This window comes from Giraffa tippelskirchi, chromosome 2, assembly GCF_054371585.1.
Source record: "Giraffa tippelskirchi isolate mGirTip1 chromosome 2, T2T-mGirTip1v1.2.pri, whole genome shotgun sequence".
NCBI lineage: Eukaryota > Metazoa > Chordata > Mammalia > Artiodactyla > Giraffidae > Giraffa > Giraffa tippelskirchi.
The window spans coordinates 200,109,976-200,398,333 of NC_137276.1; the positions used below are offsets into that span (position 1 = coordinate 200,109,976).

Sequence of the window (288,358 nt, forward strand, 5' to 3'; positions counted from 1 at the left end):
TCGCCATGGTTGTATTTATAGTTTATTTGATGTTATCCTGGTTTATCTCTGTTTCTACTAGTTTTTTTTCTTCCTGTTTGTTTTCTTCTTTGTCTTCCATGTTTAGACTTCTCTCACACACTATATATAAGAATAAAGAGATCATTTCTGGCATAGGACTCATAGGATGCTTCAGAACAAATTTTTATTGACAGTTAGAAGAAAAATCTCAAAAAAAAATACAAAAACTTTAGTTTGAATGTATCATCAACAAGCAAGTAATTATGGAACTAATTATAAGGAATGAAAAACCCAGAGTGATGAGTCTTAAAAATACTGCTTTTTTCTCCTCCTAAGGTTCTGATGATTTTGAAAGTGGTTTTACCAAGTTGGACAGTACTTTCAACCTTCTCAGGGAGCTGAAGGATCAAATGTTAAAGATTACAATCTGCCAGAAAGAGGTTTCTGTATTCACTTAGGCTTGGTGTTCAGATTCCAAAGGACAACATCTTGAGATGGAGAGAAGATAGGAAATTCATAAACTTACATGGATTGTAGCCCAAACATGAATTCTTTAAATTACTGAATGCAAACAGTATTAATAGATTTGGTGTTTCTAGGGCCTTAAGCCTAGCCAATTAAAAAAGGAAAATTTATCTGAGGAAAATAATATTATCTGTAAGTATATAACATAAACTCTATAATTTTTCATGTGGAAAGTATAGAATTTGCTAGGAAAGAAGCTGAATGAAACATTGAATTATTGAAAAAGGAGAAGATAATAGGAATAGTAACACCAGAATTTAAGTAACAGATGTTAACCTTTAAGTTTACTACCAACATATTATAAAATGTAGAACTAAATTTGATAACAGTGAAAATTTTCAGAAGATCAAAACTGTCTTGTAAACATTTAAGAAATCATTTTTTTTTTTTTTTAATGTAAGCACTCACAAAGAAAGTGAGTATCTTCAGGCCTGGATGGACCCACTAGTGAATTACATTAAACAGTTATGAAATAATGCCAATGTTATAAAAATTCATTCACAGGACATAAAATGAAGAAATATAACCATTGCATTTTATGAGGCCACTATAACAATAATACTGAAACTTAACAAGAATTATAAGAAAGGTAATTTACAGAAAATTTTCATGATTATATGTGTAAAAATTAATAGGTATTGTAAACTGAGTCTAATGTGGCTATTGTAGAAACAACCAAATATTATCAAGTACCAGGGAGACTGAGACAGAACTGTGTTTGAGTGTCTCCTGAGGAGACATAGAAAACTAACCAATCTGATCACATGGATGACAGTCTTCTCTAACAGTGAAACTATGAGCCATGCTCTGTAGGGCCACCCAAGACAGACAGGTCATGGTGGCGAGTTCTGACAAAACGTGGTCCACCGGAGAAGGGAATGGCAAAGCAATTCAGGTTTCTTGCCTTGAGAACCCCTTGAACAGTAAGAAAAGGCAAAAAGATAGTACACTGAAAGATGAACTCCCCAGGTCAGTAGGTGCCCAATACACTACTGGAGATCAATGGAAATATAACTCCAGAAAAAATGAAGAGATGGAGCCAGAGCAAAAACAACAGTCAGTTGTGCATGTGACTGGTGATGTAAATAAAGTCTGATACTGTAAAGAACAATATTGCATAGGAACCTGGAATGTTAGGTCCAGAAATCAAGGCAAATTGGAAGTGATCAAACAGAAGATGGCAAGAGTGAACATCAACATTTTAGGAATCAGCAAACGAAAATGGACTGGGATGGGTGAATTTACCTCAAATGACCATTGTATCTACTACTGTGGACAAGAATCCCTAAGAAGAAATGGAGTAGCCATCATAGTCAACAAAAGAGTCTGAAGCACAGTACTTGGATGCAATCTCAAAAACGACAGAATGACCTCTATTTGTTTCCAGGGCAAACCATTCAATACCACAGTAATCCAAGTCTATGCCCCAACCAGTAATGCTGAAGAAGCTGAGTTGAACGGTTCTATGAAGACCTACAGGACCTTTTAGAACTAACACCCCAAAAAAGATGTCCTTTTCATTATAGGGGACTGGAATGCAAAAGCAGGAAGTCAAGAAATACATGGAGTAACAGGAAAATTTGGTCTTGGAGTACAGAATGAAGCAGGGCAAAGGCTAATAGAGTCTTGCCAAGAGAATGCATAGCAAACACCCTCTTCCAACAACACAAGAGAAGACTCTACATATAGACATCAACAGAAGATCATTAACAAAATGAGATTAATTATATTCTTTGAAGCCAAATATGGAGAAGCTCTATACAGTCAGCAAAAAGAAGACCAGGAGCTGATGGTGGCTCAGATCATGAACACCTAATTGCCAAATTCAGACTTAATTGAAGAAAGTATGGAAAACCACTAGGCCATTCGGGTATGACATAAATCAAATCCCTAACGATTATACAGTGGAAGTGAAACTGGATTCAAGAGATTAGATCTGATAGACAGAGCACCAGAAGAACTATGGATGGAGGTTCATGACATTGTACAGGAGGCAGTGATCAAGACCATGCCCAAGAAAAAGAAATACAAATAGGCAAATGGTTGTCTGAGGAGGCCCTACAAATAGTTGTGAAAAGAAGAGAAGTCAAAGGAAAGATATACCTATTTGAATTCAGAGTTCCAAAGAATGGCAAGGAGAGATACAGAGGGCTTCCTTAGTGTTCAATGCAAAGAAATAGAGGAAGACAATAGAATGAGAAAGACTAGAGATCTCTTCAAGATAATTAGAGATACCATGCATTAGATATTTAATGCAGAGATGGCCACAATAAAGGACAGAAATGGTATGGACCTAACAGAAGCAGAAGATATTAAGAAGAGGTGGCAAGAATATAGAGCAGAACTAAACAAAAAATATCTTCATGATCCAGATAACTATGATGGTGTGATCACTCACCTAGAGCCAGACATCCTGGAATGTGAAGTCAAGGGAGTCTTAAGAAGCATCACTATGAACAAAGCTAGTGGAGGTGATGGAATTCCTGTTGAGCTATTTCAAGTCCTAAATGATGATGCTGTAAAAGTGATGTGCTCAATATGCCAGCAAATTTGGAATACTCAAGAGTGGCCACAGGACTGGAAAAAGTCAGCTTTCATTCCAATCCCAAAGAAAGGCAATGCCAAAGAACGTTCAAACTACCACGCAATTGCACTCACCTCACACACTAGCAAAGTAATGCTCAAAAGTCTCCTAGCCAGGCTTCAACAATATGTGAACCGTGAACTTCCAGATGTTCAAGCTGGTTTTAGAAAAGGCAGAGGAACCAGAGATCAAATTGCCAACATCTGTCGAAAAGTCAAGAGAGTTCCAGAAAAACATCTACCTCTGCATTGTTGATTACACCAAAGCCTTTGACTGTGTGGCTCACAATAAACTGGAAAATTCTTCAAGAGATGGGAATACAAGACAAATGACCTGCCTCCTGAAAAATGCATATGCAGATTAAGAAGCAACAGTTAGAACTGGAATGGAATAACAGATTGGTTCCAAGTAGGGAAAGGAGTATGTCAAGGCTGTATACTGTCACCTTGTTTATTTAACTTATATGTGGAGTGCATCCTGAGAAATGCCAGAGTGGATGAAGCAAAGGCTGGAATAAAGTTTGCTCGGAGCAGTATCAATCACTTCAGATATGCAGATGACCCCATACTTAAGGCAGAAAGTGAAGAAGAACTAAAAAACCTCTTCTTGAAAGTGAAAGAGGAGAGTGAAAATGTTGGCTTAAAACAACATTCAGAAAACTAAAATCATGACATACAGTCCCATCGCTTCATGGCAAATAGATGGGGAAACAATGGAAAGAGTGACAGACTTAATTGTTTTGGCCTCAAAATCACTGCAGACCTTGACTTCAGCCATGAAATTAAAAGACATTTGCTCTTTGGAAGAAACATTATGACCAAGCTAGACCTCATATAAAAAGGCAGAGACATTACTTTGCCAACAATGGTCTGTCTAGTCAAAGCTATGGTTTTTCCAGTAGTCATGTATGGATGTGAGTTCAACTGTAATGAAATCTTAGTGCCGAAGAATTGATGCTTTTGAACTGTGGTGTTGGAGAAGACTCTTGAGATTCCCTTGGACTGCAAGGAGATCCAACCAGTCCATCCTAAAGGAAATCAGTCCTGAATATTCATTTGAGGAACTGATGTTGAAACTGAAACTCCAATATTTTGGCCATCTGATGCCAAAAACTGACTCATTGAAAAAAATCTCTGATGCTGGAAATTAATAACGTGTGGGGAGAAGGCAACAACAGAGGTTGTGATGGTTGGATGGCATCACTGACTCAATGGACATGAGTTTGAATAAACTCTGGGAGCTGGTGATGGACAGGGAAGCCTGGTCTGCTGCAGTCCATGGGGTTGCAAAGAGTCGAACATGACTGAACAACTGAACTGAACTGAACAGCATTATCAAATTTCTGATTTATTTGGTTAATGTTAGAACGAGAGAAATATTTTCTTTTACATATGGAAGTTCACCATGGAATATATCTAACAGTCTTCTCTTTGGAGGATGTATCAGGAAGATTAAGATATCTAGATATTGCAATAAACTTTTGGTAAGCTCTGTTATTGATTTTGCTCTTCTTAACATAATGTTATGTTTGATTTTCTTAGTCTTTACAAAATGTGTTGAATAAAAGACATGTATCTGACCTATCACATTCTTACAGTTAAGACAAATGGACAAAATTCTTATAGTTAAGACTATGTAAGAATGGGAAATGACTCATTTGACTAATTTTCTCAACTTACCTGCTTGTTCTATTTGTTCTTTTGTTTCAGCCTGTTCTTTATTTGGCATTTTTATCTTTTCCCAAATGAAACCAAACTGAAATGCAGCTATGGGTATATCTGAGAAAAACGACAAAGTGATACAACTAACACGACATACTTTTATGGCTTGTTCTCTGATTGGAAGATGCCAAGAATACAAAGTAAGAAGATTTAGTTGTGAGGTTGAACCAAATGAAGCAATATACAAATGCATTTTCTTATAGCACACTCATTTGGAAGCTATAATTTAGCTCAAGCAAATCCATTTATATTAAATTACAGATGATCTATAGGGAAATCATTATGAAATCAAATTCAGCATATGTGGGAAAACCCTTAGAAATAATTTGCTTCTACTCTCACCAAAGGAGCTCCCTAGAACTTCTCAGAACACTGAGACGAAGAAAAGTTCCATAGGATAAAAAAGTTTCACTCATCCCTCAGAAATTAAGCAAGGGCGACACTGTCTCATGAGATCTTTAAATAGTAGATTTACTGGAAAGTGTCAGTATTGCATGGGTGGGTTCAAGTATAATGCAAAATTTTAGTATTGTAACTGTATATTTTTCAGTGTGACTTGCACTTTTGAATTGTATTTAAGAGTTGGGATAGAAAAATAGGAATATAATTCCACTTTAGCTATTATATGTTGACTTTATCATATTTTTTGCAATATGTTAGGCTTTCAATATTATGGAACAGATTACAGTATATGGTATTTTGAGCTGATTACACTTTAATTCAGGACCTTGGGTGGGGGGGAACTTTAATGGAAATCTACTCTACAGTTTCCTCCACACACCTCCCCCCACACACAAATTGATTTTATTTAAACCTTCTCTAACTTCCCTGAGCTCTTGACCTCACACTTGCAATTTTGTCAAATTAATTCCCCATTTATTTGATAATATTGACACAGTCTGGTAGGAGTTCACTTATCATTCTTTCTCACAAAGTTTATGGGAACTTGATATCCTTTTCTGTCATCTCAGTAGAATATTTATTATTTATTCTATCCAAGACAAGTTACTCTGCTGGGTCTTCAAAACTATCTCCTTTCTTGAAAGTTTTACTTTTGTACATCACTTTCTTCTTGGCATTTCATTCTCTCCATCTCCACTGAAAGTGAAAAATGAAAATCGTGTCTGACTCTTTGCAACCCCATGGACTATACAGTCCATGGGATTCTCCAGGTCAGAATACTGGAGTGGGTAGCCAGTTTCCACTGAAGCTTTCTGTTTACTTTTCTAACTTGCCTCTCCTATCCTGATAAAATATTTTAGTCAACTCTTCAACTGTTCATTCTCTTTTAATCATAATACGTCTTGAAAGATCAGTCATATTTACTGTTTCCATTTTATCACTATACCCTGATCTTTTTGAAATAAACTTTTTAGTTGATATTGAAGTATAGCCAATTAATAATTGTGATATTTTCAGATGCACAGCACAGTTACTCAGCCATAGATATATACGTACCAAATTTCCCCTAAATTCCTCTCCTAATAAGCATGCCACATAACATTGCACAGAGTTCTCAGTGATACACAGTAGGTCCTTTTATTCTTCTGTTATAACAATGTTTGGCTTTTCAGTCCTGAATTTTGACAGTTCTTATCTGGACAGATATCTACTATTATCAGAGATTCTTTTCTACTCCCTAGCTAATCTGCATAACTCTTACTGTTTCATTTATCCTCAATTTATTATTGCATCCAACATCCTAGTTTAAATCTTCATTTTTTTTTTAAAATTTCTGAATGGTCAAATTTGCTTTCTGTTAAGCTATTATTAATCTCTATGTCCTCCAATTCATTATGCACACAGTAACTAAATGAATCTTTTCTAAAATTGATCTTATAAACAGTTTATTGTAGAAAACCTCTGCTGAACTCCCATTGTCTGCAGAATAAGAAATTGACTTGTTTTTCAGGCACTCAACAATTAGAGTCCAATCACCTTTCTGATTTTACTTTCATGAGTCCTATAATCCTACCCACAACCTTTTCTTATGTTTATAGCTTTGCTCTCATTTTTCTAATATCAAGTCTATCTTGTTTAGCACATTCCAATTTCTGCTACTTCACCAATCCTTCCCTGATACATTCAGTAGATTATAATCTCTCTCTCTTTTTAACTTCCATCATATTTTACCTATACATTTCTTCATTTTTCTCTAAAATCATATTATTATTATTTATAAAATGTAGCAAAATAGTGATATATGAGAAATGTATCATCAAAATTACAATATTTGTATCATATGTTAAACATAATAAATTTTGGTTTCTTATTAATGTAATATCTTGATTGATTATGTTTCTGGCTTTCCTCTCTACAAATTATTTTTTTGTCCATTCAAGTATTAGTATATGATTTATCAACTTTATTTTCAATTAATTAATTATTGGAAACAGTATCCTAGGCAAGAGTACTCTTTGTTGCTCTTGGGAAGTGCAAGACCACAAATTTCTTATTATTATTTTCAATATTATTTCTACCAATAAAATCTTATATAACTGTTTGATTTTAAAAAAAAAATTATTTTGAGAATCGTTTGTATATTCTAACTTCAAGTCTTTTATCATGTGATTGAATGTATTTTCTTCCAGTATGTATATTTTATTTTCATTCCTTTAGTAAAATCTTTCATTGGGGAAAATTATATTTTAAATGAAATCCAATGTATCACTTTTTTTTTTTTTTGGATTGTATATTTGGTTATAGACTTTTATGACTAAGAAGTTTTCACCAAACCCTGGTCTTTAAGTGTTTCTAGTCTATTTTCCATTGCATTATTGCACATTTAAGTTTTACATTTATATCTGCAATTCATTTTGAGTTCATTTTTGCAAATGTGTAAGGTTTAGGTGGAAGTTCTTTTTTTCTTTTCTATTCTCTCTTCCTTATGTTCCCACTCTCTCTTAGTGTTTTGTTTTGTTTTCTCTTTTCTGAATATGGATATCCTATTTCGAAAACATGGGTATCATTTGTTGAAAAGACAAGACTTCTCCCTTTGACCTGCTTTTGCTCCATAGTGTAAAATCACTTGGACATACTTGGTGTGTATACAATTATGGCTTATTTATTTTTTTCCATTGATCTGTATGTCTATTCATCCACCTGTACCACACATTCTTGATTACTCCAACTATGTACAAATCTTAAAATTGTAGTGATTCCTCCCACTTTTTCTTTTTTTTTAAATTTTGTATTAGTAATTTTAATTCCTTTCCTTTTTGTGATTCCTTTTAGAATAACCTCATCAATGTTTACATAATATTGCTTGAATACTGATGGGGGAGAATTAATGTCTTTACTCTTTAGAGACTTTCAATTGACAATATATCTTTCCATTTACTTAGGTCATCATTTACTTCCTTCAACACTATTTTGTAATTTTCAGTATATAGTATTTCTGTACATGTCTTGTTAGATTTTTGTGTATTTTCTTGTTTTTGAATTAAGTGAGTAGTATTGTATATTCAACTTTTGTTTATATATGTTTATTGCAGAATATAAAAATACAATTGATTTTGTACATTGATATTATATTCTGCACTTTGATGAACTTAATTAAGTTATTTTCAGGTGTTTTTGAATTTTCTATATAGCCAATTACATCATCTGCAAGTGTTTTACCTTTAGATATACATTAATATTTATGTATCTATGTGTTGTTATAAGTTTTGAGAGTTGATTTATAAAGGCTCTCCATTAATTTCAAGGATATGTAAGGACTGAACTTTAGTATTTCACATTACTAGTTCCCAACAAACAATTTCAAATGAATTGGCTGAAATTTTTAAATAATTTTGTTCATATAATGTGTTACAGTGAATTATGAATTAAATTATGATTTTATTATATTGTATGTAAAAATCCAATATTTGAGAATTTTCCCAGCAACTTGTGAAGTGATATCTGCAAAATATTCTCTGGATACTTAGTATTATATAACTACCCAAAATATTATGAATGAGTCTTACTCGTTAGACACTTAATTCTGTCATTTGCCAGTTATCTTAGTGGTATCTATACTAAGTGGAATGCTAAAAGCCTTTAATGACTTTTAAAAACGTGAATTCCATGCTTTTATTTCAGGTCTACTGAATCAAAATCTCTTGGTTTTGAGGCACTGGAGTCCTATTTTTAAAAGTATGCCTATTTTATGATTTAATTTACACAACATATATAAAGTAGAATAATTTAAGATATGGAGGATAGATTAGCATTTGCTAAATATTAATAATTTTAGCAAATACTGTTTGCTAAATAGTAATTGCTACAGTTTAGAGACAGATAGTAAGAGAAGAGAATGTGGCTGCGAAGGAGTAGCATGAATAGGTCTTGTCCTGGGTACAGTTAAGTATCTTGATTGTGGTAAAGATTATAAGAAGCTACACAGATGAAAAAATTGCAAAAGTGTGTGTGTATGTGTGTGTGTGAACGCACGCAGAAGCACGCATGTGCGCACGTGCCTTATACACACTAAGGCATGTATAAAGATGAAATCATATGAAGCTGCCTGGAGTGTATCAGTTTCAGTTTCCTGTTTTTGATATCCTCGAGTGATGTGTCCGTGCATGCTCAGTTGTTCAGTCATGTCCAACTCTTTGCGACCCCATGGAGTGTAGCCTGCCAGGTTCCTCTGTCTGTGGAATTTTCCAGACAAAAATACTGGAGTGGGTGGCCATATCCCACTCTAGGAGATCTTCCTGACCCAGGGATCGAAACTGTGTCTCCTGCATTGGCGTGTGGATTCTTTACCACTGTGCCCCCTGGGAAGCCCATACTGTAGTGATGCTAGATATTAATTTTGTGTGAGGCTGGGTGAAGGCTGCACTATACCTCGTATATTTCCTAAATTTCTTGAGATACTATGATTTTTTTCAAGAAGTAAAATTAAAACAAACAAAAAAAGGTCTCCTTAGGTAATTTTTGTGTAACCTCTTGACTCTGTCCTGACTGGCATTTGGGAACCTCTGTGTAGGAAGCTTTTGAGAGAAATCATAAGAAGGCTGCATACATGTCTCTCCTTTTGGTGGTAAAAATATTATAAAACTATTATCTTAAAAGTGTGATTTTTAGTTTGAGTATTTGAGTAGCACAAGATTACTTTCAGGCATATGTTAGAAGCATGCTGCTTAATTTAAAATTAATCCACCCATCTCTTTCTGCTCCACATTGGGCTGCCCAGATCTTCTATTATAGTCATAGAAGATAACATGAATCTCAAACTCCCACACTGGTAGATAATATATCCAGAGTAAGCTATAATTGATAGTCATTTCATTATTGAGGAAGGTCACTGGATTTGCATGGTTATTCTTTTATTGTGAATGTGTAATTCACATTTGATTCTATGAAGTGACATCTTTGGTTCTCTGGCTCATAATCCCAATGGGAACTATTCATTAGCAGTGGGTAACAAGATGAACTAACAAGATGAACATGAGTGCACAATGTCATTCCTTAGTTATAAAAACAGTGCAATACTGGGATTCATGGTGAGAAGAAGAATGTGTTGATACTATGAGATAAATCTCCCATTATACTCAGCAACTCAGCATGCTTAAAAACCTTTCATGGGTACCACATTTAGTTTTGCCTCTGTAACTTAAAAAGGAATTTACAGAGGATTAAAAGAGAGTTCCTAAATGATTAAAGGATTAAGATTATGACCTCTAAAAGAAGGTTAAAGGGACTGTAATTATTTAGCCCAAAGACTGGGAAACCAAGAGATAAGTTAGAATTATCTCTTAAGAATATGACAGACAATTATACAGAGAATGTTATACTGTATTCTCTAATTCTTCTGAAACTGCCTAGAAGAAGTGAACATAAGTTGTAGCATAAGGAATTTAGATTATATCTCAAATAAATTTCAAGAATTAGGTCTTTTAGATTTAAAATTATTGAATGTGGGTATTGTAGCAATTCCATTGTGAAAGCAAATAAAAAGAATATTCACACAAAATGTATTTCAGTTGACATAACTCCTGAGGAGTTCTGGGGACAGAATGATTTTTACATCATGGAAACCACTCAGATGATAACTTGGGGGGCCTCTTAGTACTGCCCTGCCCTGTGATTTGTTGTTGACATTGTTGTTTTGTTGCTAAGTCATGTCTGACTCTTTTGCAACCCCATGGACTGTAGCCCACTAGGCTCCTCTGTCCATGGTATTTCTGAGGCAAGAATACTGGAATGGGTTTCCATTTCCTTTTCCAGTGGATCTTTTTGACCGAAACCTTACTTATTTCTGACATAAAACCTGTATCTCATCTCTTGCATTGCAGGCAGATTCTTTACCACTGAGGCACCAAGGAAAACCTGCCATGTGATTAACAAAGTAAAATTACAATAGAGGCAGATCTGATAATGGCTTGCACCTTTCAGGGATACAGTTTTGAATTAGTCTAACACACAAGGAACAAAACAAGCCAAAATGCTTGATGAATATAAAGGAAACAGAATGAGCAGGGGGATAAAGTAGTTATAAGTTCTTGTGCAAGCAGCAGTTCAGTTCAGTCCCTCAGTCTTGTCCAATTCTTTGCAACCCCATGAACCGCAGCACACCAGGCCTCCCTGTCCATCACTATCTCCCGGAGTTTACCCAAACTCATGTCCACTGAGTCAGTGATGCCATCTAACCATCGCGTCCTCTGTCGTCCCCTTTTCCTCCTGCCTTCAATCTTTCCCAACATCAGGGTCTTTTCAAATGAGTCAGCTCTTCGCAGCAGGTGGCCAAAGTATTGGAGTTTCAGTTTCAACATCAGTCCTTCCAATGAACACCCAGGACTGATCTCCTTTAGGATGGACTGGTTGGATGTCCTTGCAGTCCAAGAGACTCTCAAGAGTCTTCTCCAACACCACAGTTCAAAAGCATCAATTCTTCGGTGATCAGATTTCTTCACAGTCCAACACTCACATCCATACATGACGACTGGAAAAACCATAGCCTTGACTAGATGGAACTTTTTTGGCAAAGTAATGTCTCTGCTTTTTAATATGCTGTCTAGGTTGATCATAACTTTCCTTCCAAGGAGTAAGTTTCTTTTAATTTCATGGCTGCAGTCACCATCTGCAGTGATTCTGGAGCCCAGAAAAATAAAGTCTGCCACTGTTTTCACCGTTTCCCCATCTATTTACCATGAAGTGATGGGACTGGATGCCATGATCTTAGTTTTCTGAATGTTGAGCTTTAAGCCAACTTTTTCACTCTCCTCTTTCACTCATCAAGAGGCTCTTTAGTTCTTCTTCACTTTCTACCATAAGGTTGGTGTCATCTGCATATCTGAGGTTATTGATATTTCTCCTGGCAATCTTGATTCCAGCTTGAGCTTCATCCAGCCCAGTGTTTGTCATGATGTACTCTGCATATAAGTTAAGTAAGCAGGGTGAAAATACACAGCCGTGATGTACTCCTTTTCCTATTAGGAACCAGTCTGCTATTCCATGCCCAGTTCTGATTGTTGCTTCCTGACCTGCATATAGATTTCTCAAGAGGCAGGTCAGGTGGTCTGGTATTCCCTTCTCTTGAAGAATTTTCTACAGTTTGTTGTGATACACACAGCTAAAGGCTTTGGCATGGTTAATAAAGTAGAAATAGATGTTTTTCTGGAACTCTCTTGTTTTTATGATGATCCAACAGATGTTGGCAATTTGATCTCTGGTTCCTCTCTGCCTTTTCTAAAACCAGCTTGAACATCTGGAAGTTCATGGTTCACGTAGTGTTGAAGCCTGGCTTGGAGAATTTTGAGCGTTACTTTACTAGCATGTGAGATGAGTGCAATTGTGCAGCTGTTTGAGCAGTCTTTGGCATTGCCTTTCTTCGGGATTAAAATGAAAACTGATCTTTTCCAGTCCTGTGGCCACTGCTGAGTTTTTCATATTTGCTGGCATATTGAGTGCAGCAGTTTAACGGCATCATCTTTTAGGATTTGAAAGAACTCAACTGTAATTCCATCACCTCCATTAACTTTGTTCATAGTGATGCTTCCTAAGGCCTACTGAACTTCACATTCCAGGATGTCTGGCTCTAGGTGAGTGATCACACCATTGTGATTATCTGGGTCATGAAGATCTTTTTGTACAGTTCTTCTGTGTATTCTTGCCACCTCTTCTTAATATTTTGTGCATCTGTTAGGTTCGTACCATTTCTGTCCTTTATTGAGTCCATCTTTGCATGAAATGTTCCCCTGGTATCTCTAATTTACTCGACGAGATCTCTAGTCTTTCCCATTCTATTGTTTTCCTCTGTTTTTTTGCTCTGATCACTGGGGAAGGCTTTCTTATCTCTCCTTGCTCTTCTTTGGAACCTTGCATTTAAATGGGTATATCTTTCCTTTTCCCCTTTGTTTTTTACTTATATTCTTTTCACGGCTATTTGTAAGGCATCCTCAGAGAGCCATTTACCTTTTTTGCATTTTTTTGGGGGGGGGATGGTCTTGCTCCCTGTCTACAGTATAATGTCATGAATCTCCGTCCATAGTTCATCAGGTACTCCGTTTGTCAGATCTAGTCCCTTAAATCTATTTCCCACTTCCACTGTGTAATGGATGTGGTTTAAAGTTATTAGTATTTTATAAAAGAAAATTGTTCATTGTATTGGGTAAAGCTTCAGTAAAATGCACATGGCATAGTCAAGAGAGACAGATGAGGAAAGTTTTAGTGAGAAGCCTATATACAGATATTTGGCCGAGGTAAAGAACAGTCAGTGAGGGATGGTAGACTGCTGTGGGGATACTTTTGAGACTGATGGAGCAAAAGTGGTTGACTCATACTGAGCACACATATTGAGCTTAAGATGCTCGTTGAAAATGAAATATTATTCAGCCTTAAAGAAGAATAAAATCTTGCCATTTGTGGTAACATTGATGAACTTTGAGGACATTATGCTTAGTGAAATAAACCAAACACAGAAAGATCAATACCTCATGCCTTCACTGATTGATATGTAGAAAGTAATCATACTTATAGAAACAGAGAGTAGAACTAGGGCAAGGAACTAGGGCAAAGGAAGATAGGAAAAGTTGGTAAAAATATACAAACTTTCTGTTATTCAGGATGCATAAATTCTGGACATCTATTTTACAACATTGTGACTTTATTTAGCAATACCGTATTTTATATTTGAAATTTGCTAAGAGAATGGAGCTAAAGTGTTCTCACCCACAAAGAGCAAAATATGGTAACTATGTGAGATGATGGATATGTTAAGCAGCTTGATTGTTGCAATTTCTTCACAGTGTATACATATATCAAAATATCAAATTGTATACCTTAAATTATGGGATTTTTTTTTTGTCAATGATACCACAATAAATCTGGAAAAAGTAAAAGATACTCATCGATCCCAGAAAAATGTAGATGGAGAGAAATTGGTCTTGCTCTCAGTCAAGGGAAATCTGTGTCATTCACCAGAAAGCACTTGGGTAAAGAGGTGAAGAACAGTTTTGTGGATTCATAAGGTGTATAGTCTTATGTGTCATTTTGTAACAGGACGAACAGTTTTGATTTTCAGGCTGGTAACAACACTCTGTTCCTTTGGTATGACAGCTCAGCAATGTGAAGTACTTATGGTCTCTGAAATAGTGAAGTCAATGCTAGTTTTTACTTTTTCTTTTCCCCATACACAAGAACTATTATCTGTATTTGAAAGTACAGTGTAAATTTTACAAGATTCTCAACAGTGGATTTTGTCATTTTTTTATTCCTGAGAGGCTGATAAATGAAGGAAATGGGAGGGAGTCAGAGCCACTGAATAGCTCGACAGTTTGCTGTCACTGTCTAAACTCATCTTGGATATGGGGTTATGAAAGAGACCTGCTGGAAGAATAAGGATTTTACTGGAACATTTCAGAATTATATTAAAGTGAGGTTTATATTGATACTTAACATGACAATTAATGCTTATTCTGTTAGCTTCTGTGATGTGAGGAAATGTACAGTGCTGAGGCACATTATCCTTATCCTCCCAGCTGGAGCAAGTTATAAAGAGTATAGAAAGAATAGAGATTGAAGAAGGTGGAGCAAGGCAAGAGATCTATGGTATTTTAAAGAAAAGAAGGGAGAGAGAAAAGAAAAAGTAGGCAAAAGGTATGGAGGACCATAACGTAAATTTCGGAAGTAGGAACGTTAAACCAAAAGAATAATGTTACTAATTCCATATTTTAAAAAGCACAGGGAAATAAAAGTTCAACAAATAAGGATAAAATTGAAACCAATATGAACATATTCTGATTAATGTCTTCATTTTTATTTTTCATTATTTAACATATATTTTTAGTTACAGCATGTGTTGTTTACTCTGAAATTGTGCTTACTTATTTTTAAACTCCTTTTCTAAAATTTAATTGTATGCTTTTCAATCCAAATACCAGCTTAATAAAACCTTTATTGAGTTTGCACACATTGCTTCAGAGGATAGGCTTTGCAGAATAGTGGACAAAACATAGGCTTCACCCAGATTCAAAGTAAAATACTGGGTAGAAAATCCTGGGAAGTAGTGAAGGACAGGGACACCTGGCGTGCTAGAGTCCATGGGGTCTCAAGGAGTCAGACGTGACTCAGCAACTGAACAACAACAACAAAGTATTCACCCTCTCTTTGCCTCAGTTTCCTCAAATATAAAATGTAGTTGGTTACAGTATTTCTTATAACATGCTGTGACCCTGAGTATTACCAGGATTAAATCATAAAAACACCAGAATTAGATAGCTAAATAGTATGTGGCTAATAATATTACTGTTATTGTTACCTTCTGAAGTGTATTAGTTTGTTCCTATGCATAGTTCTAACAACAGTTATAACTGTTTATTTTAATTAAGACAGACCTAAAAGTTGCCAAAATCTTATGAAGTGTTTCCTTATTATTTTATTCTGCTTTCCCTGTGTCAGCAATTTGTGTAGCTGTAGTATAATAGACAAAATCACAAGATTAGTGTTGATACAATACTATGAACCAATTTACAGGCCTAAAGAAATTTCATCAGAGTTTCCACTAATGTTCTTTTCTGTTTTAGGATTCTATCCAGGATCCATATTACTTATAGTTTTATTTCCTTAATATCTTCCAAGCCTATAAGATTTTCTCAGCCTTTCTTTGTCTTTCGTCATGTTGACACTTGAAGAGCAATGATCAATAGTTTTGTTGAATGTCTCTGAATTTGGGTTTGTCTGATGGTTTCTCATCATAGAAATGAGGTTATGCATTTTTTGAAAGGACACCATAGAAATAATGCTTTATCTTTTTTAGGAAATCATATCAAATGGTTCATAAAAAGAGATATTATTAAACTTAATAACATAGTCAAGGTAGCTTCTTCCATGGCTCTCCATAATAAAGTTACTATTTTTTCCTTTGTACTTTACCAATATATTGGAAAGGTAGTTTGAGATTATGAAATCCTGATTCTCTTCATACTTTTAGCATTCATCAGAGGATTTTGTCTTTAAAGTTTACTACTGTGGTGTTTTCCTAATGGTAATTTTTATTTTTCCTCTTGCCTTCTTTATAGTACTACAAGAAAGGATAGCCTGTTATTCCCATATATTAATTGACTATTTTAACAATATGAATTTATTAATATTTTATTCTATAGTTGTCACTTATTTTGCTGTCATTTATTTTGCTGTTCAAATTTATTTTCCTGCTTTTGCCATTAGGAGATTCTTCAGTCTGATTGGCTTCTGTATTCTTTCAACAAGCCCTGTTTTTTTTTGGAGCACTTCTTTATTTTCTGAGAATATAAAATATTCCAGCTCTTGCATTTTCTCTGTCCTGATGTCACTCACTTCTCTAAATAGTCACAGATCCTTTTATTATGGAATGGTGTTTAGAAGGCAAAATGGAACACTGTGTGTGCTGGTTATGCTGTGTTCTGTATATATAAACACACACAGATTTGTATATTAAAATCATGAGTTTACAGTGCTATTTTATAGTAAACAAATCAGTATGAAGTTAAAAATCTGAGACACTTTTAACACATATCCACATAAATAGCCACTGGATACCCAGCCAATGTAGCAGTTGTGGGGAACTCTAGGACAACAGCAAGATTGCATAAATACATATGTGAGAAAATAATCATAGGCATAGTAGAGGAGCATACTTTCCAATGGAATTGTAAACATAAGGAATAGAAAAGTGAAGAAGAAATCAAAAGGATCAGGAAGGAGTTAACCAAATTGAATAGGTCAGTGTGGTGAGAATGACTAAGAGTAGGACTAAAATTCAACTATATAATATCAGAGAGACTGCTCTGGAAATAGAGAGAGGGAGTTGGAGAAATGGGGATTGAAAGAAACATTTCAGATAAATTCATTTCTGATCTCAAATTTCAATAAGGAAAACAAAAATTGGACCTATGATGGTGTTCTCAAAATACCAATAGGATGAGCAGAATATAGAAATGTCACATAATATTTTATCAGTAATAGTAATACTGAAATATGAAACATCAGGTCCAAAACCTATTTAGAGTTAGAGGTAATGTAAAACCTAAGAATCCTTTAAACTGGGTCTAATAAGAAATATGTAGCAATTAGGCTTCAGAGAAGGCAATGGCAACCCACTCCAGTATTCTTGCCTGGAAAATCCCATGGACGGAGGAGGCTGGTAGGCTGCAGTCCATGGGGTCGCGAAGAGTCGGACACAACTGAGCAACTTGACTTTCACTTTTCACTTCCATGCATTGGAGAAGGAAATGGCAACCCACTCTAGTGCTCTTGCTGGAGAATCCCAGAGACGGCAGAACCTGGTGGGCTGCCTTCTATGGGGTTGCACAGAGTCGGACACGACTGAAGCGACTTAGCAACGGCAACAGCAGCAGCAATTAGGGTGATAGTTCAGTTTAGAATGTAATATATGTATTTAAGTTTTACTACATTGTGACCAGAAATGAGGCTAAGTGAGGCCAGAAGTGAGGTAAGATGGGGTAGTGAATCATCATAAGTAATAAGGTACAAAGCATCTTCAGACAGAAGTGAATTGTAGGTGATGCAGGGAAGGAAAGGCATTTGAGACCAATGCTGTGAGTCAGCATTGTTACTTAACTCATTATTTGGACAGAAAAACACGTCCCTCTGTTGGTAGCCCTTCTGGAAAATACTTAGATGGGGTTATTTCTAATAATCAGGCCTGGAGTAGTAGAAACTGTGTTTTTGTGAATTTAATGTGTTCAAAAGACTAGTCTCATGACATATTTCCACACAGGATGTGGATGACACAATGATGGCTCCTGAAGATGTCCAAGTTCTTTAACTGCTGAGAACTGTGAACATATTACTGAACATTACAAAAGGGAATGTGGATATGTGACTAAGGTTATAAATCTTGAGATGAGTTTGTCCAGGTTGGCCTAATCTAATCATATAAGTCCTTAAAATCTAAGAAGAGGAGAAATGAGAAGGATTTGACCTGAAACTGCTGGCTTTGAAGAATGATGAAAGGGGTGCACAAACCAAGGGATGAGGTGATTTACAGCATTATAAATCATATATACTCCAATAAAAATAAAAAAAAAAGAGTTGGAATTGACCCACAGTTAATAGACAGTAATTAACAGAGCTTTTGCTTCTACGATTATAAGGAACAATACTAACTGAGTCTGAGAGCAGATTCTACCCGAGAGCTTCCTGTAAGGAATACAGCAACCTGATATTTTGATCTTAGTCCAGTGAGTCCTGTGTTAGATTTCTGACCTATAGAATTGTAAGATAATAGAATCATGTTGTTTCAAGTCACAAAGCTGTGGTACTTTGTTACAGCAGAAATAGAAATTAATGCACTGGGTTTTGCCTTAACTCTGTATACATAGAGAAGCTTGAGAAAGTTCAGTCAGTTGAAATGATTCTATTGAAAGCAGAGTTATACTAAAATGGTAAAATAGAAATGAATCTTTGCTGAATAATGAATATTAAATGTTTAGCATCTTAAAATATTATTATACATAGGCACATTAATAACCTTATAAGTATCATTTTGTTAATTCTCTACATGTAGAAATGGATGCTTAGTTGAAGAGATTGAATAATGTTATGAAGAAAACATAATTATGAAGGAGTGAGTTTTCAGTTTACAGATAATGTAGGGCAGCTTTCAAAGCTGTGTCCAATTGAGGTCATGTTTCTTAAAACATCTTTTCTGTGTCAAGTCCTGTGATGTGTGCTTTACATGTATGATCTTAATTGCTACTTAAATAATTTTTCAAAGATCAGCTATAAGAGAACACCATAAAGAAAGGAAAACATCAATCATTAGAACAGTTTTTTAAAAAGGTGAATTTGGAACAAATACCGAGCCTAGACTAAGAGGTGAGGAATGGTATTTAGGTTGGTTGAGAATAGAAGGAAAGCAGCGAGAAGCTCAAAAGGATCATTTGTGCTTAGTACTTACTATCAAAAATATAAGAAACACTAAGAACTATGTTTTGTGTATGATGCACAATGTCTATACAATTATGCGAGATTTATAAAATCAGCATTGTTTTTTGATGTAGTATTTATATTGGCTGATTTGTCACATCTGAACATACTGATAAGATATGGTTGTTCATTAATGGACAATATATGGAACTTCACCACACTTAAAGAAAGTTTTAAAAGAAGGTTATCAGATATGTAGCTAAGGGAGATTTTGTCTCATATTTATAATTTTAGAAATATAGATTATAAATTGCCATCTATTACATATTTATATACAATTTGTAACCTATATAGTTGTTTAAGATATATTCATGAAGTACAACCTAAAGGTAACTTTAAAGATACAGTTGTAAGAACACAAGCAACGTTTGCTACTTATAGCAAGTAGCTCACAATGAACTTAAAATTCTAGCTAAATTTTGACTTCCCCATCTAAAGAAGTGAGGCAATTTTGCTCAATTTCCTTTCACTTTTTCCCTAGTTTTGTCACCAGAATGAAGTATTGGCATTTGCATGCTCCATTTATTCTGTGAAGTATAGTAATATGCTGTACTATTTTGACCTTTTTGAAAGCCTGAAATTTAATTAGTGGACTATTTTCCACTAGTCATCATCTCAACCTCATTGAGTTGTGAGAAAGGATAGAATAGCCATAAAAATGTGTGAAAAATGATTAAGGATTTCACATTTCATATGCCTTTAATCCTGTGATCCTCTCAGTTCTGTTTCAGAAATCTCAGATGTATACCCAGCATTTGATCATATTGAACTCATGATAAAACAGCGAAGTGCTCATTACAGCATACATATTATGATTCTTAAAAAAATTAGCTCATTTTCACATATCTGGGAAATGATGTCTTTTCAAAGTGAATGTATAGTATAATAGAGAGAAAAAAGATACTTGATTTGTAGGAAAATTATTTATTAGTTTTATATCTAAAGATTGTGCTGAACTGAAGGACAGTCATGTAGATGAAGAAATGCCATAAATTACATTAAATAAATAGTTACTCTCGTCCGTGCCTCCTTTTAAAAAATGATCTGCTGCTTGTCTTAAATACGTTTCTCCAAATCTATATTTATAATTAGGATAGAAATCTGTTCTTCAACAAAACAATGAAACATGTAAGCATTGCTGTTTTGAAATGATGCATGGATAATAGGAATTAGATATCTAGATGCTCAAGCTGGATTTAGAAAAAGCAGAAAAACAAGAGATCAAATTGCCAATATTTGTTGGATCATAGAGAAAGCAAGGGAATTCCAGAAAAAAAAAAATCTACTTCTGCTTTATTGACTATGCCAAAGCCTTTGACTGTGTGGATCACAATGAACTGTGGAAAATTCTTAAAGAATGGGAATATTAGACCACCTTACCTGCCTCCTGAGGAGCCTGTATGCACGTTCAAGAAATAATAGCTAGAGCTTTACATGGAACGACTGGTTCAAAATTGAGAAGAGATGATAAGGCTATCACTCTCCTTATTTAACTTACATGTAGAGTTCATGATGTGAAATGTCTGTCTAAATGAACGACAGACTGGAATCAAGATTGCCAGAAGAAATATCAACAACTTCAGATATAGAAATGATACCACTCAAATACCAGAAAATGAAGAGGAACTAATGATCCTCTTGATGAGGGTGAAAGAGAAGAGTGAAAAAGCTGGCTTAAAACTCAACGTTTAAAAACTAAGATCATGGCATCTGGTACTATCACTTCATGGCAAATAGAAAGGGAACAGTGGAAACAGTGACAGATTTTAATTTCTTGGGCTCCAAAATCACTATGGATGGTGACTGCAGCCATGGAATTAAAAGACACTTGTGCCTTGGAAGGAAAGCTATGACAAACCTAGACAGCATATTAAAAAACAGAGACATCACTTTGCTGACATAGATCCCTGTATTCAAAGCTATGGTTTTTCTGTTAGTCATGTACAGATGTGAGAGTTGGACCATAAAGAGGGCTGAGCACCGAAGAATTGATGCTTTTGAATTGTGGTGCTGGAGAAGACTTTTGAGAGTCCCTTGGACAGCAAGGAGATCAAACCAGTCAATCTTAAAGGAAACTGACCTTGAATATTCATTGGAAGAATTGATGCTGAAGCTGAATCTCCAACAGTTTGGCCACCCGATGCAAAGAGTCGACTCATTGGAAAAGACCCTGATGCTGGGAAAGATTGAGGGCAGAAGGAGAAACGAGTGACAGAGGATGAGATGGTTGGATGGCATCAACTCAATGGACATGAGTTTGAGTAAATTCTGGGAGATGGTTAAGGACAGGGAAGCCTGGCATGCTCAGTCCATGGTGTTGCAAAGAGTTGGACATGACTTAGCAACTGAACAACAATAAAAATATAGTATTTCAGTACATAACTGCATTTCTGTCTAGTTGGTTTTCCTATCCTAGAAATAACTTTTGCATAAGTATTGTATTCATCATAATGACATACTTCTTTTTTGGGGGGGAGGGGGATGGTGCGGGGGGCTTCCCTGCTGGCTCAGATGGTAAAGAATCTGCACACAGTGTGGGAGACCTGGGTTTGATGCCTGGGTAGGTAAGATATCCTGGAGAAGGGAATGGCAACTGTCTCTAGTATTCTTGCCTGGGGAATCCCCAAGGGCAGAGGAGCCTGGCAGGCTACAGTCCATGGAGTCACAAAGAGTTGGACACGACTGAGTGACTAACACACACACAATGTGATATTACAGTTTTCCCGTTCTTAGCCAAGGAAGATCTTTAGGAAAAAAGGATAATTTTTCTCTGTTGCTTCCTAGTGATATGTTTATGATTTTTTAGCAAATATAGATTACCTTTAAGTATTACTACTTAGAATGTTCTACAGTAACATATTAAACTTACTAATATTTTTAAATCTACGGTATCATTTTCAGTATGTTGCTTGCATGTTGAGGATGCTGCATTTGCCATCACCATGACTTGGTTGTTTTGTGAAAAGCAAATAAAACAAACAAACAAAACAACAAAAACCTGGGAGACAGTGTTATTCCATCTCTAATAATTTGGGAAGCATGCTTAAAGTCAAAAATAAGTTTCTTTTTATATCTTCATAATTTCACCTTCCCCAACTGTTTCATTGGTTCTCAGAGCTCTGCTGCCCATAGCTAAACTCATTTCTCTGTGCCACTAAATCAAATACTAATTAGACTCTTTCCCCCAAAATGACATATTTTAAAATAATTCTGTTTCACTTAAGCATTTTGTAAGAATGGGAACACTTTAATTAAGCCAAGTGAGTAGGCTTTGAATTGTTACAAAGTAATTCACACCAAGGGAATAGTTATAAACAGTATAATAATTCAACTCCATGAATATATTTTTATTATTACAAAGTGATATCTTAGAAACTCTCATTTGTTTGCTAAATCACATGAGGACACATTATACTTTATAATATCAATTTCCCCAAAAGAAACGGTTCTGTGAAATATAGAAGCCATGGCCCAAGAAGGATTCACTTGATACCAAATTCTTAATCTTCCCTAAAAATAGTCAGTGTGATTCTGTTGGCTTCTCTGTTGCTGTTGCAGAACATACGAGAAAAAAAAAAAGTTTTATATGTATATTTTGATGTTTTTTCCTCCAAATTTAAAATAACTGTATTCAGTTTATTAACGATACCACATTTGAAAAGTTACTTACCAGCCATACGAAATGTCTAGTTTCATTGTTAATGACGTCAACAAAAATCCATCTGCCTTCTAGAGCCTAGGTTGAGACAGTTATGAGTGGTTGATAAAATGTATGGAAATGAAAAGTGTATTATTGTTTATTATGGCAGATGTGTATTTTATTTGTTATAATATTTGTGAATTTAATATCATTTGTGATTTTCCTAATACAGCTTAGAATATCTCATGGATGATCACTCTTTTTTTTTTTTAACTTATTTTTGCCTAAAATCACATTCCAAGTAGTAATCAAGATGATCTTATATTTTTCCCCTTTCACTAAGATTCTTCCTAAGTAGTCAGAGATGAGGTGGAAGCATAGGCAATATATTCTCCAAAACAAATTCCAGAAGTTATCTTTTATTATTATTCATTATTTATGTCTTTTGCATTCCAGTGCCCTATAATGAAAAGGACATTTTCGGGTGTTAGTTCTAGAAGGTCTTGTAGGTCTTCATAGAAGCATTCAACTTCAGCTTCTTCAGTGTCTATGCCCTGATTGGAGCATAGACACGGGTTACTGTGATATTGAATGGTTTGCCTTGGAAACGAACAGAGAGCATTCTGTCCTTTCTGAGATTGCATCCAAGTATTGCATTTCAGACTCTTTTGTTCACTATGAGGGCTACTCCATTTCTTCTAAGGGATTCTTGCCCACAGTAGTAGCTATAATGTTTATCTGAGTTAAATTCACCCATTTTCAGTCCATTTTAGTTCGCTGATTCTTAAAATGTTAATGTTCACTCTTGCCATCTCCTATTTGACCACTTCTAATTTGCCTTGATTCATGGAACTAACATTCCATGTTCCTATGCAATATTGCTCTTTACAGAATCAGACCTTGTTTCCATCACCAGTCACATCCACAACTGGGTGCTGTTTTCGCTTTGGCTCCATCTCTTCATTCTTTCTGGAGTTATTTCTCCACTGATCTCCAGCAGCATATTGGGCACTTACCGACCTGGGGAGTTTATCTTTCAGTGTCCAATCTTTTTCTTTTCATACTGTTCATGGGGTTCTCAGTGCAAGAATACTGAAGAGATTTGCCATTCTCTTCTCCCAGTGGACCACGTTTTGTCAGAACTCTCCACCATGACCCATCCATCTTGGGTGACCCTACACTGCATGACTCATAGTTCATTGAGTTAAACAAGGCTGTGGTCCATGTGATCAGTTTGATTTTGATTTCAGTTTTCTGTGATTGTGGTTTTCATTCTGTCTGTCCTCTGATGGAGAAGGATAAGAGGCTTATGGAAGCTTCTTGATTAGAGAGACTGACTGAGGGGGAGACTGGGACTTATTCTGATGGGTGGGGCCATGCTCAGTAAATCTTTAATACAATTTTCTGTTGATAGGTGGGGCTGTGTCTTCTCCCTGTTCTTTGACCTGAGGCCAAACTATGGTGGAGGTAATGAAGATAATGGTGACCTCCTTCAAAAAGTCCCATGCAGGCACTGTTGCATGTAGTGCCCCCAACCCTGCAGCAGGCCACTGCCGACCCACGCCTCCACCGGACACTCACAGGCAAGTCTGGGTCAGTCTCTTGTTGGGTCACTGCTCCTTTTCACTGGGTGCTGGTGCACACAAGAGTCTGTTTTTCCCCAGTCCTGTGTGAGTTCTGGCAGCTCTATGGTGGGATTAATGATGACTTCCTCCAAGAAAGTTTATGCCATACCCAGGTTTACTTCACCCAGAACCCCTGCAGCAGTCTACTGTTGACCTGTACCTCCACAGAGGACACTCAAACACAGTTCTGTCTCAGTGTCTCTGGGGTCTCTGGGTCCTGGAGTGAACAAGGTTTGTTTGATCCCTCTGAGCATCTCTATCAGGTATCGGGTTTGATTCTAAACATAATCTTGCCCTTCCTACTGGCTTGCTGGGGCTTCTCCTTTGCCCTTGGACATGGGTTATCTCCTCAAATTCACTCCAGCACTGTGCAGCTGCCACTGCAGCACCTACCATCTTGCTGGGGCTCCTCTGCCCTTGGATGTGGTATATCTCCTCAAAAGTATATCCTTTTCATTATAGGGGACTGCAATGCAAAAGTAGGACATCAAGAAATACCTGGAGTAACAGGCAAATTTGGCCTTGGAGTACAGAATGAAGCAGGGCAAAGGCTAAAAGAGTCTTGCCAAGAGAATGCACTGGTCATAGCAAACACCCTCTTCCAACAACACAAGAGAAGACTCTACACATGGACATCAACAGATGCTCAGTACTGAAGTCAGATTTATTTTATTCTTTGCAGCCAAAGATGGAGAATTTCAATACAGTCAGCAAAAAAACAAAAACAAAAACAGGAGCTGACTGTGGCTCAGATCATGAACACCTTATTGCTAAATTCACACTTAAATTGAAGAAAGAAGGGAAAACCACTATACCTTTCAGATATGACCTAAATCAAATCCCTTGTGATTTTACAGTGGAACTGAGAAACAGATTCAAGGGATTAGATCTGATAGACAGAGTGTCTGAAGAACTAAGAATGGAGATTTGTGACATTGTACAGGAGGCAGGGATCAAGATCATCCCCAAGGGGAAAAAAAAAAAACAAGCAAACAAAAAGGCAAAATGTTTGTCTAAGGAGGCCTTACAAATAGATGGAGAAAAGGAAAGATATATCCATTTGAATGCAGAGTTCCAAAGAAAGCAACAAGAGATAAGAAAGCCTTCCTTAGTGATAAATGCAAAGAAATCGAGGAAGACAGTAGAATGGGAAAGACTAGAGATGTCTTCAAGAAAATTAGAGATACCAAGTGAACATTTCATGCAAAGATGAGCGCAATAAAGGACAGAAGTGGTATGGACCTAACAGAAGCAGAAGATATTAAGAAGAGGTGGCAGGAATATACAGAAGAACTGCACAAAAAAGATCCTCATCACCCAGATAATCACAAGGGTGTGATCACTCACCTAGAGCCAGACATCCTGGAATGTGAAGTCAAGTGGGCCTTAGGAAACATCACTACGAACAAAGCTGGTGGAGGTGATGGAATTCCAGTTGAGCTCTTTCAAATCCTAAAAGATGATGCCGTTAAATTGCTGCACTCAATATGCCAGCAAATTCGGAAAACTCAGCAATGGCCACAGGACTGGAAAGGGCCAGATTTCATTCCAATCCCAAAGAAAGGCAATGCCAAAGAATGTTCAAACTACTGAATGGTTGCACTCATCTCACACGCTAGCAAAGTAATGCTCAAGCTTCTCCAAGCCAAGCTTCAACAGTACATGAACTGTGTACTTCCAGATGTTCAAGCTGGTTTTAGAAAAGGCAGAGGAACCAGAGATCAAATTGCCAACATCCATTGGATCATCAAAAAAGCAAGAGAGTTCCAGAAAAAACATCTACTTTATTGACTTATGCCAAAGGCTTTGACTGTGTGGATCACAACAAACTGTGGAAAATGCTTAAAGAAATAGGAATGCCAGACCACCTGACCTGCCTCTTGAAAAATCTTTATGCAAGTCAGGAAGCAAAAGTTAGAAATGGACATGGATTGACAGACTGGTTCCGAATCAAGAAAGTAGTACTCTAAGTCTATATATTGTTACCCTGCTTATTTAACTCCTATTCAGAGTACATCATGAGAAATGTTGGACTGGATGAAGCATAATCTGGAATCAAGATTTCTGGGAGAAATATCAATAACCTCAGATATGCAGATAACACCGCACTTATGGTGGAAAGTGAATAAGAACTAAAGAGCCTCTTAATGAAAATGAAAGGGGAGAGTGAAAAAGTTGGCTTAAAGCTCAACATTCAGAAAACTAACATCATGGCATCTGGTCCCATCAATTCAAGGCAAATCGATGGGGAAACAATGGAAACAGTGAGATACTTTACATTTTTGAGCTCCCAACTCACTGCAGCCACAAAATTAAAAGACACTTGCTCCTTGGAAGAAAAGTTTTGACCAACCTAGATAGCATATTAAGAAGCAGAGACATTACTTTGCTAACAGAGGTCCATCTGGTCAAAGCTTTGCTTTTTTTCAGGAGTCATGTATGGATGTGAGAAGTTGGACTATAAAGAAAGTTGAGCACTGAAAAATGGATGCATTTGAACTATGATGTTGGCAAAAACTCTTGAGAGTCACTTGGACTGCAAGGAGATCCAACCAGTTCATCCTAAAGGAAATCAGTCCTGAATATTCACTGGAAAGACTGATGCTGAAGGTGAAACTACAATACTTTGGCCACCTGATGAGAAGAACCAACTCAATGGAAAATACCCTGATTCTGGGAAAGATTGAAGGCAGGAGGAGAAGGGGGCGACAGAGAATGAAATGGTTGGATTGCATCACCATCTCTATGGACATGAGTAAGGTCTGGGAGTTGTTGATGAACAGGGAAGCCTGGCATGCTGCATTCCATGGGGTCACCAAGAGTCAGACACAACTGAACTGAACTCAACTGATTTGGCATTTTGGAGAATAATAATTCAGGAAGCATTTTGTATCAACTAAACTTCTCTTTTATTAGGTAGACACAGTGCTATGACAGTGCTAGAACCTAAATAAAAATTTGCTGCTTGGTTAATTGATTTAGAATAGAGTATTACGATGATCACCAACATGTCTGATTCTTTTTTTGCATTTTTCCATCTCCTTGAGATTATAGGAGATGTGGTGGTGGTTTAGTTGCTAAGTCATGTCTGACTCTTGCAACCCCATGGACTGTAATCCACCAGGCTCCTCTGTTCATAGGAGGTGTAGTGAATTGTGTTTTAAGGAGAATTTAATTTGTTTTAACTTCATGTTGAAACATTTAGCATCTAAGAGCCAACTGGTGATTTTCCACATTCTTTTTCTTAGGACACCATGATAATCGAGACACATATCAATATGAATATCCAAACACTTGGTGTTTTTGAATGAGAAGTCACTAGAAGGTCATTCTCTTAGAGAATTTCCCAGACTATAGTGAAAAATTTATCTTGGTTGTTGTAAGTCACTTATTTTTGTATTGTTACTGAAGGACTCAAGGATAACTTACTTTATTCTGAATAACAGCAATGCCAGTTTCTCGGTGGAACATTTGCCAGCAGTACAAATAGAATGTTTGTGTGTGCATGTATGTGTGTGTGCATGCTAAACAAGCATAAGTAATGTGATCTAAAGAACGGTGGGTGAGTAAACTGAATGACAGCATTGTGTGAATGGGAAAACCAAAATGGAGATTACAGATGACATTTTGGGTCTGAAGAACTTCCATAAAAACCAAAGCTACTGATGTCAGAAATCCCCTCTTATGATATTTTCCCAGGTGCTTCAGATTTTATGTAAATATGGCTTGTTGAACTTTACCAGAGCTGTTTACAAAAGCACCTCATATTCTGTTTCCAAATCCTAACTCATCATTTCTCTCCCAGAAGATTGATTGGTATTCTATAATGTTATTTCGTTTGGCTGTCCATCACTTTCACAGTCACTTAATCTGGAAACCAAGAGATAACCGATTTATTTTTCTCCCCTTACCCATTCATCCAGAGCCAAACCTTAATAGATTACAATGTCTTAACAGAGTTGAGCTGTTCTCTTGCTAAACTGCTCTTGTGCTTCTTCATTGTTTCTTGCTTGATCTAACCAATTAACTCGCTTTCTTATAGCCATTTAACCTTTATCCAAGCTCCTACAAAATTCCTCAAAGAAGCATTTCTAAATTGTGAATCTGATCCCATTACTTCCATTTTTGAAATATTCCATGATTCCTATACTTTCTATGAGAATTTTTGATGATATCCTACACCTGTAAGATACTTCTTAAAAAAAAAATATTACCTTAAAAAAATGAGTTTAGGAGTCACTTACATTCGGTAATGAAAGAAACATATAGATGTATCAAACAACTTAAAGAATACTTGATTAATCTTATTTAATTGATATTTTTCAAATTTTCAAGAGTCAACCCCTTTTATTCATTTATAATATCTATTAACACCTTGCAGAGCTGCTTTTCTAAATGGACCCCAAGATAAATATCAAATTTCTTAACATGTCATTCTAGCCCCTATTGCTTCTCCAGACCTATCTCTAAGGCTTTAATTTTATGCTCTGGGAATTACAAAATGCTCTAGTCATGGCACAGTCCTAGTTATTTCTCACCTTCTTCTGTTTGCTTTTGAGGTGTATCTAGAATGCCTACCCTACCAAAACATTATATTATTATTTGCTGTTAAATCTTTATGTTTCAGCTCAACTATAAACTACTCAGAGAAGCTCTTTTTTATATTTACCCATTTCTGGCGTTATGATTTTGGTAATAAATGCTAATTACTTAAGTATGTGTCTTTTCTTTATAAACTTCTGAGAATAAGGGTAATCTCTTTTTTTCTTGCATTTCAGTGCCTGAGAGATATTTTGTGTTCAATAAATATTTATAGAATGAATGCATAATGAATATATAAACATATTGTATTAAATTATATCAATGACTGTTTATTATATATCAATGTGAATCGTCTTAAAGTGAATTGTAAGACATTTCATTCCAGTCTCTCTGTTTTGAACTTGATCAACTTTTCTAAAGATCCAAATCAATATTATAAAATTTCCACGGCACACTCACAATATATAAGTTTCTTATGACCAATTAGAATTATAATCCTCAGCTGTTTGCAGTTTTTTTGTGTTTGCTTTAATCATCTTTATTAAATGTGTTTTTAATAAGAAGGATTGAGGAATTTAAGTTGACTATAAAAGGTGGTAGAGATGATAAAGAATATGCTTTCAATGGAGGAGACCCGAGTTCTATCCCTGGATTGGGAGGATCCCCTGGAGAAGGGAATGACAACCATCTCCGGTATTCTTGCCTGGAAAATGCCAGGGATGGAGGAGCCTGGTGGGCTACAGTCCATGGGGTCACAAGAGTCAGATATGCCTGAGCAACTAACACACACAGTAAAAGCTGCTGTGCTGTGCTGTGTTTAATTGCTCAGTCGTGTCTGACTCTTTGCGATCTAATGGACTGTAGCCCACCAGGCTTCTCTTGTCCATGGGGTTTTTCCATGGAAGAATACTGATGTGGGTTGCCATGCCCTCTTCCAGGGGATCTTCCCAACCCAGGGATGGAACCCAGGTCTCCCGCATTACAGGCGGATTCTTTACCCTCTGAGCCAACAGGGAAGCCCTGAACTGAATTTGCCATAGTCTAGAAAGTTATCAGAGTATGCTTAAATGGATTACATGAGTTTCCCTTTGTGACGTGGGCTTCCTCTCAAAATTTTGGCCCACTTGTAGTTTTTGCCTTACTGATTTTGCTCCTATTTTTCCAGATGACAAGAAGCAGTTATTTCTCCTGTGGACTCCTTAATTTTTGTATTTTGCCTTGAAGCTGTGCCTCCATCTCCAGCTTCTTATGATTCCTTTTAACCAGATTTAGTCTGCATTAAACTAAATATATCTATGAAATCCCAGAATCTATATTTGTAGAAACTGTCCTTGAAAGTGGCCCTTGATTCTTCCTCTTTGCTTAAGGTCTCCACCTTGAGGTTCTACAAGTACTACACACTTGAGAACCTATCCTTTTCTCTTCCCCATTCCATCATGACCAATTTTCTTCCTTTTTACTGTTTCTCCTAGCACAACATCATTCTTGCAATCACCTATATATGAAAAATCTGATTTTCTTAGGCTCATTTTTCTACCTAAAAACTCAAGTTCTTATACTTTCTATCTTTGCATTATGGATAGAATCTTCAGCATCCAGTATTTTTTTTTTAATCACTAGCTCTTTTGTAGGCTGTACAACAGAATCCACACCCCCCCATATCAATCGGTTTTATTTTTCAGTATCTTGTACAAACTGACAGTTTTACTACATTAAATCTAAAATCATAATTTTCAGTAGCAGTCTCATGATATTTTAACTGACTCATAGCTATAATCTTATATAAAACAACTAAAGAAATAAATGTAAATTCACCTCATTCGGCTTTGCCCTGAGTAATCTTAATTGGCTTACTGCAATTTATATTTCTCAAAATTAGACAGTATAAGACTGTTATTTCAAGTTGGGAATTAGGTTATTATGGTTATGATATAAATCTTTGGTTTTTAATGAATAATCTGTTTTTGTACTGAAGAAGACAAAAACATATCTTTATGATACATTCTAAAATTATATCTCTCTATTTTTCTATATATTGTGCATTTCCTCATAACTGTCATAGATTAGCTGTTCTTTAATTCCTTATCTGTATCTTTCTTTTCTTTATCATTTTTCTGGTGAAGTACTTATCATAACTTTGTTGAAAGAAAATAACTATTGATAATTATTTGAAGATTATGTCATCTATTCATTCTTACTTTTAAGACTGTTTCTGATTAAGTAAATCCACAAAAGAAAGTTGTGCCTAGATCATATTGTTTTGATTCACCAAGTTATGACTGCCAAGCCAGATCACAGTTTTGCTGAGATACAGATTTTTCATCTCTTGAGGGGACCATTCAGGATTTGAGGTGCAGAATCTCTTAGATTGGTTACTCTGTTCATACCAGTAAGAGAGAAGGGTACAGTACACAAATAGAGGGTTATCATTCTCTGAGTGTATTTTGTTTTGAACCTGGTTGTAAAACACTCTAGAAAGTTTTTAAATAAAAAGTTTCTGTGATATTATGGCATATATATTTATATTGAGCTATAATATTAGGTAAAAGATGATACTATAATTATACCAAGTGTCCTTAAAAATCTAACTTACTGACAACTTCCCAGATGGCTCAGCAATAAAGAATCCACCTGCAATGCAGGAGACATGGGTTCAATTATTGGATCAGGAAAGTCCCCTGAGGAAAGAAAAGGCAACCCACTCCAGTATTTTTGCCTGGGAAATCCCATGGACAGAGGAACCTGGCAGGCTACAGCCCATGGGGTTGCAAAGAATCAAACACAACTTAGTGACTAAAATAACAACCAGGGAAACAAATAATGGTAGATTTTATATATATTCTAACTGCAAGGGAGTGGTGTACCTAGTTATGGAGAAAAAGATAAGTTTGAAACCCATAGCGCAGGCCATCAGGAAGGGCAAGACGAAACTTTTAGACATGAGCTAAAGCCTCTATTTGTAGGTAGTATTTATTTTTCCTCAGGGAAGCCTTCATTCTACTTATAAAGACTTTGAATTCATTGAATCAGGCCCATTCAGATTGTCTAGAATAATCTAACATACTTAAAGTTAATTGTTTATGGACTTTTATCACATTATATCTACTACTGTAGGCAAGAATCCCTTAGAAGAAATTTAGTAGCCTCATAGTGAACATAAGAGTCCAAAATGCAGTACTTGGGTACAGTCTCAAAAACAACAGAGTGATCAAGGCAAACCATTCAATATCACAGTAATCCAAGTCTATGCCCCAAACATTAATGCCAAAGAAGCTGATGTTGAACTAGTCTATGAAGACCTACAAGACCTTCTAAAACTAAAACCAAAAAAAGATGTTTCATCACAGGTGACTGGAATGCAAAAGTTGAAAGTCAGGAGATACATAGAATAACAGGAAAGTTTGGCCTTGGAGTACAAAATGAAGCAGGGCAAAGGCTAACAGTTTTGCCAAGAGAACACACTGGTCATAGCAAACAATCTCTCCCAACAACACAAGAGATGACTACACATGGATATCATCAGACTGACAATACTGAAATCAATTAATTATATCGTTTGCAACTGAAGATGGAGAAGTTTTACACAGTGAGAAAAAACAAGACCGGGAGCTGACTGTGGCTCAGATCATGGACTCCTTATTGTAAAATTCATACTCAAATTGAAGAAAGTAGGGAAAATCAGGGATAACCTATAATAAATCCCTTATGATTATATAGCAGAAGTGACAAATAGATTCAAGGGATTAGATCTGATAGAATACCTGAATAACAATGGACAGAGATTCACAACATTGTACAGGAAGCAGTAATCAAAACTATCCCCAATAAGAGGAAATGCAAAAACGCAAAATGGTTGTCTGAGGAGACCTTACAAATACATGTGAAAAGAGAAAAAAAAGGCAAAGGAGAAAAAGAAAGATATACCCATCTAGATGCAGAGTTCCAAAGAACAGCAAGAAGAAACAAGAAAGCTTTCCTAAGAGACCAAAAGGAAAACAATAGAACGGTAAAGACTAGGGATCTCTTCAAAAAAATTAGAGATACCAAGGGAATATTTCATGCAAAGATGGGCACAATAAAGGACAAATATGGTATGGACCTAACAGAAGCAGAAGATATTAAGAAGAGGTGGCAAGAATACACAAAAGAACTGTACAAAAAAGATCTTCATGACCCAGATAATCACGATGGTGTGACCCCTCACCTAGAGCCAGACATTCTGGAATGTGAAGTCAAGCGGGTCTTAGGAAGCACCACTATGAACAAAGCTAGTAGAGGTGATGAAATGCCAGCTGAGTTGTTTCCAATCCTAAAAGATGATGCCGTTAAAGTACTGCACTCAGTATGCCAGTAAATTTGGAAAACTCAGCAGTGTCCACAGTACTGGAAAAGTTCAATTTTCATTCCAATCCCAAAGAAGGGCAATGCCAAAGAACGTTGACACTACCACTACACTACTACCACACAATTGTACTCATCCCACATGCTAGTGAGGTAATGCTCAAAATCCTTCAAGCTAGGCTTCAACCGTATATGAACTGAGAACTTCTGGATGTTCAAGCTGAATTTAGTAAAGCCAGAGGAACCAGAGATCAAATTGCCAACATTTGTTGCATCAGAGAAAAAACAAGAGAATTCCTGAAAACATCTGCTTCATTGACAAGGCTAAAGCCCTTTACTGTGTGGATCATAACAAAGTGGGGACAATTCTTCAAAAGATGGGAATACCAGACCACCTTACCTGCCTCCTGAGAAATCTGTATGCAGTCCAAGAAGCAATAGTTAGAACCAAACAAGGAACAACAGACTGGTTTAAAATTGGGAACGGAGTGTGTCAAGGCTCTATATTTTCACCCTGCTTATGTAACTTATATGCAGAGTACATCATGCGAAATGCTTAGCTGGATGAAGCACAAGCTGGAATCATGATTGCCAGGGAAGAAGTATCAACAGCCTCAGATATGCAGATGATACAACCTTAATGGAAGGAAAGAAAGAGGAACTAAAGAGACTCTTGATGAGGGGAAAGAGAAGAGTGAAAGAAGTTGGCTTAAAACTCAACATTCAAAAACTAAGTTCATGGTATCTGGTCCCATCATTCATGGCATATAGTTGGGGAAACAATAGAAACAGTGAGAGACTTTATTTTCTTGGGCTCCAATATTACTGTGGACTGTGACTTCAGCCATGAAATTAAAATACACTTGCTCCTTAGAAGAAAGGCCATGACAAATCTAGACAGCATATTAAAAAGCAGATACTTTACTTTGCTGACAAAGGTCTATATTGTCAAAGCTATGTTTTTTTTTTTCGTTATTCATGTATGGATGTGAGAGTTGGACCATAAAGAAGCCTGAGTGCCAAAGAATTGATGGCTTTGAACTGTGGTGTTGGAGAAGAATCTTGAGAGTTCCTTTGACTGCAAGGAGATCAAACCAGTCCATCCTAAAGGAAATCGACCCTGAATATTCATTGGAAGGACTGATGCTAAAGCTGAAGCTTCAATATTTTGGCCACCTTATGCGAGGAGCCTACTAATTGGAAAAGACCCTGATGCTGGGAAAGATAGAAGGAAGGAGGAGAACTAGGTGACAGAGAATGAGATGGTTGGATGGCATCACTGACTCAATGGACATGAGTTTCAGCACACTCTGGGAGTTAGTGATGGACAGGGAAGCCTGGTGTGCTGCAGTCCATGAGATTGCAAAGAGTTGGACAAGACTGAGCGACTGAATTGAACAGATGTTTTTTCTGTGAGGTCCTTGTCATGAGAAAATTGTAGTCTTGGAGCTGTCAGCTTTGACCTTTATCCAATTCCCAGGCAGTGTTGCAGAAATTCTGCGGCTTGTCTCAGTTGGCATCATCCCAAGGCCTTCTTCATCCACCCTATGCTCATTATCCTTGTGAATAACTGAGATCAGCATTATGGCTTTACACTCAGAAATAAAAGGCAACAGGTGACGCTGCCAGGTCAGAGATAGAATATCCACTGGAAAGAAGTAAAGAAAGCCAGATGACTTTGTAAGAATCTTAGGGTCAAGATATTTACAGAATACTTCTTCGGAGGTGAGTTAGTAATTAAGCATGATGCAAGGAAGTAGAGAAAAATATAGAGAAATTACATGATATTTAAATAAAGGATAGAAGCTCAGGAAATAGTTTCAGAGGGAGTGGCAACCCACTCCAGTATTATGTGGAGAATCCCCATGGACAGAGGAGTCTGGTGAGCTACAGTTCATGGGTTCACAAAGAGTCAGACACGACTGAGCAACTAAGCACAGCATGGAGCACTATAGTGGCACCAAGCAACAAATCTGCAGAAATAAAAGAGCAGAGGGGCATACCTTAAAGGAGACTTGCAGCTTCAGAGGCTGAATTAGTTCTGCAGTCTAAATTTGAAAAGAGAAAGTATATCCAAGAAAAGTCTGTGTCAAATTTCTCTTTAAAGATAAGTTTACAAAGAAGGAGGTTTGACTGGTTACCTGGTAAAGGAACATGACTGGAGACCAAAGATATCTAATTTAAAAAAGGGTCAATTTAGGGAGAAGAGAGAAGACTGGAATGAGAACCCTCCTCCTCCTCCTTCCTCCTTTTCTCCTCCCTCTCCTTTCCCTTCTCCCTCCCTTTTATAACAGTCTGAATCTGCTTATAGCCTGTAAAATTATGTGAATTATTTTACAAAAAAAAGGAGAGATGAAAGCTACCAGTCTTCTTTCAGTTTAGATTTGGAAGATACATAAATTCACTTGGGTTGCATTCTACTGCTTAATGGAAGTCAAAATGAATGTATGGCAAAGGAGGAATTGTAACTAACCTTATTTAGTGGCTATCATTTGTTCAGAAATACTTATTCCATATTTACCATATTAGGGGGAAAAAAATTAAGTATTGATGATATGGTAGTGGGGACATATTTTATTCAAAATATCTATTTCAATCTTTACTATGTCAAACAAATATATCCCATATGCCACTGGTGATTTTTAGTTGCTAAGTTGTGTCCGACTCTTGCAACCCCATGTATCCTGCCAGACTCCTCCATCCATGGTACTTCCCAGGCAAGATTACTGGAGTGGATTGCCATTTCCTTTTCCAAGGGATTTTCACAACCCAGGGACCTAACCTGGCTCTCTTGCATTGCAGTCAGATTCTTTACCATCTGAGCTATCAGGGAATCCCTTATGTCACTGTGCTATATCTAATAATGAATACAAATATTAGTCAAAATATCTCTTCAAAGTATTGTTCTAAATTATTATGTTAGTGATTAAAAACTTTAGGGAGCTCTGTGCATCTATAATAAAGGGAGTATAATTTAATTTGGGGGAATCAAATAATAATTTATGGGCTGCTAATGAAGGTTAAATACAAGTGACAAGGTGGAGTAGTTGAGTATGTGGGATTGCAAGCAGAGGTAGCACGTGCAAATACTGGTATAATAATAGATCAGCATTCAATTTGACTAGTTGTGCTACTAAATTGCATGAATTAAGAGAGTAGTTTGAAATGAGATACAAGAGGCAAGTTAGATCAGATGGTTCTTGGTCTTGAAAGCCATAGTAAGGATCTTAGTTTTTTTCTTATACTCAGTCATGGGCTCTTAGTGTCAGGAACTGATATGTTTCTTTATGTTTAAAGTTTACACTGGCTACATAGTACACGATGAATTGGGGGAAACAACTGTATATTTGGAGAATATTTAAATCAATATTTCAGTAATTCAGAAAAGAGATGCTGGTAGCTTTGTCTGGTAGTTAAAGATGGAGATGGATAGGGGCTCACAGATGAGAATTTCTTTTTAAATAAAATCAACAGAACTTGGTGACTTTTTGGACAGAGTTATTAGTGAAGGAGTTTTGTCAAGGGTGTAGCTTTCTCAGATTCTGAAATTTTCTTTCCAGGTATCTGACTTGGGAGGCTAAGTGAATTTTTGAAATATGATTCTTCAGTGCCTTTCACATTTCTGAGTTGAAATGTTAAGTGACCTCTTAGATGTATGGAATATATAAGGTGGACATTTTACTGCTTTGAATTTTATTTAATTAATAGCTTATTTTATAAATTCAGCTTAGGATATGTTGTTATATTACATGTATGTTTATCATCTCAGTTATGATTTAGCAACTTAGCATACTGTATCTTTCAAAGTATGTTTTAAACTGAATTAACACAACTCCCAAAAATCGCCTGCAGTTTTAACTTTCTCCTGGAATTAGGCCATGTCTGTTAGTCTCATCTATTTCAACATGATACTTCTTCAAATTCATATTCTACAACTTTGTTTGAGTGTGGCATTTTCTTTTCTCCAGGTTCTTCCTACAGAAATAAAAACATAATTAAAAATTATAATCATATAATATGGTATTTATTTAATATGTTATCTGGGAATACAAATAGTACAAATAATATTTGTTTTTGAAATTAAGTGGAAAAGATAATTTTTTATCTTCTTCAAAGAATGAAAGGAGGGAATTTAAAAATCTGTGTTATCTAAGTAAGATGATGTATGACTTGGTGCTTTTTCATCTTAAAATACATTTCTCAGGTAACAATCTCTAATGTAGGCATTTAATCAAAGTTTAACAGTAACAGCAAGGACATTATTCTGTGCTGTAGAAGGAAATATATTTTGTTCCTTACTTTAACTTAAAAGTCAAAGAAAATATTTCCTAATTATAATGTGAGCATACTTGTCTGTTTGACTCTCCTGGTTTACACTTGTATTTATATACTTTTTTCTAAATATTCTTTTATTCTCAGCATCACCCCGAAATGAAGTGAAATGAAGTCGCTCAGTGGTGTCCGACTCTTTGCGACCCCATGGACTGTATCCTACCAGGCTCCTCTGCCCATGGGGATTTTCCAGGCAAGAATACTGGAGTAGCTTGCCATTTCCTTCCCCAGAGGATCTTCCCAACCGAGGGATTGAACCCCAGTCTCCCGCATTGCAGGCAGACGCTTTACCCAGCCACCAGCATCACCCCTATTTGGATAATAAATTGTATGATCATCTTACTTAACCATCATGAATTATCTTATTGTGCAGTATCCATTAATTTTCCTAAGTCTGTCTTAAAACTACACTTTTTTGTAGATTATAAAATAATGTAAGAAATTCCATATATTTGTTATACCTTACGTAATGTACATCTGCTTTTATTAATATACATCCTTAACTCTTTTATATTTGCCTCTCAAATTATTTTTAATTTTTCTTAAATTATTCTATTTTAATTGTGCCTTACTCCTTTTTTGTTTGTTTGTTTGCTTTTTCTCCCCATCATCAGGGTAGTGTTATATTAGGTGGCATTCATATCCTCTCGCTATTTACTATTTCCTCTCTGGACCCTCTCCAGTATCATTCTTGAAATGTGACAACCAGAAGTGCTTGCAGCATTCAAGGTACAGGTGCATGAAGGTTTTCTACAAGAATAAGATAATATGGGCTCTTTGGGGTTTGCTTTTGCTTTTATGTTTGCTGGCTTCCAAGAGCTCTCCTGAGGGCGTTAAGTATTGTATTGGTGCCTTTGTCTACTGCATTTCATTGGCTTGATGTCCACAGGGATGAAGCTCCCCACATTGGTACTCATCATACTGTCTTAAGGGTGCCACAGATGTCCTCAGCTGCTGTTATAAGCTGGCAATTCAAATATCCCTTTTGCCACTGCCTGAATGAAGCCCACTCTGGCAGAAGGAATGTGGATGAATGAAGATGTCAAGCTCTCTTTGAGGTCACTACCTTTGTCCTAGTCATAAGTATTCTGTAAACTGACTTTTTCTACCCCTAATAATTGCAGTGTTCAAATAAAATGTTAATTTTCCCTAAAAAGAAAGGGCATATGTCTCTGAAAGCATGCAGTTTAAAACTTCTTTGGATTTCTTCCATATAAATCAAACAAATCTCTCCATTGTTTCTTACATAAAACCCAAATGTTCTGTAGTTAATTTATAGCTAAGATATACTTTTCAGGGCATTATTACATTAAATAGAAATTAAAAATGTGTTTTTTGAGTTAAAATGTGCTGTTTTATTTCTCAGGCCAAAATTGCTATAGTTTGCAGGAGTATTACATCTATGAGTTTCTCTTTTTTTTCCTCTAGTAATGGGAGGCTTTAAAGTTCTATTTAAGGAGATTTTGTCAGTGTTTTACAAGCTGAAATTGCTAAGGGAAGAACAATCTTGAGTCATTTTTCTCTTAAAAGATAAGGACAAAATTTATTCTGTGTGTCTTTAGTTACTGTCTCAGTTTTCTGTCCAACTTTAGGAAAGAGATTTGTACAAGTAACTGAGAATAAAGATACTAGCCTACACCACTCTTATGTAAGACTCTCCATAATTAAGTTAATCACTTCAAGAATGCTTACTTTTCTTTTTTTTAATTATTTATTTTAATTGGATGCTAATTATTTTACAACATTTGGTGGGTTTTGCCATACATTGACATGAATTAACCATGGGTATACATGTGTCCCACCATCCCTCACCCCTCACCCACCTCCCTCCCCACCCCATCCCTCTGGGTTGTCCCAGAGCACTAGCGTTGGGTGCCCTACTTCAAGCATCAAATTTGCACCAGTCATCTATTTTACATATGTTAATATATATGTTTCAATACTATTCTCTCATATCGTCCCACCCTCGCCTTCTCCCACATAGTCCAAAAGTCTGTTCTTTACATCTGTGTCTCTTTTGCTGTACATATACATATTACTCTACTATAAAAAGAATACATTTGAATCAGTTCTAATGAGGTGGATGAAACTGGAGCCTATTATACAGAATGAAGTAAGCCAGAAAGAGAAACACTAATACAGTATGTTAGTGCATATATATGGAATTTAGAAAGATGGTAACGATGACCCTATATGCAAGAATGCTTATTTTTCATTATAAATATAGAGATCATGGGCACCATGTCTCAACAAATTCAAAGAAAATAATATGAATAAATGAAAATACTGTATCCAGATTATAGAGTATACTATTTGCACACAGAAATGTATAAAATTATAACAAGAAAAATATTTAATAGTGATCCTTTTTTAATAGTTTAGGATTGGTACACACAACAAAGGATGGGTTTTAGAGCAAGGGATTCAAAGAGTCTTAAGGTGTAAACTCCCTATTGATGCTATTTACTGAAGAGTTCTGCTTCATTGACAACATGAAAGGCTTTAACTGTGTGGATCACAAAAAAATGTGGAAAATTCTTAAAGAGATGGGAATACCAGAACACCTTTCCTGTCTCCTGAGAAATTTGTATACAGGTCAAGAACAACAGTTAGAACTTGACATGGAACAACAGATCGGTTCCAAGTTGGGGAAAGGATTATGTCAATGTTGTATATTGTCAGGCTGATTATTTAACTTACATTCAGAGTAGATGATGTGAAATGCCAGGCTGGATGAAGCATAACATAGAATCAAGATTGCCAGGAGAAATATCAACAGCCTCAGATATGCAGATTATACCAATCTAATGGCAGAAAGTGAAGAAGAACTGAAGAGCTTCTTGATGAAAGTGAAAGAAGAATGAAAAAGCCATCTTAAAACTCATTGTTCAAAAAATCTAAGATTATGGCTGTGTTGTGTTCAGTCGTGTCCAAGTCTTAGTGACCCCATGGACTGCGACCCACCGGGATCCTCTGTTCATGGTGAGTCTCCAGGCAAGAATACTGGAGTGGGTGCCATGTCCTCCTCCAGGGAATCTTCCCAACCCAGGGATCGAACCCAGGTCTCCTGTATTGCAGGCAAATTATTTACCATCTGAGTCATCAGGGAAGCAATCCAGTCCCATCACTTCATGGCAAATAGATGGAGAAATAATGGAAAGAGTGACAGAATTTATTTTCTTAGGCTCCAAAATCACCGTGGATGGTGACTGCAGCCATGAAATTAAAAGACATTGGCACCTTGGAAGGAAAGCTATGGCAAACCTAGAGTGCATATTAAAAAGCAGAGACATCATTTTTGTCAACAAAGGTCTGAATAGTCAAAGCTATGGTTTTTCCAGTACTTATGTATGGATGTGAGTTGGACCATAAGGAAGGGTGAGTGCCAGAAAATTGATGCTTTTGAATTGTGGTGCTGGAGAAGACTCTTGAGAGTCCCTTGGACTGCAAGATCAAGCCAGTCAGTCCTAAAGGAAATCAACCCTGGGTTCTCCAAAGGAAAAGGTAGACTGCTAAAGTGAGAAAGTTCTGGTCCAAACTGCTCCTAGATTATACACAGAAACAGTGCAGAGGGAGTATTCCAGAAAGCTCCAGAGGGCATGTGCAGCAACTTACCAAAGGACATGTAGGGAATTGGTTGCAGATCCTAGACAAATACCCCAGTTTTCTAGATAGAGCCCTTAGTTCTTTCTGCAGTGCTCCCTGGGTCTTGGCATTTGGGAACTTGTCTGCTTGGCACTTATGGCCTCTCCTCTTTGACTGTGCTTCCCTGGCATGAAGCTCACTCAGGCATCTCAGAGAACAACTCCAACTCTGCTTAGAAGAGAATAAGTGAGTATAAGAGGTAGGCACTGGCCTCACACATTCTATCCTCACCCACTGAGCACCTGTGACCAAGAAGGACGCCAGGATGAGGTGTACTGTGGTGAATGAGAAGGGATCTCTGCTCTTTGGGGGACAGGTGTTTATAGACTGTGTGTGGAGACAGGCATGGGGAGAAAAATATTGCTGCAGTGTTGAACTGACATCATCTTTATTTTACATATTAAAATACTCTGCACAAAAGTAAAATGACTTGTCTGAGGTCACAGAACTATTAAGCGGCAGAGCCAATATTGAACTCCAGCACACTGCATCCAAAGCACTTTTTATCAATGTTATATGAGAAGTTACCTCCAGGTAGATTAAGATAGAAATGGTCAAAGAGAAATTCAAATGACCAAAATAAATACATTGTGCAGTGTCCTTAGGAAGCATTCTCAAGTCCTAGTCAGTAGTGTTAGATGATTAGAAATCTTTATATTTGCCTCATACCAGCTACGGGTCATTTAACTAATGTTCTAGAATTGGGCAAAGCTTAAAATTATGACATTTATTTGATATAAGTGATTTAGAAAATAGCATTTTCTAAGAGGATAAAAATGCAAGAAATCACAAAATTTTTAAAAGTCTGTTTTTTTTTTATTATATTATGATTTTACCTCTTGTGAAAATAAGATAGAATACATATGACATTTAAAGTCATAAAGAGAAAACATCCATTTGTTTTATGCTGTCTGTTGTGGGCTAGAAAACATAATAGTTACTCACGTATTTCATCAGTTTAGTTCAGTTCAGTCGCTCAGTCGTGTCCGACTCTTTGCGACCCCATGGACTGCAGCACGCCAGGCTTCCTGTCCATCACCAACTCCCGGAGTGTGCTCAAACTCATGTCCATTGAGTCGGTGATACAATCCAACCATTTCATCCTCTGTCACCTCCTTCTCCTCCTGCCTGCAATCTTTCCCAGCAGCAGGGTCTTTTCAAATGAGTCAGCTCTTCTCATCAGGTGGTCAAAGTATTGGAATTTCAGCTTCAACATCAGTCCTTCCAATGAATATTCAGGACTGATTTCCTTTAGGATGGATTGATTGGATCTCCTTGCTGTCCAAGGGACTCTCAAGAGTCTTCTCCAACACCACAGTTCAAAAGCATCAGTTGTTTGGCACTCAGCTCTCTTTATAGTCCAACTCTCAAATCCATACATGTATTTCATAGATTTCAAATATGCCAAAATTTATAATTTTATCAGTTGAGCCTTTTGAATCTCTTAGGTATTTAGTTAATATGATATATATGGATAAATTGTAGTGTTTTTTATGATGTTTGCAGTGTAAAAGGGAGAGGATGATGAGCCTTAGAAGAAATAATCGCATATTTTTGCTATGTTCCTGAGAATCAGTCAAATAGAAAAGAAGCTTTTGTATAATCACAGGTTTCTTATACCGGTTTCTCAAACAGGGATGCTCATACCATTATTCATCTAAGCAAAAGAAATATGTTTGACCAATGAATATCTTAAGAGCACATATCATGAAAGAAACTTGGGGAACAATGGAAAGAAAATTCTGTGTGATTTTTAAAAAATACAAATATATCATGTAATCAGCAAATGTAAAAGAAAAGACATCCTCCAAACACACCCTACAGAAAATTAGTTAATGAATGCTCAGTTGCTCAGCCATGTCCAACTCTGCAGTACTATGAAACATAACCCTCCAGGGTTTCTCTGTCCATGGGATTTTTCAAGTAAGAATACTGGAATGGGTTGCCATTTCCTCATCCAGGGGATCTTCGGAACCCAGTGATGGAACCCATATTTCCTGTGGCTCCTGCATTATCATGCAGATTTCTTTACCACTGAAACACCTGGGAAGCCCAATTACTTAATATCACTCCATATTTCTTTGTCAGAATTAGGCATGTTTATTAACTGACTAGATTATATAAACTACTTTCCTATTTCCAGGATATGATAATGCCTTTTTATTCAAGCAGCTTCCCACTAAGCACTTGTCTTACAGCTTTCATTAAGTACTTTTTAGTAGACAAAAGTCAAAGATCATTATTTTACTAATAATTTTATTGATTTTAGCAAGAAAAAAAAATTTTTATTTAAGAAGTGTTTCTAAGAAATTCCTAATATAGGTCCTTCACTCATTTTCTCTATTAACTTTGTATATTTTTATTCGATTATTGTTTTTCATATTTTATACTAAGCCATATTTTGCCTGTTTTATAGCTGTTATTATTTTCATTGAGCTTCCCTGGTGGCTCAGACCATAAAGAATTTGCCTGCAATGCAGGAGACGTGGGTTCTATCCCTGGGTGGGAAGATCCCCTGGATGAGGGCATGGCAACCCACTCCAGTATTCTTGCCTGGAGAATCCCCATGGACAGAGGGAGGAGCCTGCAGACTACAGTTCATGGGGTTGCAAAGAGTCAGACATCACTGAGCAACTAAGCACAGCACGTATTTTCACTATTTTTTTTTTAATTTTTTTCCAGTTTAGAATAATAAATATTTCAGTATATATTAGAATTGTAATGAATTTATGGAAAATTTACCGATCTTTATAACTTTCAATACTCTTATCCAAGAACACGGACTGTTTTATTATTGAAAGTGTATATATGTTGTTTAATATGAATTAAAAATTCACTATAGAGTCATTTTTAGCTGCAATTTAAGCTGCATATTTTAAGCGTGGTTAGAAAATACTGTTTTTAGTTTCTGTTGCTCTTCATATTGGTATATTACTTTGAATTATGTTCTCTTTACTGTTCTTTGGGAGGAATGTTAATAACTTTTGTAGTTGATATGTTGAAGTTGAATTTGTATTTAAAATGCTGAAATCATTTGCACTAATTTCATATACTGTTTTTTACGTAAATATTTATATCATCTCTAAATAATAGAATATGTGCTTCCTTATTATATGTATTCATATATTATTTGTTTTGCTTTTCCTGATTATGTTCTTGATATTTAGAGGGGTATTTGTGAAGTTTCTCCATTGAGGATAATATATGCTACAGATTTTCTAAAATTCTGTTGGTCCTAAATAATTTCCCTTCGATTTTTAATTTGCCAAGAATTTTAAAAGCCATAATTGAAGTTTTTAATACCATCAAATATTAATACTTCCTCTATTGAGTTAATTCATGTAATTTTTTTTCCATTAGCCTATTAGTTTAGTTAAACATAGAGGATCATTTTAACACATCATTGGATTCAGTTAGCCAATATTTTATTTAGGGTTTTCACATCTAGTTATAATTGAAATAGGCTCCTCACTGCATTTTTTCCAGTATCAAGGTTTTACTTGATTTTAAAATGAAATAAAGAGCTTTATTGTTTATATTTTCTGTAAAGTTAAAAGAAGAATAATCTGTTGCTTCGAAGTTCAAAAGACCTTATTTGATAAAATATCTGGAACTTACTTCTTTTTTTTTGGAAGGTGATGCCATTTCTACTTCTTTAGCATTCTTTGAAATATCTATATTCTCTGCTTAATTTCCAGTGTTGATATAGTGCATCTTTTCAAATTATTGTATCTAATAGCTATTTGTCTAAGGATTTCCCCATTTTAATCTTGAACTTTGTTAACTTTTATCTCTATTCTTTTCACTTACCAATTTTTGAAAATCAATATAGGTAGTATTTCCAAATAACCAAATATTTTCTACTTATTATTACTGTTCTCTATTTCATTGATATCTATCTTTATTATCTCACTTTCATTTGAGGTTACTCTCATGATCTTTTATCCCAAATTCTCAAATTGAGTATTTTATATGTTGTTTTTTTCTATTTTCCTATCAACTTATTTATACCTTCAAAAATGTTGATAAGAACAGTAGAATTTTCATTCAATCCTAAATATAATATTATACCGATGGTTTTCTTTTAAAGAAAGTTTGTAGAATTGTGACACATAAAATTTTGACATTGATTTTTATAATTTTATTTAACTTTAATCAGAAATCAATATATTCAATTATTTGCTCTTGCATACGTGCTCAGTCATGTCCAACTATTTGCAAACCATGGACTATTGACTGCCAGACCCCTCTGTCCATGGGATTATCCTGGCAAGACTGTTGAAGCCAGTTGCTGTTTCCTTTTCCAGAGGATCTTCCCATTCTAGGGATTGAAACTGTGTTTCCTGTGGCCCCTGCATTGGCAGGCTAATTTCTTTACCACTGAGCCACCTGGGAAGCCCATATTCAATTATAAATTTCTGCAAAAACACTACTTACTAATATGTTGATTCGTTTTGACTCTTCATTCCTTGCTTTACAGATATATTTTGAAAATAAACATTCTTAAGTATTGTTTTGAAGTATAAAACTATCCATTTTAGCTGAATTCTATTTTGTCAAATATTAAATATGCTGCACTCTTTTATTCTTGTTTTTGCTTATAGTAATACTTAGCTTTTTTCCCATCATTTTAATTTCAACCACTGTTAATCATTGCTTTGTAGTAAAAACTGTGTTATTTGTGCTCTAAAATGACCATATTATGCAGGTTGATTGCTTCTTAATGATGCAATTTAGTAACAGTTGCTCAGTCGTTTCCAACTCTTTGCCACCTGGTGGACTGTAGGCCACCAGGCTCCTCTGGAATTCTCCAGGCAAGAATACCGAAGTGGGTTGCCACACCCTTCTCCTTGAGATCTTCCTGACCCAAGTATTAAACCCAGATCTCCCACATTGCAGGCAGATCCTTTACCATTTGAGCTTCCCAGGATGTAATTTAACTTACCTTCATATTCCTCATATTTCCTAAGAATTTGTATTTTTATTTTGTTGGTTAGAGTCAAGTTAATTTTGCCTTAAGTAATATATTTCATAGATTACCTACTATCATGTATTATGACAGGAAATAGTATCGCATTTTCTAGTTTTAGTGAGTCACATTGATATAATTGATAATTTCTTCAGGTGGTGCTCCCCTTCATTTGGAGGAATTTGCTTCTATTCTTGTTTCAGTTCTTTCTCCAAGAGTGTTTTTCTTATGGCCCCTTATGGCACTCACTTCTGAAGCCTTATATGCCTAAAAAATATTTCAGTTGCATATTCTCATGTAATTCACAATTTTGCAGGATGGGCATTTAGATATAATTTCTTCTTGTACTTTGAAGACATTATTTTTACATTAGACCCAGGATTGCTGGGCAGGCTACTGTTACCATTCTTAGTTTTTGTTGCTTGTGGCGATTTTTATTTTCTCTCTGAAGTCTTTAGAATTATTTATCTATCTTAATTTTTCAAATTTCACTATAATAAGTCTTTATATGTACTTTCATTTTCTATCCCGTTTGGCAGTCATTGAGAATTTTTAACCTTATGTCTTCATCTTGATTTGATTTTCAAAAATTCTTTTCATTATTTCTTCATTTTCTGTCCTTGTTTTTTTCCCATACCATTGAAACTGTTATTTATATGATGATATATTTTATATTATTATAACTTGTTTTGTTATATCTTATGTCTTTTTAACCTAACTTTATATCTTTTGGAAGAGTTACTCAATGTGTTCTTTCAGATTATGAATTTAAATTTTCCTTTGGCTCCATTCATCCTATATATCCTCCTCCCAATTTTGAACATAATTTCATTTATTTGATAAAATTAATGTTTTATATCCATTTAATTATTTAAATTAAATAATTATTTAATTATTGTATAAAATGAAAGTTTTCCCCTGAGGCATGTATGTATATTTGTTGCTGCTAAGTCACTTCAGTCGTGTCCGACTCTGTGCAACCCCATAGACGGCAGCCCACCAGGCTCCCCCGTCCCTGGGATTCTCCAGGCAAGAACACTGGAGTGGGTTGCCATTTCCTTCTCCAATGCATGAAAGTGAAAAGTGAAAGGGAAGTCGCTGAGTCGTGTCCGACTCTTAGCAACCCCATGGACTGCAGCCTACCAGGCTCCTCCATGCATGGGATTTTCCAGGCAAGAATACTGGAGTGGAGTGCCATTGCCTTCTCCTATGTATATTTGTGAGTGTGTATAATTTATGTATCTCATTATATAATAGTCTATATGTTACCCTTGATATTGGTGTTCCAATGTTTTGTTTCTGATATATTTCTTTGTTTACTACCTGTTTTTACTGTGGTTATGTGTTATTTGAAATGTCTAGTTATTTTTTGACCTGTAAGCTCACATTCCACAGAAGTTTTAGCTATACTCTCTCTATAAGGGTAGCAGAGTAAGAGATGGCTCTCTGGTGATGTTATGAATATGGTAAGTACTGCGGGTACATCATTTTAGATATCACAGATTAATGATTGACCAACAAGGTTTGCTACCACATTCTTATGCAGAGTTTTAATCAGAGAATCTTGCTCAAATTTTTTGAAATGGATATCACTGGAAAATAGTTACACTTCCTAGCTTATAATCCTCAACATTTGAATATTCAGAAGAACAGAGGTGAGTGGACAAATTGATTGCCCAAACCTGTTTTCATCAACTGTTTTCCCCAGAAGGACTTTAGCAAAGTTTGATAATAGGTATCTTATTCCCCATATGTGTAGTATTGCTGTTTATTTCCATCTTATAATGAAAGTAAGGAAGTTCTTTCCAAGAAAAACTTAATTTTTTCCTAAATAGTGTCCTTCTGTTAAGTCTATCACCAAACATCCCTGACTACTGGTACATACCTCTCCTTTTATATCATTTCAAAGAACCTTAGTCTTTACAGGTTATTTGTAATCCTGAGGTTCAAGCTTAAGCTATCTCTTCTATAGTTTCTACAGAGTAAAATATGGTGGGAAAAAACATCAGTCCATGCCAGCTCACTAACTCCCCAGGAAGTGAGAGTACCACTCAAAATTTAATTTCAGGATGCTCTCTTTATCAGCATCTTTTGTAGATGACATTTTAGGAAACACATGGAAGAGATATTGCCTTTAGCTATATAAAATGTGTATGTTTTTAAGTATTAGCAGGCTTTACTTTAAATGTTGTTTACTGTAGCTTGTAAATTAATTCAGGAGACCACCATCTTTGAAGACATTAATAATTAACATTATCCTAATTAAATGTGTACATACATATGTATCTATAAAATTTGCAGTAACCAATGAATAGAAGCATAACATCAGCTGAATTATGCACCAGTAATAGCCTATGAAATTTTTATTTTTTAAAAAAATCCTACTCCATTGGATTAACCTGGTAAAGCATTTCCCAAGAAATCAGAATGGATTCTTGTAAATACCTAAAGAAGTAGGAAGGAAAACACAGTTTTCTCTTCAAATAGATATCTAATCAACTTTAATATTAATTATATCTATAAATCCAAGCTATTCTCCCTTTTTTTATAAACTATAGTATTGGCTGAAATGATAGAAATTATGAAAAGTAAATACAGTGGACCCTCATATATTTGCAGTTTATGACTTTTATATATATATATATTTTAAGTGAAAGCATGTTTACTGAGAGATATTACATTCTGTAGCAGAATATGCATTCTGTGTCAGAAGTTGAGTAGCTCTAGACCATGGGGTTATCTCAGAAACTGAGAGCTACTATATAATTTACATCTTTATTCTATTTGATGTAATGAGTTAATCTTGACTCCTAAATGTTTCATTCACTATTTTACATCAATTAAACAGGAAGAAATACAAACTCTACAAATACATTCCAGTTTATTAGTGCGCAGCTGATAAAGACATGCCTGCCAATGCAAGAGACATAAGAGACGTGCGTTTGATCCCTGGGTCAGGAAGATACCCTGAAGAAGGAAATGGCAACCTGCTCCAGTATTCTTGCCTGGAAAATTCCATGGACAGAGGAACCTGGCAGGCGACAGTCCATAGGGTTGCAAAGAGTCAAACACAACTGAACACATGGCACACACACATTATTAGTACCTTCAAACCCTGAACTATTTATTCATAATTTTATACTATTTCTATCTTTCATGTTATCTATAAACTTAAATAATAGAGAAACACCAACTTTCACAATATTTCCCTGAGTTTTATTCAGCAAAGGTTTTTTACATAAGAAACTTGTCAAAGCTGCTGTTAAAAGTTCGACCAATTTGTTCATTTAATTTTTCCTTGCCCCTGTTCTCTATTTTAATATGATACTTTAGGTGATTTATGCAATAAGTGACAAAATGAAACTTTTAAATGTTGATAAATAATGCAATCATGTATTACAAAAAAACAGTTAGTGTTGAATTTGTGCTCACTAGAGGAATGACTCATTTATATAACTGCCAACTCAAAGTGAACTCTCTACAGGGAATCTGATCATATGTACCTCAGAGTAGTCTAAAGTGAAGCAATATCAAAATATCAGCATCAGAATCTCTATCACCTCATTTTTGTATTTCCTATTGCTCAGTGCCATCCTAGTTCCAAGAGTCACATGTTATATTAGTAAAGAGAACACGTGTACTATTTCTCATATCAAATGACAACCAGAAGATAAAAGGATGATACCGATATTTATTATATTTAGTGTTTTATATGTATTAAATATATGTGCATATTTATACATATTGAATAATATATAATAATATATCATTATATCCATATGCATCATCTGTGTTTTATAAGTAATACAGCTCCAAAGATCACGCTCTTAACCAACAGTGTGTGCTAAAGATGTTTATCTTTTTATGAAAATTGAACTTCATAATTAGTAAGCACTAGCTAAGGTGAGCACCGGCTAGTTTTGCCTTTGCCATTTGTTGGTCTGTCATTCATTTTCTAGTCTCTGACTTGCAGATCCTCTTTGTTGATCTTACCTAGCCATCTTTATGTGTATGTGTTTATGTATATTTGTGTCTGTGATATGGAGCCAAGTCACATGAACACTATACCTTCTATTGTTCAATAACAAAAATGTCTAATAAAGAACTGTTGTCACTTTCTAGTCTAGGGAGACCAACTATTCTAGTTTGTCCAATACTAGGGGTGTTCTCAGGGTATAGGACTCAGTTTTAAAACTAGGATAAAAGTCCCAGGAAAAACTGAGATGAATTAGTCATTCTATCTTTATGTTTTGCTATGGATAGTTAGAAGCAGTAGACTTTCCTAACCCAGTCTTCCACGCACATTTAATTGTCTTTTTTTTAAGTTGTAGAATAACCTAAAGTATCTTCCAATATGTGCAGAGATGATTTACACTAATATCTGCAACCCCTGGAACAAATATAGGCTTTCTTTTGTTTAAAGGTTTATACAAAGCAATGCCATGGTTTAGATGCATTCACAAGTTACTATACAGAGGCTTCAATAATGAGGATTTTGTTTTAAGAGACTTTAACGAAATATCTGAAACCTGTTAAATTACCAGTATTAACCCTTTTCCCATAGAGACAACTGTTCCTATAAGATTTTGTTTATCATCCTTAATTTTCACTTCAGTTCAGTTCAGTTCAGTTCAGTCACTCAGTCATGTCCGACTCTTTGTGACCCCATGAACTGCAGCACACCAGGCCTCCCTGTCCATCACCAACTCCCAACCATCATCCAAACTCATGTCCATAGAGTCAGTGATGCCATCCAGCCATCTCATCCTCCATCATCCCCTTCTCCTCCTGCTCCCAATCCTTCCCAGCATCAGGGTCTTTTCCAATGAGTCAGCTCTTCACATGAGGTGGCCAAAGTATTGGAGTTTCAGCTTCAACATCAGTCCTTCCAATGATCACCCAGGGCTGATCTCCTTTAGGATGGACTAATTTTCACTTAAGCAGTCATAACTTCAAGTGACACTCCTCTCCAGAGCTGGCAAATTATACTAACTCATTGCTTTCTGGTGTTCAGCTGGAGAGCCAGATAGATTGTACTTTGATGTCTGCATGCTGAACGGCCATCAGGTAATAATAATAATGCAAGATGCATAGAAGTGTGTTTTCAATAATACATAGGGTGAGATATGAGTAAACTTCCTTCTACCAATAATAGCACTTGTGCTTGAAGTAATAGCTCTTTGAGAGTATAGAGAATAAATCTTTATAATGTTTAATTCTAGATCGTTAGATGATGGGCTCTCAGTCTTGACAGAGCTCATGGTATGCATGGAGAGATCACTTTTATTTTGCTAAGATCATCTTAGGCACACTGTACAACTGAAGAACATATCAAACTCCCTAATGATCAGAACTTTGGTTATCATCTATGAGTTATGTCTGTGTGTATGTATCTGCATGACTCTCTTATAACAAGTATGTTATTTAGGCATGTGTTTGGTGACAGGACTTGCATTTCAATTTCCTCAAGGCTATATTACTAAAAAAATTAGTGCAATGAAACACCATGGTAATCACATGTGTATTCTACTCTCAGCACATAAACATTTATTATATAACTTTTCCAGACAAGGCTCTCCTAGAAATTCTTAAGAGACCTCCTATGCAAGTATATTATAAATGGGAGGTAAATTTCAAACAAATAGCTTATTTTTATTTCCAATTCAGTCATCCATTATGTAGGTCCATTATGTTCTGGCTCCTGTGGAGCTGAACACTGCAGGAGCAATAAGTTGAGCAGTGCTGACTACCATTCTGATTAAACCAGAAGCTTAGACAGAGTAATTTAAATAGAATAGGCTGGCCAATGGCTGGATGGAGGGGGTGGAATGAAGTGAGGAAGTAATTTACAGAATTGGACAGCATCACAAAGGCGAGATTATTCAGGCTCAATCCCTCATCCATATCTCATGTGGCCCTCCTTGGAATACTGTGGCCATCACCTGCTGTTAAAACTCACTTTGTTCTCTTGCAGGTTAGCAAATAACATCTATTTGAAACTATTAGGATTTGCTATGGCTTCACTAAGGAAAAAACCCACAGAGCTTTAAATAAGAAACTGCACCTGTACTTATCTAATTTTGTCTTCGTATAATCTATACTCTGGTAATTGAAAATCAAACAACAAATGTAAAAATGAAGGTTATTTAGGTCCGAGAGTATAGAACAAGTAACAGTAAAATTGTGATTCACATTGCTGATAGAATCAGAGGTATTTATAGCAGATTTTTGGACAAACTTCTTTGCCTTTAGAAAAACTGGTCAGTTAGAACTGAGGGCAGAGTTGAAGGTAAATCTTTGATAGTGAATTTAAACATTTGTAGATTTAATGATTCTGCTGATTCACTACAAATAATAGTAGTTCCTTTGCTGAGACATGAATTTGAAACACAAAGTAAATATCAGGGTGTAGAAGGAAGTTTTGTGGTGAGGGTTCAAATCTAGATATCTACCCTTTCTCAAAGCAACCTTGTTGGTCTCATCTAACATAACATTTTATTGAATTCACACAATGATTGGTGAAATTGGTATTGCCATCTATATTATACAGATAAAAATGAGGAAATGATGTGCTATTGTGAATTTCATGGATTTTGACAATTGCTGATGTCTTTGAAAATACCTTTTGTTAGTAGTATCAAAAAGTATGTAAAAAATACAAATTGCATGTTCATCCTGGCAGTCTGATAAAATTGAGTGAAATATATGGAAATAATTTGTTTAATCACTATAAAACTAATGACCAGTTTACTTCTCATTGAATCAATACCACTATCATGTATATTTATAAAATTTCATTACTGGTCTTACAATAATTATTAAGAAGCCTTTAAATTCAAAACTTATTAAACATTCTGGCTATAATTAGAAACATTTCAAAGACTTCCTTTTAGATATTCAATTAATACTAAATACTTGTTCTCTTAGTAAATGCTGTGAATCAAATGCTTTCCTATTCCTGTCTTTTAGTCTTCAGAATGTGGAGTCCTTTTAGGAGATTTTCTTTCTGTAATTACATAATAACTTTTTAGTAAGGAAATTAAATCCAAAAGATCAAATATGGTATGTGTAGACAGAATTTGGCCCTGACACAGTGCTTGCCTAAATCCTGCTTTCAAAAAGCTTAAAGCAAAATTATCTTGTGCAAAATATTGCAAAATAGTTGACAATTTCTTTATCTAATACAGAGTATTTCTCAATACCTTAGAGTGAGTCTGGCAGATCATCACCAATCCTGCTTTTGCATGCATCCCAATTCAAATTGAAAACATAAAATTTAGTGGGCACAAATTAAATTAATGACAACAAAAACACACAGGCCTGCTTTATATTGTGTGATGCCAACATAAAGTTGACAATTATTACCACAGTGTACTCTAGCCTTGTTACCATCGGTTGATTTAGTTCATCTACTTTTTCTAGCATGACAGACAGCCAACCTACAGGGCACCACACTCTTGGAGATGGTTCCAGCCAAAATAGCCGCAGTAGGAAAGAGCAAATGCCTGCCTATTAGCTGCCTTGTACTCTAATCCCATTTTGGGGAGTGGGGGGGTGGGGGACAAAGACATTTTTGAAAGAGCAGGTGGACACAATAAGCCATCTTGGACAATAACGTATTAGTTTTACCAGTACTTTACTCTCTAAATCTCTCAGCAGAGGACTCCAAATTCTCAGGCTGCTGCAAAACACAGAGTATGAGTCATAAATTAGTGTTGACATCTTTTGTGACTTCTCTTACTGTGTACGTTTCCAGATGGTGAGACCTAAAGTCCACTTCCCATCTCTTGTATCTTTCTAAAGGAAAAAATCTACACCAGGAGAAAATTCCTCCTTTCCCTGGGCAGCATATATCTTTTTTTGTTTGTGATGGGAATATTAAAGTTAATGTTCACATTTATTATATTCTCTAATTACACATGGAAGCAAAAAAGCATAATTCACAGCTGTTCTATAAAACACAAGTTGTATATGATTTAAATTTGTGTGCAGTATATACTTTATTCCAGGAAATATATATCTGTTATGCTATTTTCCTGTCACAGACATGAATCAACAGAGAATGTCTTTCCCTGGAGAAGAATTGTATGCTGCCTTTCCTCCCTATGTAAACAAAACATGGTTTTCCTCTACAAACAGGACTTTCATTTCATTCATTTTTAGAGCAAACTTCCAATGACTATATTGGTCTTGTAAGTTTGCTTTGATTCCAAAGACTATCCCTAAACTTAAAACAAAAGCAAGCAGAAGTTTACTCAGAATAAAAAAAACAACAACAAAAAATGATCTGTTCATGAGAATTTTATAAGCACCAAGTTTCATAAGAGCCTTTTCTTCAACTTTTGTATTAGAGAAAAGTTAACAGTTAAGTTGGTTTAATATGAAAACTTAATAGACTACAGCCCTCATTAAATAATCCAGATTGCTGACTCCATAGTCTCAAATCATGCTAATTAGTTTTTTTCAGTCCAGTCAGTTCATTGTTTTCACACAGTCAAGAGTCAATTACTTGGATAAACAAAACTTAGCCATACTACTTCAGTTTTATTTGAAAATTAAGTTTCAAATAAATTACATATTCCTTGATGGGATCTGTGTTGGGAAAGTAGAAAATATCAGATAACCATATTCTTGACTGTGTACTGCTTTATAAATGTAAATTAAATGGATCAATTGAACTGAAAAATCTTGTATCAGCCATCCATTTCATTCTCCCTGCTCCCATTTTCAGTTTAGTTATTTTGCACACTGAGTTATTTTATAAAGATAGCTATTGACAAGTCTTTCTTGTTATAAGGTTATTCTCCCCTTCTATTTTCAATGATATTCTGAGATTATTATTCCCAACTACAGTTTTTATGTGATTAACTTTATTTTTGTTTGGTGTCCAATGCTTGCAAATCACATCCAGATTCTATACTTTGGGTTAAGGTATAACAAAAATCCCTACCCTTTCTTTATTATCATCCTAACTCTGGGAAATGTTTTAGTTGTCTAAGATTGGACACTATGTAATATTCTATTTGGTTTTACCCCAAACTTTCTGCTTTCTCAATATGAAACCCCATCTCTGCTACTGTCACTTTCCAACTGACCTTTCACAATGTATTTTTAGACTGAGGCTACTTGAAAAAAAACTTCCACCTTCTAATCTCAACATGCCTGTTCTTTTTCTACTCCCCTCTGGGTTCAGAGGAATACCTTTCAGTCTTGTTTACCAGAGCTAACCTGCCTACTGAGGCTATGATTCTTTCTTCTTATCCTTTGTGACTTTTCTCTCCTTTCAAAACTGTCTCTTCACTGTATCTTTCCAGTCCACTAAAAATATGTTCAAAAGAACTTCATTCTAAAAATTAGTAACAGGAAAAAATAAAGGTTTATAACCTCAAATCTTGTACCCATCAAAGTTGATACACTTAACCTCTCTACTGCAATAATTATTTGATGAGTTAGTGTTTACTGCTTCTGTATTATAATTAATGCCCAAATCATAAATCCTTTGGAGTTAGGCTTGATTCTCATCACTCTTCACAACTGTTCTTATAATCAAATAATTATTCTTAGGCTAAAATTTATTGAAGGTTTTTTTATTTCCAACAGAACCTAGAGCCTTCACATGGTTGATATACTTTAACCCACTCATAAATAACAAATTGGAAGTTAGAAAACTTAGCAAATCACCCAAGGGTACAAAAAAGCTAGAAAGTGGTTGGAATTAATTTCAGGTTTTCTATTTACAGAGCTTATATACTACCAGGCCTCTTCTTACTAGAAACCAAATTTCAAAACAAACAAGTTATCACAGAATTATTTTAAATGTTATCTTGAATTTTCTGTATGATTCACCACTGTTAACTGCCATGTTATTAATTCATTTTTATACTTCCTTGATATCTGATATGGCAAGTTTTCTGTTTCCTTCCTAATATGCTACCTGTTTTTTTTTTTTAATTTAGTTTCTTTACTGCTACACTTTATGTGTCCTTCATTTAATCAAAGGCAGGTATTACCCAATGAATATTTCCATGACCCTTTGCTCTCTCGACAAAATCTGTCTTTATACTCTTACATCTTTTGAACTATCATGTCTGTGTAACTACTTCCCAATTTTATAAATCCTGTACTGACCTTCCTGAGATATAAGTCTTAATTTTTAACTGATTCTGGTCATTCCTTACTTTTTGTTGAGGCTGAGTATAATCACTTTACCTTGAGATAAAATGATAAGGCTAAATATTGTTACCATGATGTCATGACAGACGTCCTTCTTTCCTGACCCCATAGCTACCAGTTCTCCAAATCCAATGAAGATTGAGGAACTGGTTTAAAAGAGGAAATATATTGCTCAGAATTGTAGGAAAAGGGATATAAATAGTAGAGCAAGAAGCCATTTTATTAAGTAATAAAATAAAACTAGAATGTGTCTATAGAACTGAGTATTTCAACCTTTTGAGATAACATGTTATATTTTGGAACATTTCTTAGGTGATAAGTTTCCTATGACTATATTTATCAGTTCCATTCCTTTCTTGAAACTCAAATGCAGACTTGACCATAGCCTTATCTTCTCCAGTTAATTATCTTAAAATATACTCTTCTTTTACTCTTTCAAGTCATTGTCAGTGGTTATTGTTTCAGATGAATGGCTACTAAGGATCCGTAGAGTCATGTTATGACTTGATCATGGTAAATTATTAAGTAAATGGAGGAACATTTAGGATCCTGGAGAACACTAGGATCTCTCTTTAATTAATCCTACAAATGGTTTTCTGGTATAATTGGACCATCTGAGCTCTGAGCTTTCTTGGACTCTTAACAGTATCTGCATAGAATCATCTCTCTGTTGCTTCAGCTAATTTTTGTGGGGCAGGATGATAACTGATCTTAGATAAGAACTTTTTTTTAGGATTAAACAAATTTTTTTTTTCCTCTTCATAAGATGTCTTATAAGACACGGGATGCGCTATGTTTATTTGTATTTCCTGGCTTTAAAAGTCAAAACTCTATCAAGGGGGCCCACCTGCACTGGCACAACCTAAGTTTCTGGATCATGCTCAGCTGCTTTAGTCTGTGGTGCTTAGAAATAACTATCACTGATGCAGCTGTTCCTTTGTAATAACATCTCTATGCGTTGAAGACATTTTGTTCTCTGTGGTAGTTACCAAGGCCGTTTACCTAGTGTTTAGTTCTCCCATTTCTGGAAATACAGTGCATCTGTGTTTCCCTGTGTTCTTCAAGTTGAAAATGGCTGTCTGACTTGTTTCTGTAAAAGGAATGTGAATGGAACTGAGACATTTCACTTCCTTTTGGAATCCATTAACAGCCAACGAGCAATTTGCTAGATTCTCTTCCTCCTGCATGAAGAGTTTCTGCTCTAGAATCTTTCTAATCAGTGAAGCTTACAGGCCAACAACATAAACATTATCTATGAACTTTCTAGAAATACAGAATGTCAGATACTTCTCCAGAGTTCAGTCAATATATGCATTTTAACAAGTGATTTGTATGCAAATTAAAGTTTGAGAAGTATTCTCATGAAAGCTGTTTTAGCCGGTGTCTCAGAGTAGAGACATATTGGAAGAGAGTTGCCAGCAAAACCAGTGTGAACTTGTAGCACAAATGCAAACAAACTATAATTGTTTTAAGCTCTGTAGATATGAAGCTATTTTTTACTGCAGTATAAGCTAGCAATAACAATTGAGACAAACATCAAAAACCTCACTGCAATATAGGATAAGCGACCCCATATGCATACTGAAAATGTGGTACCTAAACATGAAATTTGAAATGTTGGAACAATTAAGCCCTTCCCAAATATGTAATGTCCTATATCAAAGATTTATTAAAAAAAATAAATAAATAAAACCTTCAAATTATGTTATTTTTCCATTATATAAAATAGAACTTTATTTTATTTTTCATTTTTCATTGTAGAAAAAAATGGATAATTATCTCCACAATGAAAAATTTTAATGTGGAAAAATTTAATATAAAATGTATCATCTTAACCATTTTTAACTATACATTGAAAGTGAAGTCACTCAGTCGTGTTCAACTCTTAGCGACCCCATGGACTGCAGCCTACCAGGCTCCTCCGTCCATGGGATTTTCCAGGAAGAGTACTGGAGTAGGGTGCCATTGCCTTCTCCCTTTAAAGGCATAAGTCGTATTTTCTGTTCATCTTTTTTTTAAAAAAATCTATTGTCTTGAGGTTTCCCAAGAGGTATTAAACAAATTCGTAATGTTGTTGTGATACTATTAGCACCATCCATCTTTAGAACCCTGGTTATGCATGACATTATTTTGAGGCAGTTTTCTTCTATTTCTAGTTTGCTGATTTTTTTTTTTTTTTTACTAAGAAAAGGTGTTGAATTTTGTCAGATGCTCTTGCTTTTTCTGTATCAATTGAATGATACTGGGATTAAAAAAATAGTTCTGCTAATATGGTATATTTCATTGTTCATTTTTTATATGGTTGACCATCTTTTCATTCCAGAAATATATCCTACTTGAGTGTGTGATATAATCCTTTTCATATGTTGTTGAATTTGGTTTGCTGATTTTTTTTTTAAACTTTTGCGTCATTGTTCATAAAGGATATTAATTTGTAGTGTTCTTTCCTTGTAATCTCTCTTTCTGACTTTGATATCAGGGTAATTTTGGCCTCTCAAAATTAGTAAGTGTTCTCTCCTGTTGGTTTTTGAAAATTTGAGAAGTGTTATTGTTAGTTCTCTTAAAATGCTAGGTAGAATTCACCAATGAAGCTATCAGGTCCAGGGCTCTTTTTTAAATTACTAATTCCGTCTCCCTACTAGTTTTAAGTCTGTTCTGACTTTCTGTTTCTATGGATTTAATCTTACTAGGTTTTGTTTTTGTAGGAATTTGTCCTTTTCATCTACATTATCCAGTTTGTTGGTATACAATTTTTATAGCATTCTTATAAAATTATTTTATTTCTATAGAATCAGTAATAATGCTTCCATTTTTATTTATGGTTTTATTAATTTAGTCTTTTTTTTTTCCTTATTCCATCTAGCTAAAAGATGTCTCAACTTTGTTGATCTTCTCAAAGAAATAACTTTAGATTTTATTGATTTTTCTCTCCTGATTTTCTATTTCTTATTTCTTTGTTTCTGCCCTAATTTTTATTACTTCTTTCCTTCTGATGGATTTGAATTTGGTTCATTCTTATTGTTGTAGTTCTTTATTTCTAAAGTTAGATTGCTGATTTAAACTTTTTCTTTAATATAAGTATTTATAGCTACACATTTTCTCATTATCAGTACTTTCTCTATGTCCTATAAATTTTGATATGTTGTTTGTATTTTTGTCTGTAAGTATTTTGCAATTCACTCTGTGATTTATTCCTTGATCTATTAGTTTTTTTAGGAAGGCATTGTCCAATTTCCGTATTTTTTTCCAAGTTTTCATTCATTTATTGATTTCTAACTTCATCCCATTATAGTTAGAGAACATGCTTTGTATGCTGTTTGCCATTTTAAATATGTGAAGATTAATTTGTTACCTAATAGAAGATTTCCATTCTGTTGTGGTTGGGTAGAATGTTCTGTATTTATCTCTAAGTTCTAGTTGGTTTTTTATGTTATTAAAATCCTCTGTTTCCTTACTTATCCTTTAGCTTGGTATTTTATCCATCATTGAGAGTGGAATATTGAAGTCTGTAACTATTATTGTGGAACTGTCTTTTTCCCTTTAATTCTGTCAGTTTTTCTTCATATATTTAAATTATCTTTTATTTTTCCCCTAAAGTAATTTTTTATATATTTATTTAATTTTAATTCATGATTTGTTTATGATATTGGTTTGATTTCTGTCATACATCAACATTAATTAACCAAATGTTTATGTATATTCCTTCCCTTTTGAATGTCCCACCCATCTCCTGCCCATAAAAGATCTTTTATTAAATGTTTATTATCAATATATATTCTTACTGATTTGAAGCTTTTGTTAATATATAGTGTACTTTTTGTCTCTTATAGTTGTTTTATTTAAAGTTGTTTTTTTCTTTTTTTTAATAATAGTGTAGCCACTCATGCTCTTTTTGAGTTACTGTGTGCATGGAGTATCTTTCCATCCTTTCAGTTTCAATCTGTCTACTGAAAAAAAGATGCACAAAAGTTGAGAATTTTGTTTTATTCATTTTGCCAACTTCCAGCCTGGAAGACAGCCTTTCAGATAGCGCTGAGGGACTGCTCTGAAGAGGTAATGGAATAGCTGGGATATATAGGAGTTGAAACAAAGACCAAGTAGTCAGACTATCCAAAAGTACTGCTAATTAAAGAAAACAAGATATTTCAAGCTAATGAATTTATTAGCACTTTTCAGTGTATGGGAAGATGCAAGAGTCTGGGGTTATTGAAATCATCCCTTTGATGTGTACCTTAGCTCTCTAGGGCCAGTATCCTGTTCTTTCCCATCCTGAGTTCCCCCAGGGTACACTGCTGGGAGTGTCTGCAGTGGCTAAAGACTTGGCAATGTACAGCACATTAGTTTCCTTCCTGAGATCTCTTGGGCTCACTCTTGGGAAGGGTGGGATGCGGGGAGGTATTGGCTGATGGCTTGATGGCCACACATTCTTTGTTTGCTGATATAGCAAATAGCATTTTTCATCATAAACTCCTTTGTGTCTTTGGATCTAAAGCGAATCTCTTTAGACAACAGACAGTCAGATCATGTTTTTTACCCGTTTTGTCAATCTCTGTCTTTTGATTTGATTTAATCAGTTTACACTTAAAGTAATTACTGATAAGGATGGACTTACTTCTAGTATTTTCCATATGTCTTGTATTTGTTTCCCATTGGTCTCATAGCTTTTTTGTCCTTTTCCTGCATTACTGTCTTATTTATATTTAGTTGATTTTTTTTGCAATGAAATGTTTCAATTTCTTTCTCATTTCCCTTTGTGCACATTCTAAAGCTGTTTTCATTGTGATTACCATAGAGTCTACAGTGTAACTCTCGCAAGGCTTCCGTGGTGGCTCAGATGGTAAAGCGTCTGCCTACAATGCAGACGGGGAGACCCGGGTTTGATTCCTGGGTCAGGAAGATCATCTGGAGAAGGAAATGGCAACTCACCCCAGTACTCGTGCCTGGAAAATCCCATGGATGGCGGAGTGTGGTAGGCTACAGTCCATGGGGTCACAAAGAGTCAGACATGACTGAGAGACTTCACTTTTACATTTAAAGTCCTAAAGTTTTAACACTCTAACTTGAATTTATACTAGATTAAGTTCAATAACTGGAGAAAGAAATGGCAACCCACCCCAGTATTCTTGCCTAGAGAATTCTGTGGACAGAGGAGCCTGGTGGGCTGCTGTCTATGGGGTTGCACAGAGTCGGACACAACTGAAGTGACTTAGCATGCACGCATGCATTGGAGAAGGAAATGGCAACCCACTCCAATATTCTTGCCTGGAGAATCCCAGGGACATAAGAGCCTGGTGAGCTGCCGCCTATGGGGCTGCACAGAGTTGGACACAACTGAAGCGGCTTAGAGGCAGCAGCAGCAAGTTCAATAACATACAAAAACTCTGCTCCTTTTAGCTCTGTCCTCACCTTTTTCAGTATTTAGTATCACAGAATTAAGTCTTTGTATATTGAATGCCCCCAAACATAAAATGTTTTTTATTATTATTATTATTTTAAATAGATTACTCTGTTAAATTATGTAGAAAAATGTGGCATTAGCAAACATTACAATAGCTTTTCAAATAACAATTTTTTTAACATATTAGTCTCTTGAATCATATACACAACGAAAGGTAGATTTACAAAACACTGTTAAAATAATAACAGATTTGGTAATTATCTGTGTACTTACCTCTACTATGATCTTTATTTCTTCATGTGGCCTCAAGTTAGTCTCTAGAGACATTTTATTTTAGCCTTCAGGATCTTCTTTAGAAATTCAACAAAGGTCTAATAGCAACAAATTCCTCAGCCTCTGTTCACTTAGAAATGTCCTAATTTCTTCTTTACTTTTGAAGGAAAGTTTTGCCAGATATGGGATTCTTGGTTAACATTTATTTTGTGTTTTCTGTTTGTTTTAGCACTTTGATTATATTGGCCAACTGCCTTCTAGCCTCTGATGTTTCTGGTAATAAATCTCCTTATAATTTTATTGAGGATCCTTTGTATGTGATGAGTCACTTCTTGCTATTTTCAAAATTATCTTTAGCTTTTGAAAATTTGCTTATAATTTGTCTTGATGTGGGACTGTTTCAGTTCATCTTCAAGTTTCTTTAGCTTCCTGGATGTTTGCATTAGTGTCCTTCCTCAAATATGGGGTGTTTTCTGACTTTAATCATTCAAATATTCTCTTACCCTTTTCTCTCTTCTCCCTTCTGTGATTTTCATAATGTATATGCTGATCTATGGTGTTCCTTAGATTCCTAATGCTCAGCTCACTTTATTTTTTTTTCTTTTTATTCCTTAGACTCCATAATTTCTATCATCCTAACTTTAAGTTTACTTATTCTTGATGCTGCCTGCTCAACTCTGCCTTAGAATACTACTAGTAAAATTTTCATCTCAGTTTTACTTTTCAACTCTAGAATTTCTTTTTGTTATCTTTTAGGTTTTCTATGTCTTTTCTGATATTTCCATCATTGTATACATTGTTTTCTTGACTTTCTCTACATCTTCCTTTGTTTCCTTTCTTTGCACATTTTTGAGACAGTCATTTTAAAGTTTTCACCTAGTAAATCTACCAACAGGTTTTTCTCAAGGAAAGTTTTTGTTGACATATTTTTTGTTGACTGAACTATGTTCATGTTTCTTTCTCCTGTGATTTGTTTGTGTTTTTGCTATTGAAAACTAAGCATATGAACATAATTATATAATCATTCTGCTAATTAATTTGACTCCCTCTTTCCCACATTTGCTCTTTTTTCACTGTTTATTTTTAATTGATAAAGGCTCTTTCCATTTTAAGAGCCAGAGGTGTCAACCCAAAGTTTTATCAATTTTATCTGAGCCTATGCCTTTCACTGGGCATACATAGTGGCTTTCTCTAATCTGCCACCACCTCCATACACACATATGCAGTTGCTTTTGAATGTTCTAATCTTTAATGTGTGGCTCCCAAAGGGGGAAAAATATTAAAATGAAGTCAACTAAGGCACTAGCTTTATAAATCTCCTGTTAGTCTCTTCAGTCAGAAGGGAAAGGGCTTTCCACAATGAAAGGAGGCATAACCATGGCTGCCGTCCTATTTGTCTGTACCTCTGAGATCTGAAGAAGAAATGAATGATCAGAGCACAGATTCTGATAATTAAAAGGCAAGGACCTCTTCCTATCCTGGCTCCTACTACTTGCATGTAAACTGTGTCTGGAATGCATGTGTGACTGCCTGACATGGGCTAGGGTGGTGGGGAGTAGTTGCTGCTATGCTAAGACCTGAAAGTGACCAGAATTAACCACAATTTACCATCTAAGTTTCCTTCTGCAAATTATGAGCTTTCAGTCGACTTCAGAGCTCCAAAATAGTTACATCTGTTCTGCTAGCACAGTGTTGTAGGCTGCAAGAAATTATTGAAGCTTCCTACTTCACTGTCTTCCCCTATATTATTTCTAAGTTTAATTTTGTTAAACAGTCTTATTGAAGTACAATTGATATACAAAGAACTGCACATATTTAACACATTTAATTGATGAGTTTGGCTACAAGCAATCACCTATGATACTATCACAGCAATTAAGATAATAGACATATGCAACACCTTCTTCCAGATTTCCCTCATGCCTCCCTCTTTTTTTTTTTTTTTTTGTTTTTGGTGGTATAAACATTTAGCATGAGATCTATTCAGTTAACAAATACAGAAGTACACAATACTATATTCTTACTGGCAGTGTGTTATAGAGCAGGTCTGTAGAACTTATTCATCTAACATAACTAAAAACTTTATGCATGTAAAATGATTAACCTTTACTTTTTAATGAATATAATTAATATATAAATACATGGATTCTTCAAATCAGTGTGACTAGTCTAATATTTGGAGCTCCTCAGCGAGATCACTAAAAATATAACTATTGCTTTCTCTTAAATTAAAAGAGAATTTTTTCCAGCAGTTTCCTATACCACAGGAAGATGCAAAATCTTGATTTTTTTTTTATTTTAAAACAGAGGTTTCACTATTTTCTAAGGGAATTCAGATTATTAACAATTGTAATACTGTGAGCCAAATTACATGCTAATCATCTATGTCATTATTCTTGTCAATTTTATGGGACAATCATATAAAATAAATGTATTATTCCTGGTTACAGGCTAAAAACAAAATTAACAAAAATTAACCAAACAAAAGAACATAGAAATTAAAGAAAGCAAAGTAAGAGCTTTTTTGAAAATGTAAGAGACATATCAAATTGGGCTCATAATGATGGGTGTATGTTTCTAAATGTCAGTATATGTATCTTTACTGGAAACCAAAAGAGTTTAAATCATGGGTTTGAATGAGATCACTTAGGATTTGTGAAGGAGAAGGGAACTAATGTCATTGGTAACAATCATTCCAGTAAAAAAATAGCACCTTTAGGTAATTTTTAAAAAAAAGAGAGAAAAGTTTAATAGGAGAAGATTAGGAGATTTTATTAATGGATGGAGTCCATCACAAAGGGAGTTGGTCAGTGTCCCAGACTAGACTTAAATAACAGTGGGTTACAATCACAAATTACTGTCCATTCTCTCTCATTAGTGTATGCTAATGCACCATGAATTAATAGGGGAATCCAAAGTAGAAACCTTCACTCATCTGTTCTTGAAATTCCCTGCAATGTATTCTACTGTGTGATATGCAACTACAAATTGAAAATTTTAAGTTCATTGTTGTATACTTGATCAAGTAAAAGCAATAAAATTTACCTATTTGAGGGAATGTGTTCCTATTAGGAATCTGTAAAAACATAGTAAACAGCATTATAAATTAACTAATGAACAATTGGAAAAATTTTTTTTTAATATTTCTATACACAAATAATAAGCCGTTAAATTCAACTCCATCATGAGTAATTGAAATCAGACCTTTCATAGGACTTAAGGGATGATTCATACATACCTATCTACCAAAATAATCCCAAGTTGATCACATTTTGCTTTGCTTGTAGTTGATATTAGGATTCTGTAGCACTGGGACTCTATAGTATTGACCAGATTACTTAAATAGTGCAACTGAGGACTCAAGGCCGTGCCCTGAAAAATGTGATAGAGTCTAAATAGGTAACCTAGAAAGGAGCCAAGAGCACATATTCAAGAAATAAAAATTAAACCTATGACTTAAAATAATTGTCATAGAAGCCTTTGAAGTGGGATTTCTGAGAATAGTCCTTGAACTCAGAAAAAAACTGACATTGAGATTCAAGCAATGAAACCTATTAATTTAAGCAAGTCACTTATTCTCTTGAAACCTCAGCTTCCCAATCTATAAAATTGAGATCTAATGAGCACTTTATTGTGAGGAATAAAGAGATGATCACATGAAAAACCTGAAAGACCTGATATTACAGGTTAGCTTTTTAACTCTTCCTAGGAAACGTACCTTTAGCAAATTGAATTTGCTAGCATAAAATGAATGCACTGAATATTTTGTGTAAACAATAATTTTCTCAGCCATAAGGAAAAAATGCTTTCTAATATGTATCAAAAACATTTCTTTTCAATATATGCAGTCAATATTTACAATTAGGTAAGATGGTTCTCCTAAAGAAATTACTTCAGTTTGGCTTGTAATCTAAATGGATTCTGGACTATGAAAGTATATTCTTAATGGATTAAGGGATTTTGAGACCAAATATGTAAAATCATTTTAACTGTATACTATGAATTATCAACCAAGTGTACAATGTAGATTTAAAACAAATACAATACTCATAATTTTATGTGATCAATAGGAGAGAATTATTCTTTACTATTCTAAAATGAAGTAAGAGGCATAATGTTTGGAAAGGCCCTTAAATATCTGCAATGTCACATTTTATCAATGGAATTGGAAAGAAATCCATTTATAATTCTCATGGATGAATAATCTAGTTCATTTTAGCATATGTGCAATTAATTCTTTAAACAAAGGTTATTTGAAATGTTTTTTTTTTTTCTTTTTTAATGGTATTTAAGAACTGACATGCAAAAAAGCAAAATGGCAGTCTGAGGAGGCCTTATAAATACCTGTGGAAAGACGGTAAAAAGCAAAAAGCAAAGGAGAAAAGGAAAGATATACCCATTTGAATGCAGAGTTCCAAAGACTAGCAAGGAGAGATAAGAAAGCCTTCCTCAGTGATCAATGCAAAGAAATAGAGGAAAACATAGAATGGGAAAGACTAGAGATCTCTTCAAGAAATTAGAGATACCAAGGGCACATTTCATGCAAAGATGGGCTCGATAAAGGACAGAAATGGTATGGACCTAACAGAAGCAGAAGATATTAAGAAGAGGTGGTAAGAATACACAAAAGAATTGTACAAAAAAGTTCTTCACGACCCAGATAATCACGATGGTGTGATCAATCACCTCGAGCCAGACATCCTGGAATGTGAAGTCAAGTGGGCCTTAGGAAGCATCATTATGAACAAAGCTAGTGGAGATGATGGGATTCCAGTTGAGCTATTTCAAATCTTCAAAGATGATGCTGTGAAAGTGTTGCACTCAGTATGCCAGCAAATCTGGAAAACTCAGCAGTGGCCACAGGACTGGAAAAGGTCAGTTTTCAACCCAAGCTCAAAGAAAGGCAATACCAAAGAATGCTAAAACTACCACACAATTGCACTCATCTCACACGCTAGTAAAATAATGCTTAAAATTCTCCAAGGCAGGCTTCAGCAATACGTGAACTGTGAACTTTCAGATGTTCAAGCTGGTTTTAGAAAAGGCAGAGGAACCAGAGGTCAAATTGCCGACATCCACTAGATCATTGAAAAAGCAAGAGAGTTCCAGAAAAACAACTATTTCTGCTTTATGACTATGCCAACACCTTTGACTGTGTGGATCACAATAAACTGGGGAAAATTCTGAAAGAGATGAGAATACCAGACCACCTGACCTGTCTTTTGAGAAACCTGTATGTAGGTCAGGAAGCAACAGTTAAAATTGGACATGGAACAACAGACTGGTTTCAAATAGGAAAAAGAGTACATCAAGGCTGTATATTGTCATCCTGCTTATTTAACTTATATGCAGAGTACATCACAAGAAACGCTGGGCTGGAGGAAGCACAAGCTGGAATCAAGATTGCCAGGAGAAATATCAATAACCTCAGATATGCAGATGACATCACCCTTATGGCAGAAAGTGAAGAAGAACTAAGGAGCCTCGTGATCAAAGTGAAAGAGGAGAGTGAAAAAGTTGGCTTAAAACTCAACATTCAGAGATACAAGATCACCGCATCCAGTCCCATCACTTCATGGCAGATAGATGGGGAAACAGTGGAAATGGTCAGAGAGTTTATTTTTCTGGGCTCCAAAACCACTACAGATGGTGATTGCAGCCATGAAATTAAAAGATGCTTACTCCTTGGAAGGAAAGTTTTGACCAACCTAGATAGCATATTAAAAAGCAGAGACATTACTTTGCCAACAAAGGTCCATCTAGTCAAGGCTATGGTTTTACTAGTGGTCATGTATGGACGTGAGAGTTGGGCTATAAAGAAAGCTGAGCATCGAAGAATTGATTCTTTTGAACTGTGGTGTTGGAGAAGACTCTTGAGAGTCCCTTGGACTGCAAGGAGATCCAACCAGTCCATCCTAAAGGAGATCAGTCCTGGGTGTTCATTGGAAGGACTGATGTTGAAGCTGAAACTCCAATACTTTGGCTACCTCATGTGAAGAGCTGACTCATTGGAAAAGACCCTGATGCTGGGAAAGATTGAGAGTAGGAAGAGAAGGGGACGACAGAGGATGAGATGGTTGGATGGCATCACGGACTCAATGGACATAGGTTTGGGTGGACTAAGAGAATTGGTGATGGACAGGGAGGCCTGCCGTGCTGCGATTCATGGGGTCGCAAAGAGTTGGACACGACTGAGTGACTGAACTGACTGAAGAACTGACAGTGAACTCCCTCTAAAGGCCTCAGTCTGGTGTCTTTTTCTATTGACAGGCAGCTCTGCAATACCACTGATGTCATCAGTTCAGTTCACTTTAATCACACAGTCAGGTCTGACTCTTTTCGACCCAATGGACTGAAGCAAGCCAGGCTTCCCTGTTGATCACCACCTCCTGGAGCATACTCAAATTCATGTCCAGTGCATCAGTGATGCCATCCAACCATCTCAGCCTCTGTCATCCCCTTCTCCCACCTTCAATCTTTCCCAGCATCAGGGTCTTTTCGTGAGTCATTTGCTTGCTTTAGGTGGCCAAATTATTGGAGTTTTAGCTTCAGCATCAGACCTTCCAATGAATATTCAGGACTGATTTCCTTTAGGATTGACTGGTTGGATCTCCTTGTAGTCAAAGGGACTCTCGAGAGTCTTCTGCAACACCACAGTTCAAAAGAATCAATTTGTCAGCACTCAGCTTTCTTTATGGTCCATCTTTCACATCCATCCATGACTACTAGAAAACCATAGCTTTGACTAGATGGACTATTGTGGTCTGTCTTTGTAAAGTAATGTCTCTGCTTTTTAGTATGCTCTCTAGTTTGGTCATAGCTTATCTTCAAAGAAGCAAGCGCATTTTAATTTCATGTCTTCAGTCACCATCGGTAATGATTTTGAAGCCCGTAAAAATAAAGTCTCTGACTGTTTCCATCGTTCCGTATCTATTTGACATGAAGTGATGGGACCAGATGCCATGATCTTAGTTTTCTGAATGTTGAATTTTAAGGCAATTTTTTCACTCTCCTCTTTCACTTTCATCAAGAGATTCTTTAGTTCTTCACTCTCTGCCGTAACTGTGGTGTCATATGCATATCTGAGGTTATTGATATTTCTCCCAGCAATCTTGATTCCGGCTTGTGCTTCTTCCAGCCCGGCATTTTGTCTGATGTACTCGGCATATAAGTTAAATAAGCAGGATGCCAATATACAGCCTTGACGTACTCCTTTTCCTATTTGGATTCAGTCTGTTGTTCCATGTCCAGTTCTAACTATTACTTCCTGACCTGCATACAGGTTTCTCAAGAGACAGGTCAGATGGTCTGGTATTCCCATCTCTTTCAGAATTTCCCACAGTTTATTGTGATCCACACAGTCAAAGGCTTTGGCATAGTCAATAAAGCAGAAATAGTTGTTTTTCTGGAACTCTCTTGCTTTTTCGATGATCCAGCAGATGCTGGCAATTTGATCTGTGATTCCTCTACCTTTTCTAAAACCAGCTTGAACATCTCGAAGTTCATGGTTCACATATTGCTGAGGCCTGCCTTGGAGAATTTTAAGCATTCCTTTTCTAGCATGTGAGATGAGTGCAATTGTGCAGTAGTTTGAGCATTCTTTGGCATTGCCTTTCTTTGGGATTGGAGTGAAAACTGACATTTTCAAGTCCTGGGGCCGCTGCTGAGTTTTCCAGGTTTGCTGGTATACTGAGTGCAACACTTTCACAGCATCATCTTTGAGGATTTGAAATAGCTCAACTGGAATCCCATCACCTCCACTAGCTTTGTTCGCAGTGATGTTTTCTAAGGCTCACTTGACTTCACATTCCAGGATGTCTGGCTCTAAGTGAGTGATCACACCATCGTGGTTATCTGGGTCATGAAGATCTTTTGTGTACAGTTCTTCTGTGTATTCTTGCCACCTCTTCTTAATATCTTCTGCTTCTGTTAGGTCCATACCATTTCTATCCTTTATTGAGCCCATCTTTCATAAAATGTTCCCTTGATATCTCTAATTTTCTTGAAGAGATCTCTAGTCTTTCCCATTCTGTTGTTTTCCTCTATTTCTTTGCTTTGATCACTGAGGAGGGCTTTCTAATCTCTCCTTGCTATTCTTTGTAACTCTGCATTCAGATAGGAATATCTTTCCTTTTCTCCTTTGCTTTTCACTTCTCTTCTTTTCCCAGCTATTTGTAAGGCCTCCTCAGACAGCCATTTTGCTTGTTTGCATTTCTTTTCCATGGGAATGGTCTTGATCCCTGTCTCCTATACAATGTCATGAACCTCTGTCCATAGTTCATCAGGCACTCTGTCTATCAGATCTAATGTCTTAAATCTATTTGTCACTTCTACTATATCTAATCAGAAGGGATTTGATTTAGGTCATACCTGAATGGTCTAGTGGTTTTCCCTACTTTCTTCAATTTAAGTCTGAATTTGACAATACGGAGTTCATGATCCGAGCCACAGTCTGCTCCCAGTCTTGTTTTTGCTGACTGTATAGAGCTTCTCCATCTTTGCCTGCAAAGAATATAATCAATCTGATTTCAATATTGACCATCTGGTGATGTCCATGTGTAGAGTCTTCTCTTGTGTTGTTGGAAGAGGGTGTTTGCTATGACCAGTGTGTTCTCTTGGCAAAACTCTAATATCCTTTGCCCTGCTTCATTCTGTACTCCAAGGCAAATCTGCCTGTTACACCAGGTGTTTCCTGACTTCCTACTTTTGCATTCCAGTCCCCTATAATGGAAAGGACATCTTTTTTGAGTATTAGTTCTAAAAGGTCTTGTAGGTCTTCATAGAACTGTTCAAGTTCAGCTTCTTCAGTGTTACTGCTCGGGGCATAGACTTGGATTACCGTGATATTGAATGTTTTGCCTTGGAAACGAACAGAGATCATTCTGTCGTTTTTGAGATCGCATCCAAATACTGCATTTCGGACTCTTTTGTTGACCGTGATGGCTACTGCATTTCTTCTAAGGGATTCCTGCCCACAGTAGTAGATATAATGTTCATCTGAGTTAAATTCACCCATTCCAGTCCATCTTAGTTCATTGATTCCTAGAATGTCGACGTTCACTCTTGCCATCTCCTGTTTGACCACTTCCAATTTGCCCCAGTTGAGCTATTTCAAATCCTGAAAAATGATGCTGTGAAAGTGTTGCACTCAGTATGCCAGCAAATCTGGAAAACTCAGCAGTGGCCACAGGACTGGAAAAGGTCAGTTTTCAACCCAAGCTCAAGGAAAGGCAATGACAAAGAATGCTCAAACTACCACACAATTTGCATACATCTCACATGCTGGTAAAGTAATGGTCAAATTTCTCCAAGCCAGGCTTCAGCAATACGTGAACCGTGAACTTCCAGATGTTCAAGCTGGTTTTAGAAAAGGCAGAGGAACCAGAGGTCAAATTGCCAACATCCACTGGATCATCGAAAAAGCAATAGAATTCCAGAAAATCATCTATTTCTGCTTTATTGACTATGCCAAAGCCTTTGACTGTGTGGATCACAATAAACTGTGGAAAATTCTGAAAGAGATGGGAATACCAGACCATCTGACCTGTCTCTTGAGAAACCTGTATGCAGGTCAGGAAGTAACAGTTAGAACTGAACATGGAACAACAGACTGGTTCCAAATGGGAAAAGGAGTACGTCAAGGCTGTATATTGTCACCCTTTTTATTTAACTTATATACAGAGTACATCATGAGAAATGCTGGGCTGGAAGAAGCACAAGCTGGAATCAAGATTGCTGGGGAAATATCAGTAACCTCAGATATGCAGATGCCACCACCCTTATGGCAGAAAGTGAAGAAGAACTAAAGTGCCTCTTAATGAAAGTGTAAGAGGAGAATGAAAAAGTTGGCTTAAAGCTCAACGTTCAGAAAAGTAAGATCATGGCATCTGGTCCCATCACTTCATGGGAAATAGATGGGGAAACAGTGGAAACGCTGTCAGACTTTATTTTTTTGTGCTCCAGAATCACTGCTGATGGTGATTGCAGCCATGAAATTAAAAGATGCTTACTCCTTGGAAGGAAGGTTATGAACAACCTACATAGCATATTTAAAAGCAGAGACATTACTTTGCCAACAAAGGTCCGTCTAGTCAAGGCTATGGTTTTTCCAGTGATGATGTATGGATGTGAGAGTTGGATGTTGGAGAAAGCTGAGCGCTGAAGAATTGATGCTTTTGAACTGTGGTTTTGGAGAAGACTCTTGAGAATCCCTTGGACTGCAAGGAGATCCAACCAATCCATCCTAAAGGAGATCAGTCCTGGGTGTTCGTTGTACAGACTGATGTTGAAGCTGAAACTCCAATACTTTGACCACCTCATTCCAAGAGTTGCCTCATTGGAAAAGTCTCTAATGCTGGGAAGGATTGAGGGCAGGAGGAGAAGGGGACGACAGAGGATGAGATGGTTGGAAGGCATCACTGACTTGATGGACATGGTTTTGTGTAAACTCAGGGCTTTGGTGATGGACAGGGAGGCCTGGCGTGCTGCGATTCATGGGGTCTCAAAGATTTCAACACGACTGAGCGATTGATCTGAAGTGAACTGAATGTTTTTATTAATGGAAAGCTCCAGAATTACCTGCCTTCACTTTTGCACCGATATCACCTTATATTATATAGTTTATTATCCTTCAGAATTGACAATCCTTCTTTTTAACAAATTCGGAATCACCATGGGGTTCTGCTGCTGCCACTGTTACTGCTCATGGTACACCAGTAAGGTTCTAATCACTTGGAAATACTCCATTTATTTCCAAATCATTCTTATCCAAAACGTGTTGACCTGAAACTTTGCTTAAGTTATACATGGAGACATCTCTACTTTCATAGGTCCCATGCATTCATTTGTTGACTACAAATGGAGCCCTATTTTTGTTAGTAAAATACTTAATGTATGGAAGAAAGTTCCTGTTCTCTCAGGGAGCTCACAATTGATCCCAGATGACACATAGAATATTTCAGTTTGATTCACTATTTATCAGAAGAATGAAAAGAGGAATGGCCACTGAGCTGTATTCAGCAAAGACTGTTTGGAAAGAAAATTGAATTGAATTTTAAAGGTTAAATATACTCTTTTTTCAATGAAGAGTGGAGTGGTTTTTTGTGTGTGTATGTGTGTGTGTATGTATTCTTTGGTGGGGTTGTTGGTGTGTCTGGTTATATTCCAGGCACAAAGAAAACCTTGTGCAAAGGTGTATATGTAAAAGTACCTTGGTGTGTGTGTTTTTGTTTTTGTTTTTTTGAATACTATATAGAGTTCAGCATTGCTGGAGTATAACAGACAAGGTTGAAATACGGGGACATCTCTAGAAAGAAGGGATGTAAACAGATAACACAGTAAAGATTTACTTGAATAATGAGCCTGGGAACAGATTTCAGTGTATTCTGATCGTTTTGATTGTCCTTATCTTGTGGGTCTAAAATTATTTCTGCTACCACTCTCACCAGAACCATTGCTGAAATATCATCATCCACCACATTTTTTGCTAAATATTTTACACATTTTAAGTCCTTTAATACATCAACTCTGTGATGTTTATTATTATTATTTTAAATTTTCATATGGGAAATTTTAAACTAGGAGGTTATATTACTTGTCCAAGTTGTGCAGTAAGTGGTGTAACCTAGTAACGTGTTTACTCTTCTTACCTAGACTACCACAGTATATCTGATATCTATGTGTTATTTCTCTTGGAGTAGATCCATAACATAAATTTGTATTCCCAGGTATGCTATAATTTTAACTTTCCTAAAAGGGATCATCCTGTGCTAGTCATTTCTTCAACATTAATTGAAATGTAGACAATTCAGTCCTAAGTTAGTTTACCACATTCCCTAAAGATTCTGTTTTATGTTTTTCTGCCCTCAAACATCTTACTTCTTCCTAACACCCCCAATACACATGTTCTGCTGCTGATATTGCCATGGGACTCATTGTAAGAAATAGAAGCCATCAGATGGGAGCTACCTCATTTCTCTAATAGGCAGTCTAGAACCTAAAGCCATATACCCCGGGCTTTATTTATTTATTTATTTTTCTATTGTTAAGAAAGAGAAATTATTCTCTTTCCTAATAGAGGCCAATTCCTCCACATTTGCTTTGCACTACATCTTCTCTTGTCCTGTTAATTAATTCACATCTTCAATTTTTACCTAGATCTTTAAAGTTCTCTTACATCTTCAGGATGTCCCTTACAACTTGATCATCTGAATTTTATGTGATTCCCATTAAAAAGCCTCCTTTAATCTTATGTCTCTTTCCTTTATCACCCTGCTTTTCTGAGTTTTCTGGTCAGTTCCACAATAAATTTTCAAGGTAGATTTTCCTGTGCACATTGTCATAAATTCTAAAACATCTATTCATTTTTTTTTGCATGTGTAGAGTATAGAAGAATATCTATTTAGATCCTTTGCTTACTTTTTAATAGTTTCTTTTTTTTTTAATATTGAGTTGTAGGGGTTCCTCATATATTTAGAATATTAATCACTTGTCAGATATACCATTTGCTAGTATTTTCTTACACTCAGTAGTCAGCCTTTTTTTAATTTTGTTGATAGCTTTCTTTGCTGTGCAAAAGATTTTCAGTTTGATAGTCTCACTTGTTTAATTTTACCTTTGTTTCCCTTACCTAAGGAGACATATTGGAAAAAAAAAAATTAAGACTGATATCCAAGAGTGTACTGCCTATATTTTATTCTAGAAGTTTTATGGTTTCAGGTCTTACATTAAGTCTTTAATCCATTTTGATTTTATTTTTATGCATGGTGTGCGATAGTAGCCCAGTTTTATTACTTTGCATGAGGTTGTACAGATTTCCCAACACCATTTAGAGAATAGGTTGTCTTTCCCATTGTATATTTGGCCTCCTTTGTCATAGATTAATTGTCCATATAAATTAAGGTTCATTTTAGGACTTTTCTACTTTGTCCCATTGATCTATGTGTATAGTTTTGTGCCATTACTATACCATTTAGATTATGGTAGTTTTGAAGTATAGTTCAGGATCTTAGAGAGTGATACCTCCAGCTTTGTTCTTCTTTTTCAGATTGTTTTGGCTATTTGAGGTCTTTTGTATTTAAAAAAAAAATAGATTTTTTTGTTCTAGTTCTGTGAAAGATGCCACTTTAAAGAATTGTATTGAATCAATAGATTACTGTGGGTAGTATAGTCATTTTAACTAAATTAATTCTTTGAACCAATTAACGCAATATATCTATCTGTGTCATCTTCAAGTTTTCATCAGTGTCTTGTAATTTTTGTGTATAATTATTAGAGTATACAATCAGCAGGAGTGATTATATACACATGATGGAAGTTAAAAAGCTTAACGATACTCCTAACCTTGAATTTGGCTTCTATGATCCTCCTCCAAGCAGAACACCATAGAGTAGACCTGCATTTCTTAAAAATATTGGCCAGAAGAAAGTTCCAATCATCCATATTCTAACAAATAGCCTTATATACTTAGGTATATAAGGTTTTAAATAGTGTATTTCAGCTTCAAATTATTATTTCTATCACACTTTATGCTTTAGTCCTACTGGTCTCCCATCAATTCCTTACAAACTTTCCCAGGATGGGACATCATATATATTATTTCCTGTGTGTGAATTTATCATCTCCTTACTATTCTACATTTCTGTGAATGGCTAACACTTGATAGTTCACTTAAGTTTAAGTCAAATATTGTTTCTCAGAGAAGCTATCCTCTAATCTACAAATCTAAATTTGGAGATCTCTCTTATTTTCTCTCATGACATATTGTTCTTTCCCTTATAGCTTTATTATTTCTTAAATTATGTTTTATCATTGGATTCTCAGCAGCTGTCTCATTGTTAGCACACAAAATTTCTTTAACAAATATTTTAGTAAATAGATGAATATATGAATGATGTGTTATTTATTTCTCTTATTCTTGAGGTGAATTGATAGGAGGCAGCAAAGTTCAGCTTCAATTTATTTATTTAAAACATTGAGGTAGTTTCTTTTCCATTCATTTTCTTCTATAATCCTGATAGAAGTAAGAGCCATGATTATTACATTAAAGATGTATATCAAGAAAATAAGCTCATTTTCAAATTTACTCAAGGTCAGAGTGTCTGTTTCATTACTATTTAAATAGATCTATTTGATTTTAAATTTAATGCTCTAAGACATTCCCCTTTTAGTAGAATGTATCCATATGTACATTCAAAAATACTTATCTTGATGTTGTATGCATGATCTATTACAGAAAAAAAATGATAGATTTTCTTCATCCAAATTAAACACTTATACTCTTCAAAGAATACTCCTATGAAAAAGACATGAATCGGAAGAACAAAATTTACCAAATATGTTTCAAAAAGACTTGTGTCCATAGTGTATAAAAAACTCTTTAAAATTGATAATGGGAAAATAAACAAACTAGTAAATAAACAGGTAAACTATTTGAGTAGATAACTTACCACATTATATGTATTTTATATAAATATGGAAAATAAGTATATAAAAAGGAATAAACATCATCAGTAATTAGGGAAATATAATTAAAAAGAAAGCAGTGGAATAACACTACACATTTAAAGTGAAATAGCCAAAATCAAAGTAGAAAAAAGCTGACAATGTGAAGTACTGACAGAACTGTCAAGCAACTGTAACTCTCTTACAATGCTGGTGGGACGGAAACATGTTATAGCAATTTGGACAACAGTTTTGAAAGCTAAAATTCAACTCCTATGTAATTAACTAAGAAAAATAAAAATGTATATGTTACTCAAAAATATGTATGCAAATGTTTATAACAACTTTTTTCATAAGCATCCAAATTGTACAACCCAAATACCTTCAACTGATGAATGGATGGACAAACTGGTATATTCATAAATGCCAATACTCAGACATAAAAGAGAACAAGCAATTGATACCTACAACACCTGAATGCATCTCAGATGCTTTTTGCTAAGGGAGAGAAGCCAGATCAAAATTTTCTACATATTCATATAATATTCAGGAAAAGATAGAACTACATAGGCAGAAAATAGATAAATGATTGTCTCAGAGAGTATGAGGGGATAAGGGTATGTGGTTTCTTATTTTTGGTGATATGAGATATTTTTATCCTTTTTGACTGATATATAATTGTAACTATTTGTCAAAAGTCATAGACTTCTACACAAGAGTGGTAAATTTTATTATATATAAATTCTTCTCAATAATCTGATATAAAAATTATTAATTCTTTACAAAATAGTTAATTATTTCAGACATTTTAATTCTTCCCTATTCAAGAAGGGGAACCTCACTTAAAGTGGAGTCAGGAAGTCCTAAGGGGGAGATCTCACACACATAACCATCCCTTGCTGCTTACTTTACATTCCTGGGCAAGAAGAAGTTTCTTCACCACCTTAGAAGGAGGAAGGAAGATTTTCTCCTTACCCAGCAACAGAGCAGCCAAGGAGAAACTGCAAGAGCTCAGCCATTGAGAAACTACAACTATTCTAAACCCCTGCTTGCTTTTAATGAACTTCTCCTTCAAAACAGCCTCTCCTAACTTCCTCATTTTTCTCTATAAAGTAATATTCCTCTCCCTTTTTTAAATATAAAATTATTATGTGAAGTGTGTAGGCTATTGACTTCATTTTTAATAGGTGAACTATGACTCTGAAAGCAAAAATGTAGTTGCTCATAGTCCCATGAGTCTTCTCAAGCATACAAGTTCAGTTCAGTCACTCAGTCGCGTCCGACTCTTTGCAACCCCTTGGACTGCAGAAAGCGAAAGAAAGTGAAGTCTCTCAGTCGTATCCGACTCTTTGGGACCCTATGAACTGTAGTCCACCAAGCTCTTCCATCTATGGAATTTTCTAGGCAAGAGTACTGGAGTGGGTTGCCATTCTTTCTCCAGGGGATTTTCCGGACCTGGGTATTGAATCCGGGTCTCCTGCATTGCGGGCAGACGCTTTACCGCCTGAGCCACCAGGGGGATTGGATTGCAGCAGCTGCTGCTGCTAAGTTGCTTCAGTCGTGTCCTACTCTGTGTGACCCCATAGACGGTAGCCCACCAGGCTCCCCCGTCCCTGGGATTCTCCAGGTAAGAATACTGGAGTGGGTTGCCATTTCCTTCTCCAATGCGTGAAAGTGAAGTCACTCAGTCGTGTCCGACTCTGAGCGACCCCATGGATTGCAGCCTACCAGGCTCCTCCGTCCATGGGATTTTCCAGGCAAGAGTACTGGAGTGGGCTGCCATTGCCTTCCTTCCAAATCACATTACTCTTGTTCTGAAGATGGAGAGGGAGGTGGGAGGGGGGTTCTGAAAGGGGAACACATGTACACCCATGGTGGATTCATGTCAATGTATGGCAAAACAAATACAATATTGTAAAGTTAAAAAACAGATAAACTAATTTAAAATGAAAAAAAAAGATACTCCAAGGTTGGACTTTTACAGAGGTAATTATACCTTCTGCAAATATCAACATAGAAGCTAAGAAATCATGAATTGTTACTCAGAACAATCCTCTTGTTAAGAGGCTTTATTATTGAATGGTTGGGAAACACTGTAAGTCAGATTGTATCCTGTTTCATGCTGCTGCTGCTGCTACTGCTGCTAAGTCGCTTCAGTCGTGTCCGACTCCGTGCGACCCCATGGACGGCAGCTCACCAGGCTCCGCCGTCCCTAGGATTCTCCAGGCAAGAATACTGGAGTGGGTTGCCATTTCCTTCTCCAGTGCATGAAAGGGAAAAGTGAAAGTGAAGTTGCTCAGTCGTGTCCGACTCGTAGCTACCCCATGGACTGTAGCCTACCATGCTCCTCCATCCATGGGATTTTCTAGGCAAGAGTACTGGAGTGGGGTGCCATTGCCTTCTCCAACCTGTTTCATAGTGGGCATAAATTATTTAATAGCACTATGCCAAGTGAGTGCCCCCAAGGAAAATATAAAGGAGTAGCTCATAGAAAGCGCCAGAGTATTTAATACTGTCTGCAAAATAAAGGGGCCGTTTTTATTGGACTCAAGTCAGAGGAAGAATGCTTTTCTAATGCTAAAGCTGAAGACAGATAAAACTTCTGTCTCTTTGTTGCATAGGAAAAGTGAGAAAAAGCTAAAGCAGTGCACTCATGGCCAAGTTATTCTTGGGACAAAACAGGTTGTTGACATTTTTTCTGTGTGAAAGAGACTACTGTATATTAAAAAGGTAAGAAAATATTGAACTGTAGGAATACAAATTATGAAAATAATTACACATTAACAGACTAGGTATTTACTAAATTAATAGTACACAATATCAAGAATTTCAGCTATCCTTCTCCACATGCCTGAAAAACTTGCTAGATAATATCTCACTCAATTTCATTATCCAAAAATATTTGGGCTAATTATTGGACTAGTTCAATATTCAAGTCCCTAAAGAGATAATGAAACTTTCCCTGGTGGAGGGAATGTTTTATGACCCCTTGTCATCATATGTGAAGCTGCTGGGTCAATGATGTCGCCTTGCTACTGTCTGTTCCCTCTTATGAAGGAGGTTTTTTTCCTCCTGAGTTATGCTCCAGCTTAGGTCTCCTGAGGATTATTCCCATTCCTTTGCATTTTCCTGGCATCTGCTATGAAAACCTGACTAGTCATTTTTGTCCTATTTAACTTGACTCAGGGCCTGGTGGTATCCCTTTATGGCTGTTTAGCTGAGGTAAACAATACAAAATTATGTTCTCTGAGACACAGAAACTACGTAAGTAGCTTCAGTTTAACATGTTTAGCTGGGTTGTCCATATGCAGAGAATAACCCTTATGTTCCTGATATAATGACATGATATTTTTCTACAATAGAAGATTTATTGGTATATATGTATTAAATCTGTGTGTATGTGCACATTAAATGTGATTTTCATATCTGATGCTTATAAAATTGTATATATGAGTATTCATAAATCAGAGGGAAACTTATAAAATTCTTTTTATTTTTTAAGTTTATTGCAAAATACCATTGTAAACAGTGTTAAATTAATCCTGCTAGATGTCTTTTTGCACCAGTGCATCTCATCCCATCATGAAAAGCAATTTTTTCGTGTGTAAATTTTATATAAATATGGATGGTTTCAGTTATTTTATTTCAGGAAAATCTTCAAAACAGTGGCAAATGCTTGAATGTACTAAATGCCCAACAGCATTAATGTTGTAATTATCAAAGACTTGTAGAGGTAATGAGCTAAAATTTTGGCAGAATTTGTGACTGTGAAAGCCTAATTTTTGGACATGGGATCCACCTCACCACAGAAACACATATCAAAGAGCTCAGTTTTTGTAAATCCCTGTTAGTAGGGCATCCAGCAACATTTCCCTTTGGCTGGCAATTTATGTAGGATTCAGCTCTATGTCCTGAATGCTCCGAGTCCTCATAATCATATTATGTCTGCTCTCGCTCATTCTGGAACTGGCAGCTTCATACATGGTGAACTGATTTTTAGTTGGCTGTTCACTATTTTATTTCTAGGATGGGAGTTAGTTGACTAGACATGGATAATAGAAAATATACCTTCCCAAATTTTAAGGTCAAGTATTTTACTTTTGGTTCTTTCTTACAAGGAAATATCCATTACATACTTTTAAAATATATTTTCCTTCTAAAATCCCATGTTCCAAATTCATATTAATCATAAGCTCTGCTTTGAAGATTTGAGGGCTAATTGAAAGTCTTTAAAATAAAATAATAACAGAATATCCTACTCAAGTAACATTTTAAATAGTAAATTTGTGCTTAAAGTATCTTTATGGAATTATTTGATACGTAGATTACTTCCCACAGCTCTCCAGATGCTAAATACAGTGCTATGAAAGCAGGCAAAATTGAAAGTAGACGATATTAAAGTATAGTCCTTTCATCTTTCTTGTATCTTCATTCCTCTTAGCCTTGATCTGAGCCACTTTAAATAGCAACTTGTTCCCACAAACCAGATCATCACCAGAAGTTATTCATTAAGATGCTAGATAATAAGGAGAGTCCAAGAGTAATAGCAAGGTGAATATGTTCTAGTCATCTTGTACCACAGATGGTCCTTGAAATCAAAGAAACACATACATATGTTCATATATTAGCATATAATATATGCTGTATGTACTATAATATAGGACTTACCTGGTAGCTCAGCTGGCAATGCAAAAGACCTGGTTTCGATCCCTGGGATGGGAAGATCCCCTGGAGATGGGAACAGCTACCCACTCCAGTATTCTGGCCTGGAGAATTCCATGGACTATACAGTCCATTATCAGTTCAATTCAGATGATCAGTCGTGTCTGACTCTTTGCGACCACATACACTGCAGCACGCAAGGCCTCCCTGTCCATCACCAACTCCCGGAGTTTACCCAAACTCATGTCCATTGAGTCGGTGATGCCATCCAACCAGCTCACCCTCTGTCGTTCCCTTCTTCTGCCTTCAATCTTTCCCAGCATGAGGATCTTATCAAATGAGTCAGTTCATTGCATCAGGTGGCCAAAGTATTAGACTTTAGGCTTCAGCATCAGTCCTTCCAATGAATATTCAGGACTGATTTCCTTTAGGATGGATTGGTTGGATCTCCTTGCAGTCCAAGGGAATCTCAAGAGTCTTCTCCAACACCACAGTTCAAAAGCATCAGTTCTTTGGCACTCAGCTTTCTCTATAGTCCAACTCTCACATCCATACATGACTACTGGAAAAAACCATAGCTTTGACTAGACGGACCTTTGTTGGCAAACTAATATCTCTGCTTTTTAATATGCTGTCTAGGTTGGTCATAATTTTTCTTCCAAGGAGTAAGCGTCTTTCAATTTCATGGCTTCAGTCATCATCTGCAGTGATTTTGGAGACCCCCAAAATAAAGTCTGTCACTGTTTCCACTGTTTCCCCATCTATTTGCCATGAAGTTATGGGACCAGATGCCATGATCTTTGTTTTCTGAATGTTAGTTTTGAGCCAACTTTTTCACTCTCCTCTTTCACTTTCATCATGAGGCTCTTTAGTTCTTCTTCACTTTCAGCCATAAGGGTGGTGCCACCTGCATATCTGAGGTTATTAATATTTCTCCCAGCAGTCTTGATTCCAGCTTGTGCTTTATCCAGCACAGCATTTCTCATGATGTACTCTGCATATAAGTTAAGTAAGCAGGGTGACAATATACAGACTTGATGTACTCCTTTCTGGATTTGAAACCAGTCTGTTGTTCCAAGTCCAGTTCTAACTGTTGCTTCCTGAACTCTTGCAGATTTTTTAAGAGGCAGGTCAGGTGGTCTGGTATTCCCATCTCTTGAAGAATTGTCCACAGTTTTTTCTGATCCACACAGTCAAAGGCTTTGGCATAATCAATAAAGCAAAAATAAATGTTTTTCAGGAACTCTATCGCTTTTTTGATGATACAGCAGATGTTGACAATTTGATCTCTGGTTCCTCTGCGTTTTCTAAAACAAACTTAAACATCTGGAAGTTCATGATTCTTGTACTGTTGAAGCCTGGCTTGGAGAATTTTGAGCATTACTTTGCTAGCATGTGAGATAAGTGCAATTGTGCGGTAGTTTGAGCATTCTTTGGCATTGTCTTTCTTTGGGATTGGGATGATATCTGACCTTTTCTAGTTCTGTTGCCACTGTTGAGTTTTCCAAATGTGCTGATATATTGAGTGCAGCACTTTCACTGCATCATCTTTTAGGATTTGAAAGAGCTCAACTGGAATTCCATCACCTCCACTAGCTTTGTTTGTAGTGATGCTACCTAAGGCCCACTTGAGTTAGCATTCCAGGATGTCTGGCTCTAGGTGAGTGATCACACCACCATCTTTATCTGGGTCATTGAGACCTTTTTTTGTATAGTTCTTCTTTGTATTCTTGCCATCTCTTCTTAATATCTCCTGCTTCTGTTAGGTCTGTACAATTTCTGTCCTTTATTATGTCCATCTTTGCATGAAATGTTCCCTTGGTATCTCTAATTTTCTTGAAGAGACCTCTAGTCTTTCCCATTCTATTGTTTTTCTCTATTTCTTTGCATTAATCACTGAGGAAGGTTTTCTTAATTCTCCTTGTTATTCTTTGGAACTCTGCATAGTTCATTATAGATCTTACTCAAAAGTTGAGAAACTGAAGATAGTCACAAAACCTAGGTTGTGGAGCCAAGCAAGTTTTATCAGTGGAAATGCCATTTGAGCTGAGTCTTCAGGAGTAAGTAAGTGAATCACACATAAACCAGAAGTAAAATTTTAGGCTGCATTAAGATGGAAATGCCTTCCATATTTTTCACTTTAAAGTTTTGATTTTATCAAATATCAGACAGACAACAGAGTACTTAAAAGGACATGGAATTATCAATTTTTGATATTTAAAACTTCTAGAAGTGGTATAGAAAATGAGTAGGAGGTTAAATCATCAAGGAGCCACTTTAAAAGTTACTTCAATGATTTAAGTAATAGAGGATTAAAAGATTGTGCCTCATTTATGTTAATAAAGTTTTAGCAAGTGTTTTGTATTTTTATGACAGCAGGGTTTAATTACTTGATGAAGACTTTTCGAATACTGATATTGCAAATTTTGAATCCCAAATATGGATTCTTACAGTTGATACTGTTATAATTAATGTTTGCTTTCTATATGTTAATTGATCTCTCTAATTTGATCATAAATATATCCTTTAGTCCACAGAGCAGACTGTCAAGTATGTAGTATATATTCAATAGTGAGCATACATAGATTACTTAGAATTAATTTTTGAACATTTGTCACTAAAGTTAATTTTAGTGTGATGCATTCAGTATTTTAGTAAGGACATTGGTAAAACTACAGCTGAAGGAAAAATATGCCCAAAAGCAAAAGACAATTTGAAAGACCATTTAATCTATTTTCTTAAATGCTTTTTGGTTTTCATACAAAAACATATTTCACCAGGAGAATTAATAATTATGATCATGACAACATCATAATTTCTGAAACTATCAAAATAAGAAGCTCAGACAGCCATACATCATTATAAGTCTGCTTCCTGCAAATTTGTGAACAAAAGAATTTCTTAAGTTATTATGAAATTCTCTTTTTTTGTTTGTTTTTTTGTTAGTTTCTCTACCTAAACAGGGTAAAAATGTAAATGATGGAATTGCCATACCTCAAGACATAGATATGATTTTATCCTTTAGCTCAATTAAAGCTTGAGCAAGTTGTGTTTTTATTGATGGAAATTTTATTTGAGCAACTGGAAATCACACTTATCAGCCAAATTGGGAGTGATGAAATCATAAATCATAAATGGAGAGAGAAAGAACAATAAAGTTAACCTTGGACAAAAAATCCTACTACTTGATTATTCTTTCTGGAAAATCAAAAAAAAAAAATGTGATTTTGTTTCCTGTGATTTGTGGTAACACCAAGAGAATGAGAGGAAAATAAACTTTAAAAAACTTCACTCCTCAAAGTTGATTTTTATGTCACTTAAAGATTCTTGTATTTTATTTAAAAGTGAATCAAAGCATCAAAATTTTATCTACAGAAAATTGAATCACCCTTAATACACAAGTTGAAAAGGTAAACTGAGCAATATGTCAAACAGAGAAACATTGAAATCCCCATATAAGGTACCTAGTAACTGATGATTTAAAATGAAGATGAAAGGAAATGAAAAGCGTTTAAATGCCACTCTAAAATTAATATGCTTTCTTGGCAGTATTTCTTATTCTTTTTATTTTTAATATGCTACCCACTCTACAGATTGGTATATGTTTCCCTGGATCTAACTTTATGGGAAGAATAATGCACTACTAGAGAACCAAATACATAAAATGATGTTAGCATAATGTAAATCATCTCTTACGATGTTCCCCCAAAAAATGCCACTTAGAGAAACTTAGCATGATTATGTGAGAGGCCAGAGGGGAGAAGGTTACCTACCAAAATCAAATCAAGTACATCACATATCTTAAGTCCTGTGTGTATAATAGAGAATGCCTAAAATGAAAAAAATAATAGTTGGTTTAATGAATATCCCAGAAAATTCCTTTATATAATGATATCCCTGGAGTCCAGTATTTTATGTATGTTTCAAGTTGCATAAAATCAACGATATATTTTCTCACCAGATTTCTTCAGGTGATTTATTGAATTTTTCAGTTTTATGGTTTATAGGCTTTTGCATTCTAGATGGAGTAATGGGATTCTCCTCCCACATTTGAAAAACTTCTACATTTTTTAATGCAATTGAACCAACAACAATATAAATATATAATGCAGGACAAGTTTCAGCTTGAACACTTTATACAACAGAAAGTAAAGAGTAACTTGATCTTTTGAACTTATTATTTCTCATGTAAGCTGAACTACCTACAAAATAGACCATTTATTAGGTGGAGAGCTATATGCTAAATCTGCTTTTGATTTGGTGTATCTATTTAAAAAGCTAATTGCTAAAGCATATGCTTCAGTTCAGTTAAGTTCAGTCGCTCAGTTGTGTCCGACTCTTTGCGATCCCATGGACTGCAGCATGCCAGGCTTCCCTGTCCATCACCAACTCCGGGAGTTTACTCAAACTCATGTCAATTGAGAGTTGGTGATGCCATCCAACCATCTCATCCTCTGTTGTCCCCTTCTCCTCTCACCTTCAATCTTTCCCACCATCAGGGTCTTTTCAAATGAGTCAGTTCTTCACATCAGGTGGCCAAAGTATTGGAGGTTCAGCTTCAACATCAGTCCTTCCAATGAATATTCAAGACTGATTTCCTTTAGGATGCACTGGCTGGATCTCTTTGCTGTCCAAAGGACTCTCTAGAGTCTTCTCCAACACCACAGCTCAAAAGCATCAATTCTTCGGCACTCAGTTTTCTTTATAGTCCAACTCTCACATCCATACATGACTACTGGAAAAACTATAGCTTTGACCAGACGGACCTTTGTTGGCAAAGTAACATCTTTACTTTTTATTATGCTGTCTAGGTTGGTCATAACTTTTCTTCAAGGAGTAAGTGTCTTTTAATTTCATGGCTGCAGTCACCATCTGCACTGATTTTGCCTTATACTTATCTAGAAGAAAAATAATTCATTTTTCATTTCAATTTGATGTATTTTAAACTTTTATTTTCATAGATTTCAGATAAAATGAAAATATAAGATACAGTACTGTGTTTGAAATGGCTTTATCAGGCCAACATGTCATCTTTCTAACTAAAAATTAAGCCAGCAAAAAAAAAGGATGCATGGTGTGTCAGCAGTGTACTCCTGTAACTCTTGATAATCTGATATATACAGAGACTTTATTTTAATACTGTATGCATGCTCAATCACTTCAGTCATGTCAGACTCTTTGTTACCCTATGAACTGTAATCTGATAGGCTCCCCTGTCCATGGGATTCCCCAGATAACAATACTGGAGTGGGTTTCCATGCCCTCCTCCAGGGGACTATCCTGACCCAGGAACTGAAGTCAAGTCTCCTGCATTATAGGCAGATTGTTTTTACCCCTGAGCCACTGGGGAAGCCCTTATAGGTACATTGTTAATTCAGTGGGAAGATTTTCATGAACTGTTTACAAATATAACTTTGAAGAAAGAAGAAATAATGAAAAAGAGGAAGAACAAAACATAAACAGAAGCAAAGAGGGAAAAGGAAGTTGTAGGACCACAATGATAATAATTTTAATTCCTACCATGTAAGCTATAGAAATCAGATTGATCATATTCTCTTCAGCCAAAGATGGAGAAGCTTTATATGGTCAACAAAAACAAGACTGGGAGCTGATTGTGGCTCAGATCATGAACTCCTTATTGTCAAATTCAGACTTAAATTGAAGAAAGTAGGGAAAACCAGTAGACCATGCAGGTATGACCTAAATCAAATCCCTTACAATTATAGATTATATGAGGGCTTTCCTCATAGCTCAGTTGGTAAAGAATCTGCCTGCAAAGAAGGAGACCCAGGTTTGATTCCTGGGAAGATCCCCTGGAGAAGGAAATGGCAACCCACTCCAGTATTCTTGCATGGAGAATCCCATGGACAGGGGAGCCTGGCAGGCTATAGTCCATGGGATCACAACGAGTCGGAAACGACTTAGTGACTAAACCATGTAAACCATCACGATTTTACAGTGAAACCGAGAAACAGATTCAAGGAATTAGATCTGATAGAGTGCCGGATGAGCTATGGACAGAGGTTTGTGACATTGTACAGGAGACAGGGATCAAGATTATCCCCAAGAAAAAGAAATGAAAAAAGCAAAATGGCTGTCTAACGAGGCCTTACAAATAGCTGTGAAAAGAAAGGAAGTGAAAAGCAGGGGAGAAAAGGAAAGATATACCCATTTGAATGAAGAGTTCCAAAGAAGAGAAAGGAGAGATAATAAAGCCTTCCTCAGTGTTCAGTGCAAAGAAATAGAGGAAAAGAATAGAATGGGAAAGACTAGAGATCTCTTCAAGAAAATTAGAGATACCAAGGGAACATTTCATGCAAAGATGAGCTGAATAAAGGACAGAAATGATATGAACCTAACAGAAGCAGAAGATATTAATAATAGGTGGCAAGAATACACAGAAGAACTATACAAAAAAGATCTTCATGATCCAGGTAACCATGATGATGTGATCACTCACCTAGAGCCAGACATCCTGGAATGCAAAGTCAAGTGGGCCTTAGGAAGCATCCCTATGAACAAAGCTAGTGGAGGTGATGGAATTTCAGTGGAGCTATTTCAAATATTAAAAGATGATGCTGTGAATGTGCTGCATTCAATATGCCAGCAAATTTGGAAAACTCAGCAGTGGCCACAGGACTGGAAAAGGTCAGTTTTCATCCCAATCCCAAAGAAACGCAATGCCAAAGGGTGCTCAAACTACGGCAGAATTGCACTTATCTCACACACTAGCAAAGTAATGCTCAAAATTCCCTAAGCCGGGCTTCAACAGTACGTGAACCATGAACTTCTGGAAGTTCAAACTGGTTTTAGAAAAGGCAGAGGAACCAGAGATCAAATTGCCAACATCCACTGGATCATTGAAAAAGCAACAGAGTTCCTGAAAAACATCTATTTTTGTTGTATTGATTATGCCAAAGCCTTTGCTTGTGTGGATCAGAAAAAACTGGAAAATTCTGAAAGAGATAGGAATAGCAGACCACCTGACATGCCTCTTGAGAAATCTGTATGCAGGTCAGGAAGAATTGAACATGGAACAGCAGACTGTTTCCAAATCCAGAAAGCAGTATGTCAAGGCTGCATATTATCACCCTGCTTATTTAACTTACATGCAGAGTACATCATGAGAAATGCTGGGCTGAAGGAAGCACAAGCTGGAATCAAGATTGCTGGGAGAAATATCAATAACCTCAGATATGCAGATGACACCACCCTTATGGCAGAAAGGGAAGAAGACTTAAAGAGCCTCTTGATGAAAGTGAAAGAGGAGAATGAAAAAGTTGGCTTAAAGCTCAACATTCACAAAACTAAGATCATGGCATCTGGTCCCATCACTTCATGAGAAATAGATGCGGAAACAGTGGATACAGTGAAAGTCTTTACTTTTGGAGGCTCCAAAATCACTGCAGATGATGTCTGCAGCCATGAAAATAAAAGAAACTTACTCCTTGGAAGAAAGTTATGACAAACCTAGACAACATATTAAAAAGCAGAGACATTAGTTTGCCAACAAAGGTCCATCTAGTCAAAGCTATGGTTTTCCATGAGTCATGTATGGATGTGAGAGTTGGACTATAAAGAAAGCTGAGTGCCAAAGAACTGATGCTTTTGAACTGTGGTGTTGGAGAAGACTCTTGAGAGTCCCTTGGACAGCAAGGCGATCCAACCAGTCCATACTAAAGGAAGTCAGTCTTGAATATTCATTGGAAAAGTCTGATGCTGAAGCTGAAATCCAATACTTTGGCCACCTGATGCAAAGAACTGACCCTTTGGAAAAGACCCTGATGCTGAGAAAGATTGAAGGCAGGAGGAGAAGGGGACAACAGAGGCTGAGAGGGTTGGATCTCATCACCGACTCAATGGTTATGAGTTTGAGTAAACTCCGGGTTTGGTGATGGACAGGGAGGCCTGGCGTGCTGCAGTCCATGGGTTCAAAAAGAGTAGGATATGAATGAGCATCTGAACTGAACTGAACTGAAGCTATAGAAGGAAAAAATATTTTTACAAGGATTTTTTTTTTTTACCATATTTAAAACTAGATTTTATCTGTTTTTGAAACAATTGCTCCATATTTTAAAATTATATTCATTATTATGTGATTATCTTTCTGAGACTAAAAAGCAGATTCAAAAGAATTAAATAAATAAGCCATGTGTGCTACTTCAGTTAAGTCATCAAAGTGATGGCAAATTACGTCTTCCATTGGAAAGGTTTTTACCGGAATGCTTGTTACTCTGGTTAAAGATTAGCCTACATTCCATTTTCTGAAATAAATGAAATTGACATATTTATGATCTGCTGACCAAGGATCTGCTTCGTTATCAGTTTTTGTGAGTTCCACCATGGGGAGTTTGAGGGATGGCACGGGGTAACCACAGAAGAGAAGTCTGAAATGTGTGCAAGGACTCTGGCTTACTTTATTTCAAGTAGTCTGACAGCACCATTTCAGTAAACATTTATGACAGGGCTGTTATAAAGAATGATGGTTTCATTTGATCATCTCTATATGGTGTAGGTGGTGTAGCCTTGAGGCAATGTAACTTGGTAAACATGTTTTATTACCTGGAAATGTTTCTGTACTTTTAAAGTAAAGCTAACAATGTTAAAAATGAGAATGATCTTTTTAACCTGTACTGAAGAATAAATGAAATATAATCACCAAGATGAGTTTGATCTTGGAGCACTCAAGAGAAATGTTGCTACCTAATGGATCATTTTCTTTTTTAATGTAATTTATGCCTGAAATTAAGTTTGCAAGCCGAACTGGAAAGAAATCTAGTTGAATGACAACCACATGTTGAAAATCTTTATTTTTCAACATGTGATTAAATTTAGTAATACAGAAAAGCAGATTAACCTAATAAGTGTGGCTATGGTGATAGATCAGAAGTATCTATAGAGTAACGTTTTTCCTATATTAAATACAATTCTAATAAAATAAGCCTATGTATCACATGAAGCGCTCATAAAACAGAAAATCAACAAAGGGTATGTGTCATATATCTGTAATAATGAGTCCACTTTATTTTTTTTATTTAAATACATTTAAGTGAGCAATTCTTATGAAACCTTTATGTGAAATTCTAAATATTTTGTTATTATATATATTTGTATTTCAAAGAATTTACCATATAGTTAGAGTAGGGTCTCTTCTGTGTAAAATATATAGCTAGTGGGAAGTTGTTGTATAACACATAACACAGGGAGCTCAGCCTGGTGCTCTGTGACAACCTAGAGGGATGGAGGGGGTGAGAGGGAAGCTCACGAGAAAGGGGATATACATATACTTACCAGCTGATTCATGTGGTTGTATGGCAGAAACCACTACACCACTGTAAAGGAATTATTCTTCAATTAAAAATAAATGTTTAAAACAACAGTAAGGTTTCTTCTGAATATAGATATACTAATCAAAGCTCTGGGTGCAAAAAGACAAGATCAACAATAATTCAGGATTGAAATATCTGCACTTTCCATGCAAAGTCAGTTCGATTAACAAATTAACTTTAACAATATCAACAAATTGATATTGTTCTTGTGGTCAAAATCAGTGCTTTGTGTTTTTCTTTTGTAATATTCCTTTTATCAAAAACATGAAATTATTACTCAATTTTTGCTTCAAGGACCAGGTTGACATCTATTTCTGCATTTCTTCTTGATGGGGATGACTGCCTAGTAGAAGGGTATTCTCAACAGTTTGCATCAGGCAGCTTCATTACCCCTGTTCCTGTTTTTACTTCCATCTCATACACTTACCAAGTAAATCATGTATTCCTCCAAATATCAGAATGTAATCAATGTAATCAAGGTTGAGGAAAAGACAACAGCAGCAGCAGCAAAATAAATCTAACTCTGTCTTCTAGGATGTGTAGTGGCTAGAAAAGCATGTCTTAAGTTCAGTTTCGCTTGAGATGGGCAACTTCCCTTTGAAATAACAACACAATAAGGAGCAAACCGGGCTTCCGTTGTGGCTCAACTGGTAAAGAATCCACCTGCAGTGTGGGAGACCTGGCTTGGGAAGATCTCCTGGAGAAGGGAAAGGCTACCCACTCTAGTATTCTGGCCTGGAGAATTCCATGAATTGTATAGTCCAAGGGGTTACAAAGAGTCAGACATGACTGAGTGACTTTCATTTTCACTTTCAAGGAGTAAACTACAAAGCAACCCTCACAAATTCATACAGAAATACTGACTTAGATTTTTACTTTGCTTCTAGGTACTTGATACTATAATGTGATATTATGTTGGTAGTCAAATTCTACAGTTGATCCTACATTGAAACCAAAATATAAAGAGATTGTTGGGTTTTTCTTCATTAGTGATTTTTAAAAACATTGACTCAATTCTCTCATTCATTGATCTGAGAGACAGAACCTTTATTTCTTTTTTTTTTTTCTTTTTACTTTTGTGGTATAGTCAATGTACAGTATTAGATCTGTTTCAGGTGTATAAAATAGTGGTTCACAATTTTTAAAGGTTATATTCTATTTGTACTTATAAAATATTGGCTATATTCCCTGTGTTGTACTGTATAATCTTGTAGTTTATTTTTTTATATGTGATAGTTTATAGAAACTCTTGTTTCTAATTTCCATTTCACCATTTTAAAGATGGTCCTGCATCTTTTTGATAAACCAACTTTTAGAGGGGGCCTTTAAGTCTGCCTGCGGTGTGGGAGGTGGTGGTTCAATCCCTGGGTCAGGAAGATCTCCTGGAGAAGGAAATGGCAACCCACTTCTGAGAATCCCATGGATGGAGGAGCCTGGCAGGCTACAGTCCATGGGATCACAAACAGTCAGACATGACTGAGTGACTTCACTTTCACTTTAACTTCCTGACTTTACCTGTTTCATCTGTAGACTAAAGATATGATCAAACACTTTAATTTTACTTATATGGAATATACCAAATATTCTTTGAATTGGAGAGGAAGTCCTTGACACTATCTCTTATAATATCTATATTTCTTATGTTTATCTTGCAATAGTTCTCTCCAGTGCTACCTAACATGAGCTCAGCAGTTTTAAGATAATTTTGGAAAAATATTGAGGATATTTTTCACAGATGGACTCTGCTTGAAACAATCTGCTTCATATTGTTTAAAGGGCCTTTAGATTCTTGGAAACAGCAATAAAGAGCTCTAGGTTTCTATGGATAATACAGGACCCTAAGCCTAGGAATTAGCTTTTGATACATTGATATGGTTGTTTATGATATCAAAGTAGTGGTCTTTAAGGCAGGGCATATACAGCCTGATGATATTATGCAAGTCTTCTTCATTTCTACATCGTGTCTATTTTATGATGGACAAAGTACAACAATTAAATAATGCCTGAATACAATACATTCATAAATAATAATAGTTATTGAGACTGTGGTGTCAAAAGCTTTTTTCCTGATTGAGATATAACATTAGAAACAATCAGGTACAATTGTTTCTAATTGTATCATTAGAAACAATTAAAGTACCACTGTGCTAAAAGATCATTTGCTTCAAACTACTATGTTTATTTATATTTTAATTTATGTAAGAATTCCATGGAATGCCATAAAATTCAGTTGTTAAACAGCTATTTGTTAATTGTGCAAAGTCTTTAAATAGTTCATATCTTTAGAGACAGATTAGTATTTTAAAATTTTATTTTCTCATCAATTAATATCTAATTATCATTATTTTGATTTATATCCCAAAGTAATATCCACATTATAAAATAAATTCTCTTTGCTTTTATTAATTCTTTAAGTGATATTTAGATTTGTGAAGAAATATCTTTCCATGAAGCAGCACAGTTCATCTTTATCCCTGATTTCCTTTACTATAATTAACATAATTATGGCTCAGGGTTTTCATTTTTTTTTGTAATTGACATCAGTGTAAATCATAAAATTTAAATAACAGCCTGAGAAGTTTCAAGACATCATTTCAAAGAAATTAAGGTCATGAATCTTTGACATTTGATTCAGATTTAAAGAGAATTGTTTGTGCTTCCCTGGTAGCTCAGATGGTAAAGAATTCGCTTGCAATGTAGGAGACCTGGGTTTGATTCCTGGATCAGGAAGATCCCCTGGAGAAGAAATGGCAACCCACTCCAGTATTCTTCCTGGAGAATCCCACGGGTAGACTGTCCTGTTGGGCTACATTCCATGGTGTTGCAAAGAGTTGGCCATGACTGAGTGACTCAGCACACACATGTACTCTTTGAAATGTTTCTATTTCAGGTTTATCAATGTGATATTGTCTTTATAACTGCAACCCATTTGGTTTCATCAAAGAAAACTTTATATTCACCGAGAAAAATATTTATTGATATTTTGATTGTTTTAAAAGAATATCGTCAATAAGGGCTACACAGAATTGTGGCAGAAACAGAAGACAATAAAAAGGGGGATGCTTATTTTATTCTTTTTTCTTCACTTGTTAATTAGTTTACTTTGAACACCACATTCAAAATGTAATAAAGTCTATTTCTCTAAAAAATGAAAAACATACAATTTTCATGATTTCCCCTATAGCTTTTTAACTGATAGTGATTTATTAATCACAGATCAGTATATGTACTACATGTTATTATTTCCACTAATCAGTCCACTTGACCACATTAATCATCTTTCAGAAAACTTTTTGGACTAATGCTTGAAAACTAGAGGAGTAATAAAACACATCATTTGATGATAATCATACATGAATTTTTGACTTGTTTTCTTTTTTTTAATTTTAAATTAGTTTATTTATCTATTTTTTAACTTTACAATATTGTATTTGTTTTGCCATACATTGACATGAATCCACCATAGGTGTACATGTTTTCCCCTTCCAGAACCCCTCTTCCACCTCCCTCCCCATCCCACCCCTCCAGGTCATCCCGGTGCACCAGCCCTGAGCATCCTGTACTTAAATTTATCAATAAGTATGTTGTTATTTAGTCGCTGGTCATGTCAGCACTTTTGAGACTCCATGAACTATAGACTGATAGGCTCCTCTGTCCATGGTATTTCCCAGGCAAGAATACTGGAGTGGGCTGTCATTTCCTTCTCCAGAGGATCTCCCTAACCAAGGGATCAAACCTGTCTCCTGAATTGCAGGCAAATTCTTTACCATTGAGCCACCAAGGAAGCCAAAAGTGTAATAGTCTCCCCTCAGAGAGAGTTCTCTTTGTTTTCTGAGATAGATAAGATTCATTATCCCATCAATGAATATTTATTGTATTAATAATAAAGATGAATAAGCAACTTTTCAAATTAGTGAAATTTTTTTCAACATGAAGCCCAGTGTCCACTAATCACTTAATTCTGAAACTTTTTTAAATACAGAAAGTATCTTTTGTTACCTCAGAAATGTGTGTTTGCATTCTTTCACTTGAACACTGTATAGTTCTCTGTATTCCTAACAACCCAATAGGAGCATTAGCTCACTGAGGGCAAGTCTTATTTTTCCATACTCATAAGGATCATGACAAATAGTTAGAGCTCAATACGTAATGTTAAAGAAATAAAAGAAGATAATACATTTTGGGTGACCTAGTAAAAGACTCTGGAGATTCAGTATAAAACAAAGAGAATACATTTTCATGGATAGAAAGAGAGTGGAATTTTTATTAATAGAAATGGATTTTTGACACTGTCAAATTCTTCAGAGGCCAAGAACAATTATAAAAGCTATCAAATTTAGCAATTTGGAGATCATGGGTAACCTTGAAGAAAACAATTTCATTAGAGATAGGTTTTAAAGTAAAAGAACAGTTACTTGAGAAGAACTAAAGATGCAGAAAGGAAACAGCAATAACAGACCATTTTTTGTAGAATTATAAGTGAAGAGAGACTAAAAATAGAGTCAGAATGGAGGAAATACAGCAAAGGTAATGGCAAGGGCAGGAGAGATTACTTAGAAGTGCATTTAAGAATACAATCTATTGTCATGGTACCTCCTATATTTGATACTAACGTCCAATGAATAATATTCTATGGGTACATTTTTCACTTACATTTTCTTATAAATTCTAACATTTCCAGAAGCCCACAAAAGGTTAACTGTATCTTCTTTTTCTTCTCTAAATCTTACCTGTGGCTCACATATTCTTATATGGTTTCTCCTTTCTCTGAGCCTCTGCTGTAAGATTTCTTCACATTTGAAATTTGATGTTTTATACTTCCATAGAGGAATATGCTTCATAAATAAATTAAATTAGGGTCAGCAAATATGCATGATACTGACTGTGTGGATCACAATAAACTGTGGAAAATTCTGAAACAGATGGGAATACCAGACCATCTGACCTGTCTCTTGAGAAACCTGTATGCAGGTCAGGAAGCAACAATTAGAACTGGACATGGAACAACAGACTGGTTCCAAATAGGAAAAGGAGTACATCAAGGCTGTATATTGTCACCCTGCTTATTTAACTTACATGCAGAGTACATCGTGAGAAACGCTGGGCTGGAAGAAACATAAGCTGGAATCAAGATTGCCGGCAGAAATATCAATAACCTCAGATATGCAGATGACACCACCCTTATGGCAGAAAGTGAAGAAGACCTAAAGAGCCTCATGATGAAAGTGAAAGAGGAGAGTGAAAAAGTTGGCTTACAGCTCAACATTCAGAAAACTAAGATCATGGCATCTGGTCCCATCACTTCATGAGAAATAGATGGGGAAACAGTGGAAACAGTGTCAGACTTTATTTTTCTGGGCTCCAAAATCACTGCTGATGGTGATTGCAGCCATGAAATTAAAAGACGCTTACTCCTTGGAAGGAAGGTTATGACCAACCTAGATAGTATATTTAAAAGCAGAGACATTACTTTGCCAATAAAGGTCTGTCTAGTCAAGGCTATGGTTTTCCCAGTGGTCATGTATGGATGTGAGAGTTGGACGATGAAGAAAGCTGAGTGCCAAAGAATTGATGCTTTTGAACTGTGGTGTTGGAGAAGACTCTTGAGAGTCCCTTGGACTGCAAGGAGATCCATCCAGTCCATCCTAAAGGAGATCAGTCCTGGGTGTTCATTGGAAGGACTGATGTTGAGGCTGAAGCTCCAGTACTTTGGCTACCTCATGCAAAGAGTCGACTCATTGGAAAAGACCCTAATGCTGGGAAGGATTGGGGGCAGGAGGAGAAGGGGATGACAGAGGATAAGATGGTTGGATGGCATCACCAACTCGATGGACATGGGTTTGGGTAAACTCCGGGAGTTGGTGATAGACAGGGAGGCCTGGCGTGCTGCGAGTCATGGGGTCACAAAGAGTCAGACACCACTGAACGACTGAACTGAACTGAACTGAACTACTATATATAGAATACATGATGGTCATTGGTACCTACCACACATTAATCTGTGTACTTTTTGTGTTAAATACTGAAACAGCTTAAAGAATTTATTTAGCTCGTCCCAATCAACCAAGCATACAATATTAAATTTTTGTCTTTCCTGAGAGAGAAGTCTTGGTTAATTTAGGGTAATATTTTAACCTGCCACTTGTCAAAGAAAAGCTCTATTTTTAATCTAAAAAAGAGTACACTTTGAATCCTAAGTAATTATCTTGAAAGTTTACACTTTTCGTCACAAAGAAAATATGCATTTATTAATTTCTTACTTTTCCAACAAGTTGATTATTGCACCGTGCTAGATATTTTGTGGAGAAGGCAATGGCAACCCACTCCAGTACTCTTGCCTGGAAAATCCCATGGATGGAGGAGCCTGGTAGGCTGCAGTCCATGGGGTCCTGAAGAGTCAGACACTACTGAGCGACTTCACTTTCATGCATTGGAGAAGGAAATGGCAACCCACTCCAGTCTTCTTGCCTGGAAAATCCCAGGGACGGAGGAGCCTGGTGGGCTGCCATCTATGGGGTTGCACAGAGTCAGACACAACTGAAGCGACTTAGTAGCAACAGCAGCAGATATTTCAAGGGACCCAAAAGTACATATAAAAATATTTTAACCTTTAATCTAGTTAATGTGTGTAACAGTATATTAGGTTGGTCAAAAGTTTGTTTGCATTTTTCCATAAGATGTTATAGAGAAACCTGAACAAATTTTTGGCCATCCGAATAGAATGTGCTAAGAATATAGAATTCATACATATTGTAAACTTAGAAAACTTACAACTCATCAATATTTAATTATTAAGGACAGATGCACACACATACACACATGCACATTACACAGTTGAGAAATAATCCATGCATTTTGGAAACACTAAAATTTTCAACATTTTTGTTCATAATAAGTGAAATTCTAAATGCTGGTCCATTTATTATACTTTGAGGAGGAAAATGAAAAAAACAAATACTTTACTTCCAGTTCCTTTATACTATAGAAGAGTTTGAACTGTAGATGGTTTACAATATTAGTTTCATGTATACTACATAGTATTCCATATTTTATAGCTTCTACACCATTTGAAGTTTTTATAAAATATTAGCTATATTCCCTCTGCTGTACAATTCTAATTGTCTTGCTCTTCTGTCTGTGCTCATTTTGGCTTCAATTAAAACTTAAATAAAAATTTGCGACTTTGTCCAAACAGCATAGGGTTTATGAAACAGAGGGGGAAAGCGGGAAGAGAGAATGGTTGAAAGAGATATTTAAAAATGCATGATAAATAGCACATCATATTCAAAAAGCTGGATTGATCTGTTAAGACACACAGATTATATTTGGATCAGCACCTATAACTGTGTCTGAAAACTGCTCCTAAGTCAGTCAGTTCGGTCGCTTAGTCGTGTCCGACTCTTTATGACCCCATGGACTGTAGAATGCTAGGCTTCCCTGTCCATCACCAACTCCCAGAGCTTGCTCAAACTCATGTCCATTGAGTCGGTGATGCCATCAAACCATCTCAGCCTCTGTCGTCCCCTTCTATTTCTGCCTTCAATCTTTCCCAGCATCAGGGTCTTTACTAATGAGTCAGTTCTTCACATCAGGTCGCCAAATTAAAGGAGCTTCAGCTTCAGCATCAGTACTTCCAGTGTATATGCAGGGCTGATTTCCTTTAGGATGGACTGGTTGGAACGCCTTGCAGTCCACTGGATTCTCAAGAGTCTTCTCCAACACCACAGTTCAAAAGCATCATTCTTCAGTGCTCAGCTTCCTTTATAATCCAACTCTCACATCCATACATGACTACTGGAAAAACCATAGCTTTGATTAGATGGACTTTGTCGGCAAAGTAATGTCTCTGCTTTTTAATATGCTGTATGGGTTGATCATAGCTTTTCTTCCAAGGAGTAAGTGTATTTTAATTTCATGGCTGCAGTCACCATTTTCAATTATTTTGGAGCAGAAGAAAAAAACATATTGAACTGTTGCCTAGTTTCCCTATATATTTGCTGTGGAGTGATGGGACTGGATGATGCCATGTACTTAATTTTTTGAATGTTGTTTTAAGCCAGCTTTTTCACTCTCTTCTTTGACTTTCATCGAGAGGCTCCTTAGTTCCTCTTTGCTTTCTGCCATTAGGGTGGGTACATCTGCATATCTGAGATTATTGATATTTCTCTCAGCAATAGTGATTCCAGCTTGTGTTTCATCCAATCTGACATTTCACGCGATGTACTCTGCTTATAAGTTACATAAGCAGGGTGACAATAACTGCCTTGATGCACTCCTTTCCCAATTTTGAACCATATCTGATTCTAACTGATGCTTCTTCACCTGCACACAGATTTCTAGGAGGCAGGTAAGGTGGCCTGATATTCTCATCTCTTTAAGAATTTTTCAGTTTGTCGTGATCCACACGGTTAAAGGCTTTAGCATAGTCAATGAAGCCGAAGTAAATGTTTTTCTGGAATTCTCTTGATTTTTCTATGATCCAGCAGATGTCGGCAATTTGATCTCTGGTTCCGCTGCCTTTTCTAAATCCAGCTTGAACACCTTGAAGTTCTCGGTTCATGTACTGTTGAAGCCTAGGTTGAAGAATTTTGAGCATTACTTTGCTAGCATGTGAGATGAGTGCAATTGTGTGGTAGTTTGAGCATCGTTTGGCATTGCCTTTCTTTGGGATTGGAATGAAAACTGACCTTTTCCAGTCCCATGGCCACTGCTGAGTTTTCCGAATTTGCTGACATATTGAGTGCAGCAGTTTAACAGCGTCATCTTTTAAGATTTGAAAGAGCTCAGCTGGAATTCCATCACCTCCACTAGCTGTGTTCATTGCGATGCTTCCTAGGGCCCACTTGACTTCACATTCCAGAATGTCTGGCTCTAAGTGAGTGATCATACCATTGTGGTTATCTGTATAATGAAGATCTTTTTTGTATAGTTCTGTGTGTTCTTGTCACCTCTTCTTAATATCTTCTGCTTCTGTTAGGTCCATAATGTTTCTAATTGTGCCTATCTTTGCATGAAATGTTCCCTTAGTAACTCTAATTTTCTTGAAGAGACCTCTAGTCTTTCCCATTCTATTGTTTTCTCCTATTTCTTTGCATTTTTTCTTTGTGCACATCCTTCTACTCCACCACCTTATGTTATGTTCTAAAAAATGCCCTTATGAACACATTTTGAGGATATTATTGTTTTCTTGCCCTTCTGTCCGACTCTTCAAACCCTGTGTAAATAGATAATGCAAATGTATAACAAATGTACATTGTCATTTAGGATGACCAATTCTACAGTTTCCAAGAATCTGTTAGCCACTTAGATCTAAGATTTTATGATTATATATTCGTATTTATATGTGACAACTGTATCTTCAATCTCTAGCTATCTCTGATGTTTTATTTTTTCATCTCTATGTCCCATCTTCTATATTAATTCACTTTTAAAAATATCTTTTTTGAGTGTCCTTTTCTATATGCATTATTATTTTACCACCTAGCATTACTGGAAAGAATACTACAATAATTTCTCAGATTGTCACTTAATCTGCCTTCTTTTGCTCTCTCCCACATATTTAGATAAGGAAATTCACCAATTTTACCTGACCACTAACTGAAAATATAAGCCAGGCTATTTCTTTGCTCCCCATGATTCTATCATACACATACACAAGAAATCTAAGAAAGAGTGATATGTTCCAGTCTATATTTACAGATATACCTTCTATTTATTTGTGGTATAAGTCTTTCACTTTGAATAAGCTATTTATTCTTTGAGGGATCCCTCATAATTTTTCTTATGCATTGTAAACTCTGCTTCTGGCTGCATGATTTAGAATGTCACACTGCCTTCTCTTCAGAGTTCATTTAAATGTACTTTCTCCAGACAAGGTATAGAATTATGTGCCATCAGTCAGGTTAGAAATTTCTTGTGGGTTAGCTGTATAGGTAGATTTCTGCTACATATTCTCTGGGAGTTATATTTCTTCAAAGGAGACACCTGGCCAATCTCTTCCTTAACCACATTTAATATGAGAATTTGAGAATTGTTAGTATACATTGTAAGCATTGCTCATAAAGTGGAACTGGCCAGATGAATTATAGTGAGTAAAAAATTTTAATCAAGCCATTGAAATAGTATGAAGAGCAGCGTATCTAACACTTAGATTCCTTTATACCTGGCACAATGCATTTTAGTAAAAGACACTTGTTGTTCAGTCACCCAGTTGTGTTGGACTCTTTGCAACCCCATGGATTGCAGCAAGCCAGGCCTCTATTTCTCACCATCTTGAAGTTTGCCCAAGTTCATATCCATTGCATCAGTGATACCTTCCAGCCATCTCATCCTCTGATCCTTCTTCTCCTTCTGTCCTCAATCTTTTCCAGCTTCAGGGACTCTTCCAGTGAGTCAACAGTTTGTATCAGATGTCCAAAATACTGGAGTTTCAACTTCAGCATCAGTCCTTCCAATGAATATTTACGGTTAGTTTCCCTTAATATTGACTGGTTTGATTTACTTGCTGTCCAAGGGATTCTCAGGAGTCTTCTCTAACAACACAGTTAAAAGGCATCAATTCTTTCGCACTCCACTTTTATGGTCCAGCTCTCACAACATACATAGTTACCGGGAAGACTATAGCCTTGACTATATGGACTTTATCGACAGAGTTATGTCTGTGCTTTTCAACACACTGGCAGGTTTGTCATAGGTTTCCTGCCAAGAAGCAAATGTCTTCTGATTTCATGGCTTCACTCACCATCTTCAGTGATTTTAGAGCCCAAGAAGAGGATATCTGTCACTACTTCCACCTTTCCCCCCTTTATTTGCCATGAAGTAATGGGGCTGGATGCCATGATCTTAGTTTCTTTTAATATTTAGTTTAAGCCAGCACTTTTACCCTCTTCCTTCACCCTCATCAAGAGACTCTTTAGTTCACTTCCCTTTCTGCCAGCAGAGTGGTATCATCCGCATATCTGAGGTTGCTGATGTATCTCCCACATGTCTTAATTCCAGTTTATAATTCATCCACCCTGGCATTTTTCATGATGTGCTCAGCATATAGATTAAACAAACAGTGTGACTGTAGACAGACCAGCCATACTCCTTTCCCATTCTTGAACTAATCAGTTGCTCCATACAGGGTTCTAACTCTTGCTTCTTGACCCACATACTGGTTTCTCAGGAGACAGGTAAGATGGTCTGGTATTCCCATCTTTTTAAGAGCTTTTCACAGTTTATTACCCTATTCATAAGGCTTCCCTAGTAGCTCATCTGGTAAAGAGTCTGTCTGCAATGTGAGGGACCTGCGTTCAATTCCTGGGTTGGGAAGATCCTCTGGAGAAGGAAACAGCTACCCACTCTAATACACTCAGTCAAAAGCTTTGGTGTAGTTTATGAAACAGAAGTAGATGTTTTATCTGGAACTCCCTAGCTTTATCTATGATCCAGCAAACGTTGGCAATTTGATCTCTGGTTCCTCTTCCTTTTTCAACCCTGTTTCTAAATTATCTTCCTTTTCTAAGCCCAATTTTATTAAATAAATAAATAATTTATTTAATAAAGCTGGCTTTATTAAATAAACCCAGCTTCATGTATTAATAAACTCAAATTTATTAAATAAATATATTTAATATGTTAAATATATACCCAAGCAATCAGTATGCACTGTTGGTTCAGATAATGTCTAAATATATGCCTTTAAAACTGATATATTTTGTGAGTTTAAGAATCAGTAAGCAAATATAACTTGCCAGTATACAAACAATTTATATGTTTATGTATTGGAAGAACAGGCTAATATATCAGAATAACTTATTACACTGTATGATATACAAAAGCCAATTTCTCCCACAGACATAATGAGTGATGTAGAAAATAAACATAAGCAATGCTTATAAACACTGGAGCACCATTCAATTACATATTATACAATAATTTGGATATATATTCTTTATATATAAATACTATATAAATAAATATATGTTAGTATAAAACACGAATTATTATTACAATATATTTTGACATGAAAACATGTCAATTTGAATTCTAATTTAGTCATCACATAGAATGGCTTCATAGAATCTGTCAGCATTTATATAAAAGTTTTTCAAACAAAACTGAGATTTTATGAGAGGTTGTATCATTTATTTTAAATGATAAAGCAGTCCTTGAAAACTGATAGGAAGTTGGCATTATTTCAGTGTGGCATAAATTTATATTTTTCATTTTTCATTATACAATGATAGTGTCACAACAAAGCTTTCTGACCTGAGGAAAACCTACTTTTAGGTAATTTATTTGGAGCTTTCTTATGTGTTTCTGTACACATTTTTAGTCTGCATACCTTTACTTTGTATACCTTCACTTTCAGCCTATGTGTGTCCTTACATCTAAAGTGAGTCACCACCAACACCACTTGTTAATGAGACTAACCTTTCCCTGTTGTATATTCTTGACATTCTTCCTGAAGATCAGTTGACTGTAAATACATGTATTTATTTGTGAGCTCTTGTTCAGTTCCATTGGTCTGTATTTCTGTCATTGTGCCAATATCATACTGTTTTACATTCTATAGCTTTGTGATATGTTTTGAAATCAGGAAGTGTGAGACAAGCTTGGTTCTTTTTTCTCAATATATTTTTGGCTATTTAGGATCTTTGGAAGTTTCATGTGAATTTTAGATTTTTTTTTTATTTCTGTAAAAACTACCATTGAGTTTTTGATGTGGATTGTATTGACTCTGTAAGTCTCTTTGCATCATACAAATATTTTAACAGTATTCTTCAAATTCTTAAATGTGGCATGTCTTACAATTTATTTCTGTCTTCTTTACTTTTTTAAAGATTTGTATTTTTCAGTGTACAATTTTATTTTGCTTTATTTATTAATTTTATTCTTAAACATTTCTTTTTATGCATGCATGCTAAGTCACTTCAGTCATGTCTGACTCTTTATGACCCTATTGACTGTAGCCTGCCAAGTTCTTCCATTCATAGCATTCTCCAGGCTGGAATACTGGGGTGAGTTGCCATGCCTTTCTCTAGGGGACCTTCCCAACCCAGGGACTGAACCCATATCTCTTACATCTCCTGCATTTTTACATGTCTTCTTTACCACCAGTGCCACCTGGGAAGCCCCTTGTAAATGGAATTAGTGTCTTAATTTATTTATTGAATTATTGTTAATGTATAGAAAAACAACTAATTTTTTGTCTGTTGATGTTGGAGTCTAGCCTCTGAAATCTGTTCATCAGGCTAATAGGCAAGAAACCTATGTGGAATTCCTGTGTTTCACCCTTGAGGTAGAATTCCTTCAACTTTGGGTAGCCTCAGTCTTTTTTTTTGCAATATCTTCAGCTAATTGGATGAGATCCACCCATGTTATAGAAGGTAATCTGCTTTACTTAAAAATCAATGAATTATGAAAATATCTTTCCAGCAACATCTATGCTAGTGTTTGTTCAAACAGCAAGGTGCCATAACAAAGCTGAGCTGACACATAAAACTAATCATCATACCCACCATCATTCATTTATAAATGTTTTAACACGTTCTTCCATAACAGTAAAAACTTTTAGATACTTTATTTGTAATTTTCCCTTGAAAGTCATATTTATTTATATTTGAATGTGTACTGATCCTCTGATTGCAAACATGTCAAAATATGTAAATAAAGTATAGCCTTAGTTTTAACTTTAATGTGATAAAATCCTCTAGATGTTAAAAAAAATCTTCAAGATTGTTATTGAAAATATAACTAGTATAACTGAGCAAAACATCATAAAGCATACAGTTTGATAAAATGTATTAAAAATGAAAAAATGTGATTTATTGAAAGTGAATCTTTTAATAGGATGGGCTATTTTAAAACTAATTCATGTGTTCAGGATTGATGACTTTTCAAGACTATTGTGTATTGCTAAGATTATATGACAAAATAGTCCATAATGCAAAGACTGTTTTAGATCATTAATGTAGCTTTCTTTTGCCAATATAGGCGACATAGGAGATGTGCATTCAGTCTCTGAGTCAGGAAGATCTCTTGGAGGAGGAAATGGCAACCCACTCCAGTATTCTTGCCTAGAAAATTCCTTTGACAGAGGAGCCTGGCAGGGGGCTTATAAAGAGTCAGATGTGCCTGACTGAGCATGAAGCTTACAAAAGGAGTATTAATTATTGTAACTAAATGTATGATTAATAGAGAATATATGTGTCACCTTTAAGTTCATCTGAAAATAGTGAGTGTAATAATAAATGAGTAGAGATGTTGTTTTCAAGTGATTTCAAACAACTCACTCCCTAATACATTCCAGGTATAAGGAAAAGCCAGTACAAAGCCCTGAACTGAAGGCATGAACCTGATATGATTGAGGAAGAACAGAGACCATTGTGTTTTAGAAGAGTGATGGTGAGGCTGAATGATGGGAGATGGGTTTCAAGAGTTTATAGATCAAGGTCTAGTAGGCTATTTTAGGGCTTTGGCTTTTATGAAGAAACTTTTGTGGAGTTGATCTGATCTAACCTGACATTTTAGTAGGATCACTCTGGCAACTATGTGGAAAATAGACTAGGGACAAATGTGGAAAGGTGGAAGTTAGGAGATCAGTCATAAAGACACTAAAATAATCCAAGTGAGTAGTGATGGTGCTGCTGCTGCTAAGTCGCTTCAGTCGTGTCTGACTCTGTGTGACCCCATAGACAGCAGCCCAACAGGCTCCCCCGTCCCTGGGATTCTCCAGGCAAGAACACTGGAGTGGGTTGCCATTTCCTTCTCCAATGCATGAAAGTGAAAAGTGAAAGTGAAGTCACTCAGTCGTCTCCGACTCCTAGCGACCCCATGGACTGCAGCCCACCAGGCTCCTCCATCCATGGGGTTTTCCAGGCAAGAGTACTGGAGTGGGGTGCCATTGCCTTCTCCGAAATACAGACTAGGTTTAACATTAAGGTAAAGAACCATGGGAAATAAGAGATTGTTTCATAAATCTTCCAAAGGTCCAATGATGGGGTGGGATGCCTTTCTATTTGACACAGAGTGAATTGTTAGCATTGGTGATGGTGGGAAACTAATTACAGATAGAATATGATGGAAAGAGTAATTTCAAGAGTGACTGCAAACTTTTTAAAGATAGAATCTGAGATGGGTGAATGACCATTAATTGAGGAGGGATTTATTTTAAAGGATGAGTTTGAGGCAATATATAGGATTTCTGTGAACATAGGGAAGACAGAAATAATGAATATTGAGAGGCAATTAACCACAAAGTTGTAATGATAAACTGGGAGAAATAATTTGCTATACATGTGATAGTGCTCAGTCACAGCTAATTCTTTATGATCTCATGGACTGCATGCAGCCCACTAGTCTTCTTTGTCCCTGGAATTTTCTGGAAAGCAAGAATGCTGGAGTGGGTTGCCATTTCCTACTCCAGGGACTCTTCTACCCAGGGATTCAAATCCATGACTTCTGCATCTCCTGATTTGGCAGGCAGATTCTTTACCACTGAACTACCTGAGAAGCCCATACATATGATAGACAAAGGACTAATTCAAAAAGAGTTCATAGAAATGAATAAGACAAAAAATTCTGCCATTCAGAACTGGGAAAGTAAATGGTAAAAATGTTAGAAATTCATTTTAAAGACAATTATGTAGATGTACACAAAAGAAATAAAATGTTAATGCTTACCTAAATTTCATAGTGGGAAGTATGTTTATGAGTATACGTGTATATGTGTATTAATGATTATATCCAATTGCAAGAAAAAGTGGTGAGATGAAATGAGCACAGCTTTACACTATAAGGATGTGGAGGATGTAAGTTCACTTAACCATTTTTATTAACGAAGAGCCTTAAAAAATAATTAACTTTTAACCTTAAATTTCAATAATAATCCAAAATAGAGGAAAAAATTAAGAAAATGGAATTATCATAATTTCATTACAATTAGAAGAAAAAAGAGAACAGTATAAAGCCCAACAAGATTAACATTAATTTAAAACAGCCAAAGACATATATGGAGTTGATTTTTCTGACTTGATACACCATTAAATATCATGGTTCTGTGTAACTTGTTTCATTTCATATATTCCAATATTTTTCAGGGTCTTTTCAATAATAAACACTTTTTATTTTATAATAAGAGAAAGTACTATGAAATGCATTAGATTATGCATTATAGCATAATACCTATATAAAGAAGTAAACATTTATAAATTTGGGGATTAAAAATTGTTACACCAGAAGAAACAAAACCAAACACAAAAGAGACTATTTGTCTACCTACCTACAGTCTATTCTTACCATTTGAGGATTCCGTATTTGTGAATTTGTTTACTCAGTAAAATTTGTATGTAGTCCCAAATCAACATTCATGTAATTTTCACACTCATACTCAGATATTTTGCTAAAACACACTCATACTCAAATATTTTGCTAAAAGCAGCAAAAAGTTTGACTGCTAACGTACACTTTTCCAGCTGATAGAAAAGGCAACACTCTGCTTTCTTGTAGCTATCATATGCAAAACTGTTGTCCTTTTCACAATCTATTTTGTAACATGTTTCTCAGATTTTTGTGTGTTTGTTAGTGATTTTGCTGTTTAAAATGGACCCTAGTCATAGTGCTAAAAGGTTATTTAGTATTCCTAGTGTAAGAAAGCTGTTATGTGACATGCAAAGAAAATAAGTCTTTTCAGTAAGCTTTGTTCATGTATGAGTAGCAGTAATGTTGGCCTTGAGTTTAATCCTAGGGAATCAACATTATACATTACATAATATATCTTTAAACAGTACCATGCCTAAAACAAGTTACCTACTAATAAGTTGATAGAAATGTTAAGAGTAGAGGTTGGCAGGAACCTAACCCTATACTTCTAAGAGCAGTTCTTCAGTATTTACCAAATCAGTGTTTGTGGTGATTTTTTTATAGAACATAACTTGCAACTAACAAGAACTGACTATATCTATTTAGCTGTCTATCTGAATTTTCTAATGACAATAAGGTATTGTGAATCATCAGAAATTTCAGATGTGTTTCAATAAATGCTATTGTAATAACAACTTGATGACAGTATGAGAGCAGTAATATTTGACCTTGTGCTTTTTTGATAAATGCACATTGACAAGTGCTTTTCCATTGGGGACTACAATGACAGATTAGGAGCCAGTAGGATTTCCATGAAGTGATGTCAGTTTTCTTCAATGAAGCATTATGAAGAATTACAGTAACTTTCTGCCACAGATGAAGAACAAATAAATAGATCTCTAGCCTGTGACATAGGGTCAACCTTTAATGCACTGCAGCCTTTGCCGTCATTAATGTTTCTGTTTATTGATAAATAGAAAAGCCTACCTGGAGTTCCTGGTACATTTGTGATTTGGATTCTGGAAAGCTGTCTTCTGGAATGGAACAATGTTGATCATGTGGGAAAATAAACAAATATACAGCTATATTAGATACTGAGTTCTGAATGCAATTACTTTCATCTGAACAACTACCATTTCTGTAAGCTCTGAGTATCAACATTGTAAAAACTGCTCTGATTTAAATATGCAGAAGAAAAGTTTTGATAAGCTTACAATGTGGTAAAGTTCTTGAATTAACGTATATGATAAAAATTAGACTGTGTACAGTGAATAGTGTGTTGACACAGGAAAGATTCATTTGTATATCATGTGAATTACTGAAATTTCTGATTTATATTAATAGAACAATCCTATAGGGAAAACAAAGCTGATCTCATCCAAATTGGCATTTTTGTTATACTATAATTCTATTTTCATGAAGTAAACTAAACCTAAAGACCAGCAAACCTAACCATTTCAGAACACAATTGATGATATCTTTGTTGTTTCTGATAAAGTTGCTTTAATTTTCTTTGCTTATTTTTCAGCATTCCTAATTGTTTTGGAACTTAAAACTTCATTAACATGTGGTACTAATATTTTCCCTAAAGATAGTAAAGCCATCTCTTCTGGGTTCATTTATCCCATTTAAAAGTAACTGAGCAGATAGGGAAAAAAGAATATCTATAATTATCGGTATAGGCTTCTCTGTCCATGGGATTTCCTAGGCAAGAATACTGGAGTGGGTTGCCATTTCCTTCTCCAGGGGATCTTACTGACCCAGGGATCAAACCCACATCTCTTGCATTAGCAGGTAGATTCTTTACCACTGAGCAACCAGGGAAGCCCATACATACAATGGTATCCTATAAAATATTGCTTTTATTTTAAGATGTTTAGTCTATTAAATTATAATAAAAAAGGCTTACACTTTTAAAGTCAGATGATAATCAGCCTAAGGGACTAAGCTAAAAAAATTAATTCTCATGTTTCTAAAACAGAAGTTTCAACATAGATTTTATTCTTATCATTGCAACTTTTAAAAAACAAAGGCAACTTGGCAAAGAAAAAAGAATTCATTCAGATTATGCCACAATTTGTTTCAGGAAATGTAAAACTTTTATTAGTTTACAATTATTTCTTAAAATAATAATTATATCAAGCACAACCAAAATGCAAAAAAAAAAAAAACACTTCTGTACACAACAAAGTTAGTAATACCCCCCTCAACCAGTAAAACTAATATGAGAAAATAAATAAAGTGCTGCTTTCTTCTAAACAACAAATGCCACTGTTATCAACAGAAGTTTTTAATAGTAGTCTGAAATGACACATTGCCTTGATATTCTTATAAAGATATTTGAAAAGTCACCATAATCTTTCTGCACACCTCTTGTTTCTTTTTCAATTTAGAAATGAAAGGAACTGTTTAAAGGAGATTATTTAACTCTGTGTTGTTCAGAGTGAAGTTACAAAGATGACAGCATAAAACGCTAGAAAAATGGTTCATCAGTCTTGGAAATTAGAACATGTGAGAGCCTGTTTTATGGACCAAAAAGGTCAAATTCAAAACAAGAGCACATTTTCTTTGGTGTCACAGAGTATAACATGATTTTATTTCAAGGTTTTGAAAGAAAAATAATAATACAGTAGATTTTTTTCAAATGCTATATATCAAGTTAAAATCCTAATGTTGCAAGACCCCACACTTAAGCTGTGAGAGTGGAACTGTCTATAATTATTTTCATTATTTAGCTCTCTGAGGCTTGTCTTCCTTGAATCACACCCTAAGAGATAAGGATTTAACTCAATATTTGCAGCATTAAGAGAAACCATATTTGCCACACATAAAGTTGGAAAGCAAAGAAGTGAAAACTCATCTCTATCTGATATGACTGTACTTGTGGAAAATGAGGTCCAAGAACAGCTCAATGTCAGCATTATCTTGTTCATTTTTTAAAGGTGATTCTTATGACTTTCCTGATGTGGGAAAACTTGTCAAAGGCTTTGCAACAGCCTAAACTGCCTGTTTCTAGGATAAATAATCTTGTTTTCAATATTCCTACTAAGTATTTTAGAGTTAGTCTGAAAGCAGGATATAAAACTAAGGAGAAATATGCTGCTTTATCTGACAATTATAAAGAAATTTTAGAGTGATCATAAATTCAAATTACAATTTTAGTGTACCAAGGAGTAGTATTTGCCAATGTGAGTGACAAAAATCTTGATGAACGGTGGCTTAACCAACTTCAGAGTCAGACAACTGGAGCATTGGATGAGTTGCTCAAAATATACATCTTCACTCTTTATATCAAGAGTATATGGTGCATCCTCATACTGGTGTTATCACGATTGAAAGATGATTGCTTCAGTTCCAATCATCTAATCCAAAACTGAGACTAACAGAAAGGTGAAGGCAAGAGAGAACATGCTTCTTTGTTTTGTCTCTTTTTATAAAAACAGGAAACACTCCCCTCTAAACTATTCATTTCCAGTGGATACATACTTATAGACTATTGGTAAAGACACTGTCAAGTGGTTGAAAAAGAGACTTGGGATCCGAATAGTGAGGTTTGTGATTATGAGTGTTAGGAATAGGGGAAAAAAAGAGGGAGAGAGAGAAGGCATTTGGGCCCTGAACTTCCAGTGTGACTTATAGTTAAATTTGAGAGTTTGAGTAACTCCCCAATGCACCCAAAAAGAAAATATAACCACTCAATAACCTTGCTCTCACAAGTTTTTGAGTGTGTCATCCACTTATCTAAATGATCTTGTATCAGTCCCATTTCAATGAATAGGTGTTATTCACATAGATTATTTTATTCAGTCCAGTAGATTATGGTGAACAATATCAGATTTGTGATTTACAAAGAAGATTTAGCTTTGGGATCACGGGCCAGGCTGGATCACTCAAGAGCTTTTGCATAGCAGAGTTTTATTAAAGTAAAAAGGGACAGAGAAAGCTTCTGACATAGACATCAGAAGGGGGACTGAGAGTGCCCCCCTCCCTAATCTTAGCAAGGGAGCTATATACGTTTTTAATTGGTTATTACAATAAATCAAAACAATGTCTCAAGGCTGTAAAGAGCTTCCTAGACCCACTCCCACAATTTACATTTTAAGATGACAGGATTAGGGCTAACAGTAGAAAGAACTTACCATACCTACTCCCATAATACACATTTTAAGATAACAGGATTAGTCAGAAAATTTTCAAGGAGAAACTATGCTCAAGCAGGATACATTCAATCAGTTCAGTTGAGTTGCTCAGTCATGTCTGACTCTTTGTGAACCCATGGACTACAGAACGTCAGTCCACCAACTACTCCCAGAGTTTACTCAAACTCATGTCCATCGAGTCAGTGATACCATCCAACCAGCTGATCCTCTGTTGTCCCCTTCAACTCTTGCCTTCTATTTTTCCCACCATCAGGGTCTTTTCCAATGAGTCACTTCTTTGTATCAGGTGGCCAAAGTATTGGAGCTTCAGCTTCAGCATCAGTCCTTCCAATGAGTATTCAGGACTGATCTCCTTTAGGATGGACTGGTTGGATCTCCTTGAAGTCCAAGGGACTCTCAAGAGTCTTCTCCAACACCACAGTTCAAAAGCATCAATTCTTTGGCACTCAACTTTCCTTATAGTCCAACTCTCACATCCATACATGACCACTGAAAAAACCATGGCTTTGACAAGATGGACCTTTTTTGGCAAAGTAATGTCTCTGCTTTTTAATATGCTGTCTAGGTTGGTCATAACTTTCCTTCCAAGGAGTAAGTGTCTTTTAATTTTGTGGCTGCAGTCACCATCTGCAGTGATTTTGGAGCCCAGAAAAATAAAGTCAGCCACTGTTTCCACTGTTTCCCCATCAATTTGCCATGAAGTGATGGGACCAGATACCAAGATCTTAGTTTTCTGAATGTTGAGCTTTAAGCCAACTTTTTGATTCTCCTCTTTCACTTTCATCAAGAGACTCTTTAGTTCTTCTTCACTTTCTGCCATAAGGGTGGTGTCATCTGCATATCTGAGGTTACTGACATTTCTCCTGCAATCTTGATTCCAGCTTGCGTCTCATCCAGCCCGGCATTTCACAAGACGTATTCTGCATATAAGTTAAATAAGCAGTTAAATAAATATACAGCCTTGACATACTCCTTTCTGGATTTGGAACCAGTCTGTTGTTACATGTCCCATTCTAACTGTTGCTTCTTGACCTGGATACAAATTTCTCAGGCGGCAAGTCAGGTGATCTGCTATTCCGATCTCCTGAAGAATTTTCCGGTTTGTTGTGATCCACTCAGTCGAAGGCTTTGGTGTAATCAATAAAGCAGAAATACATGTTTTTCTGGAACTCTTTTGCTTTTTTTGATAATCCAAAGGATGCTGGCAATTTGATCTCTGGTTCCTCTGCCTTTTCTAAAACCAACTTGAACATCTGGAGGTTCACAGTTTACATACTATTGAAGCCCAGCTTGAAGAATTTTGAGCATTACTTAGCTAGCGTGTGAGATGAGTGCAATTGTACGGTAGTTTGAGCATTCTTTGGCATTGCCTTTCTTTGGGATTGGAAGGAAAACTGACCTTTTCCAGTTCTGTGGCCACTGCAGAGTTTTCCAGATTTGCTGGCAGCTTGAGACAGCAGTTTAACAGCATCATTTTTAGAATTTGGAATAGCTCACCTGGAATTTAACTCCACTAGCTTTGTTCATAGGGATGCTTCCTAAGGCCCACTTGACTTCTCATTTCAGGATGTCTGCCTCTAGGTGAGTAATCACAACATCATGGTTATATAATCCTTATTACAGAGTTTAAGCTGAGTTGTTTTATTATAAAATCATCAGCTTCAGGTTTAAAGAAAAAAATGTTTTCTGTGATAAGACAAAGGAATGTAGGAAGAAAAAAAAAAATCGTCCTTTCCTTCTCCTTGAGAATTCCAGAACCCTATCTCCTCCTCAAGGGCCCCAGACCCCTTTCTCCTTCTCGGAGATCCCAGACTTCTTATCAACCTACTCAGAAACTGATTCTCTCAGTAACTTTGATTTGAATAATTAAGTAATATACTCAAGTTCTCATTTATTCAAGTTTTTTGTTTGTTTGTTTGTTTGTTTTAATCAAATACTACATGCCCAGTGATGGGGTTAATACTGTAATTGATTTGAAGATCCATTGACTTTCAACCTGTCAATCCATCAGGGAGATTTTTAGGCAAAAGAGAAATTAAACTGTTGTGTATATAAAGTAATGCATTTATTGAAGTTAGCATAAGATGAAGAAAGGAGAAAATAACAATATAACTAGTAAACACTATGAAATCCTAAGATAATAGAGGCAAATATGTATCAATATGATAATGCTGAGCTCTAGATGTTGGGAAATATTTGTGGAGATAGTGGGAATGGAGGAAGGATATTCTGTGATTTTACAGTTAATTTTGTGGCAGATTCACTCTGCCTTAGCAAAAGGCTTAAAGTTGACAAACGGAAGGAGGATATTGTCTGAACCATAATCCTCTGTAGGGATTTTCAAAGTGATTTATGCTTTTGTTTTTTTTTTTTGAGTTGAGAATTGCTATTTAAATGAGATATTATTTAATGTGTAATTTTGGCTACCTTTCAAGTCTATTTGAGTTCAAAGTAATAGTCATTTTTCTTGGTCATGGGAAATATTGAAGTTTTGAAATAACAATCTTTTAAAATATTAGAATGGAAAGTGAAGTGTACTCTGATAGACAGATATATACATACACATGATGAACACTTGGAAAGTAATGAAAATAATGCCAGATAAAATGAATATCTGGGAAAATTGTTTGATAATCGAAAAGGAAAGGTGAAACATGAGAAATCTTTTCTTAAGACTGTTTTACGATTTTATAACGTATAATGGTGTTTGGCATTTACAATTAGGTATTCTGTAGTAGAAACTTTAAAAAAGATTTAAAATTGTTTAAAATTACAAACCTGTTTCTTAGGCTGGTTCAGCTACTGTTCGGTAAATGTTGTGGTGCAATTACAAATATGTATACTTTTTTTTTTTCTTAATGAGTCAGATTCCTTTTTCAAGCCACAATCATCTCCAGAATCCAAATGGTGTACTAACTTTTAGAATTTAGTAGTTCTTATATTTAGAAACAAGTAGATGACAAGTGGATAGTAGAGCTAATAAAAGTCAATAATGATTTTTGGTTCTTTATCAAAATTTAGATACTTTCTATTACATATTGCAAATTTTATGAATAATTATAACAGATTTCAAAGGACGAGTGTTGATTTCTTCTTTTACAATATAAGACTTCTAAATAGAATATATAGGCATAGGGTATACTAGAAATACTGGATAATTACTGCAAAAGAGTATTTCATATGTTTAAATAGTCTTTTAATAGAGTAGATCTATCCAATGCTGTTTCTGAAATAAACTGAATCGTCAAATGCTTTAAAAAATCAGACACTGATCTCTTTCTGTTGTTAATTGTGCACTAGATAATTCTAGTGATTCTACATTTTAGAAACTTCATAATTATAGTTATAAAACAAAACAGAAAGCAGTTATTTTATCTGACACTTGTGTTTTCATCTTAACTTTGAGTAAATGAAAGTCAAGGGATTAATTACTCAAAGAATTTAGGTCATTTAAGATAAAATAGGTTTTAATAAATATGTTAAACTATGGTCATTCAAAAGAGAAAAAAAAGAAACAGTTGAATGTAAAAGGTTTTGGTATTTCAATCCAATCCTCTATAAAGCATCTAGGTGTTTTTCTTTTTTTTTTTTTCATTGTATAGAAAAATAAAACATAGGGGAAAAAAATTGGGAAAATTTCTATCTTGTATTTACTTTGGTAGAATGAGTGAATAGTTTTCCACCATATCTATTTTTAATCTAGGTACTCTGTGAGTAAACATTATAAGTTTGAGGGATGTAGAAGTGAATAAAGACAAATGTTCTTGTACTGAACAAGCTCATAATCCGAACAAGGTAATTGAATTAGTCAGCTTTTTGCCTTGCCACAGGAAATGGGAAAGCTGTATAGTCCCACTCGACTTACAGAAAGGGTTACTTCTAATTGAAGCCAAAATTTAGAATGAAAACCTTTGGGTTCAAAAACGGATAGTAGATTTGTGTGTAAGAATATTAAGCTCTTTCCCTGAAACCATTCTTCTGTGAGACCTAGGGCAAAAGGTTGGATGTTTTTGGAGTCTGATATAGTGGGTTCAAGCCACAGATCCATAATCTACAAGCAGGTATATATATTTTAGGGATTAGCTAATATCTCTGTTTTCTCAGATCTGTTCTATGACATATTCAAAGATTATTAGAAGCCTTAAATGATAAAAGGTCTGTAGAGTGTGTGACAGAGCTCTTGGCATATGATAGGTTTCAAAAAAAGGTTTGAAGTAATTTGTATTGGTAAGATTTATTTACAGAGACAATTTGAAAAAGCAATAAGGAAAAATAGGATTTAATTGCAGGCCTTGCTGATAATTTGTGATACAACTTTGGTCATACAACTTACAACTTCTAGATCCTAATCCCTCAACTGCTAGAGAGAAATATAACAGTTATTTCACAAACTCAAATCATTATTGTAAGATTACCCTAGAAAAGAGTGAAAATGATTTACAGACAATAAAACATACAATTTCAAAAGCATCATATATTCTATTTGCTTTTTTCTCAATGTCGTATTTCAAAAGTACGTATTTCAAAGTTATATCCATTTTCATTTCTTTCTTGATACTTCATCTCCCTCTTAGTTTTTCTTCTTGCTAGTCTGGTCTTAATTCACATTCTCACCCTTTAATTCTTTGTTCTAATTTGCATTGATTTGTAATATTTCATCTTAAACTAGAGCATACCTTCTAGGCATTTTCCCCTTATTTCCTCAAGGAACAGAACACACAACCTCATAAATGTGTAATACACCTACCAACATTCTCTTTCCCTGTTCTGTCACAGGAAATTCAGACTTCTCATATAGAGACTGGCAGCTATTTATCACACTGATAACAACAGCTAACAGTTCTTGAGCTCTTATTGTGTGGTAAGTAGTTCGCTAAATATTTTTATGCACAAATGTAATTTGATTTTCACAATAACCTTGTGAGATTGAAATTTAGTCGTTTAAATAACTTGCATAATAATTAGACCAAGAAGTCTGATTCTAGTGATTCCAGGGTTTAGTGCTTGAATATTACATGACATTTATTTTTAATAGAGAAAGTTCCAAAACTATAGTTGCAAATGAAATTATGAAGGAATATTCAGACAGTTTAATGGCATTTATGATTTTTAACTGAGTTATTTTTGCAACTGCATGGGATGCATAATATATATTCTACATGTTTTTATTTCTCCTTTATATTTACTCTTATTCTCTTAGCCATGATGTTAGTTTTTCTAAAAATAAATTTACCTTTGTGAATATCATTCTAGAAGTGATTTCTTTGACAGTTTTTATCACCACACTAGAATAATTAACCCAGAAAACATTTCTATTTGTACTATAAACACAAATAAAGATTACATTGGATAAAACACAGATAAAAATCAGATTGTGTCCAGAGGAGAACTGACTAGGGGTTATTATGTAAATATTATCAAATAACAAAATTTTGTAAATATTCAATAATATCAAACATTTTCTAAGACAAGATCAGCTTCCACGTAAGCCCTTTTTATTAATAAAAATTTCAAGGCTCTCATTTGATTTTCACTCATAGCAAACAATATATTTTTTTAAAAGTTTCCATTTAAAAGTTCCCTGCACAGCAAAGTGCACAGCACTCAATTTATCTACCTAGAGAAGATGAAGGACTTAACTGGCCCTATGTGATTGAAAACTCTGGCTTTAAGAAGTCTCCCAGAAATACAGCCTGGTAAGCCACCCCTCTGACTCTCACATTGTTATTATATAAATGCTATGTTTTTGGTTTTGGTTTTGGTTTTTTCTGAAGAAACACTGAAATTGGATATTTTTACCTTGAGACAAAGCATTTTAGATGGAAACAATATTATTTTTTCTGTCAGAAAACATTTTATCTAAGCACATTGAGTACACTTCACTAAATCAGCACAAATGGCTATAAGAGCAAAGTCAAACATCTACAAATCTAGATTTTATTAAAAATAGGGCGTGCTCCTCTAGGTGGAAATGTTATATAGGCATATAGGAGGTGGGAATAATTGTGAGAAAAAAATAAAATTACAAAATGTTAATTTTCCCAATATAAAAAACATCATTTTAAGAAATGCTCAATAATTATGGGTAATAGAGCACTGACTAGTGGGGTTTTCTTTTGTTTTGTTTTGTTTTACTACTATGTGTATATGTACACACACAACATGATCACATATATTACAAAATAATACAAACAGATAATTCACATAAAAAATCATATCATTAATACATAGACTGGTAGCTCAGTTGGTAAAGAACCTGCCTGCAGTGTGGGAGATCTAGATTCGATCTCTGGGTCAGGAAGATCCCTTGAAGAAGGAAATGGCAGCCCACTCCAGTATTCTTGCCTGGAAAATCCCATGGACAGAGAAGCCTGGTGGGCTACAGTCCACGGGATCGCAAGAGTCAACACTACTTAGCGACTAAACCACCACAACAATAAATAGACAGAAAGGTTTAATTTTGCTTATAATTGCAGCAATGAAAATTAAAGCTACAACAAAACACCTTTTAAATTAGAATGCCATAATTAAATCATTTTATATGTATCGCTATTGATGAGAGTGCATGGGGCATGAACATTCATGCTTTATTGGTAATGCATTAAAAATCTGTGATCTGTGGAATATTTTTGGAGAGTGGTTTATCTCTAGCCTGCCAAAGTTCAAATACAAAAAAAAAAAATTTTTTTTCTCAGTGGTAGAAACTGAAGTGTAAAAACATTATTTTTACATTCTTAAAATGTTAAGATCAAATGTGGAACAATATAATATCTATAAATGAAGGAATGGTTAAATAAATTGTTTATAATTGTAAAGTATATTAATAAATGGCCATTAAAACAATTGACTGTAAGTTCTAGTATGGGAAGATTGCCCACATATCTGGAAAATATCCATAAAATACAGAGTGTTGGTAATATTAAGATCATTTTTATGAGAAAGGAAAGAAAAAAGTTTCACGTGTAGATAGTCTTAGGCTATAGTCCATGGGGTAACAAATAGTCGGACATGACTAAGCGACTTCTCTTGCTCAGGTGTCTGATAAGGAAAACAGGATTTATTCTAATATATATATATATTGTTGTGGTTTATTTTGTTGTTGGCTTTTACCATATATCTATATAATGATGTAAAATTAAGAACAAATATTTTTAAATTATTAACTCACTTTTAATATGTAGAATTGGAAAGTGGGGATTTGAGGAGTTTAACTTTTCATATTATTAATATAACATTTGGTATACTCTTCCAGGATGATTTTAAAGTGAACAATTTTTACATTTAATTTAATGAGTATGTTTAGTTATTCTTAAATACATCAAAGATGGTCCTAATTAGCCAAACTGATAAATACATTTATTTTATTTAAAATTTTGTATGTTGGGAGAAATCAATTGTATACAGTCTTCAACATTAAAAAATATATATATTATTTTTTAAATTGGAATATAGTTGATTTTGGGCTTCTCAGGTTTCTCTAGTGGTAAGGAACCAACCTGCCAATGAAGGAGACATAATGAGACATGTGTTTGATCCTGGGGTCAGGAAGATTCCTTGGAGCAGGGCATGACAACCCACTCCATTATTCTTGCCTGGAGAATCCCATGGTCAGAAGAGACCATGTCAGGCTACATTTCATAGGGTACATTTGTAACCTGGCAGGCTACATTTCACAAAGAGTCAGACATGACTGAATCGACTTACCATGCATACACATAGTTGATTTACAATGTTGTGTTAATTTCTGCTGTACAGCAAAGTTATTCAGCTATATATATATATGTGTGTGTGTGTGTGTGTGTGTGTGTGTGTGTGTATACTTCTTTTTCATATTCTTTTCCATTATGTTTTATCATAGAATATTGAAGATAATTCCCTGTGCTATGCAGTAGGACCTTGTTGTTTGTCCACACTTTATATAATAGTTTGCTTCTGCTAACCCCAAGCTTCCATCCCATCCTTCTACATTCCCCCCCACCCCCTGCCCCTGGCAACCAGAAGATTGTTTTCTATGTCTGTAAGTCTGTTTCTGTTTTGTAGATAGGTTCATCTATGTAATATTTCAGATTTCACAAGAAACAATAATAAATATTTTTTAGTACTGCTTCTACAAAATAGTCACTATAAGACTTTTAAAATGTATATACAGCCTGCTGGCTAGACCATATATTCACTGTATGAATCTCTGAACATATGGCCTGTGCATCTGACTTTTTATCTAGCTTCTTTTTTTAATTTTAAGAAGGTAGTTAAGAAACAGTCAATGAATAGTCATTTAAAATATTTTAGTAAAGTATATTTCAGATATTCTTCCAGCTCTGTGATTCTCACACTGCTTATGGTAGTTTGCTTAGTATACAGAATCAGTATCTGACCTCATACGTACTGATTAAGTTTATCTATTATGGATGATTGGAATCTCTCTTTTTAATAATTAGAGAAGGTATATAAAAGGATTCTTATGCAGAATATAATTTGAGGTATACCATTGAGGAGAAAATTAAATTTTGGCTAAGAAAATCGGTAACATATTTGAGAACACACCAACAGATTCTCATTGTATACAACTTTCAACTTAGTCTGTATATATTTTTTCTTCCATATGCTAAAATCTAACATAGTGTAGAAAAAAATATATAAATTATTTTGATATGTACCTAAGTTACAGAACAACTCATATTAATCACATTAAAAAATAATGGTCTGGTCTGTTTCATAGGATAAACTAAAATTATTTTATCTCCATTTCTATAAACCAATTAACTTTCTCAAAAGAAGACAAAAAATGTGAGCTCCTGCAGTACTGAAAAGGCACAAGATAGTTTGCCACAACATGTACTATCCATAATTTGTTTAGTATCCTACCACCTAATTTCTTGAAACTGTCTAAATTACACTGACATTTTATCTTCCTTATTGACTGAGTGACATGTATTTGGCAGAGAGGAGCTGAGAGTTTGCTTTATCACCAGAGATATTTAGGTTTTAATATATTTTAAGTTTCAATATATATTCCTACCAGTTCTTCTTTACCTATGCAAATATAAATTATTGATAGCTTAAGATCTCAGAAGAACAAGACTTAGCTTCGGGACCAGGGACCAGGCTTGATCACTCAAGAGCTTTTGTATAACAGAGTTTTATTAAAGTATAAAAAGAGACAGAGAAAGCTTCTGACATAGACATCAGAAGAGAGATGGAGGGTGACCCCTTTGCTTGTCTCAGCAAGGGAGCTATATACTTTTTAAATTGCTTATTACAGTAAATCAAAAGAATGTCTCAAGATTGTAAAGATCTTACCAGACCCACTCCCACAACCTAGTCAGAAGGTTCTTAAGGAGAAATATGCCCTTCAGCAGGATACATTGTTGTTATATGATCATTGGTACAGAGTTTAAGATGAGTTATTTCGTTATAATCATCTATGCTGGGCTTAAAGACTAAGACTAAGGAACGTAGAGAAAAAAAATTTGAACTTTTTTCCTCCTTGAGAGTCCCAGACCCTTTTCTCCTCCTCAGGGGCCCTGGACCTCTTATCAACCTACCTAAGAATTAGCTCTTTCACTATAGTATCAATATTTATATATATTATTAAATTTTAACTATTAGATATCATTGCTTGGGCTTCCCTGGTGGCTCAGAGGGTAAAGAATCTGCCCACAATGCCAGAGACTGGTGTTTGATCCCTGGGTCGGGAAGATCCTCTGGAGAAGAGAATGGCAACCCATTCCAGTATTCCTGCCTGAAAAATTCCATGGACAGAGGAGCCTAGCAATCTACAGTCCATGGGGTTGCAAAGAGTCGGATACAACTGAGCAACTAACACACACACACATCATTGCTTGCATAATTCTGGATAATTTAAAAAAAGTCAATATGAGCATCTCACCTGCTTACAAGATGTTTTTAGATGTCTGAGAATCAACCACTGGTTATGTATTTAAACATAAAAGTAGAGGGAAACAACTTTTTGACATTAGCCTTGGCAATAAATGTTTGTAATTAACACTCAAAGCAAAGACAACAAATACAAAAATCAGCAAGTGGGACTACCTCAAATTAAAAAGCTTCTAGTTGGCAAAGGAAATAATGAACAAAATGAAGAGGCAGCCTACATAAATGGGAGGAAATTTTTGCAAACATGTATCCTAGAAATAGTCAATACACAAAATATATAAGGAACACACACAACTGAATAGCAAAAATCACAAACAACTCAATTACAAAATGGCAAAAGACCTGAATAAACTTTTTTTTTCCAAAGAAAATGTACAAATGGGCAACAAGTATAGTAAAAATGTTCACATCTCTAATCAGCAAGAAAATGGAAATCAGAACCACAGTGAGTTACCACCTCATGCTTACTGATTCTTACTCTTGTTGCCTTTGTTTTTGGTGTTAAATCCAAAAAGTCATTGCTAAGATCAGTGTCAAGGAACTTTTCCTTATATTTTCTAGGAGTTTTATGGTTTCAGCTTCAGTTTTTGGTGTTTCAATATTTGCAATTCTATATCTTCTTGATGGATCCATTTATCCTATAATAACCTTCTTTGTTTCTTGTTACAGTTTTTTACTTAATATTCCCTCTTTTCATTTTCAGTCTTGTGACCTTAAACCTGAAGCATGTTTTTTGTAGGCATCATATAGTTGTCTTTATTTATTTGTTTAATTCATTCAGCCATTCTGTGTCTTTTGACTGGATAATTTAATCTATTTACCTTTAAAGTAAGTATTGATAGATATGCGTTTACTATTTTTGTTTTTGTTAATTGTCTTCTATTTATTTTGTAGATCTTTTGTTCCTTTCTCCCTCCGGTGACCATTCAGTAATCACTTTTGGGTAGATGGTGGGGGTTTACTATCTTTCAGATAAGAATGAGGGAGAACTTTGATGATATTTTTTGTTTTTGGCAAATTTGATGATTTTTATATTTTAAATCAAATGTTAATTTTCGTAGATGTCTAGCAAAATTCCTCAATATTCAGTAATGCAATACACATAAATCTCCTAAATATTGTTCTGTAAACATCATGAAGTCAGTTGATCTTTCCCAGAAGATGTTAAAAACTATAATCACAGAATGGATTTTTGAGTTTTTTCTTTCTTTTCTTTTCTCTTTAACCATCTAGTATAATTTGAATTGTGCCATACAAAAAGATGCTGAAGCCCTAACTCCCGATGCCTATTACTGAGACCTTTCTTAGAGGTCACACTATTTAGAAATAGTGGCCATATAGAGGTAATCAAGTTAAAATTAGCTCATTGGGGTGAACCCTTATCCAATATGATCACATCCTTGCAAAAGGGGTACATATAGACATAGAGAAATGCATAGAGGAAAGATAATGTGAAGACACAGGGAGAATGCCATACACAAGATAGGGAATTAATGAGGCAACAAGAATCTAAGAGAGCGGCATGTAACAGATTTTCCCTCACAGCCCTCAGATGGAACCAAGCTTGCTAATACCTTGATTTCAGTCCTCTAGCCTCCAGAACTGTGAGATAATTTTTTTCCTAAGCCACCTAGTTTGTGAAATCATGTTAAAGCAGCCCTAGAAACTAAGACATCAGCTCTAGTTTTCTTTTTTATTTACAGACTGACACTTGGATTCTCATTTATCTTCTGCCTTGAAAGTATGCAGTACAGAGAATTAGTGTGCAATTAGTCTGCAAACTGTCATCATATGAGTGATACCAATAGAAAAAATAAGCTAATACTGGATTTTCTTACCTATAATGCATCTTACACTTGTAGATATTTTATTTTCTTTCTTTGGGCAGCTGGGGAGTGAATGGAAAAGATATTGGCCATAAAAGTTTATAGTCACCACATTCTAAATCAGATAGCTGATATTTTAATTTGATTCAATTTGATTAACATGATGGTTTATCAGGAAGACTTGGAAATTGTGACATTGTAGTCTAAAATAATACTCTGGTCTTCTCAGAGAGGAGGTATGATTTGATTTCATTTCTAAATTCAGGTAAACTTTGCTAAGGAGAAAAAAAAATCTATTCTTGGGTTCTTATGAATGGCTGACTATTACAAAACAGAATCTAACCTTGGAACATATCCTATAAATTTACATGCCACTGAATGTTGTAGAAAAGTGGCTTCCTGTGGATCTTTGAATTGCTCAGTACAAAAGAACATGTTAATTAAGACAGTCTCAGTTCAGTACACAAATGCACATAAATTATAACTCAGTACAAGGTCAGAGAAAGGCTATTTTCTTGTTTTAGACAATATTGTTACCTTAAAAAAAACAAACAAACAAAAAAATCAAACACACAAAACGGCTCTTCAATAATTACAAGGTATGAAAACGGCCTACAGATGTGGAACATTCAATTGGAATTTAGTCGTCTGTGCTGAAAAATAAGAGAATTTTATATCTTCCTCTAGGACCCAACAAAAGTTGCTCTGACACACCATGAAGCAAATGTTTATATTGAATATACACTGATTAAGGCAAGATCTAAATGATGCTTGTGTAACTTGTAGTACTATTTAAAGGACAAAAGGACAATACTCCATGGAGAAGTCTCCAATGGACTTGTAATATTTTCCTAATAAGATGCAATATATTTAATATTAGCATTTGCTAATACAACCTTGAGCAACAAATAATTGGTATATATTTCTTTTTCTTCAGTTAAAAGTATTATTTCAAACCTTAAGTAGTATCTGTTATGCTTTGGAGTATTGTATAGTATAATAAATAAAAAAGACTCAAGATACTAACTGGAGAAGGCAATGGCAACCCACTCCAGTACTCTTGCCTGGAGAATCCCAGGGACTGTGGAGCCTGGTGGGCTGCCATCTATGGGGTCACACAGAGTCGAACATGACTGAAGTGACTTAGCAGCAGCAGCAGCAGTAGCAAGATACTAATGTGAGTGTGTGCTTGTGCTCAATTGTGTCCGATTCTTTGCAACCCTCTGGACTGTACACTGCCAGGCTCTTCTGTCCATGGAATTTTCCAGGCAAGAATACTGGAATGGGTTGTCATTTTCTACTCCAGGGGTCTATGTACCATGAAATAAAGGAACCAGGTCATTTCCATAAAATAACTTGACTCCACTCTTATAATTTGATTCTAATCATGGGAATATGTCTATTTGGCTGTCTATATTTTTCTGTTATTACATCTTTGATTAAAAAGAAAAATCTAAGAAGTCAATGATACATGTTTCAAGGATTGGTAAAATTGAAAATTAAATGTATGACAAGCTTAATTTTGGTAATTTTTATTTATTATTATAGATGTTCTCAGAATTTGAGGCCTTGAATATATATTTGTAATCTAGAAGATTAATAGGTGAAATTCATGTCAAATCTTGAGGCATATTGATGAGAAGTAGCAGTTAAATTGTAGCCCACTTGGAAAGAAGCAAAGAAAGGAGCAGACTTCAGTGACTAAATGTTCTGAGTTACACATCTGCATCATGGTGGTAGTGGGCAGATTTTCAGTGAAGTTAAAGTTAAATGAACATGAAAGAAGAGGTATCTCACCATTGGACAAAATGTCCATTATATCATATACAGATAAAAAGGTTGCATGTCAGGCATGGGAGACTGACACAGACAAGGTTACCCCTAGATCTACTAAAGTATTAGGTGGAAACTATAGAATAGAAACAAGAAATAGGAACCAAAATAGAAAGCAAATAGACTAGACCATCAACTAAGTGAGAATTGAATTATGGGATTGAGGGAAAAAAAAAAGTGATGTTAAGGAAAAAAAAAAATTCCAACACTTGTTAAAACAGTAATCATTCCATATTATTTCAATAAGATTATTATAATAGGGGAGAGAAACCAGAGTCAGTTCTGAATACAGTAAAGGTAGTTGGAGATTTATAGTCAGCGGCAGAGTAAGGAGGTCAGTGGGTACAAAATTACTTAGAGTAGACATTAACAGTGGAGGGATTTTGCTACACCAACATAGCAGGATTCTTGATGAAGGCAGGCCAAGGTGATCAAATATCAAGGATGGTGGGTAAAGAATTTATCTGACATTGAGAGTGACAACATATCTAGGATGGGGGATTCTCAGTGCATTGATTTAGCAAGACTTGCTGAAAATGACATTGGCTGGGATGGACAAAGAAACCAAATGTCAAAGCCTACTTGAGAAAAGGCCTCAGAGGAGCCCAATCAATGTTTGCTCAAGGAGAGTCTTTGTTGGTGGGTAGGGTATGTGAAAGTAAGGCCTATATAGGTAACATAATACTAGATAATATCTATTGAATATTTAAGCTGTCCAAATTCTATTAAAAGTACCTTAGTTATTATTCAATTACAATTAATAGCAAATTAAAAATAAATTATAAATAAAGTAATAAATCATAATTACATAATTGTACAGTTTAACATTTCAGCATTTCTAGGAGGTAGAGAGTAAGAATACACTTATTTTATCTTGAGGTGTACAGAATTTAGATAAACTTATGCTTTCAGACAACATGGAGCAACAGGATCAGAGTTACTATCCTGATTACAACAAAACAAAATGACCAAAAAAAAAATGCAAAGCAAAAATGAGACAAAATATGTGAAACAATGTTTTTTAAAACACTAGATAGCAGACAGGGAAGGAAAATGAACTACAAGTACAGAAAACAACAAAAGTGAACTGCTAGTGCCCCAGCTTACGTCTTTGAGAAGTTTCTAAGCCACTACTCGAGACTATAGAAAGATCATCCATAATGATTGGAGAGTATGGTAGCTATCACCAAGGCCAGGAATAGTGTTTGTCATTAGGCTGTTTCGGTCTCACCTGTTCTGCCTCAATTATCAAGCATGTTCAACTACTTCCTCTTCACTGAAGGCATGGACATCCACAAGCTTCATTATGAAATTCCAGTATCTAGCATTATTTTAGGAGGAGTTAACATGTCATAGGTTTTTATTTCTTCCTCAAACACAAAAATCCATTTATCTTTTGCATGTATTTTTGAAATTTATTTTTGAACAATATAAATAGCAAATATTCTAAAAGTAATGTATTTATATATATTACATGGGAGAATTCATAGAGACAAATTTGTACCCCCTGCATACCATCTGTGTAGGAGTCCATCTAGTGAATTTAGTGAACTAATATCATTCCATTAAATATCTTATTCTTAAATCTAATTAAATCTTTACCTTATGTTTGATTTACATTTAATTTTACTCAGCTTAATATGATAGGCTTTTCTAATATGTTGGTCTTCCCTGGCGACTCACTGGTGAACAATCTGCCTGCCAATGCAGGAGACATTGGTTGGATCCTTGAGTCAGGAAGATTCCCTGGAGAAGGAAATGGCAACCCACTCCAGTATTCTTGTCTGGGAAATCCTGTGGACAGAGGAGCCTGGTGGGCTTCAACCCATGGCATTACAGAAAGTAGGACATGACTTAGTGACTAAACAGCAATACCTTTGCCAGAAAATAAATGTTTTTTCTCCCTCAGAGAACTTTGATTTTTATATTCCTGAAAGACCTCCTCACAGTGGAGATTATGTCATTATTAAGGAGAATACAAAGAAAAGAGGGACACACACACACACACAAAGAATATGTAATAACACTGGAGAGAAAGATTATGAGAGAGATGAAGAGAAAAAATGCACAAATTTTTCTGGATTTCAAGAGTAATGATTTCTTAACAGGACTTTCAATTTTTTAAGATCTCAGAAAGGTTATCTGGCCCACACTGGAAGGCAGACCTCCCAGGCCAAGCTTGACTTGAAAGGAGTAGAGTGTGCATGATACTTAGCAGTCTTGAAGCAGGCACAACGAGAATATATTTGATGAACATATCTTTAATCAAGACAGTCTTCATTCACATTCTGTATGATTTTGAGGCTACTCATCCGTTTTTTTAACAAATAAAATTTTATTGTATAAGAATTTCATCCTTATTATATCTCTGTGTATGTGTGTATGTATGTATAGATAGAGGGATGAAAGATAGATAGGTAAGTAGGTAGATACATAGATAGCTTTTAGATTCACAAAGACTGTCTCTGATGAATGGTTGGACATTTTGCTCCTTTTTAAAAGTCTCTTCCAGTAATTTATAAATAATAATAAAAATAGTAACATTAATACTACTGCTGTTAATCATAGTAGGTTAAGTGGGTTGTTTGCAGGAGTGTGGTTTGCCATAGATATTTTTTGTTTCATATTCATAAATTCATTCAAAAATTTTCCAGCAGGTATGTTTGAGGACCGACTACATGCCAGACACAGTCCTAAGAATTAGATATTGAAGAATGAGCAACAGGAGAAAATATTCTGCCTCCATGAAGTTTACATTCAGGTGAGAGGCAACATATATGTTTGCTTTTCAGAGGCTATGTGGATTTTCATAGTTTCCAAAGAAAGCCACTAAATGGCTATAGATTTTGTTTGTTAGTTTCCTTTTTTAATTCACTCTCTAAAATTAACTTTTATCACCTTAGTGTAATTAAGAATCTAATTTTACTTTCATAACCTCCAAAATTTCCCAATAAGTGGTCATCTTTAAATATCATTTCTGAATTATTTTGTACTTAATTCTTTGTCCTTCAGTCAATTCCTTTTTTGTTCCATGCCCTCCAAGTTCTGAAAATAGCTGGACTCATTTTGAAGTTCAAAACAGTTCATATATTCTAAAAACAATCCAAATGAAACATACAACAATAAATATGTCTCAAAATACGATCCAGTAGTGTCAATATTTTTCTGACTCATGCTCTTCCAGGTTTCCAAAATTGACTGATACATTCATGTAGATCAATGAAAGTTTTATACGTTGACTGGAGAAATGCCTTGTAGTGTATCTTTGGTAGAGTTTCCTAGACAAAAAGAGTGTCTTCCTCATCCTGCATATATATTAATATGTATTACTTTAAAGCCCCCATAAAGATCTCTCTCAGAGAACACAGGAATGTAGTTCAATGATGAACTCTCGTTCCTGGGTACATTCTAATTCCACTTCTTGAGTTGAGGCTAACAAATATATTTCAGTAAGTTTAGTCCCCAGACATGGTTTTCATTTTGCAAGTCCTGAAGAGTCACTGAAATCAGATGTCATAGGCTATACAGAAATGATGTTTTCTCATACTGAAGTTTATTTGTTATACATAGAGGGGAAAACATATTGCTGATTCCTGAAAATCCAATTTTAGAAAGGCAAGTCAGGATGATTTGGGTATTACTTTACTTTCTACAATATTATGCAATCGGTACCAATAGATTTTTCTTTGTTATGTGTGAGCATAAATTTCAGCAATGGTACAATGAGTGCATTGAGTTGGACACACTAATGTAGTCAATTTATTCCATCACAGAGGAAGCTTTGAAAATGGATATGTGACGTGTCTTTGACACCAATGTTATTTTTGTCTGTGTGACTGAAGAGAACTAAATCATCCCAAGTCAGGAAGATTTTGGTTTTTAATTGCTTATTTGAATTCAGTGGTTCCCAAAAGTTACTGCACAGTGTTAATCATTATGGAAAATGACCACAAATTCTTTGACATTTCTCCTATTGAGAAATAGAAATTATGCCACTTCACTTTGAAATCAGGCAAATTTCCTGACTGCTCAGTGCAACAGAATATTAAGAGGTAACCGCATATATGTACAGAGAAGGAAATGGCAACCCACTTCAGTACTCTTATCTGGAAAATTCCATGGATGGAGGAGCCTGGTAGGCTACAGTCAATGAGGTCGCAAAGAGTTAGACACGACTGAGTGACATCACTTTCTTCCTTTCTCTAGTTACTTTTGGAGAAGGAAATGGCAACCCACTCCAGTGTTCTTGCCTGGAGGCTGCCATGGATGGAGGGGCCTGGTGGGCTGCAGTCTATGGGGTTGCAAAGAGTCGGACACGACTAAGCAACTAACACACACATGTATATGTATCTGTGCCCAGTTCCTGAGAATGGCAGGTATGTGTTCCTTGGAATACTCACTTTATGACAACCCCTTTTAGAACAGCTGCCATATTGTCAATAGACAAAATCCCATGGAGAGGTTATATAAGTGCTCTGGCAGGCAGCACTATAAAGGTTTCCAAACAATAATAAGCATCAACTGCCACCATATTGGAGAAGGCAATGGCACCCCACTTTTGCCTCGAAAATCCCATGGACGGAGGAGCCTGGTAGGCTGCAGTCCATGGGGTCGCGAAGAGTCGGACACGACTGAGCGACTTCACTTTCACTTTTCACTTTCATGCCTTGGAGAAGGAAATGGCAACCCACTCCAGTGTTCTTGCCTGGAGAATCCCAGGGATGGGGGAGCCTGGTGGGCTGCCATCTATGTGGTCGCAGAGTCGGACACGACTGAAGCGACTTAGCAGCAGCAGCAGCAGCAGCCACCATATTAGTAAGTTTTCTTTAATGTCTTCTTCTGAGAACCTGTCAGATGATTACTGTATCTGACCGCAACTGCTTGATGTAGTTCAAAGGAGAACCACGTAGACGAGTCTATTCATAGAAAGATCAAAGATAAGCTATTGTTTTAAGCCCCTTGATTTAGTGTGATTTCCTTGCAGAAGAAGATAAACAAAGCTTACCGCTTCATATTTAAAATCTCTTCAGTAATAGTCTCTACTGTGTTGGTAAAAGTATTAAATTGCCACAATAAAGCAAGAGAAGGAGAGTTTCTCTTCTATTTCAGTGCTTTTAAGTTTCATTTTCCAAGGTTCTAGAGCAGTACTTAATACCAAGAAGCATTTTCTCAAATATGAGAAATCTTTTATTGTTTATATGATTCATGGGAATAAAAAAAGGCAGTTAATTTTTCTTAAATTCTTAAGTGCTATGGCTCTAATTTTCAATGATTAACTGACATAAAAGCAAATAGCCAACAGCTCCAATTTAATGGAATTTCACCATTAACTTGTCTGATTTCTCATCAAATTTTTCCACATTCTCAATTACCTAACCTATAGCACTGAATATTTGTCAGGTTGTCCTTTCTTCTAGCAATTCTCTGTAGCTAGTGCTCATAGATTATTTTTTTTTCAAAACTGAATAATTGAGAGTAGGACTTTTTAATTACCTCTGAACTTTCACTATATAGTCTCGCCTTGTAAAAGTCTTCTAAACAACAGTCCACGTGGAGCAAAAGCATTTATCCATTACTCACTGTTTTCGTTGTTCTGTTTTTTCCCAAGCTGCGAACATTACTGGAGACCTTCTCACCTTCATTTGGATTCAGTTCAGTTCAGTTCAGGGCTCAGTCGTGTCTGACTCTTTGCGACCCCATGGAATGCAGCATGCCAGGCCTCCCTGTCCATCAGCAACTCCCAGAGTTTATACAAACTCATGTCCATTGAGTCAGTAATGCCATCTAACCATCTCATCCTCTGTCATCCCCTTCTCCTCTCTCTTTCAACCTTTCCTGGCATCAGAGTGTTTTCCAATGAGTCAGCTCTTCGCATCAGGTAGCCAAAGTATTGGAGTTTCAGCTTCAACATCAGTCCTTCCAGTGAACAGCCAGGACTGATCTCCTTTAGGATGGACTGGTTGGATCTCCTTGCAGTAGAGGGGACTCTCAAGAGGCTTCTCCACAGTTCAAAGGCATCAATTCTTCTGCGGTCAGTTTTCTTTATAGTCCAACTCTCACATTCATACATGACTACTGGAAAAATCATAGCCCTTTGTGTGCAAAATAATGTCTCTGCTTTTTAATATGCTGTCTAGGTTGATCATAACTTTCCTTCCAAGGAATAAGCGTCTTTCAATTTCATGGCTGCAGTCACCATCTGCAGTGATTTTGAAGCCCCAAAAAATAAAGTCAGCCATTGTTTCCACTGTTTCCCCATCTATTCCCCATGAAATGATGGGACCGGATGCCATGATCTTAGTTTTCTGAATATTAAACTTTAAGGCAACTTTTTCACTCTCCTCTTTCACTTTCATCAGGAGGCTCTTTAGTTCTTCACTTTCTTCCATAATGGAGAAGCTCTATACAGTCAGCAAAAACAAGACTGGGAGCTGACTGTGGCTCATATCATGAACTCCTTATTGCCAAATTCAGACTTAAATTGAAGTAAGTAGGGAAAACCACTAGACCATTCAGGTATGACCTAAATCAAATCCCCTACAATTATACAGTGGAAGTGAGAAATAGATTCAAGGGACTAGATCTGATAGACAGGGTGGCTGATGAACTATGAACGGAGATTCATGACATTGTACAGGAGACAGAGATCAAGACCATATGCCAGAAAAAGAAATACAAAAACAACATTTTGCATGCAAAATGAAATGCAAAAAAAAAAAAAGCAAAAAGAAATGCAAAACTGCATAAAAGCATGGCTGTCTGTGGAGGCCTTACAAATAGCAATGAAAAGAAGGGAAGCAAAAAGCAAAGGAGAAAAGGAAAGATACACCCATTTGAATGCAGAGTTCCAAAAAATAGCAAGGAGAGATAAGAAAACCTTCCTCAGTGATCAGTGCAAAGACACAGAGGAAAACAATAGAATGGGAAAGACTAGAGATCTCTTCAAGAAAATTAGAGATATCAAGGGATCATTTCATGCAAAGATGGGCTCAATAAAGGACAGAAATGGTATGGGCCTAACAGAAGCAGGAGATATTAAGAAGAGGTGGCAAGAATACACAGAAGAACTGTACAAAAAAGATCTTCACGACCCATGTAATCACGATGGTGTGATCACTCACCTAGAGCCAGACATCCTGGAATGTGAAGTCAAGTGGGCCTTAGGAAGCATCACTATGAACAAAGCTAGTGGAGGTGATGGAATTCCAGTTGAGCTATTTCAAATCCTAAAAGATAATCCTGTGAAAGTGCTGCACTCAATATGTCAGCACATTTGGAAAACTCAACAGTGGCTGCAGGACTAGAAAAAGTCAGTTTTCATTCCAATCCCAAAGAAAGGTGATGCCAATAAATGCTCAAACTACCGCACAATTGCACTCATATCACACACCAGTAAAGCAATGCTCAAAATTCTCCAAGCCAGTCTTCAGCAATACATGAACCGTGAACTTCCAGATGTTCATTCTGGCTTTAGAAAAGGCAGAGAAACCTGAAATCAAATTGCCAACATCCTCTGGGTCATCGAAAAAGCAAGAGATTTCCAGAAAAACATCTATTTCTGCTTTATTGACTATGACAAGGCCTTTGACTGTGTGGATCACAATAAACTGTGGGAAATTCTGAAAGAGATGGGAATACCAGACCACAGACCTGCCTCTTGAGAAATCTGTATGCAGGTCAGGAAGCAACAGTTAGAACTGTACATGGAACAAGAGACTAGTTCCAAATAGGAAAAGGAGTACGTCAAGGCTGTATACTGTCACCATGCTTATTTAACTTATATGCAGAGTACATCATGAGAAACACTATGCTGGATGAAGCACAAGCTGGAATCAAGATTGCCTGGAGAAACATCATTTGGATTAATAGTTAGTAATTTGATATGGAGGTCATTTATACTCTCTACTTTTCCCACACAGAAAATGAAAGCCTCAAGGTATTGTGTAATGTGGCCAGAGAATTATCACACCTTGAATTACAGAGCACATCAAATATTTGACCCTTGAGATCATCCAGCAGCAGCCTCTGTCCCACTGTATTGACATTGTTACAGCTGTCATAAATAAGAGGGTTAATTCAGTCATTTTTTAAAAATGTTTCTCCACTGATTTGTGGGAAATAACCATACACAAATTTATTTTCAGTATTAGCATTTTATACTCTTTAAATTTTTATAAAACATGAAGTTACATACTAGGGAATATCATACTCTTTAATAAATGCAAAACACCCTGATCCTCTATAAAAGCTCTAGAAAATATATCATAATTCTCCTTCATTTCTGAAATGAAAGAAAGGTTTTAAACTTTTTAAGTTTCAGGCAAGTGATCTAGTTTCATGATTTCTAAAGTGTGAAACATCATGCCTTCATGTGATCAACAAATAATTTATGAGCATGTGTTGTGTATCAGGTGTCATCTAGGACAGGACCAACAGAAGCTACAACAGTCATCCTATTATCAAGAGTCAGGGAATAGACAAGGAAGCACAGAAACAAAATAATTTTATGTTGTGAAAAGAGCTAACCAGAAAATAAGGAATTCTACTTCTGGCAATGAAATGATAAAGAGGTGAACAGAAAATCCTAAGTGTTGAGAAGGAGGCACATACATGAGGGGCAAGAGGAAGTTATCATTTTAGGCAGCATGAAAGCAAGCTTTACCTATTTGAGCATTGACATGGTGGATACAGTGGGTATGGTTTAGTGCAAAAAAGAGAAGAGTGTTTTGAAAATTGAAGTACAAAGAAACTCAACCATTTGAGGGATTATATTCTATGATGACATATTTATATTTCATTCTCTAGGCATCTTGATAATTTAAGAAAACAGACATTTTTTAAAACAAGTCTCACAAGTACATTTAGATCTTATTGTGTATATGTGTCAAGCTGGACCATTCTTATTGTTTCCTTTATATAGATAATGGATAGAGATGATAATAACAGATGATAGATATTTAGATAGATAGATAGAGAACTAATGTCACCCTTTTATAGTCAATAAGATTGTAAGATTGCTTAGGGAAGAGCCAAAATTCTATATTGCTGGTATGGCCCCTAGAATACAACACAGTGCTGAATATCTGATTAGTGCTTAATATTATTGACCAACTGGCTAAATTGTATACATTTTTACCAATTTTATAGTCATCATAATTAAAAAAAATATATGTATGACTGCCAGGCATTTAACTGTTCTTTCAGTTAAGTAAAGAATTTTATAGAAAATTCCTTGTTGATATATTCTTGGGAAACATTTTATGCTGCCTTTGCCCACCTAGGTAGAAACAACTAATAGTCATGTGACTTGGGTTCAGCCAATTGAATGTTCCCTTCACAATTTTTAAGGCGAGCATATGAAACAACAAATAGGTACAGTAGGGCTCAAATTCATGACACCAACAGCTATAGCTATAGTATGCTGGCAATCTTTCTGCTTCATTTTGGTTTACATTCAGTTGCTATTTGGAGTGCTACTTGTCTTTCCCTCAGCCCTGATTGTGCATTATTGTGATTCCCCAATATCTTAACAGTAAATGTCCTTGTTACCTATGGTGGAAGTTGTTTTCTATGATATACTGCTGCTGCTAAGTTGTCTCAGTCGTGTCCGACTCTTAGCAACCCCATGGACTGCAGCCTACCAGGCTCCTCCGTCCATGGGGTTTCCCAGGCAAGAGTACTGGAGTAGGGTGCCATTGCCTTCTCCATATACTGGTTTACTTTAAATAATACATTAAAACAGACTAAATATATTTATATATAATATTATATATTACAGTAATATGTATATTAATATATAAAATATCACACATCATACATACACAGGGGATATTTTTTAATGTTTTCTGAGGAAAAAATTGCCAATTTTAGTGTTATAGCATATTGGCATAAGGGCTTCCCTGGTGGCTCAGCGGTAAAGCATCCATTTTTCCAATGCAAGAGACATAAGAGACACGGGTTCAATCCCTGGGTCAGGAAGATCCCTTGGAGGAGGGCATGGCAACCCCTTCCAGTATTCTTGCCTAGAGAATCCCAAGGACTAGTGGACTACAGTCCATAGGGTCTCAGAGAGTCAGACATGACTGAAATGACTTGGCACGCTAGCACAATATATTTTTACTGATAGAGAATTATGTAGTTTTAAAAAGATATGTGTTATTTCTATTAAAGAAAAGGGAACTATGGAATAGGCATTTAAGTTAAACATTTACTTCAATCAATATTTCAGATATTTAAAGAAACAAATCTTGATCCTATACTAATAAAATATCTGAATGCATTTTGTTTTTACTAATACTTAGTGAAGCATATAGGAGCCAACAGTTGTTAGTAAACTAAAAGACTGGATATCAATGCTGAGACAGAAAAAGTATGGACCTTTCATTCCATTCCCACTGATCTACTTCTTTCCTCTGACATATTTTTCACCCTGTGAATTTCTTCATGCAAATTTCTATCACTCCTGTCTATAAAGTTCCTCTTAAACCAGCTAGGAGCAGAGGGATTCTCATCTTCTTCTGTAGAATTTCTTTGACAGCTAGAATTGAGCACTCTAAAGTCAGAACTCATTTGGCACTTTTAATTTTTCATGTCAATTTGCAAGTATGATAAGACTGGTGTTTCTAAGTCACCAGATAGAATACAAGCCCAGCTGGGGGAGACATTATGTCTTATATTTGTTGGTTTCCATTTGCATGGGTTTTTCAAAAACTTAATATGATCTCTGGAAAGATGTCTATAGACCAGAAACACACTAAGACATATGACTAGTTTGAAAATATGAAAGTTATTGGGTGACATTGTTATATAAAGCAGAGTACACTGTTCACAAGACCCATTTTCTCTGATCTTCAAGTCTACACAAATTTGCCCAGTGCTTCTAATAATACCTGAGTAGAAAGAAGATCTTGTTTTGTTTGGTTTTATTCTCCTCCCAGGGATTTTTATGCAGTTCCCTGCCTTCTCTGTTTTGAAAAGTGACAACCTACTTGCCCATTTCTAAGTGCAGGTAACAGATCACAAGCCCCATCTAGTCCTGAGCAATTACTTAAAAGCTGAGTGAATCAAGGGTAATTTCACCAGCTTTCCAGCCTTCAATAGGTCCAGGCTTCACCCTTGCCTGAGGCCATTTCTGGATCAGGAAAATTTAGTACAGTATCTTTTCCATTTTAGGAGTGACACATTTGTAGGTTAATTCAAAGATTATATGTATCGGCAGTGATTTCTGAAAGTTTGTTTCACAGTGTACTACTGCATACTTTCTGGTTTACTTCATAATTCTCCTTTGGTAATATCAAGTTGATTGTTCCCAACATAATAGGAGGCAGACTATTAGGTCCCCATTTTCACTTTCTATCTTTTTTGACTCCCGAGCACACTTTAACTTTTTCTGGTTAGGTTGTGAATTTTTATTATAGATAATAATACTAAAAATATATATGTATATGCAGATGGCAAGGATCTGACTATGCTGTGGTCGACTTCAGATAATACATAACTTGAAAGATGGAGAGAATATGTACATTAATTTCCTGGCCTATTGTAACAAATTACCATATACCAGCTAGCTTAAAAACAACACAGATTGGTTTTCTCACAATTCAGGAGACTCCAAAGCTGAAATTAAGGTGTTGATAGAGTCATGGTCTCTCTAAAGGGTCTAAGGGAGTCTTTTTCCTTATCTCTTGTTGGATTCTGGTAATTGCCAATGATCTGGTATTCCTTAGTTTATAGACACATCATTCTAATCTTCGCCTACCTGGTCATGTGGTTTTCCTTCATGGCTGTTTCTTTGCTTCTTTATAAGGACATAGTCATAAGGATCACCCTAATCCAGTATGCCCTCATCTTAACTAAATCCATTTGGAAAAACTCAATGTCCAAATAAGGTCACATTAATAGGTACAGGGGTTGGAATTTAACATATGCTTTCTGGGGACACAATTCAACAAGGAATGATAAAAACGAAAGGAAGAAAGGGAGGGAGGGAGGGAGAAAGTACTGCAGAAGAAAAAGGTAGAGGAAAATGTACTTTCAATTGTTGGGTATTGTTTTTAATCTGAATTGTTTTCAGTTGATGTTTTGGAGAGGGAGAAGTCTTTTTAAGCAGTTAGGGTGCATTACAGATTAGGAAAGTGGAGGATGCAAATTCCTGTCCTGCATGATGCTCTTCTGGAGAAGAGAATAGGAACTTGAGTTTTTATGGCTCAATCGCTCAGGATATTGTGCATCACCAAAATCATACTCAGAATTCAGGAAATACACTTTAAATAACAAAAACTCACAAGTTAATTAATACACAGGTTATGAATGTGTGCTAGTGTTATAAATGGTACTCTGAGTAAAACTGTATTAATTTTTTCTTTTCAATTTTCAAAATCAAACTGTTTCTTTTAATTTTAACTTCATAAAATATTGGGCTTCTTTGGTGGCTCAGCTGGTAAAGAATCTGCCTGCAGTGTTGGGGACCTGAGTTTGATCTCTGGGTTGGGAAGATCCTCTGGAAAAGTGAAAGGCTACCCACTCCAGTATTCTTGAAAGGCTACCCACTCCAGTATTCTGGCCTGGAGAATTCCATGGGCTGTATAGTCCATAGGGGTTGCAAAAGAGTCAGATATGACTGAGTGACTTTCACTTTCATAAAGTATTGGATTGGAAAATACTAGAAATTTTTAAAAAATTATAATAGCATGATAGTATTAGAGCAAATTTACAAAATAGAGAATTAAAATAATACCACCTGCGTTTCTATCATTTAAACACAGATACTGTCTCAACTACATGATATTTGATATCATTTTTTGAAATATATATATATTCTAAAGAGTGGTCTCAAACTTATTATTTTATTGATTTCTAAGTGTGATTATAGATTTTAAACTCCAGATTATTTTATGGTCTTAAGTATAATTTTGTGTTTATACTGTTAAAATTTAGGGAAAAAAGCAAATTGGACTTCATGTTTATTCATTTTACTTTTATTCTAGTTTGTAAAGTTTCTAACTTTCAGGAATTTTACATCATAAACCAACATATTCATATTTTAGTTATCAACTGAAGAAATGACATTTGTAAGTAATTTGAAATTCTAATATTTTGTTCTCCCTTATAGATCGTTTCTACAAAATAGATATTTAATTTCCTTAACCATATGCTTTTCTTTTTATCTTCTTACATAAAACAGGTAAGGATGCTAAACTGATCTTAGTTTCATGTTTAAAAAATATTTTTAGTTTTATGGTTTTCAATAGATGACATCTTACTCAAAACATGAGATTGTTCTTTAAATTAAACTGTTTATTTGAAATAATAGATCATCATGCAATTTTAAGAAATAATACAGAGTGATCCCTTACACTTTTTACCTTGTTCACTCCAGTGGTATTATCTTCTAAAACTGCAAAACTATAGTGCAGTATCACAACCAGGAAAAGGATGTTGAGATAATCAACGTACAAAATATTTTTATCACCAGAAGGATCTCTCATGTTGCCCCTTATAATGATACTCGCTTCTCACCTACCCTCACTCTCTGTTTAATCTCTGGAACCACTAATAAGTTTTCTATTTTTACAGTTTTTTCAAGTTGACAATATTATACGAATAGACCTATACACAATGAAACCTGTAAGGATTGTCTTTTTTCAGACTGTAAAATTCTCTGACACTCTGCCAGGTTATCAGAACACAAACTATTTTCCCCATGAAGGGTAAAAGTATTTCTAAATAATTTATTTGGTAAGAATTGATATCCAGAAAATATTCAGAACTCCTATGACTGAAAAAAAAAACAATAAAAATATAGGCAAAGAATTTGCATAGGCATTTCTACAAAGAAAATGTATAAATGGCCAATAAGCACATGAAGACATGCTTAAAATCAAATCACTAATTAGGGGGATGCAGATCAAAAGAGATTTCACTTAACATTCATGAGGATGGTTATTATTTTTAAAAAAGAAAGAAAAATAACATGTTGGCAAGGCTATGGAGAAATTGAAACTCATGTATTATTAATGGAAGGATAAAATGGTGCAACTCCTACTGAAAAAAATACAGCTATTTCTCAGAAAGTTAAAATGAAAGTTACCAAATGATCCAGCAGTTCCATACCTGGGTATATATCCAAAAGAATTGAAATCAGGGACTCAGGCAGCTGTGTATACCCATCCCTATAGCAGCTTTATTTACATTTGCCAAAAAAGGGAAAGCAACTGAAGTTGCTTCCATTCATTGATAGATGAATAGATAAAATGTGTTTCATATGTGTAATAGCATACCACTGTCTTAAAAAGGAAGGAAATTCTGACATACCCTACAACATGGATGAACCTTGAACTTATGCTCGAGAATTAAGCCAGACACAAAAGGACAAATTTAATATTATTCTGCTTATATGATGCATTTAGTCAGGGTTTTCCAGAAACATAGAATGATTGTATGTCCAGTAGTCTGAAGAGTCAGGCAAGAGCTGATACTGCAGCTCGAATCAAAAGGCAGTCTGGAAGGCACAATTCCCTCTCCCTGGGGGGAGCACAGTTGTTTTTCTCTTAAGGCCTTTGACTGATTGGATGAGTTCCATCTACATTATGAAGAGTAATCAGCTTTACTCAGAGTCTTATAATTTAAATATTAATCTCATTTTTTAACATTTTAATTTTATGTTGGAATATAGCCAATTAACAGTATTGTGATAGTTTCACATTAAGACTTTCCTCAGAAGAGAATGCAGAGTGATTTTTTTCACTCTTTATTTTAATGTTGATTATTTAAATTATGTGAAATAAAATTAACAATATTTAACACTATGATGTAAAGTAGTGGTTCTTTACCTGATGACATGAGCCAAATCTTCATTCCTAAAGGGTCTGGGCCATTAGTCAGTTCAGTTCAGTCACTCAGTCATGTCCGACTCTTTGTGACCCCATGGACTGCAGCATGCCAGGCCTCCCTGTCCATCACCAACTCCCAGAGTTTACTCAAACTTATGTCCATCTCATTGGTGATACCATCCAACCAGCTGATCCTCTGTCATCCCCATCTGCTCCCACCTTCAATCTTTCCCAGCATCAGGGTCTTTTCAAATGAGTCAGTTCTTTGAATCAGGTGGCCAAAGTATTGGAGTTTCAGCTTCAGCGTCGGTCCGTCCAATGAATAATGGGCCATTAGTAGTTCTGAACATTTTCTGTAATAACTAATAACCACCAACAATAGAATGAAAGATTTATTCACAGTCTACTAGTTCCCCTTCTTTTCACACATTTATTCTGCTTAAAATTATCAAAGGTAACTATCAGATAGGTATATCTCTAAAAAATAACAGTAAATACAAAATAAAGAATAAATGTATAATGCAGACTGGGCTCAGTAGTAAAGATTTCAGCTGCTAATGCAGGAGATGCGGAGACACAGGTTCAATCCCTGGGCTGAGAAGATCCCCTGGAGGTGGGCATAGCAACCCATTGCAGTATCCTTGCCTGAATAATCTCATGGACAGAGGAGCATGGTGGGAGACAGTCCATAGGGTTGCAAAGAGTCAGACACGACTGAGAGACTGAGCACAGACACACACACACACACACACACACACACACACAATGCAGACTAGAGTCGATACTTTTAAATTTGTCTTGTTACAACAAATATCAGAAAAATACCTGGTTCTAAAACTATGAGACAGCATTTCATTTAAGGAGAAACATGTTCATCATCTCACATATTTATTATTATTTTTTGTGGGTGAAAAGGACACAGTTGCTTTGTAATAAACTTTGATACTTCCATTTTCTGAAAGAGCTTTTATAAAATTTGCAGTATTTCTCCTTAAAAAGTTGATATAGTTTATAACCATCTGAATCTGTTATTTTCTTTGTGGGAAATTTTTTATTATTAATTCATTTTTTAATGTAGATAGATATAGAGATTTTCTATTTTTAAATTTTGGTAAATTTTGCTTCAGTAGAAATTATCTATTTTATTCAAGTTATTGAACTTATTTACAAGAAGATGTTTGTACTCTTTCTCATTGTATCTTTGTAATATCATAAGGCCTAATATCTACCCCCTCATACATTTTCTATTTTCTCTGTTTCTGTTTTGCTGAGTCTCCTTAACAGGTGATTTATTTTTGTTAAACTTTCAAAGTACTACAATTTTTGTTCTAATGTATTCTCTTCAATACTCAGTATCATCAGATTTTAGAAAAATTTAGCCTATACTATGAGTAATGATAACTATATTGAATAATTTTTATATGTTTGCAATGTGTTCCTTTTACCAGCAGCAAGTAATGTTCAGTGAGTGATGTTCAGTGAGAAGACAACAAGTGTACATAAGCATGCTGAATTATGTAATCTGAAGAAATTATTTATTTTAAAGTAGAAAGGTAGATATTTAATATAGAAATATTACTTTTAAAAAATTACCAACAGTAAAACAATGAACTATGACTTAAAAACACAAATGTTTGTGTATGTGTGAAAGACAAGGTTAATTAAGGCATTGTCCCCTCTTTGGCCAGGATTAATTTCAGCTCCACTACTTTCAAAATTTTACCTTAGAATAGAACATTTTCAGGACCACTGACAATTGCATTCCCTGTAGAGGTGAGAAGAAAGTCTCAGAATCTAGAAAATATGGCCTTATATATGAAAAGTGCTTCTGAGCAAAGGTAAGGAAGATAAGCAACTGATCGGCCATACAGCTTGTTGCTAGTAGGACTCACTTGTTCTCCACTGAGAGAACAAGTTCTCCATTGTTCTTCACCGAGGTCTTAAATCTCATTTATTCTAAAGGAGTTAAGAGAAGGGATCAAGCCTAAGGCAAAAGAGAAATGTCATGTTCTCTTGCATTATTGGCACTTATTTCCTGAAATATTGATTAATTGACTCAAGTTAATAACTAATAAAAATATTTTCTTATGTCTTTAAGCCCTTATACTGCCCTGATACATTTCTCATTTGGTTCACTAATTATTTCCTAGGCTGTCTATAGATCTAATTAGATCTTATATAATAGGCTATCCCCTCATTCCTCTTAAATGTGAGGAATAAATTAATATCAATTGTATATTGATATTAATAGTTTATCTATTAATATTACCTCCAGAAACAAAATAAATCTAGTCACTTATTCATGTTTAACACCCTAAATTATATCAATGCAATGATCAAATTGGCCTTTAGGTTTACTTTTCAGACTAGGTGTGACCAGTTTCTTCAGGTCTGCTTACTTGAATACCATCACCTACAATCAGGGTTACCTTACCTGAGAGTATGCCACTTGAACACTGTCGCAAAATATTTTTGAAAAAATATCTTTTCAACACATCTTTGCTAACACCTGTTATCTCTCACTTTTTTTCTTTTTGGATGATAGCAGTTTTAACAAGTGTGAGCTAACAACATCTCATTGTGGTTTTGATTTGCATTTCCACAATGACTAATGAAATTGAGTATCTTTTCATGGGCTTCTTGATCATTTGTGTCTACTTTGAAAAAATGTTTATTCAGTTCCTCTGCCTATTTTTTATTTATCAGATTGTTTGAGTTCTTTTGTTTATTTGTATGAGCTCTTTATATATTTTGGATATTAGCCCCTTATCAAAATATACACTTTACAAATATTTCTGCTTGTCTATAGTTTTCACTTTGTTGATTGTTTCTTTTGCTCTATAGAAGTATTTATATTTGATTTTTCCCACTTACTGAGTTTTGCATCTTTTACTTGTGCTTCTGGTGTCATATTCAAAAAATCATTGCCAAGACCAATGTCAAGATTTTTCTCTAGGTTACCTCTAGGAGTTTTACAGTTTCACGTTTTATTTTTAAGTCTTTAATCCACTTTGTGTTAATTTTAGTTGTTGGGGATGTTCACTGGTATAGCCACCATGGAAAACAGTAGATGTTTCTCAAAACATTAAAAATAGAGCTACCATATGATTCAGTAATTCCACTTTTGGGTACATATCCAAAGGAATCAAAAACAGTATCTCAAAGAGGTGTCTGCACTTCTGTGTTTATTGTCCCATTATTCACGAATAGCCAACATAAGGAAATAACCTAAGTGACTATCAACAGGTGAATGGATAAAGATGTGAGATATAGATAAATTTATATTTATATAGAATTATATAAAATGAAATATTCAGCCATGAGAAATATGGAAAGTTTGTCTTTTGAAAGAACATGAATGAAACTTGAGGGCATTGTGTTAAGTCAGGAAAACAAAAATAGTATGATACCACCTTTGTGTAGCATCTTTAAAAAGATGAATTTTTAGGAACAACAAAGTAGAATGATGGTTATCAGGTGCTGTGAGGTGGGGCAAATGAAGAGTTATTAGTCAAAGTTTATACACTTCCAATTAGAAGACTAATAAATTTGGGGGATCTAATTAATGGACTTCCCTGGTGGCTCAGATAGTAAAGAATCTGCCTGCAATGCAGGAGATCCAGGTTTGATCCCTGGGTTGGGAAGACCTCAACCCAGACCCAGGGTTCGATCTGTGGGTCGGGAAGATCCCTGGGTTGAGAAGGGAGTAACTACCCCTCCAGTGGAGAATTCTTGCCTGGAGAATTACATGGACAGAGGAGCCTGGCAGGGTACATACTGTCCATGGGGTTGCAAAGAGTCGGACACAACTGAGTCACTAACACTTTTTCACTTTTCATTTTTTCAAATAATGCATAATATGGTGACTATAGTTAACAATATTCTATTATATACTTGAAAGTTATTGAAAGAGTATATTTTAAATATTTTCACCACCAATGTGAAATGGTAATTGTATGAGAAATGAAGGTGTTAACTATGCCTAAGTTGGTGATCATTTTGATATATATATATATATATATACATATATATACACACACATATATATATATATATATCAAGTCAACATACTATACACCTTAAACTTGCACATATATATCAATTATACCTCAACAAAGCTGTGAAAAAGTGTATGTGAAGTAGACAAGAAATACTTCAGATAAGTTATTCAAAATACCAGGAAAAAAAAACAAACAAACAAGAAGAGATATGAGAATGTAGCACTACCAAAGAATCAACCTTTTAGAATTAAACAATCAAAAAAGACACCTAAGGAAAATTGGGGGTTGACACATTTGGAGGGCTTGCTGACTTAAAAGCATTGCATTTTTGAGAAAGGAAATCTGAATAAAGATTATCAATATCTGGGAATGTTCCATCAAGAAAGTGGGAGATGAGCTAGAGCTAGAAATATGAGTAGGTTTTATTGGATTGGCCAAAAGGTTCATTTGTTTTTTTGTTTTTGCATAAGATGGATCTAGTAGTGCTTAGTCTTTAACTTCATTTGAAACAATTTTGTTAGATTGTATTGTGACAGCTGTCATATCAGCATGCACTAAAATATAATTATCAAAATTGGTGAATTTTGTATAGCTATTTTAATATTTAAGCAACGTAGAAAAGCAACATTCTTTGCATATTATGCTTTATTATTCCAAGAAAAGTGAAAATTCAGCTGAAATGCAAAAAAAAAAAAAAGATTTGTGCAGTATAGGGAGAAGGTGCTGTGACTGAGCAAACATGTCAGAAGTTTCATGCTGGAGATTTCATACTGAACAATGCGCCACAGTCTGGTAGACTGCTTGATAGTGATCAAATCAAGATATTAATTGACAATAATCAATGTTATACCACGAGGAAGATAGCTGACATACTCAAAATATCCAAATCAAGTGTTGAAAATCATTTGCACCAGCTTGGTTATGTTCATGACATTGATATTTGGGTTCCACATAAGCAGAAGGAATCTTCTTTACTATATTTCCACATGTGATTTTCTATTTAAATGTAGTGAAATATTCTATTTTTAAAACAAACTGTGAGAGGTGATGAGAAGTAGATACAATACACTATATGATAATGTGGAATGGAAGAGATGGTGGGATAAGTGAAATGAACCACCACCAACCACACAAAAGGCCAGGCTTCATCCAAAGAAGGTGTGTAAATTGTAGTATTGGAAGGGAGTCCTCTATTATGAGATCATTCTGGAAAACCAACCAATTAATTCCAACAAGTACTGCTTCTAATTAGATCAACTGAAAGCATCATATGACAAAAAAATATCCAGATTAATCAACAGAAAACGCATTCTCCTCCATCAGGATAACTCAAGAGTGCATGTTTCTTTTCTGACCAGGCAAAAATGGTTATAGTGTGATTGGGAAGTTCTGATTCATCCACCATACTTACCAGACATTGCAGCTTCAGATTTCCATTATTTTTTGTGGTCTTTACAAAATTCTCTTAATGGAAAAAGTGTCAGTCCCTTGGGATACTATAAAAGGCACCTGGAACAGTATTTTGTTCAAAAAGATAAAGCATTTTGGGAAGATGGAGTTATGAATATGCCTGAAAAATGGCAGAAGGTAATGGAACAAAATGTTGAATACATAGTTCGGTAATGTTCTTGGTGAAAATGAAAAATGTGTCTTTTATTTATTACTTAAAAGCTGAAGAAACTTTTTGACCAACCCAATATAAATAACTTAAAATACTGTTAAAGACACAAGGAAGTTTGTTTTTTCCAAATGAAATTATCCTACTCAATATCCCTTCTGTTTGATGTTTGTGCAAGTAAGTGTGATGAGGAGAGCATGGATTGGCATGTGGTAGCACAGCAAGTGCTAAACTAACAAAACACATTGTACTCATGCACTAAATATCATGAAAAAACACCTCCTACTTTCCATGTGCATACAAATGTATTCAATTATAGATCATCTCCTTAAACAATGTAATAAATGAAGTCCTCATTTACAAGTATAAGTATATATACACATCTACATACATGTATAGGTCTATATTTTTAAGAAAATTGTCAGTGTGGAATTTTACAGGCTTGTAGGAAATTTTATAGTAGTTAGGCAATTAGACACATCTTCAAAATTATTTGATAAAGTTTCCTGTGAAATAAAAAAGTGAAAGAAGTTATATTAATGAATACTTTTATAAATTTAAATTATACTATATTATACTAAATAAATTATACTAAATGCTTTTAATAATTTTCAAAGAAGATGCAGAATATATAATATATAAAAATGCTAACATTTCACTCAGAAAAAAATCAGTTAACCCAAGGAAACCGAATGATAAAATATAAAAATAGTCTTCAGTATTCTAGAATTAGGACAAACGTTTCAGAGACATAATATATTCGTTAAGTGGTAAGGTAACTTTTAGGCTCTTTTGGAAAAATTTGTAATGCAAGGAGTATACTACACATAATACAAGCAGTCATCTTTTGTCTACATAGATGCTAACTCATGTTCACATAGAAACTATCAGAATGATCCAAGAAAACTCTAAATTAATACTGGAGTTTATTTTAAGACACTGTTTGCAGCACACCAAGGATTTCATATCTTTGAAACGTAAAGAAACCTCTTATGTTTTAGTCCTCTATTTCTACTTCATGTGTGCACACATTTTCAGGAAAAAAGTGCCAAAATCTAATCATATCTCTGAAAATGATGGAGACAAGAATATAAGTGCATGATCACTATCCCAAAGACAGTTAAGTCTCTTCCTCACTGACATTTAAGCAATATGAATTTCAATATACTCTATGGAAAAAAATGACAATTTCTTGATTGATGAGGAATGTGGTGATGTGGAAATAACTGTAGCAAGCTGTGGTCAATAATCCTAACATATTTCTTTCACAGTTAATAAAACTTCAAAACGTGAAATGTTGTATTAAAGTAATTGTAGCATGCTTCTTGGATGATGGAAGGAATGTAAGTGAATATCTTTTAATAAGTGCATTTTCTTGCCAAATTTCTTTGTCTTTTAACTTACATATATTTGCCAATAAGTGAAATGCTATATCCCTTCATTCTTTAACATTTATGGATTGACTTATCCTTACACTAGTTAGATTTTAATGATATATGTTATTTGCTATTAATGTAATATTTTCAGTAAATTAAATCTATACATCATAGAAAAAATCTGATTAAATTGTTTCAGGGTTTCTGATTTCGTGCTTTAATATTTTAGCCAATACCCATACAATAATATTTGACATATTTCACTCTTCCTGTGTTTTTAAAACAACAGGGGGCTAATCAGAAATTAAAGCAATTGTGAACACTCAGGCTCAATAATTTTCTCAGTCACTAAATTCAGTGTAGTTAAAGCTAACAAATAGTTTACTGCATTGTGGTCAATATTATGGTAAAAGCTTCTAATTATTAGATATACATTTATAAGTATTCCCTGACTTACATTTATTAGAGCTTTTAAATGCAGAATGTTTTTTTAATTCCTCTCAGAAATCACACCATAAAGGTGATTAGTTGTTGAGGTTAGTGCACAAATACTATTTACCATGATGTTAAAAAGAATAAAGAATAAATTTTAATATATTAAATTGTATTTATACATTTTATATTTAATTATTTAATTAAATATAATTAATAATATATTTATTTATATATTGAATTTATATATATTTTATTATATTTTAATATATTTATTATATATTTAATGATATATTTAATTAAATACATTAAAATTTATTCTTTATTCTTTTTTTTTTAGATTTCTTTTTTTTTAATAAATTTATTTATTTTAGTTGGGGGCTAATTACTTTACAATATTGTAATAGTTTTTGCCATACATTGACATGAATCAGCCATGGGTTTACATGTGTTCCCCTTCCTGGACCCCCCACCCACCTCCCTCCCCATCTTTATTCTTTTTAACATCATGATAAACAGTATTTGTGCACTAACCTCAACAACTAATCACCTATATATCAATAACTAATCGTATATATATAAATATATGCAATATATTTATAATATATGTAAATTTTAATTATATTAAAATTTTATATATATATATATAAATAAAAGAATTTTAACAACATCACAACATTTTCACCATTATTAACCACAGCTTATCAGCTGGTTTCTATGGCATGTGTGTGTGCTCAGTCACTTCCATTGTGTCTGACTCTTTGGGATCCTATGGACTGTAGCCCATCAAACTCCTCTGTCCATTGGATTCTCCAGACAATGATACTGGAGTGGGTCCATGCCCGCCCCCAGGGGACCTTCCCTACCCAGAGATTGAACAAGAGCCTCCTGTGTCTCCTCCATTGCAGGCAGATTCTTTACCACTGAGCCACCTAGGAAGCCTGGTTTCTATGGAAAGTATGATTCCTAACAGAACAGTTAAAACCGGACATGGAACAATGAAAAGGACTGGTTCAAAATTAAGAGGTGAGTATGTCAAAGCTATATATTTTCACCCTGCTTATATGCAGAGCACATCATGTGAAATGTTGAGCTGGATGAATGACATGCTAGAATCAAAATTGCTGGGAGAAATATCAACAACTTCAGATATGCACATGATTTCACTCATGACAGACAGCAAAGAGGAACTAATGAGCCTCTTGATGAAGGTGAAAGAGGAGAGTGAAAAAGCTGCCTTAAAACTCAACATACAAAAAACTAAGATCATGGCATCTGGTCCCATCACTTCATGATGAGTAGATGGGAAAAAATGCAAACAGTGGCAAATTTTATTTTCTTGGACTCCAAAATCACTGTGGAGGGTGACTGCAGCTATGAAATTAAAAGACGCTTGCTCCTTGGAAGGAAAGCTATGACAAACCTAGACAGCTACTAAAAAGCAGAGACATCACTTTGCCGGCAGAGGTCCATATAGTCAAATACTATGTTTTTTTCTTCCAGTAGTCATGTATGGTTGTGAGAGTTGGACCATAAAAAAGGTTGAGCACCAAGGAACTGATGCTTTTGAATTGTGCTGGAGAAGACTCTTGAGAGTCCTTTGGAGAGCAAGTAGACAAACCCGTCAATCCTAAAGGAAATAAACCCTGACTATTCACTGGAAGGACTGATGCTGAAGCTGAAGCTCCAATCCTTTGACAACCTAATGTGAAGAGCTGATTCATTGCAAATACCCTGATGCTAGGAAAGAAAGAGGGCAGGAGGAGAAGGGGGCGACAGTGGATGAGATGGATGGATGGCATCACCAACTCAATGGACGTGAGTTTGAGCAAACTTCAAGAGATATTAAAGAACAGGGAAACCTGGCATGGTGCAGTCCATTGGGTCACAAAGAGCTGGACACAGCTTAGTGATTGAACAACAACTGAGAATGTAAACCTATTTTACTCAGTGAAGCATTGGGAATGAGAACCCCATGGGTTGCTTTGGCAGTAGGAAAGGGATTCCAAAATGAGCTCCTCAAGATGATATCTTCAGGTAAACAGCGATTGGCCAGTATAGTATTGGGGCTTCAATAAACTAATACAGCTTATTCATTAATTCCACTTGTAAAAAGGAAAATAAATCTCTAAATGAGGTATTCATAAATACTAAAATGAATTTATACCTCCTGCTGTTCTCTGGCTACCTGAAACCATGCTGATGGGACCCAGGCTATTCTAGACAGTCCTCACATTCAAAATATTTACTCCTTGTCCATCTGATTATATTACAAGGTGTCATTCTTTTACAGAAGATGCTTTAGGATAGTATTTTGTGAAGAGACTGGTAAAATAAATTCAAAAAATATTTGAATGCCACTAGGTATAACTTTATATTCCATATATTTTAGGCTCTGTCTGTATTAAAGTTTTTTCACAGTAGTCTTATTTGCAGAAGGATCACTAAAATTATATCTTTAGTATATGTGGCTTAATTATGCACAGGGTGTATCTGATCCCAAAGTAGTATAGGGTTATGCCTTATAAAATAAAGAATAAAAAATAACTCAACATTAATCATTCTTTTAACGACAATTGATAGAAATCTCTATGACTTGAAACATAATGCCTTTAGTTACAGAATAGAATTGTAGTTTGGTTATAAGATGTAACCAATTATAATAATGATAGAAATATATTGCTTATGTATATTTTCTAAATAAGATGACAAAAATTGATGAAAAAATTAAAGATTATTTTTTTTAGTATAGTGTATTTACAGCATGTAATCATTATGGATTGCATATTTAACTTTTTTTGATAACTATTCTGAATACAGAATTTCATCACATCCTCCACTTTTAGGTGAACAGTAGTACCTATTGCTTCATTTAACAATCATTTTGAGTTTATTCATGAATTTGCTAAATTAAAAATTGTGGATATATGTCTTGACATATAGTAATTTAGCATAAACTTTAAGAAATACTGTCTTAGGTAACACTGAGTTTAAAAAAATGTTTTTTTTGTTTGTTTGTTTTTCATATGCTACTTAAAAAATAAGGGCTAATTTTGATAGTGCTTACTGGGCTTTTGGCACAGTATTGTGTGCTTTAACATATTATTGTATGTACTCTTTACATCAATTCTGTGATAAGTTATATCATTATTTCCATTTAGCAGATAAGAAAACTGAGTAACAGAATGTTTAAAAAACTTGACCAAGATTACTCAGCTAGTAAATGTAGAGACAGGAGTATGTAATATATTCTCCTTATGGAAGACATTTTCCAGTTTTCAGGTATAGGAAAATATTCAGAATACTTTGAAGTCATCTACCTTAAAAAGATAGTCTATCTTAAGGGATGTTTTTCTTAAATACCTAAACACAGAGAAAACAAATATGAAAAGACAAAGTTTTTGATAAGTTACATAGTGAATTAAGATGTCAGTGGAGCAAATAAGAAAAATATAGTAATTTACTAAGAATCACATTGCTGAATAGTTTCAAGAATGGGGGAATGTGATTCATGTTGAGGTTTGGCAGAAAAACAGAAAAATTCTGTAAAGCAATTATCCTTCAAAAAAAATAAATTAATTAAAAAAAAAGAATGGGGGGATGATATAATTTGACTAGCAGGTAGAGAACAGTGGCTTGTCAGGCAACAATGTTAATTTGTGGAAATTCAGAGAATTAATGATAGCATGACCAAATTAGTGGCAAGTGGTAGGAGAAAAATTAGGAGGCATTTAGAAAACGGAATCCATATGTGTTTTGTGGGAAGTGAGGGAGTGAATAACAAGTGAATAATGACAGACTCTAGACTGGGCAGTAGGATAGTTGCTGTTGGTAATCACTCATTTAGACAAACTGATGGGAAAAGCATGAGCACTAGCAAATTTGAGTTGACTTCAGATAAAGGCACACTGTTTAGAGCTATAATGTAGGGGATTTTGTATATATGAAGGTATGGAGATAGGTTTGATTTCACCATGAATACCATACTCTAATTCAGTGTTGAATTATATCAGAATTTTAAAAAATCTGAATCAAATCAAAGTATTATGTAAGTATATATAATTTTATGAAATATTATATGATTTATACAAGATGATAGCTTATTGGTTATACAGTTCAAAGATAAGCCTACTTTTTAAATATTTTTTAAAATGAATGTATGGTGTGCGGCATTTTTTAAAACAAAAATACTTCCACCTATGAAACTGCATTAAGTAGTCATATTTGTAGAAAATAATCATGCAAATAAATTAATATATTATATAATAAATAGAGGTTAGAATTAGAAAATAAAGCATTTCTCCTGCTGTGTTATTCACTGATTACTGACTGCTAATAAGAATTTTCCCCACTATTGAATCAGCCTGATTGTGTTTATACAAATGAATACATCTGTGTCCTTTCCACCTAAAAAGTGAGCAAAAATCTCTGAGATGACAAACTTGCTATTTTCACTAAAATAAAATTTCTTCTCACGGTTTTAAAATTATGTGATTTTCTAATATTTATGCAACACATGTGGAAACATCAGTTGTGGTCTGCATTTTGCTTTGGCCTATATTTATATTTACTGTTAGCTTAAGAAAATATTGAAACTTATACATATCTGATAGTTGTCCCTTGATAACTGTGAGCAGAATGAGCTGTGAAAAAGGAAGGGAAACTAATAGTTTATGATGAAATCTTTTATTCTATATTGGGTGGGTGTTAGATTATTTATCATGATAAATGTTTAACCCTTTCCAGAAGCCTGAAGCAGCTCATAAGTATCTTTAGTGAAGTCCTATAATATGTATCTAAATTAATTTTATTCAAAATATATTTACTCAACACCTTTGTTATAACCAGTTTTTACCAGGAGATAAAAATATCCTTGAAAAAGAGTGTTTCCCTTCCTCTGAGATAAACTTTCAATATATGTTTTTTTTAAAGAAAAGCACTTCTGGCTTAATAATCAGAATTATAGTTTATGAGGTTAGCCAAAGAGTTTGGGTACACAAAGAACTCTAGGTAATATTTGCTCCTCTGAGACATTTTATGAGACACCTCTACAAAATAAATGTGTTTTTAATGTATGTTCAATGCCTGAAATAGACAATATAAAATAAAGTGTGCATTATTTACCACAAATCAGTTAATAGAAAATGGGGAAGTTGATTACTGTTACTATATAAATATGACCTTAATGAAGCTATCATTAAATAAAATATTCAATTAATTGGATTTCATTAGCTTAGCCAAAAATTCTCTTGAGTGCTACAGAAAATGGTGCAAAAAACTGTAGACCTTTGAATGATGTATTATGTTCTGTTGTAGATTTAAAATTTTAGTGGTGAAAGAGGGAGAGTGTAATCTGATTTGTGTGTTTGGTCAGATCACTCTATTGATCTTGTACATGATAGCATTCTATTTGGCAGATGAAATTGAAAATGAATGTCCAAAAATGATGCATTTTATTTTCAGTACAAGTAGTCATTAAAGCTAGAAGTCAGAATGCCAGCAGCTACTATATCCTAATAGCTGTACTGCAAATACTGAAAGGTAATTTCACATTACCAAATTCTGCATTGTGTCCAAAACAAAGTGTTTGATTTACGAATGTTCATACTGTAATACAAATAGACATATTTCTCTACTGATATGTGGAATTTATCATGTTTAGTCCAGGATAGTAAGCTTATTTAAAGGTATATTCACTTTTTAATTTTAACTCATAAAGCCAGGGAACAATATTTATGTAAAGTACTGTAATTGTGCCCAAACAGCTTAGCTACACCACACTATACATTCTCTACTTTTTCATTCTTATAATTTGTCTTGACTACAAAGCCAGAGTTTATACTTGCCCTTTATAACTTTTCTGAATTTCTTGTTAATAATAGTTTTATTCATAATTAGGGAAAAAGTTACTTCCCTAAGACACAAAATTGTAGCATATCTAATTGTTACTATATTTTAGGTTTTATCTTTCTTAGCAATTTCTTGCATACATGACAGAAGGGGAAAAATCATAATAATCATCTTGAGTATGATTACCAAATATCCTTATCAAAGATATTTTCCATTTTCAGGTGAGGGAAAGCACACAGGATATTTTGGAAGTCAGATTTGACATCAATTTTTGACAATTGACAATAATTTGAAAGGGATTTTAGTGTTCCAGTTAGAGAAGTAGCATATTTTGATAAATGGAACATACAACTAGATATATTTTTGTGTTTATTATTTAGTTATAGTACTATTCCCTTTTAAAAAAAAATCTGAAAAAGGTATTTTATAAGTACCTTCTTATTTTTGTGATCATAAAGAGCTCAATCAAGATATAATATAGCTGCAGACTAGTCTACTTAATTAACCTTACTCAAAAAGAGTTCTGGTCTTTACCCTTATTTTCTGGGAGGTAATCTCTAATCCCTTGGAATATCCTACCTGATATAATGACTCTTTCCTAGGGTGCCTTGGGACATACCTGATAGTCTATACTGACAATAATTTATGGTGGGAGCTTTGAAGCAGAAGGTATTATCTAGACCTCTGGAGAGGCTAGAGGTCATAGTTTCCACTCAGCAGTTTTCATTCACTCTCTTACTAAAGGTATTACATTTTTAGTCCAGAGATATTTGCTCTAGAATTTTCTATTCTGTTGATCCTAACTCTTGGAAATACGCTTAAGTAAAAAACAAGTAGGACAATATTGTGAATAGTATGTTTCCACTTATCTAAGGAAGAATGGATTATACATACATGAATGTGTGTATATATTTTATATTAAAAAGTACACAAACATGAAATAAACCAATAAAATAGTATGGTTGCCTATGTGTACATATATAGAGAGAGAACAGGGCAGAGAGCATATAAGAAAAGTTACAATTCTGTTCTGTACAATTAGCTTTGGATGTATAGACATGTTTTTATAATTATAAAACAAAATTATATTAAAAGAGCGAGTCTGAAAACACAAAAGTAAGGTAAAACAAATAAATATATTTATATCAAGCTATTTGCATATCTCATATACAACAAATATATTAATTGATTTAAAAATATAGTCATCTGACTGATGGGATATGTCTTAAAGAGAAAAAGAAATGCAAGGAAAAAATTAAAAATTCACTATTCAATTGTTGATAGTACTATTGGTATTTTTATTCTGAAATGGCCTGCAGAATAAAGCAATTATTAATTATGAGACTGTAATTATGAATCAAGTTTTTAAGATTAAAAAAAGTAATAAAAAATCAAATAAGTAAAAAGGCAGACTCCTACATATGATATGGAAATATCAAAATGAACACATAATTTATTTCTTATTAATATGCATGTGTATGTAACAGTTCAGTTCAGTCGCTCAGTTGTGTCCAACTCTTTGCAACCCCATGAATCGCAGCACGCCAGGCCTCCCTGTCCATCACGAACTCCCGGAGTTTACCCAAATCCATGTCCATCGAATCAGTGATGCCATCCAACCATCTCATCCTCTGTCGTCCCCTTCTCCTCCTGCCCCCAATCCTTCCCAGCATTAGGGTCTTTTCCAATGAGTCAACTCTTCACATGAGGTGGCCTAAGTATTGGAGTTTCAGCTTCAACATCAGTCCTTCCAATGAACACCCAGGACTGATCTCCTTTAGGATGGATTGATTGGATCTCCTTGCAGTCCAAGGGACTCTCAAGAGTCTTCTCCAGCACCACATTCAAAAGCATCAATTCTGCGGTGCTCAGCTTTCTTCACCGTCCAACTCTCACATCCATACATGACTACTGGAAAAACCATAGCCTTGACTAGATGGACCTTTGTTGGCAAAGTAATGTCTCTGCTTTTAAATATGCTATCTAGGTTGGCCATAACCTTCCTTCCAAGGAGTAAGCGTCTTTTAATTTCATGGCTGCAGTCACCATCAGCAGTGATTTTGGAGCCCCAAAAAATAAAGTCTGACAGTGTTTCCACTGTTTCCCCATCTATTTCCCATGATGTGATGGGACCAGATGCCATGATCTAGTTTTCTGAACGTTAAGCTTTAAGCCAACTTTTTCACTCTTCTCTTTCACTTTAATCAAGAGGCTCTTTAGTTCTTCTTCACTTTCTGCCATAAGGGTGGTGTCATCTGCATGTCTGAGGTTACTGATATTTCTCCCAGCAACCTTGATTCCAGCTTGTGTTTCTTCCAGCCCAGTGTTTCTCATGATGTACTCTGTATATAAGTTAAATAAGCAGGGTGACAATATACAGCCTTGATGGACTCCTTTTCCTATTTGGAACCAGTCTGTTGTTCCATGTCCAGTTCTAACTGTTGCTTCCTTATCTGCATACAGGTTTCTCAAGAGACAGGTCAGATGGTCTGGTATTCCCATCTCTTTCAGAATTTTCCACAGTTTATCGTGATCCACACAGTCAAAGGCTTTGGCATAGTCAATAAAGCAGAAATAGATGTTTTACTGGAACTCTCTTGCTTTTTTGATGATCCAGCGGATGTTGGCAATTTGATCTCTGGTTCCTCTGCCTTTTCTAAAACCAGCTTGAACATCTGGAAGTTCACAGTTCTTGTACTGCTGAAGCCTGGCTTGGAAAATCTTCAGCATTACTTTACTAGCATGTGAGATGAGTGCAATTGTGCGGTAGTTTGAGCATTCTTTGGCATTGCCTTTCTTTGGGATTGGGATGAATACTGACCTTTTCCAGTCCTGTGGCCACTGTGTATGTATACTTTATGGCTTTATCATTTAAAAAGGAAAAGATACAATAACCAATGAATATCACTATTGACAGATTATGGTCTCCATGGCATTTTCACTAATATAAAAGAGGAGAAATAACTGATTCCAATTCTGTAACAAGGAATACACAAGTATTTTGTAATACTAGGAAAGCAGGAAACTTTTAAAGATTAGAGGTCATGTCAAGAAGATGTAGAAGCTGTCCTGAATTTGCTCCCATTGGCCAAAGATAGGATAATTTTGAGCATCAGTAAGCATGATAATTGTATAATGTTGAAACATATTCAATAATTTGAACCCAGAATATTGTTACTCAAAAATGTATACTAATATCACATAGGTCACCTTTGAATGATTCTGGAAAGCAACTTCATTTTCTGAATATTGTCAAATGAAGAGAAATAAACTTTTACTCTGTCTGCCAGGGACAAACTCTGCCTCAGAGTAGCAAATGAATTTTAAGGGGAAGTGCTCTGTGTTGTATTCCAGCAAAATGTGAAGAAAGGCTGATAGAATCTCAACATTTTGCAATCTATAGTGAAATAATGGAATTGGGTAACTAAGTTTATCATTCATTATGGAATAGAAAAAATAATGATTATCATTTATGTGTTTCCTAATGGAAGACTACACCACCTATGAAGTCTTCTTGGAAAAAATGAAATAGACAGACAAAACAGTATCAGACTTAAATTCTAGAATTAACATTCAGCTTAAGGAATATACGAGTGACATAGCATAGGGCATATGCACTATATGAATGCAAAATCCTATACACTGTCTCAGTCTTACTAGCATCACAAGATATTTTCCTCATTTAACTGTGATTTATTTTCCCTCAACCCCTTATTTCCTTTTTAGTATTTCAACAAGCATAATCCCAAAGGGGAAACTGCAAAAACTTAGATATCTAGTAAAATTATTCTTGCATTATTGTCTAGGTTAAATGATTTTAGCTGCTTAATGAATAATCAAGTATTTACGTGTGTAAGTTTATTTGATAGGCAAATAGAATGATCTTTTTGAAGCTGAAAACTGCACAGATGAGTAGCAATTTAACATGGAAATTAAAAAAGAAACCTTTTATGGAGATATTATTTATTGAATGATGGGAAGTAGTGGCAAAATATTATTTATACAAAATATATTCAAAACCATTTAGGGCTAGGCAGTTAATTTAGTGAGAACATAGCTGGCATGTGCTCTGAGGGGGTTCCCTGGAATCATTAAATGAGGTAACCTAACTTCACTGCTATCTAAAAAGCAATGAAGAATTATCATTATCTCTTCTATATTTGGTTATTGTATATGTACTATATTATTTGGAACAAAAAATTCGATCAATAATTCCTTAAGTAAAATGATTTAGGCAACATTTATTTGGTTATTTTGTTCAGCTAGATATTAAATATGGCAGGAAATTGTGCCTTGTTTATCATATGTGTTTAGTCACTCAGTCAAATCTGACTCTGCAGCCTGTGGACTGTATCTCATCAGACTCCTCTGCCTATAGAATTTTCCAGGCAAGGATACTGGAGTAGGGTGCCATTTCCTACTCCAGGGGATCTTTCCAACCCAGGGATCCAACCCAAGCCATTTGCATTTCCTGCACTGGCAGGCAGGCAAATTCTTAACTATTAGTGCCACCTGAGAAACCCTGGTTATCATAGAGCTATTGGCAAAAGAATTATGCAAAATAAATTGGTCCTTAAAAAGTGACACCTGAAAATTATTTAACAAACAAAAATAAAAGGAGTGTTCATTACTTAGCTATATTAAAAATCACTCTGTAGGAATTATAATGATTTGATTCAAGAAAAGATATAAGGTTCAAGAATAAAACCTTATTTTTGTTCTTCAGCTACTCAGCATGTGTCTCAACTTAAAAATGTATCCACCAAGTATATGGCTGTAGACTTATAATCCTCTTTAAAAAAAATAAAACAATAAGTCCAAATTCAATTGGAATATCATTTGTTTATTTTTTACTGGTGCCTTCTAAAAATGCATTATAGTGTATTATTTCTTTCAATTAAAATGAATTGTAGTTTGAGAGTTTTTGGTATCTTCATGAAACCTCATAGCTAACTGTTCATGTGGAGTAAAAGCATAGGTCAATTTATTATTTCTTTCGTAATTCGTATCGCCTTTTTCTCTGAAGACAACTTAATTGTACCTCAGTGAGTTAATTCTGTTATCCATTTTTTATATAATGTAAATGAATGTGTATAATTTTCCCTTTTTCAAATCTAATGGGTGTTCAAACTGTTTATAATTAGAGTCATGTATCAAGATTCAGTCATTTTTACTTTGTATAACATTTGCAGGATTAAATGTGGTATCTATGCAACTTAATATTTATCTTTATTTTGTTGTGGAAAATAGCAGTTTTTAAAGTTTATAGGAGTTAGTACTCTAAACTCGATTCCATTGCAAAATAAATAATAACTCTTACTGAAAAACATAGTACCTTAATTTTTTGTTGAATATTCATGACCAAACATTACTTATGGACTGGATAAGCTGTAAATTTAAATTGGCCACACTTAAAATATTGAAGTATGCTTGTAAGATCAGTTTGAGAGAGTATAAGAATGCTTTTTAAATGTTATACTATTAGTATCCCTTTGGAAGTATAAATTTTTATTTATAGAAAATCTCCTACATTACTTCTCCCCCTCTCTTTCTCTCTCTCATACACACACACACATCCTTTTTTGATGCCATGTGTAAATCTTTTTCAACTTTTTATGTGTTTATTATTGACAGTACTGGGTCTTCATTGCTGTGTGGGCTTTTCTCTAGTTGTTGCAAGCGGGAATTTACTCTAGATGCAGACTTCTCATTCTGATGGCTTCTTCTGTTGCAGAGTAGGGGCACAGGCTCTAGGGTGCATGGGTTTCAGTAGTTGTGGTAGGCCCGGTCTCAGTAATTGAGGCATCTGGCCTCTAGAGCACAGACTTAAGGTTCTGGCACATGGGCTCTGTTCCTCCGTGGCATGTGGGATCTTCCTGGATCAGGGATTGAACCCATGTCTCCTGCATTGGCAGGTGAATTCTTCACACTGAGCCACCAGTGAAGCCTTTCAACTTTTTAAGCAATGGGAAGTCTGTAAATTTAGAAAAGGGATGCATTATTTTATACTTTTTAAAGTAGAGACAGACAACATTGGGTTTTATTAATCTTCTCTTATTTCTGCATGTCTATCTTTCAGTTCAGTTAAGTTGTTTAGTCATATCCAACTCTTTGTGACCCAATGGCCTGCAGCATGCCAGGCTTCCTTGTCCATCACCAACTCCCGGTGCTTACTAAAACTCACGTCCATCAAGTTGATGATGCCATCCAACCTTCTCATCCTCTGTCGTCCCCTTCTCCTCCCGCCTTCAATCTTTCCCAGCATCACGGTCTTTTCCAATGAGTCAGTTCTTCATATCAGGTGACCAAAGTATTGGAGTTTCAATTTTGAGCATCAGTCCTTCCAATGAATATTCAGGACTGATTTCCTTTAGGATTACTGGTTGGATCTCCTTGCAGTCCAAGGGACTCTCAAGAGTCTTCTCCAACACCACAGTTCAAAAGCATCAATTCTTCAGTGCTCAGCTTCCTTTATAGTCCAACTCTCACATCCATACATGACTACTAGAAAAACTATGACTTTGACTAGATGGACATTTGTTGGTGAAGTAATGTCTCTGCTTTTTAATATGCTGTCTAGGTTGGTCATAGCTTTTCTTCCAAGGATCAAGCATCTTTTAATTTCATGGCTGCAGTCCCATCTGCAGTGATTTCGGAGCCCCCCAAAAATAAAGTCTGTCTCTACCCACCTACATTTAAAATAGATCTTCTTTTATAGATTCCCTAGTGGTTCCCAGTCTGGATTTTTTAAATAAATGGATCATACAATTTAGATATTCCAATCATGTTTTATATTTTGTCCTATTAGTGTTGCAAAATCAAGTTTTGCATGCTAGTTTAGTTTTCCTTTTTTTAAATTCCATGAACTTTAAAGCATCATTAAGCCTGGAAAAGAAGTAAAATATTTATCAATTTATAGGGAGTTTCTTAGTATTTTGGAATTTCAAGAGTGTGGTTTGCCTTTCAATCCTATAGAGTATTACCATGTAGTTCTAATCATGAAATAAATCTTGTTATAGCTTTTAGAGCCTTTCTCAGCCTCAATAGTACCCCTCCCCCCCCACCCCGCCTCCGCTGGCCTGAGGACTTGGCTTAATAAAATGTCACTTTCCCTCTATTTAACTATTTAAACATATTTGAAGTTTTCCAAGGAAACTTCCAAGGCAGTAAGTTGAGTCAGTATGCAGTTGAGAGATCTTTCAGACTGTTTTCTTTTATCTCTTTGTTTTATGAACATTTTCACATTTGGCTGTCTTATGCCCTCTGGGAGATCACCCAACCTCAGAGTATTTTCTTAAAACCTTTTCTGAACTTCTTCTACCTTTATTATGAGAATTGCGAAGTCTTTTCTCTAAACCTTTCCCATTTGATTAATGTGGTCAGTGTTGTTCCTTTGTGTGAGCCACTTTGATTCCTCTGCATGGGACTGTATTCACAATTTTTTACACTTTTTCGTTCCTTATTGATTCTCCTGCTAAGAACTCCTCTTTTTTTTCCTAGGATATTGAGATTCCACATTGCACATCCAGTTGTTTTAGCTTTTAAGGTTCTTGCTGAATTCTTCATTCTACAGTAGGACTGAGAGAAACCAACAGAGCAGAAAGGATCCCATATTCTAAGACTCTCTCAAAAAGAAACCAAAACTAAAATAAAAATCAATAAACAAATGAACTCCAGTAAATTACATATATCCAAGTACTTAATGTTGAAAGAATGATGCTATAAATTTTGTGCTATGGAATGTTGGAGACATAAATGTTTGTAAATATCACCTAGTCCAACACTTCATTTTGAAGAAGAAACTGAGATAAGTGTGACAAGCAATGTGCTAAAAATGATCTGAAACAAGAAGATAAGTAAGGTGACAAAGTCAAAGGAAACTGATCACAATCTCTCTTTTCCAAACTTTCAAACTTTTACACTTCAAAAGGAATTTCTAGAGTCTTTGATATGTGTTAATTGGTTGACTATTCCAGTTATTCAACAAATGTGTATCAAATGCCTACTCCATGTCTGATTGTAATTTTTGCAATGAGTATACAATGATGAATGAGACATGCTCCTGTCATTTATTGAATTACAATAAAAAGTACAGAGTTCATATAAAAGACAAAACACAAAGTCATGCATGCATTAATTCAAGAATGAGAAATCTATTGCTTGAATATTAGTGTCAGTCAATGTCTTTGTTGATAAACTTAATAATAAAGCATTATTTTAATAGCCATCATGTTTTAAACTTTAGATTTTCTTTTGGTAGATACCAGAACTTCTTGTGAAATAGATAAAAGAAACTCTTATATTCTTTAATGAGCTTGGACTTTTTATATTAACTTTGTAAAATATTCAGCTCAGCACACACTTAAAAGCATTATTTTTTTTTCACATGCATGAATTATATGGAAATCCTTAGGATATCTGCTTAAAGCTATATATAGTAAGAATTATTAATTTGTATATTCTAATACATCTTTTTTATTCATAGAATGTGCAAAACGTTTGGAAAGATTTGAGAATAGCCTGGTGGTTCAGATGGTAAAGAATCTGCCTGCAATTCTGGAGACCTGGGTTCAATCCCTGGATTGGGAAGATCCCCTGGAGAAGGGAACGGCTACCAAGAATACTCCAGTATTCTTGCCTGGAGAATTCCATGGACAGAGGAGACTGGCAGGCTACAGGCCATGAGGTCACAAACAGTTGGACATGACTGAGTGACTTTCACTTCTTTTTTACTCTAAGCAATTTAACTACTTTTCCTTACATGTATTGAAACAGTCGAAAGTATCTTAGTAGATGTCCACCTCACACCTTTCTGGATTAACTAATGTTCTTCTTCCTACTGTAAATTATATACACTGATGTCTAGGACAACATAAATATTTGGAATTAGGAAATTTGTCTTACATATACTTTGATTCTTTTCAGGTGAAAAGCATGTTGTTGTCAAACCCTAACTTGAGTTCCTGGATGCTATACCAACATGGGTGTGTTAGGAGAAGGGGCTTCCCACTTCAGAAAGCAAATTCTGGAAACCAGCAAGGTAACTGGGAATTCAAATCAATTATGACACTGTCTCTTTGGAGTAAGCACCTGATTCCACAGATCTATGGTACAGTCCCACAAGATTGTCCACACATACATATGTGAATTAACATAAATAAAATATTAAAATATATATGTACTATGATTTTGCTTGACAACCTTAATTCCACATATATACTGTGTAGTAAATTTACTTAACAGGCAATGACTGTATTTCTTTCATTTCTGTTTAAGTTCATTTTTTTGTTGAGGGACAATAGCAAAGTCTGTGTTGCTATTGTTAAGAGCAAGAAACTTGGCTTTTTTCCCCTATAATTTTCTGAAAGCTTAAATAGTTTTTGAAATTCACTATCACTCTCCTTGTAATAATTGTGATTTTAACAAAGCAAAAGTAAAGGGTAAAAATTATATTGTTGTCTCTACTTTTAATAGAAAGATCAATCTCTTTGTGTTGATTGATTTTTTTTTTTTTTGTGGAAAGCAGGCTAATTTTATATTAGCTATTGCTGAATGTAGTCAAAAAATAATATTCTTATCAAAAAACAAAAACCAGAAAGAAAGTAAGTGTGCCAAAAATATCATTTTTTTACATTTCAAATTTTGGATAATGTTTACAGTGACCCTCCTGCCAAAAAAAAAATATATATATATATACTTTACTTTAGATATATCTTTATATATATATATATATCTTCTTTATATTCAGACAACACTTCTGAAGGGAGAAATTTCTCATATTTTTCCTTCTAATTGTCCCTTTTTTATAGTACAGGTTTACGTATTTAAGTTTCAAAAAGAGAGGAAAATCATGCGACCAAAATAAAAGAGCCATGATACCTGATTATCATTAACTCAGAAAAATACAAAGATTAATGATGATTGATGAAAGCAAGGGCAGACTAATACTCAGTTATAATATCCTCTGTTTCAGTATTATGCTTAACAGATAGTCAGGAAATTAAAAGTATAATTATTGTATATCCCTCCTTGAAATGTGTTAACCATAGGTTAGAAAAAAGGTGAAAATAATTTCACATTAAAATTTTTTAATTTCTTACTAATATTAAGCTAACTTTATTAAGTAAACCTACTACAGATCAAATGCTGTTCTGGATACTGAAAATGCAAAGGAATAAATGTTATGGGCTCTCAGTAAGCTTCCAAATTAATTAGGGAGGGAAACCTGTAATGGTGACTCTTCCTTCTGCAAATAAAAGAGAGTGATTTATAAACTGAGCTATGAATGATGAATCAGAATATCCACAGAGAATGGAGAAGAGGTGGAACAATAAAACAAGGTAACAGCAGTGAAGTATTCTAATCCAAAGCAATCATGAGCTAAAAATGAGGCAAAAGAAAGAATGCCACATTAGAAGAAATAAAATAATTACAGTTGGAGCATGAGGTGATAGTGTGTATGTGTGTATGCATGCATGTATGAACATACACCCTCCTTATTTATATTGGAGGTCTCACAGGATGGACAGTTTTAGAAGTAACAGTTTGGAAAGAGCCTATATTTGTTTCATTCTTTTCATAGAATGAGTAAACTCCTGCTTTCTATACAAGAGTGTTGGTTTAGTCAGACTAATGACACAGAGCATTTCCAGCTTTCCTTCTTCCAAATCTGTGTATAAACAGACTGAACCAAGATACTGAGGACTCTTCTAATCCTTGTTGATGAGATTAGCCTCTGCTCTGAAGGCAGAGACATGCCATTGAAAGGTTGTGTCCAGGCCTCCTGTCCCTCACCATCTCCCAGAGTTTGGCCAAGTTCATGTCAATTGAATCAGTGATGCTATCCAACCATCTCATCCTCTGTTGCCCACTTCTCCTTCTGCCTTCAATCTTTCACAGCATCAGGGTCTTTTCCAATGAGTCAGCTCTTCGCATCATGTAGCCAAAGAATTGGAGTTTCAGATTCAGCATCAGTCCTTGCAATGAATATTCAAGGTTGATTTCCTTTATCATTGACTGGTTTGTCTCCTTGCTATCCAAGGGAGTGTCAAGAGTCTTCAACACCACAGTTCAAAAGCATCAGTTCTTCAGCACTCAGCCTTATTTATGGTCCAACTCTTACACTTGTACATGAATACAAGACCATATGGAAAGACCGTAGCTTTGACTATACGGACCTTTGTCGGCAAAGTGATGTCTTTGCTTTTTAATACACTGTCTAGGTTTGTCACAGCTTTCTTCCAAAAAGGCAATTGTCTTCTAATTTCTTGGCTGCAGGCATCATCTGCAGTGATTTTAGAGCCCAAGAAGAAGAAATTTGTCACTGGTTCCACTTTTTCCCCTTCTGTTTGCCATGAAGTGTTGGGACTGGATGCCGTGTTCTTAGGGTTTTTGTTGTTGTTGTTGCTTTAAATATTGAGTCTTAAACTGACTTTTTCACTCTCCTCTTTCACCTTGATCAAGAAGCTCTTTAGTTCCTCCTGACTTTCTGCCATTACAGGGTTATAAGCAGAGAGAGGATCACAGCACAGGGTTTGTGTTTTTTGTTCGATTGTTTTTTTTTTAAATCACTGTAAATACTAGATGAGAAGAGTAAGATTAAAAGCAGAAAATAAGTAAAGAGACTGAGAGGAGAAAAATACATAAAATGTTTTAAGCAAAATATTAGGCAGAGTAAGTAAGAAATATAAAAGCAATCTTTGACATCTGGGACCTGACAACTAGGTCTTGTTCTTCTGTTGATCATAAGCAATTCCATAGAATATCAACATCAGTGAAATTATTCTGACAGAAATTGTTCAAAATAAAAACAAGACCACTTTGCACTCAGGTCTGAACACAAGCAATGAACATTGTCCAAACCATAAAAATGACCAAATATTTCCCTATCCTGACTGAAAGGAATGACTACTGCCTCTTTACTAACTATAGTTTTACCCTCACACTAGTCTTCTATCTTCCTAAATAAAAGGATACACAATCACAGAATCATCTCCACTTAGTAATGGTAAAACCAATCCAATCCAAGAGCAAGGCCCTACCACTTAAACTCTCCCTAAAATCGCAGACACAAGTCTAAAACCTATAGTGAGACGTTTCTAATACCCTCTTGCTCATGTGCCCAACAATTGCTCCTATGCTGTGTGTGTATCTTTCCTTATTATAATGCAAGTATGTTCCTAGCAGTTTTTGCTCTAGGCAATGATGAAATAAGGTAGTTGAAAATGTTCAATCAGTTGTTTGGTTTCTAAATTAATGTTTAATACATGAACAAATATCTTATTTTAACTTTCTTAGAGTGAAAATAAAGAGAAGACTTATGACATGGAAATTAGAGAGGAAATTCTTTGTATGAATTATTAGTCTCTTTCCCTCTCTCTCTACTGGTCCTGGAAGAATGCATCTTCAAATTTCTTTTACATGAATTACATCTCAAAATGGTACATATTTTATTAAAAAGCAAAAATGATTTTATTATGTTAATCACCATTCATGCTATAGCACTCTTAGTTTATAAGTATTTTTAAACTATCTTACCGATTAGGCTCTTTCAAGAATGTCTTCTAAAAGAATTAATTTTTCTTTCAACATATTTGGTTATATATATATATATATATATATATATACTAAGTCCTGTTAAATTCCCATAGTAGTAGTAAGAAAGACAATTTAAAAATAATTGTTTTTTGTTTACTCTCTAATATCAATAATTTTTATGCCTTAAATAGCAAGAGAGATACATCTTTCTACCAAATTGTGATTGAGACTGGGTAATTGGTATGAAACATAATTTTATTTTTTTTCATATTTAATAGCTACAAATGCATTTCACTCACTGATAGTTAATACTGAATAAGTTTTGCAGTTCATCATACATAAATAACCATAATATATTTTCAAATATAAAGAGAAAAAATTTTATAGTTTTTAATTAGTTATGAAGTTATAATGTATCTGTTGATATTCTTATACCTCAAAAAAAAAAACATGCTTTGTTGTTTATTTTGTTGAATTCCTATAGCTAAATATGCAGTTTTATGTATATTATTATTTAGCGAAGCTTATGGATGTTGTGTCACATGAAACAGAATAAGTAGTGTACAATAGTTTGATATAGAAGAGTATCTCAAAATATTTAAGCCAAAAATACATAACTGATATGAAGAATAATCATGGGAATATTTTTTAATTTATCATTTGCAATGTTTATCTAATCCTGTGATTATTTTATTGTATTTTGAATTGGCTGAACTTTGATCTACCAGATGAATTTATTGGGCATAATATGCAAAAGTATTTATGTATTAGTCAGAGTTCTTCAGAGAAACAGAATCAATAGGATGTGTGTATGTATACATTAAAAGACATTTTAAGGAACTGGCTCACAGGAATACAGAGACTGCTAAGTGCAAAATTGTCAGGGGTAAGTGTGCAGACTGGAGACCGTCAGAAGGGTAGATGTTGCAGCTCAAGTCTGAAGGCAGTCTGGAGGCAGAATTGCCTCTCTTTCAAAGCACCCCATTCTTTTCAGCTCGTTGAATGACACCTATCCACATTATGAAGGTTGATCTACTTTACTCAAAGTCAGAACTTCACAGCAACATATAGACTGGTGTTTAAAATACATGAGTATTGTAGCCTAAGTTGACAGATGAAACTAGTCCTTTGCAATTTGTGACATCATTTATATATCATTGGCATGTCAAATACTTATTTCTCAAACTGTAAGTGAAGTTTCAGTGTAAGTTGCTGTGTATTTCTCATCCTTTCTCATAGAACTTTACTAACATTAGAAAAGAAAGGAATATTATCTCCTGTCTTGAGACAAAGACTGAGTTAATTAACCTAGAGTAATACTATGAATTTCTTGTGAGAAGAGTGTGATAGCATCAATGATATGTTTTTACCATGAATATTTGTTAGTTGGGCTGGTAGTGGGACTATGTATGTTAAGTAGGTGGGTGTTTAAAAAAAATCCTGAGACATTTCACCTATAAATATCTGATTATAGGCCAAATAATTAAAGATTAAGCTGTTCACAACATGATACTTATTTTCTTGAATGAATAAAAGCTTTTAAGTGAAAAAAAAATTGGTAAAATAAAAACTTTTCTTCATGAAGATCTATTATAGCAAAAATACAAATACTTATTTTCTTAATAGTTATATATTTATAAAATATACCACTAATATTGGGTAAAAGTAAACATCCTGAATCTTTGAACGTATTGTTCCTTCATAGATCATCAACTATTTGATGAAATTAAGATCTGATCTCTTTTGCCTCCTTTCTTCTTCTTTTTTTCTCCTTTTATTTCTCCCTTGCCCACCACCCCATCCTTCCTTACTCCTTTGTCTTTTCTTCAAGAACTATGTATTAATTTTCATTTAAATACATACAGAAAGGTAAGTTAAAGAAGAATGTTCAAATTTTTATGAGGATTTTTTTTTTTTTGCATTATACTTATGTGTTTGTAGGGAGAATGTCTAATACTTACTTTTAACAAGGTTTTATGGTATTCATAACTGAGTGAAATATTTAAGCACTTTTAATTGTTCCAGAGGCATGATCCACTTTATGAGCAGTACATTTTATTTTATCCTAAATTCTTATGATCCAAAGTATAAAACTATTTAATTGTTTAAATGTTTGCGTGGTTTGAATTTAGCATGTAGTTAGAAATAGCGCTGATTGCTATGACACATGAAATTACTAGCATAATGCACATGTAATGAAAGTTCCAATCCTGCTAGTTTTAACGCAGGTAGTATCTACTCCTTCGTAGCTGATGTTGGTAAGTCCAACACAGAAAATAGCACAACAGAAACTTCAAATACAAAGCAATTGCACTTTCATAACTCATAATACATATAATGAGAAGTTTGCACATATGTAACAAAAAGCAGAAAATTTAGCTAATAAATCTCTAAGATAGTTTATTCTTTTATTTCAGTTTTTTTTTTCCCCCTACACAGACATTATTCTACATTTCAGGATCTTAGGTAGTTAATGGATATTTAGAGTTGAAAAAAAAAAAATCTGCAGAAGTTGTTGTTATCCAAAACATACAAATACAAACTGAGAAAGGGACCATAGCTCATTAAAATTACTTATTAAAAAAGCTTTCACTGTTTTGCCCAGAAACATTGGTGTTATGAAAATATTATGCTAAGAGTTCCTTAAATCTTTCAATGTTCCAGTGGATCCAAACATGTGTGTGGATGTTTTTTGATAGTTTCATAGTTTAGATTGGTATTCTGTATATATGTTAATGTTTGTGGGTATAAAAAAGTAACAGAAATAGCAAAAAATTATTTTCAGCCATATAAAAAACTTGATCTAAATTAGTGAAGAGAGATATACATTTTTATTCTTACAAGTCTCTATTTCTAGATAGACATATAATATCAAATCGTACCTTGAGGACCACATAAGCATCAAGAATATTTTAATCTCTAAAGTTATGTGGAAAATTTTGTTTTGTTTTGATGCATATTTTTATTTTTTTCTAGAATTTCTTTTTCTGGGGTCAAGGTTTTCACATATATCAAATATTCTTGATGTGTCCAAGAATCATAGCTCTGACTGTATTCTTAAGGAGAGGTCAAGTCGCGCTCAAAAAGTGGTCAGTAATTCAGTTGGCATTTTCTGGAGACTGTCTGATTTTTATTTTTTTGAGACAGAAAATTGCTGGCACTTCTATCATTTCTACAAAAATATAGAAGCCCCAGGAGTAACTTAAATCATCGCAGATGCTTCAGTTCAGTTCCAGTTCAGTTGCTCAGTCATGCCCGACTCTTTGCGACCCCATGAATCACAGTACACCAGGCCTCCCTGTCCATCACAAACTACCAGAGTTTATCCAAACTCATGTCCATTGAGTCAGTGATGCCATCCAGCCATCTTATCCTCTGTCGTCCCCTTCTCCTCCAGCCCCACACAGTCAAAGGTGTTGACATAGTCAATAAAGCAGAAATAGATGTTTTTCTGGAACTCTCTTGCTTTTTCAATGATCCAGCGGATGTTGGCAATTTGATCTCTGGTTCCTCTGCCTTTTCTCAAACCAGCTTGAACATCTGGAAGTTCATGGTTCACGTATTGTTGAAGCCTGGCTTGGAAAATTTTGAGCATTACTTTTCTAGCATGTGAGATGAGTGCAATTGTGCAGTAGTTTGAGCATTCTTTAGCATTGTCTTTCTTTGGGATTGGAATGAAAATTGACCTTTTCCAGTCCTGTGGCTACTGCTGAGTTTTCCAAATTTGCTGGCATATTGAGTGCAGCACTTTCACAGCATCATCTTTGAGGATTTGAAATAGCTCAACTGGAATTCCCTCACTTCCACTCGCTTTGTTCGTAGTGATGCTTCCTAAGGCCCACTTGACTACACATTCCAGGATATCTGGCTCTAGGTGAGTGATCACACCATCGTGATTATCTGGGTCATGAAGATCTTTTTTGTACAGTTCTTCGGTGTATTCTTGCCACCTCTTCTTAATATCTTCTGCTTCTGCTAGGTACATACCATTTCTCTCCTTTATTGAGCCCATCTTTGCATGAAATGTTCCCTTGGTGTCTCTAATTTTCTTGAAGAGATCTCTAGCCTTTCCCATTCTGTTGTTTTCCTCTATTTCTTTGCACTGATCGCTGAAGAAGGCTTTCTTAACTCTCCTTGCTGTTTTTTGGAACTCTGCATTCAAATGGGTATATCTTTCCTTTTCTCCTTTGCTTTTTGCTTCTCTTCTTTTCACAGCTATTTGTAAGGCCTCCTCAGGCAGCCATTTTGTTTTTTTGCATTTCTTTCCCATGGGGATGGTCTTGATCCCTGTCTCCTGTACATATAACATTATTTCACCAAGATAATGGCATCTTATGAAATTCAATTCTTAAAATCTAGGCTTTGAATAAAAGCAAATGTCTTTAATAGTAAGCAATGCTGTTTCCTTCCTTCCTTCCTACTTTCCTTCTTTCCTTCCTGTTTTTCCTCCTTCATTTTTTGATGCATAATTAAAGTAGGTCAATTTGTCACTTAGTAAATATATAAAAGTCATCACCATATTGCTTTACCATATTGCTAAAAGATATCATAACCAACTAAGTAAAATATGTCCAGACAATAAGACAAGAGAAACTATGTTAAATATCATTAGTTTTTCAAAATCTGAAGAACACAAGACATTACAGTGAAGTATCATACTAATAATCTGATGCTATAGACTGAGCTTCTAACTTTATATTGGTGACAAATACTAAATCTTGACAGAAAACTTTGCTCATACACCTTCATAAGAAATTGAATATAAGGACTGTGCAACATGAAAAATATATAATAAATTATAATAAAATAGAAGTTCAAACAGTCAAGGAACATGTGCCATTCTAAAATGATCTATATTGTTTAAATAGGGTTTAACTCCCTCCCTTTATTTAGGACAAAATATTCACAAATATTTACAAACAATTCAGAATCCAGAACTTAGTTAATAAGAACCAAATTCCATGGTGGAACTAGAGGAAGAATGGCATATATTTTATCTATGATCATATGGAAGAACAGACATGAAATACAGTAAGACTCTTTAGCAGCATCACTAAATGGAACACTGGAGAGGATATGATCACTAAATTTTGGATTAAAATGTGGACAATATTTTCCCCTCAGCTTTTTATTACTGGGAGACTATACCTTGTTATGAAGCATGTTTGTTTTGTTTTTATATTTTCTTATAGACATTTTCCTGATTTCCCCACAAAGGCATTATAAATTCGACAGTTTTCCTTCATGTTCCTCTCTGCTCTGAAGTCTCTAATTTAGTCTTTCTCAACAACAGAAGTTACTAGATGGTGTAGAGAACCAGAAAGTTGAAAAAAATCAAATAAGCAAGGAGCAAATAGCATCCATCCTCTCAGAGGTTATTCTAAGGAACATTCTGAGTCTCCGAGCTGTACTCTCTCTATGTGCAGGAAATAATAATAAGAGAAACGTCTACGTTTGCCAAGTTTTGTGTTATTTGGTAGGCAGTGTTTCCTACACTGTGTCTGCCAAGGCCACTTGAAATTTTATTCCTTATTATGGATTAAACATTTGTTGCCAACCCCCTTATTTTCATGTGTTGAACCCTTTATCCCTAGTATGACTATATTTGGAGATGGAATCTCTCTAAGTGAGTAATTAAGGTTGTTTGTTGTTGTTCAGTCACTAAGTCCTGTGCAACTTCCTGTGACCCCATAGACTGCAGCAGTATCCCTGTTCTTCACTATCTCCCAGAGTTGCTCAAACGCATGTCCATTGAGTCAGTAATGCTATCGAACCATCTCATCCTCTGCTACCCTCTTCTCCTTTTGCCTTTAATTAATTGTTCCCAGCATCAGGATCTTTTCCAAAGAGTCAGCTTTTCCCATCAGGTGGCCAAAGGACTGGAGCTTCAGCTTCAGCATCAGTCCTTCCAATGAATATTCAGGGTTGATTTCCTTTAGGATTGACTAGTTTGATCTCCTTGTTGTCCAAGGCACTCTCAAGAGTTTTCTTCTGCACCACAATTTGAAAGCATCAGTTCTTCAGTGCTCTGCCTTCTTCATGGTCCAACCCACCCATCCGTACATGACTACTGGAAAAACCATAGCTTTGAGTATACAGAGCATTATCGGCAAAATGATGCCTCTGCTTTTTAATACGGTGTGCAGTTTTGTCATTAATTCCTTCCAAGGAGCAAATGTTTTTTAATGTCATGGCTGCAGTGACCGTCAGCAATGATTTTGGAGTCCAAGAAAATAAAATCTGTCACTGCTTCCACTGGTCCCCCTTCTATTTGCTGCGAAGTGATGAAAGAGGAGAGTGAAACAGTTGGCTTAAAGCTCAACGTTCAAAAAACTAAGATCATGGCATCTGGTCCCATCACTTCATGGGAAATAGATGGGGAAACAGTGCAAACAGTGTCAGACTTTATTTTTCTGGGCTCCAAAATCACTGCTGATGGTGATTGCAGCTATAAAATTAAAAGACGCTTACTCTTTGGAAGGAAGGTTATGACCAACCTAGATAGCATATTTAAAAGCAGAGACATTACTTTGCCAACAAAGGTCCATCTAGTCAAGGCTATGGTTTTTCCAGTAGTCATGTATGGATGTGAGAGTTGGACGGTGAAGAAATCTGAGTGCCGAAGAATTGATGCTTTTGAACTGTGGTGTTGGAGAAGACTCTTGAGAGTCCCTTGGACTGCAAGGAGATCCAGTCAGTTCATCCTAAAGGAGATCAGTCCTGGGTGTTCATTGGAAGGACTGATGTTGAAGCTGAACTCCAATACTTTGGCCACCTCATGCGCAGAATTGACTCACTCAAAAAAACCTTGATGCTGGGAAGGATTGGGGGCAGGAGGAGAAGGGGACGACAGAGGATGAGATGGCTGGATCCATCACCGACTCGATGGACATGGGTTTGGGTAAACTCCGGGAATTGGTGATGGACAGGGAGGCCTGACGTGCTGTGATTCATGGGGTCGCAAAGAGTCAGACACGACTGAGAGACTGAACTGAACTGAACTGATGGAACCGGATGCCATGATCTTAGTTTTTTGAATTGAGTTTTAAGCCAGATTTTTCACTCTCCTCTTTCATCCTCATCTAGAGGCTCTTTAGTTCCTCTTAAATTTCTGCTATTAGAGTGGTATCACCTGCATATCTGAGGTTGTTGATATTTCTCTTGGCAGTCTTGATTCCAGCTTGGGATTCATCCACCCTAGCATTTTTCATGATGTACTCTGTATATCAGTTAAATAAACAGGATGCCAATATACAGCCTGGTCATATTCCTTTCCCAATTTTGAATCTGTCATTTGTTCCTTGTAAGTTTCTAACTGTTGCTTCTTGACCTGCATATAGGTTTCTCTGGGCACAGGTAAGGTGATCTGGTATTCCCATCTCTTTAAAAAATTTCCACAGTTTGTTGTTATCCATACAGACAAAGGCTTTAGCATAGTCAATGCAGCAGAAGTAAATGTTTTTTTTTTTTTATCCTGGAGTTCCCTTGCTTTCTCCATGATCCAATGAATGTCATTTGATCTCTGCTTCCTCTGCCTTTTCTAAATTCAGCTTGTACACCCAAAAGTTCTGGATGCATGTACTGCTAAATCTTAGATTGAAGGATTTTGAACATACAAGCTTGCACTGATTTTCCTAACTTTGTTACTACCAAGGCAACCCTTCTCTATCTAATCATTTACAGTTCTGTTTCTACTTCTTCAATTGTCCAGATAAGTAGTGCCCACTCTGTACACTTACTGCCACCATGAACTTTTATATTCAGAAGGGAAAATATAAAAGCTGGGGACTAACTTTGGTGATATAGCAAAAAATTCTTGCTCCACAGAGATGAGTAAGGGCAACAATGACCAAAGATAAAAAATAGTAGAGCCCTTTTATTCTGTGCGGCAGTAGACAATAGAGAGGCCTGAAGGAGGGCTAAAATCTCCTTTATATGTACATGTATGAATCCTACCATATGCATTTTTCACTCTTTTTTGAATGTTTTCTCCCCTCCTGTGATATGAAGGCATTTACTAGCAGAGTTCAGTATCCCTTCTACGTTGTGAACAATGAAGCCCTGAAGAAAGCAAATCTATTTTAATTCTGAATATCTGGTGCTATTCAAAACATCAGTGGGCTTTGATAGTTTTTATTTTAAGTCACTCTGAATTGACCCAATTCTGTCACTAGGTTGTTATTCATTTCATATGTTTGCTGTATATTTGCTATTTTACGTACTTTGAGATTGTCTCAAAGTTTTCCTTGGTTTCTTTAGCATGCTTATTATGTTACAAATTTAAACTATTATCATCTAAACTAAAATGTTCACTCGGTTCCTCTTTAACTGATCTTGGAGAAGCACAAAACAAAGACATTGATAATTTCAGAGATGTTTATTTCCTTTGAAATGTAATGAATAGTTGAATGACAAATGAAAGAGAAGATACATAATGTGTATGTTTTATGAAGTGGAAAATTACAATAGAAATCTCTACTTTAGTTTTGTTTTAACTCTTACTTGGCAGCAGCCACTCCCCTACTTGTCTGTATGTGGTTGTGTAGGTGACAAGTGCCTGGACATTATAAACCTTTGATATAAATGATCACATTAAGTTGGTTTGCATGCCTACTTTAAAAATTCAAGCTATTTTTCACAGTTAAAAAGCAAAAGAAAATAATAACTGACAAATCTAGCCTGTCTCAGGAATAAAGTAAATTGGTTTGGTTGAGAAAACTACAAGCCCTTTTTTCAGAACCAAAAGAGTCTGACAAACTTAGGATTTAGGCAAGTAGAGAGCGCACTATTGTAACTCTGCAAGGGGATAAATCTGCAAGATAAGCATCCTTCAGTGTTAACTTTGAATCTTGCTCTACAGCTTCATGTTATTCCAGATATCTGTTTGAGACAACTGTGATCAATGATCCATATCTTATCAGTCATGTCTGACCCTTTGCAACCCCATGGACTGTAGCCCACCAGGCTCCTCTGTCCATGGGATTCTCCAGGCAAGAATACTGGAGTGGGTTGCCATTCTCTTCTCCAGAGGATCTTCCCAACATGGGGATCAAACCTGTGTCTTCTACATTGCAGGCAGGTTCTTTACCATCTAAGCCACAAGGAAGTGATCAAGTCAATTTTACATTTATTTTAGTAATTTACATTGTGATTGTTTTTTATTATATTATCCTATAAATTAGGCATATTTTATGGGCAGATAGGTGAATAAAATGCAATTTAATTGAAGTGTGCTTTCTGATATTATCCTTCAGTTTATTTTTCAAGTCACTTTTATCAAAGAAAATAGTACAACTAATGAAATAAAACAACGGGAATCTATGCTGTATACTTCTATTCAAGTCACCATCAACCCAGAATTATGAGTCTGAAAGTACTGTGAATTCACTCCTTACATATGCCACCCTGTTTTATGTGGTGATTGAATGAGTGGAGCATATTTCTTGAACTAAATGTATTTACCTCATTCCCTGAGAAATTACGCCATACTGAATCCAGGTTTATATCACATTTTAGGAAAGAGTACCTATGGGTTAATCTTGTTGTAAATAGCATTTTCTCAAACATACTCCCTGAAGATGCTGTCCAGAACTGTGCTATTTCCTAGTCCTGAGATGTCCGCATATAGCTTTATAGAGTTGTTCATGCCATTCTTTATTAAAAATTGCAGTTTTAATTTTTTCCAAGTGTGTTGTAGAGGACAAGTGACTAACCTTTCCGTTCTATCCTCTTAAATTCACTTGGGTGCACATCCTATTTTCCGCTGTTTCTTCTTTGCTGAAGCTTTATAATCCTGCTCTGTGCTTTCAATATTTTTATCACATGTTTTTTGCAAACAGTTGATACATAAAAATAGGCAACCAAGAACCTATTTGCAGGGCACAATAGAGACCCAGATATGGACAACAGACTTATGGACATGGGTTGGGTCGTGGGGAGGAAGGAGAGGGTGGGATGAATGGAGAGAGTATCATGGAAGCACACATACTGCCATATGTAAAATAGATAGCCAATGGGAACTTGCTGTATGACTCAGGGAACTCAAACCAGGGCTCTGAAACAACCTAGAGGGGTGGAAAGGGTAGGAGGTTCGAGAGAGGTTCACGAAGGAAGGGGGCATATGTATACCTATGGCTAATTCATGTTAATGGATGACAGAAAACAAAACAATATTTTAAAGAAATCATCCTTCAATTAAAAATAAATTCACTTTTTTAAAGAAAAAAATAGTCATCCTATGCAATTATTAAAGACAATTCTTGCTAGTTTCCTATGTGTCTCTTAACTGTGAATCATTTGGGTTCCTAAGAATATTTCAAGTTCTTTCCTTCAGGGAATCTCACCACATTTTTAATTGTGATGAAGCAGTGACTATATATGTCATTTTTGACAGCTGAGATGTAATTGGCATTGTCAATACCACAACTAACATATATTTTGGCCTTCTGAAAGCACACAGAGCTATCACAAATATTAAATAGGATTTTGCCTCAATTATAACATAACTTTCAATTCAAAGCAAAAGGAAAAGCAATTTGAAGTCAATAGTCTTGTGTGTTGATGAATTCAACAAAAATATTTTATAGGAAAAGAGAAATATCAGTTCTATCAATTTGAAAAAAAAATAAGCAAAATATCTTGAGTTCCACAGCATTTTAGACTATGAACAATAACGTGATTTAATAACTTTTGAATATTCTAGGTATCAGACATTTTTATACAACAATACTGATTATAATAAACTACAAATGGACTTAGGTTGTACACAAATATCCTATTTTCTTCTTTAGAGTAGGAATGAATTTTTAAACAGTTCTCTAGTACTTTGCCTTGGGCTTTCTTCTGAAAGAAAGCTAAGCAGACATTTCCTGAAGAGGCCTAGAGTGAGGTGGAAGAATGGAAGTGACACTGGATAAAGCTAATGCAAACAAAACTTTGATTCCCTATTTAAAGCTTCATGGAAACTAACCTTTTAAACTTGTATTTTGTGAGCACAGAAATGACCTTTAAGACTAAGTGGAAAAATCTGTTGTTAGATTCATTGTAGTTTGCTACTGGTGGTGGGTGTTGGATTTTTTTCTTGACTTATCTTTAGAAATGTTTCTGTATTCCAACAAATGGTGATGATTAAATAGCATATGAAAGAAAAGAAAACCGACCAGAAAAAATTTCCTGTCTATGCACATCTTAATTTAAGCAGAAAATTGGAGGAATTTTCCAGTGATGCATTAACAAGCTTATGTCCTACAACATTCAGAAGCAGTGGCTCAACTCATGCTATTTATGTTGTTTAGCATAGAAGTTAAAGGCGCAAGAGCTGAATTCTGAGATTATATGTACCTCTTTCTCAATGCATGACCTTGAAAACTTTAAGTAGCCTTTCTAAATATTTTTGAAATATTCCTGAAATTGAAGCTAAGACTTAGCATTCCTTATGGCCTCATTGAGGATGAAATGAGGCAGTATTTGTAAATCAATAATTTTGGTGCCTGGTTTGTGCTCAGAACTTCATATATTTGAGCCATTATTATAGTATTATACAGAAAACTCATGTGTACATTGTTTTATAGTTTAAAATTTTATAATAACTGGTATTTTTGTAATTATTGTCTTGTTTTTATGTTTCTGTAGTTTCTTCTTTAAGTATATTGTGAGCATTTTCTGTGGATTGATGTCCTTCAGAGTATACCAACATAACACACATAGTGTATATATATATATATATTCATTTTTGACAGCTATCATAACTTTGATTTTACTGGAAATCATTGCTATTAAACAATTCAGTTAATCACTACAAACAACATGAATTTTCCAGTACTCTTAATGATGAATTTCTTTGCATTTTTTTCCCATAGCCAGGTTATTCATTAGAAGATGAGCTCTTGATGTCTGTTTTCCAATTTGTGTTGCTAGTAATTTCTCAGAAATTTTTCTCTCCTGCCATTTCCCACTTTTTTCTAGAAGCTAACTTTATTCTCATAGATCTATTTTATTTTTCTTCTTTACTGACATCCTGGGATGAATATACCATTGCTACTCTTTACTCTGTGCTTAAACTCAGTGACTCTCTCCCACAGAAATAGAAACTATTTTAGAAGAAAAATTATTTGAAGTGCATTACCACACTATATAGTTTATTTTATTTGGATTCAACTGTTTTGAAGTGAAGCACCTGTATAGTGTAGTTTATTAACCTTTGGAATTTCAAAGAAATATACATAAAAATTTTATTTCTCCATTGTCAAATATTATTCATCCATGGTCATAACATCATTTATATGGGATTACCAAAATTTTTGTATTTTAATCATATCATATATTTTCTGAAGACTGTTTCATAAAGCAATATATAAATGTGTATATGTGCATGCATAGTATGAATCTATATATATGTATGTATATGTGTACTTTATATGCCAGAATAATGTTTGATTTAACATTCTTGAAAGTCTTAGAGTTTAAACAATCAAGTATGAGTAGGCCATACTGGACACTCATGACTATATTTAGGGATTGGTAGACATAAAATTTCTGAAGAAAACTATTTAATTTAGTAATGAAAGTGAATGCTTCTCATATTGTGAGTCACAGAACAATGATAAGAATTATTGTCATTTTCTACTTTAATATGATCTCTGCTTTACTAGAAATATGAAAAACAGTGGAACCTGGCAAAGCATGCAAGGAGGTAAGGGGACTAATTATGGTAATTGTTGGGAAGGATTTTCAAGTATTGTAGCTCAAGAATAACAAGAGAGGAAATTAACCTGAGAGAGCACAAGCATGTATCTTGGGGACTGCAGGAAGAGAAGGCCAGAGAACTAAATCCAAAACATTAAAATTAACAAGCAAAACCTGAAGGTTCATGGAAGAAAGTTTAGATATCACATATAAATATTGAATGGAGGGGCAAAGTAAGTCTATTAACACAAATGTTGCATAATTTTGAGAATGTAGTTATTAATATTAAGGTATTTGTTTCTGTCCTGTATCTGTGATCCCCACTGGTCAGGGGCGATTTTGATTTAAAGATACTAATTGTAGCTGAAAGAAACATAAAAATATTTGTGTATTCTTCCAAATAAAGAATGTTAAAGCTTTTTCCTCTGTTTCACATGTTTCTAGAGGGACAAAAATCATGGGTTAGAAATCGACAACCATAGCACACAAGATGCATTTCCTATGGGCTTGTCCATAACGGGAAGACTATTCTAGATAAGACTGTGAAGTAGAGTTAGAATAAGATCTGAATTACACACTTGGTGGGAAACTGGAAGGAATACAGAAACTTTTCAATAGAGATCCTGTATTTCCCACATACAAATCTACTGAAAAGTCAGAATAGCTTAAGGCTATTTTATCACCAAAGCTATTTGTTTCTTGAGGAGTTATTTGAACTGCAGAGGATATATAACTCCAAAGTTTATTAGAAAGTTTGGACTCAAAGGAAAGGAGAAAATGTAAGATTGTGTCAAGTTTACAGATAACACAGCATTTATTTATAAAGCATATTTAATATTATATGGGGCCTAAGAGAGAAAATAATAGCAAGAATATGTACAGAATATTAATGGTACCTTTTAAGTGAAGGTCACTATGATTTTAAAATATTCTAAAATATTGCTTCTTTTTGAAATACTTTTTGGAAAAAATTAAAGATAAAAAATTGACACTTTCTTAAGTGTGATTTAATGATTATAATAAACTATTGTGCAAGTGGCAAAATTTGAATTAATAGAGGAACTTCTTGAAACTTTGCTTCTCTGTCCATGGGATTCTCCAGGAAGAATACTGGAGTGGGTTGCCATTTTCTTCTCCAGGGGATCTTTCCAACACAGGGATCGAACCCAGGTCTCCTGCAAACAGATTTTAAGACTTATGATTACAACTTCATCCAGATTCTCTTAGTATCCATATTACTTGGAAACTTAATGAAAATGAAATTCACTGTCCTGTCTGACTCTTTGCCACCCCATGGACTATGAGTCCATGAAATTCTCCAGGCCAGAATACTGGAGTCTGTAGCCATTCCCTTCTCCAGGGAATCTCCCCAACCCAGGAATTGAACCTAAGTCTCCCGCACTGTAGGCAAATTCTTTACCAGCTGAGCCACCATGGAAGCCCAAGAATACTGGAGTGGGTACCTACCCCATCTCCATGGGATCTTCCCAATCCAGTAATTGAACTGGGGCCTCCTGCATTGCAGGCAGATTCTTTACCAGCTGAGATACCAAGCTTAACAGAAATCCAAATTTTTTGAGCTTCTCCTCAAATTTAGTGATTCACATACTGTAGAGGTAGATCTCAGCAGTCTGTTTTATGAAGCTCTCCAGGTCATTCTAATAAATACTAAATATGTAGACTTGTTAATCTACTACAATTGGACTTGAATTAGGGTTGCCAGAAAAAATAATAACTGAGAACAATAGCAACAATAACAAAGGTCACTTAAATTTTTAGAACAACAAATAATGTTTAATATAAACTTGCCCCACAAAGCCATGAGCGATGTTAGTTTGTACATGCTAAGTCACTTTAGTCGTGTCTGACTCTTTATGACTTCATAGACTATAGCCTGCCTGGCTCCTCTGTCCATCTGATTGTCCCAGCAAGAACACTGCAGTGGATTTCCATGCCCTCCTCCAGGGGATCTTCCCAATCCAGGGACTGAACCTGTATTTCCTGTGTCTCATGCATTGCAAGCAGGTTCTTTACGACTGCACCACTAGGGAAGCTTTATGCTAGTACTAAAGCTCACTAATTATTTATCTGAAATTTCGATTTAACTGAGTGTTTTATGTTTTACTAGCAACCCTTACTTGAATGTAGAAGACTAGTATCAGGTCAGTTAATATAAACCTCTTTTTGGGACATGAAAATATTCAGGTTTGAAAAGATGGAATAAATGACTGTATTTCACAATTGGTTTATTTGGCTTACAGGGTGGTCTGTGTGTCAAAAAAATGTTGAATCTGATTCAGTGCTTTTCTGCTACCTCCTTTTGTATATACCCTAAGCTCTGTGAAAGGTTGTCTTGGTCTGATTGGTTGTTGTTTTTGTTTAGCTGCTAAGTTGTGTCCAACTGTTTTGCCACCCCATGGGCTGTAGCTTGCCAGGCTTCTCTGTCCATGGGATTCTCCAGGAAGAATACTGGAGTGGGTTGCCATTTTCTTCTCCAGGGGATCTTTCCAACACAGGGATCGAACCCTGTTCTCCTGCATTGCAGGTGGATTCTTCACCACTGAACCACCAGGGACTGCCATTTAAAAAATGCTATCTATTGGGTGACTTAAAGAACGGATGTTGATTTCCTCACAGTTCTGGAGAAAGTCTGTGCTCAGGATTCCAATATGGCCAGTTTGTGGTTTGCGATCTCCTCTTGATTGACACAAGGCCTTCTTCTAATGTTCTCATGGGGCAGAGAAAGAGAGAAGAATCTCTCTAGGATCTCTTCTATAGGGACACTTATCCCATCATGAGAATTCCACCTTCATGATCTCCTGTAAACCTCTAAACTTGGATACATCGTAAAAGCCCCATCTCCAAATACCATCTCAATGAGTGTTAGGGCTTCAACATATGAATTGGAGGCAGGGGGTGGGGGTGGGGAACACAATTTAGTCCACAGAAAGTGTCAATCTGTATAAAGAATGACAACTTTGCTTTGAAAATGTATACCTAGAAATGTGATATAAAGAAAATGAAGGATGAAATACCAATAAAATATAGTATTTCTGAGTAAAATTCTGCAATTTTTTTCTCTTTTTAAAATTTATTTTCATGGGAGGCTAATGACTTTACAATATTGTGATGGTTTTTGCCATACATTCACATGAATCAGCCATGGGTGTACATGTGTTCCTCATCCTGACGCTCCCTCCCACCTCCCTTCTCATCCCATCCCTCTGGGTTATCCCAGTGCACCAGTCCTGAGCTCCCTGACTCACGCATCGAACCTGGATTGGCAATCTATTTCACATATGATAATATACATGTTTCAATGCTATTCTCTCAAATCATCCCACCCTCCACCTTTTACATCTGTGTCTCTTTTACTGTCTTACATATAGGGTCATCATTACCATCTTTCTAAATTCCATATATATGCGTTAGTATACCATATTAGTGTTTTTCTTTCTGATTTACTTCGCTTTGTATAATAGGCTCCAGTTTCATCCACCTCATTAGAACTGATTCAAATGCATTGTTTTTAATAGCTGAGTAATAGTCCATCGTGTATATGTACCACGGCTTTCTTATCCATTTGTCTGCAGATGGACATCTAGGCTGCTTCCATGTCCTGGCTATTGTAAACAATGCTGCAATGAACATTGGGGTTCCCATGTCTCTTTTAATTCTGGTTTCCTTGGTGTATATGCCCAGCAGTGGGATTGCTGGATCGTATGGCAGTTCTATTTCCAGTTTTTTAAGAAATCTCCACACTGTTCTCCATAGCGGCTGTACTAGTTTGCATTCCCACCAACAGTGTAAGAAGGTTCCTTTTTCTCTGCACCCTCTCCAGCATTTATTGTTTGCAGACTTTTTGATAGCAGCCAATCTGACGGTGTGAGATGGTGCCTCATTGTGGTTTTGACTTGCGTTTCTCTGATAATGAGTGATGTTGAGCATCTTTTCATGTGTTTGTTAGCCATCTGTATGTCTTCTTTGGAGAAACGTCTGTTTAGTTCTTTGGCCCATTTTTTGATTGTGTTGTTTATTTTTCTGGGATTGAGCTGCAGGTGTTGCTTGTATATTTTTGAGATTAATTCTTTGTCAGTTGCTTCGTTTGTTATTTTCTCCCATTCTGAAGGCTGTCTTTTCACCTTGCTTATAGTTTCCTTTGTTGTGCAAAAGCTTTTAAGTTTAATTAGGTCCCATTTGGAGAAGGCAACGGCAACCCTCTCCAGTACTCTTGCCTGGGAAACCCCATGGACAGAGGAGCCTGGTAGGCTGCAGCCCGTGAGGTTGCGGAAGAGTCGGACACGACTGAGCGACTTCACTTTCACTTTTCACTTTCATGCACTGGAGGAGGAAATGGCAACCCACTCCAGCATTCTTGACTGGAGAATCCCAAGGACGGAGGATCCTGGTGGTCTGCCCTCTATGGGGTCACACAGAGTCGGACACGACTGACGCGACTTAGCAGCAGCAGCAGCAGGTTTCATTTGTTTATTTTTGTTTTTATTTCCAATACTTTGGGAGGTGGGTCATAGAGGATCCTGCTGTGATTTATGTCGGAGAGTGTTTTGCCTATGTTTTCTTCTAGAAGCTTTATAGTTTCTGGTCTTACGTTTAGATCTTTAATCCATTTTGAGTTTATTTTTGTGTATGGTGTTAGAAAGTGTTCTAGTTTCATTCTTTTACAAGTGGTTGACCAGTTTTCCCAGCACCACTTGTTAAAGAGATTGTCTTTTCTCAATTGTATATTTTTACCTCCTTTGTCAAAGATAAGGTGTCCATAGGTGCATGGATTTATCTCTGGGCTTTCTATTTTGTTCCATTGATCTATATTTCTGTCTTTGTGCCAGTACCATACTGTCTTGATGACTGTAACTTCGTAGTAGAGCCTGAAGTCAGGCAGGTTGATTCCTCCAATTCCATTCTTCTTTCTCAAGATTGCTTTGGCTATTCTAGGTTTTTCGTATTTCCATACAAATTGTGAAATTATTTGTTCTAGTTCTGTGAAACATACCGTTGGTAGCTTGATAGGGATTGCATTGAATCTGTAGATTACTTTGGGTAGTATACTCATTTTCACTATATTGATTCTTCCTATCCATGAACATGGTGTATTTCTCCATCTACTAGTGTCATCTTTGATTTCTTTCATCAGTGTTTTATAGTTTTCTATATATAGGTCTTTTGCTTCTTTAGGTAGATTTATTCATAAGTATTTCATTCTTTTCTTTGCAATGGTGAATGGAATTGTTTCCTTAATTTATCTTTCTGTTTTCTCACTGTTAGTGTATAGAAATGCAAGGGATTTCTGTGTGTTAATTTTATATCCTGCAACTTTACTATATTAATTGATTATCTCTAGTAATTTTCAGGTGGTGTCTTTAAGGTTTTCTATGTAGTGGATCATGTCATTTGCAAACAGTGCGAGTTTTACTTCTTCTTTTCCAATCTGGATTCCTTTTATTTCTTTTTTCTTCTCTGATTGCTGTGGATAATACTGCCAAAACTATGTTGAATAGTAGTGGTGAGAGTGGGCACCCTTGTCTTGTTCCTGACTTTAGGGAAAAGGCTTTCAATTTTTCACCATTGAGGATAATGTTTGCTGTGGGTTTATCATATATGGCTTTTATTATGTTGAGGTATGTTCCTTCCATGCCTGCTTTCTGGAGGGTTTTTATCATAGATGAATGTTGAATTTTGTCAAAGGCTTTCTCTGCATCTATTGAGATAATTATATGCTTTTTATCTTTCAATTCATTCATGTGGTGTATCACATTGATTGATTTGTGAATATTGAAGAATGCTTGCATCCCTGGGATAAAGCCCATTTGGTCATGATGTATGATCTTTTTAATGTTGTTGAATTCTGTTTGCTAGAATTGAGAAAAATTCTGGAATGTTTTTGACCTGACTTGCCCAGATTCATGAATTTTTATACTGTGCAAGTCAATGAAGTCATATAATCCAGGGTATAATGGAATCTGCTTATACTGTGTAGACCAAAGTGCATATCAACTATCACAGATTATTTTTTTTAATTAACAGGTTTTATTTTTTTGAGTAGTTTTAGGTTTGTAGAAAGTAGAGTTCAGTGTATCACCCTCTATTTCCCTCATATTATTAACATTTTAAAAATCAATGGACACATTTGTTACAGTTGATAAGCCAATACATCATTATTAACTAAGGTCCCTGGTTTATTAATGCTCATTCTTTGCAATTTATACTCTGTGAGTTTTGGCAAATATATAATGCCACATATCCATCATTACACCACTGCTGTAAACCCCCTTGCACTCAAGGATTCATTTCTAAACCAGATGTTTTCAGTGATTGAAAAGTGAAGTCTTTACTGCAGACATCTAAAAAGAGTTATATGAATAAAGGAAGGGAAACATCTTTAATTCTTATTCCCAAAAAAGCAATTTCTAAAATGGTACATTTGTTATTGCATTCTTATTTCTTTTTTTTCTTATAAGTTCATGCCCCTAATTATATAAACTTTAGAGATGAAATTTTTCATCCCCCTAAATTCAACCTGAGTACCACTAAGTCAAATAAAACACAGGACACAATAGTTAGAAAGGATTGAAGGAAAATCTGAACCTCCCTCTCTTAGTCTCTTGGCTGTACTAAGTGGCAAAGGGGAGAAATTTATGCTAATTTTCTAATAGCAAAGTGCATCGTGCTAAGTCACTTCAGCCGTGTCTGCCTCTTTGCGACCCTGTGGACTGTAGCCTGCCCAACTTCTCTGTCCATGGGATTCTTCAGGCAGTAATACTGGGGTGGGTTGTCATTTCCTTCTCCAACAGCAAAGTAATCATTTTTTTATTTGTGGTGTTTGAGCACTAGCATCTGGTTGATTACATTTCAACTAAATTTCATGTTAATAGTCTGTTCAAAACAGCCACTTCAAAGATTTCTTTCTACAGCTGTATTTGATACTGGTATTTGTTCTTAGTCCTTTGTGGCGGTGCATTAATTGGATCATTTTACATTAATTGAAATTCTTTGCCAAACAGTTACTTTGGCAATTTGAAATGGAATTTCTATTTTTGCCTTGCATACAGGCTCAGTCTGGATCAGGGTAGATACCAGAAAACATAGAAATGCATTTTTCTCTCACTGCTGTTCAAAATTTTTAACTTCATGGTCAATTATGTCAATCTGGATGCCTGTATAGATAATGAAAAATTTTAATTATAAAACTTTAAAAAAAATTTTTGTACCTTTATAGTTCTCCTGGATAGAAAGTTATACCTATTTGGGCCACTGTATTTTTTTAATATATTTTATTGGTTATTTAAATTCTAACAGGAAAAAAATGGCATTTCTTCTTACTAATGAAAACATTGTCAAGTAAAACAGCTCATCTTGAGAGACACTCATTAATTGTCAAGCATTGAAATCTGATATATATTTTCTAAGGAAAATTTAAGCTGTGATAAGGTTTATTAAAAAGTATTCTAGTTAAGCTACAGGATGATATTCAATAAACAATTCATGGAAATTCAATAAAGAAATACATAGTAATAGAATGAAAAGAAAGAAAGTGAAGTCGCTCAGTTGTGTCTGACTCTTTGCGACCACATGGACTGTAGCCTATCGGGCTCCTCCATCCATGGGATTTTCTAGGTAAGAGTACTAGAGTGGGTTGCCATTTCCTTCGCCAGGGGATCTCCCCAACCGGGGATCGAATCTGGGTCTCCCACATTGCAGCCGGACACTTTACCATCTGAGCCACCAGGGAAGCAGTAATAGAATTTGAAATATTAAAAAGAATTAAAAATTAATTAACATTGCTTTTAGGTGAGTACATTGTGAACTCTGAGAGTTCAGTATATAAGCACTGAGGGAAATATTGTCAGGCGAGTATATTCTCCTTGGTTCTGTCTCATCTCAACAAAAATTTGAAGTGACAGACATTAGAGCCCTCGGCGTGTCAGAGATCTTGGACAGACGGTGTTACAGCTCTCAGGTCTCAGCCAGACCATGTTATAGCTCTTAGACAGATCAGTTTACAGCTCCGTGTTACAGCTCAATTTTATTTAGAAAATAGCAGAAAAATACATCCTCGAGGGTTGAGCGCACGCAGACCCAAATACGTGAAGAGAAGAGAGAGAGGGAGAGAAAGAGAAACAGAGAGCAGGTGCGCTGGAGAGGGAGAGACTCCCTCGCCCTTTGGCTCCTCTTTTTATATGTATTTTCCTCCCCCTGGGCCTGCCCTATGTAAATTGGACTAGCCAGGAGTGCTGTTTGTTCTACCTGAGGTCCTCCCTCCAGTCCTCAGACCTTCCTTTGTTCTATTTTCACGGGCGTTTCCCTTCCTTGTCTTTTAGCCACCACCAATCTGGACCCCTGTTTCCTATTCTAACTACCTAACATTATTATTATTTTTAAATGACATTATCAAATCACATTAGTTTTTTTTTTAATAAATTTATTTATTTTAGTTGGGGGCTAATTACTTTCAATATTGTAGTGGTTTTTGCCATACATTGACATGAATCAGCAATGGGTTTACATGTATTCCCCATCCTGAACCCCACTCCCACCTCCCAAATCACATTAGTTTTTACTAACTAATATACAGTTAGTATTATAGAAGGTTTACTTAACAAATGAGGCTAACTTTTGACAAAATTACCAGATAGGGAAATTTATCAGCACTAGTTGCATGTACTTCTAATTAGATTTTGCATCTATATTTATTTTGAGTATCTCTTTTGCTTATCACCAGTGTGCTCATTTCTTCTAATTTTAATCAACATATAATGCTTATAATACATATATAATGCTTATAATACACTTTTGTCAAGTAACAGTTTAGTTGATACAATTAAGTCAGCGGTCTTCACTTTCAAAGCACAGAAATATATGCTTTTATATCATTAAGTATCACAGTCTAATCCAGAAATCAGAACATCATAGCCATACAGCTTTTAACTTTCACTCTCACGTTACTTATTTACTTTCAAATCTAGGATATATTTGTTCATTTCAAATTCAAAAATTTTCATGCTTTCTTTGGAATATGACTTATACCACATTTATTTTTAGAACAGAAGAAGAAATGAGTCTATCCTTTTCTCTAAAACAGCATGTCCCTTGCATATTGAGTAGAATGTAGTCAAACATATGGAAACACTGCATGTGTTTTCATCTCTTTCCTGTTCACTGTTAATATAGTAAAGAGTCTGATTAAAATTCAAAAAAGAAATTGTGATTAGTACATAATTTACTAAACACATTTATTTTCCAACATTCCTTTCTCCCTCTCTTTAAGGAGACTTATTAACATTATGCAGCATCCATGGAACATGCTGTTCTGAGTATTGCCAGATTGGAATGTAAATAACACAGTCAGTAAACTACGTAGCTAACATGAAACATGGTTTAATCTTTCTTACAATGCTCCACAAAACCAAAGTATTTCTGTATGCTTTGGAGGTAATTAATTCTGAAAAACACTGAATAAAAACCATGGGATAAAAGCAGAGTTTTAGGGACATCCTCAGACCCCCAGCCTAAAATCTATTTAATTACTTATGTATTGCTTTCATAAAGATAAAAGCACTTTCCCTAAAGCCTTTAATATTTAAAATGAAACAATACTAAATGAAACACTATAAACATAAGAGCAAAATTACTCTTAGACACAAAGACTTTCTACTAGCAGATAAAAAAGATGAATACATACATGCATCCAATTCTCAGAAAAAGTGTGAACTTCTTAAAAGTACTTCACTCAGAAAATAAATAAGGACTTCCCTGATGGTTCAGTGTTTAAGACTTCTTCTGATGAGTGGAAAATAGGTACTCAAGTAGCATCTCTTTAGAACCAAGGCAACCAAAAACATGGGTAGTTCCTATGGCAATATTAAAATGAAGTTACCAAGGGAAGTGCAAAAAGCCAATGGTTGGTTTCATTTTCATACTCTACCTAAAAGCTATGGGGGTCACTTTGGAACTAAAACATGTGTGTAATTTATGGCTTCTGAAGAGAAATTAGAAATTATGGATTTCTATAATTAAACTGTTTTCTATGTGCACACAGAATGTGAAAAGACTCTGAAATATTTTTTTACCAGAGTTGTTTATTAATAACATATACAGTTAATAACATATACAGTTATAAAAATCAATAAGTTACAGATTCAAAAGAGGAAAATGAATGTGAAATTTCTAAAATTTATAGTAATTATAAGCATGTAGCAATATTTCAAGTTCTTTGATTCAGTGGTGATATAGCTAAAGAGAATCAAAACCATGAATTGATGACTAATGTGTGTAATAGAGAAAAGGGCAAATATAAAACAATCATGGGCCTCATAGTAAAGCACAGGCTCTTCTTGGGATAAAACACTGAACAATAAGTAGAATCCAAATTCCAGAGGATTGAAAAATCATGGAATGACTTTCAGTTCAGTTCACTCTCTCAGTCGTGTCCGACTCTTTGCAGCCCCATGAATCGCAGCACGCCAGGCCTCCCTGTCCATCACCAACTCCTGGAGTTCACCCAAACCCATGTCCATCCAGTTGATGATGCCATCCAGCCATCTCATCCTCTGTTGTCCCCTTCTCCCCCTGCCCCCAATCCTTCCCAGCATTAGGGTCTTTTCCAATGAGCCAGCTCTTCGCATGAGGTGGCCAAAGTATTGGAGTTTCAGCTTCAACATCAGTCCTTCCAATGAACACCCAGAACTGATATCCTTGAATGACTTTAGGGGAGAAAAAAAGTGAATCTAGCTACTATCCTTCTAGATGGGATAGATACATTGGTATGTTTTCCTTCCATTCCATTCAGAGGAAAATGTTTGATAGCTTGGTATCTATGTGTTTACTTTTCCCTGCTGTGTCCCACATTTTACTGGTAACTCATCCAAGACATATAAAACACACTCATGACTTTTTGCATAGTTATTGACTATATTCCCCACACTGTACATTTCATACCTTGTGAGTCATTTATTTTGCAACTGCAAAAGTTTGTATCTCTTAATCTCCCTAATCTATTTATTTTTTCTCCACCCCCATCCTTTCTGACAACCACCTGCCTGTTCTCTGTATCTATAATTCTGTTTCTCTTTTGTTATGTTCATTCATTTGTTTTACTTTTAGATTCCATGTGTAAGTGAAGTCATAATATATTTGTCTTTCTCTGACTTGTTTCACATAGCATAATTCTCTCTAGATCCATACTTGTTGATCCAGAATATTGAAGAGTGGCAGAATTGCATTCTTTTTATGGCTAATATTCCATTGTGTATATGACATCTTTATCCATCCATCTGTTGATGGACGCTTAGATTACTTCCATGTCTTGGCTATCATAAATAATGCTGCAATTAATATATATATATATATTTTTTTTCTAGTTAGTGTTTTAATTTTCTTCATATAAATACCCAGAAGTGGAATTGCTGGATCATATGGTGGTTCTGTTTTTAATATTTTGAGAAATCTCTTTACCTTTTTCCATAATGTCTGTACCAGTTTACACTCCCACCAATAGTACAAGGGTTTCCTTTTCTCAATACTTATTATTTGTGGTCTTCTGACATGTGGGGTTGCATTTTCTTGATTAGTGGTACTGAGCATCTTTGCATGTACCTGTTGACCATCTGTTTGCCTTTCTTGGAAAAATGTCTATTCAGATTCTCAGCCCATTTTTTAAGTTCGGTTTTTCTTTTTTTTTTTTTTTGATATTGAGTCATATGAGTTCTTTGTATGTTTTGGATATTAACCCCAAATCAGACATATAATTTGTAAGTAAATTCTACAATTCAGAAAGTGATCATTTTGCTTTAATGATAATTTTGTTTGCTGTTCAAAAGCTTTTTAGTTTGAGGTTGTCCTATTTGTTTATGTTGTTTTTGTTTCCCCTGATCAAGGATACATATCCACAAAAAATTGCAAAGACCAGCATCAAATAGCTTCCTACTCATGTTTTCTTCTTGAAGTTTTATGGTTTCATCTCTTTCACTTCTGTCTCTAATGGACTTTGAATTTATTTTTGTCCATGGCATAAGAGCTGGTTCAGTTTTATTCTTTTGCATGTAGCTGTTCATTTTTCCAAGTACAATTATTGAAGAAGCTATCTTTTCCCCAATATATATTTTTGCCTTCTTTGTCATAGAATAATTGCCCATATCATACATTGAGCTCTCCATTCTATTCTGTTAATCCATGTGTCTATTTAATGTCAATACCAAACTGTTTTTAGATTACTATAGATTTGTAGTATAGTTTGAAATCAACGACATGATATATTCAGCTTTGTTCTTATTTCTCAGGATTGTTTTGGCTATTTGGGATCTTCTGTGTTTTCATGCACATTTTAGAATTATTTGTTTTACTTTTGTGGAGAAAGCCATCAGTGTTTTCAAATTATGTTAATCAAGAATGGGAGAAATGCATTAATATCAGTACTAATAAACAAAAGATAATAACTAATTAGAATCAATGGTCAAATATATCAGTGCTATATTTCACAAAGATAAATACAATTTTTCCTACGTGAAGAGGAGGAAAGCTGTTCTTCATTTACAGTTGCCATTTGGAAAATGTGCATCAAACTTTTAATTAATCTTTTTTTTCATTTAAAAGTAAAAAGAATGCTTGAACTACCACACAATTGCACTCATCTCACATGCTAGTGAAGTAATGCTCAAAATTCTCCAAGCCAAACTTCAGCAGTATGTGAACTGTGAACTTCCAGATGTTCAAGCTGGTTTTAAAAAAAGGCACAGGAACAAAAGATGAAATTGCCAACATCCGCTAGATCACTGACAAAGCAAGAGAGTTTCAGAAAAACATCTATTTCTGCTTTATTGACTATGCTAAAGCCTTTGACTGTGTGGATCACAATAAACTGTGGAAAATTCTGAAGGAGATGGGAATACTAGACCACTGGACCTGCCTTTGAGAAACATGTATGCAGGTCAGGAAGCAACAGTTAGAATTGGACATGGAACAACAGACTGGTTCCAAATAGGAAAATGAGTACACCAAGGCTGTATATTGTCACCCTGCTTATTTAACTTATATGCAGAGTACATCATGAGAAATGCTGGGCTGGAGGAAGTGCAAGCTGAAATCAAGATTCCCGGGAGAAATATCAATAACCTCAAATATGCAGAAGACACCACCCTTATGGCAGAAAGTGAAGAAGACCTAAAGAGCCTCATGATGAAAGTGAAAGAGGAGAGTGAAAAAGTTGGCTTAAAGCTCAACATTCAGAAAACTAAGATCATGGCATCTGGTCCCATCACTTCATGGCAAATAGATGGGGAAACAGTGGAAACAGTGGCTGGCTTTATTTTTCTGGGCTCCAAAATCACTGCATATGATTACTGCAGCCATGAAATTAAAAGATGCTTGCTCCTTGGAAGAAAAGCTATGATCAACCTAGACAGCATATTAAAAAGCAAAGACATTACTTTGATGACAAGGTCCACCTAGTTAATCAAAGCTGTGGTTTTTCCGCAGTCATTATACATGTGAGAGCTGGACCATAAAGAAAGCTGAGTGCCAAAGAATTGATGATTTTGAACTGTGGTGTTGGAGATGACTCTTGAGAGTCTATTGGACTGCAAGAGATCAAAGCAGTCAATCCTAAAAAGAAATCAGTCCTGAATATTCATTAGAAGGATTGATGCTGATGCTGCAATACTTGGACTACCTGATGCAAAGAGCTGTCTCATTGGAAATGATCCTGTTGCTGGGAAAGAGTGAAGGCATGAGGAGAAGGGGACGACAGAGGATGAGATGGTTGGATGGCATCACCGACTCTGGACATGAGTTTGAGCAAGCTTCGTGAGTTGGTGATGGATAGGAAGACCTGGTGTGCTGCAGTGCACGGGGTTGCGGAGTCAGATACAACTGAGCGACTGGACTGAACTAAACTGAAAATCACAACCCTTTATGTCCAAATTAGGCTGTATTTCCATAGTGGCCTTTTTAAATCACATTATGAGTTGATGACCTGTGAAGGTCATGACCTTTTTAATCTTTTATGCTTCTGTGATCTGTTGTCATTCTATGATGTAATGATTTCAAATAGAGTTCACCAAGAAGAGTTGTTTTCTCACTTACGGTTTATCAAAGACTTTCCTGTCCACCACCTGTTACTGCTGAACCAACAAAACAGCCAATTTAACATTTTGACTTTTCATGTTTCAAGCAAATATTTGACATCATACTGGTAAAATTTTAATCCATTTGAATTAGTTTTCTTATCTCTAAGATTGCTGTTACCTATATACCTTTTGGAAAGTTTCTAAGTAATAACTATATATATATATATAGTTTTATATATAGTTATATATATCTTATTGAAATCTTTTTGAATAATGAAACATACAGAAGATTCTTTTAATGACTTTTTTTATTAATCCTTATATTTCTGTGAGAAGTATATCCTTGATATGGAGGAGAAAGAGGATTATATAGTCAAGCGGTGAGCCAGAGTGTTTCAATATAGCTTAGGAGACTATAACAAGAGTTTCTTTTCTGATTAGGTTTACTATTTGTCAAGAATTGCTCTTGTTAGAAATAATCTCACAAATAGATTTAAGAATTCTCTTTATGAAATATAAAAATTGAAAAGTGAAGTAAAAGTAAAAATAAGATTGTTCTTACCATAAACCTATGAAACTAAGTTACAGGAAATCAACACTCATATAATAAACTGTCCTTAAATAATACTTGATTGGAAAATGAGATACAAAATATTTAAACTTTTGATTATGAATGTTGGCCAAAATGTTCTAGTCACCATATGTTTTTCAATATAAAATTAATATAACTTTACTATTAGATATTTACAATTATATTTTTAAGACAATTTTTCATTCACATATTTAATTTTCTCTGTGTTTATTTAGCATACATGATGTGTATAACTCTTCTAGAAGTTTGAGACCAGCATAAGTACAGATTGATTTCACTATGTAACACAAATGCAGTGTTAACAAATAATTCTGCATTGTTAATTCTTCCTGGACAAATGGCGTTATAATTCTATTTTTGTAAGTTCTACTAGAGATCTCTCTCTGTATATACTATCCTAATCCCATGTTCTATATCAAGAACATGAAACTTTCTGCTTCAATACATTTGGCATGTGGCTATCAGACTGATTGTCTTAATTATCACATTTCAAGAACCTACACAGTTTCGATATTGCTTTTAGAGGAAGTTTTTGGAGAGTATTCATTAGCAAACTGAATGCTATTCTTTGGTAGAAAGATCAGCTTCTGTTGAATACCTCTTATTTCAAAGTAGTGGCCTAGGAATGCTTGCTTAAATTAACTAAATATTCTCAATGCTACAAGTTAGGTAAGTTGAAGAACCATGCTTTATATATTAGAAAATAAATTGAGGCCCTTTTTAAAAACCAGTTCTTCACTCTCAAAAATATCATGGCCTTCTTTATCTTTCTACAACTTTCCTTGTAGCCAGGATACTTTTTTATTTGTCTAAATATTCAAATCATGTCCCTATTTCAAAGTTTAGCTTATATCTCATTTGTTTCATAAGATGCTAATAATACAAAAGAGAGAGAATTTATTATCTAAAAGTATATTGACCTTAACATTAAAACTTTATAAAATGTAAGGAGGTGTTTTGTTTCCAGAAGTGCCAGATCATGCACATAGACTCAGATGATCTTTGTCAATTTATCTATTTAACACAGGTTAACTGTGAGAATTATAATAATTTCACAAGCCAGTAGTATACAGTATTCAGTTCAGTTCAGTTGTTCAGTTATGTCCGACTCTTTGTGACCCCATGAACCACAGCACGCCAGGCCTTCCTGTCCATCACCAACTCCCTAAGTCTACCCAAACCCATGTCCATCGAGTCAGTGATGTCATCTCATCCTCTGTCGTCCCCTTCTCCTCCTGCTCTCAATCTTTCCCAGCATCAGGGTCTTTTCCAATGAGTCAGCTCTTCACATGAGGTAGCCAAAGTATCGGAGTTTCAGCTTCAACATCAGTCCTTCCAATGAACATCCAGGACTGATCTCATTTAGGATGGACTGGTTGGATCTCCTTGCAGTCCAAGGGACTCTCAAGAGTCTTCTCCAACACCACAAAAAGCATCAATTCTTCGGTGCTCAGCTTTCTTTATAGTCCAACTCTCACATCCATACATGACTACTGGAAAAACCATAGCCTTGACTAGACAGACCTTTGTTGGCAAAGTAATGTGTCTGCTTTATAATATACTATCTAGATTGGTCATAACTTTCCTTCCAAGGAGTAAGCATCTTTTAATTTCATGGCTGCAATCATCTGCAGTGATTTTGGAGCCCAGAAATATAAAGTCAGCCACTGTTTCCACTGTTTCCCCATCTATTTCTCATGAAGTGATGGGACCAGATGCCATGATCTTAGTTTTCTGAATGTTGAGCTTTAAGCCAACTTTTTCACTCTCCTCTTTCGCTTTCATCATGAGGCTCTTTAGTTCTTCTTCACTTTCTGCCATAAGGGTGGTGTCATCTGCATGTCTGAGGTTATTGATATTTCTCCTGGCAATCTTGATTCCAGCTTGTGCTTCCTCCAGCCCAGCGTTTCTCATGATGCACTCTGCATATAATTTAAACAAGCAGGGTGACAATAGACAGCCTTGGTGTACTCATTTTCCTATTTGGAACCAGTCTGTTGTTCCTTGTCCAGTTATAATTGTTGCTTCCTGACATGCATACAGATTTCTCAAGAGGCAGGTCAGATGGTCTGTTATTCCCATCTATTTCAGAATTTTCCACAGTTTATTGTGATCCACACAGTCAAAGGCTTTGGCATAGTCAATAAAGCAGAAATAGATGTTTTTCTGGTACTCTCTTGCTTTTTTGATGAGCCATCAGATGTTGACAATTTGTTCTCTTGTTCCTCTGCCTTTTCTAAAACCTGCTTGAACATCTGGAAGTTCACGGTTTACATATTGCTGAATCCTGGCTTGGAGAAGATTAAGCATTACTTCACTAGTGTGTGAGATGAGTGCAATTGTGCGGTAGTTTGAGCATCCTTTGGCATTGCCTTTCTTTGGGATTGGAATGAAAACTGACCTTTTCCAGTCCTGTGGCCACTGCTGTGTTTTCCATATTTGCTGGCATATTCAGTGCAGCACTTTCAAAGCGTCAGAATAATGTCTCTTATAAAGTGATAAAGAAATAACATACTCCAAATCAACAGTAGATTGACCACACTGTTGTTCCAGGCAAAGAGTAGATGAAAAGTATAAAAAACAAATTTAGTTGAGATGAACCTTTTTGTGAGTTAGTACATTACCCAAGAACTTTGGCTTATCCATCCAGGAGTTGATGTCCCTTGTTGCTAGAGCATGTTGCTAGGGAAGGGAAACAGAAAACACAAGTGTTAGCCAGCAAGACGATCTCTGGTCAATTGTGTGGTTTTCACCGTTACTTTGCAGGGTCACTTTGCACAGTTCAGTTCAGTTCAGTCACTCAGTCGTGTCCGACTCTTTGCGACCCCATGAATCGCAGCACGCCAGGTCTCCCTGTCTATCACCAGCTCTCAGAGTTTACCCAAACCTATGTCCATCGAGTTAGTGATGCCATCCAAACATCTCATCCTCTGTCGTCCCCTTCTCCTTCTGCCCCCAATCCTTCCCAGCATTAGGGTCTTTTCCAATGAGTCAGCTCTTAGCATGAGGTGGCCAAATTATTGGAGTTTCAGCTTCAACATCAGTCCTTCCAATGAACACCCAGGGCTGATCTCCTTTAGGATGGACTGGTTGGATCTCCTTGCAGTCCAAGGGACTCTCAAGAGTCTTCTCCAACACCACAGTTCAAAAGCATCAATTCTTCGGCCCTCAGCTTTCTTCATCATCCAACTCTCACATCCATATATGACCACTGGCAAAACCATAGCCTTGATTAGACGGACCTTTGTTGGCAAAGTAATGTCTCTGCTTTTAAATAAGCTATCTAGGTTAGTCATAACCTTGCTTCCAAGGAGTAAGCGTCTTTTAATTTCATGGCTGCAATCACCATCAGCAGTGATTTTGGAGCCCCAAAAAATAAAGTCTGACACTGTTTCCACTGTTTCCCCATCTATTTCCCATGAAGTCATGGGACCAGATGCCATGATCTTAGTTTTCTGAATGTTGAGCTTTAAGCCAACTTTTTCACTCTCCTCTTTCACTTTCATCAAGAGGCTCTTTAGTTCTTCTTCACTTTCTGCCATAAGGGTGGTGTCATCTGCATATCTGAGGTTATTGATATTTCTCCCAGCAATCTTGATTTCAGCTTGTGCTTCTTCCAGCCCAGCGTTTCTCATGATGTACTCTGCATATCAGTTAAATAAGCAGGGTGACAATATACAGCCTTGAGGTACTCCTTTTCCTATTTGGAACCAGTCTGTTGTTCCATGTCCAGTTCTGTTGCTTCCTGACCTGCATACAGGTTTCTCAAGAGACAGGTCAGATGGTCTGGTATTCCCATCTATTTCAGAATTTTCCACAGTTTATTGTGATCCACACAGTCAAAGGCTTTGGCGTAGTCAATAAAGCAGAAATAAATGCTTTTCTGGAACTCTCTTGCTTTTTCGATGATCCAGCGGATGTTGGCAATTTGATCTCTGGTTCCTCTGCCTTTTCTAAAACCAGGTTGAACATCTGGAAGTTTACAGGTCATGTATTGCTGAAGCCTGGCTTGGAGAATTTTGAAAATTACTTTACTAGCTTGTGAGATGAGTGCAATTGAGGAACTAATGCCTCAAGTTCTTTGGAGAGCTATTTAGATTAACAGAGTCTTCTTTGCAGACCCAACATTCATGCTGCAGGTCAAACCTTTTGGTATTTAAAACTTAAACATTCTCAAATATAGTTACTCCTGCATGCATTCTTACCCTTCTTTATAGCAGTGCTTGTCACTGACAAGCTTAGCTACTGAGTGCTTTTTGACAGCCACAGATGTGACATCTTGACACAGCTTCGTCAAGGTAAACAGCTTCACCCTTGGAGAAAAACAATTTCATTCTTGGATTAAAACAATGGCAACAAAAAAGTGGATTTGAAATCATATCAGGCCAATACACAACATGAGGTGAGGACATGCAAACTGTGATGTTCTTTATTGTATCTCTCAAACCTGGTACATACCTGCTGTGCAAAGAATAGGTAATGTACATGATTTGATGGAAGAGTGCTTGTGCTTATAGCATTCTAGCATTCCTATAAGTGTTAATCTTTGTAAAACATATGTCATATATCGTGACAGTAGCATGTTTCAGCATCATATTTCTAAATACTGTAAAATAAACCTAATTTAGGAGGAAGCCCAAATGCTGAGAGATTATGAACAGAATGTGACATATGTGTTAAATCAACCTTTTCTCCACTCAGAAGTTCTTCTTAAGCAAATTCCAGGAAAGACATATACAGGTTTCACTTTTTACATATTTTTTCCTGTTTCTATTTTTACTTATCTAAGAGTAACCGATACATTCTGACTCAGAACTTGAAGGGAAGGCCATTTAAGGCAGGGATGATACCACTGCTTTATCTATTCTTGAACAAAGTGTCCCATCAGTTTATTGATGAGAACTTAAATTTTATATCAGAATTTCATAATTATTGAATATGAGATCAATGAAAAAGTGCTTCTGAGAAATATATGGTTAGATTAATGCACAGATACCTGCAAAATATAGTCATTTCTTTGAATCTGAGTTAAAGGATCCTTAGAAAACAACATTTTAAATTATATCTAGAGAGCTAGGATCTTCATAAATAATATTTTTAAAATATTATTCTCCTGACAAAATTCTGTACAAATGAGGTTTACTTTTATGTAGTTGAACTATATATTAATGTTATCCTTATTTCTAATTCTTTCAAGTTTTCTTACAAGTTTGGTTATTCATATTCAAGTCTGAAATTTCATTTCTAAAAGCCAGGAGCTTCTACAATATTGTAGGAATCAGGATGTAACAAACTTAGAGAATTATATGGAATCATTAGGGTATAGCGGTAAGGCCATGAGTTTTGGAGTCAAATAAGTCAGGTTTGAGGTGATTTCACAATATATCAATCATATAACCATGGGCAAATTAGTTAACCTTTCTAACTATCAATTTTGGTAAAATTATTTTAAAATGGCCTTTTTGGAAAAAAAAAAATAATTGAGTAAAGTACCTAAAATCCTATTATGGAGATTGAAAGGGTAATTAATTTAAAGTAGTGACTAGAACCCAATTAGTGTTTGTTAGTATTAGATTTAGTGTATCATTTGCTGCAACATCTTGTAGAAGAAAAGGGTGTAATCTATGCAAATTTGAGATCATTCTGTTTATTTTCAATTATCATAATATTCTATTTCCTTAGAATATTAAATTATGATTGATACAAAAGTCAAAATATTTCCTTCATCATTTACATTTCTATTTGTAAAATCTTTTGAGCATTACTATTATTTTGACATTCACAATATATTCAAAACCTATATTTTTAAATGCAAGTTTTATAATTTTAAAAAATGAATTTCTAAGTAGTTTTTCAGAGAAACACATATCAAGTGATAGGAAAATAGTGAGAAAGTAAGATCCTATGTTTGGAAACTGGTTTTGCAAAAATGTTTTCAATATATATCAAGTGAAACACATATTAAGTACTATAATGAAACTGGGGAAAATAAGATTCTATATCCTAAAATAGATTTTAGGAATATATCAGTTTCATAAAATTTCATAAAATATTCAACTCTATCAAAGACATGCATACACATAAAAGTCTGTGCAAAATATCCAATTTTGTGAGATTTAATGTTCTCAAAAATTTAAACTACACAGATGGCCAAAGTACACATGATCTTTGGGAAGTCTTGCTCCTTAATGCCTTTGGGCATGCTGCGCTTTGTTTGTCAAAATGGTGTCAAGTCTGTTAGAACAGCTTGGCCAGTTTTGACAGAATTCCTTCCTAAATTAAAGATAGCAAGATGAAGCTTGTAATTTTACAGGGGAAACTTGAGTTCTATCACCAGCTCTCCATGAACAAAAGTTACCTCTCACTTTATAACTTATACTTCCTTTTTTATTTGAAAGAAGACAATTATTTTCAGTGTTTCATTTAAAACCTTAATCATGCATTTTATTTCAGTTTTAAAAAATGTATCATAAGCATATAGTAAAAACATTGTGACTAAATTTATCATTTCATCAGACATAGGTTTGACATCAGAGAAAAGTAGATTTGAATTTTTTGGCACTTCACACCTGCATGACTGTATCTATACTTTTTTGAAAATAGTTTCAAGTCAAGTCAAGATATTATGAGTATCATAATATCAGTATCGCAGAACACAACTAAAAATATTTAAGAGAGTGCTTAGCAAGTGCTTCACAAGTTGTGCCGCTGTTTGTGCAAGTTGTTGTTGTGTCTGTTATTGTCATCAGAGCTAAAGTCTTGAATGAGAATCCCAGTTATTTTATTTGGTTCACAGAGACCTGATGATGACCTGGATGTTACACTGAAAAAAAAATATATTAAATTAAGTTGATACTAAAAGAAAATCTTATATGCACACTCAGTGTTAAGCATTGTGTACCTATTGCATCATCAAAATGGTCACCATTTTACACATGGGAAAAATAAGCTGAAACATTAAATGTGTTGTTAAATTTTTATACTTATCGAAAATAGTTGACCAGCTTTTTAAAACTAGGTCTGTCTATGTCCAAAGCTCTTGCTCAAGCCCTTTTGTAAGGCTATTTCTGATGTCCCACTCTGTTTGGATTCAGAGTTCTATTAAGACTGCTGTATTTGGGGAAATTGTTCTCCAAGATCATATCGGATATTAATTTATTTTCAAAATTAAGTTCTTGAAAATAAATCAGTAGTTGGCATTTTTGTTCTTATATCAATATTGCAGGAGGGATTATTCTACTAGCATTACTGAATTTATGTTATGATTATTTACTGATAAAATTATTTCCTATATAACCTTGTCGGAGACAAGATTTTTCACACATTGTTAATCATTTTACCAGATTCATTTCAGAAGTAAATGTAAATCACATTTAAAACTCTGTTTTTATAATAAATTACAGTTTGAATACTTCTATATTCATATAAATTATTAAAAATATAACTAATAATGCAAGTATTAAAATATTAATAATATGCAACTGACATTAGTGATTTCAAGTTATTTGTATGAAACAGTTGATTTTCTAAATCTAATTCTTAACAATAATTCTATATTTATAATAACATGGCATTAGGTATAATGAGTGACATCAGTTTTCTATTTTACATCCATTAAGAATAAAAATTATGTTATGAAAAATTCCATACGATGCTGTATTCTTACCTTATGATTAAATGATCCACAACCAGATAAGATAAAAAATTAAGTTAATTAACTTTTGCAGTCATCAGTTAATTAAGCTAGGTAATGAAGAACTGCATACTGAGCAAAGAAATCATTGATGCAGAGTCAAAGAATAAAATAAAGGCTTTTAGAACTATGTATTTATTGAGTACTTTACATCCTTCTTGTATCTTAAAGTACACTCATTTTTTAGCTTGTGTGTGTGCACGCGCACAACTATAAAATAGGTAAGAATATCCCTATACTCTCAATATTAATGCTACTTTTTATTCATTTTTTTTATGTGGCCTTTGAATTCTAAAAAGTATCTACAGATGTGGATGCAATTTGCAGGAGCTTTACAATGTTAAAAGTTAACATGCAGCAGTAAAACTGCACTTGTCTTTGAAGAACTCACATTGTAAGAGAAAATTTCTAGATTTCCCTTATAAGGAAAACTATTTACATGGTGTCCCAGATTTTTTACAGACCAAAAGACACTTTAAATGAATGGGAGGGGAAGGGCAAAAATGCTTAAGCTTTTATTGCCTCAACTGAATTTGTTTCACACTGACCGAGTTCTCTGGTCCAATTTTGCACCCAATTGTGAGCAGTTAGGAAAAACAGAGGTGGATGAGGCATAAAATATAGTATATATCCTTATTTTGCCTGTTTTTGAAATTCATAACATTTAAGTCAATTTGGGCATATAATTATAATCCTCAAGAAAAATTTTATTCAGTTCAACTAACTCATGATCACATTCACTTATGATCATGTTAAAGATAACCTAGGAGTAGGAATCGAGATACCTGCTAAGCAGAATCAGTGCCATACACAGGGCCTCAGTCGAATTGAAGAATATGTTTTCATTGCAAGGAAAGAACAAGAAAGAGAAACAGAAGGAAAGTGGCATAGAACCAGGAACCAGAAAGATGACATTGAAACTTATGGAACTCCCATGGTGATGTTCATCTCTTCCGTGGTTCTTTTCTAAGGCTGATGGTGGTTATAACACCACTAATGTCTTTGATCAAAGTAAGAAGAAATAGATGATTTTTTCAGAGACTTTTGTTTAACATATCTGAAATACTGACATGTGTTTTTGTATTCTTTTATAAATAATATGTTGATTTGAAGAATGTTTTCTTTTCTTTCCTAAGTGATTTTGCTAGCAATTTTGTTCAAGCATCTCATATTAGACTTGTAGATAAGGTGAAGGAATACAAAATTTTCTTTGACAGAAAGAACAGCAACTTCTTATTTCTTTTTTTTAAATTAAAGGGACACTGAAATAGGATTGAAGTATTTGAAAAATTATCTTTGTGAGTACAGTGAGCATAGTGAGAAAAAGTAGATGGTACCTGTGTCATGAAGGAATGGTCTTGTTAGGACTCTCAACCAGATAATCCTATCACTAAAGAATAAGCTTATATGAATTCTGTGTGTGTATGTGTGTGTGAGTGTGTGTGTGTGTGTATGTGTTTTCTAGCCAAAATCATGCTATTAAAGTTTGAAACAGTTGACAGTTTTCTAGTATAAAACGTACTGCCTTTGTCAAAGAAATGAAGCTCTGGCATAAACATTTGGCCAGTATTTTGAATCCTTACATGTTAGGGACAACTGAAATGACTTAAGGACTAATACAGTAATGAATGGTGAAAAAACAATGTTCCTGTGCAATTGAAGGCAGTTATTAATTTGTTTCAGTTGGATGCATATGCCAGAAAGCTCAATTTATGCAGGCCATTCAAAGAGAGAGAGAAAGAGATTGCTCAGCCTGAGGGAATGTACCAGTGAAACACTTCTTAAGCAAGATCTGTTCTTGCATACAAAACAGGGTCACTTTCACACGCTGATATTTGGGCTGAGGCGGGTGGTGTGGATAGAGACAATTGTAACAAATTTCTGTAAGCTTTTCTCCAAGTATTTTAAATCAGAGAGTAGCAATGAAGGAAAGGTTCCATTTTCCCACCTTATTTCTCCTCATGTCCACCAAAGTACTTGGAAATATCCATCACTACTACATCGCAAGGTGGCTTTATTATACTTACATGCTGAGATTCCTTATATGCCTTTGAGCTTTTAAGGACTGAATAATTAGAATATGCATTGCCATTTTTTGACATTTAAATATCTATTTAAAACTCATAGCTTTATGGATTTTGAATTGTCTAGACAAGAATCATCCCTGATTAAGAATTATTTTACCCCTGATTTACCATATTTTACTCTAATTTGAATATAGGGCAACATCTTCTATGTCATCTTCTATGTATAGCCACATGTTTAGAATAACATTTTGAAAAGTACTATACTTTTACAGTAATTGAATAATGAATCATACGCAAATCTGTGTCTTAAGCATGCCAATTTTACAGTCTCTCATGCAGTTTTGGCTTTTTATTTTATTTAAGCATTCACGGTGAATTTAGGCAAAATTCTTAAAGATGTGACATTATCATTATGTATCTGTTTTTATTTCCATATTGATCATATTTCATGTCATTATATATATATTTTATATAGAGAAAATACATATATATATTCGAATTGAAAGATCAAGGTGATGTTTTCAAGAAAAATTGAAAATTTCATGAAGTTTTCAAAGTATTCTTCAAAAGAATATGTGCTTCATTATTCATTACTAGATACTCTATATTATTTCATGTTAAGTTCAACAGAATTCAATTCAGTTCAGTTCATTTCAGTCGCTCAGTGGTGTTCGACTCTTTGCAACCCCATGGACTGCAGCACACGAGGCCTCCCTGTCCATCACCAACTCCCGGAGTTTACTCAAACTCACGTCCAATGAGTCGATGGTGCCATCCAACTGTCTCATCCCCTGTCCTCCCCTTCTCCTCTCGCTTTCAATCTTTCCCAGCATCAGGGTCTTTTCAAATTTGTCAGCACTTCGCATCAGGTGGCCAAAGTATTGGAGTTTTAGCTTCAACATCAGTCCTTCCTATGAATATTCCCGACTGATTTCCTTTAGGATGGACTGGTTGGATTTCCTTGCTGTTCAAGGGACTCTCAAGAGTCTTCTCCAACACCACAGTTCAAAAGCATCAATTCTTCAGCACTCAGCTTTCTTAATAGTCCAACTCTCACATCATAATATTCTGTTGAAGTAAAATCTGTACAAGAAAATCTATCAATATGTTAGGATAATATGATTATAAAAAGTCAAACATTCTATTTATACTAGAAAAACACTGTCATTGAAATCAACTGAAAATCAGAATTCTTTCCAAAGTTCTAAATCTAATAAAATGGGAAAATATTAGTTGCAACTTGCAATAAATTGTAATCATCTAAAAGCCTTCAGATCACTTTAACAAATTTGCTTAGTGATTGGGAATAATTAGGAAAAAACCAAAGTAATTTCTAAGGAACATAAACATTTGTATTCTAGCAATTGGAGCAATGGTCTATGTTTTTAATAAATTATAATTTCTACATGTGGGTCAAAACATAATGGTGAAATTTTACATAAAGTGCTTGATATAACTAATTAAAATTCAACTGGGTTGCCCTCAGGCAAGTGGTTTGTTTTGTGATGAGCAGGAACATCCTCTAAAATGGTCCAAGAAAAATAATTTGTCAGGTGAAAGAATTTGCTAGTAAATTTATGTGAAATGTGAGCCGAGTGGTGTAATTTGTTGATTCATTGTAATTTGATTTCAAAAGGCAAACTTTCTTTCAAAATTGCTAACGAACAGAAGGTTAGTTATCAATTACCAATTTTAGGGACTTTTAAAATGTGAATTAAAGTGTTAAAATATGTTGGCTCTGTGATTTTTGTATTTATTAAAATACTAATTTTAAGGACTCTTAAAAATTCAACAAGGACAAATGATCTAAAAAAAATTAAGAAATATAATTTCAAAGAAGGGGATATGGAAGAAATGATGTGAAGATTATGACTATAACAGCGAGATTGAACCTTGTAAGGATAAGGTAGCAAACGAGGCAGTGTCTTAAGGAAGAGAGGCAGGTATTGATGCCTTCTAAAATTAGAGATACTCATTCTTTTTGTGTTGGTCATTGTTTCTAAGGCTTTTTCAGTGGACAGATCTTTTTAAGATAAAATGACATCAGGAATTTATACTGATAACTTCAAATCAAAATTAATTATTAAAACTCAGATCTTATACTTGTATTTCCCTTCTGACTTCTTCAATGGCATCTGAAATCATAGAAGTAAAACATAAGCGTACAATGTGATGATTTGATATATGTACACTTTGTGGAAGGCTTCCTTGGTAGCTCAACTGGTAAAGAATCAGCCTGCAACACAGGAGACCCCAGTTGGATCCCTGAGTTGGGAATATCCCCTGGAGAAGGGATAGGCTACCCACTCCAGTATTCTTCAACTTCCCTGGTGGCTCAGACGATAAAGAGTCTCCTGTAACACGGAAGATCTGGGTTTGATTTCTGGGTTGGGAAGATCCCCTAAAGGAGTGCCTGGCAACCCTCTCTAGTATTCTTGCCTGGAGAATCCCCATGGACAGATGAGCCTGGCGGGTTACAGTCCAAGGGGTCACAAAGAGTTGGACACAACTGGGCGATTAAGCACAAAAACATGCATATAATTTTTGCATTTTTCTCTCTGATAATCAATTCCTTAAGCATAAGTGCTTTTTTCTGAACCATTTTACCGGTAAATTAATTCTCTGTGACTTTTTAAAAAATTTTGAGAACATTCCTGTTGGAGAGTATGGAAGTCAGAAGCAGAAAAATTTCTGCTGATAACGACTGTGTACCTGGAGCCAGAAAAGAAGGGGCAAGGGAAGTTGAGAGAGCACAAAACCCATCAGAGACAAGGAGGTCAGGTATTTGTATAATCTTTCCAGTTGACTTCCCATTTTAGACTGAACATATGAGACAACCAAAGCATCTATAATTGGAGACAGTGAGGAGACATTTTGAAATACCTGTGTTACCTGAAGCGTATTGCTATTATTTTACTCAAGATTAAGAAGTTCATTCAAGTTAGTAGCAGTGTGAGAAAGGTGTTGAAGAGTTGATCTTAGAAGGAAAAAGAGGAAAATTGGCATGACTGAAACTGAGGCTGTGCCCAATCACACTGCTGCTAAGAATGTCAGGGGATTATGTCTCCTGTGCTGCAGGTAATGGGATTTGGCTATATTTAAAGATCAAACATAAGGCACTGCTTTAAAAGTTGCCTTTAAGAAGGGCTTTATTTCCAAGTTACATGCTAAAATGACTCTATTGGCAAGGCAGAACAGAATATAAGATTCAAAAATCTTAAGTCACATTTGTATTTGCATTTTTTTCCCAACAAAGCTATGTAAAGCACTCTGTAAAACCATCCTGCATTAACTCAGCAAGAAATTAAGAAAAATTTGAACATACAGAAAATATAATGGATTTAAATACGTTTTGCCTCTGGTGCACAAGTGTAATAAATACAAAAATTACAAAGCAAGATAATGCTTGTTTTTTTCTCTCATAATGAGAGAAATTTCTAAGGCAATACTTTTGTTCTAATCCCACTCAGTCAGGTCAGGTCAAGGTGAGATAAAAATTAATGCAATTTTCTTTTTTACATTTAATTTTAATGTGGTCTATATTTTATTTCTATATTTTTTCCTTTTGTCTGTTTCTTTGTCCTTGTAGGAGGTCTTCTTGGTAAGGTAATGAATTTTTAGTATTACTATTTTCACAAAGGTGTAAAGTTCTTTGCTTTGTTCCCCCTGATCTCTGAATGCTCACCTTGCATTAAGAATCTGCCCTGTTTATTTGGTGTCAATAATGCAACTCCATAAGTTGTGAGCACTAGAACATTACCTTTGTGCACTAATTAATTGAATATGGTAATGAGGGCATGCCTACAAAGTCAAAGTAGGAGAAAATGAGAATAAGGCAATTTATTTACCAATGCAGAAACAGTGAAAGCAGGTTTTACTGTCCCTAAAACAATGGTTTTAAGTTGTACTTCATATATCTAATTCTGTGTTCATATTTGAACAGATGGATCAGAAGAGTTCATTTTATTTTAGCTTTTTAAAACTTAAATATATTAACAATGCCTTAAATCTAAGGCATCAAGCTTAATAGTACTATATTAATTCTTCTTTCAAATTACAGTTAAAAATGCTTATTTCTATTTAATGTTTTTAAGCTTTAAATTTGTTTCTTGAACATATATAACTGTATATTTTATATCCAAATCTTTATATTGTAAACTACAGTAGAGCTTCTCCATCACCCTCACTTAAAGAGTAAAAATAAAATTTTATCATTAAGAAGTTACTAATAATTATAAAATGATTTTAGCAGGCAAATGCAATATTTCCAAAAATGCTAATAAATGAGTCAATTACAAATGAAACATTTTATTTTTATTTTTCATGAAGTAGTGTCTGCTTAACTAGCAAGGTCACTGCCCACCCTACTCAACACACAAAAATAAAATTGGTGACCCTTTAATTAGGGTCTTGCCAGTGGCTCAGCAATAAAGAATCTGCCTGCAAGGCAGGAGCCATAGGAGATATGGGTTTGATCCCTGGGTCAGAAAGATTCCCTGGAGGAGGGCATGACAACCCACTCCAGTATTCTTGCATGGAGAATCCCATGGACAGAGGAGTTGGCAGGCCCTTATCCATAGGGTTGCAAAGAATCAGGCATGACTGAAACGACTTAACATGCATGAAGATCCTTTAATTAAAAGTAAATAAACAAATAAATTTTAACTTTCCTTTTATGCTTAATTAGTTCCTTCATATTTTAGGACATTTTTCATGTGAAGTTGAAGTAGGTTCATAAAATACCTAAACTGTATGTATATGTATCTGCAGTATGTATCCGTATGTTTATGCAACTATATTGAAAGACTATGTATCATTAATGTCTCTGAATAAAGCAGATTAAGAAAGAAAAGTTAGAGTTTATGGAGTAAGAGATTAATATCAGTGTCATATCTAAAAAACAAAAAACTACTATAGTTTTAAAAGATGTGGTCATGAAGGGTAAGTACCATGCTTGTCCATAAAATGTCACTTGGCCACTGTTAAGGAGAGAATATTAATTAAAAACTGAAGTGAGAGATTATGGCATTTTCCCTGATGCATTGTTTTTTGGCATTTGCATGTCAACTTGTAGGGCTTTATCTATTTCTAAAATTCTCTAAGGCAATATTCTTTCACCAAGGGTAGCCATTCCCAACATAAGGAGGGAAAATGAATAAATTTATATTTAAATTTAAACTTAATTTCCTGATAATTCTTGATAAGATCATAATGAGAGCAAATCTAGAAATATCCCTGTGAGAGGTAAATATATCATTTTCGTTCCATCAAAAATACCTGTTATATAATGACGAATCTATCCATCTCCTTTAAAATACCACACAATCAATACGATTCTTTACTTTTCTAAATATAGCTATTGTTGAAAATAATCTCTTGTGTAATTTAAGTATCCTTAAGTATCTTGGTTAATATGACTCATTTTTTTCTATTATCTTATTTATTTTTCTCCCAAATATTGGCCAGCTCAGGTTACTTTCCATTTCTAAATTCATCTGTGATTATTCTCAATCTCATTGGTGTGATTTAAAATACAAGTAGCAATCACTGTGGCAAGCATTTTTCTTTTAATAACTGATATATTTTTAAAGGTATAATTAGCTCTTACTTTTTCCTAATTCAAACATACCTGATATTAAAGAAGAAATTATGCAAGAATTGCTTTAATGTATTTTCTTAGTCAAATATGTATAAATTGACTTTTCAGAAAGGATTCACATAATTTTAATACTTCAGGGCAAGCTTAGCTTAATGCTATAACTTGAGGCTTCTCCATCTAAAGCAGTGATTCATAAAATGTAATGTACATCTGAATCATCTGGGGGTGCTTGTTAAACATGTAAATTCTTGGACCACCTCCATATCCATTGAAGCAGAATTTCTGGGGGGGGGGAATTTTTATGCAGATAAATATGGATCATGCTCTGGCAAAGACTTAGCTAGTTGAATGAAACTAGCTAGTGTCTTAAAAACTACAGATTTAAACTCCTTCTGTGCTCTTTGAAACTCATCTTAAAATTCAAAGAGTGCAATAAAATTAGCCAGTTTTCTTTTCTATAAAAAGGGAACTAACATTTGTCAAGAAGCTGTAAATTGGAAGAGTAAGATTCAAATGCAGATCTGTCTGGCTCCCAAATTTGTGCACTTTCTCCAGCAATATGGACATCAATTCTAGTTTAAGAGTTTCTTGCATGAATATATGAATTACTTTGAGATTTCATTGTATAATCATGTAAGGAAAAAAGTAAAAAATGTAGAGTTAGACTTTGCCTCTGTTTAATTGTTGCTCTCGCAGGAATATTAGCTTACCAATTGTGAAAATAATGTGAATGAAAACCTTAACTTCTTACCCACAAAACCTCTGATTTTTATTTTCCAACTTTCTTTACATATTATTTTCCACTAATAAATCCATTCCCCATTTTTATCAATATTTCACTTTTAGAACTCATTTTGGGCTTTAAATCTTGTATTGATTTTGCATACCTTTGTTCTCAAACTTTAATCTCTTAACTCTACGACCCTCTGCTTCAAAAAATGAAGATAAACAAACATGAGTATAAAAGAGTTGCAAAACACTTCAATTTTTTAAATTTTAAGTACATTATTTACAGAATATTTGCAAACAGAATATGAAAGCTTCCCATATGACCTTTACCTACATTCCACGTATGTTAGCATTTTTATGAAATTTGCTTTAATATTTTCTGTCTCTTGCTCTCTTGTTCTCCGTCTCATCATATATGTTCTGGAATGAGCTGCCTTATATGGTCACAATGTTATTATCAAATCAGAAAATTAATATAAATATGAAATAATTATGTTATCTATTGACAATTTCATCAGTTGTTCCACTCATCAGTCATCCCACTCATCAGTCATCATCAGTTTAGTCGCTCAGTCATATCCTTCTCTTTGCAAACTCATGAACTGCAGCACGCCAGGTCTCCCTGTCCATCACCAAATGCAAGAGTCCACCCAAACCCATATCCATTGAGTGGGTGATGCCATCCAACCATCTCATTCTCTGCTGTCCCCTTCTTCTCCTACCCTCAATCTTTCCCAGCATCAGGGTCTTTTCCAATGAGTCAGCTCTTCACATGAGGTAGCCCAAGTATTGGAATTTCAGCTTCAACATCAGTCCTTCCAATGAACACCCAGGGCTGATCTCCTTTAGGATGGACTGGTTGGATCTCCTTGCAGTCCAAGGGACTCTCAAGAGTCTTCTCCAACACCACAGTTCAAAAGCATCAATTCTTCTATACTGAGCTTTCTTTATAGTCCAACTCTCACATCCATACATGACCACTGGAAACCATAGCCTTGACTAGACGGATCTTTGTTGGCAAACTAATGTCTCTGCTTTTTAATATGCTGTCTAGGTTGGTCATAACTTTCCTTCCAAGGAGTAAGTGTCTTTTAATTTCATGGCTGCAATCACCATCAGCAGTGATTTTGGAGCCCAGAAAAATAAAATCAGCCACTGTTTCCCCATCTATCTGCCATGAAGTGATGGGACCGGATGCCATGATATTAGTTTTCTGAATGTTGAGCTTTAAGCCAACTTTTTCACTCTCCTCTTTCACTTTCATCAAGAGGCTCTTTAGTTCTTCTTCGCTTTCTGCCATAAGGGTGGTGTCATCTGCATATTTGAGGTTATCGATATTTCTCCTGGCAATCTTGATTCCAGCTTGGGCTAATTCCAACCCAGCGTTTCTCATGATGTATTCTGCATATAAGTTAAATAAGCAGGGTGACAATATACAGCCTTGAGGTACTCCTTTTCCTATTTGGAACCAGTCTGCTGTTCCATGTCCAGTTCTAACTGTTGCTTCCTGACCTGCATACAGATTTCTCAAGAGGCAGGTCAGATGCTCTGGTATTCCCATCTTTTTACGAATTTTCCACAGTTTATTGTGATCCACTAAAAGCAAACTATTTTACTAGAACCCATTCATGGACCACATGATGTATTAACTATCATATATTTTTTAGCTCCCTAATTTGGAAACATATCTTGTTTTTTCTTTGTCTTTTAGGACCTTGGTTTTTCAAGGAAGAAGGGACAATGATTATATAGAATGTCCCATGACAGGTATTCATCTTATCATCCATCACACTTCTACTTTCAGCTTATGGTTTTCTGGCAGGAATTTCATAAAATTGTTGTTGTTTGCAAACATTCATTAAAAGTATTATGATGGAGATTTGCCCCATTCCTGACTGTATGAATCTTTATTTTAGGTTAGGTAAATTTCTACCAGATTTCTCCATGGTGAAGTTACTATTCTTCCCTTAAGCATCTTGTTGGGAATAATTTGTGACAATTTATTCTCATATTTATCATTCTTTTGCTCACAATATACAGATGATTAATGCCTGAAATATTTATAACTATTCATTAATAATATTGGCTAAAAATTATTGATAGTTGGCAAATGGTAATTTAGTAATTCCATCATTTCTTTTACATTTGTTACTTAAAAATTAGTCATAAATTACTTTCCTTCTATCATAACCAGCTATTTATCTTCCATTTATCATATCCAGCCATTTATCACTTAGTATAATCATATATATATATTTCAACTATTTTTTATTTACAATGATATCACTTTTAGTCTTATTTTATTAAATGGCTATAAAATGGGCTTCTCAAGTGGCACAGTGGTAAAGAATCTGCCTGCCAATGCAGGAGATGTAAGAGACACAGGTTCTATCCCTAGGTTGGGAAGACCCCTGGAATAGGAAATAGCAACCCACTCCAGTATTCTTGCCTGGAAAAACCCATGGACAGAGAAGCCTGGCAGGCTACAATAAAGTTTATAAAATATTTTTGAGTAATATAGTAAGAGTATAGAAGAACTCATTTAATTTTCTATAACTTTTAGTATTTCTTTTTTTACATTAGGCACCTGATACATTTGGATGTGTTTTTATATATGGGGAGATATATGGCTTTAATGAAAGTGAAAACGAAAGTCGCTCAAACATGTCTGACTCTTTGTGACCCCATGGACTATTCAGTCAATGGAATTCTCCCGGCCAGAATACTAGAGTGGTAGCCATTCCCTTCTCCAGGGTATCTTCCCAACCCAGGGATTGAACCCAGGTCTCCAGCATTGCAGGCAGATTCTTTACCAGCTGACAAGTGAAGCCCAAGAATACTGGAGTGGGTAGAGTATCTCTTCTCTGGCAGATCTTCCTGACCCAGGAATTGAACTGGAATCTCCTGCATTGCAGGTTGATTCTTTACCAACTGAGCTAGAGGGAAGCATGGCATTATTTGCCCAAATACTGTCCAGTTGTCCCAGCACCAGTATTTTTATATTTCCCACAGTGATTAAATATTTCACTTTTAAGATACTTTCTCTGTTATGAAAGTCTAATATTGTCTACTTGTTCATAAAACCTGGCATTATTTATGTTCGGCATGTCTTCTAAATTTTATTTACATTTTTTTCTACTTAAGCAAGGTGAGAGTCCTTGACTTCCTTTTGTTTAGTCATGGTAGATGCTGTGTCATTTGCTGTGTTCATCTAAATTGTGGATTATTGCTTTTAGCCTTAAAATAAGCATCCTTTTTATGAGTAAACTATTTTCATTTGAATGACACTTTGTCTAGTACAAAGTAATTAACCCTGCATCTTTATTGTTTCCACTTCCCTTGTATGTCTTTGGCAATCTCTTTATTCTTAACCTTCTCTTTATCACTTTGAGTGTATCTCTTGTATAAAGCAGACAGTTCATTTCAGTTCAGTTGTTCAGTCCTGTCCAACTCTTTGCCACCCCAAGGACTGCAGCATGCTAGGGTTCCCTGTCCATCACCAACTCCCAGAGCTTGCTCAGACTCATGTCAATTGAGTGGGTAATGCCATCCAACCATCTCATCTTCTGTGGTCCCCTTCTCTCCTTGCCTTCAATCTTTCCCAGCATCAGGGTCTTTTCCAATTAGTCAGTTCTCACATCGGTGGCCAAAGCCACCGGAGCTTCAGCTTCAGTATCAGTCCCTCCAATGAATATTCAGGACTGGTTTCCTTTAGGATGGACTGGTTGAATCTCCTTGCAGTCCAAGGGACTCAAGAGTCTTCTCCAACACCAAAGTTCAAAAGCATCAGACAGTTGCATGTTTTGTTTTGTTTTTTTCTCAACCAAATTGGAAATTTTTTTCTTAAAATGAGTGACTTGTACGTTTACTATGTCTGCAATGTGTAGTCTTAATTTTGTCATATAATTTTATTTTTTTTATTGAAGTATAGTTGATTTGCAATGTTTGTTAGCTTCAGGTATACAGCAAAGTGATTCAGATATGTGTATGTATGTATTATGTAGTATATATACATTTTCATATTCTTTTCTATTACAGATTATTGCAAGATATTGAATATAGTTCCCAGTGCTAGTCAGTAGGTCCTATTATATATTTAAAATATTGTAGTTTGTATCATCTGCTAATGCCAAACTCCTAATTTATCCTTCCTGCACCTTCTGCTTTGGTAACCATAAGTTTGTTTTCTAAAGAAAGCTCTTAAAATATATTTTTTAATTAATTGTTTCATGCTTTTAAAAATCTTTTTCAAGAGCTCAAATTTATTCATTTATTTCCTCTTTGTGTGTCTTCTCTTTCAGTAATTTTCTGGCACATTAACAATGTTATCTCATTATCATTGCTGTCATTATTTTTCTGCCTTCCCTTTTCTTTAATGCCCCTTACTAAATAATATTCTTATTAGTAAACCCCTGAGCACTTTGTAAGTTAGTCTTCATTACTGAGAAAACATTGTGGTATTTCTCATTCATTTTCTCATTTCGATAAAAATCTCTTTTAGTTTTATATTTTTGTCTATTTGAATTTTAGAACATATGCCAAACTTCAAAAAAAAAAAATACTTGCAGTATGATTGCTTTCAGTGTTGCAATGGTTTCTGCCATACAACAACGTGAAAAAAATATGGAACACTTCACGAATTTGTGTGTCATCCTTGCGCAGAGGCCATGCTAATCTTTTCTGTATAGCTCTAACTGTAATATATGTGCTGTATAAGGATACAAATAAGGATGTGTATTTTATTTTGAAATATAGTATTATATTTTTCTTTTAATTCATTATTTTGAAGGGGAAATATCATCAGCTCATGTGTTTTCATTTTTATATTCTGTTTTCTCATAATAGCATTGTATAAAATCATCTATGTGTGTTTGTGCATGTGTACGTGTGTGTGTGTGGCATTATAGCAGTTAACCATGTTCTCAGTTGAAAGACACTTTGTCCTTTCAGTGGCAAATTATAACCTCTTCAATGCCTCAGTGTATATGTGTGTTTTTATTTTTGTTGTTTGCTTGTTTGTTTTTGTAGTGGCAGAAGTTTTGTGTCCTCTGACTTTTTGATTCTTGTTTCTTACAAAGGAAATATCTTTTTCTTTCTTTTTTTCATTTTTGCTACCTAATTTCTAAAGGTAGTTTCACCCTTCCTGGTTAGAGTCTACTCTTACTGAAGTAATGGCTTTAGAAGTTGCAACCTTGAATTGTGCTTAGCTTTAATATGCTTTTCTATGATTAACATATCTACCATAAAGCTTTTTGTTACAGACTTTCTCTTTGGGGAAATGGCTTTAATTTTTCAAATGGCTTTAAAGTCATTTTTCTGATTTTTTCTACTGTCTTCCCTCTGCTCTCCTCTGTGCGTTTTCCCCAAAACCTATTGTTATTTGTCACTTACTACAAAGGCTTGTCATAGAAATGTAATAGAGAGCTTAGAAATATTTGCTTTTTTTATAGAGTTCAATGTATTTTAATTTTATTTACTTAATGGTAATTTAAAGTGTGGGCATTTTTTTGTGTTCAGGTTATGATGATGAAATGTTTTTGTGTGATTTCATTTTTTTTCTCTTATTTTTCCTCTATTATTTAGAAGGTAGATGTGTACAAATGGTTTTAGGCAACCATCCTTTTCCTCAGCTATTTGGAAGATCTTGGCGCTGCTTTTTTATTCTCTAATCTTTCTCTTGGTCATGGTGCTTGGGATTAACCATGACTCCTGTTTTGGTCTGAGCAATCATCCCTGACATTATTTTATATAGTTTTCTTCTTTCAATCATATAATTTCATTTTAAAATATTTTGTATAATGGTGTTTTATGGTGAATTACAAGACATTTTCATGAAAAACAGTAGCTAAAATATACAAATAAAAGTATTTGAAGAAGTAAAATATATCTGAATGAACATGGTTTTTGATATGTTATTTAATATATGTGTTTTACTAAAGTAGTAAAATATTGTGAGTACATATTTGACTATTCTATATCTGAACATTTAAATAATCATTATGAGAGAGTCATTTCCTAGGCAGGTTGATAACAGGTCTAGGGGTCCTCAAGGAGAGAGGGGTCTGGAATTCTCAGGAGGAAGCAAGGACAAACTACTTTTTTTTTTCCTCTACATTCCTTAGGATTATATAACAATAATGTATCCTGCTTGAAGACAGTCTCTGGAAAAAACCTTCTGTCTAATTCTGTTTTCTTAAAGTGTAAATTATGGGAGTAGGTCTGGTGAGGTCTTTACAACCTTCAGACATTCTTTTGATTCACTGTAATAACTAATTTGAGAGTATATAATTCCATTGCTAACACTAGCAAGTGGGTACTCTTTCTGCCCCTTTCTGATGTCTATCTCAGAAATTTTCTCTATCCCTTTTATACTTTAATAAACTCTATTGCACAAAAGCTCTGAGCGATTAAGCCTCGTCTCTGGCCCCAGATTGAATTCTTCTCCTCCGGAGGCCAAGAATCCCTGTGTCTTTTCGTGGGTTCAGCAAAAACCTTTCATTTTAGGGTCTCGTCTGGGATTTTTCAGGACAAGGTAAGGATGCTTGGAGCTCTAGTTCTTTGTTCTCCTAGCGAACACGTTTCCTGCTGTACTTTACTAACTCTACAGTGTGCTTGTGTGAATGAATGTCATGCCCTACGTGAAGCAAGTGAGGAGCCCTGCTCTGCGGTTCCACGGTGACCTCATACAGCTTATGGCAGAAATCTGTCAGGGGTTTATACCGACCTGCCAATGCCAAGAGGCACCTAATGTCTCCTTTGGACCGAGCAGAAATGGGCAAAGCGTGTGGACCGAACTCTCCTTTCTCGGTCAAACTTTTTGGTTTCTTTGACCATTTCATAACTCTTTGGAAATTAGAAGTACTAACCTAATCTATTGTGTCATAGACTTTCAAGGGACTCGCTGTTACTGTGTACTATGGTTTAGTTCCCAAACTTGGATTGGTAGTCAGGAAGTGCCTAGCCTTGCTAGGGATCGAAAATTCGGAAGCTAGATGGAACTCTAGCTGCAAGAGAATCTCTGAGGTTAAAAGTTACTCAGATTGAAACTACAATGGGTTTTTTTCCTTTGGTAGCGCTGGCTCTTAGTGGACCAGAGGAGACTCTTATACTGGTGTGGTGATGCTTGGAAGGAACATCTCAGTTTTATGTTTGTATTAGTCTTATGTGGTCGAGAATATACTCAGAGTCGTGCACAGGTACTCAGGAGATGAATGGTGCCCCCAGTGGTCTTAGCCTGGGAGGCATTCCAGAAGGTTACTCTGATCGCACCCTGGGTGGCATCAGAGGCAAAAAAGGTTTTAATGGTGAAGAGCTGAACATCAGTTAGGGATGCCATCAGGTCTACCCCTGGTAGACCGTCTCGGTACCCCTGGTACTCCGTCTGGGTGGTAGAACCGGGAGGGACGAGTGTGTCACCTGAGTTGGCAAGGAACAGACTAAGTCTGACCAGGAAAGAAAATCTTTGGTGTAAAGTCTGCCTATACCCCCATCTAGAGCAGGGAGGGACGCCTCCGGTAGCAGGGGATGGCGCTAGTTGCTTCTTTCTCTCTTACAGATGGGAGCTAACAATTTCAGTCTCACTTCTTTGAACTGTATCCTGAAACACTGGGATAGATTTGATCCCCAGGGCTTAAAGAAGACACACCTGGGCTTCCTATGTGATACTGCATGGCCATGGTATCCATTGGAAGACGGCGAACGGTGGCCAATTGGAGGGTCTCTTAAGTATAATACTGTTTTACAATTAGATCCGTTCTATACAAAACAAGGGAAATGGGTAGAAGTAGCACATGTGTTGCCCTTTTTCTCTCTGTGAAATATGCCAGACTTATGCCCCAAGGGTATAGATTTGGGTGTGACTCCTTTAGCTCCCTCCTGTCCTACTACTTTGCTTGATGAGATGGAGGACACGAGAAAAAGAGATAAAGAAAAGCAGGTTTCTCCAAACTATCCATGGGATCACATGCACAGAGCAGCAGGAGAAACTGAGGAACACCCACACAGCTGTTGCCTCTTCATGAAGCACCCACCGGGAGAAATAATCAGTCTATGAGAGTTAATATAAGTTAAATAAGCAGGGTGACAATATCCAGCCTTGACGTACTCCTTTTCCTATATGGAACCAGTCTGTTGTTCCATGTCCAGTTCTAATTGTTGCTTCCTGACCTGCATACAGGTTTCTCAAGAGACAGGTTAAGTGGTCTGGTATGCCCATCTCTTTCAGAATTTTCCACAGTTTATTGTGATCCTCCACACAGTCAAAACCTTTGGCAAAGTCAATAAAGCAGAAATAGATGTTCTTCTGGAACTCTCTTGCTTTTTCGATGATCCATCAGATGTTGGCAATTTGATCTCTGGTTCCTCTGCCTTTTCTAAAACCAGCTTGAACATCTGGAAATTAACAGTTCACATATTGCTGAAGCCTGGCTTGGAGAATTTTGAGCATTACTTGACTAGCGTGTGAGATGAGTTCAATTGTGTGGTAGTTTGAGCATTCTTCGGCATTGCCTTTCTTTGGGATTGGAATGAAAACTGACCTTTTCCAGTCCTGTGGTCACTGCTGAGTTTTCCAGATTTGCTGGCATATTGAGTGCAACACTTTTACAGCATCATCTTTCAGGATTTGAAACAGCTCAACTGGGATTCCATCACCTCCACTAGCTTTGTTCGTAGTGATGTTTTCTAAGGCTCACTTGACTTCACATTCCAGGATGTCTGGCTCTAGGTGAGTGATCACACCATCGTGATTATCTGGGTCGTGAAGATCTTTTTTGTACAGGTCTTCTGTGTATTCTTGCCACCTCTTCTTAATATCTTCTGCTTCTGTTAGGTCCATAGCATTTCTGTCCTTTATCGAGCCCATCTTTGCATGAAATGTTCCCTTGATATCTCTAATTTTCTTGAAGAGATCTCTAGTCTTTCCCATTCTGTTGATTTCCTCTATTTCTTTGCATTTATCACTGAGGAAGGCTTTCTTATCTCTCCTTGCTATTCTTTGGAACTCTGCATTCAAATGGCAATATCTTTTCTTTTCTCCTTTGCTTTTCACTTCTTTTCTTTCCCCAGCTATTTGTAAGGCCTCCTCAGACAGCCATTTTCCTTTTTTGTATTTCTTTTCCACGGGGATGATCTTGATCCCTGTCTCCTGTACAATGTCACGAACCTCTGTCCGTAGTTCATCAGGCACTCTGTCTATCAGATTTAGTCCCTTAAATCTGTCACTTCCACTGTATAATCATAAGGGATTTGATTTAGGTCATACCTGAATGGTCTAGTGGTTTTCCCTATTTTCTTCAATTTAAGTCTGAATTTGGCAATAAGGAGTTCATGATCTGAGCCACAGTCCGAGACCGGTCTCGTTTTTGCTGACTGTATAGAGCTTCTCCATCTTTGGCTGCAAAGAATATAATCAAGCTGATTTCAGTGTTGACCATATGGTGATGTCCATGTGTAGAGTCTTCTCTTGTGTTGTTGGAAGAGGGTGTTCATTGTGACCAGTGAGTACTAGGGCAAAACTCTATTAGCCTTTTCCCTGCTTCATTGTGTACTCCAAGGCCAAATTTGCCTATTATGTCAGGTGTTTCCTGACTTCCTATTTTTGCATTCCAGCCCCTATAATGTAAAGGACATCTTTTTTGGATGTTAGTTCTAATAGGTCTTGTAGGTCTTCATAGAACCGTTCAACTTCAGCTTCTTCAGCATTACTAACCGGGGCATAGACTTAGATTACCATGATATTGAATGGTTTGCCTTGGAAATGAACAGAGATCATTCTGTCATTTTTGAGACTGCATCCAAGTACTGCTTTTCGGACTCTTTTGTTGACCATGATGGCTACTCCATTTCTTCTAAGGGATTCCTGCCCACAGTAGTAGATATAATGGTCATCTGAGTTAAATTCACCTATTCCAGTCCATCTTAGTTCACTGATTCCTAGAATGTCGATGCTCACTCTTGCCATCTCCTGTTTGACCACTTCCAATTTGCCTTTATTCATGGACCTAACATTCCAGGTTCCTATGCAATATTGCTCTTTACAGCATCGGACTTTGCTTCTATCACCAGTCATATCCACAGCTGGGTATTGTTTTTGCTTTGGCTCCATCCCATCATTCTTTCTGGAGTTATTTCTCCACTGATCTCCAGTAGCATATTGGGCACCAACCAACCTGGGGAGTTCATCTTTCAGTGTCCTATCTTTTCGCCTTTTCATACTGTTCATGGGGTTCTCAAGGCAAGAATACTGAAGTGGTTTGCCATGCCCTTTTCCAGTGGACCACAATCTGTCAGACCTCTCCACCATGAACCGTCTATCTTGGGTGGCCCCACATGGCATGGGTCAGTTTCATTGAGATAGACAAGGCTGTGGTCCACGTGATCAGACTGGCTAGTTTTCTGTGATTATAGTTTCAGTGTGTCTGCCCCTGATGCCCTCTTGCAACACCTACCATTTTACTTGGGTTTCTCTTACCTTGGACATGGGGTATCTCTTCACAGCTGCTCCAGCAAAGTGTAGCCGCTGCTCCTTACCTTGGACAATGGGTATCTACTCTGCATAACTTATATGCAGAGTACATCATGAGAAACGCTGGGCTAGAAGAAACACAAGCTGGAATGAAGATTGCCGGGAGAAATATCAATAACTTCAGATATGCAGATGACACCACCCTTAGGGCAGAAAGTGAAAAAGAACTAAAGAGCCTCTTAATGAATGTGAAAGAGGAGAGTGAAAAAGTTGGCTTAAAGCTCAACGTTCAAAAAACTTAGATCATGGCATCTGGTCCCAACACTTCATGGGAAATAAATGGGGAAACAGTGGAAACAGTGTCAGACTTTATTTTGGGGGGCTCCAAAATCACTGCAGATGGTGATTGCAGCCATGAAATTAAAAGACGCTTACTCCTTGGAAGGAAGGTTATGATCAACCTAGATAGCATATTTAAAGGCAGAGACATTACTCTGCCAACAAAGGTCCGTCTAGTCAAGGCTATGGTTTTTCCAGTAGTCATGTATGGATGTGAGAGTTGGACGGTGAAGAAAGCTAAGCACAGAAGAATTGATGCTTTTGAACTGTGATGTTGGAGAAGACTCTTGAGAGTCCCTTCGACTGCAAGGAGATCCAACCAGTCCATCCTAAAGGAGATCAGTCCTGGGTGTTCATTGGAAGGACTGATATTGAAGCTGAAACTCCAATACTTCAGCCACCTTATGAGAAGGGTTGACTCATTGGAAAAGACCCTAATGCTGGGAAGGATTGGGGGCAGGACGAGAAGGGGGACGACAGAGGATGATATGGCTGGATGGCATCACCGACTTGATGGACATGGGTTTGGGTAGACTCCGGGAGTTGGTGATGGACAGGGAGGCCTGGTGTGCTGCGATTCATGGGGTCGCCAAGAGTCGGACACGACTGAGTGACTGAACTGAACTGATGAGAGTTAATAAACCTTTTCTTATCAAGAAATACAAAGAATCAAGAAGGATCTGGGAGACTATTTAGAGGATCCAGAAAAATATATTAAAGCTTTTGAAGGTGTTACTCTGCTTTATGACCTTTCATGGAAGAATGTGATGTATATTTTGGGACAAACGCTGACTCCCGACTCACTGAGTCGAGTTTTGGGAAAAGCGGTTGCTTATGGAGTTGAATGGCTTGGTAATGAATCAGTAGGGAAGAGGGAGGACGAGATAGCCGCCCTTCCCACAGGGAATCAGGCGGTCCCAACTATAGAACCACATTGGGACTACAACACAGCTAAAGGAAGGTGGGATCAGAGTCATTTTGTCAGCTATATTCTTGAAGGACTCAGGCAGGCACGTGCTAAGCCTTCAAATTATGGCAAATTGGCAAGCATAGAACAGTAGAAGAAGGAAGCTCCTGGTAAATTCTTAGATAGACTGAGAGAAGCCCTTCGCAGGTTCACTGAGATTATTCCCGAAAGCGAAGAGGGAAAAGTGATCTTACAAAATAGATTTCTCACTCAGTCGGCTCCAGATATCTGCCGTAAGCTATTAAAACGGGTGTATGGACCTAACCAGTCTTTAGATAGTCTGTAACAACTGGCTCAGACAGTCTATTATGGTAGGGAATATGAGAAAAAGAAATAAAGACAGAAAAAGACAAAGGAACAGGCGGGAGCCCTCTCGATGGCTATGAGAACCGTTCTTAAACAGCCTAAGAAAAATGTCCAGAGGGACGCAGGTGAAAAGAGATGGGCTTGCTATTACTGTGGAAAGGAGGGGCACCTCAAGCGGGATTGCCCTCAGGCATTTAAGCCACCCCAGCTCCATGTCCGGTCTGCAAAGGACCACATTGGAAGAGAGACTGCCCCCAGAGGCGTAGGTTTCAGGGGTCGGACTGTCAAGACAATCAGGACTGAAGGTGCCCGGGTGTCCCCACCCAAGCTCCCGTACTAATTACACCTGAGGAACCCCGGGTATTAATAACTGTGGGGGGCCAATCTGTCGGTTTCCTTTTACATACTGGGGCAAATTACTCCGTGCTTACTTAAACCCCTGGCCCACTTTCTTCCCGATCCGCTTCCGTAATGGGACTGTCTGGACGAGCCAAAAGGTATTACTTCAGTTGTTCTTTAAGCTATAACAGAGACTCTGTGCTATTTTCACACGAGTTTCTGATTGTGCCAGAGTCTCCCTCACCCCTTTTGGGGAGTGATATACTGAGCAAGGTCCATGCCTCTGTTTCCATGAAAATGGAGCCCTCCTTTTCTCTCCCTTTAATTGAACAAAATGTAAATCCTAGAGTGTGGGCTGATAGAAAATCTGTGGGTCGAGCACAAAATGCTATTCCCGTAGTTGTCAAGCTCAAAGAGTTGCACTTATTTCCACATAAGAAGCAGTATCCACTGAAACCTGAGGTTAAGGAACACATCATTGAAAATTTAAAGGAGCAAGGACTATTAATTTCCAGTAACAGTCCATGTAACACTCCTATTTTGGGTATAAAGGAATCAAATGGTAAATGGAGACTAGTTCAAGATTTACGAATAATAAATGAGGCTGTAGTTTCTTTACACCCCGTAGTGCCTAATCCTTATACTCTATTGTCTGAAATTCCTGAATGAACCAAATATTTCTCAGTAATTGATTTGAAAGATGCCTTCTATTCAGTGCTTTTGGCAGAGGAAAGTCAATTTCTATTTGCCTTTGAGGACCCTACGCAGCCAGCTTCTCAGTTAACCTGGACAGTTTTGCCCCAGGGATTTCGTGACAGTCCTCACTTATTTGGACAAAGTTTGTCACGGGATCTACAAAACTTTAACAGCTCCAAAGCGGTGGTATTACAATATGTAGATGATATTTTGCTCTGTGCTGAGACAGAGGAAGCTTGTTCACGAGCCTCAGAAGATTTCTTAAACTTTCTGGCAGGCTGCGGTTACAAGGCATCAAGAGAAAAGGCTCAGCTTTGTCAACAATCTGTTAGATATTTGGGCCTAATCATATCAGAAGGGACTAGGGCCATAGACCCCGAGAGAATTAAACCTATCGTAAATCATCCCCTACCTATGACTTTAAGACAATTGAGAGGATTTGGGGGAATCACAGGCTACTGTTGCTTTTGGATTTTGGATTATGGGGAACTTGCCCGGCCTTTATATAAACTTATAGCTGAAAGTCAACAGGCCCAAACCAACAAACTGGTTTGGTCTCCAGATACTCAAAAGGCTTTTAAGGTTCTTCAGACTGCTCTCCTGCAAGCTCCCGCTTTGAGCTTGCCCACAGGGTCAGAATTTAATTTGTCACTGAAAGAAAAGGTATGGCCTTAGGAGTTTTGACACAACCCGAGGGCCTCACCAGCAACCTATTGCTTATCTATGTAGTGAATTAGATGTGGGTGGCCCCACTGCCTAAGAGTAATTGGGGCAGCGGCTTTATTAGCACCTGAAGCTATAATTAATGGACTAAACTTTACTGTATTGGCTTCTCATGACGTGAGTGGAATCTTAAATTCTAAGGTTAATATTTGAATGACAGAGAGTAGGCTTCTTAAATATCGGTTATTGTTGTTAGAAGGACTAGTAACTAAGCTTAAAGTTTGTGGAAATTTAAATCCTGCCACTTTTCTTCCTGAGAAGGAAAATGAAACACCTGATCACGATTGTTCCCAATTTCTAACTTTAAATTATGCATCTCGGGAAGATCTAATGGATATCCCATTAGACAATCCTGACAGGGAAATATTTACAGATGGCAGTTCTTTTGTTCGGGATGGAAAGCGTAAAGCAGGTTATGCCATGGTGACTGCTGAACCGGTTTTAAAAGCAAAATCTCTCCCCCAGGGAACCAGTGCTCAGTTAGCGGAGCTTGTGGCTCTGACCCGAGCTCTAGAGTTAAGCAAAGGGCAGCGAGTAAATATTTACACTGATTCTAAGTATGCTTATTTGACTTTACATGCTCATGCTGCAATATGGAAAGAAAGACAGTTTAAAACAGCAACAGGAAAACCTATTAAACATTTCAGAGAGATTGAGAGACTTTTAACTGCTATATATTGTCCTAAAGAGGTAGCTGTTATGCATTGCAAAGGACACAACAGGGATAGGAGTAAAGTAGCCGAAGGTAATCAGTTGGCTAATTGTCAAGCCAGAAAAGCGGCACTTTACGAAATCCCTTCACTGCAGACGCCTTTGATTTGGACAGGTCCTGTGGAACAGGAAAAACCACAATATACTGAGGAAGAATTAGAAAGATAAGAGAAAAGAGGAGCAAAGATTACTGATAGAGGATGGTTACAGTCCGAGGCTGGACGATTAATAATTCCTGAAAATGCTCAATGGAAAATTCATAAGGGTTTACACCAGAGTTTTCATTTGGGTGCAGAGAGTACTTACTAGATGACTTCTCGTTTGTTTGAAGGTAAAAATGTAATGAAAACTTTAAAGAACATTATCAAAAGATGTGAGGTTTGTCAGAAATATAACCCAAAGACTGGAAAGCTAGCAAAATCTGGATTACAACGAAGTGGAAAGTATCCTGGAGAGGACTGGGAAATTGATTTTACTCATATGCCAAAAGCTAATGGATAGTCTTATTTACAAGTTTGGGTGGATACTTTTATTGGATGGATTGAGGCTTTCCCTGTCATAGTGAACAGGCTAAGGAGGTTATAAAGATTCTAATCCATGAAATTAGCCCCAGGTTTGGGCTGCCATGAAGCCTTCAGAGTGATAATAGCTCCGCCTTTAAACCTGCTGTAACTCAGGGGATGTCTAAAGCTCTAGGAATAGAGTATCACTTACACAGTTCCTGGAGACCCCAATCCTCAGGAAAGGTTGAAAAAGCTAATGACATTATCAAAAGATATCTGCGCAAATTAACTCAAGAGACGCAGGACAATTGAATTAAACTCCTACTCACAGCTTTAATGAGGGCTCGGACTGCCCCCAAAAAGGAGGGACTGTGCCCCTTTGAATGTATTTATGGGAGGCCTTTCCTATGCACAGATATTGTTATAGACCCTGAAGCCTTGGAATTAACTAATTGTGTAACTCAGCTCTCAGCTTTTCAACAGGCATTAACAGAACTCCAGGAGATGACTCCTGACCCAGCCTCTGAGTCAAGCAAGCCTCTATTTGAGCCAGGAACAGAGGTCCTCATAAAAACATTGGGATCTGGGGGCACATCCCTTGAGTCCCTCTGGAAAGGCCCTTACCATGTTATTCTTTCTTCTCCCACAGCTGACAAAGTGCCAGGAATTGATTCGTGGGTACATCACACTCGAGTTAAGAGGTGGCACTCTGACCAGAACTAAGTGACTTCATTTTATGTCTTTACTTTCTATGCTCTGACTTTGTACTTTTCAGGTGGGCCTGATAGTCTATGTGAGCCTACTTCTGCTGACTCCAGAAATCCTGAGTCTACCGTTTGATCCTCGAGACAATGCCTTCCTGTCCTGGACTCACTCCTATGCTGCCTTTCATAATCGGTCTAACTGCTAGGTCTGTGGAGCACTCTCCTCTTCATCAGTGGAAGGCTTCCTGTGGTAGACATCTCCACTTCAAGGAAAAGACTTTCTCCAAGTCTGCAAATACCTTCAACAACAATCGCATGTGATGCCTTTTCTTAAACGGATGACATCTAACAACCCTAAGATGGACTGGTGCAACACTGTACTTTAACTATGGACATAATGTGATTTTTTATTTTGATTTTAACTTGGTTTAATGACTATTTTGCCTGCATCTGTAACTGTGTAATTGGATTTGTTTCTAGTCGCATGAAGGCTTTTAAGTTACGAATGGTTGTCCGAGCTCCTACGAGTGCCACAGCCTCCTCCAAATATTACTTGGGACCCCTAGATCAGAGGCCCTCAATATGAGGGTTAGGAGAATATGTTGCCTCAACAATTTAGGCACCATGCCCCTAAACAGCAGGAAGTAGTTATGGAACAAAAACGACGCCCCTTTCCCTTGGCAACATAATTCTCCTAAAAGAAAAGAGGGGAATAAGAGAGTCATTTCCTAGGCAGGTTGATAAGTCTAGGGGTCCCCAAGGAGAGAGGGGTCTGGAATTCTCAAGGAGGAAGCGAGGACAAACTATTTTTTTCCTCTACATTCCTTAGGATTATATAACAATAATGTATCCTGCTTGAGGACAGTCTCTGGAAAAAACCTTCTGGCTAATTCTGTTATCTTAAAGTGTAAATTGTGGGAGTAGGTCTGGTGAGGTCTTTACAACCTCCAGACATTCTTTTGATTCACTGTAATAACTAATTTGAGAGTATATAATTCCATTGCTAACACTAGCAAGTGGGTACTCTTTCTGCCCCCTTCTGATGTCTCTGTCAGAAGTGTTCTCTATCCCTTCGGTGAAGAAAGCTGAGCGCCACAGAATTGATGCTTTTGAACTGTGGTGTTGGAGAAGACTCTTGAGAGTCCCTTGGACTGCAAGGAGATCCAATCAATCCATCCTAAAGGAGATCAATCCTGGGTGTTCATTGGAAGGACTGATGTTGAGGCTGAAACTCCAATACTTTGGCCACCTCATGTGAAGAGTTGACTCATTGGAAAAGACCCTAATGCTGGGTAGGATTGGGGGCAGGAGGAGAAGGGGACGACAGAGGATGAGATGGTTGGATGGCATCACTGACTCGGACATGGGTTTGGGTAGACTCCGGGAGTTGGTAACGGACAGAGAGGCCTGGCGTGCTGCAATTCATGGGGTTGCAAAGAGTCAGACACGACTGAGCGACTGAACTGAAGTGAACTGATTGCACAAAAGCTCTGAGTAAGCAAGCCTCGTCTCTGGCCCTAGATTGAATTCTTCTCCTCTGGAGGCCAAGAATCCCTGCGTCTTTTTGTGGGTTCAGCAACAAACTTTCAGTTAGCTAAAGATGTCTCTCAGTGTATATCCACCTTAGTAAAATGGAATGTTGTCTTCTCTTCAGGGTTTCAGAGTATTTACTACGTATTACATGTATGTTCTCATGTATAGCTAAAAGAATTGACATGGTACATAAGTTGTGATCTTATTGAACAATCATTGCTTTATAAAGGACTTGTAAAAAAAAGTAAAAAATGAAAAAAAGAGACTATTAACAGTTTTTTCTAGTATACTTTTGCTTTGTTATCAATGACTGTGTTTGAATATATGATTTTTTCTGTTTTAGGAAGAGGGAATTTATGCAAGAAAAAGCCAATCTATTCCAGTGGTTGAGAATTACAAAAATATGTCATTGGATGAATAATTCTTGAGTTAATTGGGATAGTAGCTTAGTAGTTTGGTGCCAAGTATTTAAAATAAATACTTGGAGAGAGAATGGATAAATACATATAGAAGAGAGAGGATAAAATGTTGAAGGGAGTTACAACCCTGGTTTTAGAAGTGAAGGACCTGAGCAAGAATCACAGCTGGTAGCTACACAGCTCTGTCTGTATACCCACAGGACTGTCATGTTGAACATTAGATTAGGTATGCATGCGAGTAAAGGTTGTAACAAGATTAAAATAGGTGAAGACCTAAAAGAAAATCACTTTCTAATTAAACACACACACATATCTCAAAATGTGATAGATTCAAAAACAAGCCTACAGTATGTTGCAGCTCCTTCTGAAATGTTAGCGTGTCTCCCAATGCTTTGAAACTATGCTGGCCTTGTGATTTGCATTGACTGCAGTATATCATAGAGATTATGTTGGGCAAGTTCCAGAGCTTAGGTCTACCGAGGCTTTATGGCTTCCACATCTGACTTCCATGGAATATTGTCCTAAAACTGACATATAAAGGAGCTAGTCTTATTTACTGTGGATTCAGAAATCACTGGTGATGTGGAGTGGAACCAAGAAGAAAGCCACATCTACAGTCACTATCTCTGTACAGCTGATGAATGAGGCCATCTCAGATATTCTCGACCATCTCTTCCTCTTGCTGACTGCAGCCACATGAATGAGTCTCAGCATGTTCAGTAGCAGATCCAGTGCCAGCCAACCCACAAGCTTTTGAGAAATACTCCACCATTCTTCTTTTAAGAACCATTTTTGGGGTAATCCATATGTCAGCAATAGTTATTCATGCACAAAATTTGATATATTCACAGACAAAATGAAGCACTAAAATTCAAGTAATATTCTCAAGATAGTCTTCAATTAGATACTTGCTTAGAGAATTAAATTATCTTAAATTAGGTACTTGAGACTTCCCTGGTAGCTCAGATGGTAAAGCATCTGACTACAATGCAGGAGACCGGGGTTCAGTCCCTGGGTTGGGAAGATCCTCTGGAGAAGGAAATGGCAAGCCACCCCAGTAATCTTGCCTGGAAAATCCCATGGACAGAGGAGCCTTGTAGTCTACAGTCCATGGCGTTGCAAAGAGTCGGACAACTGAGCAACTTCAGTTTCTATAGAAAATATGGTTGGATTAAATTACTTTTTAAGATCACTTCCAAATCTGTGATTCTATCGTATTGGGAAGAATAGCTTCAAATCATAAGGATTACTTTATCTAAGTGTTAGTATCAGCTGAAATTGAAAACACTAAGATTTTACCACCAGATAATATCTTTTGTTGCTCTCAAACACCTCACTCATCAGAAGGAAGTCCACCTTAGTGATCTGAGTGGGGGTCAGTATGGAGAGTGCCAACCTGTGAAGTAATCAAAACCGTGTGTTACTCATGTCAGACTTTTTCTGCTAATACTGTTTCTTTGAGTGGAATTTTCTCTCTGGCATAAACTACAGCCTAAAATGCATTATCTCTTGTTTTCCAGTTTAAGTTTCTTTAAGGTGAACATAAGTCTCCATGATTCTTGATACTTATAAAGCAAATTTAGTGGAAAATAAATCTGAATTATATTTACCCTCGCAAACTCTTAGCCTTTTCCCTCCACATTGCATATGTCAGAAAATTATCCAGCTTCTCAACTTTATAGATCATTTCTAAGAACTCAACTAAATTTGCAAAGAATCAATGTTCTCTTTCTTTTCACACATATATTTAATGGTTTTACATTTAATGTAATTCTTATTTGAACTAAGTAATATAGTAACAGTATGCTGATAAAATTATTTATTTAGAACAGATACAACTATTGGTATGTAACAACCAAAATGTGTGTAGAAGTGTGGATTATAATAGAGAGTAGTCTAATTCCCATCAGTGTGTTTAGTTTACATTTTCAGCTAGTAGTTTAAAGAGTGAACTTAATAATCAGCTAATAGGGCTAAACATTTAAGTGGAGGCCAGGTAAGAAATCTATTGTATTTTGCAAAATAGAATAAGGAAAAATTTTAAATATGATGTTAATACATACAAAGGAATAATGTTAAGAATTAAAAAAATTGGAGAGGGAATTTACTTAGTCTAAATAGTAATTACATATTAAGAAGATTCTTATATTGACTTAAACCATAAGAAATGTTAAGAGCTGAATATAACTCAATAAAAAACTTGGACACACACACATCACAGATTGTAACAAATTTCCATTTAATATATAATAATAGGACACTAAAAGACAAAACCATTAGCTGCACTATTCTATTTCCTAAACTTTGGAACTCTAAAGTTCTGCTGTTTTTTCCACAAATTTTGTTATCTTGCACCCTTAAATATATTACCAGAAGATTCCTTAAAAAGAGGATTTTATTTTAATTATAGCTACAATTTAGAGATTATGTAAAATGTGAAATCTGTACTAATTATGCTGTCTATGATTAAAAGGAAATATTAAAAAAAATTCAATAATCCACTTAAATAGTGTAGAAATATAAAAGTTAACTGACATGATGATGGGTGTAGGAAGAAATCTAAGAGCTATGGAATGAAAGAAAAAGAATAAAGTTAAAGGCAAAGTAACAAATACCATTAAAACTTATCACTAATGTATTTTTACTAAAGATTATCCTTTGAGAAGAAATAGAACTTTTATTACCAGCTAGATATCTAAAGTTTGAAAGGTATAAAGAAATGTACTGAAGGGAGTAGCTTGTCTCTGGTCCAATCATTTGTAGTAGAAAAGGGAGATTTATAATCTGAAATACATTTTGCATTTCTAATTTGAGCAATTATTTGATACAAATGATGTGATTGTAATTTTCATATAAAATGTAATATGATACATGAATGCAGTATCATATGCATTCATGCAGCCAAAATGCAGCCAGTGTCTTAAACATCTGAATATGCCAGAGATAGGCTGAGTTGTTTTGTGAGAAAAGAATTTCACATTATTCATTTCTTCAGAAAACAAATATTAAAAATTATAGAACTTCTTGATTATCATACTTCCTCACTTATATATCACCATAATGTATATAACGTGTATCCAGTTTAACATAAGAACAAACTCAAAGAACAGAAACCTGACAAATTCAGGTAATAAAAAAACGAAGCTTGAACAAAATGTTATCCTCAAAGGAATGACAGAAATTAATTTACCTGGAATATCATAGGGTTCAGATAAAAAACTTAAAAAATAAATTAATGAAATTTCTATAGAGAAAAAAGAATTGCAAAGATATGAATGAAATTTATGAAAATTACAGAATTAAAAACATAGGAACAATGCTCTAAAATTGAACCAGTGATGTTTTATTTAAAATAAAAAATATTTATTGAAAAAGATTACTTTGTGAAGATGTCACCCCAGATGGTGCTAGTGATAAAGAGTCTGCCTGCCAATGTAGGAGCCATAAGTGACATGGGTTCAGTCCCTGGATTGGAAAGATCCCCTGGAGATGGAAATGGAAACCCACTCCAGCATTCTTGCCTGGAAAATCCCATGGACAGAGGAGTCTGGTGGGCTTCAGTCCATGGAGTCGCAGAGTCGGACACGACTGAAGCGGCATAGCAGCAGCAGCAGCAGCAGCAAATTCAATTAAATACTTTAGTGAATGAAACAGAAGATAAAAACGTCATCAAAGCATCCAAAAAATAGCCCGTTAATCGATCTATTTGAAATATTGATAATTAAATTTTAACAATGAAAATAACTCATAATTTATATCTCCCTTGGTATCTGATGCTAGCACATGCTGTCAAACCTTTCTAACAACTCACTCTTCTTTTTGTTGTTTACCTTACTTAGTTCCCGTGACTTGACCTGGCTATTCAACCTTTGGTATATAACATTTCTACTCTTCCTCATGCTCCTCAAATCCTTTCTTTTTTCTTAACTGGTTTAAATTGCTTGGTTCATCATAACAATCACCCAATCAATAGCTTCTTGGCCTTTTACTCCAAATATCTTACTAAACTGGCAAAAATCTAAGCTAATTAAATAGATTACTCCTCTTAATCCAGTTCTAGAGAAAAATATAAATCTATATTGACATCTTCTAGAAATTTATGCATATATATATATATATACATTTAAGTAGACTAAGAAATTAAAAGTTTGGGCATTTTTCTAATTCCTCGGACACGACTGAGCGACTTAACTTTCAGTTTTCACTTTCAAGCATTGGAGAAGGAAATGGCAACCCACTCCAGTGTTCTTGCCTGGAGAATCCCAGTGATGGAGGAGCCTGATAGGCTGCCATCTATGACGTCGCACAGAGTTAGACATGACTGAAGCGACTTAGCAGCAGCAGCAGCAGATTCGTTTACTCCTTTATCTGACTCTTGAGCAAGACCTTATTCTCCTTCAGCCTTCAATATATATTCTCCCTGATTCCTCTCAAGTATTTGCTTTTAATCTTGATTCACTAAAAAAGTAAAAACAGTAAAATATTAAAGAGTAGAAATAACCATTATTCCTATGTTCTCATCATTTTAAGTCTACCAATATACCTGTACCTGCTATTCATGTGTTTTGTCTTCTGTTAAAGCAATGAACATTCCTTATTCTAACCAAAACCTATTCCTCAATGTTGCCCTGTTTTCTGTGTTATTCCCATAAGCTTATTCAGCACAGTATCAGTCACATTTAAAACATTTCTTGAAAGCACTTCCTCCTCCAACATCTAGTCTTCTGTTCAACTTAGCACTAAAATTCTTCAAAAGGATGGTATTGACCAATGATTGTTCTCTCCATTTTCTTCATCCTCATTTTTTATCAGTGTATGCCCATCAGGGTTTCACCCCACCATGCTAGCAACACAGCTTTTGTCAATGTCACTAATGACCTTCAGAAGGTAAATTTATGATAAACTCTTAGTTTCTTGGCAGCATTTGATAATCTCCTTCAACTTCACTTGTCTCTTTCTCTCAGATGTATGTCCTTATTCATAGTCAAATCTTTCTAAACTATTACGTTCCATAACCCAATACTTTGTTCTCTTTTGTATCTAGACACCCTCTCTAAATGATATCATTTGGCTTTGTAGCATTAAATTAACTCTCTGTATAAATGAATCTTGAATTTTTATCTCCAGCTCAGATTTCTCCCCTGTACCCATAACATGTATGTTGGGTTGGCCAAAAATTTGTTTGGCTTTCTCATGTTATGGAAAAACCAGAATGAACTTTTTGGCCAGCTCAATATTGAAACCTCTACTCAACATTTACATAGAGTTTGTATTAGTTAGAATAAAGACCAAACGTTTACATAAGGATACCTTAAAATGCACTTCTGTAAGTATATAAAAGTTTATTGTTACCCACATTGCAGTCTAAAGATAAACAATGGACAGTGACACAAAAGGTCAAATAGGGACATTTTTCTTTCAAAATCATTTGGTGTGTCATCACCATGTGCATAGTCAAACCTGTGGTTCTTCCCCATATAACTTTCAGCATACAAGTTATAAAAAAGGGAATGACTTTAAGGAGCAAGAGAATTCAAAAACAAACAAAAAAAATACACTTCTACTTCATTGACTATGCTAAAGCCTTTGACTGTGTGGATCTCAAGAAACTGGAAAATTCTTAAAGAGATAGGATACCAGACCACTTACCTGTCTCCTGAGAAACCTGTTTGCAGGGAAAGAAGCAATGGAACCATGGAACAAAAGACTGGTTCAGAACTGGGAAAGGAGTACATCAAAGCTACATTTTGTCAACCTGCTTATTTAACTTATATGCAGAATACATCATGTGAAATGCTGGGATGTATGAATCACAAGCTGGAATCAAGATTGCCAAGAGAAATAACAATCTCAGATTTTCAGATGATATTATTTTAATGACAGAAAGCTAAAAGGAACTGAAGAGCCCCTTGATGAGGGTGAAAGAAGAAAGTGAAAAAGCTGGCTTAAAACTCAACATTCAAAAAACTAAGATCATGCCATGCAGTCCCATCACTTCATGGCAAATAGATGGGGTGAAATTGGAAACAGTGACAGACTTTATTTTCTTGCCCTCCAAAATCACTGCAGATGGTGACTGCAGCCATGAAATTATAAGATACTTGCTCCTTGGAAGAAAAGCTATGACAAACCTAGACAGCATATTAAGAAGCAGAGACAACACTCTACCAACAAAGGTCTGTATAGTCAAAGCTATGGTTTTTCCAGTAGTCATGTATAGATGTGAGAGTTGGACTGTAAAGAAAGCTGAGTGCCAAAGAATTGATGCTTTCAAGTTGTGGTGCTGGAGAAGACCCTTGAAAGCCCTTGAATGGCGAGGAGATCAAACCAATCAATCCTAAAGGCGGTCAACCCTGACTATTCATTGGAAGGACTGATGCTGAAGCTGAAGCTTCATTACTTTGGCCACTTGATGCCACGAGCTGACTTGCTGGAAAAGACCCTGATGCTGGGAAAGATTGAGGGCAAAGGGAGAAGGAGGTGACAGAGGATGAGGTAGTTGGATGGCATCACTGACTCAATGGACATGAGTTTGAGCAAACTCCAGGAGATAGCGAAGGACAAAGAAGCCTGGCATGCTGCAGTTCATGGGGTCGCAGTGTTAGACACGACTTAGTGACTGAACAACAATGAGAACATTTGTATCTTAATAAACAGGTTAGAAGTCATATAAACCATTTCTTCATACATTTCTTTAGTTATATAACATCACTTATATTGAGAAGAGATTGGGAAAATTAGCTAAAATAAGTGTTTCAGGAATTCTGCTACCTAATAATGAAAAAAAATGAAAGTGTTAGTCCCCCTGCCTTGACTGACCTTTAGCTACCCCATGGGGTATAGCTCACAGGGAATAATCACAATAAAATCTTGAAACACACAAAAAATGAAAAATATAAATTGGAATATGATTAACCGAAAATGTATGAATCACAGACTCAGAGAATATGTGAACTAAAAGAAATATGAGAGAATGAAACTGTTCAAAAAGATAGTATTTGAGAATTTTTTAAAAAATATGAAAAACATAAAGTAATAAACTCATACATAATAAGGAAATTAAGGAAATAAAGTCAGAACTAGAAAATCACCTGAATAAAGAATAATGCAAAAATAGCCTATATTATGTTTATTTTCAAAAATTATACATACAGGAAGGATAGACCAGAATTGAGATTAAATAAGGACAAACTGGAACTGATGGGGGCAAACTGGAACTCACCCTGGTCTCCTACCACATCAAATTTCCAACTTTGACAATATGGGTAACCCTCAGGAGATATTGATAACCTTCATCATGGAGCTAAAAGTTCACTGGGCAAAAAAGTAAGAATTGTTATATGTGCTCATTTTCACCTGGGGTCAATATCCAAATACTAGAGATGGCATTGACTATTGCTCAGTTTTGAATTCATATATACCATTTATATTTTCTCTAATGTTACTTATCCCAGACTCATCCTCTTCCTTTTTTCCCACACTAAGTTTGAATATCAAAGCATTGTTGGTATTTAGTAAAATTTATTGAAGAACTGTGATGTTGGAGAAGACTCTTGAGAGTGTCTTGGAAAGCAAGGAGATCAAAGCAGTCAGTCCTAAAAGAAGTCAACCCTGAATGTTCATTGGAAGGACTAATGCTAAAGCTGAAGCTCCAATACTTTGGCCATCTGATACGAAGAGCCAGCACATTGGAAAAGACTCTGATGCTGGGAAAGATTGAGGGAAAGAGGGCAACAGAAGGTGAGATGGTTGGACGGCATAACTGACTCAATGGACTTGAGTTTGAGCAAACTCTGGGAGATAGTGAAGGACAGTGAAATCTGGCGAGCTGCAGTCCATGGGGTTGCAAAGAGTTGGACTTGACTTAGCTACTGAACAACAAACAGCAAACTGAAGATGCAAATGGTACATTGAGAGGAAATATGTGGAAGAAATAGATTTAGGGCCATAAGCTCTTACACTTAATTTTAAAATAATGAGATTAAATGATACAACCTACATGGAAACAGATGTTAGCAAATTAATGTAAGTTAGAAAACAAAAGGAGTAGGGATAGAACTCGGTTCTCCTGCACTGCAGGCAAATTCTTTAAAGTTGAAATAGGATTGAGAAATCTTCAGCTCAGTATATACCGTGATAAAAATACTATTAAACATGAAGTTATTTTGACTGAGGTATTGAACTAAAATACACATAAGGAGTGATAAATAGGTATGAAAAAGTTGAATTAATTTAAAATCTACCTTAATATCAGTCAAACCTCAAACTGCTTTCTCTCGTCTACACATAGTACAACTATATATTTTTCTCCAAGCTAAAACATTTTAAAAAATTCATTTGTGCTAGAGAAAAGCCTACACCAGGCTGAAAACCAGGGCCTCCCTACTGTTAAGAATAATTTCCTATCTTATTACTTGAAAGATATTTCAGAACAAGGTTAAGGCAAGAGTGAGGCAATGAAGCACCTAAGGTACAAAATTTAATAAGGTTATCACTTTCAGGTTCACACAAGTGCAACTTTCTTGTGATTAATATTTACATGCTACTTTTTAGATCCTTTTATTTACATGCCATATGCTTGAGTTTTGTGTATTCACTATTACTGTCTCTCCTTTTTAATTGGAGTATTTAGTATGTAATTAGTTATTGATGATTGGATTTAATTTATAATTGCTCTTTTATGTCTTGTTTTATTGTCCTTATCTTCCTTCTTTTGACTAATAGAATATTTTAAAATATCTGATATAGTCATACATTGTTAAAAATAAGACGGGTATTTTCTGGATACTTAGTAAGGGAAATGTCAACAAAATATGGTCTCTACAATTGTGAAGTTTTCAATAATAGCATCAGTGTAATTCATAGAGTGGTATGCCACAAGAGGAGGCATGTTTGCATGGAAGGAGTGGAAGGTAAGAAAAACAAACATCACCAAGAACAAAAAACATTACAGAGAGATGTCTGAAAGTGATCGTAGATGGCCTCAGCCTGCAGTGGCTTGGAGTGGGGCTTGGGTTACCAGCTAGAGATTGGGCTGGGTCGAGGTGGTAAAAGCACCAGATCTAGCTACTAGACCAGTGGTCAATGACAAGGGCCCTAGACCTTCAGCTTTGCATAAAAGAATTCCCACAAAGATGGAAAGTAGTGAAACAAATTAAATACTTATTAAAAGGAAAAAAGAGTACAATACCTGTGGATAGACACACGTGCAGACTTAGAGAGAGAGTCGCACCCTTGTAGCAGTTTGCATTACTTTTATGGAGTATTTCTTATAGGTTTTCTTTGGCCAGTCATTCTGAATTGCATGGTACACAGTCCATATTTGGTATATCTCAGGTTAAAAAGGGCTTCCCTGGTAACTCAGCTGGTAAGGAATCTGCCTGCAATGTGGGAGAGCTGAGTTCAATTCCTGGGTTGGGAAGATCCTCTGGAGGAGGGCATGGCAACCAATTCCAGTCTTCTTGCCTGGAGAATCCCCATGGACAGAGGAACGTGGCAGACTATAGTCCATGGAGTTGAAAAGAGTCAGCCATGACTGAGTGACTACACACAGCACAGGTTAAAACCAGAGACATTACTTTGCCGACAAAGGTCTGGATAGTCAAAGCTATGTTTTTTCCAGTACTCCTGTATGGATCTGAAAGTTGGACCATAAAGAAGGCTGAGCACAGAAGAATTGATGCTCTTGAACTGTGGTGTAGGAGAAGACTCTTGAAAGTCCCCTTGAATGCAGGGAGATCAAACCTGTCAATCCTAAAGGAAATCAACCCTGAATAGTCATTGGAAGGATTGATGCTGAAGCTGAAGCTCCAAGACTTTGGTCACCTGATCCAAAGAGCCAACTCATTGGAAAAGACCCTGATGCTGGGAAAGATTGAAGTCAGGAGGAGAGGGGGGTGACGGAAGACGAGAGGTTGAATGGCATCACCAACTCAATGGACATGAGTTTTAGCAAGTTTCAGGAGATGGTGAAGGGCAGGGAAGCCTGGCATCCTGCAGTCCATGGGGTTGCAAAGAGTCAGAAAAGACTGAGCGACTGAACATTAACAAATATTCCTCCCATGTGTGCATATGCATCTCTTAGCCAAGAAGGATTAATCAAAAAAGCTTTTGGGTAGACCATTCCTTGACATAACTCCCCGTTGGCCCTCAAGGAGCCTTTCTGTACATGTGTGGTGGGGTAGTTCTCCTGACTTCAGAATGAGAAATATGTGCTCTGAAAAGAGTCCATCTTCCTCACCTTAATTGCCCTGCTATTGTTGTCTTGGAGTTTTGGTCAATAGAGAATGAATCTCCAATTGCTTTACCCTGGAGGGGAGTCCATCTGCCTCCTGGCTCAAGGGGAATCTTGAAGGTTGAATGAAAATAGTTAGAAAAATGTTCCTTAGCAATCAACATGAACAAGCATTGTTTATTTTTTGTCCTTTATGCTTTCAGATGATGTTTATTCTGAATGACATTGAATGGCTTTATATTTTCTGATCTCAAGCACACAACCCTTGCACCTTTTCATGCACCTTTTCATTTTCATTTGGTCAGTTTCTTATACTTTCTAATTGTTAAATTCAAATCCATCATTATTTTTCTTTTTATTATTTTTGGAATTTTGTGCCCATTTGGACTTATTTTTTTTTAGAAGTTTTATTGACAGCAAAATTGAGCAGAAGATACAGGACTTTTCCAAGTGCCCTATGCCTCCACCAGAGTGGTACATTTCTTACAATTCATGAACCTATATCTGCATATCATAATCATCCCAAGTTCACAGTTTACATCAGTATTCATTAACTGTGTTGTACATTCTATAGGTTTGGACAGATTTATAGTATGTATCCACCATTATAATAGCATATGGAGTAATTTCCTTACTCTCATTTAAAAATCTATATTTGGCAATTATCAATACTTTGTTCTCAATTTATACCCTTTGTACTCGCCATTCCTTCTCCCTAAAATATTCTTTTACTAGATCCAGACATTATGGTCTCAGTTCAAATGTGAATATAAGCTGTGAATTTAAATATTCTTTAAGCCAGACATTCCTTTTTCAAATTACCTTCCATGCATATGTTATTATTCAATATCTTTGTCTTTCGTTTGCTTCTGTAACCCCCACTTCAAGCACGTGCACACACACACACACACACACACACACACACACACACGAGCTCCATAATAGCAAGTACATTGCATGAATTGTTCATTGTATCTACTCAGACCTTAGATCCCTGAGGCTCCCCAAGATCTGAAAGAATGCTCCTATTGAATTATATATATTGAGTTCAAAAACTTGGCTTAAATTTTCTGAACTTTATCCATTGGGAATCAGTCTAAAAATTATAATTTGGCTTGCATTTGCCAAGTTCCAAGCCAAATTTTCAATAGTTTTTTTTATGTAAATGCAATTATTGTATTAATATTTTCTGAGTATTTATGGTATACATGAAATTGTCCCTGAGTTTTAGCAAGCATATATAGTACATTCTAGTCTTACATCTACATAACTGCTTTTGAAAAGGTTTGCATTATAATGGCATTTTAAAAACAAAGCAGGATTATTTGAATATATTTGTATATAAGAAAATACTTATCAGAAACAGTATAACATACAACTTCACAGTTCCCCACAAATGATGTTTCCTGTCATTATAATATATTTCCATGAATTTTAGCTTTATAAAGATTACAATGATGAAGAGACATTGAGACAGAACATTTTGGAGGGATTAACACTCATCATCACCGGGAAGATACTGCATAGGTTAAAACACAAGGAACCAATATCTCCTTGATAGAATTTCTTAAAATGTATTTTTGGAAAGTTAAGAAAGATTAAATAAAAATTTAATTAAAGTTATGTAGGTTTGTGAACTACCATTAAAAAAAAAAAAACCCGCACACAATTTTCTCACCGGGCAGGTATTTTTGTATTTCTCATATGTTAAATACAAGATCACTTCTAAGCCCCAGACATTTTCATTGCAAGACTAAAGAGATGTTTCTAATGGCACATTAATTAAAAACGTATTCACCTAACTTGAACTTGAAAGTAAAATATAGTGTCTTCAAAGAATACAAATTTTAGAAATATAAAGTTTTCTCATTCATGACTATGCCGCACTGATATCAATATAGACCTGTTTAATAAAATATTTTATGTTTCCCAAAGTCAACTTGAAAAAAGAGTGAGAAATTAAAAAATATCTCCATGTTTCAATTTAAAAATTTGAGTATACCCTTTTAAAGATTTATCTAAGATATAAATCTTATGCCACAATCACAGTTCTAACTTACTGCCCAGATATTAAATGCTGCTTATATTTGTAATAACTAAAAACTATAAGTAACCAATATTATCACCTATTGAATGGATGAACCAATTATTTTAAACGTCCATATATTTAAATAGTACTCAGCAAGGAAAAGAAACAGACAAGTGATATAGGCAACAATATAAATGAATATCAGTTCCTTTGTACCCCTGATAGAAGCCATATACAATAGGATCCATAATAGATGACTGCATTTAAATCAGTCTCTAGAAAATGAAATTATTATCTATAGCAATACAAAGCAGATCAGGCAAGCCTGGCCCGGAGATTTGGGAGTAGGAATTGATTGGAATTGGGCATGAGAAAACTTTTGCAGGTAACAAAAATATACAGAATCTTTTCTTGAGAGTGTAATTATATGGATATATGCATTTTTCAGAACTAACTCAACTCTAAAATTAAAATTGTACATTTTATTGTTTATAAATCAAAAAGTTGATTTAAAAAGCATAATAATATACTATACACACACATCAAAATAGCTAAAGTTAGATGGAATTAAAATACCAAACAAATGAGATTCCTGGAGATTGATGATGAGAGTATAAGCTATAGTACAGTCACTGCAGAACTATCAAGCTGTGTCTAAAGAAGCTGACTGACTATGACTTAAAATTTATATTCCTAAAAAAGATTAAGTTAATGTATTCACCAAAGGACATGAAAAATGATGCTTATTACACCAATAATTTGCCAAAATCTAGATACATAGATCAAATCTACATGAACTTTTAATACATAAATGCATTGTGATATAGTCAATGGAATTTAATATTATATTACAGTTAGAATAAAATAACTACAACCCAACCCAACAGAATATAAGAATATCACAAACATTAGGGACTGATAAAAGTCAGAAACAAGGTAATAAATAGCATATATTCAACTTGTATAAATCTCAGAAGTAGTTTAAATTATTGCTAAGCACAGTAGAGAGCTAGTAAGGAGCTAGTAACTAAAGGCAGTCACAGGAGCAGTTTGTGGTTATTGAGTGGATTTAAATAGCACATTTATTTTGTGATTACTCATAGAGATATATACTTACTAACTATACACTTTGAGTATGTTATACTTAATACTTCAATAAAAGTTTACATAAAACAGTTAACAGTGCTTCAAATGTTCAAAGCAAAGTAAGTCACTTTACACCACTGTGTTTTAGAAAGATAATCTAATATTCCTGCTAAGTCCACATTTTAGTGGACTTTATTTTCCAAAGCATTTGTAGAAAAAAAAGCATTTGTAGAAAAAAAGTGAGTAAATGTCACTCCAGAAAATTATTTCATTTTTTTATTATTTGGGGACATGCTAAGTTAGACTTATATTTGTTTATTTACTGCAGAATTTTAAAGGGTTTAATAGTTAATATTCACAGGCTTCCTATGTGGTGCAGTGGTAAAACATCTGCCTTCCAGTGCAGGAGACACAAGAGAAATGGGTTCTACCCCTGAGTTGGGAAGATGCCCTGGAGTAGGAAATGACAGCCTGCTCCGGTATTCTTGCCTGAAAAATTCTCTGGACAGAGGATCCTGGTGAGCTACAGTCCTGGGGTTGCTGCGAGTTGGACATGACTGAGTGAGTAACTCAGCACACGTTTAGATATTGAATAGGAAATGCATTTATTCATGAAAAATATTGTTTTCTAAAGAAAGCTTCAATTAATGTAAATACACACCATAGATTGCTGCTCTAATGTCTTTTTCTGTATCTGATATTAATTATTTAAATAGATATAACTATGAATTTGATTTAAAATTTAGTCTATCACATCATTCTCCAATTACAATGACAAATTTTGTTTTATTATTATTATTGATAATAATGAGAGCTAAATAGCTTTTTATGTACATTGTTTGCATTAACTGTCAGAAAACTCTATGTTAAAGAAATCACAGATCATTAAAATTAAAAAAAAATACTTTTTAAAAAAAGGCTTAATCCTTGCATAGGCAAGTAAGGAAAACAAGCATTTTTGTAACTGTTTACTATTGAAAATATTTGATATTTTAAATAGATAAGTTGTACCATGATCAATTTTTTGAAATTTTATTATTGTGCTAAATACTAACTGTATCTGAAGGAGTATTTTTGAAGTATAGCTGGTTTATAATGTTGTGTTAGGTCCTGACATGCAGCAAAGTGAATTAGTTACAAATACACATGTATCTCCTCTCTTTCAGATTATTTTCCCATATGCATACAGAGTATTGAGTACAGTGTCCTGAGCTGTACAGTAGGTCCTTATTAGTTATCTGTTTTATATATAGTATGTGTACATGTCAATCCCAATCTCCCAGTTTATCCCTACCTCCCCTTTCCCCCAGGGTAACCACAAGTTTTGTTGCTTTTTTTTCCCCTACTTCTGTGACTATGTCTGTTTTGTAAAGAAATTCATTTGTTCCATTTTTATAGCTGTCACATTTAAGTGATAAATTATGATATTTGTCATTCTCTGTCTGACTTACTTCACTAGTATGAGACAATCTCTAGGTCCATTCATGTTGCTGCAAATGGCATTATTTCCTTCTTTTTTTATGGGTGAGTAACAAATGAGTTTCAACTGTAGACTTTCCCAGTAGCTTGTTTCTAATATCACACAGAAAATGATGTTTCTGGTGAAGGAAGGTGGTATATTCCTGTTGGTTATAATACTGAACAACTCTAATTAAAATTTTCTCTTTTTTTTTATTATTTTTTTATTGAAGGATAATTGCTATACAGAATTTTGTTGTTTTCTGTCAAACCTCAACATGAATCAGCCATAGATATACATATATTACCTCCCTTTTGAAACTCTCTCCCATCTCCCTCACCATCCCACCTCTCTAGATTGATACAGAGCCCCTGTTTGAGTTTCCTGAGACATATAGCAAATTCCCGTTGGCTATCTATTTTACATATGGTGATGTAAGTTTCCATGTTACTTTTTCCATACATCTCACCCTTTCCTCCCCTCTCCCAATGTCCACAGATCTATTCTCTATGTCTGGTTCTCCATTGCTGCCCTGTAATTAAATTCTTCAGTACCATTTTTCTAGATTCCATATAGATGCATTAGAATATGATATTTAGCTTTATCTTTCTGACATACTTCACTGTGTATAATAGGTTCTAGGTTCATCCACCTCATTAGAACTGACTCAAAGGTGTTCTATTTTATGGCTGAGTAATATTCTGATGTGTATATGTACCATATTTCTTTATCCATTCATCTGTTGATGGACATGTAGGTTGCTTCCATGTTCTATCTAGTGTAAGCAGTGTTGCAATGAACAATGGGATACATGTGTCCTTTTCAATTTTGGTTTCCTCAGGGTATATGCCTAGGAGTGGGATTGCTGGGTCATATGGTGGTTTTATTCCTAGTTTTTTAAGGAATCTCCATACTGTCTTCCATAGTGGCTGTATCAATTTACATTCTCACCAACAGTGCAAGAGTTTTCCCTTTTCTCCACAGCCTCTCCAGCATTAATAGTTTGTAGACTTTTTTATGGTGGCCATTCTGACTGGTGTGAGGTGATACCTCACTGTAGTTTTTATTTGCATTTCTGTTGAAATGAGCAATGTTGAGTATCTTTTCATGTGTTTGTTAGCCATCTGTATATCTTCTTTGGAGAAATGTCTGTTTAGGTCTTTTTCCCACCTTTTGATTGGATTGTTTGTTTTTCTGGCGTTGAGTTGTGTGAGCTGCTTGTATATTTCGGAAATTAATCCTTTGTCGGTTGTTTCATTTGCTGTTATTTTCTCCCATTCTGAGGGTTGTCCTTTCACCTTGCCTATAATTTCCCTTGCTGTGCAAAAGCTTTTAAGTTTAATCGGTTTATTTACCTTTGTTTTCACTTCCATTACTCTAGGAGGTGCGTCATAGAGGATCTTGCTTTGCTTTATATCATCGAGTGTTCTGCCTATGTTTTCCTCTAAGAGTTTTATAGTTTCTGGTCTTCCATTAAGGTCTTTAACACATTTTGAGCTTATCTTTGTGTATGGTGTTAGGAAGTGTTCCAATGTCATTCTTTTACATGTAGTTGTCCAGTTTTCCCAACACCATTTATTGAAGAGGCTGTCTTTGCCCCGCTGTATATTCTTGCCTCCTTTGTCAAATATATGGTACCCATAGGGGCATAGGTTTATTTCTGGGCTTTATATCTTGTTCCATTGGTCTATGTTTCTGTTTTTGTGCCAGTACCATACTATCTTGATGATTGTAGCTTTGTAGTATAATCTGAAGTCGGGAAGGTTGATTCCTCCAGTTCCATTCTTCTTCTCAAGACTGCTTTGGCTGTTCAAGGTCTTTTATGTTTCCATATGAATTGTGAAATTTTTTGTCCTACTTCATTGAAAAATGTCAATGGTAATTTGATAGGGATTGCATTGAATCTGAAGATTGCATTTGATAGTATTATCATTTTCACAATATTGATTCTTCCTACCCTGGAACATGGAATATCTCTCCATCTGTTTATGTCATCTTTGATTTATTGCATTAGTGTCCTATAATTTTCTGTGTAGAGCTCTTTTGTCTCCTTAGGTAAGTTTATTCCTAGACATTTAATTATTTTTCTTGCAATGGTGAATGGGATTGATTCCTTAATTTCTCCTTCTGATTTTTCATTGTTGGTATATAGAAATGCAAGTGATTTCTGTGTATTGATTTTGTATCCTGCAACTGTTATAAATTCACTGATTCACTTAGTAATTTTCTGATACTATTTTAGGGTTTTCTATGTACAGTATCATGTCATCTGCAAACAGTGAGAGCTTTACTTCTTCTTTTCTGATTTGGATTATTTCTATTTCTTTTTCTTCTCTGATTGCTGTAGCTAGGACTTCCAGAACTATGTTGAATAATAGTAGAGAAAGTGGACACCCTTGTCTTATTTCTGACCTTAGGGAGAATGCTTTCATTTTTTCACCATTGAGGATAATGTTTGCTGTAGGCTTATCATATATGGCCTTTATTATATTGAGGTAGTTTCCTTCTATGCCCATTTTTTTAAAGAGTTTTAATCATAAACAGGTGTTTAATTTTGTCAAAGGCTTTTTCTGCATCTATTGAGATTATCATATGGCTTTTATCTTTATTTCAATTTGTTAATATAGTGTATCACATTGATTCATTTGCATATATTGAAGAATCCTTGCATCCCTGAATAAACCCAACTTGATTATGGTGTATGAGCTTTTTGATGTGTTGCTAAATTCTGTTTGCCAAAATTTTGTTGAGGATTTTTGCATCTATGTTTATCAGTGATTTTGGCCTGTAGTTTTCTTTTTTTGTGTTGTCTTTGTCTGGTTTTGGTATTGGGGTGATGTTGGCTTCATAGAATGAGTTTAAAAGTGTTCCTTCCTCTGCAGTTTTTTGAAAGAGTTCTAGAAGGATAGGCATTAGCCCTCCTCTAAATGTTTGATAGAATTCTCCTGCGAAGCCATCTGGTCTTGAGCTTTTGTTTTATGGGAGATTTTTTTAATCACAGTTTTAATTTTAGTGCTTGTAATTGGGTTGTTCATAATTTCTATTTCTTCCATGTTCAGTATTGGAACACTGAACTGTTCTAAGAATCTGTCCATTTCTTCCAGGTTATCCATTTTGTTGCTGTATAGTTGTTCATAATAGTCTCTTATAATCCTTTGTATTTCTGCATTGTCAGTTACAACCTCTCCTTTTTCATTTCTAATTTTGTTGATTTGATTATTCTCTCTTTTGTTCTTGATGAGTCTGGCTAAAGGTTTCTTAATTCTGTTTATCTTCTCAAAGAACCAGCTTTTAGTTTTATTAATCTTTACTATTGTTTCATTTCTTTTTCATTTGTTTCTGCTAGGATCTTTATGATTTATTTCCTTCTACTAATTCTGGGTTTCTTTGTTCTTCTCTCTCCAGTTGTTTTAGGTGTAAAGTTAGGCTGTCTATTCGTTGTTTTTCTTCTTTCCTGAGGTAGGATTGTATTGTTATAAACTTTCCTCTTATAACTGCTTTTGCTGCATCCCATAGGTTTTGAGTTGTCGTGTTTTCATTGTCATTTGTTTCTAGAATTTTTTTTTAAGTTTCCTTTTGATTTCTTCAGTAACCTGTTTGGTTATTTAGAAATGTATTGTTTAATTTCCATGTGTTTGTGTTTGTTAAAGTTTTTTTTTTTTTTTTTTGGTATATGATATCTAGTCTCATAGTGTTGTGGTTTGGAGAAGGCAATGGCAACCCACTCCAGTACTCTTGCCTGGAAAATCCCATGGACGGAGGAGCCTGGTAGGCTGCAGTCCATAGGGTCGCTAAGAGTCGGACACGACTGAGCGGCTTCACTTTCACTTTTCACTTTCCTGAATTGGAGAAGGAAATGGCAACCCACTCCAGTGTTCTTGCCTGGAGAATCCCAGGGACAGCGGAGCCTGGTGGGCTGCCGTCTATGGGATCGCACAGAGTCAGACACGACTGAAGCGACTTAGCAGCAGTGTTGTGGTTGGAGAAGATGCTTGATATGATTTCAATTTTCTTAAATTTACTGAGGTTTGATTTGTGACCCAAGATGTGGTCTATCCTGGAGAATGTTCCGTGTGCACTTGAGAAGAAGGTGTATTCTTCTGCATTTGGAAGGAATGTCTTGAAGATATCAATGAGATTCATCTTATCTAACACATCATTTAAGACTTGTGTTTCCTTATTAATTTTCTGTTGTGATGATCTATCCATTGGTGTGAGTGGGGTGATTAAGTCTCCTACTATTATTATGTTACTGTCAATTTCTCCTTTTATGTCTGTTAGTGTTTGTCTTTTTTACTGAGGTGCTTCTATGTTGGGTGCGTATATATTTACAATTGTTTTATCGTCCTCTTGGATCGATCCCTTGATCATTATGTAGTGTCCTTCCTTATCTTTTGTAATCTTCTTTATTTAAGGTCTATTTTATCTCATATGATGATTGCTACTCCAGCTTTCTTTTGCTTCCCATTTGCATGGACTATATTTTCCATCCTCTCACTTTCAGTCTATACATGTCTTTAGGTCTGAAGTGGGTTTCTTGTAGACAACATATATATGGGTCTTGTTTTTGTTTCCATTCAACCAGTCTGTGTCATTTGCTTGTCGCATTTGATTTACATTTAAAGTATTTATTGATATATATGTTCCTATTGCCATTTCTTAAGTGTTTGGGGTTGATTTTGTACATTTTTTTTCTTCTCTTGTATTTCTTGACTATATACATCCCTTTAACATTTGTTGTAAAGCTGGTTTGGTGGTACTGAATTCTCTTAACTTTTGCTTGTCTGAAAAGCTTTTTATTTCTCCATCAAATTTGAATGAGATCCTTACCAGGTACAATAATCTTGGTTGCAGATTCTTCCCTTTCAGTACTTTAAACATATCCTACCATTCCCTTCTGGCCTGCAGAGTTTCTGCTGAAAGATCAGCTGTTAAGCATATGGGGTTTCCCTTGAATGTTACTGTTGCTTTTCCATGCTGCTTTTAAAATTCTTTCTTTGTGTTTAGTCTTTGTTAGTTTGATTAGTATGTGTCCTGGCAAGTTTTTCCTTGGGTTTATCCTGTATGGGACTCTTTGTGCCTCTTGGACTTGATTGACTGTTTTCTTTTCTACGTTGGGGAAATTTTCAACTATAGTCTCTTTAAAAATTTTCTCATACCCTTTTTTCCTCTTCTTCTTCTGGGACCACTATAATTCAAATGTTGGTGCATTTGATATTGTCCCAGAGGTCTCTAAGGCTATCGTCTGTTATTTTCATTCTTTTTACTTTATTCTGCTCTTCAGAAGTTATTTCCACCATTTTATCTTCCAGCTCACTGATTCATTCTTCTACTTCAGATATTCTGTTATTGATTCCTTTCAGATAGCTCAGTCGGTAAAGAATCTGCCTGCAATGCAGGAGATCCAGGTTCAATTCCTGGGTCAGGAAGATCCCCTGGAGAAGGAAGTGGCAATCCACTCCAGTATTCTTGCCTGGAAAATCCCATGGACAGAGGAGCCTGGTAGGCTACAGTTCATGAGGTTGCTAGTGTCAAACATGACTTAGTGACTAAACCACCACTGGAGTATTTTTAATTTCAGTAATTGTGTGGTTTGTTTCTGCATTTTTATTCTTTAATTCTTCTAGGCCATTGTTAATTGAGTCTTGAATTTTCTCTATTTTATTCAAGTTTTTTGATCATCTTTACCATCATTATTCTGAATTATTTTTCAGGTAGTTTGCCTATTTCCTCTATTTTGTTTGGACTTCTGTGTTTCTTATCTGTTCCTTCATTTGTGTAGTATTTCTCTGCCTTTTCATTTTTTTTTTTTTTTAACTTATTGTGTTTGAGGTATCCCTTTCCTAAATTTCAAGATTGAATTCTTCCTTTTGGTTTCTGCCCTCCTAAGTTTGCTCCAGTGGTTTGTGTATAGGGTGAGATTTGTTCTGAGTTTTTTTGTTTGTTTGTTTTTCCTCTGATGGGCAAGGCTGAGTGAGGTGGTAATCCAGTCTGCTGATGATTGGGTTTATATCTTTGTTTTGTTTGTTGTTCTCACTTACCCTAACTCCTTAGGGTTAGTACTATGGTAGTCTAGTGTCTCAGAGTCAGTGTTCCCTCTCCAAAGGTTCAGGGCTTGATCTCAGAGACTTCAAAATACTTTGGTCACTTAGGTTCCTGAGATGTCTTATAAGTTGGTATAGAACAACTTTTATCCTAGAGTTCCAAGGACAAGACACTAAGCTGACTTTTTGGGGAGCTTCAGCTCCAGGAAAGTGCTGGGCGCTTACCACCTTGAGAGGTGGATGATGTGCAGGGGGATCCTCTCTTAGTCTTTCTAACCCCCCTACCCCACCTGTCGGCTACATCCTTGAGTATTCCTTGCCAGTCTCCTGACCTCTTAAATGGATATAGTACAGAGGAGGGACATGAGACCCTGGAGGGCAAAACACCCTGTGTATAAGTGAAAACAAAAGGGGCTAAAATTTTCTCTTAAAAAGCATAAGGAATGAAGAAAATGGACACTTCCCTTAGAGTTCCTATAAATAGGTCAAAGAACAAAAATGCTAGTCGTCTATATTAATATTTGAAAGCAGAGACATTACTTTGCCAACAAAGATCCATTTAGTCAAGACTATGTTTTTTCCAGTAGTCTGTATGGATGTGAGAGTTTGAATATAAAGAAAGCTGAGCACTGAAGAATTGATGCTTTTGAACTGTGATGTTGGAGAAGACTCTTGAGAGTCCCTTGGACTTCAAGGAGATCCAACAAGTCCATCCTAAAGGAAATCAGTCCTCAATATTCATTGGAAGGACTGATGCTGAAGCTGAAACTCCAATACTTTGGCCATCTGATGTGAAGAACTGACTCATTTGAAAAGACCTTAATGCTGGGAAAGATCAAAAGCAGGAGGAGAAAGGGACGACAGAGGATGAGCTGGTTGGATGGCATCACCAACTCAATGGACATGAGTTTGAGTAAATTCTGGGAGTTGGTGATAGACAGGGAGCCTGGAGTGCTGCAGTCCATGGAGTCGCAAAGAGTCAGACACAACTGAGCGACTGAACTGAACTGAACTGATGGGTTTCCCTGGTGGCTCAAACAGTAAAGAATCCACCTGCAGTGTGGCAGACCTGGGTTGAGACAATCCCCTGGAGGCAGGCATATCAACCCACTCCAGTATTCTTGCCTGGAGAATCCCCATGGATAGAGGAGCCTGGCAGGCTACAGTCTATGGGGTTGCAAAGGTTTGGGCATGACTGAGCTACTATGCACAAAGATTAACATTAAAATACTCTATAACAACATCAAAATAATTAAGTCTAGCATGAATCAATTCAACAAAAGTTATATACATGCATGCTGAAAAATACAAAACATTACTGAACAAAGTTAAAGATCTAAATAAGTGGAAAGATATCCTTTGTGCATGGAGCAGGAAACAATATTACTTAAATGGAGATATTCTTCTTCTTAAAAAAAACAAAACAAAACAGTTTATATGTTATATTTGAAAGTGTGAAAAAATAAGAGTAAATATTTCTTGGCTTTTCTAACTATCAGAGAAATATAATTTTTCCAGTGATTATATCAAGTAGGAATAGTATCCCACAGCTTTCTCTTTACAAACTCAATTATAAACACTCATTTTGTTTTTTTTAAGAAGTGCTGAGAATGCTGTTTTCCTTTTTATTTTGTAGCTTGGTAAACAACACCACAAACTTACCTTAAAACTTCAGCTACAATAGATATTTTTTGAAAGAGCCAAATCATTTAATACATATGGAGTGTTTCTCCACCCTGCTGGTACTTTTTATTCTTATTTTTAATGTAAAATTTATGGAAATGCAGCTTTTTTGAAAAATAGTATGCAAGTTCCTCAAAATGTTATAAATAGGACTACCATACAATCCAGCATAAATCTTCGTCATCATTGTTTCCCACACTTGTCCTCCTTTCTTTTCATCCCATTTATTTCCATTTCCCAAGTGCTTTCTTAATTCATTCTTTTATTTGTTCATTTGCGCTTCTTTGTTACTGTTATATGCTGAGTCTTTGACCATTTCAGAGACTTGATAGATATTTGATATTCAAAAGACAGTTATGTGTATTAATAGAACCAGTAAGAAATATGTGGTAAAGGAAAGAGGAAAGTACCAGTGATAAGCAGCAGAAAAGGCATGGGTTTTGAACTTACATAAATGTCAGATTAAACTCTTTTTTCAATCCTTCTGTTCCACATTTGCAAAAAAGAAAATTATTTATATCGTGCTTGTATTTATGCAAATCAAATGAAATGATACACAAAAATAACTGACAAATGTGTATACTATTCTTAGTAAATCTGGTAATGAGCAGCACGACAAGAATTACAATAGCAGCAAGATACAATGTGATATACCCATGATTCCAGTACTTACATATGACATCTCAGTATTTTCATTTCTATTACTTTCTCTCTCTTTTTTTTTCTTGGCAAAGAGTATTCTGCAAGTAAACATATTCTTCACTTAAAATGTTAAGTATAGACTCAAGATATTTTTTAATACTCAATATATATACTATAAAATCTTATTGAAAATGTAGATTTCTAATCTTGAATATAAAAGAGGAAATATTTTTATGAAATGTTTTATTCTGACAGGAAAAGCACAAGAGTGCCTATTTTGTGCAATATGTAGTTTTAACTATCACTTGCAAAAGTTTTCCTAATGTACTAACTTACATTACTATTTTTTTAGTATTTTGAATATTTTTCAAATATTATTCATCTGTATTTTTTTAGTGACTATGCTGTTTATGTCTTTTGCCCAGAAGTTTTTTTTTAATTTATTTATATCTTTCCATTATATTAAGAATATCATAAAGTAGGTCTTATATCTTAATTTGATTTTTTTTTTTAGTTTATTGGATGTATTTCAATTATATTTTCAATATTTAGAAGCTTAAGTTACATGCAGTTGCATCTATTCATAACTGTTATTATACTTTCTTATATATCCCATAGCATTTAAATGCCCAAAGCTTATACCAGTTCAAAAAACATTTAGGTTTTCTAAAATTTGCCTTTATAATTTACCTTAAATGTGTGTTATGAAAAAAGGACCTGGTTTGTTTACTTTTTCTTGAAAAATATTTTTGTCAATGTTGATGCATTGTATGTCAAATGTCATTCCTTTTATTACAGTCTTCTATAATGATTTTAAATTTTATTTTCTATTACAGTTAAATGTTTAATCATAGAATTTATTTTAATTGTTGTAATGAGGTGAGGACCTATTTTTGTTACCTTTGTAATTATCTTCCCACATCACCTTTGCTTTTCATCCTTTTTTTTACAATCATACGTGGAAAATGATACAGATTTTAATGCATTTTTATATGCACTTTTTAGTTTTCAGTATTCATAAATTGTAACAGTAATGATTAAAATAACTATGCAGTGTAGGATAATAACAGTTTTGCCTACTTCAACTGTGAAGCTAATTAGCCTCCCTATAAATTATATGGCCAGTATCCTAATCAGAAAACTCAAAATGTAGAAGACACTTTTGGCTCATCTTTTTGCTCATTATCTACATTTCACACTGTTTTAAAATTGTTAAGTTCTTCATAAGCAATATTTTTCAAACTGATCAATAAATTCTATCCATCCTCTTTGTCACCTTTGATTAGATTTCCTTATCATGTATAATCAGAAGAGGGACAATAGAACTTCTTACTGTTTTCCTGATATCTTTTCTCTCCTTATTCCCAGATTTCTGATTCTATGCTTTCTTCATAGAAATGTATGTACAGTACTGCATTGCTCACTCGCTTTATTTGAAGCTTTAAAAGTTGAACCATACACACCTCAATCCCCATTCCCAAGTGGCTACATACTATTGATCCAGTTTTAACTTCCATTATGCCCTAGGTCAAACTGATACTTTCTCTTTGATCCTCATTGTTTTAAAACTTTTATGCCTTTCCATTTTCCTTTTCTATTAAATCCTTTTCCAAATACTTGTTTTCTTTTTAATCCCAATATATCATCTCCTAAAATTTTTCCTAACTCAACTATAATAATCTCTTTTAGGTCCCTCCATGACATATATCTATATATATATATTTTTTAATTTATTGTAGCACTATTACTTCAGCTTGTGTATGGACACTTGATATTTTCTTTTCACTTATTCTCAATTGTAAGTAAGTTAGGTATAATGCTAAACATTAGTTTTTTATACTAAAATTTCTTTATAATTTCAATTATAATATGTTCAGTAAAATATGAATATCTAATGTATTGTTGTTATTATTGTTCAGTAACCCAGTCATGTCAGACTCTTTGTGACCCCATGGATTGTACCACACCAGGCCTTCCAGTCCCTCACCATCTCCCAAAAGTTTGCCCACGTTCATGTCCATTGCATCAGTGACCTAAAGTATATGCATTCCAAAACCATATTATTCTTCAAGTTTAATTAGAATCTTTATTTTTCCTAAAAAAAAAAATTTTGAAAATTCCATTTTACTCCTTAGTGTTCTAATTTTTAGCAAAAAATCAAATAAATAAAATAGTATTTCTAATGATTATAAAATACACAAATAAAAAGTAAACAGTATGTTAAAGTATCAATAGGTTCTAATAAATATTTAATAAAATATGTAGCCTATCTGAGGATTATTTGGACTCATAGTATAAAAGTTATGTGCAGATTTTCAGTATAAAGAGCAAAATATTTGATTGTTTAACAAAGCCATGTCAATAAGGAAAATGAAGAAAGTAAGTAAAGAAGAACAATAGATTTTTAAAGATATGTCAGGGGAGGGGAGAGATAAATCATCAGAGCATAGAGGATTGTTAGGGTAGTGAAAATATTCTCTATGACATTATAATGATAGATATACATCTTTATACATTTGTCTAAGTCCATAGAGTGTACAACACCAAGAGTGAACTCTAAGGTAAAATATGGACTTTGAGTGACTATGTTGTGTCCAAGTAGGTTCATTCTTGCTAAAAAAGAAAAAAAAAATTCTACTAATTTTTGTGAGTGATGCTGACTGTTCGGGAGATCATGCATGTGCAGAGTCAAGGAGTACATGGGAAATTTCTGTCCCTCCCTCTCAATTTTGTTGCAAACCTAAAATGGCTCTAAAAAATTTATTTAATAAAAAAAAAAAAGTGTGTTGAAATAAGGCATTTCAAAAGATAATAGCTCCCAAGCTCTCTCTTTTTTCTTTTATGCAGAAGGACAATTGCTTTACAAAATTTTGTTGTTTCTGTCAAACTTCATCATGAATCAGCCATAGGTATACGTATTTCCCCTCTCTCTTGAACTTCCCTCCCATCTCCCTTCCCATCCCACCCCTCTAGGTTGATACAGAGCCCATATTTGAGTTTCCTGAGACATACAGTAAATTTCCTTTGGCTATTTATTTTACATATGGTAATGTAAGTTTCCATGTTACTCTTTCCATGCAACTCACCCTTTCCTCACTCCTCCCCATGTCCATGAGCCTATTCTCTATGTCTGTTTCTACACTGCTGCCCTGCAAATAAATTCTTCAGTACCATGTTTCTAGATTCCACACCTATGTGTTAGTATACAATATTTATCTTTCTCTTTCTGACTTTTCACTCTGTATAATAGGCTCTAGGTTCATCCACCTCATTAGAACTGACTCACAAGCGTTCCTTTTTATGGCTGAGTAATATTCCATTGTGTATATGTACCACAATCTCTTTATCCATTCATCTGTCAATGAATATCTAGGTTGCTTCCATGTTCTAGCTATTGTAAATAGTGTTGTAGTAAACAATGGGATACATGTGTCTTTTTCAATTTGATTTCCTCAAAGTTTATGCCTAGGACTGAGATTGCTGGGTCATATGGTGGTTTTTGGAATGACTGATGTTGAAGCTGAAACTCCAATACTTTGGCCACCTGATGTGAAGAGCTGACTCATTTGAAAAGACTTTGATTCTGGGAAAGATTGAGGGTGGGAGGAGAGGGGACAACAGAGGATGAGATGATTGGATGGCTTTACTGACTCAAAGGACATGAGTTTAGGTAAACTCCAGGAGTTGGTGATGGACAGGGAAGCCTGGTATGCTGCGGTTCATGGGGTCACAAAGAGTCGGACAAGACTGAGCAACTGAAATGAACTGAACTGAACTGATCGTGGTTTTATTCCTAGTTTTTAAGGAATCTCCATACTGTCTTCCATAGTGGCTGTATCAGTTTACATTCCCACCAACAGTAAAAGAGTGTTCCCTTTTCTCTACACCCTCTTCAGAATTTATTGTTTATAGACTTTTTGATGATGGCCATTTTGACCAGTGTGAGGTGATATCTCATTGTGGTTTTGATTTGTATTTCTCTAATAATGAGCAATGTTGAGAATCTTTTCATGTGTTTGTTAGCCATCTGTATGTCATCTTTAGAGAAATCTCCCACACTCTCTCTTAATAAAATATTGTTAATTACAATGAATCAGAGGGAAACATTTGTTTATAAATACATAAACATTTATACATTGTGTTTTAATTTTATTGATGAAACTCATTTTTTATAATTTATATGTGGTCAAATTTATTTTTGAAATTTTCTGCTATGAATAGTCTCATTCCAATAAGTTGAAATAAATAAGCAAATAAATATTGATATTATTTCAGTTTAGTTACAAGGTCATGGTCAAATATGTATATTGTTACCCTTCTAGGTCTATACATTTATAGTGTTTTCTTCTTCATTTTTGTTAGAAATGTAACATGCGCCATATATTATCAATACTATCAATGTCCAGTTTTCATCTTTCAAACAGCTCACATGTGTTTTACTATGCAATATATCAAGGAAAACTGACTCATACACATGATTATTTATTTGCATTTAGTAGTGTTGTGGTTATAAAAAATATGTGGTTGAGTTAAATGTCATTTTTTTTCAACGTTGAATCTCTAAAACAATTTTACTGCAATAATAGTGAAAAGGAATTATGTTTTCAAAAGCTCGGAATAAAAGATTTATATCAACACAATGATTTTCAATAATTCAATACTCACAAAAAGAGAGTCTTTTTCTGCAACTTAGAGGGAAGGTGTTATAATCCAAGTATGTCCCTAGAATGGTTGCAATGGAAATGAAAGTAAAGTTATAGGGAGACTGAGTACAGAGTCTTAAGGAAGAAATTATGAAAAGCAAGACAGATATAAAGGTGAGTAATTGAAGACAAACTGAATAAAACGTCCCCTTCAATCCTCATCTAGTCTTTTAACCTTAAATCCACACCATATATCTAATGACTACTTCTAAAACTGGTTTATCAATATTCCTCAGAAAGGTCAACATTTCTATTATTTGCTAGTATCCTAGGGTTCAAAGGCCCTTATTTAACCTTTTATCTGTCAACACAACCTAAAGTAAAGTCTGCTGAATGTTGCCCAAGTAGTGGGCAATATTGTTTGTGGCACAGGTAGTGGTAGTGGTTTAGTCACTAAGTCATGTCTGACTCTTTGTGACCCCATGTATTGTGGCCCACTGGGCTCCTCTGTCCATCAGATTTCCCAGGCAAGAATGCTGGAGTGGATTGCCATTTCTTCCTCCAGGGGATTTTCCCAGTCAGGGTTCAAACCTGGGTTTCCTGCATTGCAAGCAGATTCTTTACTACTAAGCCACCAGGGAAACCCTGTTTTGGCACAGATACCTCTGCAATTCGGTGAAGAATTGTTGCTCTTGAAATATATGAGTACTGAATTATTTAGACATATACAAGTTAAAAGAAAACAACAACAACAACAAAAACATGACCCACGTTAAACCACACAGGCAAAGAAGTAGTTTGAGATAAATTGATAGATTTAACTTTCCAGGTGGCATTAGTGGTAAAGAACTTACCTGCCAATGCGGGAGAGGCAAGGGATGTGGGTTCAATCCATGGGTTGAGAAGATCCCCTAGAAAAAGAAATGGCAACCCACTCCAATATTATTGCCTGGAAAATCCCATAAACAGAGGAGCCTGAAGGGTTACAGTCCGCCATGGCTACAGTGGGTTGCCATTTCCTTCTCCAGGGGATCTTCCTGACCCAGGGATTGAACCCACATCTCCTGTGTCTCCTCCATTGGCAGGCAGATTCTTTACCAATGAGCCACCTGGGAAGTCGCCTCCATATCTGTTGATCTTTCTTAATTTTTCTCCAATACTTTGTAGCTTTAAGATAGCAGTTTAGCACTTTTGTTTGTTTGTTTCATTTAAATCAATGATACCTTTCTAATTGTTAGCTCTTAATACAAACAGAGGCAAATGTTTTTGTATATTGCTGAGTGACTTTGCTAAATTGACATTAATTTTAAAAGTTTGCAGATTCTTTTGAATTATTTTATTACAAAATAATTTTATTTATAATGAAAGGTTAAATACTCATTCTTCTTTATCAATTTTTCTGCGTGTTTCCCTTCTTGCTTTAAAGACATTCAGTATAATTTGAATAGAAGTAATAATAATCAACTCTTGTTCATGAACTCAGGGAGATAATGTTCAGTATTTTACAACTAAGTATGTTGCCATAAACTATTCTTCTGCTTATTCTCTTTATTAAAGTAAGGATGTGCTACTCCATTCCTACATGTTTATAATTTCTTTATAAACAAGTGTTTACTTTTCTGCCTATTGAAATGTATATTTTGTTTCATTTATCTATTGATTGGATTACTTGCTTTGATTCATTATTATTCTATGCGTCTGGATTTAATTTTTAATTATTTTGTTCTGAATGTTTATGACTAGTTTATTGGAGATGCTACCCTATAATTTTACTTTTCGTAATGTCCTTTTTCAAGTTTGATTTATGAAGCCTGAATTTTGCCTGGCCTCATAAAATGAGATGGAAACACTGTCTTTTTATTTATTATCTAGAAAAAATTATACAAAGTTGATAATATTTAGTCCTCAAATATTAGGGAAAAATTTACCCTTCTGGGCCTATAAATTGCCTTTCAGAAGACTTTTAGATATAGATAATTTTTTGAAAGGTATGTAACAATTTAATTTTTCTGTTTATGTGCTAAACAGTTTTTCTGTTTCTGTGCTTTGGTAAGTTGGAATTTTAAGGAATAGTTCTTTTCATGTAAAATGTGGAGTTTATTGGATGGAGTTTCTTATCAGATATTCCTACCATCTTTTACCATTAGACTCTTTTAAAAGTCCTTTTTTTATTCCTTATATTTATAGTTTGTATTTTCCTTTTCTTTTTAATTGAGCAAATTTCTGAGAGGTTATTATTTTATTATTTTTTTTAAGAACAGACTTTTTGATTTCTGAGACTTTTTCTTATATGCTTACTTTGCTTCATCTTACTTTCTTCTATTTTAATGTGCAATTTTGTATTTTTAATACAGTTATCAAATCTCTAAATGTAGTTTTAAACACTCCTTTAGCTACATTGCACTACTTCACACTATTTTCTCATTTCCATTGCAAATCCTTCTTTATCCATATATATCATTCAATTTCCCAAAAAATAAATATCAAATAATTACTGGACAGTGTTTGCATTTTGTGTGCGCGCGCACACACACACACACACACACACACTTAAATATAATGCTGCTGTTTAGGAGTTTGTGGTTTTAGAACAGTCAAAATCATATCCTGGATTAGTTCCACAAAGTAAATGGACATATATGTTTGCATTTATCCTTGCATTATAGGGAAATAGAATTATATGTATATTGAGTAGATGGTATAATAGATATCAAAAACACTTTTTCATAGCAATCATCATGAATTTTTCTTAATATTTAATTCACATTAAAAGAAATATTGTGCTTTTTTCTTCATTTAAAAAGTTGTAGAAACAAGTATTAGGAACAGTTTTAACATCTTTAATTTTAAAAAGGTGTGTAATAAGGGATTCAAAATGTTGTTTTACCATTGAGAGGAAATGTAGATCACTTCTGATAAACTGAGACAAATATAAGTTGATTTCTCCTACCTTTGTTTTTGGAATATTTAGAGACTAGAACTGATTGACAGGTGTGCAAGTGCACTGAGAAATACTGTGATCATCGTGGAGTTAGTTTTTGCAACCCAGGAAGTATGACTATGCAAACACTAGCAGATGGCTATGTAAATGTAGTTGTTCTACTAAAGCTTGACATAGTGACACATTTTATTAATTTAAAATATATTAATATTTCCAGAAAATTTATATCAAAAAAGAGTTTAGAGACTTTTCATCCATTTCAGAATTCTTCTTACCTGTTATTTGGGCTGATGGGCATTCTCAGATCTTGGCAAAACATTTTATAGTTGAAAGATTTCAATCTCTGAGAGGATTACGTGGCAGATGGCAATGTAAAGGAACTACTCAACTATCTGAGCATGTTTATGTAGCCATCTGCTGAGTATTCCTTCCCCTGGGCCTCACAGTTTACTTGGAGACTAGGAATCATGCCTATAGATTCAAAATATTTTAGGATTCAAGTACTAATAGATATATATAGATATAAATATAGATACATACATATTAAATAGTTAGCAAAGTATTTTTGCTGGTGTGTAGATGGTTCCTAATTTAAATGGTTGCATAAGACATTTTATTGAATATTCTAAATAGTTGACATCCTGTGTTTTGTTTAATCTTTCAACTGAAAAACTTGAACTAGAACCTACCAGTATTAAATCTGAGTCCAGTAAATTTTCCTGCAATATATAAGATTGCATTTGGAAAGTTAATGTTTTATAAATAAATATACTATTATATGTATATTTTATAGGGAGTACATTTAATTTATAAAATGATAAAGTAATTTACAAGGAAAAATTAAACCAATAACTTAAGAAATAACTCAAATGCTGTTTCAGAATTTCTTTTTATTTACCATATTTTTGTTTTTTCTGTATCTCCCTCATTTATTGAGTTTTTGTGTAAAATACTAATTCAATTGTCAATCACCCACATGACAAATATTATTTATATTAGAAAATCTTTATTCAAATATACATATTCTAGGAAATAGAATATTCATAATTGTGTATTGAGCTTAATAGTAAAATAATACACTAAAATACCTGTAACCCTTTAAAAATGTATACAAACATTTATCTGAGGTAATTGAGTTACAGTTCTCTGTCATTGCTATAGTGATTGAGAGTTTTCAACATATAATTTTGCCTTCTATATGACTGAAAATTTTCTGATATTAGTGAAATAATATAAAATTATTTCAGACTATAAAAATTACTTTAGCAGTTTTATTTCTCAAAGTATCCTATAACTAAAGTAAATAGGGTTTGTGACATATATTTTGACATAAACATTTTCACTGGTGATAAATGTGAAAAAGAAAACACTCACTGAAGACTATGTTTTCTGAAAAGTTCAGAATGGTAACCTCTACAAATCTCCAGGATTTCGATCAATTGAGATGCCCTGGGAATCAGTCCAGCCTTATTTCTAGGACACTTGGTGAGTTATTTAAAATGTCTGAGATGAATTATGGCCTCTAGTGCCTCAGATGGTAAAGAATCTGTCTGCAATACAGGAGACCAGAGTTTGATCCCTGGGTCAGGAAGATGCCCTGGAGAAGGGAATGGCAACCCACTCCAGTATTCTTTCCTGGAAAATCCCATGGACAGAGGAGCCTGGTGGACTATAGTTCATGGGGTCACTTTTCTGAATAAAATGAACACTTAAGATTAATAGTTTATGAGAAAGTTAATTTGTAGAATGTGAATGTAGCCTTCTCCTCTATAGACCGGTTTAAGTAATCCCATCTTAGAAAAATTTTTCTTGAATACTTTGTATTAGCAATTATTGATGTACTCAATGTCTAAGGTTATTTTCTGATAGAGAATCATCTTACTGAAGTTCTTGGAATGCTTTCATGGGCTTAATTTCCAGGACATCTCTGAAGACCCAAATCATCTAGTCTAACCATTTGTGCCAAATAATTAACACTCTTCTGATCTTTGCTAAAGAATTAGTTACAGTTACTAGCTTGAAAAATCCAAAAGGAATTTATCTTAATATTAAGCTGTCTGATCTCATAACATAGTGTCTCTTGGGGAGGTAAGACTGTTATGTGCATAAGAAAATAAAAAAAGGTAAATAAGCTAACAAGTAACAAATGTAAATAGTTTTTTTTTTTTAATTCCTGCTCTACTTGAAATTCATTAATAACTGTGTTTTCAAACAGAGTAAATTGTCTTATAGTTCATTAAATTATAAAATGAGAAAGACATGTAGGTATCATTCTTAATTAGATATCGGTTGTGTTCATTTAGAAAACTATTGATTTTTAGCGATCCTTGGTTAGTATACGGGATCAATGTTTTGGAAATGTTTTCTAAGAAATTTATGTTTATCTCATCTTATAGAATCTTCCTGTTTAAATACTGATACAATACATTTTATGCAATATTATTTATAGGTATCCTAATCAACTCAAGCGACTTGTTTAGCTATTCCACTAGAAAACTGTAATTGGAAGTCAGCAATATTTGATCTTAATTTCCCTGAAAATGCATTTAAATATTTGAATATACATTTTTAAAGGGGCCATTTCAGAGATGAATACATGTAAATATATGTTTGTTAGCTGCTCAGTCGTGTTAGACTCTTTGCGACCTCATGGACTGTAGCCCACCAGGCTCCTCTGTCCATGGAATTCTCCAGGCAAAAATACTGGAGTGTGTAACCATTCCCTCCTCCAGGGCATCTTCCCAACCCAGGGATCGAACCTGGGTTTTCCATTTTACAAGTGGATTCTTTACTGTCTGAGCCACCAGGACTTCTCACATATAAATATATATACATTTAATTTAGAAGATAACATTAAGCCAAAAGAGATGAAACACGTAATATTGTTTCAACTTTTTTTTGTTCACTATTTTCCTGTTTCTTTTCATTTTACCTCATCTCAGGTTGATTTTTTCCTAAACATTGCTGTCATCTACTCTGGAGTTGACTACATTATGAATATTGTGTATGCTCAGATTATTAGTATTGTGTGTTAATAGTTTAATATTGTATACAATTCATTAATATTTATATGCCTTAGTTTCTTGGCTACAGTCAAAACTGCTAGAGATGCTCACTCAATGTTTTTTCTCTTCACTGAACCTCTAGAAATATAGTATGTGTTCAATAATGTATTTCTGAATTGAACTGTTTGAGATGGTAGATAATACAAGGTTTCTTCATTAATCACTCCCCATAGGAATTCAAAACTGTCACAGTTGCTTAAGCAATTAAATCAAGGAAGAAAACAACCAGGTTTAACAGTTAGGTCATAATTATAACTAAACTTAGGCAAGGGGATATTCAAGACTCCAGGTACTCTGAGTAAAGCACACTGTTCCAGTGGCATCCATGAGCTGAAAAGTTCCTACATCCTTATTCATTCCATTTATTTTCATCAAATATTGAAATTCCAAGGGACCCTATAAGGGTCTCCTCCTTTTTTGATAATTTTTTGGCTAGTCTGAATATATAGTGGTTCCTGGGTATCAAAACAACTGTCTTAATTGCAAGATGACACTCTAAATAGGCAATAATTTGGGAAGGCAAATAAGGCAAAGGAGCTAAATCATGGGGTACCCTCAGACATCAGAGGCTACCTCTTTAGTTTCTAGGACTTCATTTGAGGAAGCAAAAGAGACCCATAGAGTGAACTAAAATCTGTTAATTTCCTAAAATCCTAACTCAATATAAAAACAGAAAAATTATTATAGTTTGTTGTAGAATTCTCAGATAAACAATGACAGACAGTTTGCTATTTAGTCTGAAATACAAAGTGTTGTGTAGTCAGTCATTTTTATACTTATGCTTTCAACCAAAAGTGTATATTGAAGAAGGAAAAACATGTTCAAGTATTTTAAATGATGGTTCTCTGAATAAATTGCTCGCATATTCATGAATTTCATGTATTGTCTTTCTGTGTTATTCTTTTAAAATTTATACAAGATTATATGACACTTCAGTGATGATTTAAAAAGCAGAACTGTTCATAATTCTATATGTGAATTTCACTACTATAGATTGCCCATTTATGGAAATCTCTTTCAGAAATAATTAAACTTAACTTTGATATTCGACATTTTCATTTCCAAGAGGATATAACCTTTATCCTTTACGCTAAGGCAGGTTGAAGGTGATATATATGACAGCCCTATTCCTTATCTTAGATGAAATAGAAAACTACAGGTTCAATTTCAAGGTGACTCTGCATTAAGAGATATTGCATTCTGTTGGGGAAAAGAGAGATTAAAAAATTATTGAATAAAATATAAGGGTCCATGTAGTCTTGTTTATTAAAATTTGACTCATGCTAACCAAGAGTTTTATTAAATGCAAATGGGAAGCAATTTTAGCTATAGATGAACTAAAATTTATATTTTTAAAACACTTTAATAACAGGGTAAACCAACCAGGTTTGAGGAGATTCTCTTTAGGAAAAGTAAAGACAGAATTAAATTATAAAATTATATATAAATGTTAATATGTAAAATGAAATGATATGGTAAATTACAAATGATAAGCTTACAAATTCCATGAACTCACAAAGCCCATAAAATTAAGATATAGGGATTATTTAATAGCTTTCTATATCTTTAAAATACTCTTTTCAAATTTTGACTAAATATTATTAGATATTATGTTATCTATAGAGAAAAGAAACATGTCATTTATATTTTCCTCTAGCATGGTATATCAAAATTATTTTATTAGTAGTAATTTAGAAAAGTATTTTTCACCCTCACAACACATTATTAATAATTTAGTGCAAATTGTTAAGGCTTATGCAGATTTGGAAAATTTACATTAAGTTTCTTTCATACATAGACTGCAATATTTGGGAAAAAAAATTGTTTTCTGTTTTCTGACTCCTATTTCAGATCTTACCTATCTTTGACAATCTACATTCCTTGTTTCCTGGGTATTAATATCTTCCTATTTTATGTTTTACTTAGAGATAAGGATTAATTTATCTAAAATTCATCCTTTGCAGGCTAGACTCTATGGAAAGGAACGAGACATTTAAGCAACAAGGAAATCACACATGAATGTTGATACCTCCACTGTGCAGTTTATCTCTGATTTTGCCAGGAGATAAGGAGATGCAGCAGATTCTACCACTGCCTTGTCAGAGTATCTGCGGAGCACCAACCCCTGATTACAGCAGGGGACTGGTGCTACTTCCAACCATATATTGAGTAGACAGGATGGGGGAAAACCAAGTTTCTATCAGGTCATTTGCTCTTGCATTCTTACCCATGTTCTCAACAGCAAGAAAAGCCAATGCTTCCCAGTCATGCCACTTAAAAGGCATAAATCTCAATGTTTGAGATCACTTTCCCTGAGTCCTATTTTGATTTGCCAGGTTGTAATGGTCAAGAGTGGGTTAACAGTTACTGATCCTAAGTCCATAAATTTTCTCCAATGAATACTACTCCAGATGGCCAAATGTGTGTGCTACTTGGCCATCTGTTTTATTTGGATCTGGTGGCTCAGACGGTCAAGACTCTGCCTGCAATGTGGAAGACCAGGGTTCGATCTCTGGTTCAGAAAGATCTGCTTGAGAAAGAAATGGCAACCCGCTCAAGTATTCTTGCCTTGAGAATTCCATGGACAGAGGAGCCTGTCAGGTTACAGTTCAAGGGGTCACCAAGAGTCAGACATGACTGGGCAACTAACACTGTCACTATCACTATCTGCTATTTCTGCATTGTTTTTGATGAACTTGGAAAGGGGAAAGAATCTTCAAAGTTAGTAGTAAATTACAGTTTTACATAAATAAATGCACTTTTAAAATAAAGAGCACACCATTTTTATATAAATATAATATGAAATAATTGTCATACTGACATATGAATGAATTGCTTCAACCAGAGAATCCATTTATTCATCCAAATATTATTATTTCCAGGGTACCATAATACACAGTAATTATCAACAAATTTTCTGCTTCCTTGAATTTTGAAGAATACAGAAAATAAAGCAAACATTATGTAATATGTGTTGATATGAAGGTAAATGAAGCAGGATAAGGAGATAGAGGGGAGCAGAAGAGATAATAGAGTTTATATGAACTTACAGTGATACTGAAGGTAACTCTCATATTTTAGAATGAATAGTCAAACAGTAAGTACAAAATTTACGATTCTAATAAAAATTGCTAGTTTTCCTGCCAGCAACATTAGAGTGTCTCATGAGGTAAACCTTTAGTTTCCTAAATTTGTGCTTTTATTTTTTATTGAGATATAATTGACAAATTACATTAGTTTCAGTTGTAAAATGTTTAGTTATCAGTAGTCTAATAGTTAATAAGAAGTCTTATTAACATCTACTAATTAACATATTTAAAATTTGTTGGTCTAATTTGTTTTTAATTTTATATTGAGACCAGCAGCTTTAGAAGATAGAAATATATTTTGAGAAACATAATACTTCATATGTAATTTTAAAATACTTATGAAGAAGCAGTGAAAATATCAGAATATTTTTGAAAGATATTTTGAAGTCTGTAATAGAAGAGTTCTATTATTTGGTCTTTTTCTATTTTATCCCAAAGTGGTTTAATGCATTCAAATAGTTTCTGCATACTCTTATGTCTTTCTCACATCATTAGTCTAGAACTACTGCTGAGAAGTAGCATTACAATATCAGCTTCCACTGAGAGGCTATTTACACCACTGGAAATTATGGAAATTTGGAAGTAGTGACAGGTGTTTCTAAAAACTCTTCTGAATTATCATGTTTACATGCTTGGTGATATTGTTCAAAATCAGTGCCTTTAATTTTAATACTATGTTGAGAACAGCATTTATTAGTTTATCAAGCCCATAATATCAATTAAAATATAATCAACTAAATGTCAATATAAGAAAATACTGAGATAAGAGTAGAGGAATAAGTATTAGGATAAAATGTAGGGAGTGGGTACAGGAGAATGAGTTTCTAATACATTAAAATTGCAGTTTCAGAAATGAGGTTGGTGAAACAGTGAGGCTGATAACCTGAGAATTCCTATATTTTTTTAAAAAAGCATAGTAAAAACTATGCTTTAAAAACAAGTACCCAATGATACTGAAAGACTGCTTTTTCTATATATATCTGATATCATAATTATAAAACTTCTACATATCAGTGGGTGCCATGATACTATTTTAATTGGAAAATGTTCTGTTTACTTCATTTTAGTTTGTTAATCTCAAATCCCTATATATCTATTCTAGAAGAAGAAGAAGGTAAGAAGCAATAATTATAGCTGAATAAAAATAATTCTTAGAAGCAGCTGTCTACTTATTATCACAAAGAAAAAATTCTCTCACAAGAAATGAATTTGGCCAAAGTGAAGAATATCAGTCTATTTAAAGGCCCCAGGAAGGTGACAGAAAGAAGACTGCACCCTAATAATTTCTATTGTGACTAGATAAACAGAATATAAAAAATAAGAAGATATAAAGCCCAAACCACTGATATATTTGTTACAATTTACAGATTACAAACACATTGAAGGTCCTACTTCACTCAGAACTTTAATATTTGATGTATTGTTCAATATGGATGAAAACTTTATAAAAAGCCACAAGAGAGTATAAGTGGCTTAAACTTCACAATCCATAGAAGTAGGGGTGTTGCTACATATATTATAATCCTCTGCAATTTGTCATTTTTTTAATTACATCATAAAATGACTAATATGTAGGATGCTTGGCAGAACTTGTAATCAGTAATACATAGTTGCCCAAATGTGCATTGAATTAAAATATAAGCCCTCAAGTTTCCTGAGATCATGATATTTTTCAAATGTGTAAACTGAGTCAACATTATCTAGATGCTCTCTACAGCAATTACAGCAATTTCTCTACAGAAATTATGCAGCTCAGCTTAGATATTGAACTCAAAAGTGTTAGTTGGATCAGTCTATATTTTCCCAGATTTATGCATTCTCCACATTCAGTAAGAGAACATGAATGACCTTGAGAGGGTTGGCTGTTCCGAATTATTAGGATGAAGTCCAGGAATTATTGTAAGAGTTCTTAGGATTTGTTATCAGGTAAAATCCTGAGTATTCCTGAGTATAATAATGTCTTGAGTATTCACTTTCAGGACAATGAAGTTGTTAAATTGGTTTTGAAGATTTGAAAATTAATCAGATAAATTTAGACTAGTAGTAGTCTATCTATTTTCCTGTGTTATTTGGTTTTGTTGAGGAAGGTATTGGCTTTTTGACCTCGACAAACTTTCTTACATTTCATCATATGCTTGTCAAAAAAATTTGTCAGGTTCTGCAACTGTTTATCTTTCTCTCAGACTGTATTGCAGATACCTTAATTCCCTAAGAGAATATATATTTATTTCTGTTTTGCTAGCAATCTTATGTACAAATGCTATACTTCCAGAAGATGCTATGCTGGACATTCTGTGACTTTCACTTAGCATGAAGTGATGTAATACACTGTTCAGAACACTGTCTTTTGCACACTTTGGCAGAAACATAATTATTGCAACTCCAAGTATATTAGATTTTAATGGAAGAACTTTTCCAAAATCAACAGTAGCATATTTAAAATAGAATAAGAAAAAAAGCTTTAATGCCTGACTATATGAAAAACTTCAGAGTTGTTTTTTAAGGAAATCTTCAGTTAAACTGAAATTTTTAAGTGTTTATATTTTTAGAAGCCAAAATTGATTGACTACTCCTACGTTTCACAATGAATACCTGTACGGATATGCATTATTTTATTACTTATCAAATTTTATTTTTACATTTTGACAGCTCTCAGTCTCTTGTTTTTCAGAGTTACAATTAACTCTCATTTGTATCAGCAAGTTTGCTCTCTCCTCAGTCTTGTACTTCACTCTGCAAATATCACTATCTATCTAATCATAGAAACTACAGAGAGATGTGAGAATATCCTTAAACTTTGGGTCTGAAGATATCAGTCAGTTGATTTATTATTATCCTTTTGTACTAGGAATAGAATAGATGATATGAAGACCTGAGTTAAAATATAGTTTATGGTCATCCATGCTTTCACCTGAAATTTGTATGAAAATCTCCCTTCTTGACAGGGGCAGTTAATGTATATAAAGTAGACTGAGACGTGTCCTCTGGGTCACTATATTTAAACTTCTTTTCTTTAAATATATTCAAAGGCCTATAATTAGTATTTGCTGCTTTTGAAAACTCCCTAGCACAAAACAGAAACAAATTTGAAAAATGGTTCCAGTGCTTAGACTATGGTGATAAAGAAGAATTCAAGGACTAACTCGTAAGGACTACCTTCTAAATACAGTTACCTGCTCCCCAAGCACAAGCCTTCATAAAAACATCACAAATTTAAATGGCACTCTTTTTTTTTTTTCCCACAAGAACTCAAGGAGTTTTTTGTAAAGATTATTGGGAATACTCTTATTCAGTCTCCCAATATCTTTATGGGTATGAGTTCTCTTATTAATCCTATCCTCTAAATAGCTAAGGTGGATGTAGTCTGTTCATTTAAATAAAGTTCTCTGAGCTTTTAGGAATGTCTGAGGGATAATTGTATAAATGAAGACTTTAGAGTTTAGTTTCCGAGAGTCTTGTCCTTACTATACATTCCTCATTTCTTTTTGAAGAATTGCAAAAAGAGCATTACAAAAGCATTTGCAAATAGAATGTTTCTACCACAATACAACCTTCTTGAGTGCAATGCATTATTCAACCTTTTTCAATAAAGTACAACATAAAATGGGACTTTGGTGAAACCAGTAACCATGCTAAGAATAGCTTTTAGGGGAAAAATAAGTTCTTCCTTAACCTGTTTGAAAAATAACAATAAAAAATCCAACAACCTTGAAAGCTAATGTCAGAGCCTCTTTTTAAGAAGTTAAAAGGCAGCTATTTCATTGATAAAGAACAATAGCAATTTATCTGTCACCCAGCATTCAATAGACAGAATGGTTGGCTTCTGAACAGTGAGTTATAGATATTAGAAACATAGTCACAGGAAGTCAAGGGACCATAAGAGGACTTTAATGTCATTTATCAATGTATGAATCAGTGACTACTGTCAATTCTACTAAAAAATGTGCAGATTTTCTCAGATACAAGTGGTTTTTTGCAACAATGACATATTTTTACTCACCTTTTTGAAAAAGATGGTAAGTTGTGTAGTGTGATGAAGAGCACAGTACACCCATTGCTACCAAATTCCTGTTAATATTTAACAAATAATTTCATGAAATAAAGCAATTTTAAATGGAGGGAAGTAAGCTTAGACTGCAGTGATGCTACCAAGCTAGACCATTCTGACTAGAAATTTTCAAGCTAGATACCTTACCTGAGGAAAATACATAATATTTTAATATCTTAATTTTAAAATGAAGCTTTTCACACAAAAAAAGTGAAATTGTTTTGCTTTTTCATACCTACCAAAGAGATTCTGACTCATATAACATTCAAAAGAGAGTGCAATAAGTACAAACAAACATATATTCATGAAGTTGAAATATCTATTTTCTGCAATTTTCCAAACATAACAGTATGTAGGGTCTGAAAATTAATTAAAGTTTAAGATACATATCAAATAATTTTAGTTAATTAAACTCAGTTCAAAGACATATATTTTGAATTAAGGCCAGATTTTGAAAAGAGAGAGATAAACATTACACATACATACACATGCACACTCATTTTCACAGCCACACATGTCTAAACATACATAGAAAAATCTTTTGGGACTAGAATAAAAATAAAGATTGAAAAAATAATTAGGGCCACAGATTGAAAAAAATCCATAACATCAACTCCACAAGAGCAGGGACTTTTTTCTGTTCTTTACTGTATTCCCAGAATCTAGAACAAGCTCACATTAAGTATATATTTGGTGGATGAAAGAATGTGGGTAGAAAGCAGAAGCTATCAAATATTTCTATACAGTGAGATACTGCCTATATACACTGCCTGTAATGGGATAAGTACTACGCATGGTCCATATCACTCTTCTTCTGAGAAATCATAGAGAATACTAAAGTTTTTCAGAAAGAAATAAGAAACTCATAGAAATGCAATAGCTCAGAAAAAACTGAAATTTATATCAAGAGCAGTTCTGAAAACCATGTAAAAAGTTTTATTTAGATACATCAACCACAACAATTTTAACCATTTGCAAAACAAAAATAATCAACAACACTCTGGTATTTAATGAAAGGAATAATGAATATTTTATTTGTTTGCAAATGAATGGGCAAGCAAAAAATCTTTTATTTATCAGGATTGTTAATGTCCTCAATATACAAATGATGTTATAGTATTGACACACATTATTAAGGCATTTTTAAGTTTGCAACTATGTCATTAGATTCAGGATGTGGGCAATGCTTTGCTAAATTCATATGGAGGAAAAGTTGATTTTACCATCTTATGTGTCATGAGTATATTAATAGTAAAATAAATATGGAATTCTACATAGATTATATAGCAGTAAAAGACTGCCCTTTTGCTTGTTCTTAATAAAACATTTCCTTGAATGTTTGCTTTATAAAAATTCCTACTTCTATGAATTTATTAAAGCAAATATTCTAATTTATTTAATCAACATTTTTTGGATTTGAGATATCCTGTGTTAACCGAATTAGTGTTCCATAACTTTGTTTCACATTCTGTCACTCTGACTCCAAGTTTAATCTTGAGGCTTGCTTTAAAAATAGATATTAGCAGACTCAATGCCAGAAAAGACTTGGGAGAACACTCACATATTCCTGCTTGTTCTTTGGTGCCTCTGCAATCACCTTGAGAACACACTCAGGCTTATCTGCTGAAGAGTAAGGTAGAAAATATCAGAGTCAGTTTTCTCCAGTTGTCCCAGTCAGTGTCAGCTTAGACCCATGGACAGCCAGAGATGTGAGTAATCACAGCTAAGACTAGCCTAGATAACTGTCCCACATAACTAGACAATTTATTATGCGCTGTCATCTTATGAGGGCTTGTTTTTGTTGTTCTTATTATTGTTATGTCACTCTATAGTGTCAACTGATAATAAATATCAGTTCAGTTCAGTCTCTCAGTCATGTCCTACTCTTTGTGACCCCATGGACTGCAGCACGCCAGACTTCCCTGTTCATCACCAACTCCCAGAGTTTACTCAAACTCATGTCCATTGAGTCAATGATGCCATCCAACCATCTCCCTCTGTCGACCCTTCTCCCGCCTTCAATCTTTCCCAGCATCAGGGTCTTTTCAAATGAGTCAGTTCTTCACATCAGGTGGCCAAAGTATTGGAGTTTCAGCTTCAACATCAGTTCTTCCAATAAATATCGAGGACTGATTTCCTTTAGGATGGACTGGTTGAATCTCCTTGCAGTCCAAGGGACTCTCAAGAGTCTTCTCCAACACCACAGTTCAAAAGCATCAATTCTTCAGTGATCAGCTTTCTTTAGAGTCCAACTCTCACATCCATACATGACTACTGGAAAATCCATAGCCTTGACTAGATGGACCTTTGTTGACAAAGTAATGTGTCTGCTTTTTAATAAGCTGTCTAGGTTGGTCATAACTTTTCTTCCAAGGAGCAAGTGTCTTTTGATTTCATGGCTGCAGTCACCATTTGCAGTGATTTTGGGGCCCCCCAAAATAAAGTCTGTCACTGTTTCCCCATCTATTTGCCATGAAGTGATGGGACCGGATGCCATGATCTTAGTTTTCTGAATGTTGAGTTGAATATCATAGTTACCACTGAAAACGTTTGATGTTGATTTTATTTTATTTTCATGCTTCCTTCTTTTGGGAAATTGCTAATCTTATACTATTAAATTATGAATACAGTATTTTTCTAAAGAACTTTGCAATAATGAATTCAGGCTTTAACATCTCTATTAAAGTATCTGAAAAAAACACAGTAGCTATCAGAATTGGTTGTATCCTTTCTGTGTCCTCCTCATGAACCAGAATTTGACCTCATCAGCTATTCTGTTGATATTCCAGATGAATTTTCTAAAGTGTTTTCCCTGTGGGTTTCTCTTTAGTTTGTTCTTGAAGAGTTCTTAGGAATTCATTAGCAAAGAATAGAGAAAAACCTGCTTATTTTCACTTGCGGTGCCTGAATTTATCCTGTTAACTCCTAACCACTTAAACTTGAAATTCACTGAGAAAATAAAAAAACATAAATAAGAGCCCCGCTCCTTTTCCAGGGTTGTATAATATAAAAAATTACTGCTAACCCTAGCAGTATGCTCGGTCAGTGTATTTTCCTCTCTAAATGTCTATTTATCTTTCTGAATTTCATGATTAATGCCATTTTCTAACCTTGAAATTTCAAAAATATATAAGCATTTTTTATCAAAAAGTCAGGTTCAGTGCAGTGGCCTAGTATGTAATATCACTAAATTCTGAAAAATTTGCAACATTATTAAATTTTACTAGGGCATACATGCTTGGTCTGTATATTGGGATGTAAAGGCAACTGAAAACTGGTCACAAAATATGTCCACATCATAATCTCTTGAACCTATGAGTATTATTTAATATAGAATGAAAAGGACTTTGCAAATATGATTAAGACAAGAATCTTGAAATAGGGAGATAGTCTATTAATGATGTCATCACATGGGTCCATTTAGAAGCAATGAAAGAGGATCCAGAGTCAGACTTGAAAGGATACACTGTCAGAAACAGAGATTGGGTTGATCTACTTTGAGGTTGGAAGACAGGGCTACCAACCAAGGAATACAGACAGTGATTAGAAGCTTACAAAAAAAAAAAGCAAAGAAATAGCTTCTTTCATTAGACCTTCCAGAAGAAACCAGCTTTGTTGATACTTGGATTTTACCCCCACGAAATCAACTTAGTACCTCTGCTCTCCAAAACAGTAAGAGAATACTTTGTGACATTTTGATTCACTATATTTGTAGTAATTTAATTTGTTACAGCATCAATAAGGAAGTAATACATGGATCTAGTCAGTTGACAAGTCTATCACCCACTGTTTTAAGGCAGTGTTTAATTTTGTTTATTATTTCTTCAGGCCTTGTTTGCCTCTTCTTCTAACATTCTATGCTGAGTTCACAAATGTTTGGACTTTAAATCCATTCTTTTTTAATCCTTATGTTTGTAAACTGATAAATGCAATTTAGCATCTCCTCACCTGGCTGAATCACAGGGTTGTAACAATTGAGTCTAACCCAAATACAATTCTTAAAGCTGCAAATAGTATTGCTATAGCAGAAACTAGTTTAGGCACTCCCATTATGTCAGCCCTTAGTGGTGGTGGTGTGAGTGTTCACTTGTGTCAACTCCCTGTGACCCCATCACTGTAGCCTGCTAGGCTCCCCTGTGCATGGAATTTTCCAGGCAAGAATACTGGAGTGGGTTGCCATTTCCTGCTCCAGGGGGTCTTCCTGACCCAAGGATCAAACCGGCATCTCCTGCATACTCAGCCTTTATTTTTTCTGCCCTTTCAACCAGTCTCCTGTAGATGATTTTTACACCTTCTCTTGTTTAATTGCACTCTGAAAATGATTGCCCTCTAGTTAAAGTTGTTCTATGCACACCTGATGTTTACTTCTCCAAGACAACACTTGCTACCACTCCTTTCCTTTGTGAGCATTCTTTATCCCAGAAATAAGGTCACGGAAGGGTAACCTGGAGGACCACCAGAAACTTTTTTGGAACTATCTCCAGCTCTAGTGATCTCACTGTCTCTAAGAGGAAAGAAGAATTCTAGGCAACATCAACCCCAATCCTTATCTACAGTCCTATTTTTCACCCTGAGACCATAAGATTCCTTCCTGTTTCCCAGAAAATGGGGACATTCTTGAGAGCATTAGCCTGTATAAGAAATCTGCTCTTTTCTGCTCTGCCAGAACTCTGCCTCTGCATTTCTATTTGGCACTGATGAACAGAAGACTGGCTTTTGGCAACAGTATTCTCCTATGCAGCAGAATGACAGAGCTTACAGTAGTTAAAAGATTATTGCCCTAATAGTCATAGTTTTATTTCAATTCTTTTATGTATGAAGAAATTTCCTCTCTGTCCACATTTGCTGTGAATTTGCTCTTCCTACACATTTTATAAAGCAACATTTTCTTTTGTCTTGAAGTTACTTTATTCTTTCTTCAAATCATTCCTTTTGATCTCACTATGCTATTATTTAGCAAAGAAGCCTGTGTTCTTCCACAGTGTAAAATATTTCATGCATTTTGACCATTTGTCTTCTCACCCTTATCTTTACTAAACCAGAGTTAAAAGTTTTCTGACTGAAATCATAAGCTTCCATTTTCCCACATTTTTTAGAGCCCTTTGTCACAGAAACTTCAAATTTCATTGCTTCTGGTTTTTTGAGCAGAGAAAATTTTGGACAAAAATGTTTATTAAGCAAAATATGCCCTTATCGCTTTTACAGTTTTATACTCAGTAAGACACAATTGTTTTCCTTCCTAAAACTTAGGTCTACTCTCCTTAGCATCTATCCTTGACTTCATTCCAGAATTATCCTTATGTTTTATCCTTATGGTAAAAAGGATAAAAATTGCCCTTTTCATCAGCTTTCCAGCAATAAATGAGTTAATCTAATAAACAATGCTGTTGGTAGAAAACCAGAGGGAATCTCTCAGGAAGTCATTAGAATTTAAAAAGGAATATTCAGTTATCAGTTCAGTTCAGTCGCTCAGTCGTGTCCGACTCTTTGCGACCCCATGAACTGCAGCACGCCAGGCCTCTCTGTCCATCACCAACTCCCAGAGTCTTCCCAAACCGAGTCTACCCAAACCCATGTCCATCGAGTCGGTGATGTCATCTAACCATCTCATCCTCTGTCGTCCCCTTCTCCTCCCACCCCCAATGCTACCCAGCATTAGGGTCTTTTCCAATGAATCAACCCTTCGCATGAGGTGCCCAAAGTACTGGAGTTTCAGCTTCAACATCAGACCTTCCAATGAACACCCAGGATTGATCTCTTTTAGGATGGATTGATTGGATCTCCTTGCAGTCCAAGGGACTCTCAAGAGTCTTCTCCAACACCACCCTTCAAAAGCATCAATTCTGCGGCGCTCAGCTTTCTTCACCGTCCAACTCTCACATCCATACATGACCACTGGAAAAACCATAGCCTTGACTAGACGGACTTTTGTTGGCAAAGTAATGTCTCTGCTTTTAAATATGCTATCTAGGTTGGCCATAACCTTCCTTCCAAGGAGTAAGCGTCTTTTAATTTCATGGCTGCAATCACCATCAACAGTGATTCTGGAGCCCAAAAAAATAAAGTCTGACACTGTTTCCACTGTTTCCCCATCTATTTCCCATGAAGTGATGGGACCAGATGCCATGATCTTAGTTTTCTGAATGTTGAGCTTTAAGCCAACTTTTTCACTCTCCTCTTTCACCTTCATCAAGAGGCTCTTTAGTTCTTCTTCACTTTCTGCCATAAGGGTGGTGTCATCTGCATATCTGAGGTTATTGATATTTCTCCCGACAATCTTGATTCCAGCTTGTGTTTCTTCCAGCCCAGCGTTTCTCATGATGTACTCTGCATATAAGTTAAATAATATTCAGTTATAAACTTTTTCAAATTTGAAATACTAGAACTTCACAAATGATCACATGATAAAGAGGTTATTTTGGGTAAATCAGTTTCAAAACCTTCAACCTCTACAAAAATTCACATAACTGAACTTGATCTTTTTTTGTTAGCCTAAAATAATTTGAGTCCATGGGAATTCTCCACGAATTAGCTGCATGTATATAGTGAAAAAAGATTTTCACCACAAATAATGATTAATTCAAAGTCACTTCATGAAAATGCCTTTAGGTAAAAACAAAATATCGTCCTTTATTTTCTGTGTAGTACAAAACATGCATGCAGGAAGAAATGGCCTACTTACACATTTATTTTATGTTTTCCCTTGAATTATCTTTTAGTGCTTTGCTAATTTTCTAATTCAATGAATGCAGATAAATTTATCACAGTGTTTCTAATTTTCTCATTAATTATTCACAAATAAATATTTCAGATAAAGGTTAAAATTAATTAGTAGTATTGCCACTTTTCATTTTTTTTAATATTTATTTATTTTTGCCTGCTCTGGGTCTTCATTGCAGCATGTGGGTTTTCTCTATTTGCAGAGATTGGGGATTATTCTCTAGTTGTGGAGGGCAGACTTCTTATTGTAGTTGCTTTTCTTGTTATGGACCATAGGCTCTGTGGGTCTGCAAATTTCAGTAGCTGCTGCATAAAAGCTCAGTAGTTGTGGCACACAGGCTTAGTTGCCTCGAGGCATGTGGAATCTTCCAGGAACAGGGATCAAACTGGTGCCCCCTGCATTGCAAGGTGAACTTCCAGGACCACCAGGAAACCAGGGAAGCCTGCCACTTTGCCTTTTTGAAGTGCTTTATAATTGCTAACAAGGCATTACCACCCATCGTTTACCATGAATGCCAGTATCTACACATTGCCACCTTGCTGATGGAGTAAGGAAACCATTCTTGACACATTCTATTTCTTAAAACAAAGATACCGTGACTCACTGTTTTTCTGGGACTTTCCGTTTCTTGATATTAGCTAACTAGCCTTTGCTGCCTATCAAATCACGTAGATGGTGACATCAGCAGAGCAGCAGTTCTCAGAGATATTACAGTTCCAACTTTGGCAGAGGTAAGAAAATGTTAATGTTCTGAATCAGAAATTTGTCAATGGTTAGATATCAATGAAAGAAAAAGTAGTGAAAGTGTTAGTCGCTCAGTCATGTCTGACTCTGTGCAACCCCAAAAACTGTAGCCCTCCAGGTTCCTCTGTCCATGGACTTCTCCAGGCAAGAATACTGGCGTAGGTAGCCTTTCCCTTCTCCAAGGGATCTTCCCAACTCAATCTAACTCTAATAACAAAACAGTTTAAAGATTATGTGTAACACATCTAATTTGCAATTAAAATTTTCTCAGAAGATATATCTATGGCATGAATATTTGTATGTTTTTATGTATATTGTTTCTGTTATTCTTGTTATTGTTAAAGAAATATTAAATTGGTTTGAAAGAGTAGAAAGAAAATCAGTTCAGTTCAGTCGCTCAGTCGTGTCGAACTCTTTGCGACCCCATGGACTGCAGCACACCAGCCTTCCCTGTCTGTCACCAACTCCTGGAACATCTTCAAACTCGTGTCCATTGAGTCAGTGCTACCATCCAACCACCACATCCTCTGTCATTCCCTTCTCCTCCTGCCTTCAGTATTTCCCAGCACCAGGGTCTTTTTCAATGAGTTGGCTCTTTGCATCAGGTGGCCAAAGTATTAGAGCTTCAGCTTCAGCATCAGTCCTTCCGATGAATATTCAGGACTGATTTCCTTTAGGATAGACTGGTTGGATCTCCTTACTATCCAAGGGACTCTCAAGAGTCTTCTCCAACACCACAGTTCAAAAGCATCAATTTTTCAGGACTCAGCTTTCTTTAGAGTCCAACTCTCACATCCATACGTGACTACTGGAAAAAACTATAGCTTTGACTAGACAAACCTTTGTCAGCAAAGTAATGTCTCTGCTTTTTAATATGCTATCTAGGTTGGTCTTTATTTTGACTTTATTTTCTTGTGCTCCAAAATCACTGCAGATGGTGACTGCAGCCATGAAATTAAAAGACACTTGCTTCTTGGAAGAAAAGCTATGACCAAGACAGAGAGAAATTACTTATGACTAAAAATAAAATCCAGGACTTCCCTGATGGTCCAGTGGTTAAGACTCTGTGCTTCCCCTGCAGGTGGCATGGGTTTGATTCCTGGCCCATGTGATGTGGCAAAAAATAAAATCCAGCGATCTCTTAGCCCCACCCTCTTGTTTTCTCTTTTGGCTAGAATTCTTACAAGATGTTATATTGCTGGTCAGAGATCTTCCTGTTGAATGTGGAGTTAGGTGAAACAAGATGAAAAAAATTAGAATCAATAATAAGGGTGTGTTAAGGAGAAAGTATATTATTCTGGGTGGAGATTACTGAGAGGGAGACTTGGGACTATATTTTCTTTATTGCAGAATAAAGTTTCTCAATTTAGCAGTGTGTAATTCTTCCATATTAAGTGATCTTGAAATACATAAACTTTCAAAGATACATCAGACTATATCTTTGGCCTTTTGATACATTATATATGCTCAGTTGCTCAGAGGTATCCTACTTTTTCTGACCCCAGTGGACTGTAGTCTGCCAGGCTCCTCTGTCCATGGGATTTTCCAGGCAAGAATACTGTAGTGAGTTGCCATTTCCTACTCCATTTGATACATTAATGCTATAATAATGTAAATCAGAACATCTAAGCTTCATGGCCCTATAGCTTTGAACGTTGTAAGTAAACAACTGTCTACCTTTTCAGACACTCATATAATCAGGCATTCTTAGGAATTATGAAAATTCTTACTGACATTTATTCTTCATTACTCATCAATTTGCACATTTTAATGTGCTCAGAATTTAGTAGTCATATACATAGAATATTCTTAATAGATTATTTCTCAAAAAATACATTAAAATTATAGATCACTCATAATATATGCATTGACTGATAACACCTACAGAGTAAATTATGTTTATTAGATTGGAATAAATTATCAAATCTTATCTAATGAAATATCCTTAAGGTTATCCTTTAGATACTTAGCTAAAACAATTCAACATGTAAAATATATAACCTAGACAATCTGATTTTTACATTGCTTCAGTTTCAAATGCTACATAATAACTGCCAACATAATAATTAGCAGTTACATTATTTTTTCCTCAGAGCTTAAAAAAAAACACCAGGCTTCCCTGGTAGCTCACCTGGTAAAGAATCTGCCTGCAAAGCAGAAGACCTGGTTCAATTCTGGGGTCGGGAAGATCCTTTGGAGAAGGGATAGGCTACCCACTCCAGTATTCTTGGGCTTCCCTGATGGCTCAGCTGCTGAAGAATCTGCCTGCAATGTGGGAAACCTGCGTTTGATCCCTGGGTTGGGAAGATCCCCTGGAAAAGGGAATAGCTACTCACTCCAGTATTCTGGCCTGGAGAATTCCGTGGACCGTATAGTCCATGGGGTTGCAAAGAGTCAGACATGACTGAGTGACTTTCACTTTAAAAAACAGAAACTTGCATTCATTATATTTAACATATATTGCACTGGTTACCTTCATGAATATATCACATATAATCCTACAAACATGATCCAAGGATGCAATTTAATGTCATAGTTTAAAGCACAATCTTCAACACTAAGCTTCTTAGGTTGAAATCCTGGTTCTGCCACTTACTACCAGCATGACTCTGTAAATGTGGATAATAAGCCAATGTGTACTATAAGAAATGGATTATAGGTAACCTTTTTGAAAGTAGTCAACAGGGGGAAAAAAAAAAAGTATTTACTACCATTTTGTACTACTTCATTTGTAACATCTTTTGTCCTGTTTTCATTTTAATGTTTTCTTTCAGTGTTTTTATTTCAAATTTTCAACTTAGATTACCTGAAGATCTTCAGTATGTTGCTGAGATATACTGTTAACTATTTTTTTTAACAGTTCTCAAAGTTCAGATAATACCAGTTGAGATTCTAATGTGTCACCACTACTTGACTAGAGAGCTGCCTAAATGGACCATTTAAAATACCCTTGCTCATAAATGTAAACAGTAACACCCTAGCTTCCTCTGTTAACATACAAAACTGAATTATCTCTTACATTAACAGCCAATGAAAGCTTACTGATCCATTCTAATAAAGGCTCTAACTTCATTAGTTAAAACAGATAAGACATAATAGCATCCATAGCTATAGATAATATTTTAGATTCTTGATAAATAAAATTATCATCTATGAATCTATATTGATTTGTTGAACATATCTAGGTGATACGTGAGTATCACATGAATTATAAATCTTAAAAGTGCATTTATTTTTTGTTTTTTCCCTTTATATTAGCCATTATAGTATTTCTATAGTCTTGTCTTTCTTATGTTCCAATTCTTTTCATTATTTAAAATTTTTATTTCATATTGGAGTATAATTGATTAACAATGCTGTGTTAGTTTTAGGTGTTAAGCAAAGTGATTCAGTTATATTGTTGTTGGTGTTCAGTTGCTGAGTTGTGTTCAACTCTTTGCGACCCCATGCACTGCAGCACTCCAGGCTTCCCCCTCCTCCACTATCTCCAGGAGTTTGCTCAAGTTCATGTCCTTTGGTTTGGTGATGCTATCTAACCATTTCATCCTTGCCTCCCTCTTCTCCTTTTGCCTTCAGTCTTTCTCAGCATAAAGGTCTTTTCTAATGAGTCAGCTCTTTGCATCAGGTGGTCAAAGTATTGCAGCTTCAGCTTCAACATCAGTCCTTCCAATAAACATTCATGGTTGATTTCCTTTAGGCTGATTGGTTTGATCTCTTTGTTGTCTGAGAGACTCTCAAGAGAGTCTTCTCTAGCATCACAATTCAAAAGCATCTATTCTTCTGGACTCAGCTTTCTTTATGATCCAACTCTCACATCCATACATGACTACTGGAAAAACCATAGCTTTGAGTAGATGGGCCTTTGTCAGCAAAGTGATATCTTTGCTTTTTAATATGCTGTCTAGGTTTATCATAGCTTTCCTTCCAAGAACCAGGCATCTTCTAATTTCATGGTTGCAGTCACCATCTGCAGTGATTTTGGAGCCCAGGAAAATAAAGTCTCTCACTGTTTTCACTGTTTCCCCCACTATTTGCCGTGAAGTGATGGGACCAGATGCCATCATCTTTGTTTTATGAATGTTGAGTTTTAAGCCAACTTTTTCACTCTCATCTTCCAACCTCATCATGAGACTCTTTAGTTCCTCTTTACTTTCTGCTATTAGAGGGGTATTATCTGCATATCTGAGGTTGTTGATATTTTTCCCAGAAATCTTGATTCTAGCTTGTCATACATCATTTCATATGATGTACTCTGCACATAAGTTAAATAAGTAGGGTGACAATATACAACCTTGTCATACTCTTTTCAAAATTTTGAGCAGTCAGTTGTTCCATGTCCATTTCTAACTGTTGCTTCTTGAGCTGCATATAGGTTTCTCTGGAGACAGGTAAGGTATTCTTTTCTTCCCATCTCTTTAAGAATTTTTCACAGTTTGTTGTGTTCCACAGTCAAAGGCTTTCTTGTATTCAATGAAGCAGAATAGATGTTTTTCTGGAATTTTCTTGCTTCTATGTGATTCAGAGAATGTTAGCAATTTGGTCTCTGGTTCCTCTGCCATTTCTAAACCCAGCTTGTACATCTGTAAGTTCTCAGTACATGCACTGCTGAAGCCTAACTTGAAGAATTTTGAGCATAATTTTACTAGCATGGAGGGTTATACAGATTCATATCTATTCTTTTTACAAATTATTTGTTTATGGTTACTGTACCTATATTAAATCTTAATGAGTCACTTATGTTAAAAGGAGACATTTCTTTACAATTAAGTACTGATTTGGATGGAGAGCAGAATACTATTATGTACTTACACATATATATTTAACATAATTCAATGTTAAAGTTAACTTGTTTTTAAAATAGCTGACTTAACTTGTACTGAAATTCTATCAGTCAAATTACTGTCATCTTTGTTTTGTTATTCATGCTTACAGACTTTTAAAATTGTATTTGTTCCTCTTTTTCTAGTAAAACATTTAAAACTTGGGTGTCCTATTTGTGATTTAACCCAAAATGATGTCTTTTAGATAAGTTTATACTAGCTGTCTCCCCCAAATGAGAAAAAAATCACATAATAGTAGATTTTTATAATACTAGTATTAAAGCATACATTTATTTCTTCAGTGTCTTGTAGTTTTTGGAGTACAGGTCTTTTGCCTCCTTAGGTGTATTTATTCCTAGGTATTTTGTGCTATTTTATGCAATGGTAAATGAGATTGTCTCCCTAATTTATCTTTCTGATAGTTTATTCTTAATGTATAGAAATGTATATGACAGATTTCTATATATAATTTTATATCCTGTAACTTTACTGTATTCATTGATGAGCCCTAATAGTTTTCTTGTGGTATCTTTAGGCTTTTCTATGTGTAGTATCCTGTCATCAGCAAGCATTGAGAGTTTGACTCTTTGGATTTGGATTCCTTTCCAATTTGGATTCCTTCTGTGTATTTTTTTCTTCTGATTGCTGTGCCTTGATTCCAAAACTATCTTGAATAAAAGTGGAGAGAGTAGACATCTTTGTCTTAATCCTGATCTAAGAGGAAATGCTTTCAACATTTCACCATTGAGTATGATGTTAGCTGTGGGTTTGTTGTATATATCCTTTTTATTATTTTGAAGTATGTTCCCTCTGTGCCGCTTACTGGAGAGATTTTTTTTTTATCATAAATAAATGTGAATTTTATCAAAAGATTTTTCTGCATCTATTGAGATGATTGTATATTTTTTAGTCTTCAATTTGTTAAATTTGCAACAAAATGGATGGTTGGCATTATGCTGAGTGAAATAAGTCAGACAGAGAAAGCAAATACTATTTGATGTCACTTATATGTGGAATCCAAAAAATACAACAAACTAGTGACTATAACAAAAAAGAAACAGGAGAGGAGCAATATAGTGGTGAGGCAATGAGAGGTACAAACTACTGGGTGAAAAATAGTCTATAAGGTGGTATTATACAACACAGGGGATATAACCAATATTCTGTAATAACTGTAAATGAAGTGTGATCTTTAAAAATTCTATAAAGATAAAAAAATGAAACTGGTATATATTTTAAAAAGCTATACATTTAGTTTACAGATAAGTCCTTTATTCTTAGATTATATATATACTTTTGTTGTAGTAAATATGACATGTGATATTATAATTTTTTATATAATAATGTTTCTTCTCAAACAGAAAATAAAAAGCCCTAATAATTATACAGGTAGCTTTCCTCATTTAAAAAAAATAATTGTACTAAGTTATTACTGCTCTAAAGAATCTACCTGCAATGAAAGAGACCCAGGTTCAAGCCCTGGGTCAGAAAGATCTCCTGGAGGAGGAACGGGCTACCTACTTCCACAGTCTTGCCTGAAGAATTCCATGGACAGAGGAGTCTGGCAGGCTACAGTCCATGGGGTCGCAAAGAGTCAGACATGACTAAAAGACTAACACTTTCACTTTTTTTTAAATCACTGCTCTAAATGAAGTAGAAAATCAAGAAGTCTTTGTGTGATGTGAATATTTTCAACTGAAGCTAGAGTTCATTCATGTATCTAAATCTTTCCCTGGTGGCCAACAGCTTTTACTATTAAAATTACCTCTGTAAAACAGCAGATTAAACTGAGGAAACCAAGATACGCATTTGTAGTGATATTTTATAATTGTTCTAGGTATGAATCCAGAGGTGTATAATCACCAGAAAGCTGGTTCCAAATAATTACCAGGTCTCTTCAGTAAGCATGCAAGAACAATGCATCATAAACACACGTGGAAGTGTTTGATCAGGGCAGTAAATCACTCAGGTCTGGTAGTGACTTGATATTGAAGTGATCAAATAAAGAGTGCAACACTGTAGAATATGTATAAAACCTGAAGTATATTGCTGTAATGAGTCATCAATTAAATTATAATAATTTTTGCCTTCTTGTATATTAATCTTCTGAAAATACTTAATTTCTATAATTTAAAATTCCTATGACTTAAAATTCCTTAATTTTAATCTGTATCCATTGAGCCTTCTTTTTTGTTATAAACATTAGTTTTTTGTATTTTTTAGATTTCACATATAAGTGACATCAAACAGTATTTGGTTTCTCTGTCTGATTTATTTCACGCAACGTAATGCCAACCATCCATTTTTCTATAAATTTAACTTAATTCCTATGATTTAAAATCTCAAAGGATGTCAGTTTTACACAGGATTTAGGTGTCATTTCTCTAGTCCGTGGTGTGTGTATGTGAATGTGCTTATTAAAGCAACAGCAAAGTAACTCTATACACAAACACAAACATATAGACTAATTACTATATTAGGAGACTGAAAACACAGACACACAGAAAGTTAAGTGAAAAGATAAGTAGTGGTCATGCTTTGTATCCCAGAAAGCATGATACGATAACACATTCACTCACCTTGCTGTGTATGTTTGGCAGACACAATAAAGATATTGCTGGGTGTGTATTAAAGGGATTATAGTTATTTTTCAAAACATGGGCTACAATTATTCTCCAGCTTTGCAGAAGATATTTAAGTCACTCACTGAAATATGTCAGAGTCTAACTGTCATGGGGAAATGAAGGAAATGAAAACTTTTGTTTTGCTTTTAAAGTAAATAAATAAATAAATGTTTGTAATCCCATGTATATTGTAGTTTATAAATAAATATATGTGAGGAAACAGAATCTGGCAGTTTTACTTTTCATTCTCTATTATTCCCTCAAATACACACCCAAAAAGATAAACAAACAGAAAAATCCAGAAAGACAAGCACATAACTATATAAAGATCCTCTCTAGCTTTGAGACCGAGAAAGAATTGGAAGGAAAGTGGAAAAGATCTTGGTGAAGATCATTGTACAGTTGGCTTACAATTCCTACTCCAATCCTGGGATTAAAAACCTCAGAAGTATTAAATAACTCTCCAGAAAGTTTGGGGAATTGGGGACTGAGGAGACTTGTTACACTATTTCCTTTTTGGAACTCTGACAAAGGCAACCTCCCAGGCCTTCCTCACATCACTATGGTTTGGGATTAACAGAGGAAGTATAGCTGTGTGACATGTCATTGTGAGTGAGTGGCAATTTCTCTCTCTGAGGAAGTACTACTGAGTTTCTGATATTTCCCAAAGGAGGTCTTAGGGAGGAGAAAGTGACTATATTTTCATGTACTACAATGGAGAACACCCACAAGTAACTGGGAGATATAACTGGTATATTTGACAGGTATCCTAATGGTGCAAGCTTGTGCTGCCTAGAGATGCAGAATGGAAGGTAAAATTTGATGATAAGATGAGGAAAAGATTATTTCAGTGCTTGGTTGGGTGGTGAGGTGAGGAGAGATAAGAACTAGATATAGCCTTTTCTTTAGGTCAGAGGATGTATGTTTGTAAAGTTGTTGACTTTCCAAAGACCGGACACATCTGCCTGATCTTATAATGCCAACTCAGACAGAAGGATGAGAAGGGAAAAAGCCTTAGACTTTGAACTTTAGGTTATATGTTTCACTGAGAAAGTTATTTTGTTTCTATTTAAGGAGTCATATCTAGGAGAATTGTATTTAATTTCAAAACATAGACTAGAAACCTAAACTTTTTTTTTTGATATTTAAGTTTTTATGAAGAACTGGGATTGGGAGAAAGAGTCAATATTATAGATATTAAAAAAGTTTACTCAGTAAAAACTTTAAGAGTATAAGTTAATCAATAAAATGTATTTAAATACAGATGGGTCATTGTTATATCACATGTACTTTAGCTTATAAATCATAAGCAAAACAATATTAATAGAGCCATTAGAAATCATGTACAAATAGTATGACAGTATTTATTTTAAAATTATCCTATTGAAAATTAACTTTCATGGCCTGCATAATATGGAAAAACTAGTTAATGAGTCTAGTAGCTATTCTATTGACCTCTGTTCTCAATTCTCAGATTCCCTCTTAATAATTTTTTACAGGGGCTACAGAATCAACTATTTATTTCCATGATCTATCCACCCTACTCTTGTTTTAGTTGTATTTATCACATTATAAACCATAATTATTTGAGTTTCAACATGTATTTACCGTGACTTCCTATTTTTCTGCTGCATGATTGCTTTTGTGACATTTAGTCAGAGACCAGCTACAGAGCAGCATATAAAACTCTGGGGATCTTATGTTTGAGCATTGTAGGAAGAGGATTATCTCCAGACTTTTATCATCTACTGCTAGCCCAGGAGCCAAGCATATGTAGATTGTGTCAGTTGAAAGGATCTCAGTCCTTACATGAAGAGCTTGAAGAAGCAGATGCAAAGATTATAATTCAATAATCTTTTTTCATGATATTTTTCACTATATGAGAAACACAGAAGATGCATATATATATATATATATATATATAACATTTATATGTACAGAAGTATATTCTCTTTTGAGAAGGGAACATGTGAATCTAGTGATATTTCTTATACTTTGACTGGAGTTAGAGTGGTCAGTAAGATATAAGTCTCTTTGCATCATGGTTCAAGAGCTAACTTCCTCTGGTCTCACAGAAGAACAAAGAACAGCTCTCCAGAATCTATATACCTCATAAAATGGTTGCCTGAGCAGATGTTACAGAAAAGACAGTGCTACACAGTGATAATAAAACTAAGTATATGCTTCAGTCGTGCAATCTTAACCTGTGTCTGCTTATAACTAACAGCTTCTGAGACTGATTTGATATATCTTGATTAACAGGAAAGTCATCACCATCCCCTAAAAGGAGAGTCTGTGGACTCCACTTGGGGAAGAATGTAAAGCCAGAAGAGGAAGTTTTGTTCAGGTCAGTATAAGTATATCTGAAGTTTAGTTAGTTTTAAAATTAGAATTCTATTTGTTTTCCCATCTTCCTAGAAGATTTAGGGTAATATCAATAGTGGAGAGCATGTATATATGATAAGGCAAAGTAAAAAGAGGAACTTATTGGTATAATCATGTAACAAAATTATTTTATTAAAAGCAGTCATGTTTAGTGAAAGAAAATTTAATTTCTTTGAATTTTCATCTTGAAAATTAGAATTATTTTATCACTAAGCTAAGAATACACATTTACCTCCATATATTGAGATAAGTTTGTGATACTGCCGCAGTTCTCCCCTTGGTATTTTCAAGAGTTCCATTAACTCAGGACTGTCACCTGTTTGAAAGCTCAGAAATAGAGAAATAAATTTATATCACCCCAGTGACAAGACTGGTAGGAAGTATTGTTTGTTTGCACAGTGATTATACTGCAAAACAGCAAAACGAGTAACTCTGGAGGTCTAACAAAGAGTCAGGTGGTTACAATCAAGATGAAAACATAATTTGGAACCTTTTAGTGCTTTGGGAATTAAAGGGACAGTGGTGTTCTGGCCATTGTATGTAGTAAGCCTTTCTTGTACCAAAGGTAAAGGGGAAAAAAAAAAAATAGAGGGCAAGCATATTATCTGTTGAACCTCTTTATTCCAGTAAGTGAATTCTGTTACAAGATTCTTTTTGTCACACGTGCTAAGTATTATTTATAAATCAAGAATGAAAAGTGGAAGTTTTAAGGCTTTTTATGTTCTATGATTTAGAACTACCATGATTTACAGCTTCAAATTTAAAAAGTTAATTTTGTAAGAGTATATATCTGCTTGTTTTAGAAATAATTACACATCTGCTGAAAATAAATCATACACATTTAGTATCTAGGCTTGTTGCAATAGTAAATACAGTAAAAATGGCAGCTCCTTTTAGAAACAGTTGATATTCTTCTAATAGAGGATAAATTGAAAAAGTTTTTCCTCCAATATTTAGAAATAAGTCATTATATTGAAGAGAATGTGATAAGCAAAATTTATTTTACCACAATAACAATTACTTATAATTCAAATATGAGGTGTTATGAATATTTTATTGCAGTAATTATAAAAATAAAGATGATTAAAACCTTGCTGTAAATAAGAATATAGTCCTCTTGATATACACTAAACATAATTTTTCTAATTTGAGAATAACTTTCTGGACAATCACTAAGTATAGTTAAAGAAGGTTGAATTGCATTGGGCTTATTATCTTAAACACAGACTTTGGTTACTTATAAGAATATCATTACATTTAAAGCTATCTTATTGCTAATCTTTACATTTACATGTATTGAATACATCAATGTTAGACATTAGTTGAATATTTTATATAATGTTAATCTATAATATAAAATCACTTTTACTCATGTAAAATAAATATTTCGGTCTAATATAATGTGATTAACAAGTCAAAATATACAGTTTAAACATAATTAAAACACACATTTTATGTACTTTCAAATAGTTCTTTGATTTAATTTTTTTAAATTGAAGAATTATTTGGTAATATATTTTAAGAGTGAATATATAATTCTTTTTTTTTTTTAAGAGAAGGAGGGTCCTTTCTGTTATCAGAATTTAGACCTGCAAGTCAAGAAGCAATAGTTAGAACTGTACATGGAACAACAGATTGGTTCCAAATCGGGAAAGGAGCATGTCAAGGCTGTATATTGTCAACCTGCTTATTTAACTTGTATGCAGAGTACATCATGAGAAACGCTGGGCTGGAGGAAGCACAAGCTGGAATCAAGATTGCCGGCAGAAATATCAATAACCTCAGGTATGTGGATGACACCACCCTTATGGCAGAAAGCAAAGAAGAACTAAAGAGCCTCCTGATGAAAGTGAAAAAGGAGAGTGAAAAAGTTGGCTTAAAATTCAACACTCAGAAAACTAAGATCATGGCATCTGGTCCCATCACTTCGTGGCAAATAGATGGGGAAAGAGTGGAAACAGTGGCTGACTTTATTTTTGGGGCTCCAAAATCACTGCAGATGGTGACTGCAGACATGAAATACAAAGACACTTGCTTCTTGGAAGAAAAGCTATGACCAACATAGGCAGCGTATTAAAAAGCAGAGACATTAGCTTGCCAACAAAGGTCCATCTAGTCAAAGCTATGGTTTTTCCAGTAGTCGTGTATGGATGTGAGAGTTGGACTATTAAGAAAGCTGAGTGCTGAAGAATTGATGCTTTTGAACTGTGGTGTTGGAGAAGACTCTGAGAGTACCTTGGATTGCAAGGAGATCCAACAAGTCCTTCCTAAAGGAAATCAGTCCTGAATATTCCTTGGAAGGACTGATGCTGCAGCTGAAACTCCAATTCTTTGGCCACCTGATGCGAAGAGCTGACTCATTTGAAAAGACCCTGATGCTGGGAAAGATTGAAGGCAGGAGAAGAAGAGGATGACAGAGGATGAGATGGTTGGATGGCATCACTGACTCAATGGACATGAGTCTGAGTAGGCTCCATGAGTTGGTGACAGACAGGGAGGCCTGGCGTGCTGCAGTCCATGGGGTAGCAAAGAGTCAGACAAGACTGAGTGACACAACAACAACAATCAATATCACATAAACCCTACCCTTTTTAAGATATACTCAAACACTATTAAAACCACTAATCATGACTATGACTTTTTTTTATATAAATAGTGACAGTTTACATTTGATACTGTACTGATGACTCTTTATAATTAGAAGTTAAAATGTGTGTGTGTGTGTGTGTGTGTGTGTGTATTTTCTAGATTGCTTCAATATAGTCGATCCTGGCTTCCTCTTAGAACCACCTGGTGGTCTTACAAAAAAAAAATTACCTGTCAACCTACCTCCAGGAATTCTGTGGGGAGGGATGGGGTCTGAGAACTGCCGTAAGTTACTAGGACTCTAAGAAAATTGATTGTGCAATGAGGGTTAAGAACCAGTTGTCAAAGTACAGGTAGATGGAAGCACAGGATTTCTCAGTAATTCCTGTTGCCTCTGGTAAGAAGAGAGTAAACTGATATTCATTAAGGAAAACCAGCCTCTTTCCTCTGGCAAAATGGCAAAAACATATTTACTCTTTGCCCTAGTCAGTAAACAAATGTTAAGACGGAGTGAAATTATTTGGGAGCTCAAACCTATTTTGGGCATTCCTTATCGCATATCTAGGTAAAACCTGGTGACCTATCACTTCCAGCATCTCTTGGTAACTTTGAGGTGCTTTAGACTAGGGACTGCCACTTGGTTTATATTCTCAGTTTGCAGTACGAAGCACATTTAGATGTTCTCTTCAAGTCCTCCCACGGTTAGCCAGAAAAGTAGTAAAAGATTTGACATCTGCAATAAATAGTGTTTGTCTTTACAGGGAGTACTAACATATTTGTTTTAAAGTATCATAGCAGTTGTTGAGCCGTTTTATTTAATGTTAAATTTGTGACTATGTAATACCAGGACAGAATGAACAATCAGAAATATTTAATTACTACATATGACACAGTCTGCATTTATTTTTTATACAAATGCCCCATATTTATTACCTTATGCAAGTGCTCTGGCAAGATTGAACAGTATTTACATATACAGTTCAATACTAGATTCAAGTTTGTATATACTGAGTTTGAAAGGGTGAAAATGTACTTGGTGGATCTATCAACAAATATCATCAGTGTCAAAATATCTGATCATAAT

The 288,358-nt window shown here is 35.2% G+C and overlaps 1 non-coding gene across 1 annotated transcript; it reads right to left on the bottom strand.

Moving 5' to 3' along the window:
- Positions 1-213,343: 213,343 nt before the first annotated feature.
- Positions 213,344-213,448, bottom strand: LOC145539986 (U6 spliceosomal RNA). The gene has a single exon (XR_014078123.1). It is a non-coding gene; the product is annotated as a U6 spliceosomal RNA (small nuclear RNA).
- Between the last annotated feature and the right edge of the window lie 74,910 nt (positions 213,449-288,358).